At 42.5% G+C, this 279,105-nt stretch overlaps 16 protein-coding genes and 1 long non-coding RNA gene across 34 annotated transcripts; 5 read left to right on the forward strand and 12 right to left on the reverse strand.

Moving 5' to 3' along the window:
* Positions 1–260: 260 nt before the first annotated feature.
* Positions 261–13,521, reverse strand: LOC148332725 (ETS-related transcription factor Elf-2-like). Of its 4 annotated transcripts, none has more exons than XM_088303428.1 (11): positions 13,196–13,521; positions 10,512–10,658; positions 8,154–8,324; positions 7,809–8,049; positions 3,408–3,521; positions 2,769–2,960; positions 2,207–2,290; positions 1,939–2,131; positions 1,462–1,857; positions 999–1,173; positions 261–821 (listed from the first exon to the last, which is right to left on the reverse strand). In XM_088303428.1, exons 3-11 carry the CDS (start codon positions 8,226–8,228, stop codon positions 285–287), a joined length of 2,007 nt encoding a protein of 668 aa, XP_088159554.1. In that variant the 5' UTR covers positions 8,229–8,324; positions 10,512–10,658; positions 13,196–13,521; the 3' UTR covers positions 261–284. The 4 variants fall into 4 exon arrangements, with proteins under 4 accessions (XP_088159554.1, XP_088159552.1, XP_088159553.1 ...); XM_088303426.1 differs by having other exon boundaries at positions 1,939–2,134; XM_088303427.1 differs by lacking the exon at positions 10,512–10,658 and having other exon boundaries at positions 1,939–2,134.
* Positions 13,522–14,746: 1,225 nt separating this feature from the next.
* Positions 14,747–23,181, reverse strand: mgarpb (mitochondria localized glutamic acid rich protein b). Of its 2 annotated transcripts, XM_088302846.1 has the most exons (6): positions 22,994–23,179; positions 19,726–19,823; positions 19,205–19,277; positions 18,058–18,369; positions 15,531–16,325; positions 14,747–15,192 (listed from the first exon to the last, which is right to left on the reverse strand). In XM_088302846.1, exons 1-6 carry the CDS (start codon positions 23,064–23,066, stop codon positions 15,155–15,157), a joined length of 1,389 nt encoding a protein of 462 aa, XP_088158972.1. In that variant the 5' UTR covers positions 23,067–23,179; the 3' UTR covers positions 14,747–15,154. The 2 variants fall into 2 exon arrangements, with proteins under 2 accessions (XP_088158972.1, XP_088158973.1); XM_088302847.1 differs by lacking the exon at positions 18,058–18,369 and having other exon boundaries at positions 22,994–23,181.
* A 543-nt stretch (positions 23,182–23,724) lies between these two features.
* Positions 23,725–24,663, forward strand: anapc11 (APC11 anaphase promoting complex subunit 11 homolog (yeast)). Its single transcript, XM_088302849.1, has 3 exons — positions 23,725–23,891; positions 24,021–24,133; positions 24,411–24,663. The coding sequence occupies exons 2-3, from the start codon at positions 24,025–24,027 to the stop codon at positions 24,554–24,556; spliced, it is 255 nt and encodes an 84-aa protein (XP_088158975.1). The 5' UTR covers positions 23,725–23,891; positions 24,021–24,024; the 3' UTR covers positions 24,557–24,663.
* Positions 24,664–25,178: 515 nt separating this feature from the next.
* ppp1r27b (protein phosphatase 1, regulatory subunit 27b) lies at positions 25,179–26,810 on the reverse strand. Its single transcript, XM_088303352.1, has 3 exons — positions 26,387–26,810; positions 25,692–25,842; positions 25,179–25,493 (listed from the first exon to the last, which is right to left on the reverse strand). Exons 1-3 carry the CDS (start codon positions 26,598–26,600, stop codon positions 25,370–25,372), a joined length of 489 nt encoding a protein of 162 aa, XP_088159478.1. The 5' UTR covers positions 26,601–26,810; the 3' UTR covers positions 25,179–25,369.
* An 861-nt stretch (positions 26,811–27,671) lies between these two features.
* Positions 27,672–40,468, reverse strand: p4hb (prolyl 4-hydroxylase, beta polypeptide). The gene is made up of 11 exons (XM_088303507.1): positions 40,121–40,468; positions 37,927–38,133; positions 36,500–36,633; positions 35,537–35,674; positions 32,588–32,692; positions 32,362–32,487; positions 32,077–32,277; positions 31,691–31,811; positions 30,994–31,175; positions 30,443–30,577; positions 27,672–28,986 (listed from the first exon to the last, which is right to left on the reverse strand). Exons 1-11 carry the CDS (start codon positions 40,257–40,259, stop codon positions 28,918–28,920), a joined length of 1,557 nt encoding a protein of 518 aa, XP_088159633.1. The 5' UTR covers positions 40,260–40,468; the 3' UTR covers positions 27,672–28,917.
* Positions 40,469–44,194: 3,726 nt separating this feature from the next.
* On the reverse strand, positions 44,195–56,725 carry pecam1b (platelet and endothelial cell adhesion molecule 1b). 6 transcript variants are annotated; one of them, XM_088301987.1, is made up of 16 exons: positions 56,118–56,725; positions 56,004–56,039; positions 54,164–54,460; positions 53,513–53,794; positions 53,175–53,447; positions 52,472–52,744; positions 51,972–52,250; positions 51,489–51,767; positions 50,611–50,712; positions 50,465–50,495; positions 49,035–49,114; positions 47,323–47,376; positions 46,491–46,580; positions 46,044–46,100; positions 45,203–45,225; positions 44,195–44,451 (listed from the first exon to the last, which is right to left on the reverse strand). In XM_088301987.1, exons 1-16 carry the CDS (start codon positions 56,161–56,163, stop codon positions 44,350–44,352), a joined length of 2,304 nt encoding a protein of 767 aa, XP_088158113.1. In that variant the 5' UTR covers positions 56,164–56,725; the 3' UTR covers positions 44,195–44,349. The 6 variants fall into 6 exon arrangements, 5 of the variants coding, with proteins under 5 accessions (XP_088158113.1, XP_088158114.1, XP_088158115.1 ...); XM_088301988.1 differs by lacking the exons at positions 49,035–49,114; positions 50,465–50,495 and having other exon boundaries at positions 56,118–56,719; XR_015844599.1 differs by lacking the exons at positions 44,195–44,451; positions 45,203–45,225; positions 46,044–46,100 and having other exon boundaries at positions 46,492–46,580; positions 49,035–49,110; positions 56,118–56,718.
* A 1,308-nt stretch (positions 56,726–58,033) lies between these two features.
* On the reverse strand, positions 58,034–135,557 carry rptor (regulatory associated protein of MTOR, complex 1). 3 transcript variants are annotated; one of them, XM_088301995.1, is made up of 36 exons: positions 135,340–135,557; positions 131,831–132,002; positions 128,745–128,847; positions 127,088–127,170; positions 118,265–118,423; positions 117,037–117,183; positions 114,594–114,769; positions 111,097–111,156; positions 107,290–107,390; positions 106,810–106,954; positions 104,490–104,565; positions 103,075–103,176; positions 100,685–100,768; positions 99,536–99,646; positions 98,213–98,287; positions 97,726–97,791; positions 95,700–95,891; positions 94,423–94,563; positions 93,132–93,252; positions 91,617–91,757; positions 90,957–91,112; positions 87,424–87,542; positions 81,316–81,419; positions 81,029–81,206; positions 80,830–80,940; positions 78,283–78,388; positions 74,361–74,475; positions 74,147–74,271; positions 72,402–72,503; positions 68,535–68,582; positions 61,831–61,937; positions 61,345–61,472; positions 60,072–60,158; positions 59,857–59,973; positions 59,269–59,398; positions 58,034–58,616 (listed from the first exon to the last, which is right to left on the reverse strand). In XM_088301995.1, the coding sequence occupies exons 1-36, from the start codon at positions 135,348–135,350 to the stop codon at positions 58,548–58,550; spliced, it is 4,068 nt and encodes a 1,355-aa protein (XP_088158121.1). In that variant the 5' UTR covers positions 135,351–135,557; the 3' UTR covers positions 58,034–58,547. The 3 variants fall into 3 exon arrangements, with proteins under 3 accessions (XP_088158121.1, XP_088158119.1, XP_088158120.1); XM_088301993.1 differs by having other exon boundaries at positions 72,378–72,503; XM_088301994.1 differs by lacking the exon at positions 135,340–135,557 and adding an exon at positions 133,231–133,745 and having other exon boundaries at positions 72,378–72,503.
* A 4,824-nt stretch (positions 135,558–140,381) lies between these two features.
* LOC148332732 (uncharacterized) lies at positions 140,382–158,794 on the reverse strand. The gene is made up of 4 exons (XR_015844642.1): positions 158,553–158,794; positions 142,944–143,079; positions 142,498–142,616; positions 140,382–140,528 (listed from the first exon to the last, which is right to left on the reverse strand). It is a non-coding gene; the product is annotated as an uncharacterized LOC148332732 (long non-coding RNA).
* LOC148332733 (neuronal pentraxin-1-like) lies at positions 143,393–148,209 on the forward strand. The gene is made up of 5 exons (XM_088302589.1): positions 143,393–143,922; positions 144,648–144,855; positions 146,187–146,428; positions 146,615–146,794; positions 147,828–148,209. Exons 1-5 carry the CDS (start codon positions 143,503–143,505, stop codon positions 148,047–148,049), a joined length of 1,272 nt encoding a protein of 423 aa, XP_088158715.1. The 5' UTR covers positions 143,393–143,502; the 3' UTR covers positions 148,050–148,209.
* A 1,660-nt stretch (positions 158,795–160,454) lies between the features above and the next one.
* LOC148332734 (endonuclease V-like) lies at positions 160,455–182,635 on the reverse strand. 2 transcript variants are annotated; one of them, XM_088302895.1, is made up of 9 exons: positions 182,486–182,635; positions 181,447–181,618; positions 180,718–180,852; positions 180,228–180,267; positions 179,521–179,633; positions 177,490–177,558; positions 177,061–177,189; positions 171,798–171,867; positions 160,455–160,770 (listed from the first exon to the last, which is right to left on the reverse strand). In XM_088302895.1, the coding sequence occupies exons 1-8, from the start codon at positions 182,521–182,523 to the stop codon at positions 171,799–171,801; spliced, it is 765 nt and encodes a 254-aa protein (XP_088159021.1). In that variant the 5' UTR covers positions 182,524–182,635; the 3' UTR covers positions 160,455–160,770; position 171,798. The 2 variants fall into 2 exon arrangements, with proteins under 2 accessions (XP_088159021.1, XP_088159022.1); XM_088302896.1 differs by lacking the exons at positions 160,455–160,770; positions 171,798–171,867 and adding an exon at positions 173,848–174,666.
* A 2,399-nt stretch (positions 182,636–185,034) lies between these two features.
* On the reverse strand, positions 185,035–200,439 carry LOC148332735 (SEC14-like protein 1). The gene is made up of 17 exons (XM_088302386.1): positions 200,081–200,439; positions 199,619–199,644; positions 198,076–198,165; positions 192,466–192,615; positions 192,221–192,352; positions 191,268–191,396; positions 190,654–190,927; positions 190,395–190,504; positions 190,042–190,231; positions 189,473–189,561; positions 189,178–189,248; positions 188,593–188,764; positions 188,212–188,346; positions 187,940–188,074; positions 187,459–187,710; positions 187,201–187,379; positions 185,035–185,969 (listed from the first exon to the last, which is right to left on the reverse strand). Exons 2-17 carry the CDS (start codon positions 199,622–199,624, stop codon positions 185,864–185,866), a joined length of 2,220 nt encoding a protein of 739 aa, XP_088158512.1. The 5' UTR covers positions 199,625–199,644; positions 200,081–200,439; the 3' UTR covers positions 185,035–185,863.
* Positions 200,440–201,517: 1,078 nt separating this feature from the next.
* On the forward strand, positions 201,518–211,585 carry rasal3 (RAS protein activator like 3). 3 transcript variants are annotated; one of them, XM_088301822.1, is made up of 19 exons: positions 201,523–202,281; positions 203,642–203,775; positions 203,860–203,938; positions 205,380–205,435; positions 205,516–205,601; positions 205,710–205,839; positions 206,147–206,245; positions 206,357–207,022; positions 207,149–207,293; positions 207,369–207,513; positions 207,587–207,823; positions 207,941–208,142; positions 208,864–208,955; positions 209,024–209,137; positions 209,276–209,441; positions 209,574–209,681; positions 209,752–209,942; positions 210,065–210,149; positions 210,627–211,585. In XM_088301822.1, exons 1-19 carry the CDS (start codon positions 201,726–201,728, stop codon positions 210,705–210,707), a joined length of 3,372 nt encoding a protein of 1,123 aa, XP_088157948.1. In that variant the 5' UTR covers positions 201,523–201,725; the 3' UTR covers positions 210,708–211,585. The 3 variants fall into 3 exon arrangements, with proteins under 3 accessions (XP_088157947.1, XP_088157948.1, XP_088157949.1); XM_088301821.1 differs by having other exon boundaries at positions 201,518–202,281; positions 207,149–207,513; XM_088301823.1 differs by lacking the exons at positions 201,523–202,281; positions 203,642–203,775; positions 203,860–203,938 and adding an exon at positions 204,723–204,909.
* A 266-nt stretch (positions 211,586–211,851) lies between these two features.
* On the forward strand, positions 211,852–218,624 carry trim25 (tripartite motif containing 25). Its single transcript, XM_088301824.1, has 8 exons — positions 211,852–212,526; positions 212,793–212,888; positions 214,183–214,416; positions 215,480–215,648; positions 215,918–216,010; positions 216,096–216,248; positions 216,328–216,384; positions 216,865–218,624. The coding sequence occupies exons 1-8, from the start codon at positions 211,918–211,920 to the stop codon at positions 217,395–217,397; spliced, it is 1,944 nt and encodes a 647-aa protein (XP_088157950.1). The 5' UTR covers positions 211,852–211,917; the 3' UTR covers positions 217,398–218,624.
* Positions 218,625–220,137: 1,513 nt separating this feature from the next.
* Positions 220,138–226,188, reverse strand: dgke (diacylglycerol kinase, epsilon). 2 transcript variants are annotated; one of them, XM_088301825.1, is made up of 11 exons: positions 225,526–226,188; positions 225,196–225,388; positions 224,501–224,620; positions 223,839–223,982; positions 223,550–223,707; positions 223,113–223,161; positions 222,338–222,451; positions 222,160–222,231; positions 221,914–222,041; positions 221,710–221,821; positions 220,138–220,909 (listed from the first exon to the last, which is right to left on the reverse strand). In XM_088301825.1, the coding sequence occupies exons 1-11, from the start codon at positions 225,942–225,944 to the stop codon at positions 220,688–220,690; spliced, it is 1,731 nt and encodes a 576-aa protein (XP_088157951.1). In that variant the 5' UTR covers positions 225,945–226,188; the 3' UTR covers positions 220,138–220,687. The 2 variants fall into 2 exon arrangements, with proteins under 2 accessions (XP_088157951.1, XP_088157952.1); XM_088301826.1 differs by having other exon boundaries at positions 225,196–225,355; positions 225,526–226,185.
* Positions 226,189–226,984: 796 nt separating this feature from the next.
* c8h17orf67 (chromosome 8 C17orf67 homolog) lies at positions 226,985–229,745 on the forward strand. The gene is made up of 4 exons (XM_088303307.1): positions 226,985–227,279; positions 228,117–228,217; positions 228,823–228,953; positions 229,538–229,745. The coding sequence occupies exons 1-3, from the start codon at positions 227,225–227,227 to the stop codon at positions 228,937–228,939; spliced, it is 273 nt and encodes a 90-aa protein (XP_088159433.1). The 5' UTR covers positions 226,985–227,224; the 3' UTR covers positions 228,940–228,953; positions 229,538–229,745.
* A 617-nt stretch (positions 229,746–230,362) lies between these two features.
* On the reverse strand, positions 230,363–233,509 carry cbx8b (chromobox homolog 8b). 3 transcript variants are annotated; one of them, XM_088302675.1, is made up of 5 exons: positions 233,311–233,509; positions 233,152–233,195; positions 232,859–232,924; positions 232,687–232,780; positions 230,363–231,803 (listed from the first exon to the last, which is right to left on the reverse strand). In XM_088302675.1, exons 1-5 carry the CDS (start codon positions 233,377–233,379, stop codon positions 230,985–230,987), a joined length of 1,092 nt encoding a protein of 363 aa, XP_088158801.1. In that variant the 5' UTR covers positions 233,380–233,509; the 3' UTR covers positions 230,363–230,984. The 3 variants fall into 3 exon arrangements, with proteins under 3 accessions (XP_088158801.1, XP_088158799.1, XP_088158800.1); XM_088302673.1 differs by having other exon boundaries at positions 232,687–232,753; positions 233,311–233,477; XM_088302674.1 differs by having other exon boundaries at positions 232,687–232,924.
* Positions 233,510–236,692: 3,183 nt separating this feature from the next.
* LOC148332741 (E3 SUMO-protein ligase CBX4-like) lies at positions 236,693–242,427 on the reverse strand. The gene is made up of 5 exons (XM_088303757.1): positions 242,214–242,427; positions 242,041–242,084; positions 241,627–241,692; positions 240,102–240,168; positions 236,693–239,138 (listed from the first exon to the last, which is right to left on the reverse strand). Exons 1-5 carry the CDS (start codon positions 242,280–242,282, stop codon positions 237,717–237,719), a joined length of 1,668 nt encoding a protein of 555 aa, XP_088159883.1. The 5' UTR covers positions 242,283–242,427; the 3' UTR covers positions 236,693–237,716.
* Positions 242,428–279,105: the final 36,678 nt, after the last annotated feature.

The following is a 279,105-nucleotide window of genomic DNA, read 5'->3' on the forward strand; positions in this document are numbered from 1 at the left end:
CAAGTTTTTGAGTTCCTATTTGTCTGTAGGGTTCCCCGGGAGAGTTTCACTTTACAGGCTTGGCTGAAACGCTTCTTGCAGCAATATGGAAGAGGAAGGTTTCACCCACGGGGAAATAAAACTATAAACAAAAACGGCTTTCGGGAGCCATTAAAAGTCTGTCAAACTGCTGCTGGTTATCACAAGAGTAATAAAAACGGTTTCATGTACAAAGTGATTCACTCGAGTGGCAAAAAGGGGGCAAGGGGGAGCCAAAAAAAAAAAAAAAACTGAATCGGTGGATCTCAACACTCTGGCTCTTCCGTCTTGACCATCTCAGGGGGCTCAAGTTTGATGAGCGCGTCCGCCGCGACGCTTTTGACGTTCCCTTTATTCTGCGGCACGGCGACCGTGACGGGTAGCGGCAGCGCTCGCACTCGCACGCCGGCAGCGTTGAGCTCGTCCCCTCCCACCACCAGCTCGGAGCCGTTAAAAAGGCCGCCGATCACGCAAGGCGGCGTCGCGGTGGCCCCGCCGCTCGGCGCCACCGTGACCGCGCCCGCCACGCTCCCCGACTGCGCCGCCGTAGACTGTTGCTGCGCCGGCACGGACAGTCTCATCACCTGCGCTCCCGAGGCCACGCCGACCGGGGCCAAGGTCTGCACCGTTAGGGGGCTTCCGAGGAGGCTGATGCCGGACTTGCCGGCGGCCGTGGGGGTCTGCAGCTGACACTGAGCTAACTGGTGAGCCGGGATGGTGATGATCTTGGCCAGCTGGACGGTGATCTTCTCGCCATTCTCCGCTGTGGCAGGGACCATGGTGGGGATGGTCTGGATCACAACCTACAGTCAACAAATTAAACATTTAACCTCAGGGTCATTTTGTGGAAAATTGGCAGCTAATACTAAATTGCTTGTTTTGAAAGACATCCTGTTAATGCCAGGAAGAGTTACTTTGTGCATCTCACGTCACAAGCATTTATGAGGTAGAAGAAAATTCCCTTGTGGAGGTCAACACACCTTCTGTTGAGAGTTGGCAGCTCCAGCGGCAGTCCCGATAGCAGAAGCGGTGGACAGGAGGGTGGTGTGGCCAGCTGCCCCCGACCGGATTGCCGGCGGCTGCATGGCAACGGTTGAGATCTTCTGGCCCAAGGATGTCATAACGACCGGCACCTGCATGGCGACTCGCACCGTCCTGGGAAATATTAAGGAGGAGCGTAGGTTTGATGCTAGAACTGCAAACTTCTGGGAATTGTCAATGGTGGAGTCATTTCATGGGCATCTACACTATTCAAACAAACGGCAACTTTTTTAAGGGGGTACTTTGCTGGTTTTTTTTTTTGGGGGTGTGGCCCCAATTATTGTTTTGAAGAGGTTAGGAAAAGCAAATGAACACTGATGTTTTTCCTTCTTCAAAACAAAAATAAATTGTTCAATCAAATCTGTCAAACTTGCGGCGTCGTTCCTGCACTCAAGTTCTCACCTGGGCCCGGAAGGGCTCGAAAGGACAGCCGCTTGTGAAATCTGGCTCCCGTCTCCCGCGGCGGTCGCCGTCCTTGATGCACCGACGGTCTGGTTGCCCGTGGCGACAGGAGGTTGAGCCACGGTGGCTCTGTTGCCGCCACGCAGGATGTTGGGCTTTCGGTAGGACGCGTCGGAGGTCTTCCTGAAGGACAGCTGGGAACCCTTCAGCATGACGTCCGGTGGCTGCAGCATGCGCTGATAGGACGCCGTCGTCTCAGAGCGCATCGGCACTTCGGCGACAGACATTTCCGTCTTGTCGTCGTCAATTATCACCAGGTTTTTTGGCATCTCTTTAAACTGATAAACCAGACGCTGGCCCTCGACTTTGGCGAGGATGCCACGCTGGTAGTAATATCTAGAAAAGGAAACCATTTGTGTTGAAAAAAATGTAAGCACATTTGAGGTGCGGCTCGCATCAACTGGACAGCGTCCTCACCTTAGCGCCCGTCCCATGGTCTCATAGTTCATGTCTGGCTTGTTCTTGTGTTTTCCCCATAGCTTTGACACGGCTTTGGAGTCCACCAGCTTGAAGATGCCCTTCTCCCTCTGGGTCCACTTAATGTACCTCGGACACGTGTTCTTGTCCTGCAGGAGGTCCAACAGGAACTCCCATAAGTAGATGGTGCTTCCTGCTGGACATCAAGTCAGTCAAACGTTCATCTGGGCCTCGCTCGCACGTCACTTTGATCGACGCAATACATTACCTTTGCCTTCTCTCGATTTCTTCCTGAGACCGAGATCGACTGAGCCGTTAGAATAGGACTGATGCGTTTTTAGCTTCCGTCCAGCTAGAAAAAAAAAAATTGCCGTCATTTTCATTTTAAGAGTTTGATGGGTGACTTACACTAGAAATTCAAGTGCCCAATGCTGTGCACATCATTAATGACACCTATCCAATTTGGCTGCGTTAACGGTCACAAGACACATGGAACAACTCGCACGTGCAGCTGTTTTAGTTGCACGAAAATAATCAACCAGTAGTGACAACTTGAAGAGAGTAATGCGGAGGAGATTTGTGTGCATATCGGTTGCGAGGCTGTTTAAGGAGGAATCGAGTGCGAAAAGAATGATCTTGAGTTTAAATCCAGCCCATGCAAGACCACTAGATGGTGCTATTTGGGTACTTTTTGGTTACAGTGAACAAAATGATTGTGGTGCCCTTGGTGTTTTTTTTTAAAGGTAACATGACACACCTCTAAGAGTATGTTTGAGATTAATTGTTTCATTGCTTTGATTGGCAGTGTGAAAAGAATTGTTTTCATCTACCTCTCCTCTTCCTGACAGGCTCATGGTCCTGTTCCGCCTCTGGTGTCTCCATCAACGTGCCTATATCTTCGTCATCGTCTTCATCGTCATCGTCTTCGTCTTCATCATCATCGCAACAGTCTTCCGTCGATATCTCAACTTCGGTCCCTGCGATGTCCGGACGCATGGCGGCATGGAGGAACTCAGGGGTTGCTACACACGAAGGGATGAAAGCTTATAGACAGCGACGACGGGAAGGCGGAATGAATATATGAGATGCGAGAGTTGGCTGATGTTACAATTACTTAGGGGTCAAATTAAGTAAAAAGTATTTGTATGCAAAACAAACCCATCATATTGATAGGGGGAAAAACAGCTGGTACGGCAATAGTGTGTGTGTGCCTTCTTGTGCCGTGTGACGGCGTATTCTTACACCACTGCGCAAACTAGTTCCTTGCACATTGTTCTTGACCACGAAACTTGTCGGTACTGTTGCATACAAAGGACCCCGTGTTTACCGTAAACTGCTATGACTTCTCCAAAGGTGACACTGAAGAGCTTTGACATAATAGCTAAGAATATTGCTGAAAATTAAACTACTAACTTTGATGTATCTAGATGGCAAAAAAAAAAAAAGACCCCCAATATTTGTTAGCGTACCTGGACTGCAGTCTTCTCTGACACTGCATGGTGAGTCCATGTGAAGCAGAGCCTCTGCAGCCTCGATGGTCTTGTCAGAACAGTGCACATTTGTGCCGTGGACAGACGCCTCGACTGGAAAAACAAAAACAATTCCTCAACAAAATTAATGGGAAATATTCACATGCGTGAGCTTGCTGCTGAAAAGTAAGGCTGGACTAGAATACTTAAGACACCATCAATTATTAAATGGCGCCCCCTAGAGATAGATTTGTTGCTTTTGTAGGCAAATGCGGTGTGACTTGATGGCTTGCTATCCTTATTTTTTAGTTTTACCCCTCACAGGCTCTAAGAATGCATTTGCGGCGTCAGTGATGTTAAATTGCTTATGTTTTGGGATTAACTGTGAAATGAAAAAACTGCAAGTCTTTCTAAAATAAATGAATTGGTGACATGAGGGATAAAAAGAGCAAACACGCATGTTGTGTTCCAGCATTTCCTTTAAAAAACTGCCACGGAAAATACATATCAGTCATATTTTTTTTCTTGACAGTGACGACAGGCCATTAATAAACAATTGCCTAAAGAAATGACATCGGTTGTGAGCGTGTCTGCGCTCCTGAGAAGAAATCAAGAGAGAAATCAAGAGCACCTGCTGTTGTCAATCAATGGTGAGAAACACGAGACCTGTCACTATCCACGCTCCATGTTTGGCAATTGCACTGAAGCAATAGGGACTGCATCGGGGCTATCTTTAGATTGACGCACTCATTCGTCCTGCACAGGACATGATTGGAGGTGTCCACAGTATGCAAAGTAGACTACAAACATGCTGTAAATTCTTAAATTGAGAGTGCCCAAGAAGTTGCAGCACAATGTTGCTGACCTAATTCATTCAACAGCAAGCTTTAAACACCGGGGCTGTTTGTGTCATAAGATTAAAATCGTGCAAAGTTGTAAGCTATTACTAACTGAAACATTTCAAACAAATTATATAATTCGTATGGGCGCCAGTTTTTTTTTACATTTTGCCCAAGTTGAATAAAAAAGTAGAGCTACAAAGGACTTCCGTGTTTACACTCCGAAACCTTTCCCTCCACTTCTCTTCAAATAAGCGTACAAACCCTGCTGTCACTCAACAGGCACAGCTCCATCCATTGGATAACGCCTCAGCTCTAGACCCGCCCACAGTGACGTCAAAACTGCGTCGCCAATGACGTACCCAACAAAGGCGAACGCTATTTGGTCGGAGGCCTGTCGATCAAAATACGAACACCTCCTCCTTTCAAACAACGCTTCCGCCATCGAAATAGGACTAAAAACGAGGACAATATCGATTAACGAGACGGTTGTGACGTTGCGTTCTTACTAAACACTTAAAAAAAAAATTCCCACACTCGTGATAACACCAAAATATTTGATCGGTGACATCAAAGACTTGAAGCCGCGCTTCACACCGACTGAAGGGAGGAAAGCGAGAGGGAGGCCGCCCCACGCTGCGATCACAGGCTGCACAACACGATAACGGAAACAATAGAAACATTACATTCAACATTGAAAATTAAAAAACGCCGTTGCACGTCTCATGAAACATGCAATTGTGATCAAACGACCAAATTCCAATCAGTGTGGAACGTAATGGCGGGGGGGGGGACATTTACATTGCACTGCATTATCGCAACAAATGTACTCTTCAACAGTCATGAGCAATAAAAAAACAAAACATGACTGGTCATCGGAGTTGAAAAAGCAACATATGCGGTAATGTGGCGAATTTCAACTTGTAAAACTAAAGCCACATGTTCTTCTCCAGCCAGACAGCGTGGCAAAGACGTAGGAAAGACAACAGTTTTGCACTTCCTGGTTTTCCAGAGCCGTTCCGACACCCGTTAATCTACAACACTTTGTGTCTGAACGGGATGGTGCCCCATGCAAAATAGTCATAATGCAGACTCGTGGCTAAACATGCGGACCGGTGTTCTCTGTGTCCGTTTCCCCCTCTAAACAGGTTTAAACAACTCGCGGAACGTTAGCAGAGCAGCGCAGGTTGCTACCAAGGTGATCACTTCCTGATAGTCCTCCATTACTCCAGCAGCCTACTCTGCCGAGTGAGCGACCGCGGTCTAGGTTAACGCGGGGCGTGCATTACGGAAACTCTCCGACTAGGTTGACGGCCCGTAGCAATATATTACCGGCTCTAATGAGTAGATCAAGCTGGTTTGCGTGCCCGTCACGTTGCGAAGTCGCCATGTTTCCCCTTGCTGAAGATTCACATTGACTTCTCACTGAATTGTACGGGAAGCAACTATCTCAAATCACTCCGCCGCTTGGAGGAAATCGTCGAATTCAAACCACTGGTGTATTCTTCCGCGCCCGACACAGGAAATCCTTCCGTTGCCTTCGCTACTCGCGTGAAGACGTCAACTCGAGCTGCAGTGAGGACGCTTTTTAACCCCATCGTTTAAAAGATGCGCTTTCAAAATTATTATTTTTTTTTGCAAAACTAATGACACCGTTTCGTAAGTATTTTTCTTTTGTTTTACAATTTGGCTGTATTCTTACAAATGAATAAAATAATTTGTCCAAACACAAACCATTTATTATCATCCATATTATAGTATTATATTATTTATATTGTATCATTTATTTATTATATTACATTACATGCAACAAACGCTGCTGCATCTGTGGAACTAGTGGTGGGGGTGCTTTGCTCAACAGTCGTCAGAACGGAAACTAGCATCTCTCGTAAAGCAAGTAAATCTTTTTTACATCAGCAGCGGGATTCAACCCATGTCCCTCCTCAGTGCTAAAGCCCAAATATTTTTGCCCTTTAGTGTCATTATACTCAGTATGCGACAAATACCAATTCATGCTCACCTTCACCCCTACAAACAATTTAGAGTCTTGAAGGAACCTAAAATGCATGTTTTTGGAACGTGGGAGGGAGCCAAAGTAACAGAAGAAAACCGATGCACGCTCAGTGAGAGCATGCAAAGTTTACACAGGAAAGTTGCAGCAGACAACAAACACGAAACACAATTTCATGTTCTCTCCTGCATTTCTCATTTTACTTGGAATCTATATCCCAACTCCAAAATATAACTATTTGAAAATACTTCTGTAGAAATTAGAAAAAGAAACATTTAATAACATCAAGTGGTCACAAACAATAACATTAAAGTTGAGAAATAATTTGGAATGTAAGACTTGTATCCATTTTTTTACACTGCTTATCACATTCACAGTTACAGAGAGCTCGAGTCTATCCTCGCTGGCTTGGGATGAGAGGCAGATCTCTCATCAAAAGCAAAACTGAGTTTGTCACATTTCTACCCTGGACCTAACACGTTTGCAGACTTATGGAAAAGGCTCCGTATCAGGAGAGAACCCACGTAAATTCACACACAACATGCAGGCTGCACACAGAAAGGCCCAAACAGAGTGACTCTCCTGTGAGGAGCAGTAATTGAGACAACTTTTCAAAACTACGCTGCAACTACCATATATACTCGTGACAAGTGCACTGAATTAATGTGTAATAACTATGGTTTGAAAAAAAAAACAGAAGGGGTACCTTGTCCACAAGATGGCAGTACGTATCTGTGATGAATGGGAGTAAATAAATCAAATGCTTCAAATATGCACTTACTGTGTGTGTTCAAGTAACATTAGACGAACGGAAACTTGTAATTTAGTATCATTTTTTTTGTTTGTAATCTTTTCATCGGTCAACACTGACAAAATGTCACTTTGGTTCAGTAGTCGTTGTACAGCTTTGTGTAACACTGTACATTTGCTGCTGCCTCAGAAATAATTTAGGACACATTCATTGATGATCAGTTCATTGAGGGAATCATGATTGTTCCCTTTTCTTATTTTTTTTTTTTTTTTTTTTTTTTAAAGCTGGGCCACAGGCCATTATTTCAAAGTAACGACCTCAAACATACATCCAAGACAACCACTGCCTTGCTAAAGGAGCTACGGAGAAATGTGATGGATTGACCAAGAACGTCTCAGACCTAAAGTTAGAATCACATTGTTTTCATAGAAATCAATTTGAAGATTTCTTGAGTAGAAGTAAAATGACTGCTACATACAAATTGCAGCATGCATCACATTTGGCAAAAAATCCAACTGCAGCACATGACAGGATTGTGAGATTTGGGAGCAAATGTGACTTGTGCCACGTGGCCTTTGTAGTCTAAATCCAGATTTAGTAAGGCCTGAGACCAGTTGTAAGAAATTGAACTACGTTATAGTTATACCTTTCTCAGAGGATCTATCAAAACTGAGTCATATTATATTTTTTACATTCATATGTCACAATAATAGAGACATACGTTCAAATGGTATGGCAAGTACCATCAGTGGTGAATTTAAAGGCAAATTCTACCAAATAGAGACGAAGTGATGTCTCACCTGCCTCCCTTTCGGTCGCCACATCCTGCTCGTTGCTCACTTCCTGCATTATGTACGCTTCGCCGTCGTACACCACCACCTGGGCTGAGTAACCGGGCTCCTCAGATAAGTTGGCACCAGGAAGCTCCTCCACAATGACCGTTGAGTAGTTCTCAACTTCTCTTCCATCCTCAACGTCTTCGACTTCACACTCGCCCTCCACTTCACCCTCCATCTCAAGTTCCACGTCAAACTCACCATCCTGCCGGGATACGGAGCAAGCAAGATGGTCAAAAATATTGTGAGATCGTGAGCAAGTTGTTGTTTTGCGTATTTTTGTTTTTTGTGCGTTTTCCCTCAACCAACCTGCTGTGGGTCTTCCACAGCGGTGACGTACTCCACCACTGTCCCACTATTGTCAACCAGTACCACTGAGGTCATGACTCATGCTCCTCTGTGATTGGCAGTCACAGCCTGTGACTCCACCCCACAGCACCTGCGCTTGGTGGCTTCCACCGTGGCAGTGAAAGGTAAGCCCTGGAAAGAGACGACATCTCAAACAACACGCATGGAATGGAATTAAATCACTAAAATGAGCAAGTGTGCTTTGGCGAAACACAAGCGTTATCTAGAGTAGCCAAGATCATCAAACTGCAGCATGACACAATTCAAGGCATGCGGGAGTTTCCTTCCTTTTGGCTTTTTCCTGCAGTAAGTGCCTGTGTGCTGTTACAGTAAAACTGCGCTCGTTAGCCCCCAAAACAGACAGACAACGTTTACATGCAGTCAATAAACCTTTTAACTCATTCGCTGCCATTGACGGCTGTAGAAGCCAAAAGTACATTTTTTTTTCACCTGGACTGGCAGTGAATGAGTAACAAGCAGAATATTGTCAGGACTCGGGTTTTTAAAAGCCTTGTAAACGCGTGCAACAACCCGAATATGTGTTATTCCGAAAGACTCAGAAATCGGAATTTTGACCAGAACCCAAATATTGACTGCATGTAAACGTAATGACAGTGTCCAATTGTAGATCAATGCAGGGCGAACTGGAACCATGGCAACAGTGGAAAGACCCACAGGGCCCTAAATGCCTTTTACAGTACGCACCATCGTGTGGGCTTTAACAACAAATGGTACAAATGAACCAAATAAATATACAATGTTCATGTTATTTCAATTAGACATGGCACCAATTGTCCTTGTTTGTGCAGTAATGATCAACAAAAATATCATATCAAGTAGCGGTTTTGGGAAATATGGTTCTCTTTACCGTACAATCACTACACATATATGAGGGCAGCACGATATTGGAAAAACAGGCAATACAGGTGTGGAACTTTGCGATATCGATATTATTGGCGATATTTAACGAGGACCTAAGGAAAGGACATTTTTTATTCTCAAATATTTCATACGTCAAAATAAGTAGTCTCAATGTATTCTTAGCAAACTCATTGTAATAACTTGCTATTATAAATATATTTTTTAAAGTTTCGTGGTTGAGTTTTGTAGTTATGACCCGAGATACTATTGACCAATCAGATGGCAATGTCCGTTCAAGGTTGCGTCTTACTGGTCAAATCACATCAAAGCATACATTTCCAGATGAAACTTAACCCACGTGTTTGCGATACGCATATGACACGGGCCGTTATCGTGATAAGGACATTTTTTTAAGCTATTGCAGTGCAGCCCTAATTTCCACAAATATTTGGACATGGCCATCCAGCTGTCGACATCACCACAATGGATTGAAAATCAAAGAATTGAAATGAAAGGCTCAAGATGCACTTTCAGTGCAGACTCTTGGCTTTGATCGGAGAGCATTCACATCCAAAATCATGTTGATGGTGTCGGAATTAAAACTCATTACGTGTGCGCCTCCACCTATTTAAAAAAGGGAACAAAGCTGTCTTTGAGAGTAAAGCAAAGTATCAGGAAGGTGAGAGAAAGAGGCAAATCGATCAGACCTCCTGCACATACATTGAGCCTACTAACAAAAGCAACAACTTGGAATGTTGTGGAAAAGAACGAAAGCACTGCGGCACTGAGCAACAAACGTCAAACAGGTCGGCCAAAGGTCCCAACAGCAGTTGATGAGCGAAACATTGTAAGAGCGGTGACGAAACATCAAATACAACAGTCAGTGACATCACAGCCAACGGCCACGGGGCAGCGGTTACCTTTTCTAAATCCACCGTTCTGTTGAAAGTTTCAAGACCTAGTGGTAGATGCTAACATCCTTATTATATGGAATATTAAACTTTCAGAGCTCAGGTACACGCAAAACAAACACATGGCTAAGAGACCAGTAATTCAGGCTGGACTTGCAGGTTGCATTTATTCAGGAATCATAGAACCTGCTAGACAACTGCAAACACAATGCTCCATACCTCATTTCTCAGCTCAAACAGAGAGCTTCAAGTTTTTTTTAGTTCTTTAATTAGAAACTTGCCGGCAAACAAATAAATTCATTCCTACATTTTCTTCTTGCTCATTTTCACTTGAAAATATTATTAAACAAGTCCAGAGAGGCTCTCATCTCTACGTTACCTGTACATGTACCATTAAGGCAAATCTAGCTTTACGGCAATATACCAATTCTTTAAGATTAATTTGGTTCTCGTTCAAGAAGGCTACAGTCTAGGGGTGTCCTCGCTCGCAGGACGATATCATGTTTACAAGAAAAACTGAAAAGTCATCATATGTACTTGTACTTACAAAACAGACGAAGACATCCTCTGTATACTCTCCCTCCTTCGACTTTCCAAACCTTCCTGCGTCCACCACACATGCCTCCATCTCTTCACTTTGCCTATGCCGTGTTCATGTGGTTGTGGAAGGAGCAGCTCACAACTCCCTATGGCCCTGCCCTCATCACATGACAGGGGTGGAACCAACACACACACAGTAGTAACACAGTCACATGATTTTTCAACAACAGCCCTTTTGTTGCGAGTTACTCGGTCAGCTGGCAAAGACACAACGCCCTGCCCTGTCCCCTCGTCCAATGCTCACAGACATACAATGATGACACAGACAGCAAATACAAGTTTGACCTCAGCCACCTACCTGCTACTGTACATATTCGGAAATGGCCTAGCTAACGTCGCCATGCAGCAATTTTACAACATGGACATTTTCATGTCCCTTCATTCAGCACAAAAGATTATTTTTACGGACTAATCTAACATATGGCGTAAATATACTGCTCCCAGAAATTAGCGACACCCTTAAACTGCATTAAATCACCTTGTCAACACACCATTTATTGTCAATGGACTGTTTTCTGGATATACGATGAGGAAAATTAATATTTAATGTTACAATTAGTGTTTACAGAAGTGTATTGCTGCCACACCAGACAAAAAAAACTCTGAAATTTCACAGGTTACCTTATATGTTAAAACGGGAGAAGTCATCATATTAAAACCTGATTAAACTTGTCCTCCACAATCGGCAGAACAAAATGAAGTCATTTTTAATATTCACGCACTAAAACACGTTACAACTTGAGAAAGTTGTCGTGTTGAAATGTGAAACATCACACAATTTAACGCAGACGTGAACCCTTGTAAGTTTGTGATTTCCAGTCGAAAGTCAAAAGTCAAAGTGTTTAAAAAAATGACACGAATACCAACCTAGGGCTCCACCAGGAACCTGAACCGCAAAGAATTGTTTCATTTTGATCTGGAGAATGTGGACGACAAACTTATAAAATTTAAATGTATGCGTACGTAATAGTTGTCCTACAAATATGTATGTGAATATTACAAGGCAATGAATTTGAGATAGTTTTGAATTGTGTGTCATAGACTGTATTACCATATTCTATCCCTTGTCAGAGGGAGAGGGGATCTTATCCTAGCAAGCAGACAAGACTACATCCTGGACTAGTTGCCCGGCAATCACAAGAGGACATGAATACTGCATGTTTATCTCAAGAATTATATTTAAAGCAATTGTTCCTTTCTAACAAAAGGTGAAAAAGAAATTTTGGTTTTGATGATAGGCGGCTTGTTTAGAACATGTGTCGCATAGATCTGTAGTTGGGGGTTTGAATTTGGAGTCTGGCCTCCCCATGGGGAGTTTGCATGTCGTTTTTGGGCTTGTGTCGGTTTTGTCCAGCTACTTCCTCTCACATGCCAAAAACAAGCTTCGAAGTGGGGTTGGGTGAAAATATTGATTCATCAATGCATCGCAATACTTTCGCTCACGATTCAATAATTGAGTCAGCAAATCCTCTGAATCGCGAATTCAATAAAATGGTCGTGGCCATATCGTACCTCGTTAGCTAATAGCAACACGGAAACACGTTAGAAGTCACAGTCTCGAAGCTATACGGAGTTTAAAGACAGCGGTTTTGCAGTTGTTGAAGTCGGCAGAGAGAATGATGGTGCTTTATCATGTTTTTTTTTCATTTGCACTATATGCACAAATTAGTTATAGGCTAATTTTTTATTATAATTTTAAAAATGTTTTATTTTAATTTTATTGCTGAAAAACAAAAAAACACAGAATCAATCAACACATCCACATTCAGAAGAAGAAACAACAACTGAGCAGAAGCCTACAAGGCATAATCGAACAGTATAGCACAATATCCTGGTTGCGTGAAAGAGGAGTCGATCATTTACCACAAATCAGACATCACTTCACTCTTTTGACCCTCCACACCATGCAAACCCCAACTGAAACTCAACACTTCCATCCACTTCTTCCCTCTTATCATGGTGACGAGCGCAGTGACAAAGGAAGGCAGGATTCTATTAAATGTTACAAACCATCTTTAAAAAAAGAAAACACTGAATTTTACAGCAACCAAAATGGACAGTTGCAGCATAGAACAGTAACATAGCGACAATCACCACATGAAAGGCTCGAGATCATAACATTGATCAAGCATCAAAGACTGCTTGCATCTCATTTTAAAGGCACTGAAAGCGGCATTATTTCGGATCTTTGGGATATGACGTGTATGATTTGCTTGCTTTTGGTCTGCAGGTGACATCATCGCTCTGATTTCAACGAATAACAGCAACGACTTTAAAGTCGACTAAGCCTTTGACCTGCTTGTCATTTGTCACAAATAAAAGTGGAACATAGCATTTAAAGGGGTCGTGGTGGGCAGGATATCGTCATCAGTGTTGATAAAATACTGCTAACCAGTACTTCTACCATTTTTCTAAATTTATGTAAGCCAAGTTGCCGATTAAATTGACGCTTAATGGTAACTAGACATCAATTGAATGTGTCGTAAAAAAGAAAAACGAGAACATTTGATATAAACATGGCTGGCTAACGTTAGCTAGCAATGTTAGCCTCCTAATAACACCGAGCTGTCAAAAGAACGATCAAAGAAATCACGTGGTTAAAAGTGAGGAATGATAAGACAGCCCACTTACTGTTAATATCTCCCCTTTTTGCCACTCTTGTGTGGGAAGAGAACTTGAATTTCCACGCAGCGAAACACGTTCACCGATCAGCGTTTGGGATCGACGTTGCGCAGGTAGTGAGCTCGTGTGTCGAGTGGCTCGTTTGTTTGTGGACTCGTCCGAGTCCCGGTTAGCTTTGGCAGTCCCGAGCCAAGAAAACGAGGAAGGGAACAAGCTCCATTTAAAACGCGTCCAGTGTGGGAAGGCGCGACAAATAAACTCGCAATGAATCAGCTGCGTGGCTATTTGAGCCGATGCTGAACCTCTCAGACAGTTCATCGACTCGGTTTGTTCAGGCAAATATACAAGAGTGACGTCACACTGCAAGATCATCCCACCACGTTTGCTTGGCTGTTGACATTTTTTTCTAATTATAACGACCAGTTGTGGGAAGGAGTATTTGGACTTTACTTGATGTTTTTAATTCTACTTTATTTGAAAAAAATATATCTTTGTACTTTCTACATAAATAGACTACATGCACGTTGAAGTACGTTTGAGTTGAGCTTTTGATTAAAAGGCGGGAGCAAAATATTACCCTTAGTTGGGCTTTTAACTTCTCAGTAAGCACCAAGGCTAATAGAAGGAAACTCAAAGTGATTTGTTTTTCATTGTGCCACCTGATTAACCGCGTTAATATCATACTCATTAAAAATGAATGTGTCCATCCTGCTCGCCATTCTTTTATTTGCTTTCACTTTGATACTCAAACTGTCCATGCCCCAGCCACTTCATCCAGCTATTTCAGGGTAATGCCAAGAAGCACCTTGGCCAGCCGGCAGGCATAGTCTCTCCAGCATGTCCTGAGTCTTCCGGGGCTTCCTCCCAGGCAGGTGTGCCCAGAACGCCTCACGAGGAAGGTATCCAGGAGACGTTGCCCAACCAATGATCGCCACCTCCAAGCCCGGCTCCAGGCGGCAAAACGTCAGCTATCAGTCACTTTGGACCTGGTTACCATCTGTGGCCCTTTGTACTTTACAACTAGATCAAATTGTCCAACAAATTTTGTGTCTACCCAGTGTTTCTCTAAGAACAACTCATCTTTACATTGAGTGTCAAAAAGAAACTAAAGGATGAAATGATTTCCAATGGTTTATTTGTCCAATTTCTAGGTTAGCATACAATGACATCTTATTTACTCATCACAATGATTGAACTCGTTATTGTCGGTACTCAAAACAGTACAATTAACAACAATTCTTTTCATCTACACCTCAATTGGATTTATGGTTGACTCGACACAATATCATAATAGTTATTGAACTATGTCTAAATACAATAACAACAATTTGCATGTGAATACTGCATTAATGAGCAGATGACCTGTAACAGCTTTATAAATAATAGTATTCGTTTAGTTTGATGTATGTGTGTATCTTTTCTAATAAAAGTGAATTTCTTTTCTGTACAACACTCACATTAGCATCTTAATAACTAAAGGTCATTCAAAAATATATAATGCTGCCTGTAATTCAGTTTAATATATATATATATATATATATATATATATATATATATATATATATATATATATATATATATATATATATATATACATACATATATACATATATATAAAAGATCATTAATGTACTTGGTTAGAAACCAAAAACATTGTAAGGGTGTAGTCCTGATCGAAATCTAAAATATGATACAGATTTTGCGACATAAATGTTAATGACAACACGGCACTGCCAGTTTAAAGTTTTCAGCTGCAACAGTGACATCTAGTGGACACAAGATAGCACTAAAAATAAAATAATCAGGTCAAACATCAACTTACAGTATTGATTATAGACGTTGGGATCTTCGAACAACTCCAAAGGACACATTTGAAAAATAAAAATCGAAATTGCTTAGCTTGTGTTTCTGTGGTCGCAAAGATTTGACTGAAAGTTTGAAGAGCGATGTGAAAGGCACACTGTCAGTTCATGACTGGCTTTTCATCACCACTACTTCCTCTGGACCTGTAACGAAAAAAAAAAGAATAAATTTATTGCATACTCCACTGACAGGACTGTCAGGGAGGACAAGAGTGAAAAGGTCTAACAACGTATAATTTAGCAAGTTTAACTTGATTGTAAATCTATCTAAATGACAAATGGAGTACAACTGCAAAAAAAAAAAGTCAAGGGTGGATCAATTCTGGACATTGTAAAACATTCTAAGGGCTCCTAAATGTTGGCTTTTATTTAAATGTTATTTATCGTTTCCACTTAGGCCTATAAAGAAACCTATTTGGAAATTGAGCAACTTTAGCATCACACTAAAAAAACAAAATGGCCGCCCAAAAGCATTTGCTTACCTGGTGTTTCGACAGGTGAAGCTGCTTCGCTGATTTCATTCATCGTATTTCCAGTATCTTCGAGGACTTCAGATGGCTGATCAGCAAGAGGCATGGACACCTGCGCCAGGGAGTCATCGCGGCAGTCGGACTCTGGTTCCGCAGCTGAAAGCACCTCCGGTTCTGACTCAGTGTCAGCTTCTGGAGCCTGAGTGATACCTTCCTCTTCTAAGGCAGCGACTGTTTCCTCTTCTGGAGGATCAGCTTCAGCAGCATCCTCTACAATTGTCTCAGCTACCGGCAGCTCTTCATCCACTGGAGCTTCAGCAGTGTTGCTTGCCTCCGCTGATGGTGCAGCTTCTTCAGGTGTGATGTTCTCCACTGAATCTGGATTCTGATCTTCAGCATGCATCTCTCCCGCGTTCTCTTCTGTGGGGCCCGAATTTGCAACTTCCTCAGAAGGCACTTCATCTTCTTCTTCAGTAGATGGAGAGGAGGCGTCCGCTTTTATCTCTTCTGTCGACACTCTTTCTTCCGTAACAGCTTCCTCATCACAACTGACCACCTCAGCAGGGTCCGGCTCCTCTTCATTAGTGACAACAAGCGTTTCACGTGAAGATTCTTTCCCCGCAAGATCTTCGGTTCCCTCAAGAGCTTCAGCTTGTGTGACTTGCAACACAGAGTCCAAACCCTTTCCATCGTCTTCTATTTGACGGACAGCTCTCACCAAACTGGACTCCCCAACGGAAGCTGCTGCAATTTCAACGGTGGAGCCCGTCAGGATTTTTACAGCTGTAAGAAGAGCTGGCACGGCCTCTGAAGGATAGAAAATGAACCACTTCAAAGTTGAAGTTAAAAACTGGGTCACATGATACGTTTTTACATCCATACACTAACAGATCTTTTTAGACATTTGTTTTTACTGGTGCCTATTTTACTGTCACAGAGCAAAAATGGCATGATACTCATTTTCATGCAACAATTCATTTCATCAAGACAGCAGATGTTTTGCGACCTGCAATGTGAAATTTTCAGATCGAAGCCATTCATGCTGCGGAAATGTAATCGTGCATTTTTACTATATGGGACTAAATCTAAGATTTGCTTTCATGGGTAACGCTTGAATTTCTCCAGAAAATTAATTCACGTTAAAAAGTCATTGAAGAAGTGAACTCATGCAGGCATCTCTTGGAGATAAAAAAAAAAAAAAACTCAAGATTTAAATATTATGTAAGTTCATTGCATAGGAGCATGAACATGGGACAAAGTCCTTATAAAAGTGCGATTGTATTGTATTGTATAATTGTGGTTGCATTGCATTACAAATTTCCTGAATCTGGGAGATAGATTTTGAGTAAGAAAAAAAAAAAGTCAAATAAGAATGCACATTTCCGACTTTGTCTCACAAATAATGAATGCATTTGACGAAACAAAATAGAATGGGAAGGTCACTAAAAGGAGACGATTCATAAAGAAAGCACACAGACTACCACTTCGAGCATATTGACAAGATAGAACCTAAGCAGACACAGACTGGCGAGGGGGTAAAGGGACTAAATGGGAATTTATTGAGCAGAAACTGATCAAATTTGGTCGCTAAAAAATAAGACGGCTGACCAAATCTTACAGTCAAGCACCCGTTTAAGTAACAAGTTGGTGCGGGACTGACATATTTTTAAAGGGGAAGTCAACTCCCAAAAATTATTTGCAATAACATTTTCCATATTCCTTCACGAGTCGAAACACTTGTGTTTGTGGAATATGAGTTAAGAAGCAAATTCCGTCCATTTTTATCCATCTCAGAGGACGGCCATTTTGTCGCTGCTGTCAACTGAAACGGGCATCACCTTTGCTCAGGGCGCAGGTAACGACCAATCACAACTCACCTGTTTTCTGAAGCTGAGCCATGATTGGTCATTAGCTGGGCCCGGTGCAACCGTGATGTCATTATTAGTCGACAACAAGTGGCAAAATGGCCGCCCCCTGAGATGTTGAAAAACGGGTGGATTTTAGTGCTTAACTCATATTCCACAAACGCAATATCAATCAGAATGCCGTGTGGGCCGGCATTAACATTTTCTTGAAAAAATATTTTTCGAGTTGACATCCCCTTTAATGACACTTAATTAGAAGAAATCAGAAATACTCTACAGTTTGGGTCTCGCTCTAATCTCCCATGCTAAATTTCTGTACCGACCCAAAAAGACAAACAATCGTTTATAAACACTCCGAAGTTTAGAGCAATGTCTAAATCTCAACCAACATCTTAAGTCTCCAAAAAATGAGACCGTTGGACCCCAAAGTGGTTTTCATTAATAAATGGAAGTCATAGTTAGTGCTTCTGTTTTTTTTCCTTTAATCTATGTTGGGGTTCATGGGTTCTTTTTGTGGGAATCAAGAGGTGGAAGCGTGCACACTGAACTTGTAGCCGTCCACTCGAAGCAAACACTGAAGGCATCGTCGTTTTACGCTGACATATCCACACAAGGAACAGTCTCTGCCTCAACGGGGGGGTTAGGAAGGAGGGCCTCATGGACTACTGGTGTACCAGCACTCGCTGGCGCCTCTGCTGGGGTCTCCTCCGTGGCTTCCGCAGGGGCAGGAACAGCTTCGGCCACTAGGGGGGGAACTTCTTCCACAGCAATTGGCTTGGCTTCACCGTCGGTGGTAATGAGCTCCGAAACCACAGCGACATCTTCTTCAGGTGTTGCGCTCTCGACGACGGGCTCGCCTGTGCTCTTTGCTACGGGCTCCGCAGGTTCAGCGACAGATTCTGTGACCACTTCGGCAGGCACCTCCGGCTCCTCGACGGGGGCGGGTTCAGCTGCCACATTCACCGTCTCAGATGAGGACGTTTCGGCTTCAAAGATGAAGAATAGAATTATTTTGTTTCATCCAGTTGGAAATGTTGATGACACTCAGTTTGAGTGTGTATTTAAAACCGTCCCAAAAAGTTCTGCCCTGTGACACAATCATAACCCAAAAATCAAGGCTGACACCAATTAACCACAAACGGGATGGCCAACAATTTTGGTGAGTAGAATGTATAATAATTCACAATATTTCAACAAAGAAACCTTGAACACCCGTTAAGATCAACTTGAAGTGACAATTGAAGAATGTGGGTGTTAAAGCTCTTAAAAGATCCAACCGATGACGTCGCGCTCAACCTCCAGAACAGTATTACCCGTCAAACGGATCACTTTTAATCTCATCATGTCACCTTTAGAAACCTGTGGACCGCTTGGAATTCAAATCAAGCACCAGCTTCATGGCGAGATAATTACCACGCCAAACGAGCTTGACAGACAGACCGTTTACGTGCATTTTATATCCCGTAGGATTTTCTTGACGATATGCGGCTGTCTACATAAGTTCAATGATAAGCGCTATGAGCTGTATTTGTGATTTTAAAAAAATAAATAAATAAGTAAATGAAACACATCCTGGCTGCGCTTCTTATTAAACTTCTTATTTCCTATTACAGATTGTTCAGTTGCTCTGCGCCCGAAACAAGCGTAATTAATCTCAAGACACTAATTGGAACGGACACGCTATTGAGGGTGATTATTCCAGCATGTTTATTTAGGTGGAGCCGCCAAAAACAAAATCAACTCATCTAGTACGCTGTGTCCTCTCGTTGTGTATGGCAGAGGTTGGGCGGGAAGTGTGTGGTATTGGGAATGCTGGCTGACCCTTTGCCGCGGAGCCCATGTTGGCGAGTCTCTCCTCGTAGCGCTCGCTATCACCAAGGACCGTTTTGTAGGCCTGAGGAACAGAGAAAATGCCGTTCAAGTGTTGCAGACAACAAATGATCAAAAACACGTGTTGGGTTCACAGAAGCGTGAGGACAAGCGAGTGAATGCTTGTGTGTCTTAATTTAAGACACTGCCAACTACTGGAGTGGAGGTGCAATTACACTTTATTGGAGTACAGCGGAAAAAAAGCATGTTCCCCAGGGTCACATGCGCCCCCCCCCTCAGCATCCCCCCACCCCAGGAGGGCCCGCCCCACTATTTGAGAAGCACTGGATTAGGGTAATTGATAGCTTTTGTATCGAAATAAAATGTTTATTATAGCACAACTTGGAAATCACACACACAGACTTCATTTAGGTTCTTGTAGGTGAAAAAAAAAGTCCAATTGAACTAAATACAGTGCCTAACTCATATTCTTCCCATTGTCCTCTAAAGAGGCGAAAACCAGCAATACTTACGTAGACGACTGCAGCAGTGAGGCCTCCGCCACACAAAACAAAGTACGTCGTGTTTGTGGAACCACCCGGAACCCCGAAAGCCATGTGCCGCACCGGCGCTGCGGATCGGGAGCAAAGTACACACATGAATTCAATGCGCTAATAAGCTTTATTACAATGTTAATGAAATATTTGGGAGGGTGAAAAAAAAATCCAAAGTGACGAGCGTCGTGTCGCAAAGGTCAAAGGCACTACGATTGCATCAACGTGTCCCCATTCTTAAATCCTGTTACGCAATGTGGCCCTGCTCATTTGGAGCCAAGGAGATGGAAAGATCTTGCAACCGCCAAGGTAAACACCAAACAATCCCCTAAATTAAATATCCGGCAGACCACACACGCAATTCAAGCTCGTTTATCAAAAAACGGAGTCAAGGGATTTGACTTCAAGTTATCAAATTGTCTCCCAAGACAACGCCGAAGACGGAGCTGCGAAAAGCTTCTTAATGAGCTATTGTTGCAGCCGAGGACGGGTGAGAGTGGCCTTCGGTTGCTCGTGAAGATTTGTCGGTGTTTAGAGGATTGCCAGGGGTGCATGCAGAGGAGGCCAGAAATAAAACCACTTTAATCTCATCTACGGCTCACACACAAACATTCTTCGGCCAGCGCGGATACGTGCATTCAAACACATGCTGCACAACCGATGTATAAACACTACGTCAGCTCCGGGAGATTCTCCGACAACGGTATCGGACAGTAAAGTCAGTTTAAGTCTTGGAGGATTGGGATGGACGGATCAACATCTGGTGCAATTGCGTGTGACCAGGCGTTGGTTAGAAAATAAAAGTGGCGAGCCGCGCATTTCATACGGAGGCCTTCAGTGACGACTTGAATCAATCCCCCTCATACTGAGATCATTTATGACGCCTCAGCTGGAGAAATAATGAACAGAAAGACACGAACACTCAGTGAGTGTTGGACGAGCTAGCTTCTCTCGAAAGGTCCGTATTGAAAATGGCCTCGCAAGTGTATCTGCAATTAAATCCACACGTTTTCCTCCTTCGGCCATTGTGGTTTAAAAAAAATCAAGAATATAGTTCAGATTTTCAAACGGTCGCCAGTTAACACTTTCGGGTGTTGATTCCGCATAGCGCTGCCCCCTCACGAGTGAGTATCCAATCACAAGCTGCGTTCATCACCTTCAACGTAAGGCCAGCGAGAAGGCCTTGCTGTCATCAACTCGTGATCTGATTGGCTATCGCAACTGTCAATCACCTGTAAAAGCCCCCTTGAGACAGAACAGACACCCGCACGATTGTATCGGAAGGCCTCGGAAAATAGTGCGTGCTACTGGTATCATGAAATCTGCCTGGCAACACGAGCTAGCTAAATTCTGATTGGATAAAAACTCTCACCTAAAAATACAACACCAAGATAGAATCTTTCTGGGTTGACTTCCCTGTTCAAAAACCCTTTTGGAAAAGAAACCAGAATACAGAAGATTTACTCTGTGTGCATTTTTGACCTGCTTCTTGTGTAAGAAACGTGCTCACTTGGCTTCCTTAACAATTGGCTTCTGGATCGAAAGTTGGGACAACTGGTGTGATATGACGCTATCATTATTGCCTCAGTCAATTTAGCAGCGTCACCAGGCCTTAAATTCATTATCTCACATATTTGTTCAAGTCTTGCATGCCACAAAGTTCCACTTCTCTACTTGATAATGTACAATGTAAATAAAAAAAAATTGCTTAAAGTGCAGAGGAGTTAAAACTGCTGTGTAATTTGTGAAATAGGCTAGAACCTTTACCGCTCCTAAATAAAAAATGTGGTTATTTAGTTTAATATATAAAATAATGAAGCACAGTGATATGTATTCCATAGCATCTTGGCAAAAATAGATAAAAAAAAAGAAAAAAGGAAATTCTCCTGGCAAGGTTGCTCCCTGACAAAATATCAGCGTGGACATGTCTAAAACCAAAAAACCAAAACAAACCGTCTTGTTTTGAATGCTGAGCCACGGATGCAGTATCGTCCTCCCCCCTCCCCGCTCTAACACCATGACGCTGCAACACCTTGAAAGGCCAAGTACAAGTTATTTATAAAGGTAATCAGTTAAGCTCGCTTGCAAGGTCCAAGCCTGTTAAAATGAACATGCATGCCAGATGAAAGCAGACAAGATGGCACCTGAGGCAGGAGGGACATGTGCGGAGGAGAGTCACCATGTGCTCTCTTGACACGCGTGCCAGATGTCACCATGGAGAAGGTGCACAGCTGTATATGATAGTGTCAGCCCCCCCCACCCACGCTCCACTTTTCTGACTAATAATAATATTACTGCTTAATGATGAAAGTTTTACTGGTGCCAAAGTCAGAACTTTATTCCTCCCTCCACTTTCTAGTGCTTATCCCAGGACAGCCGGGGGCTAATCCCAGCTGACTGGAGGGGTGCGCCCTGGACTGGTCGCCATGCACCCACAGGAGGGCTTAATACAGGAAATTGCAAACTCGTAGCAGTCAAAGCAGTTTTCCCTTCGGCTGAATTCCACATGCTCAAACCCCAGAGTAAATGATGATCCAGGCAAGGACGCGTGAAAAGACAAAGCACTGTGAAAATAAAAGCCCTAAATCCTCGTCACGTCGCATGCACAGAGGCCGTTTGCATGCAATCATGCCAACATTCTTACGCGACAGTCTAATATCTGCATTTTATGTTGACGTTCATTGTTAATCGTATTATCTAACAAGAGCCAGTTAAAGACAATATTTACAACGACTGAGAACTGAAAAACTACATTAACAAAGAGTGAACATGAAAATACAGTAAAGATTTTTTTGACGGAGCTTTAGTGTTGGGACTCATTCCATGTGCAAGCAGGTGAACGTTGTTATAGCCAACTTGATGAAAGTTTAAATTCATCTTCTAATGTTGCCTCCAATGACAAGCCAAACCCAAATGCAACTTTTATTCTTTAAAAGGGTAAGTTAAAATGTGCATTCTATTTGCATTGAGATTTGAAATCCAGCGTACAGGACAGAGTGTTCTTTGCGCAGGACATTTTCAAAGCTACATACTGCATTTCTACTACGTCTATATTATCAAGTCGATAATTAAATTGAGGAATACATTTGCAACCAAAAAACCCAAATGGAAAAAGTTAATTAACTGCCGAAAAAAAACATCAACACAGTTCAAAGATTTCCCCACACGTTGAACACGCGAGAAAGCAACAAGTCTGACCTCACATTTGGATGACGTAAAAAGTCACTTAAACATGAATCTGACTCACCTTTTCGAAATGTCGGCGTGAAGACCCTTTGAGCCACCGGGCCGAGTCTCTGGCAAACCCGTCGACAGAACATTTTGTTCAATTAGCAGCGACTGACAGCCAAACGTTTGAGTCGGAGGCTTTTTAGACTTTCTTTTGAGCCTCTCTCTCTCACATACACACAGTCCGGGCTCTCTCACTGTTGATGGAGAAGACGTCACAACACGCTGAAAAAAAAAAAAAAAAAAAGGTCACTTGAATGCATCCTAGTGGCCAGTCGACGCAACCGAAAGATCAAAAAGTATTGCTGTACTGTAGGGTGATGTTAATATATACATTTCAAAAAACTAATATTTATATTTTTGTAATTTTTATTTCTCATCAGAGATGTAAGTCAAGTAAGTTTGTTGTGGGCCCTAATTTATTTCTCTAGTATATCAGTTTTTAATAATAATAATAATAATAATAATGTTAGTAATATTTATGAATTAAGTTCCAGGTCCAACAACGCATGGGAAAATCCGTATTTCGCAAGCTCTCGTTGTTCAAACATCAAAACCAGCAACAATTATGTGCCGAATAAAAAGAAGTGAACCGTGTTTTTTTTTCTTAAATCGGTGTCAAAAATACATTTAGGCACACAATGACACACATCAAGCCATCTCTGATTAAAATTTGCTGTTGAGCAGTGTAATACTTAATTTATCGCGCCGGTCCGTTAGATGGCGGTAATGAGTCATGACGTTGCTGAGCAACTGCTTTTTAAAGCACAAGAAGTAGAAGACAACTAAAGTGGAGGGATTGGTGAAAAAAAAGTCGAGGAAAATTGCCATATAGTACATCAACCTACCTGCAATGATCGAAACATCAACGTTAAACTGGCGTTAGAGGCTTTAAAGACGAAGTGAGTCGCTGACAGGTGAGTAAAATCGGTAGATGTTGCAGAATCTGAACAAGTTTAACTCCAGACGTAGCTATCTTGCTAAACGTCAGCTCGCAATGGCAGTGGAAGGTGCGATTGCTAATTCTCTGCTGCCTTCGTACACAGCAGGATGAAAGTCAAGATCAAGAAGTGGAACGGAGTGGCGTCGTGGTTGTGGATAGCCAATGATGAGAACTGTGGGATCTGCAGGTTGGCTTTCAATGGCTGCTGTCCGGACTGTAAGTAACAATTGAGATATTCTGGATGCATTTGTGTGAGTTGGGTCAGGACTAACCAATGAGGCGGTGCAGGAGAGATTTTCTTTCTTGGAAGTCTCAATGTAAATATTCATATTTTTACTTATGCCCCAAGTTAGGACGAGACATCTACTTACAGCATTGCTTCTTCTGAGAATGTTTTCTACATGAAATCATATCCTTAACTAAATCGAAAATCAAAGTGAGTCAAATCTGAAAACTATTTACAAGTGAGCAAATGTTCCAACCCGTTTCACAGGTAAAGTGCCTGGGGATGACTGCCCACTGGTCTGGGGTCAGTGCTCCCACTGTTTCCACATGCACTGCATCTTGAAGTGGCTCAACTCGCAGCAGGTCCAGCAGCAGTGCCCCATGTGTCGACAGGAGTGGAAGTTTAAAGAGTGAAACACGATGGGGAAACTGCTTGAAGATTTTTGGTCTTTCCTGTAAATATGTTTTTGTAATTGTATAGTGCGTCAAAACTATATAAAAAAAAATGCCTGGTTACAATTCATTTGCATTTTCTCTCCTTTTGTTTTCCCATGGAGCCGTCACTACAGATATTCGCCACTTGAGGGCGACAGAGCAAAATCCAAACACTAATACATCCTGGATTTTCACCTCCTTACCTTGACCTGGCTGGTGTTCTGGTCCGGAACTGAAAAGTTCTATGAAATAAATCCGTCAGAGTAATCTGATTAAAAACTTTATTTTAGAAGTACAAAATGTAACAAAAATAAGACTGTACAGTTATCAACATGTTACTAGAATGACCTATATCATGTATATAAAAAAGTTATTGGTAAGGCTTCTTCTATTGGTCATAATCCATTCATAGAAAATAATATCTAACTAATACGGTCTCTCTCAGCGAGCAGATCCTAGAATCCATTTTGTGTCAGCGAAGCAAACCATTTGTAACATTACAAATGTCCAGCAAACATTCATGTTCAAATCAATGCATTTGTCTTCCAGGATGAAACATAAATTACGTAATTTAAATCTTTCATTCAAACTCACAGCGGGATAAAAAGATGCAAATGGAGCTGGCTGCTGCAAGTCCATGTCAGTAAATCACGCTTCCTTCCACCACACCTCCACAGTTGAGGCAACTTTCTGGTTCAGAACACTGAACCCAAGAGGCCTTTTCTCTTCGCTTCATCAGAACATTTGGAGCAACCGTACCAGGCTGCCATCCCACATCTTGCTCAGAGGCTCTCAGTCATTGTCGACAAGACCGAACAGGTCCAGCAGTTCCTTGTTCTCCGGGTCGATCAGGTCACACGGCTTCTCGCCGCAGTCGTTTTCCAGATTTGGATCGGCGCCCAGTGAGAGAAGATAGCTGAAAGTAACGCAAACACATCAGCGTCATGCGTTACTGTCAAATTCAGGGAGGTGCAAGCATGCAGTGGACCCCCGGCTTCTCTTACAACGGCAATGTCGAGTACGTGCTCGTCGACATGGAATGTCGTGGCCTCCGCTGGCTATGAGTCAGTGTTTTGACTGCTATGGTGACCAGCTTTGTTGCATAAACACTCACCGTGCAATGTGAGGGAAGCCGTCGCTGCAGGCCATGTGAAGCGGGGTCCACCCTTCATCGTCCCTCTGGTGGATGTTTGCTCCGTGGTGGACTAACAGCTCCACGCACTCCAGGTTCCCAGACAGCACTGCCTCGTGGATGGCGGCCATGCCTTCACACACAAGAGAGCATCACAATGTCAAAGTCTGGTCACTGGCATGTGGCTCGCAACGACACTTGGAGCAGACACTTGATTCATTTGAAAAAATACATTTACAGTTTTATAAACCCAACAAATAAAAAGCTGAAAAAAGCGACTGTGGGAGTTGAAAAGCAAATACGCAGTGGTTGACGGTATTAAGCTGTAATATCACCGTTCACCACAAGATGGCAGATGGGCCTTAATTATCTTATTCTGATATCGTAAAATGAGTATTTTTTTGGGGTGCGGATTTGGAATAGCATGCAGGACTACCATAGCGCTAAAGAACATTACAATTTTGAGTTTTGTGGGAAAAGAATACATACATTGCACTTCAGTTAGTTTGCTCTTAAGCCTTTCTGTGCCATCCTCAAATGGTAATTTTTGCGCAAGAATGCCCTTTGTCTCATGAGCTTTGTTTTTAAAGTGGCATTTTTGTCATACACCTTGCTAAGTAGAGTATGGTCCCATCTCAAAGAAAAGCTCCAAAGATTTTCCAGATAACGAGACTCACCAGAGGGGTAAATGGCGTCCAGGGTGACTCTTCTGGCTCGGATGAAGAGTCCAATCCTCTCCAGCTCACCATGCCGCACAAAGTCCTGGAAAACGATGTCATTGGGGAAATGCACACTTCGGATGGGCTTTTGCGACGCGGAGGCCTTGTACTTGTTGTGGGCATAAGCTCGAAGTGATACGGGCTGAGATGTGGGGAACTGGTAGTACTTCATTCTTCTTTGCTTTTGGGGAAAAAATAAAATCAAAGATTCAAGCACAAAATTTGTGGTCCGTGATGTCTTTTCGCTCAAAAGGTCAGACTTCCTCTGTGTGATTGAAGTGTGGAGCTGCTGCTGCTGTGGAGGCCAGACCTCCCCTTTATATTCTCTGTCGGGTTATTTTAGGACACGCCACAGATCGCAGTGGTAAAACTTTCACCTCTGACAAACCGACATGTTGCCCACGAATGGTAGCGGTGACATCACATCAGTGGGGGGGGGCCCGTCTTCGTTAAGGAGGCAACTTAAGGAGGGCACCGTCAGGGGAGATGCAACATCACGGCTGTTTGTCATTCTTCTCATGTGGTTACGTACGACGACGGCACAGATGCCTTCTTCAGACCATTTTAAATTCAGACACAATTTCGCACTCACTTCAAGTGCGACTCATCAGTTTTTATATAATTTTATCCGAAGTTTTAATTTTTTTTTTTTTTTTAGCAAATTAGAGAAAGTCTTCATGCCTCAGCAGTTTATGTAAGAAGCTAAATTAAGGTATACATAACCATATGCTTCTACACACTGACATTGCCCCAAAATTAAGTCACCTCTGTAAAAAAAAAAAACTCCGTCAATTTCTTTTTTAGAGTGTGTCAACAGAACCAGTATCGGTTCATATCACTGTTTTAGAGCATTATTTCAACAATCTGACGGTTTTAAAATTTTCTTTAAAAAGGCTTCACGTAGCAACCCACAAGCTTTTCCTAGTAATCAATATTTTAAAATATTAGTCGCTACGCCACAGCAGGTTGAAAAGGCACAAAATTTGTAGACAAGTGGTGTGTTGATGAAATAATTACTTTTTGGGAATGATCATGCTAAAAAGGTGCATCATGTTATACCGCGATTTTTTAGTGTCCCACCGGAACAGTGGAACCGCCATAATCATATTTGCACCTTCCAAGATTTTCTTCTCCCCGAATCAACTACCTTTCAGACATGCACAATACCATTTTTTTGGGTCCATGAAGAGATCTTGTAAAAGTGCCACGTGACCGGTCAATCAACACCAACTCCAGGCAAAGGTGTTTTAGATCGTTTTGTTTATTGGCCACCATTTCACATTTTCCACATCGAACTGGATATGATGGAATGCTTTAAGTATCCCTCTCTGCTGTACAGATGTCAATCGTATCACCTCAGTCTACTCATGCCGCCACACACACACAAACATCATCTTCCTGAGCAGGAAAACTAGCCGTTCAAATCTCTCCAACACAAGTAGAGCCAAGAGTGATCCAGAGGGTACAGAATGGGCAAGGGGTGGTGCTGTGCAACTGCTTTCTCCCCATATCAGATTAACAAACGCTTGCCTCGGACCTACCTATTAAACGTAGCACATCTGTCGGCTTTAGTAACCACAAAGAATCTCGCAAGAGGCATGAACACAGTGCGACTTTTCAGAACTGGCTCCCAAAAGAAAAACATCCACGGCCTGAGTGCGTGTCCAAGTACTAACTCTGCCCCAAAAAGGCCAACTGGCTACAACTGGGCACAATGGTCAAACAAAAAAAAAAAAAAAAAAGTCCTAAACATAATAAAAAAAAAAAAAAAAACTCAGTTAAAGCAATTAAATAAAAAAAAAAATAAAAAAATATTCCGCCGCCTCCGAAAAAGTTAGCATTTGTTCCTTTTAGAAAATGGTTAGTAGTCCCCATGCAAAGTGAGGAGTTAATTTTTTTTGGGGGGGGGGGACAAAAGTAGACTCCGCCACCACTTACACACACGGCAGGTTGTTCAGACACAGTTTCGGGGGGGCTTTTTGCTACACCGTGAGGGATCATTTGAGTGAAAATATAACAACAGGTAGGCCATTTGTCCCCTGAGAGATCAATCCTTACAAAAGATAATCACACTAACTAGAAAGCCTTAGCCCAAACACCACAAGTGCACATGGACTCCTGATGGATGTTAAGGTGGGGTGTAAAAATAAAATTTTTGTCAAGAGGATCTCAATTCCAACCTTTTACATAAAATAGGCCAATATTTGGCATGACGGCGCTTTGAAGGGGCATCAGCACCTTCACGGAGGCGTAGCGTTGTTCCCTGCGCCCCCCCCCCTCCCAACAAATGGTACAAGACCTGTCCGTGAAAGAGAAAACGGGAAGCGATATACTGACTGGCCAACGAGTGTGCCGGCTGGTGGACTGACTGGCAGCGAGACAAGGGACGTAATGCTCTCAGTAGCGTGACGGGGGGTCTATATAAAGAGTAACGGTAGTGTAGGCGACTGGTCGGAGGGGGCGGAGCGGGACTCTCTTCTTGCAACTCTTTACAGCTCGATGTGCCTATTATCCTCGCCGTCGGAGTCCTCGTCTTGACCGTCCAAATCGTCCAAATCCTGGAAAGCAGTCGACACTCACGTTAAACGTTTCATCTCATTTAAAATTGATACTTTTAGGATGAACTGGGGGTGGAGGGCGTGCAGTATTGCAAAATTTAAGCCTGGTTCACACTGTTTGATAATTAGTCCGATTTTAGCCTTGATTCTCACCCTTGCAGTTGCAAGGACTGCTCAGATTACCGTAATGACTCCAAAATCTCAGATATTCCTGCCGTGAGAAAACATTTTGGCCGTTCCGATACTAAATCGGGGATATTCAACGTGTTTGAGTGTTTTGACCCGACTTGTCGCCATGTGCGGTGTGCCCAGTGGCCGAACGAGCACGTACACTACGATGGCTGCAGGCACTGCACGTGTGCCACTTCATGATTGGGTCGACACAGGCAAAGCCCAGTAAGTAGTTCTAACAGCTGTAGAAGATATTTGTGGCCATCGGTGTGCTGCACCGTAATTAGACTTCTGAGAAGGAGGCGAGCTTTAAAAAAAACAAAAAAACAAGTGCAAATAAACACTCACTGTTCATGAAGGACCTGTAATGATCGTTATCTCGACACATTAACACCTTTGGTCAGATCACTGAAATGCTTTAAATGCCAATATTTGAGTTTGACGCCGGCCTTTGCATGTTCTTCCCATGCCGGTGTGGGTTTTCTTCAGGTACTCAACTTTCCAAAGACCTGTCCAGTAGGTTAGTTGAAGAGTAAATTGTCCTTAAGCGTGACTGCGTATGTGAGCGGCCGCCTTTTGATCGGCTGGCGACTATTTCAAGTTGTACCACACCTCGCACCCAAAGTCAGCTCGGACAGGCACCGGCACATCCTCGAGACTAGTGAGGTTATTTGACTCAGTAAAGCGCAGCCGTTTGGAAGGCAACAAAGTGGGTCACTTCTAATGTTACAACCTAAAATCCTGACAAGCCCCCTTCAATCTTTTTGGGGACGGCACCTTGGACGCCTCCAAAAATCATAAAAGATGATCCCAATAGGACTTGCGCATCAAGACTAATTTTGCTCATGTTACAAGAAGCTCAGCTTAAAACCAGGATTTCAAGGCACACACTTTCAATTGGACATCGCAACATCTAATTGGATCGAAGAGAAGCTGTATAAAAAAATTCGGCCAAACTAAAAATAGTTCTAATTTCCTAATCAAATGCCGAGAGCGTGTAACAGTACAGCGCCTTGCAAACCTATTCACCCCGCTGCAGTTTTTTTTTTTTGTAAAAAAGAAAATTCTTGAAAATAAACTTGACATTGGCAAGTGCGCAATTCTTCAGTCCCCCAAAGTCAGTACTTTGTAGCAAGTTGTTTTTGTTACGTCTCAAATCTTGAGATTGCCGCTGGGACTTTGGCCCATTCCTCAATGAAAAACACTCCAAAATTCGACAACAAAAAAAAAAAAAAAAGGAGTTTTGTTAAAAGATTTATGGATGCTACCGAGCGGGGACACTCACCTCAGCATCAAAGTCATCATCGTCGTCGTCGTCATCCTCCTCCTCCTCTCCGGCGGGGGCCCCTCCCTCCTTGCCGCCGCTCTCCAGGAACTTTGTGAGGCCTTCCAGTGTTCTCTCCCCATTGTAGTCAATCACCTGTTCATAAAACAGCAATTCTCATAAATGTCAACGAATACTTTGCCCACAATCGGCTCAGATATGACGTCTTGAGAGCGGTGGCGAAGGACAAATGAGTTGCAAAATGGCGACCATTATCTGACTTCATATGGGATGCAATCCTTAGTGATAAACTGAGGGCAGAATTACAAACGCCAACCCCAGATGAAGGCCAGTTCAGGGCACCTCCCAAGCCGGAACGTCATGAACTAAACCAAGAAAAGGGCTCAACAGGCTCGCGTTGCTACACGATGAGTGATGCTAAATCAAAAAGCACCAATGACAGTTGGGAAGCAAGGAACGCTCGTACATGAACAGAGCCGCAGTGGGTGTTATAAAAGGTCACTAAATAGCGTTCGAAATGTCTAAGTTGTTCCAAGAATGAGTTTAAACACCTTGCGTTCGTCTCCTACAGGGAAGAATTTCAGAGTAGGGAAGCTGTGGACTTTGACGGCCTCGATCTCATTGGCTGTGGAATCCATCTTGGCGACAACGATGTCTGCGCTGTCCTTGTACTTCTCTCCCAGCTTTTCCCAGATGGGATTCAGCTGCTTGCAGTGGCCGCACCAAGGGGCATCTGAGACAACATATTTTGCAAATTATGGGCATGTCCAAGTGCCTCTGAACAACAAACGGAAACACAATACAGACAAAAGGCACATTGAAAAACAAATAGCCGGGAACCGACTACCGGAAATCAGTCACGTGCAGCCAGAGCTAAATAAATGCCTGTTGTGCGGCTGAGCATCATCTGTTGAGAGCTGCCCAGAAGCTAAACAACTGATTAAAAAGACGACACCTAAAATAGCGCACATTTGGGAATCACAGACTAATAATCCAGCAGCTATTTTTACGGGGATCTCTTTCGCATCAGTGTCTGATAACAATTCGGGGCGGCCACGAGACGCTGCGTGTGAAGCATGACCATCTACTCTTGGATATGAAAAAGGCTTAGCAGGGATACAGAGAACGGGTCAGAATTTACAACTGTGACAAAAATACCCTTCGGTCATGTTTGAGAATTTTCTTGTGATTGTGTGCCCTGCGATTGGCCGGCAGCCAATTTGTTAACGAGAAAAAAGAAAAACTTACAGAACTCCACAAAGACGTTCTTCTTGGGATCAAAGGCGACCTCCTCAAAGTTCTTGCCGACCAGAATCTTGACAGGATTTACGTTCCAGTCCTCGGGGATATCTTGGCTCATCAGGTGAGGCTGTGGCCAGGAGAAAGTACAACGGTCACTCTATGTACCACATCGTCTTTGTTAACTGATTTTTCTCCAAAAAAAGAGCTTGTTAAGAGATCAAGCTAGCCACTGTGATCCTTTACAGCAGGCGTAGCAAACTACGGCGCGGGGGCCACATGTGGCCCGCGAAACGTATTGATCCGGCCCGCCAAACTTGAAAAAAATTAAATGAATAAACCTCGTTTCAAAGGGATCTAAAAAGAAATTAAAGAGACGTTTTCAGTTGCGTCACCTTCAGTTTTCCTTCCGTAAATTGTGTGCAGAATGCAACGATGCCCTCTGCGGTGATGTCGCTGCTCTCTGGCTTGTACTTTGTCATCTCATCCTCCAGGGTGATGAGGCGGATGGCGGGGCACTCCTCCTTCTTCAGGCCAAAGAACTCCAGGATGCGCTGGTTGTCGTCCAGACTGCTGTCGATGAAAATGAACAAGATCTGGACAGGGGAGGGGGCGTTTTGGACATAGTAACTAAACTTGACTGGATGAGGGACATTGCGACCTTGCAAGAGTTGACCTACCTGCCCTTGAAATGACTCTGCAGCTTTCTTGAACTGGTCCATTTTGTCCTGGAAATCGGCGGCTGCTTTTGGCAGAAACATGAGAATGTGGGACTTGATCTCGCCACCAAAGATTTTAGGGGCAGTCTGTAGATGAGAAAATATATGAAATCAGATTGCTTGTCGCAATGTTACTTTGCACAGGAAGGATTCAAATTGATTGACGTCAGGGACCCCCACCAATTACCTGCTCTGTGAACTCAATGACAAGAGGCAGCTGGTTGGCTTTGACAAAAGACAGGATATTTTCTTTGGTGAATTCGCCGTCAAAGGTGTTACGTCCCTCATCAAACTGAAAAACAGACCAGATAGAATCGGTGCGTTACAAAGATCATCCAAAGGCCGAGCGGGTGTTCCCATCTCCTCTGCAGGTGCCCACCCCCCCAAGAACAGATTTACCAGACGCTCCTTCCAAATCCCCTGATCTTCCGGGTTATACGAGGGCCTCAAGGGTAAACAGAAATTTATTGAGTGTTAAGAATAGTTGCGGTCAAATTGTCCATCCAAGCAGCTCTTACGGGCACACGAGAGCAAAGTGGCGTTTGGCCGATGCCAACGCTGGCAGTGATTGGCTGTGAAATTTAAGACCCTGTTGTGCTAAGTCAACGTTGCCAGCTGCTTATTAAGAGAGAGCTTGCTTAACTGCAGCAAAGCGCCCACGTGACGGCAATGATTTTCGATTAAGCTCGGGACTTCACGCTGCCACACGGCCATCAACAGGAAGGGGTTGTTGACTCGCGATGACAGTTTTGAGCTAAGAACCTGGAGCGGCTGACACAGAGTTACTAATAATTAAACACCAAGTTATTTTATCTCAGCTCTGAGCGGTTGTCTGGCAGTAAAATTAATAGATTTGATAACTTTATAAAACCTTCACATCAGTTTGGTGACCTCAGGACTGAAAAGAAAAATTTTCAGGTTCCAAATTATTTTTCTTTTTTAAATTATACGCCATTCCATCACAAAAATTGAGACCTTTTGGAGAACAGCAGCCACATTATAGAGACAACTCAGTCATCACAATTTTGCTAATTGCTATTCGTAAAGAAGAGAGAACCTCTCATTTTAATCCAACACAATTCAGGTCACGTGTGTTGTCAAATACAAGGACGGCATTTCCTTTCACGAAAATGTACATCAAGAGAAGTTCTTGTACTCATGAGTTGTACCAGCCCAGCATGGGCGGCACAAGTGACATTTAAACTGAGCCAAACTACAAAGACCGTGCTGCCACTAATTCGTTTGGCTGGGGAGAAAAAAAACCCCAAAAAAAACGGCCTTCTAAAATAAAATGCTAACCTGTTCTGCCAGTTGGAAAATGCTCATTAGGTATAACCACAATTACAATACAAATGATTTTTTTAAGTAAATCAAAGGAAGGAATCACAAGGAATTGTGACTGTGAAATAATGTGTGAGCGAATGGCATTGGAAATCGATACAGAAATGTAGACTGTCCAGTCACGAAAAGCTAAGATTTCCCACTCTTAGTCATGCTTTGGACCTTGACCAAGTTCAAGACATCAACGGAGATGGGATTATTGTGTCTGATAACAGACCCGCTGGAGCTCTCAAACTTGCAGTTTAAGCATTTTTTTGTTTTCACATTTTTGCATGAAAGACGTCATTTTGGAGCATGAAAGGCGTTCGAGTGCATTCGTAACTGAACAGACCCTCAAATGTTTGTGGATCGCTGCTTTACTTAAAAAAATAAAAAATAAAAAATCCCTCAAATGTGACATCTTACACCAGAAATTTATACGGCTTCAGGGAGGGCCACCACCCAAAAAGCTTTCATGTCAGACCCTGTACAAATACAAATCTTTGAGGTTGCATATTCTCACGCCCCAACAAGATCACCACCCGCGTAATTCTAAAGTTCATCTGCTCATAGTCAAAGACTCATTCGGCTTCACATACTTATGTCATGCCAAGAGCAGATCTTGCAAGGCGGTGACGTGAAAAGCAATGTGGGAGAGCCCGTGATGGGCTGAAATTAGCAGCACGGCGTGGTCACCCACGCCGAGGTCAAGGGCGTCTGATTTCAAGCCGGTAAATCAAAGGGACTGCAACCGACTGACAAGCAAGGCGCGCGCGGGCGGCAACACATGACCCATTTAAGGTTCATTACTTTTAAACACACAAGCCGTTATTAAACTAATTAAATTCAATTTTGTCTCATTAATTTGAGCGTCAAAGGAAAAATAAATGTTGAAATTAGGGACACGTTAAGTATTGGGCCAACATTGGGAATGTCAATTCTGAGCAAATAAAAAGAAAAGTTCTGATCTAATTTTTTTTTTAAATAAATCCAACAGTCAGTGCACTCCTTTCTATTGAACAGCCTCGTCATAAATTCTCCTCCTCGGAGCTCGCTTGTGGCCATGAGCAGATGAATGCAAGAATAATTCCGTCCATGGGTAATGGTCTTTGTTGAAGCACGAAATGGCGACTTGCTTGACGACCACCCTTTCGCCCTCGTTGAGGATACTGCCGTTTGTCTGCTAATGAACCGCTTGACACTATGGTTACCGTTTTTTTTTTTTGGTGGATGTTATTCACGGCAACGTATTCGTGCCTACGCCGACAGATGGAAGTGATGACACAAGCCTCCCTACTGATTTATGTGCATGTGATGTTAGTTCATTTCAAACGAGTGCTTTGCTGTATGCAGTGCTCATTTGTGCAGTTACTGTACTTTTAGTTACATAATAGCCAATTTTCAGCTTGCAGTACTTTTGACTACAATTTATGACACCTTCCTCATCAAACGTTTGGGGACTCCTAAAAAGCCTCGTTTGTTTTATCGCTCATGAGTGACATGGAATAGTTCTTTCTGTGAAGTGAAAGAACATTTAGATGATCAACGCGGTTGGTTGATTTCATGCACCTGCATGATCAAAGGGCGATGTCCATCAGTAATCGTTTGTACGCACACGTCATTTGACATTCATTTACTTTCTCTTTTGATCATGCAATGAGCGGACCGATTTGATAACACCAAGTCGTTTCGTTTAAAAATAAAATGTATTCTAATTGAGTTTTTCCTTCTTTTTCCTCTCTTTACCTCTAACGCTCCCCAAAATACGTTCCAGCACTTATGCAGGATGCAGTGAGGAGAAACAAACGGCGCTCACCTTCTTGAAGAGAACAACACCATCTTGGGAGACCTCAAACTTGGTGAAAACGGCATCGTCAGAGGTCATGCCGAAGGGAATGTCTTCTACGGCTTCAGCGGCTTTTTCAAAGGCCTTGGCCTCAGCAGACTCCACGTTCTGTGAACAGAGATCGGTCAGAGTTGTATCGTGACAAAAAGAGGACAAAAAGATATTCAAATAACTTGTACTCAAGTTGAAATTCACAACTTCTATGCATGCTTTTTGCGAAACACGTCAGGTCTACTGGATGTGAACTTGGGCTGGACGATTACGGAGGAAAAAAAATATATTTTTGTTGAACTATTTAATTGCTTTGCATCTGTGCCTTCAATAAGTGTCCATCCTGCCTTCAAGTGTTGCGACTCACAGGTCTGACCCGGGACCTCGAGACTATACTTCACGTTATGTGGAAATGTGCGTTGGTATGACAAAACAAAATTCCTTGGATCCAGTATCCTTGAATTTTGTGGTGAGAAACATTCCAAGAATATTTCAAAATACAACTTCAAATAAAATCTAACTTGAAAGGATAAAATAAATTAATAGCAAGGTAAATAAGTGTACTACAATAACAGCAATGGACACACAATTTCCCGTTAGCATTTTTAACGTGATCCTCGATTGATTTAGCATGAGCGATGTTTTAAAAACGAAGCACGGTTTGTATTAAAATATTTCATGTGTAATTATTTCTATAAACTGTGAAAACTTGTTTCGGGGGGGCCAAACCACATACAATAGACGCCTGCGACGCTAGAATCCCGCTGCATTCCAGATACCTTCAAAACGTCGGGAACTTGTAAACATACCGTGGCGTTGAGCACATAAATCATTTTCCTTGATTATAAAATTAGATACGATCAAAAGAACCCAAACTCAACATTTTAATTTCAATCAATCGTCCATCCCCAAACGTCAACCATCTCCAAAATATTCTCTCACCTTAAAGAAACCAACGACCACCACTTCATGGTCAGCAATCAGGGCTTGTGCAGCAGTGACGTCAGCCAAGGTGGTGACTGCGGGGCCTGTGCGCTTCTTCAGCCAGTTGATAAAGTCGTCTGCTTGCCTTCCAGCTGAAAAGAGAGACCCGATTTGGTTACAATGACCATTTGCCAGCCAGTCTTGTAGAAAGTCACAGTAAATTCTGTCAACTGCATTCCGTTAAAAATGTTTAACAGCAATGCACATTGTTGAAAGGACACTGCTCAGAAAATAATTATGCGAGTAATTTATTATTTGAAGCATTATTGAAGAAGACTGTTATGTTCCTGACAGAATTTTCAAAAGAAAAATCAAGATTAAATGTTCAGGAATGAAGATGGCCTTTATTAAAATTGCAGTGTTGGGAAAGGAAGTAAATGTTTTACTCTGCCAACACATATTTTGTTTTTAATTTTGAAACCTTGAGAGAACGAATAATTGCACTTCTAAACATTGTACCTCATTTTGACTCGAACCATTAGTATAACAAAGCAATTATTAAAAAAAGAAGTGCGTTACGATGACACGGCGAGCCGTGATACTTTAGGAACATGTTGACAGAAGTTGATCTGAAGTAGCGGCAATTTTTTTTTTTTTTTTAAATAAAACTACCTCCGCAGGGTAGATGTGACTAACTGCACATAATCAAAGACAACAAAGGGGCTCAAACGTGTTCTACTGGCACTTCAGGCCAAGCAAACTCAAATGACTTATTGCCGCTGCCTCTGTTAGTTTAAGCAAAGCGAGCGCCGTAGAGCAACGCCTCGTCAGGTGCATCCTTATTCCTGCCCACATCGGCCAGACCAAGAATCCATGCATGCATGTGTGAAGGTGCTGAATGTTGTGCTACCATCGATGACTTGGAGCGGACATTTAGATCTACTTTGTGGGATTAGCAGGATAAAATAAATTCACCCGCAGATGAAAATGCTTCTCACCAGCAGTGGAGGCGGGCAGTTACCTCGCATAAATTTAAAAAAAAAAAGAAAAAAAAAACTTCTATTCGTCAGTCCACACATGGTTACTTTCACACCTTGACCAATCAAAAGTGGCTTGCTCTTTGATGATGCAATATTGATGGGCACACAAACGTAGCGCGTTTTTGGGGTCTCCTGAAAAGTGACTACCGTATTTTGGAGGTACAACGCCAGCATTATTTGTGTTTTTTTTTTTCTTTCTTTGTTTTGATCAGAGGATCTCAACTTGGGCCTTTTGTGAGAAAAATGCTCTAAAAAATGCAGTCCTCTGGCCTGTATCCTGTCCTGACACCACCGATCTTGTCACATGGAATTCATTGTGTCATGTCTACATATCAAGTTCAACGCATGTCTGGAAGGGTCTGAGCGGTCACGAGCACAGAGAAGAATAATTCAGGAGTAGTTTACCAGAGTACTCTTTGGGGGATTGCTTGTCTCCTCCCTTGAAGAACTTGATGGTGGGGTATCCACGAACGCCGAACTCTTGGGCCAGGTCAGTCTCTTCAGTTGCGTCAACCTTAGCCAGACGGATCGCTGAACCTTCCGCCTTCAGCATGCCAGCGGCCTTGGCATACTCGGGAGCCAGGGCCTTGCAGTGACCACACCACGGGGCGTCTGAAGGAAGCGACATAGAAAGACAAAAGAAAGTTGTTCACGCACACACAAAAGACTAGAGACAAGAAGATGAACATTTGATTGGCAAACCTGTATTGATAATTTGCATTTTGTCTCAAGAACAAATATTTTATCTTCATCGGATGACTGTAAAACATTGTATATTTGTGGCTGGGCACTTGCAAATTCACCCATTCTGTGAAATGTTAACATATCCTCTGTAATGTGTTGAAAAGAAAAAAAAAATACCCTCACATGTTAGCTGCTTTTGTGCTGAGGTTAAAGTAATACTTTAGCGCCATCTTGTGGCGTCTTAGTGGTTATAAACTATGTTGAAGTGAGTTGAACTATATTTAAACAAAGGTAGTGGTTTGACTCTGATGACAAAGGCATTCAAAGAAAAAAAATAACTTAACATATTTTTTTTTTTTTACAATTTGTGACAGGACCCACCCAGTCCTCGCCCACCACAAGTAGCATCATGTTGAAGAGAATGAGTACTTGGAATGGGCGTGGTGAAGTAGCATGGCGAGCGCTTAGAGAGATGAGTAGTCGTAGCAGCAACAATGGACAAAAATTTAACTATCATCCCTCAAGGATTGCGTTTTTAAAGCATCCAAATCCAGGCAAGATGTCTGCGATCGAGTTGTTGAGCGTCCGACGACGACGCTTTGTCGAGCGATGAAAACACAGACGATTATTACAATTTACTCAGTAAAATGGATGATGATAGGCAATGACCTTTGCCCTCCCACACTGGTGTCAATGTAAACGCGCACGCACACACACAGAGAGTGAGAGAGCGAGAGATGTCAATCTGTAGCATATTTTTTGGTGTTGTACGTTCTTTCGGAGAAGGAAAGCAAAAATAGTTTAACCAAAATTGAAATTACACTTGAAATGCATGCGTTCACCAAATAGTCATTATTTTCCGATACGTTCTGAGAAATGTTTGAAAGGAAAAATGCCTGTCAAGATGACTCAGTTTTGATAGTATTCAAGGATCAAAACACTACTCAGTCTGTGAAATAAAATGGACTTCATATTTGGTTATTTGACATTAATTCCAAGATATTACCTTTGTCAAATCTGTTACAAGCTTTACAAAAAAAATAGTTGTTGAAAGTTTTGCTTAATCGCAGTAAATTATGGAAAAGTTTTGCGATTACTTAGTTACGTTTTTTTTAATGCTTCACAGCACTAATAAATGTTTATAATCTTATGTTTTGCCATTCACGGTCTGTGTCGCCATGGTGGTCGCCATTTATGACACAACCAAGAAATTCCAACATCACATCACAAATCGTTATTTGCAGAGCAATCGGTGAAAACGTACTCATGCCCTTTTGTTAAGTACACGTCAACTTAGCTCCACTGAGATCCCGCCCATGTGAGCTGTACTTGAGCGACCTAAACTCCATCCTTCCAACCCTCAACCAATTGGCTTGTCGGACCCGCGTCCAGCCGTGTCTGGTTCACGGGTGGTCACGTCGTTTTGTAGCGGCTCGGGTCAACTACGCTACTTCAAATGCAAAGACGTGAGACTCAATCGCCAACCATGATCATTTTCGTTGCCATTTTACAAAATGAAACAAAAAAAATGGAAAACTTTCGAGGTTACAAAGCAGACAAATCAAAAAGCTATGCAATATTTTCTTCAAAGTGGGTCGACCATTCTAAGCACAACTGTAGCTTTGGTATCACGACACTAGACATCATTATCGACTTGGCGAGTCTGTTCGCAGTCGTGACACTTTCAAAAAGTTTACCAGCGCCGAGTTAACTTCACAAGCGAGGGCCCAACGGCAACACTTAATGAGCCAAACGCCGCCAATTAGCCACTTGCTGGACAGCCTGTCGAACGTGACAAAGTTTACCGCTAATTACGATTGGCTAGTTTGCTAACACGCTAGCTGACAAAACGACGAGTATGATGAAGCAAACGGACATTAGCCGGCGACATTTTGGTCGAGTTTGTCATACTTACAAAATTCTACCAGGATGTCAGGGTGCGCTTGGAGAGCCTCTTCGAAGTTACTCTTCTTCAGGACCAGAACGTCGTCTTCCTCGGCGAGCTCAGCCCGATAGGCTACAGCTAACGTGCAAAGGAGGAAAAACTTGAGCATTTTGCCTTCGAGCGTGTTCTCTTGCAGAAAACAAAAGAAGGCGTCAGAAGCGGAGTGAAAGGGGCAAATGTTGGACTGAGAAGTTGAGTCTTGCAATTTGTTGGTTATTTCCTTGCTTGGGTTGGGATTAGTAGCTTGGTATTTTGTGTCTACCGCTACTAACGTGGCAGTGCGAGCAGAAACCAAAGGGCTCAGCTGCTGTGCGCATGCGTATTTATCAGGCTCTAAGCAGTTCGTGTTGAATTGTGACTGGACCGCAGCTGTCGGCACCTGGAAGTGAAAGCCACGTTCAACAACGTTGTTGGGTACGTCTCAATTCATTTATTTACCGCATCGCTTTGATCCTACCCACGACGTCGGTTTTCATGTCACCCACCCTTGTGAGGATAAAACGGAATGCATGGACGGACATTCATTCCATCGAGTAATTAATTGAACTACCGGAGACATGAGATGTACCCACTATGGCCTGACGTATTAGGCACAATTGGCAACGTCAGGGTCATCAGAAAAATAGTGTTGCCTGATAAGCTAAATTCATAAAACACTGCAACACGGTACCATGAAATGAAAAAAAAAAAAAAAAAAAAAAATATATATATATATATATATATATATATATATATATAGATAGATAGATATTTATATATATATATATATATATATATATAGATAGATATTTATATATATATATAGATAGATAGATATTTTTGACAATCATTCAAGCAGTTATTGCAAGTAATGGTTGTGCAACAAAATATTAAATGTTATTCACTTGAAGTTAATTTAATCTAAACAAAATTACCGTGAAACAAAAGATGGAATTCTCAACTTTTGTCTCATGTTAATCTTTTGGTCTGAAACCCAATTGTCTTCAGTTTACAAAACAAACAAGTCTGTGTTTCTGTATTTCGTGCATGGATTATTTGAAGAGTCATAAAGGGACCAAAAATATACTTCAATTCAGGAATGACCCTTTTATAATGTTCCAAAGGCTTCAAACTCACATAAACCTGCAATCAGGTTAAACTGATCCTTTAAGTGTAGTTTTGTAAATAAAATCCAAGTTTAAGTAAATTTTAAAAATACATTTGCAAATGTATAAACTATAAATGTAATTTATCGAGTTTGTGTCTAATATTGTTAAATAATTGTTGTTTTTGTTGTCTGCTGCTTAAAAGTTGCTGAAAACTGAGCACAATTAACTTTTGAATAAATGCACGAGTAACCTGAGAAATGGCTCATCTGGTCCAGTCAGTGCCAACATCCTGGACAGTCGCGAGGTTGTTTAAACTGGCGTCAGGTTAGGAAACTGTCAGGGAAAACAGCATCTGTGCAGAGAATACTCAATAGTGGAATAATAATATCATGCTTATCATCTCTGCTATACAAACACCGAGCAGATGAAGAAGCTGAGTTGATTTTACAAGGTTTGGCTAAAATAAGCAGAAACCGGTCCAACTGGATTCCCTTCACATTAGAAATGTTCTTGCTAACTGCAAGATTTCTTCTTAATCATCTCTGAAATATGCAATATTCAATAATGACTGACAACCGTCACTGTAAAGAGAACTGTACAAAACTGAGTTGTGCGAATATATTTGTAGCTTAAAGAATATTTTTATTCGAAGCTCTCACCCAAACTGTTTTTCCTTTCCATCTCCATTTTGGAGGATATTTATTAAGGACTCCATAAAAAAATTGCCTGTGAATTAGCAGTACCCTGACTTTGCCCAGTAAGTAGAATTATTTGAGGGAGAATGACATGGCTGCATCTCAATTTCTTTTTAAATTTTTTTTTTTATGACCACCTCAGTGACGTCACATCATTAAAGCTTAATGGGATTTCAACAAGCATGTTGGCAGAGCTTGAGCGAGGCAGACCACGTTAAGTGCTCGCTGCAGTTGCCATGGCAGCCAACGTTAGCAGTACTGGCCCATGGTACCCTTGAAGTAATGGCACAAAGAGAATTCATTTGCATTAAATGCCGAATATGACGCACATTTATAATTTGAACACGGGTTCATTCCATTGCTGGTTGCATGATTTATTTATCATGTTCAACATGGAAAATGACTGCTTTTGACTTTGTCTTTACAAATCCGATTTATGCATCATATGTCTATCGTTAGTTTGCAAGTTATAGAAGAGGTGAAAGTGAAGTAAAATATTATTGTATTGATTGGTACGGAAAAGGGCGACATGTCGGTCGACTAGTTAGCACGTGCGCCTCACAGTCCAGAGGGTTCGAATCCAGGCTCCGGCCTTCCTGTGTGGGGTCTGCTTGTTTTCCCCGTGCCTGCATGGGTTTTCTCCAGGTCCTCCGGTTTCCTCCCACGTTACAAAAACATGCACGACAGGTTAATTGAATGCTCCAAATTGCTCCGAGGTGTGATTATGAGGACGAGTGTTTGTTTGTCTTTGTGTGCCCTGCGATTGGCTGGCAACCAGTTCAGAGTGAGCAAAAGACATCTGGGATAGGCTCAAGCACTTCGACAAACAACCGTTCCTACTCTCTTTCTCACCGAAGGAAAATTTCAGAATGTTCAATTTATCCAAGGAGCTTGTTTTTGAGATGTGGAGGAAGCATCTCGTGAAAAGATGTATGTATATGGTATTCTTCTGCCACAAGATGGCGCTGCAGGCTGCACACAGTGAGGAAGGAACCAGGCCTTTTTTTTGTCTGCGATATACTTTGGGTTTATACACGCTCATTACGCATACTATGGTTTTATATTTTAATATCATTAGTATTGAAAAGACATTTTTCGTTAATTTAGAGAAACATGTATTTGTTTAATCTGTTTTAAAATATTATGACGATTATGCTAGTGTGATCGAAAATCTTTATATTTACTCTATTTACGACAACATACAGTAGCCTACCTTTATTTTATTTTTTATTTGAAAACATTAATTTAATAAGAGGCTCTTAACGATTGTCACTAATAGCCGATTCTACAGATATCAACAATAACCCAATTGTGTCTTCTTCTTTGAATGAGACGTTTTCAATCAAGTAATACTTGGAATGGCAGTTTTGTGATGTACTCCACTTCTGTTTTCCACTAAATTGTGGAGTCCAGTAAAATGAAGCCAGAAAGACATTACGTTGTTTTCACTGGAGGTAGTTCATGAAATTGAGGCTGAAATCCACCAGGTGGCGCTGTTGGGAAACAGTTCATCCTACAACCACACTCGCCCACCTTTCCATTGGACATATCACATTTAATATAGTTCTAGCATAGGCGTATAAATGGAGAATAGGGTACACTTAGGACCTGTTGATAAATTGTTTATGAAGAGTTACGTGGATTGTGGTGCCATGTAACAGTCTGCGGGTGGTTCAAGTTAATATTTTTCAGTCCAATTTTTTTTAATGAACACTGATTTTTTTCGTGTTGTAGTCACATCTGACATTTTCAGCAAAACAAACTACATGAAAATGACTTGAAAATTCAGCGAGTTATGATTTTATTTTTAAAAGTGTGCTCATGCCCAAAGTCTCAATGGAAGTAAATAAAGTGGAGAGGCGGGACTATTGCACCGGTTCAAGATGGCGGCTTTTCCGCACGTCGCTCCAATTCACTCTCCAAGTCAGTCCAAGACTAATTTTATAGACATCTACGGCCGTCACCAAGTTGCCACAAGATGGCTTTAAAATAAAATAAAATATTAAACGGCCATGACTTCGATCCAAATCGAGCAAAAAAAAAAAAATAATAATAAAAAATCCCAGGTTAAAATTGTCTGAATGCTTCAACTAGGAAACAATCCAGCGAACTGGTGACCTAAAAGAACAGTATAGAAAATGCATGGAAGGATGAATAATTCATCTCTAATTTATGATTCAATTCAAATCGTGAGCGAGTGGCCCCCAAATATGCTCGCTATGACTGCTACATCTTGACCATGAAAAATGGCACAGCGCAGCAAAAATGACACATGCTTTTATTAAGGAGCAAATATTTACAGCAGTCATTTACGTTGCTGATGGGAACGTCAGAGGTGCTACAAGAGGGCACCCGGTGCGTTTATGACATATGAGTGCCGTGGAAACCGAACAGTGTGTGATGAATATTCGTCTGACTAATCCACAGGAACTGGCAGATCCTGGCAGTTGTTGTGCTCTACTGGATAGTGATTCATCTCATGTTGTTCACCGTTGAGATCCGCATACGCCACCGAACCCTGCACACACGGTGCATCATAAGGCATTCAAATTAGATTCAACGATCATCACTCGATCGTTTTACATCCCCGAAATACAGCAAAAACATTCTGCTGTTACAAATAAACCACAAAAATGCCGTCATGATGTTCGAGAACAGAAACGATTAAGTTGAAGTAATTTGACTGAGGCTCAGCGCTGATCTCGGGGGCCGATAAGGAAGGAAGCCCCAGCCCAAAACGCTTTGTTCTTGTCTGGAAAATTTGACGACGGTTTCCCTCTCGCTCTGCTGAGGGTCACAGAAACAGGGAGGGTCCGAAGCACGCCAGGCAGTGGTATGTAGGAAGAGCAGCGGTCGTAAGACAATACCACAAATGGAAAACGACACCTAAATTAATGAAGTGATATCAAGAGCAGGAATGCGGGGAAAAATGTCCTTATTGTTAAATGTTCTTATTTCAAACAAGGCATCAAATGATGCAATTGGGCGTCCAGCATGAGTCACTCCTCTCCTAGATTTTGAACCATGCGGCTCATACAATGGCGCAGCTTTTCGATGGATATTTCTTTCACCACTAGGGGCGCTCTATAGTTCAGAAAATATGCCAAATAAATCTCAATTGTTTTTGTTTTAATTAGTAGACTGCCCTAAAAATGATAACAGTGTGCCGTGTTTGCACTTCTGAGCTTTGGTGGTTAAAACATGCAATGTTCATAATTACAACAGAAGTAATAATCGTGGCTGAGTGGTTGTGTTTGCAATAAACTCACATAGCCGAGACGGTCATCAGCACCTACCGAGAAAAGGATCACAGGTTAAGTCTATTGGACGTGTCGCGTTTACTCATCGGCTGACATCAGAGGGATTCATCATGACTCATTTGACAGATGCGTGGCCGCGGCCGACCTTGCTGACACACTTTTTGTCCCACCACCGAAGGCAAACAAAAATGCCATTTGCATCTACCGCCGTCATTTCAATCCACGGTCTCACAAGAATGCAAAATTCTGGAGTCACGGTTGGCAAGGAAGTCTTAGCTCGCAGAGGGATGCTTGACAGCAAACTCCTGTCCAATAACAGGAAGTTCCCCCCAGCAGTAACAGGAAATGGTCCGAAATTGCTCACTTTGGTCAAACTAGCGCAAAATTCACAAATATAACTTCTCTTTTGTTTGAATGTCATTTTCAATAAATTGATTTTGCTGCGAGTCCATGAATTGAACGGCATCATTTCAGTCGATTTGGGGTGCCGATGTTTTCCACAGCTCTTGTCCACACGGAGGCGCAATGACTGGAAGTTAAGACGACGATTCCCAGAACAGGTGTGTGCTTTATACTCATGGCGAGACGAGATCAGGAGTCATCCTGATCGTGCGCCGCTCTGTGCCAAATGCCCACCAGCCAATTTGTTGAGCCAGAATTTTTACAGCAAATTTACCCAATAAACAGCATGACATTTTAACAACTTTTATATTGCATTTTCTTTTTAAGGAGACGTTTTATTGGCTGGTTTTGTGTCCGTTACCGTAAACAAATTCTTAAAATAAAAAAACGCATTATAAAACGGCGCATTTTATCCCCATCAGGGTCGCTTTAAAGATATTAAACTCACCATGCGAGGAGTTCTGGAGCTCGCTGTAAACAGTTTCTGTGCCTTTCTTCAGTGGTGCTGTGGATGCAAAAAATGAAAACATAAAGCCTGTTTTGTCTTCAAAAGGCAACACGTTCAAGATAAGCAGTGTCTGATGCAGAAGGAAGACGAAAGCAAAAAATCCACAGTGCTCACAGGATATTCCTAAAGAGCCGCCGCGTATCAGAGCCCAGCTCAGCAATTAGTTCAACCCTTCCTGTTTATAGATTCGAAAAGAGTCTTGGAAATACCAACAGTTATTCCAACAGTTCCAACTACCTGGAGATGTCTTGATTAGACCTCTAATTATTCTAATTAGGCCCCTCCTCGGAAGTGTTGCTCCCTTATCTACTAAGTTGATGGGTTTTTTTTAAAATAAGGAGATATGAAAGGGAGTCCGAGCCAAAGAAGAAGGGTGGACTCGATTTCCTCTGGCGGGATCTGCTGGTTGAGGATGCACCACCTCAGTGTACTCCACATCAGGCTCATTGGACACGATGCTGCTCTCTTCGTCATTGGCTGCAATTGGAACATGAATAAAAGTCATAAAAAAAACAAAAAAAAAACGACAAGAGGTCCAGCGGTCAGGGCTTTGCTGCAATTTACAGACTAGATTCTATTTGTTCTTTCAAATCGGATTCATTCGTTCCAAAAAGTCTACTCGCGTCGTGTTTACTTCCTTACACGTGTGCGATTGTTCCATTGGTTTTGTCGAGTTAAATTTCAGCATGCAAGACAATCTATTTTGCCCAAAGTATTCAGATTCAATATTGCTGGCTGATTTCACTTCAACAATGTTAGCAATGGGACTCTTTCTTTAAAGGGGAAGTCAACCCCAAAATTCTTTGCAAAGAAAATGTCATACGCGCCTCACCGCATTCCGTTTGTGTAATATGAGTAAAGCAGAAAAATCCACCCGGATTTAGCCATCTCAAAGGCGGCCATTTTGTCACTTTTTTTGTCAACTGAAAAAAACATGACACTTCAGTAAACAACCAATCACGGCTCACCTGTTTTCTGACGCTGAGCCGTGATTGGTCATTATTGAGGGCAACCGTGATGTCATTTTCAGTTGACAGAAAGTGACAAAATGGCCGCCCCCTTCAGATGGCTAAAAAAAAAAAAAAATGGTGGATTTTGCTGCATATTCCACAGGATTAAACAGAATGCTGTATTTTGACGGCAACATTTTTGGGTTGACTTCCCCTTTAACCAATCAGATCTCAAATTGCTGCTCAAGCCTCACAAACGACACGCTCACCTGTTCCAGGCGGCCGCTCGCTCCACACGCTGATGTCTACCCTCTCCACTTTCCCTGTGCAGAAGACAAAGACGCACAATGAAAACAAAAAGAGAACCCATGAGGACACGCTGCAACTGTTAAACACAAACACAAATTACAGAGCTTGAGGTTTGAATATCACGTCAATTTGTGAAGAAACTTTATCATCTTTTTTTTTTTTTCCTTTAATTCATTTTGCTGAGCACAAAATGTGGCGCTCGAATAATATTTTTTTGTCTTGAAAGCAGAAATACTTTTGTATGTTCCTAAAAGATGGATGATGTATGCTCACAATTTTTTTTTTAATATTAGCGAGTTTAGGAACATCTGAATGTGTTAACGTACTTCTCACTGTGTTTCATTGTGTAAACGCTCTTTCTTCATTGTGGGTCTAAAACGGCATCGCTTCTCTCCAGCTGTTAATGTTATCACATGCTGCTTAAATAAGGTTTAGGACAATAAATTTCCCCTTGCGTGCAACGCACGTTCAAACCAACAAAAGCTGTTTTGTGTCAACATAGGAAGTTTCCATTGTTTGACTTTGTAAAGGAAGTCATCGTAGTGCATTCCTTTTTGGGAAATAAATCAAGTTAGCCGGGGGGAGTTTGTTGAGAGTTACGCTGCGATCCTGTGCCGATGACCTTTTTTTTTTTTTTTAGGATAGAATGCATCATGATGAAAACAATCCTCCTTTTGAAGCATTTTTCTTAATCGATTGAGTGTCACGTGCAGCAAAATGAATGGGGATGACACGCATCTAAATAGAAACAATTTATTTATTCTAAAAAGATTTGAACAAAGTCAAAATATACACACACGTGGCGAGTGGGAGTGAGAAAAGGGATCGGAGGAAAAAAAAAAAAAAAAAAAAATCAACAATGATGCTCGCCACATTGCAAAAACATGCAAACGTGCGGACACATGGCGTACAACGAAGCACAGGACAAAGACAATGATGTTAAATAAAAAAAATATATAGGAAAAAAGAAAACAAAGGCCATGGAGACTGCAGGGGGAGGGGAGAGGGAGCAGCAGGAGGCGAGTCACTTGTAACACAAGTTAAATGTGTGTGTGTGTGGGGGGGGGGGGGGGGCAGGTGGGTGAGGTTCCTTTTCCTTTTTTTTTTTTCTGGTGAATCTTCCACATTGTTTTTGCATCTCTACACTGTGGCTGGAATACTGAAGCTGCTCCCGTTGCTGATGTCAGTGGGAAGCGACAGCGCGCTAGCTCGCGTCCCATTGGTCACCCTCCCCTCCACGCCATCATAGTGTGACGCTCCGTCTGGAACAAGATGATAATGGGCGCTCTAAACAATTTTTGCAACACTTTGGGGAAAATCTCATTCACTCGTAAGCAACGTCTTCCTGCTTGTCCAGACATCCCACGACAACAATTCCTGTTTTTTTGTTTTTTTTTTGCTTGCCTCGGGGACGACACAAAGAGCGACGGTGTACATGCAAAAAAACCCCCAAAAAACGTCATCTCTCGTGGAACAGCGACAAAACAGTTTATGTTAAAGGTTACAACAACATGACCCCGCCACGCATGCATATTAGAACATGGATGGATGGAGTGTGACGATGGAACGCAATGGCTCTCACACGTAACATGCTATGAAAGGACTCGTGGTTGAGGTCATGACTGATGAAGACAGTCAGTGGAACAAAAAACAAAAAACAAAATCAATCTACCTGGGGCTGCGTTATTAACCTCTGTGTCGTGGGTTAGACTCACTGTTAAAGAGTCATCTGATTTAGGGCTCGAAGGCTTTCTGAGAAATGGTGAGAATAAAGTCAACTGGACAAACTTGCAACACATCAAGTCGACTCGACAAGATTTGAGATGAAAAAAAAAAAAGTTGTCGGGGACCATATGCGGTCATAACGTCAGAATAGTAAAAGTCTCTCAAAGGACTCGACCAAGCAAGACTTCAAACGGGGTATTAGCCACGACTCGTTCTGATCTCGCGACGACATCTTGGGTGATCGAATCACACGTGGACAGCTCAGAGGAATTTTATTTAAATGTAGATCGAAACATTCACAGTCACCAATGATAGTTGATCTTTCAAACCGTTTTTTCGAGTGATGTTAATGCGCATTTCAGACTCTTGTTGGTTTTAATGTCTATTAAACCATTAGGGACCCCCCATACACGGTTCTCGTGCTCCTAAACACGTTACACTTTATACATTTAACCCGTAAAACGAAAAATCAAGAATAAATACCAAGCTGCACGTTACGTTCCTAAATGATTGTGAGCGGCGTATTCTCTTCAATTTCTGTTTACTGCCTCTATTGGGTTCCGTTTTTGGGGCGCCAAGAATAACCAAACGGCACTTTTTGAACAACGTTCTGAGTGACGCAGCGCGCTTGGAGCATTTTTCCAAACGCACCCATGAAGCGGTGGTCTTTTGAAAATATTCTCCGAGCACACGCTGGTGCACTCCAACCGTTTGCAAATGCTCTGTTGGGTTGTCGGTGCGCGCTGCAGGTGTTCCAACTGGGGACACGCTGCGCCAGACAGCACAGATGGAAGCACTTCAAGCACGAGCTGCTGATTGCTTTACAACGTAGGCGGAGTTGTGTTTAGAAATTAATGCGAGGGGAGGGGGGAGAGTGTCGGGGGGGGGGGTCTCTGCCTCTCCGAACACACGCACTCTCAGGGTAGTGAACAGGCGTCAGAGTGAATTTCAGAAAGCGACTGAATATTCATGGGCTTGATTTTAATACAAATTTAATTAAAAACAAATTCCCCTACAAAAAAAAAAGATTTCTTGACTCCTATATAAATAAATAGTCAGAAAACATGCAAAATAGCACGGTAAAACTACAATGGATGAAGTTATGGCAGTGCTTCTCAATTATTTTCTGCCCCCCCCCTCCTGTCAACTACTGGAGTGGAGGTGCAATTACACTTTATTGGAGTACGGCGGAAAAACTCACCCCTGTATTCAGAGCTGTCAACATTGTTTGGGTCACCCAAGATGGACGCTTTTGGCTAGCGACCCTACATCTCGCCTCATCTCAGCCAACCTAACACTAATGCGGATACGCTGTGACCAACGCGACTACACAACATCTGCTAATTTGAAAGGAAGCAAGTAGTGGAGCCAACTCACACTGACAATTCAGCAGCTGCTTCCCTTTTACCTATAATAAGAGAGGAGATGTGAGAGGAGCAGGAGGAGGTGGGCGCGGGAAGGTTGCTTCACACGTAGTCAAACTAAGGAGGTGTGAGTTGCGGTGGGATCGTAGGTGTGTCTACCTCGTTTGGACCTGAAGCACAGCACAAAAACCACCACCAGCACCGACACCACCAGCAGACAGAAGCCCACAATCACGGCTTTCTTCCACAGGGCCAGACGCACTGCGAGGAGAGACACGCGACACAGACCACAAAGTCGGACAAATGAAGTTTGCATTTATTTTTAGGAAATGCAGTAAATATTCAGAATGTGATTGAATTTGGGGTGTCAAAATTAAAGCCTTAATTCAAGATTAATAATTTTTTTAAATTAACGCCATTAAATATTTTAATTCAGTTTTATTTACTTAAAAAATTAATCTTTAGCACATGATCTCAGAACTAAACACACTTAAGTTATGCTAACCAACACTGCTGGAGTGTCGCGCTTGTGGGCAGAAATAAATGTAAAAAGGTTTTGAGAATTGTTTCAAAGAAAAATTCCTGTAAAAATGACTCCGTTGAGATCGTATTCAAGGATTCAAGAAAGCTATTAGAACAGTCTTTGATGGAAAATTAACTTCATATTCAGTTTGTATTTAATTGCGATTAATCGCAATTAATTCTGGAATTATTTGCGATTAATTACTTAAAAAAATGATTCCCAGACAGCAAAATTACAATATTATATTCAAATAAATACCCGTTTAAAGCTTAAAAAATGTGATTAATCGCAATTACGAAATTATTTGCGATTAATTATCTTAAAAATGTAATCGCTACACAGTTAATTTACATAATATTATTTAAGTAAATACCAGTTAAAAGCTTCACAAAAAACAGTGGTAGAAAAAAATGTGATTAATCGCAATTAATTATGAAAATCTTTGCGATTAATTAGTTAAAAAAAAAAATGGAATCGCTTGCCAGCACTAGATTAAACAAGTCATCATCCTCACCTTGTATGGTGACCGGTGCACTGCGGACCACATTGTTGGCGTGATTGATGGCCTCACAGTAGTATGTACTACTGTCATCTTTGGCCACAGCTTGAATCTGGAAGTCTGTGTTGTTCTTTTCTGAGGTGGCGGTGAAGACCGGGTTTTTGCGGTCATCTCGATACCACTTAAAGGTGATAGGCGGGGTGCCTTTTACGCCACAAATCAGGAACAAATGATCTCCCTCCGCAATTTCCGGCAAGACGGGGATGACGGTGAGCGTCGGGTGAGACAGAGGCACTGCGGAGAAAAAGGCAGAGGATGGACGTTTTGATCGGCTATCGTGTTCATTCAAGCATGTCTTTTAAAAACTGAGCTCGCAGTTGAAAAATGAGATTAATCGTAATTAATTCTGGATTTTTTGGTGATGAACGAGTTAACAAATTGAATCGCTTGACAGCGCTATCGTAAATATAAAACATAGTTGCGGCGTCCAACATTTACCCACAACAGTAGCCTCCAGTCTTTTGCTGAGCGGCGCTTCCCGCTGACTGTTTTTGGCCTCACACATGAACTTGTTTATTTCGCCGGGCTGCTGGATTGTGACGGTGAACAGAGCCTGCTCAAAAGGCATTTTGACGCTGGCCGTGCTCAGCTGGTCGTAATCCTTCAGCAAAGTGTAGTTGATGGGCAGGCTGCCTATGTCCGACTGACACAGGACCTTAAAGGGACGTCCCAGCACGGCTCTGCCAACCACTGAGATCCTTGGCGTTGACACCGTCACTAAAGTGGACAGCAAGAACAAACTTCAATTAAAAAAAATTAATTGAAACCGGAACATCTCTTAGTGTTGCACACCACTGCAAAATACAAGCACAATAACGAAAGTGAAAAGTCAAATGAACAGCTCTCACATCAATTCATATATTTGAAATTTGATGATCGTGCTTTGAACCCAAAACGTTGTGAATGCGATTTATGGAGACAGAAGCATGCGAGCCCACCTTTCGGCCGGACAGTCAAAGGTCTGCTGTGTTTCCTGATGCCCTTGGCTTGAGCGATGCAGGTGTAGTTGAAATCGTAGAGCAGAGCTTTGCCAAAAAACACGCCGGCGCTCTTTGGGATCAGGAGGCTCTCTGGCGGATCCAAACTATAAGTCAACTGGTCCCCGTGGAGCCTCGCGGAGGCCAAGCTGTCGCTTTTGCAGCTCAGAGTCATGTATTCCCTTTGAAAGACTTCGCTTGGAGACATCGTGAGAGTGGGCACTGAAAACAGCTCTGTCAAAAATACATACAGTCAAAAATATTCAACATTAAACAATGAGCCACACATACTTTTTCTATCCATCCATACCGTCGGAATACTTCCGAGTTGCAGGACACGTGCCGATTAAAAAAAAAAAAAACTTTTTAAGCAAGGGCTGAGCAATTAATTTTGAAAAGGTGCCACATGAAAAACGAGAACGCTTGCCAAGGGCCAAGCCAACATGTTCAACTCAACCTCATCGAAATGAGTTTAATTTTTTTTTTTTTTCAAAATGACGCATTTGCACTTAAAAAATAAAAATAAAAAATAATAATTTTAGGCACCAAACACCAAAAATAAAAGCTCAACCTTCAAAATAAAAGCATGACTTCATGCTCAGTCTATTCCGACCACCTCGGCGAATTCTAAAATGTGCACAACTGGACAGCACGGCGTACTCACCAGTCACCAAAATCTTTTTTGTGTCAACTTTCACAACGTTTCCCATCTCCAGTCTGCACTCAAACTCCTCAGAATCTTTGGCCAACGCGATCATGCTGTGGTTGACGTTGGCGTCGCCCCTGCTGAGAAGCTGAGTCCCCCGGCTCAGGTAGAGGTGAACGTTTCCGTGCATGTCGGGCACGAAGCCTCGGATGGTGCACATAATGTCAAGCGTGTCTCCTTCGTAGATGTTGCTGTAAGGGAAAATCTCCAAAACGGGGCTCATGGAAAGCTCTGCGGAAAGAAAACCAACGCGTAAGAAGAAAGACTTGAGAAAAGTGGATCAATTCCAATCTTACCTTTGACCGAAACGGTGACGCTGTTGCTTCTGTTTGACCTGAAGAAGAACGGTGTCACCAGGACGGTGTAGGAGCAGTTCATCTTGTGGATGCCAACGTTGTTGAAGCGAAGCTTGACTTCAGACTGGTTGGAGTTGACCCTGTCCTCGAGGATCTCCTTGGCGTCGTCGTAGAAGTAGAAAATGATGGAGCCCGTTTCTCCCGGCGCAGTGCACCTGGCGGTTAGCTCCTCCCCCTCACTGACCACGGCGTTGTTCAAATGAAGCAGCGGTGCAGATAAACCTGCAGTGTCAGCAAATATACACGGTAATCTAGAAAACTTGAATTCTCACTCGCACTCTCTCGCTCTCTCTCTGTCTCTCTCACTCACTCACTCTCTCTCTTGCTCTCACTCTCTCTTGCTCTCACTCTCTCTCTCACTCTCAGTCACTCACTCTCTGATAAGTCTCTTATTATATTCTAAATTATATTTATCTAATGTGATATTTTCTAGTGCTTGTCATCACAGGTAAATTGGATGAGCAAGGGGCAGAATGTGTTGAGCCCCCTTGCAGGAGCAAATGTCGGACACACAGGCAGTTTTTCTTTCTTTCCGATAAATGTGTATCACAATGAGATGGGTTAGGGCGGGTCGTGTCCGCACGCACTTACCCGTGACTGTGAGTTTCTTGGCCTCGCTGGTCACCATCCTGCCTTCGATATTGATCTTACACTTGTATTTGCCCGTGTTGGACACTCGGGCGTCAGGAAGGCGGTACAGGAGGTCGCCGGAGCTGCTGGTGGTTTTTGTGTACACAGTGACGCCGTCCTTGTAGATTGTGTACTCGCGACTCAGCGGAATTGTGCCTGAGCTGCTGACCAACGCCTGACAGCGCACAGTCACATTGGTGCCCCGCATCACATCGGACCCGGGCTCAAGAGATATGCTGATGTCTCTTATAGTGAACACTGGAGGTGAGGGGGGGGCGGGGTCAAAAACATGTTAGCGGTTATAATTTGCAAAGGGATCACATAAAAGACTCATTTCTAATGAATCTATTTAGGGCTAATACATTTGGATTTGTTTGCTTCAAGCCCAAATAAACATTTTTCTTGATCAGAATGAAAAGGATTTATTTGACAGCCCTCACTGGCTCGACTAAAATTCAGAACAATGGAAAAGTCCGAGGAACACAGGAAGAACAAAAATGGAGATTGGTAGATTTACACAAGTTGGGAAATTCTCTTGGAGTTATTTTGAAACAATGTGAAGGAAATTGGTTCGGGTGTCCAGAAACAAGCCGGGAGCAGACAATGAAAGCAAAGTTCTGGAACGCGATTGTCACTACGCTCAGTGAGTGGAGCTCGACATCAGCGAGGACGGAGAGCGAGCCGACCACAAAAGAAGCCAAGCTCAGAAAGCGACACCGCCAAGCTCCATTCATATTAGTTTTTGCAACAAAACATTGACCCAAAACTCAGGTGGGCTTCCCAAAACCCCGACCCCGACCCAATAGAACATTCACGGACTACGCTTAAAAGCCAAGTCCGTGTCGGGAACACAAGCAATTTCAATGAAGTCAATACGTCAAATTTGGGGCAACTCATGTGGTGCTTGGGGGCTACCTGAGGGTCCGCTTCCACCACGTTGGGGACCCTTGCTATAGAATCATTATTTCATTATTTATTTTATTTGAATAATAATAATTTACAGCAATTGAAAATTCAAAATTCGCCATCTCAAGAAATATAAATATTGTGAAAGAAACAATCTGAATTTTTTTTTTTTTTTTTTTAAATAATAGAAATTTGGTAGGAACTGGCCTTCTGCAAACTATTTGCCGATGTTTTGAAATCTGAACTATTGAAATATATTTTACAATTCTAATGCAGATGTAGCTGTAAATATTTGCACCAGTTTAACCCAAGCAGCAACAGCTCACCACCCCCCAAAAAAGTTTGAACAACAACAGCAGGAACAAAACACTTGACCCGGCAAAACAGGCCGCTGTGTAACCATCGCCGTCCGCGACCGAGCGCGGTCCTGATGAAAGCTGGCACGCAACGAGCGCGTCACCTGACGACGACAGAGTCAAACATTCCATCAGCGAGAGAGCAAAGCGTGTGTGACGATGCCGGCCAAGGCGTTCCCACAGTGTGTTCTGGTCAACTTTTCCACCAGGACACACACTAAAGCCAAACGCTGTGATAACAAACTTTTTTTTCCACTTTGTGGGTGACCACAAAACTCAATGACACCAGTCTGATGTTCTTTGTAACTGTCAACGCTAATTAAGATACAGAATTTAATAACATTTATTAACCTTGGGGTTATTCATACGGCAGAAATATAAAATCTCCAGAAAGTGTTTGATTCAACTGGTTGCCCAAGATCATGTCTCAAATATTGGAATTTTATATTCCACTAAACCGCAAATCGCCATATGATGATTGTCATAAAATTAGAAAGAAATCCATATTTGATGCTTCCAAAAAAGAAAAATGTACTCACTGGACTGTGCGTGGGCCCCTCTCCATGGATGGAGGTCTTGGAAGGAGAAGAAAAAGCATCTTATTAGAGATCAGTCAATGAAGTCGCTCGTGCAAGAAGAAAACACAAGCTTACAGTTGGACACGAGCGTGCAGGTCAACAGAAGCAGAAAGCGGCCCATGGCGTCTGAGGAGCTCAGCAATGATCCTGCTGCGACCGACGGTCCAGGACCCGAATGGCCCGGATGGCGCTTGGTGGGCGGGGCGGCACCAAGGTGGCGCTCTACCTCAGCCAAAAGGGGTTATCGTCGCCAGCAGCCAGCGGCTTGGCTTAATTTGACAGGAAGCCAGTGTTGTTTCCTCAGGATGTCCACGCGGGCTCACTTTGTGCTGCTGTGGAATGTTCGCTGGACTTGTTCATGGATGTGTGTGTGTGTGTGTGTGTGTGGAATGACAGTCACAATAATGTTTGAGCATTTTAAGAGCAGGAGTCAGAATTTTGACCTCCTTGATTGGCTGCGAGGGTTTGGAGCAGGTAAAAAAAGAACAACCGAAGGCAGACATTGTGCGCGCCGCTTCCTGAAGTCAACTTTATGAGCGACTCAACTTGGCATTGGCAAAAAATCCGAGCAAAGACAAGCGGTCAAGATCGCCGTCCGATCTTGGAATTTTTTTTTCTGGCCTATGGGGAGCAGATGAGGAGAAGAAAAAAAGATCCGACAGGCCTTCGGCCGTAACTTGAATTCATGCACATTTGAGAAATTAAGACTGATTTTTAAGTGGCTTTGAATTTGTTGTGTTTTGTCGTCCGGAAATCACGTTAAGTGGAAATTAGCCAGCGGATGTGAAAATTGATGAATTATGAATGCCTCTCGTCATACACTGATTTTTTTCATTTCATTTCATTTTTTTTTTTGAGGCGGGGGGGGGGGGGGTGAAAAGCAAGGACAGGAGTTCTTAAAAGGACAAAGACGGACGGACAGGGGCACAGAACAATTTTGATGAATAAGGACGGCGACGGAAAATGACGGAAGGTTGCAAATGAAGGACAGACTGGCAAAATAGAGGAAAGTCGTCATCGCGAAATATCATTTTGCTCAGTCAGGCAGCCATTGTTGTATTTGGTTTATTAAACCTCGTGTTTCCTAAACCAGACAACAGCACAGACAGAAGTCACAGAGACAAAGCCGATTCTTTTCTCTGTTCCGTTCACACGACTTTTAAGTCTCATGATTGGTGGACTAAAATCTTAAAACTTGATGCAAGGACATTGCGAGCAAAGGTCCCGTGCCAAAACAATCGTGGCTGAGTTTTTGTGTGTGTGTGCGCGCACCATGCAAAAGCGCAAAGAGAGAAGGCGCTCATTGGCCGGTAGCGTCTTCCAAGTTGACCAAAAGTGAACGTGTCCATTCCTTGTCAGGGAAAAGCAAAGATTGGTGTGTCTGGTGTGAAGAGTTGAAGATGGAATTGGGAGGAGGGATGATTGCGGTGGGGGAGGGGCAATGTGTGTGTGTGAGTCAGTGTATGAAACTAAGGCTTGAACCATCCATTTCCACCTACCGCAGCCAGACCAAGGCACACAAAACACAAGCGGAATTAAAACAGCATCGCAAAAAAAAAAATTATTAAAATAAACTAAAACCGAAAAAAAAAGCTGAAGACGCCCTGAAGAGGCACATGGTTGATCCTCTTTCGGTTACCAAACATGTGAGAGCTCTTTTGTCATCTGAGGCTGTCGAGGTACCTGAGTGAGGTTTGCAAATTAAACCTGAACGGGAGACTTAACTCAAGAAAACACAAAAAAGACAAAAGTGTCCAGGCGAGCACATGACAGGCGCGGGTCGAACTCCAAAGATTGGACCATGAGCTTAATGAGCACGTGACGGGCTTTTTGAACGGCTTTCCATTCATTTGTGGTGAAGCTTTGACTCATCCGTGATTATTTTCGGCAACATGTACAGAAAACAATGTCTTCAAAAACGGGAGGGAGACGCTTACCGTTATCACTTATGTGCAAAGCCGGTGGAAAACACGCACACACGCGCGCGCACCCCCCCCCCCACACACACACACACAGTTCATGTGCCTCGCTGGTGAGTGGGACAGAAATGAGTTCATCATCGCCATCCTTCCAAGTGTTGAGGAAAGGATTCAGGAGTCCGCGTAAATGTGCGACGTCGTCTGTGTGACCTCTCCATCGAGAGGTGGGGTTCAAAGGTCATTCAGGTCGTGACGCTTGCCGCCAAGCCGGGATTAGCGGGTGCCGCTTCTTTAAAATACAACCGCTCTTCATCTCTATTTAAATATACACACTCGTCGGCATTGCCAAGTCTACAATCATTAGCTTTATAACAAGAATAAACACGGGCCAGGGTCATTCTTATAATAATAATAATTATAATAATAATATATATTTGTCAGCAGCCAACATTCAGGGAGGGGGGGGGATTGCATATGTACAAAATGATGTACACCCTGGGTCAAAGTCTCTGCAGTCAAAGAGTGGGCGGGACTTTTTGGTAGTGAAAGTGGGTGTGGGAGGGGCTTAGAGATGAACGCTGGCGTGTTATCTGAGCCTCTTCTCAGCTGAGTAGATGGACATGTAGTAATCGTTGCTACCCACGGCCAGGTGGGGCTGAAGGGAGAAAAAAAGGAAAGCAGACAATCACTCGTCACTGTGCTGGCAAAAAAAAAATAAAAAATAACGGTCATACGCAGCACGCCAGACACGGAACAGTTACTAACTTCAAGCTTGGGCTGGCAAGCAAAAATAACATGAGAAATTCATTTGGGGTTAATCGGAGGCACTTTGACGTGAGCTGAATTCGGAGGTCAGCCACGTTTGAGGGTGTGCACAGTTGCGCAACCTCATTATTTCAGTTGTCTATTTTTGGCTTTCTTTAGTTGTACACATGATAGGCAACATTAATGGAGGGAAAAGATCGGTCTCTCTTTCATGTGCGAAATACAACCAGTTGGGGTTCGTGCGCACATTCTCGCTCGTGTCCGCTCCTGCCGGTGAAAGTGAAGAATCCATCGGCACAGTATTTCTGATTTTGTGGAGGTGATCACATGAGCTCACGTTTGATGTCAATAAATCCAAAATATACGCTTTTTATACTTTTGCAGGTTGAGTAGTCATGTGCGTTTGCATTTTGGCGGCGATCTGTCGCCGTTTTCGAGAGCAGAAGTGGCAAAAATGAGCAATATTAGCTTGCTTGGCTCCCGTTGTCGCTGAAAAAAATAATGATGTTGAAATGATGATGTTGAGCTGGAAGAAACGTTACCCAGTGGGGATGGAAGGCTAAACAGCTGATGGCTCCGATTCTTTGTCCCATGAAGCCGTCGTAGTATTTGATGTTGCTGATCACGTCGCCGTTGGCGTTATAAACGGCGATGAACTGGTTCATCGAGCCACTGCACGGCAAAAACACACACACACACAAAGTCACTTGTAGCAATGAGTCCAAAAAAAATATTTGCGCGGGAATCTATAATCTTGTACTGTCAACATTGCTTTTCGAAATGAAATTTGTTATCACGCTTTTGAAAAATACAAAAGCGGTTCGCAAATTTTAGACACAGATGGCCTTATGAGTCCCTAAATATAATTTTGACACGGATTTAAGAAAAATGGCTTTACTTTTTTTCTAGCATATCAGGTCTTTGCGATATTTTCATTTTTTAAAAATTTTTTGGGGAAAGATTTCAAATCAGTGTGTCAGATATGATCATATTTCAGTCAATTTAGAGTTTGGAGTGAACCGAACATGCATGCGCTTCGGGATGTAGGTGGAAACCATGTTAACTGGTACACCCTATATATAAAATAAAATAAATAAATAAACAAAGTATCCTGTGGCTGACAAACTCACCAGGCGAAGAGGTTCGCCTGCGGGTGGATGTCGAGCGCCGTTAACCCCTTCACTGTCTGCAGCACGTTAAAGGAGTCTGGAGCGCGGGGTTCGAAGAATCGAACGTCTCCGTTGACACTGGCGGACAGAGGACAGAAAAGTTCAGCATGGGACAGAAATCGGACGCGTTCCGTCTTCTCGAAGCTGCAAAGAAGGAAGGAAGGAAGGAAGTGTACCTCACGCTGATTATATGTCCATCTGTCTCCTTCTGCAGGTGAGCTTTGACCACCCAGGCGCCGTGCTCTCTGTAGGTCATGATGCGACTGTGGACACACGCAAATAAGTCTCGTCACCTCTGACTGCCGCACCAGTCAAGACATAGCAGGTTAGTGCTTTGGCGCCACCTTGTTGACAAATAGCTACTTTAAAGTGAGAGAAAGGGCTTCATTTAGACAAAATCAGTGGTTTGCTGCTTTCTTGTGGGATCTATAGGGACTTAAAAACCTTTATAGAGGGGCGCATGAGTTACTTGGGGATTTTTGTTCTTCAGAGCAGTGCATGTAAATTAAAAGGAAAATCTGTACTTTATAATAACACCTTCAATTGACATAAATACATCTATGTGATAAAGAATAAGTCACTTAATTGTTATTGTGAGCAAATTTCTGTGTGAGGATGGAAGGCTTTACTGATCAGGGATGCGCAGGTCGCATGCAGGGTATAAAGTGTCATGACGGTGTACAAACACAAGGTGGCACTGTGGCATCACGTGAAAACCAAATCTCAGAAAGCGCTCGTCCCCCCTTCCCATTAATAAGCAGAAAAGGCAAATAAACATTTGACTTAAGAAACAAAGAAATAGTGTCAAAATGTCCGCAAAATGACTTCAGACATGACTTGCGTGTGCCCGCTTGTCTGTCGAGATGTGGGGAAGCGTCCTTGCTTGAGGGGATCTATTAAATGACTGTATCTTGACTAAAATATTTATGAAGCACTTCATGTTTGAATTGCTTTCTTCCTTCCCTCTGGGAGCAAAGTGAAAATGATATTTAACCAACTTGGGCGGGGTGGGGGGGGTAGGGGGGGGGGCTTATTGGCGCTCAGTGTCACCAGGGTCCATTAAAAGAGGTAGCGATCCTGAGGGGAGATCTACAGCACTCGATATATAATAAATATAGATAAGAAGAGTGAATAATGTAGCGCTCTGTAGGAGTAAATGAACAATTAAACTTGCTGTGAGTGCTCCTAAATGTATTTAAATAATGACACGACAATAAAAAAAAATACAAAATAAAAAAAAGCGAAAGGAAATGAAAACCATAAATGAACAGGAAGAACGCAAGAGTGAAGCCAAGGCTAAGGAAATGCGTTTCCCTTGAAAGTGGGACCAAAAGTGGATTCTAAAAGCCGAGTCATATAAGCGGAGATAATCATCTCTTTGACCTCTACTTCCTCGATAAGGTGAGAAGTCGGATGCCGAGAGAAAAGAAATGACTGAAGGCACTTCACCATTCATTTGGGCCCATTCTCCGATCGAAGACTCGAACAGATCCGTCCCCCAGGCCGGCGACGATGAGCGAACGCTGGGAATCGCAAGACAGGCTGGTCACGCAGCTATCCGCTCCCGTCGGGATGTCCTGCCACACAAACGCAAAAAAAATTGACAAAGTGAGAACAAAATCTGTCATCTCGACAGAAACGTCACCATTGGCAAGAGAACTTTTTTTTTGTTGGAAATTCAAAACAAAAACTTTGATTAATGACTTTTTAAATGGTGACCCCCTTCTTGGGCACCGTATTTATATTTTCATTCTCTTTAATGGGCCATGCTTTAACTGCTGTTAAAATTTTCAGTGGATATTCTTTCATTTGTTTAAGCCGCACTGGAGAAAACGTCCGATTTCTATCGACAGGATTCTCCCAAAAGTAGAACAGAGGCAGTCATGCAGTGCAAATCCTTTCCAGGCGAACATAAAAAGACAGAGTGCTGCACACCTGGACTTTCATCTCTCTGTCCGTGTCCCAGATTCGAATAACTCGAACATCTCCGGACGTCATAAGGAGACCCGTTTCTTGCTCCCAGTCTACGACCATGCCGGCGCCTGGAGAGAGAATCGCACAGTCACTCATGGAGCACAAAAAAAAATAAAAAATGTTGGAACTGTTAAGACTGCTAAAGACAAATTGACAAAAAAAAAAAAAGGCATCTTTCAATTTGTGACGACACGTGGCCGGCGGGACCAAGGGCGCCCTCAACAGTCCTGCAGAGCTACAACAAGCGTTTTGGCGCGCTCGGAAGCACTTCCTCCAATAAAAGTTGACTAACAGTTTAATCTTTGCCATTTAGTGTGACGGCTGCGCGTTCGCAAAGCATCTGCTGAACAAATCAAAAGGCACGCTCCCCGGTGGCCCGGCCAGCTGTTCGAGCAGGTTTGAGGCCTGATGGCGGCCCGTTCTCACTTGCTTTGTGGCGGGCCCATTAGCAACGGATGCTAAACACCGACCTTATGACACGTTGCAGTAAGTTTGTCGGAAATCATCATCATCATCAGACATCTTCTTTTTTTTTGATAGAGATGGACACTTTACCCGATTTTCACGGTCCGTCCTCCGACGGCGACTCTTATCGTCGCATGAGGCAAATTCACAGATGAGCTCGGAGCGTAGAGATGGTTGTATTCATTGCACTTCATCCCCTTGCTCAAATTTATTTTGGCTCTCAATTGCTTCTTCACACAGCCGCATTATCGCTTTTGAGATTTTGCCCATGTCGAGTCACTCTCGCACTCTCAGTTAAGTGGCCGGAATATGGAACAGCATTGCAAGCTTTAATTCTGCTCCACTTCCATCCTTGCTTGGTCCGTCCTCTAAAAGAATTTTTTTTTTTTTAAAAACGCCTTTGTCCCCAAAATGGGCGTTCGTCCGTCCATTTGTGTTAACAGCAATGGCGAAGAACAGGCCATATAGAGAGCAAAAAGTTTTTTGGGGTGAGCACAAATCTTGGAGCAGTAACGTTTCAAGTACTTTCAGCTCGTGTTTTCCTCACGCTTGTCTCTGCCTTCACACGGATGCTATGGCAACCACGCTCTTCCATCTCCTCTGGAAACTGAAGCCTGCTTCATTTCTTTTCCTGCGCTGAATTATTTCCTCTCGCTTTCTTCTGCAATCAAAAACAACGTCCAGCCCTCACGCCCGTGTCGGCATTTTGTAATTATGAGCACACGACACGACGGAATCAGGCCTCCGTCCGTCCCGTAAAAGCTTCCGCCTCCTTTTTGAGTCGTGACTCAACTCAACTGAAGCGTCTGCAAAGCGGGCCCGGCCCGTCTTTCTACTGCTCTACTTTTGCCTTTGTTGTCAGGAAATCCCAGGTCCCATGCGGGAGATTCAATTCCTCCACTGTGACATCATCCGGCCCGCCGAGGCATCACATCGTCGGTAATCAGGGCATGGGCGGGGACGGGAGGGGGGCTTGCACGTTGGGTGGAAACCCCCCCCCCAAAAAAAACAACCCCCCCCCCCCCAGAAGCGTGCGGTGTCTGTGACACTTTTTGATGCTGGTTCAACTTCGAGGCAACGGGAAGAGAGAAGAGAGCGGGCGTCGGTTCCCTTTGAAGCTGGCAGCTCTGTGATGATGAGGGAATGCGGGTTCTAGCGAGACGGATGGAGAGCAGGAGATTCCTTTACACAAAAGCATGCAATTTCTCTGCAGCGAGGGGGAAAAAATAAATAAATAAAAAAAAACTTGACTGGAAGCGCTATTCCTCCTCATTTTACAAATTGCGTATCTATCCCGGTGTTCTCGTCTTCCTGCGTCTTGACGTGCGCAACGAGATTGGAGAGCTCCCCTCTCCAGTGCAAATTTAATAAATCATTTTATTAAAGGTCCAAATCTGAGACCGTGGTTCTCAGTCGGAAAAGGGTGGAGTGCAAGCTGCCTCCGCGACCCGTGTCAGAAAATGGACGGATGGATGGATTTCATTAAATATACTCATTCACTGCCAGCATAGGTAAAATGAATGGACGTTTTTGACATCTATACTCGTCAATGGCAGTGAATGAGTTAAATTAATTAAAGATTAAATAATTTTCGCGGCACAGTGGCCGACTGGTCTGCACGATGGATTCACAATGCGGAGGTCGTGGGTTCGATTCCGGCTCCGGCCTTCCTGTGTGGAGTTTGCGTGTTCTGCCCCGTGTGGCTCCTCCCACATTCCAAAAACTTGCATGGCAGGTCGATTGGACACTCTAAATTGTTCTTAGGTATGAGTGTGAGCGCGGATGGTTGTTCGTCTTTGTGTGCCGTGCGATTGGCTGGCGACCAGTTCAGAGTGTCCCCCCGCCCCGAGAAGCGGTACGGATTTAAAAAAAAATAAATAAAAATTCCATCGAGATGTGGAAACTGTAGCTGTGAAGAAACAGCTGGAAACAAAGAACGTGGGCAATGTTTCCTCCCAAACGCCGATGAGATTTCGAGCCACCGCTCGCTTTAATATGCGCTCTTGGGGACTTTTCAGTATTAGCGCTGATCAAACATTTTGCCCCCAATAATGCTCACACAAACAGGAACGCTAACACACGCAGAGTGTTTTTAGTCTCGTTGAATCTCGGCGACTCGGGTGAGACGCGATAACAGCAGTTGTGGTCGAAGATGAAGCCGTTCCTGTGCCAGGGTGCTGAGATGATGCCTAATTTAAGATCTATTTATCTATTCCTTTTGCATGAATATCTTTGTTCTACCCCCCCCCCCCCCCCTCCCTCCCTCCGCGGACTCGGCGGCGGTATATGCTCTATTCTTATTCTGCACCATTATCTCTAGTGATGGACTTGCTCTTCCAAACAGCGGAGCTCATTAAACCATCCCGAGCTTCTTGGCTCCCTCTCTCTCCGTTTCATCCCGTTTGCTTTGAAAACGTCCTCCAGGGCTCCTGCAGGAAGCCTTCTCCAGGATTTACCCGGGACTTTCCCAGCATGCGTGTGCGCCTCTAATACGAGATGACGTTATTTATGAGCGTGCGCTGACACTTTGCTGCCATGGCATTTATCTCAACTTTATATGACTGGCTTGGCATTCCGAGGGGCAGCGAGGTGTAGGTGACGTGCGCAGTTGACGCCCCCCCGCGAAATGAAGAAAAACCCGCATTAAGACTCCATGACTTGATGAAGTCGGACAAAGGGCGAACCATTTGGAGAATTCCCAACAAGGAACACTTTAAAATTCAGCAGCACTTCCAAGAGCCGACCTTTGGAAACAAATTGACGCCGAATGTTATCTTGGGCGATTTGCTTATCTATTTCCTTCAGTACAATTGCCAGACTATATTAAAAAAAAAAAGATCAAAATTAAGACGGCAATTTCAACTCCAGTCAATATCAGAATACTTCTGGAAGGTACTGGTAAGGAAATCATCACAGAAGTTTTAATGTTTCCATTGTGGTCTTCAGTTGAGTAATACTAGTGCATGGGTGTCAAACTCTGGCCCGCGGGCCAAATTTGGCCCGCAGTGCAATTATAATTGGCCGGCGAGGCTACACCAAATGACAACTAAACATTTTACATTCTATATGATAATAGTAAGTTTAAAAACGAAACATTTTATGGCATTAATAAAAGCAATTGTAATACAAAATTTCAATAAAAAAAAAAAATCAGCATTAATATTGTTTTTAAAAACGTAAATGCTGGCCCGCGGCTTTGTTCAAGTTTGACTTTTCACCCCACGGTGTATTTGAGTTTGACACCCCTGCTTCTAGGTTTTGCAAGGTACGATTGCTATCTTTTATAGGTAAGTTATTTCTAAAAATACAGGTAGTGAAAAATGATTGAAAAACCTCCTGATTGTGGTGATATTTCTCTCTTACTCAAATAAACACTGGAAAAGGAACGAGAATGAAGAGAGACCCCCCCAGAGCAAATGAATGCGATAGGCCAACCTCCTAAAACGGCAGCTGCAACATTTATGAAAAAAAAAAAACGCGAGGCGCTTTGTGGTCAAAACAAACATTTTTCTGCGTCATGTGCGCAGCATACACGACATCACATCGACAAGTATCGCGCCACGTGACAACCGCGACCTGCAAATATAATTGCTCACGTCTCCACATCTACAAGAGCTTCCACTCCCTATCGAGGTCACCAAAAGTTCGTCCACGCCACGCATGCCTCGATGGGCCTGGATTTGCGCACAGAAAATGGCCTCCGGCAAGCCGTTCACGCACAAGTTGGACGCGTGACCAAAAGGGAGCTGGACGATATTAAGAATTAAAAGTCAGGGGAAAAACAAAAGAGTCAAGTCCAATTCCTGATTTATTCATGAATGGACGGAGAAATGTGTCTGGATACTTTTATCTGGAGACGCTACACACTTGTCAAATTTTATTATTAGTGTGCCATCGCCGACTCCTCAAACTTTGAACCTTCTGACACTTGCCACCGCACTTCAACTGATCACTCGGCGATTCAATAAACAACTTGATAAGTTTGAATAAAAAAAGAATAATGTCGGTAGGAAGTGTTCAATTTTCCTGCCCTATTTGAGCCAAGCGACTCCGTCCTGCAACTCCTCGATCGGTCCTAAAAGTTGGATTTAGCAAATTCCCAGAGTTCAGATGCAAACACGTTATCGGGAAGTGCAAACAAACGAAAAGCGGGTCACCGCGTGCAACTCGGAAAGCTCAAAAGCTCAAGAGGTGTCCTACTTTTACTGATGCAGTCAAAAAAAAAAAAAAAAGTGTGGGAGGAAAAGAGGCAGACAGGTGAATTGATTCTTTTTGTTGAACGCACTCCTAAATCAGGATTTGTAAAGACACTGTTAAGTGAACTCAGAGATTTGCTTGGAAATTCATTATGCATGGCTGAAGATGAGAAATGAAAACGGGGACCGGTGACGCACCTCGACCCAGGAATGAGTCACCGCTCGCTCCACCGTTATAAGAACGTGAGCGGCATCAAGCGCAAATTGCGATGACCAGTTAGATTGCGTGAACACGACGATTCCGAGTCACACGATGCTCTGGCATATCAATATACGCAAAAAGATTCATTCAACTAAAATCCTTTTGGAAGCATTTTGAACGCCGTGTAAAACTTCTGAGAAAAACTTTTCAAACCAACTGGTCTCCCGAAACAGTTTCATCCTGAAACGTAATAGCGCTGTATATTGTTGTGATTCTAATTGGGGTCTCGTTCCAATATACGTTATAAAAATGCTTTGCAAACGACGGTGACAAATGACTGTCTGCCGTGTTTTTCACCATTCCTTTGTTTCGGTTTAATTTCCCTTATGATGCACAAATTCTCTTTGCAATAAATCTGTGCCCATGAAACTGCTTAACTAACTCTTAACTCCGTGCGATGTACTTTTAAGAGAACGACCATCTTTAACATAAACAAGTATTTGCATCTGTTTTTGCCCAACACTCTCGTCTCCCGTTGCATATTAATGCAGCAGCGGCACGGCCTTTAGTTTGCACCAACCGAGCGCATTCCTTTCATTTCATTGCTTCCTTGTGAGTTGAACAGCCTGATCCCCGGAGCTTTACACACCGGGTGGCTCTGCTCCAATAAAACCACAGTGAGGCGGCACGTTTCCAATTAAACGTCGACAACTAGCGAAGAAAGCGCACACTGGTGGGATGCAATTTGAGGCAAAGAGGCTGGTTGCTAAACCAGGTTTTATGGCTCTCATTAGTCATATCTAAATCTTCTTTCTTGGTCGATATTAGTATTCAGAGAGTGGAGTTCGGCCAGATAGTCAAATGTAAATTCTTCTTTAACCTTCAGATGACCTTTTGCTCAACATCACACTATAGCAGTAGTCGCCCGGTCATAGTTTATCTAGACAGTGATACCAAGCACTGCCTCCCCCCCAAAAAAAATTTAAAACTAAAATAAAATGGCTGGGATTAAACTGCACCTAATCAAGGAATTGCACAAATACTTCAAAGACTAAATCAATCACACATTTTTAAAATACTTACTTTATGGACTTTTTTTTTAATTATATATTTTTTTTAATAAAAATAAATGATTTAAAATATCACTCACCATTATTGACGCTTCAATAAAGTGGCGTATTGCGACATGACCGTACAAACACCCAGAAAGTGTCACGGCGACGGTTATTCTTTAAAGTTTTCGATCGCACAGAGTTGCTGTCTGAGCATTATTGGCCATAATAATCTGGCGACGAAGCTTCAATTTGTGTCGCTGCCCTTATTCCTCACCGCTGATGTGAATCTAGTTGGTGGCGATCGGGGTTATTCCCAAATGGTTAGCTTGTGGCTAACGTCGGACTTGTCTGCTAGCATCCAAACAATTGCAAAACCTACATCGCGAGTATATACAAACTCTTTTGGGGCTCGTTTTCAACCCGTTTGAGAACTTACGTGACCAATGATTTTTGAAAATATACACAATGCGTTGTGTAGTTTTGCGACAAATACTTTGAACAAACAGAAGCGATCAAAGGAGTATCTGCTGTGCTTCGTTTGCATGTATTTGAAAAGAATACAATCTGATTGATGTTCTCTTTTACATGACTCGTCTCATCCAAGGTGAGAGTGACTGAGCAACACCTGACACATGACGGATAAAGTGGCGTTCGAGAGCAAAAATCAAGCTCGGGATTGTTTATTTCAACACGTTTTAACTTGGAAATGGCGGGAGGTGGGGGAAAGAAAAGAATGATTACACTCACCGCCTTGTTTACTCCTGTCGAGATAGATGGAGACCCTTCGGGCTAGACCTGTGAGCGGGAGGGGGGGGGGGGGGGGGGGGGGGGGGGAAGGGAGGGGGGGGGGCAGGTAGGCAACAAAGCAAGCAACAAATTAGCAGGGACCCTTCGCATGTGCACACTGATATAAACGCGCACACACAGTGTTCAGTATTTGCATTCAAATAGCAGAGGAATGAACAAGGCTCCTGTGTCCCAACAGAGAGACCCCCAAATGACCAAAAGTAAGTCAGAAAGAGAATGAACTAAGCTGCTACCTCTTTGTTGAAATGGTGACATGTGGGTCTTTAGCCTCAAAACCTGTCAGACACATAATTGAAAGCTTTTTACCACAGGGCTAACGGCTGGCGAGGTGGAAAGCTGCTGCCGCTTGTGTCTGAGTCAGACTGGTAGTAAGAAAAAAAAAAAACTGAGGCCATATCATATAAAAAAAAATAATAATAAATAATAATAAAAAAAAAATAACCAGAATATTGCCAACAGAAGAAAACAATTATGTAACTCTTCCAAGATTGTGGAGGTGTTTGAATTCAGGGAACATGCAGCCTTATTCAAACTCGCTAAAAGATGTGAAACGATATGACGGATGGGGGGGGGCTGCCACCACAACAACAAGCCGATAAACCACACAGCAACAGTTATGTTTGAATAAATAAAGAGAGGACATGAAAATGTTACGACAAGGCAGGGGTGAGATCAAAGTGGACAGACGAGTGAGGGCGCTTGTGTGTTTGACTTGGTTATTGGCAGCGCATGGACAGACTTGAGTAATATTTAATCACGATTGCATCATTAAATTCACTGAAGCGGTGCGAGAAAAAACAAAACAAAAACCAATCGCATGGAATTAATTGTTACAACGTTACCAAGAAAAGCGAACAACCTGAAAACTGATGACCGGCGCTTCACTCTTGAGCTTAACGCGAGCGACTTTGAATGCCCAAAACGGATTCAACTGACCACCAACGAGGACTTTGCCTCTAATTGCACGTGCAGAAGGATAACAAGCACTGCGGGACTCTTGGAGAAAACAAGGCATGCTGGGGGGAAAGGATGAGTCTCGCGGGGCAATTTGTGTCACGAGAATCACACACACACACAGCGATGCGAGTTGTTAGTGTGTCGCCTTGCAGCGGCTCCCCTGCGGGCGCTGGCGACCAAGTCATGGCGCCGACACATATGCGGCACGCAGTAAGTGGCCTCACACCTCTGCACAGAAAAGCAGCCAGTCACTTGCTTGTCACGACCAATTAGCCAAATGGGCCCCTGATGGAAAACAAGTTCTTTTGGACACTCGCTGCAAATGGCGCAGAGCTGGCTGCCATGGCACGCTCATCTTCATGTGAACATTTACAGAATGGATAGAGTGCAAGTTTCATCCGGTTGCTGGAGAAAACTCACATCCAGAAGGTTATGCTGATGAAAAGTTAAATGTTGGTGTGCAGTAGTGATAGACCGCTCTGCCTTTCTCAGGGCCGATACTGATACCGATTATTAGTTGTCATGGAGGCGGAAAATCGATATTGATAGCCGATATTCATTTGTTGAAAAAAGGGTTGAAATGGTGTCAAAATGAAGAAAAATAAAAACTCCAAAACTTCCTTTCCTACCCATGCTTGCGGGACCTCTCCCATAGTGCGGCAGGCAGCTTACTGCTGATTGGCTGCCACAAGGAGCCAATCAGATGGTACTGTGGGCGGGACAATGTGCTTCTGCAGGCAGGGCCACGAGCACAGCAGAGAGAGAGAGAGAGAGAGAAGTGTGCTGCAGCGAGCCAAAATAAACCAGCGGTTAATTTGTCTGCCTTGAAAGTAAAAAAAAAAAAAAAAAAAAAAAAAGGCAGATGCCGTTAATCGGCAAAAGGCCAAATATCGGCCCCGATAATTGGCGCGGCCGATAATCGGTCTATCACTAGTGTGGAGAGAACAAAGCAAGGCAGAGAGGAACCCAAAAGTTGGCTTCTCGCCTCTGCAGTTTGAACTGTGAGGGTCAAGCCTGTCGCACATTTTTGCAAATGCCTCAACTTTCAAATTCCGGAGGCGTGTCCAGATAAAAGTTAAACATGACGACTAAGCCCCCAAAAGATGCAAATACTGTAAACCACCAAAGAAGAACGAGGAAGGGTTACAGTCATTTTTTTTTAAAGAGAAAGAAAAAGAAAAAAAAAACCAGACAGTTCAACAAGCGTGTCGACTTGTCAGTTACGCCCGCTGAATTATTCATTGACGTGTGTCACAAGCTATGACAGCTGCCACCGAGAGAGAAACTCAACAGTTATATTACCGAAGCAACTGACGATTGATCAGTCCTCCATCCCAAAACCTTCCACTTTATGCGGAAATGGAAAAGAAACTCAGGATAGTTTAAAACTATTTAAAAAAAAAAAAAAAAAAGAAATCTGAAATGTCTTTATTTGAGGTTAAACAGTCACTTTAAATAGGTGATGAAAATTTGACAAGAATTTGAAATTTCCATTCTGTCAACAACTACACCTCAATTTTTGCTAGGCAGTTCAGGATTAATTTGAAATTTTGTGTGGGTGGGATTCGGCTGCGTGTATAATTGAAGAGAGCAGAATTTATTTATTTTTTTGCTTTTACCAACCGCTCGGACACCATGACCCAAAAACAATGCGCTGGTTGTTTTAGCGGCCGCTGTGACTGAACGGCGTTCGGTTCCTCTCGCAGTGCCACTTCTGTTTACAACTCTATGAAATGAAATCCTTGCTGTGCGAATGGTTAACAAAATGTCGCAATTACATGATCCCGACAGCTTCACGACAGGAGTTTGCTTGAGTGGATCTTATTATTGCTGCACTCGGACGGAATGTATCGGGAAATATTTTTATTTTGGTTGTATATATATATATATATATATATAAATGATACTTTTACAGCAGGTTTTCCCCCACGGAACTTGCTAAATAAGGTGCTAGAGAAGCCGGCTGGCTTCATAAAAGATACTTCATTTTAATCCATGTTCTATATTTACTAGTACATTATTCATTGGTAGGCCTGTCACGATAACCAATTTTTCCAGACGATATATTTTCATAATAAACGATAGTATCGTTTTTTTCTTTTTTTTTTTAAATGCCACTGATCTATTGAGGTTGTTGGAGACATCCATTTTGCACTTCCAGAAGCACAAACACGGTATTCTGCTTAATAATGCGTTTGCGGAATATGAATTAGGCAACAAAATCCACCCGTGTTTTTTACCATTTTCTGTCAACTGAAAATGACATCATAGTCGTTCCGGACTCGGTTCACAACCAATCACGGCTCACCACTTTTCAGAAGCTGCGCCGTTATTGGTCATTATCTAATCCCTGAGCAACTGCGATGTTGACAGCAAGTGGCAAAATGGCTGCCCCCCCCCCGACATGGGGAAAAACGAGTGGATTTTACGACTTAATTCATATTCCCCAAACGCAATATTGACATGTTTGGAATCGTGGAGGTGCAAAGAACAAAATATCGTAAAAAAAACATTTTTGGGTCGACTTCCCCTTTAAGTGAAATTATTTTTCAATTCTCAAGTATAAGGAACATTTTCATTGAAATGAAAACAATCAAAATATGTTGGAAAAATACATTTAAAAAAATCAATTAACAAGACTATTTATAAAATCTACTTTGGAAAAATTCATTTCAAAGATTTCAAATGAATCTTTTTCCGCGGGAACCCTGTAAGAGTGAAACATTTTTCCGAGCGAGCGACGGAGGACAAGAGGACAAGACAAAGTGACAACCCAAACGACGATGGGAGGGGTCGGTGGGAAAATAGTAAGATCAAAGTTTTTACTGTGAGCGCTGGTGGAGGGCTGACCTCGGGTGGTAGGCAGCATATCAGAGAGGCCCTGCCACGCAGTCACCATCTCCGGATTCTTCTGGTCAGCAAAGTTTTTCCAAACACGCAAGGCGCCGTCATCTAGAAAAAGAGAAAAACGGAGAAGCGCAAGGTGTTCACAGGGAGGAAGGAAAGCGCTGAGGTCAAACGCAAGCACAGCAGTCCATTTGGAAGTGTTATTTCTGATCCGCGCTCGAATAATTGGATGGAAATCTTGAATTGATTCTTTCAAAACAAGCACAACCTGTCCAGGACCACACATCAAAAGGCATTGCGCAACCATCCTATAGAGCTTAAAAAAAAAAAGTCAGCGAAAAGCTTGTTGCTGCAGAGCAGTCTCAACACTCAGCGAAGACACAGAGGATGACATAAAACATGTCCACACACTCTTCCAACAAAGTTATTACCGCCCATAAAAGTCTCCACTTGATTTACATTTACGTTTCCCCTTTAAACTACAGATACTTTTTATATTTTATAACAAATCTACTCATCGATGTCCTTCAGTGAATGCTTGATGGAGTGCATGATACATTTTGACAACATGGAATTGACGTCATTTGGCTATTCCAATTGAGCATACTTTTCAAAAAGGAACGCGGGATTTAAGAAATTTTGAATGAACCAAGCGTTCTGTTTGTTGTGCAAAGCGCGGAACTGAATTCTTCTGATGATGACGGATGAAGAAAACACACAAGCGGCGCGTGTAGCGTGTTTCGAGAGATGAGTGTCGCGAGTCGTCGCGAGTCTCGCTGAGGTTCCGAATGAGCACCGAGGTTTTGTCAAAGGGGAAGTCAACCCCCTAAAAAAAATTCTTTGCAATAATGTGCCCTCAAACGTTTGTGGAATATCAGATAAGTCAATCATCTCAGGGGCGGCCATTTTGTAAAAACGACGTGACAGTTGCGCAGGACTCACATAACGACCAGTCATCTGTTTTCTGAGCCACGATTGGTTATTAGCGGAGGCCTGAGCAACTGTGATGTCATTTTCAGTCGATAGGAAGGGACGAAATCCTGGTGAAAGGATTCATTCATTTGGTAGTTTGATGTCCATATAATTGCCAACAACAAAATCCTGTGGGTCTTGAAAATGCCAAAACGGTTGGAAATTAAAGAGTTGAAGGTATGTGCAAACTAAAAAAAAAAAAAGGCAATTAAGATAATTGAACTTTTACTAAAATTTGCAACTTAATTCCAAAATTCTTCAAATATGAAGGCAATACTGTGGCCATTAAAATTTGTTGCTGTAAATATGAAGTGCTCATTAAAATGAATCTACAAACTGAGTTGAACCTCCTGCAATCACAACAAAGAAACTGGGAATAACCTTTCACAAGTAAGGATATTTTTGGGCTCTCTGTTCAAATATTCTATAGTCGCACATGCTTTGACATTCACATAAAAGTAAACGTCATGAAAATGGTTGAGATGTCATTCAAGTTATGACTTATTTCAAGTTGACTTGCAAAGGCAATGCGGAGCATTGGAAAAATAAGACATAACTTGCCAACTTGCCCAAGGCATGTCGCTAACTAGCCAAACGGCTGACTGAGATCAATGAATTGAATCAGCAACAACGAGCTCGCTGCCATCAAAGGCAAAGCTTTCTCGCGCTGCTTTTGTTTCATATTCCTCTTTAGTATTCTCTCTCTCTCTCTCTCTCTACACCTCTCTCTCTATATATATATATATATATTTTTTTTTCTTCTTCTTGCCCCCAACCTGTTGCAGTGAGCAGCAACGAGCAGTCGTGGCCGTTCAGATACTCCATGGCTGTGATGCGGGTGTAGCGAGGGTTGCCATTGTAGAAGTAGTCCAACCTCTCGCCTTTCTCCCAGTCCCAAAAACTATAAAAAGACAGAAAAGAACGTCATCAGTCAAAAGGCGTGACTATTTGCATTGGCGTTGTGCACGTTTAGTGCTTTATTTCTCAGACCAGATGCTGTCTTTGTCCGCCACAGCGATGCAGGTGTTGAAAGGATGGAACTTGACAACAGACGGAACGCCGGGATTGCGATTGATGAATATTTGATCGTCCAGTCGAGAAACACCTGCGAGGAGGATATGAGAAAGGATGACAGACAATAGATTATGCAAATCCCATTTTTTCCCCCCGTTTAAAATGTGTTCGTAGGATGATGCTGCGTTTTTTTTTTTTTTGTTTGTTTTGTGGAGGATGTACTGGATGATTCAGCACCTCTGCGACAGCAAAAGATTGGGAACAAAAATTTAGAACAAAGTCAACAGATCAGCATTGCAAAACTTTGTTGATTCAGCATTTTCAAGGTTACTTGCATATCCTTGAGAAAAAAAAAATCATAAATCACAAACTGGGTGATTTATGAGCTTCCATGGTTTTGTGAATCTAAAAAGATCTACGACAATAAATCGCCTGAAACCATCGGAATAGATGACACAGGATGGATGGCAGAGAAATTTTAAATATAATTTTGATGGCGAACTTAATAGCTCTTAAGGGGATGTATATATGTGATAGGCCGATTATCTGTGCTGATATTTGGCATTTTTCCGATTATCGCCATCTGCCTTTTTTTTTTTTTTTTTTTTAACTTTCAAGGCCGATAAATTAAAAACTGGTTATTTTGGTTCGATGCTGCACACTTCTCTCTCTCGCTCTCTCTGCTGTGCTGGTGGCCCTGCCTGCAGAAGCTGATTGGCCCGCCCACAGTACCATCTGATTGGTTCCTTGTGCAGTGGGCAGCAGCCAATCAGCAGTAAGCTGCCTGTTTGCTTTTTCACCTCGAGTCACATGAAAGCTTGTGCCACAAAATTTAAAGAAAGTGTTATGAAGGTGAAGAGCTGCTTAGGAGATAACATTTTTTCCTGGGGCGCTTGTGTCACGTGCTCAAAACAAAGATGCTGATTGGACAAATAGGAGATCTAAGTTCTGCAATCATAACTAAATATGACATTTTCAGAGAGGAATTCAAACGGTACAATTCATTTCAGTTTTTCAATGCTCTTATTGAAGTTTTAATTGCACTCCTTTGCTAGTAATTGAGGAGAGGAAATAAAAAAAAAAAAGTTGCGCATGCCAAATCGAATGGGACACCTGCAGGCTGAACCGAAGCATTTCGCAAGCGAACGCGCCACGAGAAGTACAACTGACCTCGCTTGACGTTCATGGTCTCACGTTGTCATAGCAACAAGAAATTTTGCCCGCCAGTTCTGCACAAACCCAAGTATACTCTCGAGGGCTTCCAGAACAAGATGAAGAAGAATAACGAAAAATCTATGACAAATTCATTCTAGACGCATCTGTGGTTGAATCGTGCGGCCTGAGGTAAAAGCAGACGCATGAGTTGGAAAAATCATCTCCACTGACTGTTTTTGGGGTTGTGGAGCTTGACGATCATGAGCAACGACTAGATACGAAAACACGGCAGGACTTTTATCCGCTATGATGAAGTCGGCAATTTTTTTTTTTCAGAAAGAAAGAAAAAAAATTAAGGGTCATATGATTTTTTTTTTTTTAGTTTATTGTGTTCTTTCTCTCAGCTTTACGCTTCCAATCTTGCTTCCTCACATTGCCTCTTCTCCCATCTGAAGCATTCTCCTCCTACTCCTCTCATCTTATTTCTCTCTGAGGGGGGCATAGACGGAATGAGGGCAACCCTACAAACAGCGAGGATGGGGGGAGGTGGAGGGGCAGGAATTTTTTATTTTATTTCATTTTTTTAAGGATTTACAAAGAGAAGCGTGAACGAGCCTCGGCAGTGACGTCAATCGAAGGGTAACTGCGTGAGATCGGGGCTTTCACGGTGACGAAGGTGGTGTTCGTCATTTTTTTCCGGGAGGAGGGGTGAGGAGACAAAAAAAAAAAACCCTCTCCCATCACTTGCGGGGATACTCACACCTCAGACACATTTCCGTGTGAAGGGGGAGCATATGACTCATGGCGATTGTGCTTGTGAGAGGATTGAAATCATTTTATACATCTTGGTCTCTATCAAGGGGTGGTTATGACTCGGATCATCTTAAGGGACTCAAGTACTTGTGAAGATAACCTGAAAGTTATGCATCAATGAAAATGGAATAAGTGAGACTCCGGAAATCATTTTCTTATGCATAGCGGCTTTGCGCAGGATTTTCCCGATGAGAGATGATAAATACACACGGGGATGCTTTGCATTAGTCAGAGTCAAGTTTTTCAGTCATTTCAATACAACGAATTATTCTAAGGTTTCAAATGTGCGAGTGGGTGAGACATGAAAATCTCATTCAAGGAAAATAAGACTTTTCTTCATTATTTTAACATTTGTCCCCCGCACGCCACAACTTGACTAATTTTTATTCTTTGGCTTTTGACTCAGGATGAGACTTGTTTTTTTGTTTTTACAGAGGTTTTTTTTTGTGCTTTTTCCCCGTCTTTATTGTGAATTTGTTTTATTCTTGTTCTATGACTTAATTTTGCTCCATGTACAGCACTTTGCATGCAAGCGGCGGTTGTTTTCAGGTGTTTTATAAAAACGGTTGAGTCGGGTTGATTCACAACATTAGATCGGTGCGTGACCACGCGTGTAGATCTTCCCCTCGGAAATTAATTTAAATGCCATTATTGCATTCCAACACCCCTCCTCCCAAAAACACCCCAAAATTTTATGTTTCTCAAATAAGGATCAAAAGCACTCGATAATATTGTACGTTATAAAAACAGAATAGAATGTGAAGAATTGACATGATTTATTGCTGCAATCCAATTCTTTGTGCTGCTCCCTCTGCTGTGCCTTCCTTGGCCACCAGGAGGCAATATAATCTGCTTCTCTCACTCCTGAAAGTGGCTCAGTAACTGACATGCTGTTATTTTAGACATTTTTTATAGAGGATAAAGAATATATACTGCGAGTAGGACGAGATTAACAGTCTACATGTGTTGCGCCAACGTTTGTATTCAAAAATAAGTTTCTTCTAAAACCACAATCATGAGTGCTAACGGATGTGTTAGCATGTCAATGGTGTTTTACATTATTTGTTAGCATTAAGCTAAGCAGATTTTTCCCAAAATAATAATGTAAAAAAGATTTGTTGATTTCAAGACATGGTATTTATTAAATTGCCAAAACTCAAATATGATACATACATATAATAGGGAATATTTATACGTGGTTTGTTTTTTTGAAGAATTAAAAAAAAAAAAAAGGGTTTATCCCAATGAATTTCCCGCTGCGTTAATTCTAAGCGGATTTCCCCTAATCGTGTGCTGGCTCTCCGTCCCCCGCAAACAGCATGCAAGTTCACTGTATAATGTCGTCTTTCAGATGTTTTCTTTCATCGCAATACCGTAGAGTCTCAAGTGGACTCTTGAAGGTGAGTGATTAAAATGAACAAGCAGTCGGCGCGGACCCTGAAATATTCTGATCAGTCTGGACTCTTGACGATACACGAAATATCAGCTTTATTTTTCTCCCATACGGTTGTTTATCCTCAAAGCTTGCGAAGCTCGTTTGTCATCAACTCGTCCATTTCTCATTTCTCGCCAAGATCCTTCACTGGGAATACTTTTTTAAAATTCACAAACGTGAATGTTCTTCCGAACAGAGACAAAAATAAATCTCGTGTCTTTCAAGACCTTATTATATTTTCTGATATCGAAGGATATTTCATGGCCTAATAACATTTTAATTGAGATTTCGCATCTAACGCGATGCTTTATTCGCACATTAATGCCGTTGAATTACCTCGTCAATCAGATAAGCATTTTATTATGAGTTTTTTTTTTTTAATGACGATGCGGAACAACATTTCCTTCATCAGAACAGTGGATTAGCAAAATTGGCGCATAAAGAAAGCAACATGCAGTCGACAGTAATTTGTGCGCGCTTCAGAGAGCGACTCACCTTTTTGCGTGATGCTTCTGCTTTGCCTTTTGACGCGAGCATTTCTTAGAAATCTCCACTGACGCTCCATCCTCACCTGACTCTGCAAGTCGTGCTCCTCTGGGATCTGCGACACAAAGACAAGCGGCAAGTGAGACGTAGCACCAACACAAGCTCTCGCACATTCAAATGCAAGCAACTCTTCAGAGTGACAGCTTTAAGTTGTTTTGTGGAATGAAACTCCTTTAGTAAAAATCAGTTTCTATCATAAAGTCTGGAACCGTAATTACGTAACTGTCGTTTGTGTCCATACACGTAAAAAAAAGGCAACGGACTGAATGAAGAAGACAACGAGATGTTCTTGCATCCCGCACTCGCCTAAAGCAAACATAGATATGCTTCAGATTGCGATATAAAGATAAAAGATAAAGATGTATGATAAAGTGTGCTCCGACTTTGAGGTGTACTCATGCACACATTCGCGATTTCGTAACCGAGAGACGTTTTACGACGGCACTCAAAATTTTGCAGAGGCAGCGTAATCTCCTGCGCGAGTGGTTTTACCAAGCCTTCACGCAACATCTTTCCTGTCCAATCATCTGTCAGCTTTCCTCATCTGCTGCAGCCACTTCAGACGTGTGACTTCCTCCACTGCAGTGCGCATTAGATTGAGTTGACTTCCTCCACCTGCACCGTCAACATTCATCAATATCTCGAGGTTACGACTTTTATTTTAAAAGGCCAAAGTGGCCGGCCGGGTCCCAATTTTGTGGCCTAATTTGGCAAGCGCCAGCCGATCAATAAAACCCAAAAAGTTGCTGCTGGTGGGCGGTCAAGGCCTCCAAGGACCTCTCTGCTGGCCTAACATAATCGAGAAATTGTGATTATACATTGATGTCATATTATATCCTAGTGTTTAATTTTTAGGTTGGAGTTTTTATCCAATCAGAATTCAGCAAGCTCGTGTTGCCAGGCAGATTTCATAATAGCAGTAGCATGCGCTATTTGTCCGAGGCCTTCAGATACAATCGTGCGGGCGTCTCTTCTGTTTGTGTCAATGCTTAAAATATTGCAGCAATAAAAAAAAAAAAATCTTGGCCACATTGGAACTTTGTTTTGCTCTTTCCACGATGAGTTATGCGCGAAGCGGAGCGTCGAGACGAGCGAGCGAGCACAGCCATTGGCTGAAGTGAGACGTGATGATGATCAAAGATGAACGAATACGCAAATGATATTTTAGATAACAATTTGTATCGGTTAACGTGATATTGTTTGACAGCCATTGTGGCCGGCGGCGAAAATTATGGTCAGACATTTGCGGAATTGACGGCCAACTTAACCTTTGATGCTCACTTGCCAACTTTTTTTTTTTTTTGATTAGACTGCATTTCTTTTCTCCTTTCATTGAATGACACTTTTCAAGGCCGTATGAGCTTCATGAACACGACCTTTCACATGTACACGACTACTCTCTCTCTGTCTTCCTTTTATCGCTATTGATCAACTCCAATCATTCCTTCCACGCGGACGTTTATTTTGCCAAGAGTGAACGGTGTATTGAGGACATTACAACCGACAGAAGCTCAATATTATATGACAAACGTCACAGCTGCTGTGCATGGTAAAGCATTCCTTTAATCTTTAATTTCTCTCGGGAGGATATTAAGTTCTGGAAGTGGAGGAGTTCAATTATTCAGCAAAGCCATCGTGTACAACCAACGGGCACTTTCTCACACTGCGACTGCTCCCTACGCTCTTGTCTTCGGGAGAACTTACCAGAATTATCTTTTAAAGGAATTTAATAAGAGAGCTCATGTCAATAGGTGGCTCGGTCTCCTCTGATACAATGGCTAAATACATGACGAATGCACGTTAATAATTGAATACTGATCATCTGTCATGCTTGGACTTTGGTGGCAAACAAGTGGAATATTTATAAAAAGAAAACCATTTGCTACAACCTGGAGTTTGTACAGACTAGTGATAGACCGGGCCGATATCGGGGCCGGCCGATATTTGGCATTTTGCCGATGATTTTTTTTTTTTTTTTAACTTTCAAGGCTGATAATTTAAAAGCTGGTTTATTTCGGCTCACTGCAGCACTCTCTCGCTGCTGTGCTGGTGACCCTGCCGGCAGAAGCAGATTGGCCCGCCCACTGCGCAATCTGATTGGTTCCTTGTGCAGTGGGTTGCAGCCAATCTTAAGCTGCCTGTTTGCTTTTTCCACCTCGAGTCACAGGCTGATCCTGGGAGATTTTAAAACTAAGTTGTCTATTTTTTAAGGTCTAAAACAAAAGCTTTAACATGTTGTGAATCACTAAAGTTGTTTAAAAAAACGTGCTTAAAGGCATTTAAACGAAGACAAGTTTTGGAGTTTTTAGTTTTCCAAATTTTGACATCATTTTACTGCCTTTTCTCAACAAATGAATATCGGCTTCAAATATCGTTTATCGGCCTCCATGACAACTAATAATCGGTTTATCACTAATACAGACATAAAAGGATTCGAATTTGTTCAGGCAAAAATGCAACAAAAAGATATGAGCAAGGAGAAAGTGTTGGCAATACCTTTGTGACTGGCTGAGCAAAGTATTTGGCACTCCAATCACACAGACCCGTTTGCAGGGCGCCGCTGATGTAGTTTCTGTGACCACACGGCTCGTCTCCATCCTCAGCGGCCTGAACAAACAAACAAAGTGAAAACCGTATTAGCATGTCATGCAAAGTCTCAAACACACACACAAAAAAAAAAAGAGGACTCGCCGACCTGCTCAGGTCCCTTGTCAAACATTTTACGAGTGCGGGGGAACTGGTGGGAATGGGGCGCCTGTCCTCCGAGTGTGGGCGTGTAAGGGGGGCGTGCGGCAGGTTGATCTCTAGTGGGGGGTTTGGGCACCTCGTTGGTCAAACTTGAGCTGCTGGTGCTGGGCATGGGTGGGGAGCCACTAGGGGGAGACGGAGAGTAAAGTCAAGATGACGATAGAGGTTTCCGTTTTGGCCGTCATCGGATTGTCGTTCATGCGTTTGTGTTTGCGTTCACGCAGTGTTCCTCACCCCGCCTGATGAATATGCGTGCCTTTGCTGGTGGGGCTGGCGGGAGCTGATTGGGTGAGAGACCCGGAGTCCAGAATCCTCTGAGGGCGAGCGTTCATCATTGCCTGTGGAGAAAAAAGGCAAGTACACTTGGAGAGAGAAATAGAAGAATGGAGGAGAAAATTATCGCTGATGTCAGTGGACATCCAGAGCTTTACAGCTAGCTATACCACTACAAGGACAAAAATAAATAAATAAATAAAACGTGACCAGATGATTTTGGCCAAAATTTCCAGAGCAAAAGAACCGCTTTACCGATACATCCAAAGCACTAACATGACAAATCCAAAAGCTAAGCAGAGCTGCAACGTTTACCAGCATTAGCTCCTGATGATAATGTGATAATAATTATCGGTTAAGTTGACTACGTGACGAAGGGGGGTTATCCGCGTTTGGCAATGTTATGCGCCACATCACAACATTAACTGTAATCCCGTGGTTTGATTTTTATTTTTCTGCATCTGTCAGCACCTCATCCGCACGTTTTGGGCTGAAATGTGAGATGACATCACAGTTCCCGCTCTCAATCGGTTCCAAGCGACTGGGACGCCATCTGGCAACCTGGAGATGTGTTATACGGAAGGTATATTCAATAACACTGCGCTGTGCCGCGACGCTCACGGGCGACTCGGTTTGAACTGGTTTAATCAATGTAGGAATGCATTGCATCAAACTGAAAGCCGTGTGAAATATTTAGAGTCTTTCATTGAACTGAATGTGGTAACCAACAAAGTAGAAGGAACGATGCGGTGCAATGACTCACCACGACAAATAATCATTGTTCAGAGAACACCGCTCTGATGTTATCACTCAAATTTGAGCACGTCATCGATGCAAAGGCGGAAATTCCGATACAGGCTCTCATTAGACGGCAAGTAGTTGGAATGCTGTGGCTGGTGGAGGCTAAAACATTTCGTGTCCCAAAAGCAGCCGGAGGTTCGGTATCGTGATGAAGGTTACCTCAGCATGGTCATGGGGAAATGACGGATGAATATGCAACCTTCGGGAGATGGCCAATCTGCCACCGGGGACGAGTGCGCTTGGAAATAATTTAATGAGTTTGTTGGTGTTAGTAACAGGGTTATTAGTTAGAGTTTGGGAATTCTAATTCTAGTTTTTGATTCGTTTTGAGTTTTTTTTTTTTTTCTAAATTAGTTTTAATTAGTTATCAGGTCGTGTTTGTTTGTTTTTATTAGTTTTGTTTTTTTTAATAATTTGTTTTAGTTTTTTGAATAATTTGTTTTAGTTTAAAAAAAAGTGTTTTATATGTGTTCAGATTTAAAAAAAAAAAGATTATGGTCAGAAAAGTGAAGTGAAAATTCAACAAAAATATTTTTTCAATTATAGATTTTGCTTTTTTTGTTCATTTTTGTTTACTCAAAAACCTTGTTAGGATTCAATTATCTGTTCACCACATCAGCTTTAATGATAAAATTGTGTTTTAATTGAATTCAAATTGTATTGGTGGGGCATCACAAGAAAAACATGGCCAAAAGAGGATAAGGTGTTTCAAAGGCACAACTGTATTTGTGATCAGCCTGGACGGCTCAAAATGACAGATTCAGTATGGATAAAGTGCATCCCACTTGTCAATATAATCAGCGGATGAAAGGGCAACATCAAAGTTTGTCCAACTTTCAAGAACTGTATCTCATTAAAAGGAGCAGGTAATATAAGCTCATCCTTATGGCGGTACACGAGGGAGGCGGAAACCTAATAAAGATGTTGGAAGCAAAGCGTTCCTGATGAACGGCAGAGATGGAAAGAAAACGGTGCTGGGTGAGTTTATTCAACTCCAGCAAACACATTAGACGAGCAGGCATGGCCGTTAATTTGATTTCTATGTTAATTGGAAAATTGCCGCAGCCTTATTTTGTTTGTCTAAAGGGAGAAAGAGGTACATACTGCTTTTCTCAGCCAGAAAAACATGTCAATTGCCAAGGTTAGCGTTCCATTATGGAGTAATTGTAAATGGGAGCAAACAGCAGTAGGGCCAGTCAACAGTCTCATTATGGAAACTGCTTCTGACACTGATGTAAAACATCTCTCTGACTCGACATAGAGAGGGACATACAAATACAGATTAATGGGACCAGGTGTGCTGAAGGCAAGTTGAGATGGAAACTATGCACGGCACAAAAGCGTCCTAAGAAAGTTTTCGAAACCCCACTGAGAGATGCTTTTGGGCCCATTTGATGACTAAACAAAATAAACACAGACGCAGCCATCAATATTATATATATATATATATATATATATATGTATATATATGTATAATTTTATCCAATGACAATTCAGCTAGCTTGTGTTGCCAGGCAGATTTCATCATACCAGTGGCATGTCATATTCGTCCAAGGTCTTCAGAATAAACCGTGCGGGCGTGTGTGTGCTGTGTGAGTGAACGGCCTCTTAGAGTTGATAGGCAGTTGCGATAGCCAATCAGATCACAAGTTAGTGACAGTAAACCTTCACGCAGGCCTCACGTCAAAGGTGCGAACGTTTGAACACACAAATGGCCGAAGGAGGGAATTTAATTGCAGGCCATTTTCAAGAGAAGTTAGGTCGTCCAACACTCGCTCAGTCGTGCTTAAGTGTCTTTCTGTTCATTATTTCTCCAGCCGTGGTGTCATAAATGATGGCGCTATGAGGGGTACTTATTCATGTCGGACAAAGTCGGACTTCACCGAAGGCCTACGGGTGAAATACACGCCACTGAAATTACATGACATTTTCTTTCTTTTTTTTTTTTGTTAAGTCAAGAGAACTTACTCATGTTGGTATAAATGTTACCGTCTCATCACTTTATGAAGCATGTTCATGAATTATCAATAGCTGTTGATCGGCCAAACGTGGTAATGCGAAGGCTGTAAGCTTTGTTGGCGAACGGGTGGATGGGAAAGGGGATGTGAAGGAATTACCTCATTAGCAGGAAATGGGAGGGGGGCATTGGAGGGGGGAATCATTTTGAACAGATGCTCATTGTGATGGCTTCGCTTCGCCCTTTCAACCTGCGTCTTCGCACTTCCTCTCTCATTAGTTGGAGAGAATGTGATTAAACTGAGCAAACACATTTGTGCGCACATTTCAGATTATTATAACAAAAGCGCCAATACAAAAGCTAATGATACATCAAAAAGTATGGCAAGATTCTGAGTCGGTTATTGAAGGTGCTTTTAACGAAGCAGGTCTAGACAGGACCAGACATATTGGTGAGGAAAAGTGACATGAACTGAATAAGATGATTTCTGCTGCATTCAGAAAGAACTCAAGGCCCAAAAGTCATTATCTCCTCCTCTCACGACTATGATCATTCATTCCCTTGCCATGTACAAAGTAAACAAAGTGTGTGTGTGTGTGTGTGTGAGTGCGTGTGTGCGCGCAGCTATTTCTATGAAAGAGAGAAAATCTCAGACATCTTTTCAACTTGGGATTCTTTCATGTGAAATGTATCAAAAATGGAATATATTCTTCTACGAAACAACACAGGTTAAACTCGACAAAGAATAATAAAAAATACCAATCAGATCTGAAAAGACCAGGATTTAAAAAAAAAAAGAAGAAAAAAACGAAAAAAAAAAGCCAAAGCTTTTACCCAAATGCAATAGCGCCGAACAACTAAGCTATTAAAAAAGGATTTAAAGCTTTCATCATTTGGAAGCAAGTAAATTCTAATTGACTGCTGACCTTGTTCTCTTCGCCAGAAATCAATAAAGTTCAAGCCCACCTAAAAGGCTATGCTAACTCTTGTGAACTTGGATGAATGTCGTAATGACGTAATCTTTGGCGAGGTCACTGCTGCAATAATAATGAGGAACTTGAGCGGCAAGCAGCGAGACGGCAAGACATGTCAAGTAACGCATGGCTCCTTCGGTTTCGACAAACTCTTTCAGCTGCTCTGTTATGCCAAGCCGGGGGGACTCATTGGCTCGTAACTGCATTTTCACAAAAGGAATGGTCTTTTTGCAGACACAAAATGCCAGTGGGGAGGGGGGGGGGGGGCACATGTGTGCCACAAGTTTTTTTTTCTGAAAAACCATGTTGGGAAAAAAAGGAGGTAAAAGATGCTGATACACTTAACATTTGTGGAAAATGCTATTTTAAATATGTTTGTGAGTCAAGCAGTGGATTATAAAAGAGGAAAGAAACAAGAAACAAAAAAAAAATGTTTTTATCAGTGAGACAGTATTTCAATTCGTATGACTTTGCGTGACACCCGACAGCCTCTGATGAACGATTCATGAAAAGAAACAATTTCCACACCAGCAAAAAATCATTTGTAATAAATTTTTGGGGGGTGTAAAAAAAACTAAACAAAATATAAATGGTAACAATATTAAGACAATTGAAATTTATTTCATATTGAAATAAAAAAAAAGGTTTCCTAGTACAAAGAAAAAGTGCATTGGTGTTTACTTACTATGCACGTATAAATTGCCATAGAACTGTTGAAACATCTAAATAAATTCCAATTCAACGCCCAAATTAGGAAGTCCACTCACCTCATTTTTTAACAATTATGCCAATTTTGTAATCGTTCAGTTAGGGCTGGGCGATATGACCTAAAATCAATATTGCGATAAATTAGGCAGTTTTACCTCGATAACGATAAATGCGCGATAAATTCCCCCTGAGGACCAAAATCAAAATAAATGCAGGAAATGCATATTAACTGCTTTTTTTATTGACCAACTGGTACGCATTACTTTCAATGAAAAATAGAAGTACAAAAATCATTTGAATAAACATTCAAACTAGCTTGCTTTGCGTGACTTGAACAATGTCACAAAGAACAGGAGAAAAAGGCTACCTCTCACAAAATCTAAATAATGCCATGTGCAAAGGCGCTAGTCGCCTGTAAACAAAATGCTAAATAGAATGGGGAAAAAAATGTCAATGGAATGCCAATGCCAAATAAACGCATGTGCTTCATCAGGAAAATGTGCAGTCTCGATTACCCTGGTGCGCAATCGCCACTTGCCGTCTATGTAATGCACATTCAGGCGCAAACAGGGATCCATATTGCAACAAGACCACAAGTCGGATGTGGATGCAAAATGCTTGACATGTCTCCGCTCCCGTCCCGATGTTGTCCATATCGGAAGTGCTGTTTGCGGCAAATATTTTCGTACCTCTTGTCGGCTACTTTCATGAGGCGTTTAAATCCTGTCCGCTCCATTGTAACAAGAGGAGCTCTATCTTTAGCTATGTGCTCGGCTATCGCATCCACCTCTGAGACGTTCTCTCGTATGGTGTCGCCTCCGTTATGGGCTGTTGTCACTTGTCCAAACTTGCTCCTCACTTTGAACTTTTAGCACAAGCTCCAAGTCAACAGCATGGTTGTGTTGTGGGTGGTGAAAAAGAAAAGGTTGGACGCGCTGTTTCCGGTGCTTACGATGCACTTTGTAGTTCATGTTCTTTTGCTCAAACATCGTCTTTATGGAACCCAAAACATTTCCAAACGACAGATGTCCACTTTATTTTCGGGACAAGCGCGACAGGAACAATTTCAACTAACGTTACTTCGTCCGCAGCCGTGTCAGCCGCTTCAGGATTTGAATCGCCAGCTAGGAACGCGTCTTGTTTACATTCTTGTTCAGAAGGGAGGAGTCACGTGACTACACGCGCTGGAGCCGTCTTAAAGGGGCATGAGCATCGCCGCAGACAGAAAAGACTTCTTTTTCTTTTTTTTTTTTAGACACCGAATTTACCGACATGGGCAAAATGATGTCGGTCATTCTAATAAATTTCGGTAACGGTAAATTTTCGGTTTATCGCCCAGCCCTACGTTCAGTGTAAAAATCTGAATCGTATTTGAATTTTGATTAATTGCACAGCCCCAATATAACCTTTAATATACTGGGGGCTCCGACCAAAATATTCAACCCCCCGACCCCCCCCCAGAAAAAACACACAAACAACCCCACTTCCTTTACTGAACAAGGAGTGTGCATTGCAGAAAGTAAAGTTTAACAATGTTCCCGGGCGCCGTACACTGGTACATAACAGGACTTGAATGACTTTCTGTGTGTACACTGGGCACCAATAAAAACTCCCATAAACACAACACACCTTGTATGCGATGCAGTTGAGGACCTTCATTGCCAAGTCAGACACTTCAGGAAAAGGGTCTGCAGCCAAGTGAAGAAGCACTCTCCAGATTTGAGTGTAAACACTGTTAAAGGACACGCCTAGAAATGAAAAAGAGCAAACGGAAGGATGACTGAGTCCGACACATGGAAATATTTCACAAACTCATGTGGCGCTTTTAAAATACACAACAATAGATCACGCACACGGATTCACTTGAGTGTGACCTCACATGACTTGTGTTCAAGTTCATTAGCGCCGCAGCTAACAGTCACGTCATTACCAATCATGCTGCACGCCGCACTCATTTTCTCGTGATGGAGTTATTGAATGTGTTGAGGTGGCAGAGGCAAAAATGACCTCCGGTGTTCGCTAATGTACACGATTAATCAAAACACGAATACACGCGCGCTCACACAACAAGGCAGCACCCTTCTCATCCCACTGAGGATTCATTGCCGTGACAACATTTGTAATTGGGAATACAAATGTTGAACTCGGCCCCCTGGCATCTCATCTAAAGTCAACAGGCTCAAACTTGGATTTGAAATTGGATCGGCAAATCAGGGTGAAGCGCTTTTTCTTTCTCAGCAGCATTTAGAAACAGTCATCCATGCCTCCGTGGCTGTCACGCATTTCATTTTGGAGTTAGAAAATCCTCCATCAAGTGCCTCCAGTTGGTCCAAAATACTGCTGCTCGTCTTCGAACTGGAGCTCGGAAGAAGGAGCACATCGTGATTCTTTGGCTTTTCGACTCAACATGAGACCGTCGCTATTCTGCTGTTCTTTTAATTTGTGTTCTAATTTACGGCGAATTTATATGACACCATATGGAACGTGCTTTTGTTACAGCTCCAGCTGTTGTGAAATGCGCTAGAAATATTAAGTTGTATAGTATCGTATTGTTTTTCTTTTCTTTCTCAACCAGTCCCGATCGCCTGTCGTCTTTCGTTTTAACATTTCCCTGAAAGTTCTTGACAGCTCATGTTTCCGTTTCTACTGTTACTTTCACTTGAGGAAGTTTACCAGTGTCTGTTGATTTCTTTCTCCCCGTGTCAGCAACAATCTCATCGGACTTTTTCCTACTCTAGCAAGTCGCGCCAACTGCAGACGCACTTTGCAAACCATTTTATCCACCGCTAAATCTCTTTCTGTCAGCGTAACGCGGTTTCCTCGCGGAGGCGCTGCGATCAAACCGAATCAAATCCTAATTTGTTGCCAGGTTTTTCTTCTCAATTTGTGTTTTCCTTTCATCCACCCAACAAAGCGGGCAAAGATCTCGGAAGTAGCTCCCTTTCTAAAACCTACGTCCCTTTCACCTTGTAAACAAAACTGCAACGAGGCCCTCATATTCCGCAACTCCCGAGTGAATTTTTGGACTTGAATCTCACTTATTTTCGTGAGACAGTTCGGGGAGAAGATGGCAACAAAGGAGATGGTGATGAAGTGCCACAGTACAGTTTTGGGATTCGATATGGAAGAGGGAAGCAGTTGCAAAAAAAAAAAAAAAAAAAGCCAAAGACGAAAAATTAAAGTGATAATTTGAAGAGGAAATTGCTCAGGAAAAAAAAAAAAAAAATGGGACTCAAATTGCAGAGGGCGCTTGTCACCGCCAAAACATGCCACTTGATTAATATTAAGTACAATATTTAAAAGCCATGTCATGTTCCAGGTGCTCACAAATTTCAAGTACGGTGGGCATCTCAAGTCCACACGAGGGTGAATATTATTCATCGTCTCAGCCTGAAGTGTTCTGTTGTAAAGATATTAACTTTTGGCTCAATCAACCACAGCGTGGCTTTTTTTTTTTTAATAGCCTCGCCATGTCTGACATATGGGACATAAAATACTTGCAAAGCAATTTTGGGTGCTTGCTTGGCGCATAAAAAAAAAAAAAAAAAAAGATCAGAACATCTGAAAGCAGAAATCAATTCATCTGTGAGACATGGCGGACTTGACAGCGGCTCGAAATCACATCTATGTTGCGCTTTCGATGGAGGAGCATCTTCAACACAACGAGGCGAGTCGCAGGTGAAGTGTCAACGGAAATGCCGTCACCTCAGAAAATGTCCGACATAGGCGGGGTGGCTGTTTTCTCCGAGATATTGATTGATTGATTGATTTTTTTTCTCAAGGAGAAACATAATGACCTAAGCCTCCACAACTGACTTGACATTTTTTGGCGTTCGCTGTCGCAGTGCTCAGCATGCTCGCCTGATGTTAGACTTTAGCGACTGACATTTATGGCTGCCAGATGAAAAATCTTTCTTGATTTTATGGGATTATGGAATATAGTGTATGCGTTTATGATTTCTCGGCAACCTTTGAATTTGCTACTTGTGGCTACTTGGCAAAGGTTGCAAGATTAACATGAAGTTCAACAATAGCACCGCTATGAATACATTTATAGGCCCGCAATATTTTGTCGAGGCAAATGATAGCAAGCAGGCAAAGGAGAAAAAAAAACAAAAAAAACAAAAACAGCCAACGCTGGAAAACGAAATCAATAAATCACGACTGAAACTTTGCTCCGACTCCTACAGACTTTTGTTATCCGGCTTGTTTTCTTGCAGCTCCAGCATTTATGGGTTCAATTTGTTTTAAACGGCCACAGTATAATACACAGGGCTCTTTCGGTGGCTCTATATATTTAAAGCTTGCTTTGCAATGTTCAACAATGACAATATATGTCGCTGAATAAAAAAAAAAAATTCAACGTATTTTCTGCTGTGATGAAAATCTTAAGTGCTCATCGTTATCGTTTATTTGAATTTGATCACTTTTCTTTACAAGTGTCGGGACTAAGTGAGATGTTATTTGTACAACTCTGGCCTGTGATCCTGAATTTCTTTCTTTTTTATTTTTTTGGGGGGAGGGGCCAGGCATCCCGCCTCCTCCGTGGCACGTACCTCATAAGACCGGGAAAGTGATCGATTTCCTTCAAGTTTAGCATATCGGCAACAAAAGGAGGCTGAGCCGAATCCGGAAGAGTAACAGTCTTTCGCGTGAGGAAGAGTGTTGCTTTGACTTCCCGCGCTACCTGGAAAAGCACTTTAAAAGCCTCAGGTGGCTCACAGGGTCGATCCCGTTTTGTCCTCTGCTTCCGTGTCCTTTTCACAGCAGCAAACCGTTTCAACGCTCATTCTTTTCTCGGAAGGGGAGATCCTCCCTCGGTGTGTGAAGTGTTGCAGCGATTTCACGAGCGACCCGGTGCGTCGGCCCAGTAACCCAAGGGCTTCTTAATAAAATATGTGTAGAATCCATAGCAAAAGATTGACGACGTTAATTCCATTTCTCTCATTACCCAACAGTGCTTGAGGCATTTAAACACATTTTGTGTTCACCAAGAATAAAGCGGTGAGCATTTCTAAATTTCTTTCGTGCGCTTCTATGCAAATAATCAACATTAATTCTCCTGCATTCGAAGAGGGGGGGATGGTCATTAAGAAAGCGTTTCAGCACAATAAGTTGCAAACTTGTCATGTTCCGTGACTGGCGAGGGGCAAAGTTGTTACCTATGAGGGAATTGAGCGAAGAATAAGACGACACCCGTCGCATCTTGTCAATGGTCTCGAAGGAGAGAATGTACTCGTCGTTGTCGGGGCTTCCCAGGGTGCTGCTGGCGCTGCTACTGGTGCTCAGGTTTCCCGGGGAAAAAGCGGCCGGGCCACCTGGAAGAAGTGGAGACATTATTCACAATTGTTCACAGATGGACATTTTGGGATTTAGAGATGAGATTGTTTTTCAAGCTACACTCATGGCCCACCTTTTTAATCTCGCTTTTAAATAATATTAATCGATGAACTTTTTTTCCCTTTTTTTTAAAGATTTTAAATATGTATTTACTTGCTTTTACTCATTTTAATACTATTTATTTTTATGCAACTCTGATTTATTTTCTCAGCTTCAGAAAACAGGTGAGCCGTGATTGGCCGTTACCTGAGCAACTGTGATGTCATTTTCAGTTCACAGAAGTTACAAAATGGCCGCCACGGAGATGGCTAAAAATAAATTAATCTCTGGATTCATTTGTTTTAGTGACTTGACTACGTAATCTTGTTAATCTTTCTTTTGCTAATAAAATGAATTTAAAAGCCTCCATCAACGGCCGTCGCTCTTTCAATCTCTGAAGTTTTATTTTTTTTCTTCTTCTGTGAGCAATCTGTCACTCCTACCTTCTTCATTGAGGTTGAGGTTCTGCAGGCTTTTGTTCAGGTTACGGGCAGTGGTGACTGCACGAATGTTGGTGTAGGAGTTGACAGATCGGAGACGTGGGATGGCTGGACTGTCCCTCACTGGAGTCAAGTTACCAGGCTCTAGAAGGAAATACACGGCAATAAATAAATGCATTTCCTCATAGTGTGAATATAAGCTAGGGACAATTCTGCAGTTACTATTATCATACAGAATGAAAAATGCTTTAGTCGTCTTTTGGTATAGCCGAGCGGGCCAAATATAATGACACTGCGGGCCAAGTTTGGCCCGCGGGCCAGAATTTGACACCTATGCTCTAACCCAAACGTTAAAGGTGAAGATAAACGACATGAGAAAACATCTTCTTTCGCCAAGGTCAGTCAAGTTGCCGGACGTTGTGAAGAATTAAAGATGCATTGAAATGTTATGTCACGGTAAATGCCTTTCGTTCCCTAAAAAACAAGTATAACGTTCAAAAGATATTCCTCCTCCACAGCTGCCTCGTAGAAGACGACTATTAACGTGAGTGATGACGGTCATCGCAGGTCATCTGCTTTCAGGTTGGCTATTTTGCGCACTCGTCTTCAACTCCACTGGCCGATACAGAAAATGTAAAGAATGCCACGGAAACAAGAGCACCGGCACATCTCCGCTGCCTGTAAATCGATGTTAACCAGACATGAGATGAAAAATTCTGCCTTTATGAAGATAATGCTCCGTATCGATTGGGACTTTTAGAGGGGTGTTCATTTAACACAATGTTCATTATTGTGCTATTTTGTTTCCAATATTTTCATTTTCCAACGTGGCTAAATGAGGGGAAAAAAATAGCAGAAATAATGTTCGCAAAGACAATTTTTGCTCCTGTGGAAGCAGGTCGATGTAAAATATACTGAATACTATCATGATTGTCAGGAAGTATTCATTTAACACAACCAACTTAGTAAATTCTTGAGTAGGTTCATAAACCGCCGCAATTCAACGTCGCATCAATCAACAATTACAAGCATATAAAGTTATCATGCCTATGACAGTACAAATCCAAACATTCCAAACAATATTTTGATGACACAACAACTGCTCTTGAATTGGATCTCACTCATTTACACTTAATGTTATACAAAAAAAACATGAAGAACTAAATACACCCAGAATTGCAAAAAAAAAAAAAAAGTCTTTCTCACTGTCTGCTCCAATGAGAATGGTTCTTAAGTGGAATACGGCGGGCTCCTGATATTTGCGGAGCATAGAGACCGGGTCGGCCCGTGAATAGCGGAAATTAGCGTCTGATTATAAATGTACTGAAATAAGGAAATAAATAAAAAAGCATAAGCTTTCCATGAAAAACGGGGGTTGTCTACCAAAATGCAAACATGGAAAAAAAAGCAAAAATATTTATATTAAAACAAAAAAAAATGAGGAAAAAAAACCCCATCTGCGAGTATACCGGGGGTCCATTATGTAGCCAGTCTCTGTTGTGAACTTGAAGGGTGTACCTGAAGTGTTGGCCGGTGACGGCACCGTATAATTTTTCTCCTCCTCAATGAACTGAAGCGCAACGGTACAGAAGTTGCTTTCATATTGGACCACCAGGTGACTCAATGCCACCACCAACTCCTGCAAAAACAAACACAAAAATACAATCTTAAAAACGTGCAGAGACTTGAAAGTGATGTTTATCGTCTGGCACAAACATTTTCAAGCCAAGATGCAATCAAAGAACAACGTAATGCGCCGAGAGCCTGATTTTCTAAGACGCAATGAAGAAAGAGAGTAAATAGTCGCTGTAAAAATGGTGGCCATGCTATTTTAAAGTAGCGCTGATAGTTTTCACCGTGGAATATTTGGGCGATAAATGCAAATGAACTCAATTCACGAAGCACTTTCCAAACTAACTTCATCGGACACAAAGTGCAGAGCTTCACCCTACGTCAATAACAACAGCGCAATTTAGATGTTCCCAATCCGACCGAAGCCTCTTCAAACGGATTCTGTATGTTTTCAACCCCAAATATTTCTCAACAACAACAACATGTTCTGGCTACACTTGCGGAAACACGCCATTGCTTTTGTGGAATATGAATAAAGCAGCAACATTTTTGTACATCTCTGAACAAAATGACATCACAGTGACTCAGGTCTCAGATGACGACCAATCATGGCTCAGTTTTACGATTGGTCGTGACCTGAGCAACTGCGATGTCATCTTCAGTCGACGAAATTGATAAAATGGCCGCTCCCTGAGATGGGCCGCTGAACTCATATTCCATCAAGGCAATATTAATCAAAATACCATGCTTGGACAAGTGAAGGCACATCGAACATGGAATTGCAAATATTTTGGGGGGTTGACTTCCCCTTTAATGCGACTTAAGTCTGGATGCTCAGGTTAGGTTGCACTCATGCGACCAACACGTCACCGAAGCTGACAAAACGTCACAATAGCGGTAAAAGCAACGGCAGACGCAGGAGCAGAGAACTTTCAAATGTCGCGTTTGTCTCTGTGCGGCCCGGTACCAAGTGACCGTCGGACCAGTGGTTGGGGAACACGGCACACTCTTTGATTAATTTAGAGAATCTTTCAAGCTATAACACATTTCCAAACCCCCGGAGTTCTCTATTATGTTTCTTAAATAAATAGAAAATTGAAGTATAAGTCATCATCTCGCCGGATTTCAATATACGGTACTATAACATTTCAAGGTTAAATAAATCCATTTGAAATCTATTTCAATATAAATATGAAGTCAGACGCAATGAGGATTGTGTGTGCGTGTGTCGAGCGACCTTGCGGACGACCGGGCTGCCGTCGTTGATGAGCTGAGCCAGCATCATGACCACGTTGTGGTCGATGGTGGTGGAGTGGTCCGTCCTCTCGGCAGAGTTTCCCACAAACGTACCGAGAGCAAAGACGGCCGCGCATCTCACCTACAGCGACACAATTGATTCGCAGCCGTCAACTTCCACTCTCTGTTAGCTTGGCGTCGGCGCTTCGGTAATCTGTTGCGTTAACGTTTGAAACACCGAGAAGCTTTGGAGGCAATGCTTCAGCCCGCTGCACTCAAAAGTAAAATACTCACCAAGCCCGGAATGAAGTTTCATAGCCAATTATGCAAAATAGCAGGTTGGACTTTATTTGTATCATCTGGCTAAAAATTCATATTTATGGGTGCCACTGTTAATGAATGACCCAATTACGTTCTCTCTGTCTTTATTAATTGGCTGCTCTATCCACATTTACTGTTCTGTGGCTGGCATTTGCTGGGAATGAGGCGGCAGACAAAAAAGTTATTTATTCAGCTAAATAGCTTGTTACGCTGACAAAAAAAAGTGATACATTATTACATTGTAATAGAGGAGTTTTAAGCGATGATGCAGCCCAGAGATGTTTGGCTTGTAAAAGAGACATTCTACACGTCTGTTTAAAAAAAAAAACAAAACACAGGACCACAAGACAGAATTGCATTCTGTTCTGATTCGTTGAAGAAATACTTGGAAGTCGACAACTTCCTTTTGCTCTTTATGCATTTGTTTGTCTTTTCGTTTAATCATCATAAAACTTTGCATGTGTTTGTTTTTTTTTTTTTTTCAAACAAAGGCAAAAAGTGTCTCAGTGAATTTCAGGGCCGCACTTTCTCACTCTGCTCTTACCCAAAGCAACGACTTTCACAAGTGTCGAAAACTTGCTTGTCATCACAACCGCTATTTTTTTTTTCTTCTTCACTCGTCTTACATCTTAATTATAAGAAAAGGATTGGATGAGTAAATCACGCGTGGGGCCGGTGGAAGACGATTGCGAGTGTGGTCTTCTATCTGCACGGTGAAGACGACTGGTCGAGACATGGGATGCTTTCTTTGACATCATTCACTGTTCATTTATTACAATAAATCAATTCATTTATTTAAGCTTTGTCATGAAGAAGTGAAGTCGACTCGTCAACTAATCGTACACATTATCGTGATGTGCCTCAAAAAAACGATCATCAACCAAACGGATTTTGTACTTTGCCAAATTTCTCTTTTCCCAATTCTGAAACAGTTTCAAACGTGCGAGTGCCTCTCACCTCAGGGATTGGATCAGACAACAAGATGTAGAGCTTTTCGTGTGCACTATCACGAACTCCGCACCAGCGGGCCGGGTCAAAGTTCTGCCAGATGCGACCCAGGCATATGGCCACCCACTGGCGAAGCAGCGGGTGGGGGTCCGAAAGCTGCTCCAGGCAGTTTGCTATGAGGTTACCCTGCAGACAGGCCTCCTAATGAGAGGAGACAAGCGCATGATAGAGTCAGAAATTCACTGGCTGGGTGAATTCCAAACGGCACACAGAATACCAAGTTCGGACTCCTTCACCTCACTCGTGAGTGAGTTACTACTAACCTACAACTTCGCACTGCCTTGCACGCACCAACAGCACTTATTCACTTGAACCATCAGAACATGTTTTGTCTGTGAAGAAAAAGTGCTTGGAAGCATGTATGGCCATCTAAAAGCATGCGCAACTAATTCATCACCACACTTTAAAAAAAAAAATGAACGGCGTGTCTTTGTTTTTTTCTTTCAGAAACAACTAGTTTGGCATACATCTTTGACGTCTTTAGCCGTCAATGGCAGTAAATGAACGAATATTATTAACTATTAACGTTTAATGCACCGAGGAACTGTTTTTTTTCTCGAAGCGAGTATGAAATGTCCGACTGTATTTGAATGCAACTCAATGTTTCGTATGTTACCACCCGATGGGTTTGAACAACAAAAAAATGAGCGTATACCTAATTCAACATGGAACACCGGATGACAAGGGCGCAGTCTCGGATGCCAAAATATGAAGTGGGTCGCGAGCGAGCTGAACGCGTTGCCGTCATTTATAAAGCAAACGGCGCTAATGAAGTGAGGTGAGCGTGAACGTGGCACAGTGCACATCCAGACTTGGATTCAACGTGACGTGCGTCATACAGACGAGCTTCCGTCTCGTGCAGTCTGACAGAACGACAGAGTTGCAGCGCCTAAACTCGGACACCCCACACCACCGCCACGCAAAATATTTTGCGCGTTGCTCTATCATGGTGCATCCCATCTGAAACTTGGGAATTACCAGTGGCGTGTCGGCAACGGCGACTTTGCCGTTCTGAGCCAAGTTGTTGAATATAAGAAAGATGAATAGTGGAGCTATGAAGCAGGCAGAGAGTCTCGCTGTTATGCTGGAGATAATCTATTATTTACGGGCCCGGGAGAGAGGTAAGGGCATTGAGTACACAGGAATATGGTGACAAATTGGTGTTTCGAAGCAAGCGCTCACATTCTTTGATTTGTCACATTTAGACGAGAAGTTCTCAAAGACACGTTTCGCAAGTTGATGAAAGAAAGAGTCATTAGGGAGACGAATGAGTGACATCACATTCCCAACTCGACTGAAAAACAACGGCAGAAAGGAGGAGACAGACGACAAAGGAGTTTAATGGGGGGATATTTGTAACCTGGCATGCGGGTCTTTGAGTGCTTTGTGGGAAGGAAGAACGACATTGGCCGCTTTGTGGGTTCATCTCGGCTAAATGGCTAATAACTTTGCTGCTGTCAATGAGTTTGAAGATGATGAGGACAAGTTATGGAATACATTGCATTCATTATGGGATATTCATGCAGCAACATGAGTTTGAAGGGCATTCCCGCAAGAAATAAACAATGGCTCATGAGGTACTTGCTCTGATGCTGGTTTCAACACATTAGTTAAAAGAATCATCCGGCGAGGATGGCTCTTTTTTCACTCCAAAATTCTTTTTTTTTTTTAATCAGGAAAATTATATTAGCTGGTATTCTCAATGTTATCGATTTGTTTTGGAGAAAAACGTAAATAATGAACTATGCTCAAAACACCACCTTGCTCGTCAGCAATATAGCCACGCCCCCTTCCCTGACACAATTTGTCCATTGAAAATCCATTGCACATTGAGCGCTAATAATTTCCCAAAATGGCGATCAATCTGCACCAATATTGATGTGGACATCTACACTTGAGCCCAATTCAACGACCAGCCGTTGATTATGTCACCCGATGAAAAATGTGCATCGTCTGACGTGTTATGCAGTCATACCTGTCCTGTGCTGTAGCTGTTTACAATAACAGCCAATATGAAGACCGCCATGGTCCGATGCTCAGCCTAGAAAGTAAAAACAAAATACATATTGATGACATTTAAAATAGGGATAGACCGATTATCGGCCAATATTTGGCATTTTGCCGATTATCAGCATCGGCCTTTTTAATTTTTTTATACATTTAAAGGCCGATAAAGTAAAAGCTGGTTTATTCTGGCTCGCTGCAACGCACTTGTCTCACTTAGCCGTGCTCGTGGCCTCGCCTGCAGAGGCAGATTGAGCCACCCACAGATCGGTTACCTGTGCTAGAAAATGAATATCAGCTTTAAATATCGGTTATCGGCCTCCATGACTACAAGTAATCGGTATCGGCCCTGAAAAAAAGCAAGTCGGCCTATCACTAATTTACATTTGTGAGGTGAGTCAGGAATTTAAAATCCACCTCTACAGTTCACGTTGATTGCGCTTGACAGAAATACTCACTGGCATGTAGCTGTCAGCCAGCACGGAGAGGAAGTACTTGTGACCGTTGTCTTTGACCAGGTCAGCTTGACACGACTGCAAACAGTTGGAGAAGGAAGAGCAAGATGGAGGGGGTGAAACTTTTTTTTCACACACTCACTCCACATAGAAGCACGCTTGAGTTCACCCAGTGTGGCGGACCATTTAAATGAGTGCAAATGTGCAATTATTAAAATGGAAGAAAAAAAAAAATTATCGGACAAATTGCAAAGACCGGACAAAAATGATGCTACGGCTTACTTGAAAACAACCGACCGACTATTAAGGGTGTCAGCAACTCATTTAGTATTTACAAGAGCTGCTGACGGTAAATATGTCACGCACATGTCTAACAAGTTAATAATATTGGTCCTCAAAATTCATTTTGGAAAAAAAAAGATGGATAAAACAAGCACGGTCATCTCAGTTTTAAGTGTTGCCCGCGTCCCCGCTCTCGGTCATCGCTCAGTCACGTCAGTTTTTCATTCTTCAACTTTTACAAGGCAGACAATAAACATGATTGAATGATTGCCTCTCAGTCACACGCACTATTCAAGATCATAATACGACAACCTCTGTGATTATTTTCACTTTTCGATAAAAATTCATGTTCTTAAACTTTTGCTTTGTGAACTATCTGAACATTTATACAACAGACACTAAAAATTTGGAATCCTTTTGCTTCATTTAAAGAGCCGGACAAAAATGATTCAGTCGAATCATTTTTCAGTATCAAGTCCAAGGCTCCAGACGGAGGCAATAGAATGAATAAAAAGTGAATATTTTCTTTGCTAGACGTTTGGGCTGACACCTTTAAAATGTAAAGTTAGAGCCAACTGAGTGAAAAAAAGCTGATTTGTTTACTGAACATATAATAAGACCATAAACCTCATCAGAAATGAGGAAGCAGTGATACTGGTCTGTAAAAATGAATTAGACGTCTCTCTGCATTTTTTTTATTAATGAGAATGTCAAACTTTTGCGGTTTTCATTCTTGATGGAAAAATATGAGCTTTATACGACAAGTTATGTATAAATGTCAGAAAGGCAAGAGCTCACCGACAGCTGGACTGAGCGTACTTATTACGAGGCACTTTATGCAGGTCTCGTATCAAAGTCAAAATGTTGCAACCCTAACACTAGATATCAGGCAGTATTTTGAAAAAAAGAAAAAAAAGAAAAAAAGACTCCACGTGTAGGTTCACAAGATGAGAACAAAGAGACAAGAAGGGCAGAACCCAATTTCCTGACAGGGATCAGTGAAGACGTCAATTCCATCACAGGCTCACGCGGAGGAGAACTTACACTGTCCACGGCCAGGATTTTAGCCCAGATGAAAACCAGCAGCGGCCGCAGCTCTCTGGCTGAGCTCTGGAGCAGCTTCAACACGTACGGGAAGATTCCGACGGAGAGGGCCTGGAAACACATAAACACTCATTCATTCTGCAGGCACCACCACGCAGGAGTTTTGTTGGAATACTCATGCTCACGTGAGATGTGCCTTCTTCTAAGCCAGACACGGGCAAACTACGGCCTGGGGGCCACATGTGGCCCGTTAAATGTTTCAATCAGGCCCGCCAAACTTGAAAAAAATTAAATAAACCTTAATGTTTTATTTCCCTGTAATTCCGATGTGTCCCCACTAGGAGGCGCACTCTAAGACATATTTTGTTGGAACGCGTTTGTTCATTTTCAATTTAAAATTAAAGCATATATTTTCTCTATACACTATATGTATTTTATTTCTCCGATGAAGTGAGGTGACCAAAACACTCCATCCATGTGCTGCTAGTCGGGCCCCGCCGTCAAATTTTAGAACTCATTATGGCCCACCACTCAAAAAGCTGTATCCGAGAATCAAAGCTGCGAGGCTGAACCTGTCTGATAAATATTGACTGAAAATATTTACTGAGAATTAACCCATGAAAACCCGAAAGACTATTTTATTTTCGAAATTAAAATGGCCTGGAGAAAATGATGGTAGTGTGGAGATGTGGTGAATAACGAGACGAGATGAAAGCAAGTCTCGTCTCTCCTCTCCCCACAACCAAGCCAGCCACTCCTTTTGAACCTGGAAACATGCATAACTTCCTGTGTTATGTCTTTGTTCCTTTGCCCCCCCCCCCCCCCCCGAGTCGGGTCTGTTGCAGCAGTGCGAGCTGCAGCAGCACATCAATATCCATATGAGCAGGCTTGAGACCGTTTTCTGCTGTTTTACGTCCCATGCTAAAGTTTAGAAATGATTTATCTTGGTCCCATTTCTAGAATTCTCAAAAACTTTTGAAAAGGGGTGTTTAATTTTTTTTTTTTTTTTTTTTAAATCTATTGTGCCTACTTTCACTTAGAGTAATTTTGATCCGTATAAGCATGGCCCAAAATTTTTCAATTTCTTCTTCTGGCTATTTCTTACGTTTCGTTCAAGGAACAGACACAGATAATATATGACGAACCCACCAGACTGACAGCCCAGGGTCCGAGGTCCAGAAAGCGTCCGAGAAGGTCTAGGGCCCGAAGTCGATGCACTTGGCTCAGCAGGACCTGGTAGAAAAAACAGAGGTCGGTGGTAATGCTGGCAACAGAGCAATAGGCACAGGACAAGACAAAAACGGAAAACAGAGAGTTCCAAGTAATGGCGCGAAACGGATGACCACAAAGTACAAAGCTGGCCACAAGCCACACTTGCATACCCTGGGGGGGCCCTCTTTAAAAAAAAACAAAAACAAAAAAAACTTACTGGACTACAAAAATTTTTACGGAGGATGTACAACACTCTCGCCAATTGGAGAATAAACAATTGTATTCGAGAAAAGTATTTCTTCTGAAATATACAGTAGGTGTTGTTTCTGTAGCGCGTAGCATGGAGCATTATGTTGTACACAAATTGGAGTGACTGTCCCACAGCGTGCGTGGGAACGAGCATATGGAGGAACATAGGCGCAAACGCCCTTGCGCGCACGCACACACATAGCCCACCGACACAAGATGTATTATTAGCATACTCCGTGACATGAACCGAGTGAGCGTGACCAGCACACGTACAGAAGGTGGCGGGGGAAGACCTCTTCCAGGTTACCGACAGCGCCAAGCACTCAGCATGGGTACGTGCGTGCTTCGTAAAGAGTGGACCGAGCACAAAACCACGTTGGGTTGCTTTTAGACGGAATTCTATACCAAGGATTAGTGATAGACCGATGTGCTTTTTTCAGGGCCGATACCAAAACCGATTATTAATAGTCACGGAGGCCGGTAACCAATATTTGAAGCCGATATTCATTTGTTGTCAACTTGATTTATTTGAAATGCCTTTAAGAACATATTTATCAAACAACTTTAGTGTTTTACAACATATTAAAGCTTTTCTAGATTTTAGACAACTTAGTTTTAAAAGACTAACAAAAAGTCCATGGAGCTCATTATAGTTGACTACAAATATTATTTGTGAGTTGTAGCAGACTGACATTCATAAAAATTTTGTCAAAGTCTACAGTAGCGTGTGTGACTCGAGGCGAAAAAGCAAACAGGCAGCTTACTGCTGATTGGCTGCTACAAGGAACCAATCAGATAGTGCTGTGGGCGGGGCAATCTGCTTCTGCAGGCAGGGCCACCAGCACAACAGAGAGAGAGAGAGAGAGAGAGAGAGCTGTGTGCTGCAGCGAGCCAAAATAAAGCAGTGTTTAATTTATCGGCCTTGAAAGTTATCAAAAAAGGCCGATGCTGATAATCGGCAAAATGCCAAATATCGGCGATAATTGGCTTGCCCGATAATCGGTCTATTACTACCAAGGATGATTTAGTTTCAATGATTTTTTCTTTAGCGAGTTTGTTTAGTAGTTCTTCCTTGTAATTATGTACATTATTAATGTTCAAAGCGTGCATAATATTGCAGCGGTGTACAATCAGATATTATCACATTACACGGCCCTTCAATCCTGTCTCTCGAAGTCCGCTGTCCTGCCTGTTTTCCATTTCTCCCCGCTGCAACACACCTGAGTCTAAAGATCAGGATGGTTATTCATCTTCTGCAGACCTCGCTGATGATCTGATCCTTTGAATCAGGTGCGTTGCAGCAGGGAGGGACAGAAAAGAGGCAGGAGAGCGGCCCTCAAGGGACAGGATTGAGGATATTACATGACATTAAATTGCATCTCCACATCATTCAGGTGTGACGAAAAGGAGAAAAAAAAATGCATTCATCAAATAAAAAGCTTGAACACGAATCTGAAAGCAGCGGCGTGATGCATCATCTGGCATAATCTTACAGGCTTGTTCCTGCCGTTTCTTCTCCTCGCTCCCCTCTCTATTGGCTTTCACACTCCACATTACTGTAGTTCTACCCAATCAGTGTGGCTTTTCCCACCGCTTTTAACAAGTCTTGGCAGAACTGCTAACAGAGGGCTTAGTCAGCAGGAAATTACCATTCAACACGGACAGCAACACACCGCCACGGCGCTGTGATATAATACAACACAACAGCTGTAGGAGAGAGGACGCCAACACTTGATGGACACTTTAAAGGTCCGGCACCCTAATTGGGGATTCACGATATGTCACAACTATAGGGAACAACATAGACACTCGGGTTTTGTCATCGTTTTTGTAGCTGGGCTCTAATGAAGACAAATTGCCTGCGCTTGTTGCTGCTCAGGAGGAAGATTTAAAGGGGAAGTCAAGCGCGACATTTTCGGAACAAGAATATGTTCCATGCAGGCCCATGAGTCAAAACATGGCATTCTGATTAATATTGCGTCTATCAATCCACCTACTTTTATATCGAGATGGTTAGATTGGATGGGGTTAGGTATATGAATATTTTCTTAAAAGTCTGACCATTTGCGAGCGCATACCTGCAGTACAATGGGAAGTTGCTCAGGCGGATTGCGGTTCTCCACGCCCATCGTCAACCACACCTGAAATGCTGTCAGCTGTTCTGCGAAGAAAGGACTGTGCTGTGGAGACAACCACACACACACAAAGACAGCCATGCATCATCATCATTTCATAACAATCCTGACATACGAGCCAGCGAGTGACAACGCACTGCGGTAACGACAGAAATCCTGATCTATCACGATCACCTTCTCCGTATCTCGCTCGCTGCTGCCATGGTAGCATGTCCGACTGATTGCTTGCCGGAGGGCTTTTGATCGCGCCGAGTGTTAATACTGCAGCGCGAATTAGGACAGTTAACAACTGCTGATGGATGTGAAAGGAACGTATCAATGCCTCTTGGCAGGGAGGCCAAATTGATCTGTGCCTAATCAAAGGTTAATAAGTCCTTACACAGGAAAGCCGTGCGCTATATTAGTGTAATGATTGAGTTTCTGTTGTTTCAACTTTTGGCTCGTCATAGTGACTCATAGATTACTATAATTAGTTGCAGCGGTGGCAGTCAAGGCCTTCACTGCTGGCCTAACAATCAAGAAATCATGATCATATTCTTCACATATTATATCCTAGAGTTGAATTTGTAGGTTAGAGTTTTTATCCAATCAGAAATCAGCGAGCTCGTGTTGCCGGGCAGATTTCATCATACCAGAAGCACGCTCCATTCGTCCGAGGCCTTCGGATGCAATCGTGAGGGCGTCTGTTCTGTGTCTCAAGGGAGCTTTGAAAGTTGCGATAGCCAATCAGATCACGAGTTGGTGACAGGAAGGCCTTCTCGCCGGCCTTACGTTGAAGGTGATGAACGTGTCTTGTGATTGGATACTCTCTCGTGAGAGGGCAGCGCTACGCGGAATCAACACACCTGAAAGTCGTAACTGCCGACCATTCGAAAATCTAAAATATATTCTTGCTTTTTTAAACCACATTTGTCATGCTGTCAAATTTCTAACCACATTGGGTAGCTGGCTAATAAACATCAGAGGCAAAAACCAAATCTCTTGAAGGGATGAGAAAGACAGCGTAAAGGAACAAGCTTTTCATAGTCGTCAGAGGCGCAATTAGAGTGCTGGAAAAGTGATTTCCGCCAAAGCGGGAGGAACAAAAGGAACGAGGATAGAAAGCTGTTCCCACGGGAGCGATGAATACGATGTCCTCTTACAGGTGGCGGACAGGAAAGGCCCAGATCAAAGTGAGAAAAAGCCGCACGGCTCTAAACGGCTTTCGTTTTCGGGGTGGCCTCGTTGGTGTCGGGGGCAAAGCGGCTGGAAGGCGTCGCAAAAACAATTCGGAGGATGTCTCAATTTGTCTTTTCGATTATTTCGTCAAAACATTCACATCTACTTTCCAAATATTAAAACCCACCACACACACTCACCCTGAATGCAGTGCCCTCCTCGATGATGGTTGGCAGCTGAGACAAGCAGATATCCACAGCCAGGTCCCACGCTTGCCTGGAGAGGAGACACACTCCTATTTAACATTTGCACACATCACATGCCTATATATTGTAAACTTGATATTTTCACCACGGGGTCCGAGAGAGGGCAGAAGGAGCCTTTCATCCCCCCTTCGAAAAGCCCCAGCGCTCACTTCGTGGTCACCATAACTAATTCATACGCTTATGCAACACAACTTGGATCCCGATCGCAGCTTCTCCATTTGGTCTTTGTCGCGCTTGCCTTTTGACTTTCCTGTTTCAGTGCTGGACCCCAAAGGATTTTTTCCCTCACAATGAGTCAACGTTAGGATCAATTTATTGACGCTGACCAACGAGAGATCTTTGCCGGCTTTCCCAATTTCAAATTATCACTTGGACAACTTCCCTTGAAAATTATAATATCCCACCAGTGGGGCGCAATTTTTATTAGAACAGGTCATGCCAGGTGTGGGCAAACTACAGCCCGGGGGCCACATGCGGCCCGTTAAACGTTTGAATCCGGCCCGCCAAACTTGAAAAAAAATTCAATGAATACATTTTCTAGATATTCTGTTGTACTGCTTTTGTTCATTTTCATTTAAAATGATTTTTTTTTTCTCTCCGATGAGGTGAGGCAACCAAAACACTCCATCCATCTGCTCCTGGTCCGGCCCCTCTGTCAAATTTTAGAACCCATTATGGCCCACCAATCAAAACGTTTGCCCACCCCTGTGTCATGTGGTCCCGGGGAGCCCTGCTGCATACATTATTTGGGAGTAAGTACCACCGCCCCAAAAAATATGTGGCAAAATCATGACAAAAAAGGAAAAAAAAATAAATAAAAAAAATCATAATCGAGACCCCAGCAGAAATGCAGACGAGCCCAATGAGCAAAGACGCGCTCACGAGGAGGAAGATGCAGCAGCAGCAGCAGCGTTTGGGATGACGGCATTAACTCAGGTGAAGGCTGCCAATATCAATGAGCAACTCATCACCAAAAGCTGTCGGCGTGTGCGGCGCATGTGAAACGGGGACGGCAGTCAACAGAAGAGTGCAAGCGAGCAGTTGGTGGCTGACTCAGCACTTGTCGCTGTTGCCTGCAGTAACACACACGCCCACATTTGTACACACTCCCACACTGAAACTGTCCACAGGGGAGTAATCAGCCTGGCAGTTTTGCGTTTCTATCCACTTCAACGCCATTTGAATAACAATTGCTGCATGCGTGAAGGCCACAGCAAAACCCCGCCCCAATTTTTTTCATTGTTTCATTTTATTGTCCTTACACTCTAAAAATCCCGTTCTCACTTTTATTATTGGAGTGGCCTTTTATCTGTGGCACTTTCCTATTTATCGTTCTATCCGTCTTGTCATTATTCTGCGCACTTAAATGTTGCATGTGGTGCAGTGCAGTGGAGCGCTCAATCACGGTTCTCATAAAGGCGATAATATCCACACACGGCTCATATAGACACTTGGAAGCCAGGCAGGAGAAAAACGATTCACTCCTGCAGGAGAAAGATTCTTGACCCAAAGAGATGCCAGCTTGTTTTGTTACGCAACAAGGCAGAATCGCTGAGAAGGTTTTTCTTTGCTTCACAACGCAAGACGGATAACAAGTGGGAGGTTGGAGGAACGCATTTATAGAAGATAATAAAAAAAAAACAATAGTGGGAGAACTGTTTGTGAAAAGGCCGAAAGTTAATGGGAGAGTGTTTCTTACAGCGTGTGGAAAGACATTGACGTGGATGTATAAGACGACAGATGAGCAACTCTGAGGTGAAATGCAAATTTTTTTTTAAAACTATTAATGTTGTCTTATTTGTGTGGGGGACGCAGTGACTACAGAAGATGCAACAAAGTGACGTCTCTGTTGAGGTTGACAGCAAGTAACCTTCGTATCGAGGCGATGCGGTCAACGTCTTTTGGTTTTTCTTCTCTGGCTTTTTTTTTTTAAATTCACAACGAAGGACAATCATCACCGAGGGGACTTGAATAGGAACAAAAAGCTCAAAATGAATGTGCAAAAATTCTCATTTTAAAAATGAGCTTCATTCACTTATGGCTGCTGGCATTTATTATCACTGCTTGGCCTTTATAAAAAAAAAAAAGGTTACTTTGCAGTATCATAAAATGTAGTCACTCCGTACCTCGTCTAATCAAAAATGAATTGTGTCATTTGCTGCAGTGCGTACAAAAAAGAAAAAACAAAACTTTCTTCACACCTTCGGGGCTACTTGAACATGCAAACGCAAAATTGTGTTAATGAGTGTCTTACCACATGGCATGCATGTACGTTGGCGGCAAGCGAGGGCTGCTGACCGGCGTACAGTTGTACGACCTCATTATCCTCTCGGCTAATAGAAAATTGCGGAACAAGCTGGCCACCAGAAGGTCCTGACGGAACAGCTTCTGGAACAAATCTACAAGCAAAAAAAAGTGTTACAAAACACAACGAGTGGAAATATAGCACTTGTATGTCAAGAAAAAAAATGGCAGAGCTATTTCATACAATACAATTTACATTTGATCCGATTAATCGACTAACCGAGACTACTGTGGGTGATTCGTCGACTCGCAAAATAATCGTTTGTGGCAGCCCGACTCTCCGTTCAAGAAGCACCCTCGGACTTGTTTTTTTCAGCAAAGGCGGGAATTGTCTGACACTTTTACTGTTATGCTTCATTATTACAGCGTTTCATGAAAAAGCCTTCATTTGAAATTCTGGGGAAGTTTGCCGAAGCGTTCAGAGCCACACCTCTGGGCAACACGTTCCAGGCAATGGTATCGGTGATGGCTGTGAAGATCCAGTTGAGTTCTCCGAGGGGAGTGCGCCTGTCGTTGAGCCTGCCGGGGATCCTGCACGCAACATAACAACACAGATGGCTCGGTGTCAGCAACTGTCTGCATGGCACAAAGATGACTCAGAACACAAAGTGGCAATCACCTCACACATTTGAGAGGAATTTACATTTGCAGGCACTGCGGCTTTAACTGAGTGAGACGGACAGACGAACATATGCTGAATATTCACGTGTGAGTATACAAGTGTTGATAGAAGCTGCTAGTCCATGATTGAATGCACGAAAAGCACAATGAGGGAAAACGGTCGCAATTTGCAAGCTGTTATGTAAGATGCACAATTATTTGATTCGGTTTAAAGTTTACTTGAACATTAGCGGCACTGTACTTGTGCGGCATATCGTTGCTGTCCAATGAACGCATGCATTGCACGTTTTGATAAAAAGAGAAAGTCGGCATATTAATGTTTCATTGAATAGAGACATTATTAGATGTGCAAATATTGATTATCAAACGATAATTATCGCAATGACCAATCAAAAATTTTCAGGCGTTTAATATAAAACTGTCAAATCCTCAGAATTTTAGGCTCTCAGTAGTAAATAGTCTCAGATTTCTGAAGTCCTCCATGAAAGCTGACTTATGAGCGGGAGTGCTCATAAGTGGTGCGCTGGTGCGCATGAGCACTGCAAATAGTCGCTAACGACATTGGCCGTGAGATGGTTTCCAAACAGATCGTGTCATCTGCAAAATGGTCATCTCCGTGTCGCTGTGCCACGGCTCCAACAGTTCGTCAAAATTTGTCCTTGCGGTGCGGGGTGCAAAAAACACAAAGACAAACCAAAAAAAAAGAAACATTACCTGATCACACATCTGACACAGCAAGTCGGAGGTGACCAATTCTTTTTTCAAACAATCGGGTTAAATATCAACTTAACATTTTTATGACAGTAAATTGTTTTGTTTTAATAAGCTGACATTGCGTGATTCATTAAAACAGAAACAAAAACGGAAAATATCGATATATTTTTTTTTATTTTACAATTTTCCACACTCATACAGCTATAGATACAATACATCTTTGAATTTATGCTGGATAATGCGATGTTTGTTTGTTTTTTTGTTTAAAAACCATAATGGTAAAACATAATTGAATTTATACTATGCAAAGGTCTGGATGACTTGTTTTTCCATGTGTGAACTTCTCTTCATGATAAGGAAATGTTTGTTAATGTGCTACACTAACCTCCACTGGTAATAACATGTCCACGTTGTCAACAAAAATGATGCGAGCATCTAAGTAAGACCGTGTGGGTGACTGTGAACACAAAAAAAAAAGGGAGAGCGAGAGAAAACTTCGGCAAGACGGCACGTGAGGGAATCGTGACCACACGCGCTCAGTGTCGTGACGATCTAATCTAAATGAATATTGCGATAAAATACTGCCAGGATGTGTTGGATGTGGACGGCATGCTGGCATTCGGCCATCGTTGGCATCCAGTCAGTCCAGCTTGGATTGCCTTTTTTAATGTATTAAAATAAAAACAAGACTGGAGTCCAGAATGTGCAAACATAATCTGCTATAGGAACCAGAGCTGTTTTGTTGTTTTTTTTTGGTGAGGAAATGACATGTTTTAACTAACCGATGCCATTTTTTATTAATTTTTTAGTCATCTGCACATATTTCAAAAGGCGAGCAGGGTGCTTTGGCGTTTCAGGTTCGCTGTAGCTGTAATTGAAGTCCGTATGCATTTGCTTTTTGAAACTGGGCAGGCAAAGCTTCCACAAAAATGTACGTTTTCTTTTAAACATTTTTTAATGATTGAAATCCATAGCAGGTATTGAAAATTAATTAACTTTGAAAAATAAAACCATTTGGGACACTTTCCCTTTAAGAGTAGAAAATGGATGTACAGCGGCCCAAAGGAATGAAATAAATCAACTAAATGTCTTCAAGATAAGAAAATGATGCCTTGTGAAGAGGCACAGTCAGAGCCCAGACCTCAACTCAATTGAGCTGCTGTGCAATGACTTCAAAAGAATGATTCACAATCGACACGTCAAATTTATTGCGGAGCTGAAATGGCTTTGTAAAATGGAGCGGTCCAAAGTGCTTCCCGACGGTTGCGCACGTCGGATCTGCAACAACAGGAAACATTTGCATGAGGTCATTGCTGCCAAAGGAGGCGCAAAACTTTTTTCCTCCTTGCACTGTGATATGCGCGATGTTGATGCGCAGTTTAAAATATGGAAAATATGTTTTTGGTGTACTATGGGTGGAAGAACGCTGTTTTTCCATTGTTGTGATTTAGAGGACATTTTATGAGCAATTTATGTGGAAATCCAGGAAACTCCAAAGGATTTGCACACCTTTTCTTGCAACTGTATTTATGGTTTCCTGAGCCAATCGCGTCTCTCTGCTGCACAGACACACTCGGGTCTGTAGCTCCTACTCCAATTCTGGATATGACAACCATATTAAGAACCGATATAAATCTGGGAAAGTGTGCCTAAGAGCAAAACATGTTCTCGACTGAGCCAGCTGGCAGCAGCCCTTTCCGGAAGAAATATGCAACTTTAATTCTGCCAAACTATTCCTGCTTTGGCTGGAAGGCAGAAAACAAAGGGAGAGAATTATACTTGTATGATGACAATCAGCAACATGACGGCTGACAACCGGGAGTGGAGCCTAATTAATTCATTTAATTCCATCCACATTCACGAGAGGAAACACCACCTTCACAGCATTGCTTTTCTGGATTTTGACTGTTTTTGCAAGGCTGACAGAATATTGTGTTCTAAAGATATAAAAACATGGAGCAATGCCGCAAAAAGAAAAAAAAGGGCAGACGTATAAATACGTCTTTGGGAGGCGGGGACTACAATTTTGAAAACGTATATATACGTCTTATAGATTGAATGAGTTAAGACTGAGAAACTAGAAAATAGATCATAAAATCAGACATACTTTGTGATATAATTCTGAGCAGCCCCGACCCCTCCCTCTTCCACGTGGCCATCGCAACTTCTACTTTTAAGACCCTTTACAGATGAATGCCAATTAACAATACTTAATTGAATGTATTCTGAGGCGTGGTTCACATCGGGCGACACTTCTTGAGAATAGAAAACACAAAATTGGTGTGAGATTTTTTTTTTCTCCCCCAATCTTGTCACATTGATTGGTCTCTAGGTGGACTCAATCGTGACTCCAATTACAGCCCTTGCGGAAGTCATTAGCCTAAGCCAGGGGGTCACATACATCCTTCCACCCGAAACTGCGAATGCTGACAAATTGCATTGCAAATGTTGTGCGGCAAGATCACATGGCATTTAAAAAAAAAAAAAAATGATGTCAGCCGATCACCCATCCGCTCTGTAACATTTGTCAATTGATTGACATACAGGACAAGCGATGTGATCATGTGATCTTTTCAGACACGGGTGAGCAACTATGCACATTCAACAACACCAGCAAGAACACTCAACAGTTTTAGACATATGGTTTCTTTATAGTCGGTCGATGATTTGGACTTGGATTTTATACATAGCGAGAAAGTTGAAAACGGGTGGCCACCCCTCGTTTAAAAGTTGTCTCCAGTAAAAGCAAAGAAGCAACTGTTTGTGCGGTTTTTGCAAAAGTAGACTGCGTCCGTTTAGCTGAACATGACATGACAATTTTTGTATTCCAATGAGCTCACACACAGCTGCAATTGTGGATATTTCAAGAAGCTGCAGTAGCATAAAAAAAAATGTCACTTACTTCTCGATAAGGTCTAACGTCACCCCGGGCACCAACTTAGCACTCTTCTGCATACAAAACCTAAAAAACGACAGGAAATTAGTGGTGGTGAACTGCAAAGAAAAACAAGTACTGAAGAGAGAGAGAGAGAGAGAGAGAGAGAGAGAGGCAACAGCAGAATATTTCCCACAAAAGATGCCCGTTTTTTTTTCTTTTTTCTTTTTACTCCTGACCATAAAAAAAGGCTTAAGTTAAAACGTGCAATTTACCACACGATGATTCGGACAAATATTAGTTGTTTTTCCTCTGAGGTGCCAGAAGGCCTCATTAAGAACTCCTTAAAAAGCACATGATGAGGATCTTTGCTCCAGTTCTTGACCTTTTTAATGACCAGAGTCTCCCAAAATGAACGAAAGTCTCTTTGTTTGCCTTTTAAAATTTGGAGCGACTGTTAACAATATATATCGTACAGGCTTTTTTATGTCCTCAATCGCTTGTCAAATGATACCAACAAATAAAAGAAACATTCTAAGAGGTTCTGAGTGTACGAACAAGAGCTGCTCAAGGTTACGTGATTGAATGGACAAAAATAAAACCAACCCATTCACGCGCATTATTGAGAGCAGCTGTGAGTACGATATGTAACCGAAAGCGTCTCCAGAAAACGGCCGTCGGCCGGATTGAACCAGTTTCCGGACCTGATCTGGCCCGCGGGCCGTATGTTTGACACCCCTAGGCTACACTATCGTATTTTAACTGTGACATTGAAAGGCATCAACAGAAAGTATACAGTACCCTTGCAGTCAAATATTTAAAACATGAGGTGAGAGGAAAAAAAAAAATCTCATCAATAATATATCGCTCTTTCTCTCATTTGAAATCAGACGTGAAAGACGTTTCATTTACATGCGACATTTATTAAGATGGCATTGACCAAAGCGTAGCGATATTTGCCCGACATTTTTGGTCGTCTGGCGTGCTTTTCCACATCCTGGATCAAATTCGGTCAATCGAAGCGGCGGGGAAATGATTGACGATGGATATCTATCGGTGATGCTTTTCTGCTCACCTGAGCAACGAAATGGAAGCACGCACACATTGCACCGTGCGCACGGCCTGCCTCTTTCTCGTCTCGCTCCATGTGTGCGCCACCCTCATCCATCCCTTGCTGCCTCTCATTAAAAATTGAAAACGCAGGTATGCAAACACATCAGTGGCTCCCTTCATAATGTATAGATATATATCGAACACTTATTTCCTCAGGCTATGTAAATTTAAGTCGAAGAAAACTCCATACGAGGAGCAGAAAAAAGCACATGGAAGGCTGAATGTAAAACGAGGAGCTTCAGCTCAACAATCACAAATTTTGGACAGAATTTAAACTGATTCCGATTAGTTTTTTCCTGACACAGAGTTGATGCATTACATCAGTAATTATACACGACCAGGGCTGTCACAATTGAATATTTTTAGAATCAATTATTCCTTTTGATGACTCAAATAATGGGAAACAATTTTATTTTGCATTAAAATGTATGACAAAACCTTTTTTCCTTGATTACTGTTTATTACCCAATTATTTGAGTTAATTTAGTATTGTTTAATGATAAAAAAAAAATTACACAACAATTAAGCAATATCATGTGACATCGATCCCCAATAAACATTTTTGAATTTAATTGAGTTAATGGTTCAGACATTGTTTTCCAAAGAAGATATTTGCAAATGTCTTATTTTGATTAAACACAAAATTTCATCCATCTTCTTTTATGACGCGCGACACAAATCAATGAGTAATTATTGTTGAGAGGCCGAAACAAGATTTGGACAACTTTAAGTCAAGACCGATTACTCGACTATTAAAATAGTTGTTGACTAATTTGACGATTAATTTTGACACCTAAAGATAAGATATTAGATGACTATTCACCATCAAGGCCTACGTTGCTATATTTAAATGGATGTCGTTTTTAACGTGTAATACTAAATACAGTGCTCATTATAAGTAAATTAAATCATTATTTTCCGAAACAGACACAGCCCCTTGAAAGGCAAAACATCCGTTTATAGAGCTAGAAAGCTTCGAGGAACAGTTGAGTCAATCTAATTTGGAAGCTTGATATCAATATTAATGACATAACATTGAGGCTTCGTTATGCTGAAGGTCAAAACTAAATGTGGATTGAGAGCAGTGGAAGACTGACTAAACTCTTCAACGTTTATGGCAGGAAAGAAAACGTTATGGCAGCTTCTCTCTGGAAACTTTAAGCCGGGGTTGAATTTGGAATGGAAAAACGTGTCAAATGTAATTAAAATGTACACAGGCGGGGGTGTGTGTGTGTGTGTGTGTGTGTGAAAATGACTGATTTATGGCATCAGCAAGACTCCCTAACAGCATTGATATAAATGAGAGCATTTGAAGTGCAGCATTGAAAACACGGCACTCGGTTGACCTTTGGAAATGGAGTTTCGTTTAAACTGATCGTATGCGGCATGACGAAAATGTACAGTTAATATTTGTCAGATTTATACCTGTCCATCAACAGCTAAGGAAAGCATTGCTTCCTCAGTGGAGGCACTGAGTGCTGCAGCACAGCCAAGTTGCATAAATGATGCATGATGGTACGATGAAATGATTGTGCAACGCAGACTTATACATATATATGGATTTTCCCTAATTTATTGGACCATGATGCGTGTTATTTTTTTCGCGGGGAGTATACAAGTCAATACTATTCTACTTCCTCCCTATTGATATATTTGGGAGTCCTGACGATTGGTGCACAAAAGGAATGTTATATTTTTTTTCACCCTTTCCCTTCTGTGCATTCTCCGCCAATGGAGAATAATGGCAACAACAGCCGGGCCAGCCGATTCTTCCTGGACAACCACGTCATGTTTTTTTGTGTGTGTTGTTCAATGAAATAACTTGAATTCAAAGCATCGTTTGACATTCAATTCTTTGCCATTGGCCGGTTCCGTCTAGTTTCGCAGTCACTCAGTGCGCGGCTGGATTGAAACTTCTCTGCTCGTACTATATTTTTCAAGTGATTGCTGAGGTGCTGCAATCACCAGGGCTGAATGTACAAGCCCCTCAGACTGATGCGCACACAAACATGCTGCTTGGCTGACGCAACCGAAAGTTGAATATTTCAATTTGGCATTGTTATGCATTCACATCACGTGACTTTATCAGACAAGCCTCCCAAATAAACGCATTTCATTTTTTTTTTTTTTTTTAAACACACCCACGCAAGTGCAGCACTATAGTCGAGCTTGGTTTATGTCAATCTATTTCTGTGCAAATATTCAGCAGATGGATTGAGGCTTCTGCACAAGACAGACACTCATACGCTTCTGCATGATAATCCATGACAAAACATTTCAATCATCGCCAATCTGGGTCTGTCGTTAAATCTTGACAATTCTCAATGGAAAAAAAAAAAAAAAAAACACCCCATGCAGCCCCATGTCACACCTTTCCTGATTTCATGGCTTCATCCAAAAACAAGACTTACCAGCGGAGGGCAATCTTTATGGGCGTGGTCAGGCAGGAAGTGAAAAGGTCAGCGGGGAGGTCGGGGTTCATCGGCAGCAACTCGCTGGCCTCGCAGGCAGCCAGTTGGATACAGTTCTTCATGGAAGGTGGCAGCGGCATCTGGGCGAGAGGATGGCTGGGATTGATGGCAGCCACCTGCAAGGACGCACCCAGACTGCGTTTCTGTCGTTGCAAATGATTTGAACACGTCAAATCGAACTGCGTGAATTAAACCGGAGCTTTATGCTCCCTATTCGCCGGTGAAGAATTTCAGCCGTTCATGATCAGAGTGTCGAAGTAAGGAAATCAATTAGAGAGAGATTCGTTGAGGAAGTGTGAGTGTGACGTCGGTCTCAAACTGTGGACAGGTCTCAGGAGAGTTAGAAGGAATATGTTGGTCGTCCTCCATTCTGGCCTCTCAGCCTCTCGCTTAACTGCAGCCGGGATAGGCTCAGCAAGCCTGCGACGCTTTACAGAATTCATGGAAAGATTACGCTTGTAATTTCGATTTCGGGCATGAGTGGGGAGCAGTTTCATGACATAGCATGACTCTTTTTTTTTTTTCTCTCCTCTCTCGCTCTTTAATGAGGAAACTGTTGACTTGGCTTCTCCCAAAGACATCACAAACAAAGCTGCGCGCGGGTCCCAGTTGTGTCAACCTCAGAATTGTATCGCCGGCGAATGCGTGTGCCACACTAATCCGCAAGGTAAAGATGACAGCATTGGCAGCAGAAGCTGATTAATGCAGAGCATCCAGCGTAATTATCACATTAGCATATTGTAATCTCACAAATTACCATGAAAATCACCATGGCAACTTTCTTTTCTCTCTCCTCTACTGTGAATATCCGAGAACGGCACAATCGCTTGGAATACTGTTCATTTAATTGACAGAAATTAATGAGGCCAAGTCGACAGGCAAGGAGTGGATGGAGACGCGTAACGCCACACATGATCACAATAGGTCAACTCATAAATCCAGTCCAAATGTCTTCAATAGGGTTGCAATTTCATTTGACAATACAACATTTACCCTCAGATTATTGTTAACGTTTTGTGGCAATTATGAAAACCAAAACAGCCAACTCACTGTTAACAAGATATACAAATTTTATTTGATTTTATTCCAATTTAAATTTTATTTTATTTATTTTAATTTAATTTAAATTTCATTTTTATTTTTCTCACTTTGAACAGTTTGCTTTTAACTCATTCAATACCATTGACGGATAAATACGTCAAAATCCTTTTTTTTTTTTACTGGGCTGGTCGTGAATGAGTTAATTGCTTTTATTAACGTACAGTGTCCTTGAGGGTCTTGCAAATGGAATGTATTATCATTTTTACAAAAGGAGAAGCGACTGCAGTCAGTTTAGTTTCCATCTGAGAAACGGCCCACCGCCAATGCAGCGAGCATGGAGGCAAAGTGCACACAGCAAGTGATGAGATATTTAAACCAAAGCAGGTGGCCTTACAATAGAGCACTCCGGGGTGGCATGCAAACGTGGACATGAGCGGGCTGTTGCTGTGCAGGAAGTCCTTCACAGCAACTTGGGCTTCACAGTTTTCCCGCATCAGTTACAGTCTGGCTACAAATAGTATCCTTACGGAGTATCCGAAACGTAAATGCCGCATTTTCCACTTAAGGCTGAAAAATGGCCGCATGCGCTTCTTGCACGATTATCGGCAGCACCAATGCGCTGGCACACACACACTGCTATGAAAGGGATGCCTATCCAGCGAGGGGGCGAGGTGAGGGTCCCCCCGCTTGGATCATCTCTTGAATTATTAAAAAGTCTCTTCATCTTCCATGACCCCGGCACATTATACACTTCCTGCATGAGAGGGCGTGAAGAGCAATCACTCAAGTAAAAAGTGAAAATGCTCTATAAATGTTTTGTGACTTGGACTGCGTTTAAGGAAGACAGCTGTCATTTATTTCACCAGCAGAGGAAATAAATAAAACATTTATATTCATATTAACACCGACTAGTAATGCGACTGCTACGAATGCTTTCAGTGCACGAGTGTCAGTGGGTGAAACCGCTAAAGCGGATTTGCTGAAAGGAGCGTCAGTTGTTTTGGGGTGAATGTTACAAAAGTTAAGATTAAAAAAAAGGCAAGTTTATTCTTTCAAATCTGGAAAGACTGTCACACCATGTGACACTTGTGGATCGCGGCGCAGCTTCAAACGTCAAAGAGGACGGCACAGGCCCACCGATCCCGTAAAAAAAAAAATGGGGCGTGAAAAAAAAAGGGATCGTGACTATTGTGTTTGACGAATATGTTCGTCATTGGCAATGAATGAGTTCATTTTATCGTGACTAACTGACATGAATGTGTGTGTGTGTGTGAGTGGGGAGAGGGAAGCTTGAGTGTGGACGAGCGTGCAGGCGAGCGTGTGTCAACGTGTGCATGCCCACCTCCAGCTCCTGTTCTCGCTGCAGGGCGAACTGCTTGAAGGACTTGACAATGATTCCAGCATTGGAGCAGTCATAGACAAAAATGGAAGGGCTCCCCATCCAGGTCTGAAGGTCATAGATGGACAGCGGGATGTACTGAGTGTAGTTCTTGAAGAGGAAAGGCATATGAGAGCGGTGAAAGGATCAGAGTGGCGCAGCGTCATAAAATTGCTTCGCTAGAATTATTAACGATCGATGACATCGAGTGAGGAGAAATTAGCGCGATCAAACAGGAAGAGGAAGGGGCTTAATGATCATACATCCAGCCAGAGAGCTACAAAAGGTGTTAGACCATTACCATCGACAGTATGAATACATTTTCTCGTGAATTAATTATGCATGAAGAACATCTTTTGGAAACGAAAGAAGAATAAGAAGAAGAAGCGAAAAGGACACACGCCCGTGGGTGTGCTGGGAATCGAGTGGCAACAGCTAAGTTTGGACAACAGCCGTGCATCACTGTGAGTGGGTGCGCGCTTATTGAATAGGGGCGATGGACAACTCAAAACAATATTTCAAATCTTCGCTGAAGATTAGCCCTGGGATAACAGCGAGCGCAGTGCAAATTATTTGGTTCTTGCAACACACAAAAAAAAAAAAAAACTGAAACTGACTGTTTTAGAGTAATCAATTAAGCTTTTATTTTTATTATATATATATATATATTTATATTATATTATATATTATATATACAATATAATATATATATATATATATATAAAATATAGATATATATATAAATATTTTTTTATATATATTATATTGTATTTTATTATATTTTAAATCAAGCACAAACCTTAATCTTTTCATCTAAAATATTTTTCATTATTTTTTGCAAGGAGGAATGCTTTCATGTTAATTTTTTTAGCCCCTGTAACTTTATGGCGAGTGACTACAAAAGTCTTTTGGTTGTCATGCATAAAATAATGCGACTGTTTAAAAGGAAACGTCACACTGGCAACAGAAACTGCGGCGTAAAATCAAACGTCAAATAGTGTGGCAATTAATGAGCGATCCCCAAGCAAACGTTTTCTCTCTGTAGTAAAAGCCTCAGGTAAATTGTCACACCAATCTGGCTCATGACATTTTTAGGCCACAAGTAGAACGAGATAAGCGATTTAAATGTTGAAGCGCATATTTTGCAAGCTAAGCGGGCGATGTGCATATGTTGTCTTGAGTTGAGTGTTACCTTATTAAAAACCCAAATTTCTCCATTGACGGTCGGCCGTGGAACGCCATGGCCGTTGTAGTGAAAGAGGACCCGCTCCTCTTTGGCATTTCGTCGGAGTGACGTGCATAGCTTTTTCACCTCGTCCACCGTGGGGTCCAGGCTTTGTTTGTAACGTGCCTGAAAGACACAAAAGAAGATAATCATCAGAATTATTATTATTATTTTTTTTTTTTTTGCTGCATGACACTTTGCTAACTCAGCCTGATTTATTCAGTGCTTGCGTCGCGTGATGCAGAGAATCGGTTCTTGTGCACAGGGATGCTTTGTGCACTTTCACCCTTTTGGAGAAAATCTCTACATTCGTTTAAAATAAAATCATACATCACGCATACATTTGAACGGCTTCTCATGTCTGCAGAAGTGCAAGAGACAGTTTTATAAAAAGAAAGACGAAGCGTTGCATTTCTATTGATCCCGCACACCTACAGGGATCAATGGGACTGCATGGGGGTAGAAAAGAATGAAAGACATGGCAAGGAAGCTCAGAGGGGACGCACACACGCACGCACGCGCACGCACACGCACGTTGAGCAATGAGAAATCAGACCTATACATTTGGGAGGCGTACAAACCCTCGTGAATGTTTCCTTCATTGTTTTTCATGGTTTGTGCCTCACCTGAGTCTTTGCATGAGAGAAAGTCATGGCACTGAGTAAGGATGACAAAACAAAAAAAAAAGACGGATTTCTTATCAATTCTACAACTTTACTTTGTGAAGTCAAACTTGACTGAAAGGGAAAAGCTTGAAATTGAAATAACAGCCACCCATCTTTGATTTGTTTGCCATTCCATTCAGCAGGAGGAAGCTCGAGTGTGCGTGTGTGTGTTGCAACAAATGCACACAGAGGACAAGAAGTGGCCAAACCACTCGCATCGAAGGAACAAGTGGCATCCGTGCTCGCTCCAGTGATGTCGATACGTCTGAAGGTAAGGAACTACGGGGCCTATTTCTTTTCAAATTAGAGCGTAATAAAACTTAATAAAAAATTCAAACAGCAAACTTTTTTTTTTTTTTTTTTTTCATGATTGTTCTCCATTTCGAAGCTGCATCCAAAGTAAAAAAGCAATTTGGTGTTTCACCTGACTTGCTCCAGCCTCAGAAGCGCACAAGAACCAAAAGTGCTCAAGCCAAAGTGAGAATAAACACAAAAGTCCGATTTGACGTTCATGCAAGAATGTGACAAAACAAACGAGAAGAGATGCCGATTGGTTTTGAGTAATTCACTTCCCACCAATTGTTTGCTTGCTTTTTTTTTGACAATGTCTCTGCCACTACTTGGCAAATGAGTGACGATGTCACACACACAAAAGGTGTTTTTTTTTTTTCCCTGAACGTCTCCAATATGGCAGAAGCAATCGACAGCGTGACTTTGTTTCTTGCAAAAAAAGATGATACCACGGCTACGATACTGGCCAAGCTTTCATTTCATCAATGGAGGAAAACGCCGCCAGGATGCAGAAATAGAGCCGCGCCGTGATGTAAAAAAGAAACCCAGCGCACACGAGGCGCCGTCGGCTTTGGGTGAGGATGGCTCACACAATTGGTGAGCCTCAAAAACGGAATGTTCAAATTAGAACCAAAAGGAGATTCATGAAATTGATCTTTTTTGCACGACTTTCATTATTTTTGGGATGTTTGGAGTGTGTTACGGGCATAAAATTGAAAATAGGTGAATACTTGCAATTTTTAGTGTCTCAAATATTCGCTGCAAATAATTTGAATATTATTACTGCTTTGGTTAACATTTCACACCGTGTTAAAAAGTCCCGAGAATTCTGCTTTTGTACATTCCGGGCCGCGTGTCATTTCAACCCAAGACAATATTCCTGCTGGGGCCCGGATGACTCAGTTCGTAGCACGTCGGATGAGCAGCGTGAGCGAGGACACGTCAGCAATCCATCCATCCCGGTGAGCCACCTGTTGAGACGAGGCAGCCATTTCCGTTCAGTGTCAGAAGGTGTAAACTCGAACGCTGGCGGTTAGAGAGACTCGATAAAAAAAATACAAAATAAAAAAAAATACAAATCGACGGGCTGAAATCAAAGGAATAACACCACGTGCTTGAACAGTACGGCTGGATAATAAAAAGCACGCCAATCGAACAAAAATAAAGAAGCACACGAGTTGCAATGTTAATGTTAATTAAGGCTGTTAATGTCACCGGAAATATATTAAAATAAATAAATAAATAAACGAGTAATGAATCCACGATGACATTTGATTCAGTTTAATTTGGAGTCAGCCGGTCCACCCTCAGGCGGCTCCAGTTGCACCAAAATGCCGCTGCTCGTCTTCTAACTGGAGCTCGGGAGACGGATCACATGACCCCAATCTTGGCCCCCGGTGCACTTTAAGATACTTCTGGTCGTCTTCAAATCTTTCAATGGCGTCGCCCCAGCGTACCTCTCCGAGCTCCTCCGCCCCGACGCGCCTGCCCGCTGCCTCGGGGGGATCGTGGCTTTTCTGTTGCCGGTCCTTCCCTACGGAATGACCTTTGACCCATTGAATGTGAGGCAAGCCCCGCCCCCTCTCTGTCCACTTTTAAAACTCATTTTTATTCTTTGGCTTTCGACTTAATGTGAGACTGTCGTCGTTCTGCTGTTCTTCTGGTATCGACTGTAAATGTCTTTTCATTTGTGTTCTCATTTCCCGCCAATTTATATCACACCATATGGAAAGCGCTTTGTTACAGCTCCGGCCGGCTGTTGAGAAATGCGCTATATCAATAAAGTTGTATTATAAAACAACCAATCACATTTCCAACATGATGAACATCATTTCTTTTCTATTGAACTATAAAAGTACAGAAGTCGCACGCCGTGGCTGCCTGCAGCTGTTTTTACGCCAACAAGTGTTCATTTAAAGTTTCAAATGAACCAGAATCCCGTTCCACATTGCGGCCAAGGCTTCAAATTAATTGGCCCGCGCTCCTACTTCGCTCTGTAAATGCTCGTCATCGTCTTCCCAAATCTGATGCTGCCTGTGCATTTATCACAACTCATCAATTGCAAATATCCAATTGTCCTTATTCACCTTCGAAGGTGGACACATTTATTTTGGAGTCAAACGTCCAACAGTTTTCACAAACACACGTTCTGAGCAAACGCGCGTGGAAACGCCCGTCATTCCTCCAGCCGATAAGAGGCAGTCTTGCCAGCTACGTTGAGCGGGGGGGGGGGTTTAAAAATTGGAACTTGAAAAACGGAAAACACGGCCTTAATCTGCAAAATACGTTGCTTGTTAACCTCAAGCTTGCTTTGCCTCGAGGCTGGCTCACCTCTTCTACTTCTTTTGGCGGACAACGAGGCAGCAGCAGAAGGTCTTCAGCGTCAAGGCAAAGCAAGCTCCCAACTCATCGGTCGCATTGAGAAATATGCGCCGAGCGCGCAACTGTTCTGCATTCTGAAGAAATAAATTAGCACTTTTGAAAAATGCCGAGAGTCCGAACGGTCGAAGCGTGCTCGCCATTTTCATAGAGACGGCGCTCTTGCGATGCAACAGGAGACTGACTAAAGTAGGGAAATAATTGACGACTTTCAACCACGTTTTAAACAATGACACTGCAGAGGGAGCTTTAAAAAAAAAAAAATGGACGACGTTTTTTTTACCAGCACACGCTGATCAAAGAGCTGCATTTGCGAGCATATTAGTCGCAGTGTCAATCCCTGTTGATGCAAATGAGCAGTACGCATCCGTTTTCGCTGGTGGAAAATGTCACAAGCTTGTCCTCCCAAGCACATAAACACAGATTAGTGATAGACCGATATGCTTTTTACGGGGCCGATACCGATACCGAATATTAGCAGTCAAGGAGGCCGATAAACGATTTTTGGAGCCGATATTCATTTATTGGAAAAAAAAAAAAAAAAAAGGGTTAAAATGGTGTCAAACTTTTGAAAGATAAAAACAACCAAACTTGACTTGAGAACCAATCAGATAGTGCTGTGGGCGGGCCAATCTGCTTCTGCAGGCAGGGCCACCAGCACAGCAGAGAGAGAAAAAAGTGCGCTGCAGCAAGCCAAAATAACCCAGATTGTAATTTATCAGCCTTGAAAGTTTAAAAAAATAATAATCGGCCAAAGGCCAAATATCGTCCGATAATCGGTCCATCACAAACACAAATAGGAAAAAAAAATATATCGTTCATTTCCATACATGAGATCAGCATTTTAATGAAAACTGCAATGTCATTCCTCCAATGTCCTGAACATAAATTACCGTGCTGAGCAAATGTCTTACTTCCCATGTCAGGGTTAAGTGTGATTGCTTTTAAAGACGGACAGCCAGGCAGACATCAAATTACAAAATGAGCCGATGATAAGGCCACTATTAGTCAGGTCACTGATACAGATATCCTTTCCTGCCTTGAGACGCAGAGCGAGACACAGGAGCGCAGGCCATTAGGAGAGCAAGAGGGGAGCCATTAGTTGAAAAGTGAAGGTTCATAGAGGAACACTTACAATCGAGACAGAAGGCCGGCCGACTAATTAGTCCGCAGTGAGATATAGAAGTCGTAGCATCCTCCAACAATCAGGGGGAAAATTAAGAGCAGTGTGGCCGACATGGGACGAGAATTTGGATTGAAAGATGCTGTGCAGCTGTTAACAAAGCGGAGCGTCTTGTGACATATTGACTTTTTTTTTTTTTTTTAACTAATGAGGCCAGGGACGTGAGGACCAATCGCTCCATCTGCGGAGTGAATAATTGGAAGACGCTCCTCATCATAGAAATCAATTTAGAAAATAAAAGGACGACTTGGCGGTTGTTATCTAATCATCTGAACGGCTGTTGAACGACCAAACGAGATTTCGCGTTGCATCAAATCGAGTTTTGGTAAACTTAAAAATGACCTGTAAGCTTTCAGTCTTTCAAAGTCAAAACTGCATTCTGGTATCTTAAAAGCGAAATGTGCGGCATATTCTGCAATGTTCATGCTCATTTCACTTTGTTTTAAATATGCAAATTAGGGGCAGGAAAGATTGAGTGGGCGGGGTCAACCCGTTCGTACTCATGAAGCAAATGCGACAATTTAAAGATTTTATATTTTGCACCCCCCCCAATGCAGAAAAGTGAAGCCCCAAAGCTTAAAAGTCAGGTCTGAGCTCGTGCCACCTCTCCCACGTTAAAGATCTTAAAAAAATGTTGCTGACATATTGAACCAAACCTTTCGCAACACCCTTGAAGGCAAAAGCGCTGATGAGACCTAAAATTCAAGGCGCCTCATTCATCGAGAACTTCTTATGCGTTGCATGGGTGGAGATCCACGCAGGAATTGTGCCAAAAAAAAACGATGGCCAGCCAAGCATAGGCGATATTTGGACGAGTCAGCGATTCCACAAGATACTTGACTTGCTAAAAAGGGAACTTGGACAGGACGGAGAGAAAAAAAAAAAAACCGAGACCAGCAATCTTGTGGTCAACAAAAATAAAACTTACACCATTAAACTTAGCAGAAAGATTTTTTTTTGATTTAAGAGTCAGCATCAACATTTGAGAACGGCTCAGAAAAATTTGAAAAAAATTAAATATATGAATTAAATATTTTCAATTAACTTAATGAACAGAATAAAATAATGACACCGAAAGATCCTTTTTCTTGAAAAGGCCAAAAAATTCAAGATGGTTCAAGGCAAAATGTGTATTAAGTCTCTCTGCAGTCTTTCACAAATGTGAACACAACATTAATAAACACAATATTATTTGCGACTTCTTTTAAAAAAATTGAAGTCAAACAAATTGCAGTTCAGCGAGAGATACCACGTTCCAAAAACAAAGTGCACAAATATAAACACCAGAAGATTATTTTTGAAAGCCGGGAAGAGGGATGGCAAGCTGGAAGGAAGACTTTGACTCCGAGGACTGCGATGGTGCTGTTGCAGAGCACAAGCGAAACACAAGACGATAAAAAGCTCATTTCCCAAAAGAATTCCAGCATACGCAGTCACAAGACGAAATGTGGTGGTTGTGGTACCACGATTGAACCCGACCGAGTCGATGAATTCAAAACGAAAAGCCCAAGTGGTCACTGATTAATCGTCAGGAAAATATTAAGAACTGGTAGAATGCTGAAAATGCACTCTTGATTTTCACCCTTTTTTCTCACCCAAAAATAATCTACATAATACCGAGTCCAATAGAATCAAACGAGTTTGAACATTTCGGTATGAGGAACAGTGAAAATGAAAACGGATCCACGTGCTCAGTCCATTGTGATTTCCCAGAAGAATATGAAAGCCTAATATTAGTTTAGAGGTGTATTGTCCGTAAGTCCTAATGGTTTTCTCTGTGGCTCCGACTGGACTAAGTGCACAGGTTGAGGCGATGGAAGATCATTAAGCCGGTTTCCGCAATACGTTATTCACTCTCCAGCTTCCTGCCAACTAACCCTCAATCGAGCTCAAATGGGATTTACAAAACATAACTACAGAGAGGCCAACCTCGGTCGGAATTTTTCCTCAGTTGAACGTAAAAAGTTTCAGGTTTACGTTACGAACGACATTTTTTAACAAGTAACTGTAACGATCAAATGTGAGCATCGTCAGTACGGCGAGTGCGCCGAGTCGTCTGCAAAATTTGAAGGAAATTTCAAAGCAGAGAGCAAAACGATAGGAAAGTAATGGCATTGTAAGGACTTGTGTAATAAATGTGTAATAAACCAAAGCTGTTCCAAGAGGAATGCACTGGTGGCCATGTGCTGTTAGAATTTTTGTGTGGTTTGTCCAAAACAGTCGCCTGCCTGGGTGGATTAAAAAAAAAAATCATTTTCAAAAAAGCATTTTGCCAGTCGCATTTCCTATCAAAACCAGTACAGATGCAACAAAACATATTGCGGTTCCTTAAAGAAAATACAGACCTCCTCTGTCTAAATAATTCCAACAAACATCATCTATGTGTATTGGGAACATGGAAATGGCAAAAGGAGAGCGAGTGGGAGGAAGTGTAGGTAAGGAAAGCGAGTGGGCAGCAGCCAAGTCGGGTTGCCGCATTCTCCCAGGCTGGAAGGGTAAACGCAAAACCACAAAAGGCAAACAGAAACAAATTTGCAATGACGAGCTGGCGGTAGCTGCCAAATAACGTGATTTCCGAACACAGCCTTGATCGATTTTCAAATTCCTTTGTGTTTATGTACTCATGTCAACCATTGATGGACGGAGAAGTAATTTACGACTAGAATTGAGTTGATGGAATAAATGCGGCTGTTGATATGTGCCCAGTGGTGCTGCAATGCTGTCGATCCTGCGGCTGAGACAGAAAACAGCGAGCAGACTCCCACTCCTCCTCCTTTGCCACACAACCAACACTTGCTGCTGACCTCCTGGGTGGGAAAGAGAAAAAAAAAAAAAAAAAAAAAAAAAAACAAAGCCAAGATTTCTTTAGCTTCTCTCCGGTGGCTTTTACTACTCTTACTAAGTTACATCACCATAGTCACCATCTTTGCTTCTACCTTTAAGTGCCAAAGACATATTTTCACAATATATAAATATAAATATGAAGTCCATTTTAACGATTTGCAGCAAGAGTGGCCCAGTAACAATGGAAATTATTGCGCTCAAGTTAGTGTGTTTCTGTCTACGGGGTCACCAGCCTCTCTGAAAATGAAACTGCTCCTTGGATCTTTGAAATAACTTTTGCCGTCAAAGTTAAAGAATTCACAATGGAGATTAATTATAATTTTATAACACACTAAAAATAATTAACTCAGTTGTATCAACTTCCTGTAGCAGCTGACCTCTGCTCACCGTGCAGTAAAAATTAGAGGAGAGTTACTGTCGCAAAGACGGACTTTCAGATAGTTTTACTTTAAAATTTTGCTCGACGGCTCATTGGAGAAATCCAAAATAATTTTCACACTTTGTGAAGCCAAATTCAAATACCTTATTTGTTGCACGTGTTTGGTGTATCGTCCAATTGTTTTTCCTGTATTTTACAGGAAAAGAATCAGATTCAAAGATCAAAGAAAGCTATTAGGACGGTCTGAGTAGAAATATACTTTTTCCACATTCATTCCCAGATTTTACTCAAGTAAATATCGATTCCAAGATCCAGAAAAAAAATTGTAATTGAAAAACGCGATTAATCACGATTAATTATGCACATTTTTGCGATTAATGAGTTAAAAAATTGTAATCGCTTGAAAGCACTAGAAATAACACATTTGCCCAAATTACCTTTAATTACAATATAAGTGATTAAGAATTGATAATCAATTAAACGTTCATCGATGTGAAGACACTGATCACGGAAATGGTTTCTCACAATAATAATCAAAAAAAAAATATACGAAGGAAGAAACCTCAAAATGCAACATATTTTCAACATTTGCCCTTAGCTTGGACTGTCAGCATCTTCCCACGTGATCTCGATAAAACACCAAACACCAACCTGAAGCTACAAGACGCACGGAATGTTACAACAAGGTTGCATCTATTAATGTGACAAAATCCAAACAAACAAACTGATGTGACACCGTTGCCAGGGCGCTCTACTCGTTTAAGCGGATTTAAAGACGTTCAAGTGTGGCTTCAAATTCAATTCAAATGTAATAACAGCAAAGACATCCCAGCTCAGCAGGTTGGGTTTGCGCCACCCTCAGGGTACATTTTCAAATATCACAAAAGAGTGTGTGCTTGTAAAAATGTGCCTGAGCGTGGAGGGTCTCGTATACGCGGAACACATTTTTGCAGGCACAAAACGTGTTCTCGTACACGGTATTTGACATTACGCTTACGGGATTGTGGCATAAATCTAACGCGGCTGTTTAAGATTTTCGACTCACTCACCCTTGGCTGCCAGTTTTCATATTGCTTCTGCAGGTTTGCTCCGATGGTCTCCAGGGCTTTCTGCGGACTCATCGACAGAGGATCTGACAAACACAAATCAGAACACCGTTAGCTGACACAATTGGTCCAAAATAAATTGTATTTATTTTATTTTATTTTTTTAAATCATTTGTGAGCGGTTCAGATCATGGATGGATGGGTAGATGGCAAAGCACTACAACTTGGTTTACTGTTTTCCTTTAACAATTTGACCCTTCAGTATTGTCATAGTTTGCATTTTCCAATGACCAAAATAAGCAATGATAAACTTTCTACCCCAAATTGCATAGCAAAAAATCTTGTGTCGTGGCAGCAAACTTGGCTGTTTCATAACTGATTTTGTGCCCAAGACAACACATACAGTTCTAGTGATAGACCGATTATTGGCCAGGCCAAATATCGGGGGCGATATTTGGCCTTTTGCCGATTATCGGCATCTGCTTTTTGTTGTTTGTTTTTTTTAACTTTCAAGGCCAATAAATTAAAAGCTGGTTTATTTTGGCCCACTGCAGCACAATTCTCTCTCTCTCTCTCAGCTGTGCTGGTGGCCCCGCCTGCAGAAGCAGTTTGGCGCACCCACAGCACCATATGATTGGTTCCTTGTGTAGTGGGTAGCAGCCAGGCAGCAGTAAGCTGCATGTTTGCTTTTTAAAGTCACACACACAACCAAAATTGTAATAATGTCATCTACTACAACTCACAACTAAAAGAAAACTATTTGCTGGAGTAAACTTTAAAGATATATTTGCTTTCATTGCACTATAAGACAAAATAATGAAGGAAAAGTGTTACACGTGTATAGAACTGTAAGTATTGAAGAAAGTAAATCAATAAGGAATTTCCAAAAATACAATAAAGATTGAGAGGGATCAAATCACACTCATTAGCCAAAGAGAAATGCACTGTCAATTTTGCAGAGGATTTAGTTGCGCTTTACGCAACAACAACAATAAATCCTGTACAATTATGATGAATGAAGGCAGCTGGAGTGAAAAGAGAAAGAGAAAAGAGATATGCATCTTAGTGGGCAGCCTCTTCCAACAGCTCTTCGAATTTTCTCCTTAATTTGTACTTTTCCACCAGTTTTGTCATTTCAGGTTTGTTGCGCAGTTGCAGCCTCAATCGATTTGCTTCGTCCGACCTGAACAGATCCGGGAGTCCATCGTGGACGTTTCCGAAAACAGACGTGAATTGAACGATCGTTTCATGCGCTTTCTGAGTTTCCTCGAGGAGACTGAAAACCAGGACGAAAATAAACTCTCTGACCCATATCGAAAGCTACGCTCCGGAACAGACGTGGGTCAGGTCAAAAGCCTGGCGCCGTGGTCCGTGTGTGCTGTGGTGTCAAGTGCAGTTGACTCGCTGGAGAACTTCCCCTGAGTTTGTAAATACGCGTCCGTTTCGATGTACTAATTAATATAGAGAGAGTGGAAGTAACTCATAGGCCACAAGCATACATTATCATGAGCCATTTGGTTTTGTCTTCATCTTCATTTCACACAAATAATATTTCCATAACTCATTCACGACCAGCCAAGAAAAAAGAAAAGAAAAAAGGATCTTTGACACCTTTAGCCGTCAATGGCAGTAAATGAGTTAATTTCAAATGAAACCTCACCTATCCAGCACTCCAATCTGGCGCAGGGGGATGTCTTGACCACATCTGGGGGGTCCACTCCAACATTGAGACACAACACCAGCGCTACACTCACAGTCTTCATCTGTGGAAGAATAATTTTAAATTAACATGATACGTACAGACCATCAATTGCAAATATTAAAATGGACAGGACACAGATTCTTTCAATTCGAAAAGAACAATTTAAGTCCACTAAGACGCAAAATAATGTCCAAAACTGATAGTGAACAAATTGTACAAAATTAAAGACCTAGTGTGAATTAAGTTCAGAAAATGCCAAATTAAATCGTTTTGTGCAAAAAAAAAAAAATTGCATCTTAATGTGCATTTGAGAGAGTTGGCATGGGTTCAGTTCACTTGAAAAGATGGCAGGGATGTACTTCCTGATAGTAGAACATCCAAGAGGGCGACAGTTATTGATATCGGAGACTTGAGTACTCGATACCTTTAAATAAAGCCGATATTGGCCCGATACTATACTCGCCCGTCCCCAACTTAAACGATTAATCGATTATCAAACAATTAATTTGTAATTAATTGTCGATTCAACGATAATCAAACAATTAATTTGATAATTGGTTGTTTGGTAATCGATTATCAAACAACTAATTTGTAATTAGTTGTCGATTAATCGTTTCACCAAAAATTATACCGTCAACGTAGTCATTTGAGATACCTGGCATGAACATCGAAATATCACTAAGCCCTAATTTATTCAACACACAATGCCAAGGGACTTCTTGCAAAGAGTGACGCAGACGCCGTAGGATAGAAGGCCCAAAGGAGCCCGTGTTTCTACGCACGCTGTGTGTTTGTGTGCTATCAGGAAGGTTACGACCGCTGGTGTTGTTAAGGTAATTAAGGAGCGCTCGACTTTCTCACTGACTGAGTAAAAGGTCAGTGTGCAAGTGGGACACAGCAGGACCCGAAACACGCACATAAAAAAACAGCCTCAAAGCACGACAACAAATCAAGCATCCCTGACCTGCTGCCTTGCCCTTTTGCCTACCTGCATGCTGTACTGTACTGCAGGTCGAAAGTTATCGTGCATCAAAGGAAATGACGTGCTCGTATTCCACACTTGCATTCATCTGCAATCGTACAACCCATTTTGATCAGATCAGCCTGCAAAAAGCGTCGTATTAAATCCGATGTCATCCAACACTCCGTCATTTTTACTCCCTACGATTGTAATCGATACTCTCCGATCAATTGGCCAAAATGACTTCATTCTTACAAACAGGCAGAGGCAGGCCCGTCAGTAAATTTTGCCAGTCTGTCATTTGTCACTTCCACAAAATTAAATACCTTAAAAACCCTCCAAGACAGATGATTCCATAATATTTGCCAGCGGTTGTGAAATTGTCAGCATCCAAGTAAGCAAAGATGACTTCACTCCACACTATAAGGGAAGCTAAACATCTACTTTAATATATTGTAGCAATCTTGTTTCTAAGATATATGACACAAAGAGCCGCAGAAGCCGTGGCAGTTTTGCCCTTTAAAACGTAAGAGCTGAAATGACAGCAGCCTTTAGAGACATATTAATGTCAAATCCAGTGAGAGAAAAAAAATGTTCCTGACATTGGAGGTAAAATGTCAAGCAACGGACTTGGTTTTCATAACGGTAACCGGCGTGGTTCTCGAAAAACTCCTCAGAAATTATACACAACTAGTAGCCGCGCAGTCTATTTTGGGTGATTCGTATTAATCAGAATTAGAATACAGTCAGCCCGATTCATGAATAAATGCTTCCCTTGAATCATTTTAAGATTCTGTGAATGTGATTTCTATTCCTGCAATAGAAGATGATCATTTGCATTGAATTAATGCACATGAATCATGCATGAGTTTGTTTTGTTTTGATCTTTCACATTTGGAGAGAAAAAAAAACAAAAAAAAAAACGTTCATTTAGGAAGAAAGTTCCAACAGAGGGGTGCTTGAAATCAAAACGTATTGTAGTCAACTTATTGGATCGGAACTCGTAGCATGGCTTGTCGAAACCGCTTCAAACTGCGCGATGGGACAGCCTTTAGCGGTTTGATATGGTTAAACTAACGGAGGAATAAATAAATATGATTATACATGAGGAAGAAAAAGGCTCGACAGGCTTGATCAACGTGCATCACAATAATCTGTAAACAAAATGAATATAATGTCGTCGAGCTACCTGATAAATTCATACTTAAGTACTGTATTAATCAATCGGAAAATAATCAGCGTTCACATCGGAGTATTTTATGCAAATCATTTTTTTCCCAATCATAAAAAGGCATACAGTACAAGCGGAAAACATCAATCTCCCTCCCGACGTCTGGAAAAACAAAATATAATCTGGACATTAACAATTCATTAAGAATCAATTTAAGCAATCTTTAAATGTAGCCAGAGTGCATTTCAATGGCCGTCAATTCTAAGCATATTTTTCACCCCATTGCGGGCCAGCTCGGTCCCTATCGCCCAATGAATAGCAGTGCGGGACTTTAATTACATTTCCATTTTAAGGGCTGATCGTACTTAAATATTGGAGACTTTGGTTCTTTACGAACAGATGCTCATCAGAAACAGGAAATTAAATCAGCCAAGACCGAGGATATCGCCATGAATAACAATGACAGCGTTTCTCCCTCAGAGCTATGGGCTGCAGGAAAGGCCACGGCGAGATCTCTGGGATCGCAACGGAAGAAACGGAGGCTCGTTGAACAACTTGAATTGGAGAATGAAAATGAACAATTGGAGAAGCAAGGAACATCGCAGAAATAAAGAGGAGACGCTCAAAAAGTTGAACGAGGTCAGGTTGTCAAGATGTTGACATTTCAAGCCGAGGGGGCCGCCATCTTTTTAAGTCCAAAATCTTACGAAATTATCAGAGCCGCTTCTCCTCACAAGGGTCATGCTGGAGCCTATCCCAGCTAACTTTGGGCAGTAGGCGGGGTCCATCCTGAACCGGTCGCCAGCCAATCACAGGGCACACAAAGGCAAACAACACTCATACCTCGGGCAAGTTAGAGCGTCCGATTAACCTGCCGTGCGCGTTCCCGCACATGGGAAAGTAGACATTTACCCTGTCCTTCATCCTCCAGCTCTGCGCGAGGGCCTTCGACCCCTCGATCTTCTCCGAGTGGCGTTTCTTCATGAAGGCCAAGGACAGCTCCCAGTCATTCATGTCGGCCTCCTCCTCAGCAAAGCCCACAGCTGGAGAGTGGAGCAAGTCTGCGTCCATTTTCATCGGGACCCTACGAGTGACAAAATATTTATCAGTGGCGGGCGGGCAAGGCCTTCTCTGCCGGTCTAACATAATCAAGAAATTGTGATCATATTCTTCACATTGATGTCATATTATATCCTAGAGTTGAAATTTTAGGTTAGAGTTTTTATCCAATCAGAATTCAGCTAGCTCGTGTTGCCAGGCAGATTTCACAATACCAGTTGCACGCACTATTTGTCCGAGGCCTTCAGATACAATCGTGCGGGCATCTCTTCTGTCATCGTCAATGAGATTTCAGATTTGATTGACAGTTGCGATAGCCAATCACATCACGAGTTGATGACAGCAAGGCCTTCTCGCTGGCCTTACGTTGAAGGTGATGAACGCGTCTTGTGATTGGATACTCACTCGTGAGGGGGCAGCGTTATGCGGAATCAACACACCCAAAAGTTGTAACTGGCGACCGTTCAAAAATCTGAAATATATTCTTGCTTTTTTAAAACCACAATGGCCGAAGGAGGGAAATGTGTGGATTTAATTGCAGATACACTTGCACGTTTTTTTTTCAAGACGGACCTTTCGAGAGAAGTTAGGTCGTCCAACGGCCACTCTACCTCTGTACAATTTAGTGTCCAATCAAGCTGCCATGCATGTTTTTGGAATGTGGGTGGAAACCGGAGCACCCGGAGGAAACCCACGCAGGCACAGGGAGAACATGCAAACTCCACAGAGGAAGGCCGGAGCCGGAATCGAAGCCATGACCTCTGCACTGTGAGGCCAAGAATTGAAACCGAAAGTATCCAAATTCAAACGATGCCAACCCTTGCAACGTATAACTAAATTGTAATTCAGACCCAAAAGCACACATTTTTGTTTCATTGTGAGCGGATTGCACGAGCGAAGCAGCCAATAACTGGTCCAAAGTTTAATTGACCAAAGTTATCAATATATTTGTCAGGATGCTGACTATGTTCATTGCAGCAGCACCTTTGACACAACACGCAGATTTGTTTTCAACTTCGCTTTGGTCAACAGGAATAACAAAATACTTTAGGTTTACTTTGGCGAAGCGACATCATTTCTAAACGTCAAGTCAACGTTGACACGAGTTTCACAGGTGGTGCTCAGCAGGCTAGGCAAATGTTAGCAACGTTAGCAAGCTTCATTTGACAGCTCGTCCTGCCACTGAACAGGCGAGGTTAGCCGTGCAACAAAAAGACAGAGAAGTGCAGAATTTGATGTGTGCAGATGCAGACCTCGGTGTGGAAGAATGATCGAGCCGGGCTGGGGAAGCTCTTCGTCTTCGGACGATGACGGACACCGTCGCGCAAACAATTCCGGTGAGAAAATTGTAAGACAGCGTCCACAATCTGTACAGTATGTCGGAGCCGTCAAATCCAAGCTGGACGGGTGCGTGTTTGCAGGGGAATCTGTGGCTCCTCTCCCCACGGCTCTTCGCTATGGGAAGGGGCTGGAGACGAGGCCCATCTTCGCACGGACAGTCAGCCTCAGCCACAGCCACGCGAGCCACGCGTGCCACCGCAAACACTTTGACGACGACTCGGCTCGTGAGGTCTTCTGCCACGAGCCGGGTAGCTATCGGGTAGTTTGGGGGCACCGAATTTCACGAAAATCACACGCAAGCCCGAGAACTTCGCCGCGGAATCACTTCATCAGCACTCCTGCAAGGGCGCAGCCATCTTGGGTTCGACCCACAATGCACCGTTGGCGAGAGTATGTCATGACGTCACCACGGTCGCTGCTGCGCCACACGCGTCGTGTGCTGGATGCCGAATTCTTTACATTTTATTCTGTAAAAGACAACGCTGAAAGAAGTGTACCGCAGCTGTCATTGCTTCAACGTTTTTTTTATTCCAATTGTTTAAAAGTATTAACTTGTCTGTTTCAAAATGAAGTCAATTGTGTTGTTTTAAGAAAGTAGAGATACTTTCATTTTTTTCCCCAAAGGTGCATTGACTTTTAAACCCATGTTAAAGAAGCACTGTTGCCGGAAGTAATTACGCTTAACATAACATCAACAAGGACCTTTGGATCAAATAAAATATGATATTCTAGTTAAACAAACTTAAACAAACACCAACATTTCATTTGCTGATGTTTCTGTCGTGTTACACGCGTCCCGCTTCTGAACATAGCTGTTTACTATCCGCTTCTGCGGCTTTACTCAAACTAATTAAACGGCGCGTTTGAATAACATTATGAGTTTGCAAACAGAACGTTGTTGAGAAGTTCCGTTCGTTTATTAACATGGACGAGACTGGCGAGATACAAGAAGGGAATATGCTGAGTCATCGCAGCCAATCAGCGCACTGGATAATTCCACTCGTACTCTCATTGGTCGATCTCACGCTAGGACCCAATCACGTGCCTTGTATGAGTGCCCTTAGATTCGAAAAAGCCTCCGAGTCAATCATCTCCTTGAAACAATGTGTATTTGCGCAATATGGCTGCTGATATGGCTTTATTGATTGATTGATTTATTTATTTTTAATGAATATTTTTGGAAAAACCTGGGAAGCACAGAATCTGAAAAAGACGAAGCGCAAAGTGGCAAGGGAACATCCGTAGATGTAAATACAGAAGTAACATTGTGAAAGTATCAGAATTATTGCATTGCGGTATCATTCATTAAAACAGGTATTATACAGAATGTTCTAGTTTGAATACAACTTTCAATGAGACGAACGAATCTCATACTCAATATTTTAAATCGCGGAAAATGTGGATGTGGCTCACGTTTCCAAAGACAACTCGTGTGGTTGGATCAACACCTTTGCACTTCATTTTTGCCTGAGTTGCTTTGAGACGCAATTAAGCTGCTGCGTCAATGGATAATTTGATTTTGCATGTTTCCCTTCAACAAAATCCTGATTGCTGTGCGCAGATTGCCTGCACCTGAGTCAAGTGAACAAAGCCAGTTTCCACATGAGATGTCTCATCACCCTTTGCTGTCAAGCTTCACCCTCATCTCTCAAACAGCGATCGCTCATGTTTTTTTTTTTTTTTTGGTTTCTTTTTGTTTTTTTTTTATTTGAGTGAATACGCCGCCCCACCTGTCCCAAATGACCCGTTTTGTAGAACTCACTCGGGCAGTTCCTTGTGATATTTCCCAGAGCCGTCGCACTGGAATGTGCAATCAACGTGTTTACCAGTTTGTTCCTGGTCAACAAAGATCTTTGCTTGCGGGTCTTAATCCCGTTAATCAGACCCAAGACGGCCTCCCTTGAATGCAAAACAATACGATCACGACAAGCTTCTTCGAGCTGTCAGCTCATCAGAAAACAGGAGATTGTTTCGTCCGATGGCTGGAGAGCGAGAACATCCCGCCCAATGCCTCCACCAACCTGGTAATCATCACGACGACCCCTCGACCCGCCTTCGCTTCCGTCAGTGCTGCAATCCGATCTGGAAGAAACTCATTGGTCTATCCGGGTGAGTTGGAGCCTCTTGCGTCACATCGCGAGTGTCCGTCCGTCCGTGGCTGGGTGGAAGCAATCCAATCTGAGGCGTGAAGGAGGCTGAAACCCCGGCTTGGCTCATCTGCAACAAAGGCAGGACAAGAAAGAGAAGATTAGTCTTCTTTTTCTTCAGATCTACGACTCCCGAGGAATCGGGGGGACATGAATAACGAGGAACAGGAGTGAGACAGAAGGAGGAATTTTTTTTTTTTTCCAAGGGTTGAAAAAAAAAAGAGGACATGCCATCATGCTTACTTCATGTGTGATTCCGCACACACGCTCGGCACTGTTGAATCTTCGCTGTGATCATATTATTCTTTTAGTTGTCCAAAAAAAACAAAAAAAAAAACCCAAAGAGATCATCCCAAGTATTGCAACTTTTGAGTTTGGAGATGTTGAAAGCAAAAATGAGCCTGGAATCTGAGGAGGTTTATTTATTTATTTTTTTCATCCTCCAACCGAAGTATTTATTTATTATTTATCTTTCAAGAAATTCTGCAAACTCAAACACTTTCACCTTTATGACCTTGGGTGAATAATTTATTTGAGCGGTTCGACTGATCATGTTCTCTGCGCAATACAAAAAATATGATTTTCAAACGCTTTCTTTTTATCAAGAACGTTCCAAATAAAAAGTCTGCAAGCTTACTTTTATCGAAAGGAAACCTCAGATAATTATTACGAATCTCGACAACCTAGAAGCTTTATACAATTACGTTCAGAGTATTTGAATATATTTTGGGGTGTTTTTGCTTCCATATTACACCAAAATTGTCTTGAAAGAAGACAACAACAAAGTTTAGACTTTCAGCTTTTGTTCAAATGCTCCGTTCACGCCAAACGATTGCCGTACCTGGTATGTTTTTTTTTTTTACGTACAACATAATTAGAACGCTATAACAACTTGAAAAATTGCATTTGCCATCATTTTCAATGTGCCTGCTAAACGTTGATGTCCGAAGCCTGCGTTGTTCTGACTTGGTGTCCAGTGACAAATAATAAAAAGTCAGAATGCACTTTTGCCGGGAGGTTTCCGGTCCTGACTAACCCACAAAAAATGAGAGACTACAGCACTTGACATGTCGAGAGGAAGCGAGGTTTATTAGAACATCAGACTGTCCTTGTCACACCAAGTGGATCAGTGGGGCGCTCTGACCCAAAGAATATAAGCTCACACACACGCACACTTGTTCTGATTTGCAAAAGGAATCCGAATAAAATTCGATTCAGATGAGATGTATTTTCAATTGGGATCCTTTCTAATTGGAAGACATGACCCCATGTCAACCCGGCTATTGAGCGAACGTGCCATCTGCTCATCAAAAAGAGAAATGTTGGCGGTTTCAAGTACACGTCTCCAAGGGCCGACCTTTTTAGACCACTCGTACTGGCAATGCTTATTTTGTGAGTGTGCTTCAGTCGCCCTTTGTGTTAATTAAAGGTCGATAACGGACACAATGACTCACGCTGATTTAAGAGGTGCTTCTGAAAATGACAACAGCTCACTTCGCTTTGCTCAAGGTCGGGAATGAGTACGCCTCACCCAAAATGCCGTCTCAATAAAACAAAAAGGGTTAAAAATAAATAAACAAATAAATAAACAAACAAACAAACAAACAAATAAATAAATATTTTCTGCATTAATCCATCCAAGCGAGAAAATAAGAATTCAGTTTATGTCCACATGTGACGGGTGATCTCCGTACTGAGAGTAGGGGTCAAAAGGTCGCTAATAAATGGTGATTAATAATGCGTGATGCGTTTTTAATGACTTGCTCCTGTTGTTTACATCTTCATTAATAGAAGGTCAAAAGGTCACAATTAATAATGAGTAATAACATTTCAATAACATGCCGCTGTTGTTTCCATCCTTATTAATACAAAGTCTAAGTGTCAAGTGTCCCAAATTAATGATGATTATTGATGTGTAGTAACATTGTAACGACTCGCAGCAGTTGTTTGCACCCTGATTAAGATCAAAAGTCTGTCACGCGACGGCGACAGCCAATCGGCGCCGAGAACATCATTTCCACGAGACAGGCTTGCACCGCACAAACACACATGCAAAAAAAAAAAATTGAAGAAAAAATAAAAACAAAGACACAATGTGGTGATCACCAAATAAAAACAATATGGGATACATGTCACTGAGGTCTGCGCGACTGAAAACGTTATTTGTTATTTTTCTGGCAAGTGTAATTTATCCCAAAATGTACTCGAGTAACCGTAGATTTAGCGCGTGTTATTCGCCTCTGGCTGTAATCAATTCAAAACACACACTTGTACATCTCCTCGCATCTCTGTGGCGTATGTTCCAAGTAACATTATGTGCAGAATAACCCAGCACCTCCGAGGGCCACGGAAAGCGTCTGATTTGACTAAAAGAAGCTCACATTTGATGCAATTCCGAGCGGATGTGCAGAGAGCTCATTGAGTCCCTCCAGGAGCCCTTCTGGTTTACGGGGGCTTTCTTTTTGTCTTATTGAATCCGAAAACACAGCTGCTCTCCCAGGGTACATGGCCACTAACCGCAAATTGTTTCAGCTTGTCGAAGCTTTGTGGGCTCACCGACAACAAAATTGGGCTTTATAACGTTGCATATTTATAAAAAGAAATGCATTGCACTGAAAAAAATGGACTGCGGCTTCCGACCATATTTAAAAAAAAAAAAAAAAAGAAATGCATGTTAGGTTCATTGAAGACTAAAATGTTTGGTTGTTTGTGAATGCTATGTGCCCTGTGATTGGTTGGTAACAACTAGATGATATACCCCGCCTCTCAACTGGGCTCGGCTCCGGTACCGTTGCGGGATCCCCGTGATGGATACAAGTAAATATTTCCTCCAAATTGCGATGTATAATATCATGATTTCAGGGCACTTCACAAAATCGTGTAACACTATAAATGGAAGATTTGTGAGCAGGGCACAAATTTAGACGACATTTGTAATTCAGTGTGCGGCAAGGAATATGAGTGGCAATAAAAAAACGAATGAAAAGTTACTTTTTATGACTTTTATAAAAAAATAAAATTAAAAAAACTCACTTTTTTTGCACTACAATAAAATATTAAGAAGGCTAGTGTCAATGTGCAGATAAAAAGCCATCTTGGCCTTTACAGTGTACAAATATGACACTCCTGTTGACATCTTTTGCTTACCGGCTTGATTTAGAGTAATTAATTTGTGCTCATGCTCTTCTGCTTTGATGGATCGAAATGTCACTGCCTTGTACTATATTTGCCTGATAACAGTATTTTATAGTGTCATGTAAATTGAACACTGCGATTGGCTGGCGAACAGTACGCCAAAAGTCAGCTGGTATACATTCCAGCTCACTCTAGTGCGGATAAGTGATATAGAAAAAAAAAAAAAAGGATGGTTGGAATATTATAAATGATATCTCCAGGCAGTAGTCAGGGTACACCCTGAACTGGTTGCCAGCCAATCGCAGGGCACACTCACACCTAGGGCCAATTTAAAGTGCCCCATTAACTGACCATGCATGACTTTGGAATGTGGGAGGAAACCGGAATACCCGAAGAAAAGCCACACAGGCACAGGGGATAACATGCAAACTCCACACGGGAGGGTCGGAGCCGGAATCGAACCCTGCCGACCCAAACTGTGAGGCGGATGTGCAAACCGCCCCAATGAAATATAATCGTAAAAATAAATAAATAAATACAATTAGCCTTTAGAATTGAGGTATGCCCCCCCACCCCCCAAAAAATCCAAAAATTTGTTGGATTGTCGCGTGTTTGAAATGCTATTTCACGTTTGAAAAAAAAAAAAAAATCAAGATTGAGATGGAAAAGTTCGCACCATTAAAAATGACATCATACTTTGAAAACGTTACTTGCATGGCATGTGTTGCCCCCATTTTTTTTTCTCTTTTACTTTTCGCACTTAATACGATTAAAAAAAAAAAAAATCCCTTGGAACTGAAATAAAGATAATTATTCTTTCATCTGTAGTGCAATTTTGTAGTCTGCAACAAAAATCTTTTGAGCATGACATCAACAACGACTTTAACCTCCCCCAAAATGCAACTCAGAGCAAAATAAAATGAAATGCATTCCTTTCTTCGACAAATTTCAAAAAACTTGAAATGGAAACAGTCCCGAGCACAATCTCGCATCCTCCTTGCAAACGTTTTGGCGACCGTGTGGTGAAACTCGGATGAAGAAAATGTTGCTTTTGGACGGAGTCCAACGCGAGTGGCTTGATGAAGCGCGCTGTCGTGGAGAAATGTTCATTATGATGAAGTTCGACCAGCGCCGAGCGGAAGAGCCTTGTTTATGTCGCTTTGCGTTTTAATTAGGAGGAAACATTCTGTGGCTGCAGCGTGGAAAAACATTATTACGCGTCCAAATAATTCACGACGTGAGCTGATAAAACAAGTCCACACATTTTTTGAATCAGAGATGCAAGTCAACTTTTTTTTTAGATTTTTTTGGAACTTCCGGTTTTAATAATTAAATAATAATAGTATGTAATTTGGCGGCACGGTGGACGACTGGTTAGCACGACGGCCTCGCAGTTAAGAGATGCAGGATTCCATTCCGACTCCGACTTCCCGTGTGGAGTTTGCAAGTTCTCCCCGTGCCTGCGTGGGTTTTATCCGGGTATTCCGGATTCCTCCCACATTCCAAAAACATGCACGTTAAATGAATGCTCTAAATTTGCCCTAGGTGTGAGTTTGATCGCCGATGGTCGTTCGTCTACGTTTGTCGTTGGAGTATCCATCAAACACACACACCCACACAACACAACACAAAGGAATCACAAAAAATACATAAAAAAATCAACTCATTGATTTGAGTAATTGGACAGATGCAAATACTGCAAACATTTTAGTTTGCTGGTTGAAGCGCCTCCTTTTTGAGAGGCTGTCCAAGTGCAGCAGTTCCAGAAGGTTTACCTCATCGTCACTCGAGTTCGCAGTGATGAGCAAGCTCTCTGCAGGGCACGTGCCTCTCCATTTCCTCTTCAACTCTTTGTTTCGCTCTTGGTTGGCCGGCTGACGTCAGTGCAGGTCCCCCGCTTCAGTTGCGCGCGTGACGTCTGTACAGAGCTTAACACAAAACGTTTTCTTTTTTTTTTTTGAACATTATGATAGGAAAGACTTTGAGGCTTCCTCAGCCAGTATATTTATAGATGACGACATTATATTTAAAAGTCCCATATGGAAGTATTCCTGATTAATAATGTTTTTTTGTACAAAGGGATGTCTGGAGTGTCGTGCCACGCATTTGAAATGAAACAACCAATGCTTATTTCTGAAGCAAAAGCAATTATCATGTGGAAACCAAATAGCAGTTCTAAGATTAGCAGAAGCAATGTAATCAATGTTTGCTTCTGATGTCCGTCTGTCTAAAATCAGGGATCAGCAACATTTTGAAAATGAAAGTTACGTCTCGGGCGCGGATTAATTAGAAGCACTACCGGTTTGATACAAACTTCTTAAAAAAAATCGCCTTGCATTGCACAGTATACGTCACTAATAATTTAACGATATTCATTTATGCAAAGATTAGAGATTTGACACTTAAATGAGCCACTTTTCATGATGGCAAGAACTTTTCTGTAGAAATATATCTTGTGTATTTTAACAAAAAGCATGGCTAACCGTGTCATTGAAGACACCTCGCAACTCTTTTAAATTGTGAGCTAAAGATCTGGCCTTCTACAAAATAATTGGCGTCTCTATTTTAGTGCAAATATAATATATATATAAAAACGGTTCAAGGATTTTGGTTTTCAGTCCTGCCCTCGAATAATCCAAACGTGTTATCCCATTATCCCAAACAAATAGAAAGTGGCTACTAACTCCAAATACTGCTCACTAATGCTTCCCCCACGCTTTCTTAATTTTTAAAAATGTTTTTTTTTTTTTTTTTTTTTTCAGATCAACCTTGCTCGAGGCCTGCACTCCGCTGAATAACATCCGAGTTTAAACATTTCAAAAATTAATTATTGGTTGCCGCCGTGTTCATCAACATTTTAGTCACATTATTCAGCGACATGAAAGCCAACTTATGACACAAACTTTTTACCAGTGAGTGCGTTCCAAAGTGCACCAGCATACAGTCTCTGCACTCCCAATAACCTTTCTCCCTTTCCTTGATTTTGTAGCCGCACCCGTTTTTTTTTCTTTTCCCAGTCAATCCTTCTGCATTATATTCTCCACTACTGGAGCAAATGCCAGCAAAATAAGCAAGCCGCCTTCTGCCAGCGTGTGAAATGGCTCATATCTGTCTTTGCCATTAGACAGTAAGTTCTATTATAAAGCTTTGCATTATTCAGCAGGCCTGAGAGACTGATCGTTACGGATTTGAGTCCTTTTCCATCCTGCCTCCGGTGTCCAACTCGGTCTGCTCGATACGAAGCCGACCATGCATGTGGAGGAACATATCAATAACTGCAGTCCGAGCACCGTTATGAGCGCTCTACGATCACGTCAACAGGGCAGCGCCCTCATTCGGCATATGTCGCTCTCTTGAAAAGACCCAATCAGGTTTTTTTGCAGCGTTCCAGCTGACACATGCAAGGAAGGAAGCGAGGAAAATGTGACAGAGCGTATGGCGCGGTGACACATTCTAAGGTGTGACATATTGTGGATCGCATGGCAAACGACACATGCCGGATGACATTGTGATGAAAAAAAACGGCAAACTTTGCTCTTTGTTGGCAAATAAGCAGACATTGAGGCAGCTAAACGCAACAAAGTGGACCCTTTGTAGATCCGCAGCGAGGTTCCCAGATCTAATGCCGTGCATTCTGCTGAGATAAGGAGCATGTCGGACATGTTTGTCCTGGAGCAATTAAGCGCCCGTCCGCCGTTTGTTTCATATGCCGCTGCTTGCCTCCAGCTCGGCATCTTGCTGATTAAAACACGCAGGATCAATAATTGAACAAATTAAAGCGGACTTATGGGTCAATTTTCCTCCCGCCTTTAGTCGATGGCCACGGGGGTCATCATGCCTAAGTCTAAAAAAAAAACTTGTATTGTAATAAATGTAACGGAATCACAAATGTTTCACCTGAACATTTGTCTGCACAATTCCGTTTGCGGCCGCAGTTTACCTCAGCGCGGTGATGCAAGTGGGACAGAAAATCGATGAGACTCTGAGTAGTTGTGCTCATTTGGCAGGAGAATGCACTGGAACACAAAGAGCACATTTCAAATTTATTTCTTGTCTTTTGACTTTTGGTGGAAAACTTGCTCCTTTTATGCTGGCGGAAACCAAACACTATGTCACGATAAATTTTTAATTGATTTTATTAGAAGTATTTTGCTGATAACTTAAACAAGCCAATTCACGTCCAACTGATTTCTTTTTAGAGCCTTCCTCAATCACATCAGATGATTTGTTACCGCAACGAGATCTCGAGCAGAGTGTGACATCTTCTTCTTGGGTGGCGTGAATATTAATGTGGAGGTTTACATAATGGACTGTTCATGAACTGAATATGAAAGAAAACACACCGCTTGGTTATCAGCCCTCATTATGATATAGACGCTCATTGAATGGAAAAATCCAAGGAAAGCGCATCCATCCGCTGCTTTCAATCCATTACCAAGCAAATTTCCTCCTGGGAGATCATGCAGATTGCTGGTTTTACTGTAACAAGAGAAGTCGATCAGGATTAAAATACTGAACAGCTATTTGTACAGTGTGCGTTTTCAGGGGGGGTGGAGTGCTCCCTCAGGCTAATTTAAGGCAGACTTATTCCTATTTTAGAATTCTATAATGTGTGTCTACAATATGGAATGGTTGATTATTTGGATGGGGATTTTTGCTCATTCATTTCTGTCCAAAAAGACGAGGCAGAAGGCTTCTGCTCGGCATGGCTCAAGCGCGCGTGGGCGACTGTTGCACGCATCGTGCACGACCTTAAAGAATGGGCCGGACTCCTCTCACAGCTGCGATGAATGGGGGGCTGCGTCGCGCACGCTATAAAAAGCGCGCGCGGCTCGCTGCGGCTCCAAGCTTCAGTGAACAGCTCCGTGGTGCTGAAACTGCGACGGCAACACGAGTGCAAGCATGGAGCGACTCCCGTGGAAAGTTTTGCTCCTTTGTTGCTTGGCCACCGCGGAGAGCTCCGCGCAAGACTTGGGACAGACGCAGTTTATTTGCACGTCGGTGCCCAAGGATATGGACTTGTGTGCGGCCACCATGCAGAACAGTGGGCCGGCGGAGGACCTCAAGACGACCGTCATGCAGCTGCGAGAGACCGTGCTGCAGCAGAAAGAAACCATTATGAACCAGAGGGAGACAATCAGGGAACTAACGTCCAAGTTGAGTCGCTGCGAGAGTCAGAGCTTCCCGGCCGCGGCGGGACCGGGCGGGAGGCGGCCGGGCGCCAAGAACACGATGGGGGATATTTCACGGGGCACCGCAGAGACCCTGGCCCAGCTCGGACACACTTTACAGAGTCTCAAACAGAGACTGGAGAACCTTGAGGTATGCCAGTTCCAGCGCGGCCAAATTCTCTTAATTTGTGCTCTTTAAGAAGCCAAAGCACACATCATGAAGGTGCTTTTTATTTATTTTATTTTTTTGAGCATGCACAGAATACTCGCGTGCCAATTCATTAAGTACATTCGCACAATACAGAATGATGCAATGCACGCAAGATCAGGTGATAGATTAGATAATTAATTGCCATAACAGCATTATTCACGTCGCCATATAAATCCCAGTGAAATGGAGTAAAAACAAATTATACAAAAATGAGCATTGAGGAGGAAATATAACCCAAGCAATTACAAAACCGTGTAGCAATTTACGACACGGTAGGAATTTATTTGACGGGGTGTTTATTACTCTGATGTGCACGTGCAATGAATCCTAACTATCTGTAATCATTTACTTTCAGTGTAGTTCGATGCCTCTCGATGCTTTTGCAAATTACAACTAACTTGTTGAAATAACACCCCCCGCCCCCATGACACAGTTATCTTAAAGGCGGATACCGCTTGCACGGGTTATTATTGCGCAAGTGTACATTATAAAGTCGTTTACTCGGCGAGTGCAAATACGGGAAACCGTGATGAGTTCATTTCGGTCATTTGACGTCAAGTTAAACATCCGCAGATCAAGTAACGCCGAAGCACCTAATTAAAAAAATAAATAAATAAACATCTCGGTCCTTGCTCATCATCCTTTTCTCCTTTCGCACGATACAGCAATACAGTCGAGGGAATAACACCGTGCAGGCGAACAGTCTGAAGGATCTGCTTCAAAACAAGATCGATGACATGGAGAAGCAGGTTCTGTCGCGGGTCAACACGTTAGAAGAAGTCAAAACGGGTTCCAGGAATGACAGCGAGCAAAGAAACCGAGTGGAGTCCACGCTCACTTCTCTGCACCATCGCATCACAGATCTGGAGAAAGGTGCGTAAATTGGAGCTATCACGTAGCGGGAAGTGGAATTAAAGTCGACTTATTGTCCGAGAGTACGTCATCCCCTCGAAGCCCGATATGATGAGTTCATGAACTCTTTTTTTTTTTTCTCCCTCGCTTGCTGCTGCTGCGGCATTCGTCGTCTTGTACGCTCACTGAGAAGAAACACAACTGCATTGCTTTGCATATCTTAAGACTTGTTTGCCCTTTCGCCTTTTTCTGTTTTTGCAGCAGAGCGCTTTTTGACGTTTTCGCAGCCAAGCGCTGACAGTGTGACTTGCAAAAAAAAAAGGGGTGGGGGGGGGAGTGGGCTGAAGTGATCACAAGTGCATTTTTTTTTTTTTTGCGAGTTGCAACATTAATGAGGCTTTTGCAGCTCTCCAAATTGTGAGTTTGCATCCGTGTGTGTGCTCGAGGACGTGTGAGCTTTCGTATTTACACTCTACGACCAAATCAGCCTTCCTGTGTGAAGTTTTTGTGTACTCCGACTTCCTCTCACATTCCAAAAAGACACTTATAAAACTAAACTATAAGACCAGACATTGCAATCGATGTGAATGTGACTGCAAATCGGGGGTGTCAAACATATGGCCCGTGGGCCGCATCAGGCCCGCAAACGGGATTAATCTGGCCTGTGAGAAAACTTGAAAATGCGAGAAAATGAATGGATTCAACCACATATTTGGATTTTCCTGCCACTGGATAGTTGAGCTTCGTTGTATTTATTCATTCGTTGATTGTTAGTTCATATTATTCTGTGTTCTATACTATATATATATATATATATATATATATATATATATATATTTATTAGAGATTTTTTTTTATTTCTGCTTTTCGTTAAAGATCATAATTTAACTGGTGCCCCCCACTTAGCAATCAATTTTCCTGCATTAAAATGAGTTAGACACCCTGGCTTTAAATGTCTCTAACTCTGGCACTGGCTGGTTGCCCCAAATCAGCTGGGGAAAGCTCCAGAACATCCGTGATCCGTAACAGTACAAGTTGTATAGAAAACGAATGGTTGCCTGAATATGTCACGCGCATTTCAGGCCCTCACGGGAAAGCGAAAGTCGGCCTTAACAAGAAGTCGGTTGATTTGGTACGACAAACAGTAGGACAGAAAATACCGTCATATCTTCCATTTTTGTCCTCATGAATTGCATTCACATCTAATTTGTTGGCTCATGCGCATAAAAATGAATGTCGATGAATGTTGCTTTGTCTTCTTCCTAATCCCGAAATACACCCACTAAAAGCAAAACAATTCCCAAAGTGAGCAGAAACCTTTACAGACGGATTTACGCTCATCTCATGCGCAGGCAAAGAAAACAGACCCACGGACAAGTTCCAGCTGACGTTCCCCCTGAGAACCAACTACATGTACGCCAAAGCCAAGAGGAGTCTGCCCGAGATGTACTCCTTCACCGTGTGTCTGTGGATCAAGTCCAATGCCTCACCGGGGGTGGGGACACCCTTTTCGTACGCCGTCCCGGGTCAGGCCAACGAGCTGGTTCTCATTGAATGGGGGAACAATCCGATGGAGATTCTCATTAATGACAAGGTACGTGTGACACGACAGGCACAAAGTTAAAACTTTCGGGAGTCAAACCGGGAAGTGAAGAAAAAAAAACGGTACCAAGGAGAGCAAATAAAAGTGACAGTGGCGGATTGCAAGGAAGGCTGCCGGAATGTTTTCAAGCCGCCAGCGCTCGGATTCAAGATTTAAAGTGAGGCGTGTCTTCTGCAGGTTGCAAAGCTGCCGTTCCTCATCAATGACGGCAAATGGCATCACCTGTGCGTCACGTGGACCACCCGAGACGGGATGTGGGAGGCCTTCCAGGATGGTGTGATGAGGGGCAGCGGTGAAAATCTGGCGCCGTATCACCCCATTAAACCAGAAGGAGTGCTCGTCTTGGGACAGGAGCAGGTAGCGCCAAACACTTTTTGGGCTGTGGAAAAATATCTCTTTTTCAGTTTGAAGCAAGCTAAGGGCTGAAAAGTGGAGCACAACTTTTTGCTGTCATTTCAGCGACTGGTTTACTTCTTTTACGATAAAAAAAAAAAAAAATTTATACAAGCTGGCAAACAAGTACAACCGCTGAAAATGAGACGCATGAAACGAACGCTTCGAGGGGGAAGAAGAAAATGTCATCAAACACAAAACGACGATCTCACTCTGAACTTTGACGACGCGAGGCGGATGCAGTGGCAAAAGTTTAGCGGGAGGATTATTGCTTGTGCCTGGGAGGCACGTGTCGACATTGACACGTTACTTTACCCTCTTTTACCGGTCCCACCTCTGTCCGCGGCCTCTGTCTTGATTCATTAAATAATTGCCTGGCATCGTTTTAAAGCGCTTCCATCTTTGGATTTCATTTCCTGCTCCCCCCACCCTCAAATACAAAAAAAAATGTTAATGAAAGCATCAAGTGGCTAATTTCCTTTTTGTATGCACTTACCGTCATTTCTGGACTACAAAACACACCCGAATAAAAGCCACAATAGCTAAATTGAGCTGTAAAAAACGTACATTTGCCACTTCGGACGAATAATCTCCACATTATTAAATGGGGTTTTATCTATATTATAAACATCAGGAGACTCTTTTTACCCCCGAAAAAAACCCAGAACGCAGCTTACATTATAGAGTGTACGGGTGGCAAATTCACAGATGAGCTCGAACCGGGGCCTCGTTTCACTTCATCCCATTTCTTAAGATGACTATTTTGGCTCTCAATTGCTTCTTCACACAGTTGTGCATATCGCTTCAGAGTTTTTGCCCACTCGCTCGCCAGGACACACCAGATTTTATTTAGCTCCGAGTGCAAATATTTGAATTCTATACACGATGTACTTGACCCAAAGAAGGAGAAGCCGCGTAGAAAATGAACGACAGTACAATATATTTCCAAATTTGTCTACTCACTACAATTTTTTTTTGCTGTTGTCTCAATTTGCAGGATACACTTGGAGGCGGCTTTGATGCGACACAAGCGTTCGTGGGTGAGTTAGCAAACCTAAACATCTGGAATCGGAAACTTTCCATCACCGAAATCTACAACTTGGCAACCTGCAACAATAAAGCAGCGGCCGGCAATGTCTTTTCTTGGATGGAGAGCAACATTGAAATATTCGGAGGCGCGACCAAATGGTCCTTCGAGCCTTGTCGTTCGGCCAACTGAACTGAATCGAAGCCATGGAGAAAAAAGGCCTCCGAGTTTATGTTGTTCTCGTCTTCATTTGATGTTTGTTAGAGGCCATTTGATCTGGACTTTAGTTGTAAGCTTCAATCTGGGATTTCTGCCATTCCCAAGTATTTATGTGCTTTTTTTTTATCCTCGAGGGGGGGGGGGCTCATTCTGGGAAAATCTCAGTTTGCTGTTTTCTGAGGTGTTCAGTTGAAAGCACAACTTTTTTTTTTTTTTTTTGTGGCTTTTTTCATCTGGCAACGTCCGCCCCGTGTCTGGACAAGTCCCCATCCACGCAAGGACTTATATAACGGTTCCCACCTGTTTCTCAGAGGAACCTTCGTCAATTCTCGTCAGTCGTTGACGCCGCGTAGAGATGTCGAGCGTGAGGCTTTTTTTTTTTTTTTTTTCGCCCTCTCTTCCTCCCTGGCAACACCGCTTGGCCCCTTCCGAAACTTGCACTGTGACTGACAAAGAGAACGGAAGGAGAGGAGGGCGTGAATGAACAATGCAAAGTCAGACCGTGGCACAAGTCAGTTTGTATATGTCGTTCGCTTCAAGTGTTTCTGTAAGAATGTCGCCGACTTGCCAACATTGTTACAAAGCCTGGGTGCCTTGGGCTGGGACAAATATTCAGCACATACACACAAATGTTTTCAGTTGCAAAATTCCTCGTTTTTTTTGGTTTTCACTTTGTTGAGCTGGGTTCAATTTGTTGTTTTGGCAGGTGTTTGTACTGCTCGGTATTAGGAATGTTACAGTATCTGTATAGTAACAGCATGAATGACAGAGTGCTGTGAAAGCATTGTTGGAATCTGCTTTATTATCTTTGGGTGTGGGTTTTTTACTGCATTGTTATATGCTCCAAGCATGGCAAACCTGACAGATGAATAATTTAATTTTTGTAATAAAATTGTGATACTTGATGTCACAGTGCAATTCTGGTGATTTTTTTTTTTTTTTTGCGTGTCGTAAAACAAATCTGGAATGGAACGGTCACAGCGCCACTTTGACAACTTTAAGACAGACAAAATGAAATGTTTTAATGCCACAAGTGACCCTGGGGAACGTACTTCATTCAAGTGTAATTGCACCTCCACTCCAGTAGGTGGCAGTGGCGCTCTCGTTGCTCATTGTGCACAGCGAATATTTACTCTACGGTGTCGGTTTCTTTTGCAACAAAAATGCTATTATTTATAGTTGCCGCAGAGAGTGAGTGGTGTTGGGGGGGCGCAAATTGTTTTCTTCTCGCTGGGGGGGGCGTAACAGAAAATAATTGAGAAGCACTGGCCTAGCGTGAGCAATCAATCTCCACAAAGGTATACATTCGTCGAGAATATACACAAAGCTTTTCGTAAAGACTGCAGGCTGATTTTTGGTCTTAATCCTGTCCTTGAAGTGGATTTTCATTAGCTGAGCGAGAGAGAAAGCGAGAGAGAGAGGGACGCATCACTTTGCAGTAATCCCCCATGGTGCACTGCAGAAAAGAGCCCGGGTCGAGTAGCAGTGAATAGAATGACAAGGCATTTGTACAAAGTGCTCCTGAGTCCCGCTGTAGCTCGGTTTTATTCCGGGAAGGGAAACAACTTTGAGGTTGGAAAACACTGCGTTGGTTTGTTTGGTGAGAAACAGTCAGGTTCGAAGGAAAATGGAAAACATTAACCGCATATTAATTGCAAAAATAAATGACTGAGCCGTGAATCCATTTTCTTGGAGATTCCCTTTTGCGCTCATGAGCCGATCCAAGCTGAAAAGTCGAACAAACCACTTGGTCACAGGACCGATATGGACGAGGCAAAGGAGGGGAATTAAGCGCACGCCAGCATGTCAACTTGCACACGACAAAGACCCACAGCATCACCGTGTTCATATTTGCATTCACTCCCAAACATTTCAAAAGAAGACGGAACAGTTGTAAACTCTTCAACGATGAGCTCTTTTTCGAGTCAGACCCTCGGCAAAGATTGTTCTTTGCAAGAATATTGTAATCATTAACACAAATGAAACCTCAAAGCAGGAGTCTTCAATCCTGTTCCTCGAGGGCCGGTGTCCTGCCCGTTTTCTATCTCTCCCCGGTGCGACACCTGAACGATCGTTAACTAGCTTTTGCAGACCTCGCTGATTATCTGATCAGTTCAGAGTGAATCCCGCCTATTTCCCAAAGACATCTGGGAGAGGCTCCAGCACCCCCCCCACGACCCACCTCGTGAGGGGAAGCGGCTCAGATAATGGATGGATGACTATATATAGTTTTTCTGACCGAGCGCACACAAGGTAGCCAAATCTGAATCAGTCACTAATTAGAAAGATGCAAATATCAGAATGAAAGTGATTCATTAACTCATTTAATCCCAGAAATTTTCACTAGAGGAACCCCTCAATTCCAGCGGTTTTCTGGATTTTGACTGATTTGACGAGGCCAACAGAATATTGTGTTCTAATGCTATAAAAAAATAAGAGCTATGACGAAAAAAACTAAAAAAAAAGGCTAAGACGTATAAATACGTCTTGGGGAGGCAAGGACTATGTTTTTGAAATCTATTTAATTGCCCACATATTTTCTCAAAGATCCCACATGAGACAAAGCAGAAGTTGTTTGTCTTTGGAGGTGATTGAGTGGACCAGGACGTGACATATGAGCTGACATCTCATTCATTCATCAGCTGTCCAGGACAGAAACGCGACTTCGGTCCACAAGCGCAGCAATTCCTCATGTTTGCGTTGCGATGGCAAAATGAGGCGATGTAACGAGGGATTAGCGATCGGGTGAGCTAAAAAATCTCTCCAATTCTACGCAGATGCTTGAACGTTGAGAACACTGAAGAGAAACGAGTGAGGTCTTCATCTTGTGGCCTTTACTGATCAGCAAAGTCCTCCAGGAAGTATTCACGGAGGATAATGAGGTTTCCAATCGGCAGGCTGGGATCAAAGTGGATGTCGGCCGCGGCAGGAGGTGACTTCAAGCCAGCCTATGAAAAGATTATTTGGACATTCCTCGCTTGTCTTTGAGGACTTCAACTGCAGAGCTTATACGGGATTGGATTTCTGCAGCGTTAGTGGGACAAACCTGAGAAGAGATTTCTTCATGGCAGGAGAAGTTGAAGGTGGAAAAAAATGAAAGCAATAAAAATGTTTAATTTAAAAAAAAAAAAAAAAAAAAAAGCTTTCATATTTTTTAAAAAAAATTAAATTTTACTTTTGTATTTGAGTTTGAGGGGTTCATGTTTTTGGAATGTGGGAGGTAACCAGAGTACCCAGAGAAAACCCACACAGGCATGGGGAGAACATGCAAACTTCACACAGGAAGGCCGGAGCCGGAATCGAACCCACGACCTCTGCACTGTGAGGCCATCGTGACAACCAGTCATCAACTGTGTTGCCCGGGAATTCATCATTAAAAAAAAACAAAAAAAAAAACGAGAAAAATCTCAATATGTATAAAATTTGAATTTTCCAAGAATTCCCTTCCAAGACAGAAATAATGCAGACGGATGTGCACACGGACCAAAACCCGGAATGGTTGCGTCAGAGCTCAGAGAAACAAAAACAACACACGTACATATGGGATCCCCTTGGATCCATCTCTAAATATGACGAGCATACACGGGGTTTGTTTCCGAAACCAAAATGTTAGGTGCATTGTGGAAATATTAACATCAACATCCAATTGTGGCGCTAATTGTTGAATTTGCAAATTGATGTTGGAAACGAAGCTGAATGAGCCTTCAACGGCACAACCACGCACGGCAAGTTGCGCCAAAAAAAAAAAAAAAAGGAAGCACGAATGACAGATGCTCTTTATATATCCGCGGGGAGCGCCGTAATGATGCGGTTTATCTGTTTTGCGGCACAAATGAGTACGGATTTGTGGTCACGCTGCTGATAGAGCGGCGCCGCTGCCATCTCGGCTTGCTTGGTACCAAATGTCAATTAGACCGAGGGAGAGATATCGAGAGCCTACTTTTATTGGCACAAACTCCAACACAAATTCAAACTCTGCAGCAAAAGTGAGCCGATAGAGACACCCAGGCAGAGTTACTTCATTTTTTTAGGGGGTGTGGTCAAAATGAAACAGGTGGCGGGCCGTGCATTTGACACGAAGGCTGTCAGTGAAGTCCTACTTGAATAAATCCAACTCATAATGTGATCATTTATGGCGCCACGGCTGGAGAAATAATACACAGAAACACACTTGGACGACCTCGCTTCTATTTAAAGGCGAGTCTTGAAAATGGCTGCGCAAGTGCATCTCCAATTAAATCCACACTTTTCCCTCCGTCGGCCAAAAGCAAGAACATATTTTAGATTTTCGAATGCTCGCCAGTTACGACTTTCGGGTGTGTTGATTCCACAAAGCCCTGCCCCCTCACGAGTGAGTATCCAATCACAAGACCTTCAACGTTAGGCCCGGGAGAAGGCTCACTGTCATCAACTCGTGATCTGATTGGCGATCGCAACTGCCTATCAACGGTAAAAGCCCCCTTGACACACAGAAGAGACGCCCTCACGATTGTATCTGAACGCCTCGGACGAATATTTCCTGCAACCGGTATTGTGAAATCTGCCTGGCAACACGAGCTATCTGAAATCTAATTGGATAAAAACTAAGGTTAAAAATTGAACACTAAATTATAATATGACATCAATGTGAAGAATATGAACATGATTTCTTGATTCTATTCTTGATTTAAGTGAACGTGAAGCTTTGAAAAAAATGTTTTGGTCACTCGTTAGAAGGATGTTGATCAACTGATATGCAAGTGTACGCCATTTACGATTTTAATCTAATTGGATTTTGCACCTGTTGAACTGTGAAGTGTTTTTTTTTCTGTGCTTTCACATTTGATACAATTGTCTCATCTTTTGCAGCCACTCTCATAACATTCATCCAGGGAGGATTATTCCACTTGCTTGATACCCCCCCGACCTGTTTGAATCTCTCTCACACTCTCTCTCTCTCACAATCACTCACTCACTCACAGACTCAGTGAGCCTCTCTCCTCAGGGAACACGTTCCAGCCCATATCTCACAGATGTGGACCATTCACCAGAGAAGGGCAGTGATTTCCATAATGGGGAGGGAGGGCATAAGCCTCATGGTGGTCTCTGTGAGAGCCCGCAAGAGGAAGAAAAAAAAACGGATGTGGACAAGAGAAGATCGTGGAGGGCATCAAAAAAAAAAAAAAAAAAAAAAAAAAGCATCAGAGACATGGCCAAGAGGTTTGCGATTGGCTGAATCGTAAGAAAACGGGTTCATCTTTTTGCATGCACACCCCTCACTTCAAAGTCGAGAGGAGGGGGTGTAAATGAGATGATGTAACCTCCAAGTGGAGAAGGGGGGGGTGAGCACATATTCAAGGTCAGCGGTCATTTGGTTGAGAAAGCCCCCCCCCCAACACACCCTTCCCCCCTGATCCCTCTCATGTCTCGTGCGTGCGTTCCGACTCGTGGGGTCATTTATACAAACACACAAAGAGAATCAGAGAGTACGCTAACCTCGGAATTACTCAAATGAGGAGACAAGGACAAAAGGAAAAGTCGATCTCATGAGGCAAACTAGAAGTTTGTGCAAGATTTGGAAACAAGACGCGGGCACATTTTTGAGAGGTTGTTTGCAGTCAAGACACCGTCCACCATCACAAATTCACGTTTTTTAAGCTCCCTTTCTTAGGATATCCCCACTCTTGCTCTCCCCATCACAGTCTCTCTCTCTCTCTCTCTCTCTTCCCCTCTCCCTCTCCCTCTCTCCCTCCCTCCCTCCCTCCCAGTGCCAAGCACCGCAATGGCATTATGAATAATTGAGCAAGCCTGAAACGGGTTTGAACATTTGTGTTGCGGTTGTGTCTTTTGTGTTTGCGACGACTGGCAAGCGTTCACAACAAAAAGCCCGATCCAAATAACCCCCCCCCCCTCAAGTTTCTCATGTCCTATTCTGCATGCATGAGTGTGAGAATATCCTTGAAGAAGCACACCATCCCATGCAGTGAAAGCCGCCGAGCCGTTCCCCTGCTGGGATTGGACTCGGTGTGCTGCGCTGAGAATGTAATGCGACCGAGAAAATTAAAAAAATAAAAATCTCCACTATGAATATTCCTGAATGATTCCATACGCTGGAGGGGGAATCTCTTCGAACGAGGAGCTCTCCGGCAGGGGAATAAGAAGCGCTCATTTGAGGGCTAAAAGTTGGAGATGTGTGCAAATGTTCTACGAGCGGAAGCAAAAAGACAAGAGTGGTGCAGTGGATGTGGGTTTGAGAGCGCGAGGGAGGGCGAGACTGCGGTGAATGCGCGTGCAGAAAAAGTCCGCGCATGTGTGCTTGCGTGCGTGCGTGCATACAAAACAAGACGAGTACCTGCCTGAGTGGCTCAGAGATGTGGAACAAAAAAGCAAGCGTGTTTTGTGTGCACGTATGAAGGAATGTGAAGGTGTTGCCACGAGAGTGTGCACGTGGGAACGCGTTTGCATCAAGTTCGTGTTTCAGTTCGGGTTTAATTGGCCCAAATCTGCCATTCAGGGAGGCGGGCTCTTTGCCCCCCCCCCTTCCATATGGCCTCCTGGGAAAGAAGGTACATAAGTGTCACATTAAACTAGCAGCCTCCTCCTTCTCCTTTATATTCGGATGATCTCTCTCTTTCACACACACACACACACACACACCTGCCTTGCTTCGAGCTAAAAAATTTATAATTAGGTCAAGTTCATCAGGGTATATTTATAGTTATACAAAAAGACACACACTCACGTGCGCACAGACATTTAACACAACAAATAGGCACCAACTTTTTGTCAACATTTTTGTTTAAAGCGAAAATCAGAACTCAAATGTCATTTCGATTTGGTCAAATGGAATTCAATTGAATCAAATTGAAAAAGAATTAGATTTTAAATCTAAACGTTTGTATTTCTGTGGCAATGAATTAAGCATGTCAGGAATTCCAAAAGTATGTTGAAATAAAAACAAACCTTTTTTATTTTCATTAGTTTTTTCATTTGAGAACAATTTCTTGCGCTTACCCCAAATCTATGCCACTCTTTATGTTGTTGGGTCATACATCGCGAGAGTGATGCGAATCATTTATTGAGATTTTTTAGGAAGTGTCGTCTAAATTTGAATGCTTGGTCTTGTTGCGAACGTCGTAGCTCATCTGTTTTCTGGGTTTTGTCAGGTGATATATATTCAAGCCAGGTGGCACGTTAAATTAAGTCAACAGAAATGTCAGCCTCCTCGAATGCAAGCTGAAAACGGGAGATTATTCCGTTTAATTTACATTCCAGCGATGCAATATTAATCGGAATACGGACTGGGCATCTCCACATTTTGTTTCTTTTTTTTGTTCGCCTTGCGGGCCGTGTCAAAAGACATTTTAAGTAAATGCCGCAGGCTGCTGAAAACTGGATGACGGCCCACAAATGCCCCCCGAGCCATAGGTTGGACATCCAGTAAAAACCAACAACGCACCCACCATGGAGCCTCAAAATGAATGGCTCACTTGTACCCATTTTTAATGGCTCAACGTGATCGTTTCGGCCAATCAAATTGGCCGAGAAATTGTTTGGATGAATACTGTAAGAGGAATTTTGCATAATATAAAAATAAGTGGACATTACATAAGCCAGATAAACTTCAGTGGCGCACAGCGGGGATACGCGGAAATGATGGCTACCGGGGAGGAAGAAGACAGGCAGAGAATCAAAGTGATGATTCAGCAACTGAACGAAAGCCAAGAAGAAGTCATGCAAGATAAATAAGACAGACAGGAGACGCAAACGGGAAGAAGACACACACACAGCCCCGCCTGCAGATGTGTCGAGTGAGCTTCACGCCGGAAAAAGGAGCCTCCATAAAGAGATATGGACGCTCAAGCAGGAAGTTGAAGCACATCCACGCGCCGTCGTTTGCATATTTTTGCATATAAAAATCGAGATTCATTTAGCGTATTTTCTGAACTATAGAGCACCCCTAGTGGTGAAGGGAAAATCCACAGAAAAGTTGTATTAGCCGCATGGTTCAAAATCGAGGAAAAAAGTAGCGACTTATCGTCTGGAAAATACAGTTTTTTTCTTCCAAATCCTGCAGCCCTATTGCAGTACCATGGGGAGACCGGAGGGGGGCGCTATATTCCTCATTAAAAGTACTCGGTTTTTTTTCAGTTTCTCTCACCAATTACTGCACTCATGTCTCACAGGGAGAGGATTTGAACCCGGTGCACACTGGAAAAAATAAAAAAAAATCCCCCACTTCACTCTAAGTACATATACAGCATGTAGCTCAATGACTCATTAAAGTTGCCTTCTTATCTCCGGGGTACACCGCCCGCAAGGCGCTGCTGGCATCTCCTTTCCATTTAACTGCGCAAATGACAGCCACCATCGAAGTACGGGTAGCCAGCGAGTCAAAATCACCCTCAAATGCCTTTGGTGTCTTCATCAGAATAACTCGGTCATCACCAAAATGGAACACAATCATCAAAGTTGGAGGTCTGCGCCGTGGCCGCGCAATGCAATACACCGGAACGTCTAACGAGGCGTAACAGAGTTTGTTTTGGTCCAACATTGTGCCAGTTAACGAGTAAATACTCGTGAAAATGAAACTCATCGTGCATTTAAAATGCGCGGCGGCGATTTGCTTTCGAGCATTCCAGGGTGCACTTCCCCTCTCGGCCAAAGTCAGCCGCGTGAGGCTACTTTCATGACACTTTGGATGCTCATGATTTAGAAAACGGAACGATAGATTAATTAAAAAAAAAAAGGCATGTGTATCAGTGAACTTGTTCAACGCCTAAACGTGGAACCCAAATTGACTTTAATTGTGTTGTAGCTTCTCACATTTCCATGTAGCATTTTGTCCTTTTTGTGCCGTAGCGCTCGGCTTTTTATTGTATTTACAGAAGCTGACGCAATTAGTTGACGCTAATCGGACAAAACAACAAAATGCAATGTAGGTCTTTTTACATTTTGGCTTTGTAAAGTATCTGAGTTTTTTTTTTAGTCTGGCTGTCGCTTGAAAGTGGCTCCGGATTTTAAGCTTTACTCGTCATGGGCAGAGAAACAAAATATAAATACTTTTGTTTTTAAATCGTGTATATCCGGAACCGTCCATTTGTCATCTTAATTATGAATGGATATAAACAAGAAGAAGTAAAATTGCACTCAGTGAGTTTAAAAACGGAAGGGCTGTCATAGGAAAAGAGAAGGATTGCGATCCTGTCTCCGAATTTTCATCTCACGATAATGCAAAAGGAAAGAAAGTCACGTTTGAACAGCTCGGGGCCTCTGAGAGTGAGCTGAGGAAAATCAAGCAAGTTTAGTTGTCAGGAGGCACAAAACTGCAGGAAGAAACTGTCAGATCATGTGATCAACAATTCGCCTTCGACTATTTTCTTGAAACGAGACAAAATGCTTTTCCGAAATCCACGAACGAACAAAAGTGAGGTTAGCCTGTTGGCTTGGCCCTCGGCAAGCGTAACGGTTTCTCATGTGGCCACCTTGCAAAGTTAATTGCCCACTTGTGATCCAGAGGAACGACGACGGGCATTTCAAGTAACGGTGGCTCAACGCACTTTTTTCATCTTTATTACGAAAGATCCATTAAGTTGAACATAAAATGTCACAGAAGCAGACTCCAGGTTTAAAAAACATATTAATAAAAAAAACGTGTATACATACAGTATATATTAATAATACATGAGCATATAAGAAATAATAAAACCGTATCACTGTTGCTGGAGTAAAAAATATTTACAGCAATAATACCTTGGGAAAAACGCCTTGTAATAAGAAGTGTTTATTTTATTACCATAGTAAATGCAGATAAATGACTTTAGCTGCCAACGTACTAGTCAGCAGTTTCCCAACCTTTATTAAGCCAAGGCACATCTTTTACATTGGAAAAAAAAAATCTGACAGCGCATCAAGAAATGAAAAATGTCACAAAAAGTGGATACAGAGCTGCCAGTCTGTCGAAATTCACCTTCAGAGCAATTTGTCTGAATTTGCATATTTTTAACCTTTTATCAAGAACATTACCGTGAGACTCCCTTACCGCAGTATAGTTTGAGATTTTAAAAAATCATTACTTTATAAGCATAATTGCTTATCGGCGTTGTTATCATTTTAATGTAATTATTGCATCAAATATGTAAATGAGAATGTAGTCATATAAAATTAAATATAAAATTATTTTTCTTCCACTTTCTTGCACTCCAACAGCATTACAGCCATTCATCCATTTTTGGAACCACTCTCCATCACTTATACAGAAAATAACTTTCTTTAATTTTAATTTCTATTCTTAACCAGGGAATGTACAACATACATGATGCAAAATTACGATACAAATAAAATTATATTATTTTTACAATCACATCAATGATTTCAGTAACATTCCGACAATGCACATTGCACCCACATTCTTTTTTTCTAAATAAAAGCATTTTCCCGTGAAGACCGACAAGAGTCAAAATCAAAGCAAAATAATAAAAAAAAAATGTTACTCACCATTAGCAAAGCTTCAGCGAGCTGAGGTTGTTTGGAGTTTTCGTTTTCGTGTTTGTTCAATTAAGACACTGACAGAATTACAACACACGGCAGTGTGATGGCGTTAGTAATTCTAAAACGGATCAATTGTCGTTAGCACAAGATTATTATTTTGCTCATAAATGGACAGAATAATCTGTAAGTGAAGTTTCACTTAATTGGTGCGACAGTCTTTATTTTTCTCGCCGCTAATGTCAATCGGGTAAAAGTAGCAGCGAGTTAAGACGTTAGCTTTCGGCAAACTTTGGACTCGTCTTTTTCTTTATTATTTTTTTTTTTAAACCTCTCTTTATTAACATTTGCACAACCTACAAAAATCTTACAGCCGGTTGTAACAGTGCAATGAATGAACAAAACACCTTTTTCAAATATCAACCAAATAGAAAAACAAAACAAAACAAAAAAACCTCTAAAATGCCAGGGGGAATAAAAGTTTCCAAAAAATATCAAAATGTTTACAGATATTTAAGGTTTTAATAGCCTTTGGTAAAGAGAAAACTCTTGACTTCACAGTGGAAAGCAATGAAATTAATTTCTTTATTCGTGAATTTACATTTGTGGATATATATAAAAAAAATAAGATTGATAAAAGTTTCATTGGACTTTTCTTTATTTTTTTCAAGTCATAGACACCAAGCAGAACTTCCTTCCAAAACAGCAGAACATCCCTATCTATATTGTCAGCAATACAATTGCATCTATCAGACCAAAATCTTTGACCAATAATAAAAAAAAAAAAATAAATGACACACTCTTTGGCCCCTGAAGAACTTCTGCGTCCTCCCGAGCCAACTGCAGAAACTGGCACCTCCATCCAGGACAATGAAAAGCAACCGTCAACCAACTCCCATGCTGCAAAGTCTGGCATTTCCGACGTGGGCAAGCTGCCCAAGTGGCTCAAGATTCCAGGTATGAAATAAGATTGAGTGTGTCGTTGCCTTGGGCAGCCAATTTTTAATTATTTTTTTTTACACTTGGACCTCAGCTTTGTGACTGGTGCACAGTGAACATTTAAATTCAACTTGGAAGACACTTAAAATGTTGGAGTGAAGAATTCATTTTTGATGAAAAGACTGATTGTGATGTGTGTGAAGAAAGACTGCTGGATTATTCAACACCGGTTATGAATTGTTCAGCAATAAAACAAGCTGTTTGAAAAAAATAAAAATAAAAAATGAGTGTTGTCAATGTGACAGTGATTTTTTTTTTCCAACCACGTTCTGTCCATAACGAGGTTGCGTTCAGAGATTTCCGTAACAAAATAGTTGACAGCTCAGTTAAAAAAAAAAGTTACAAATCTACTCTTGTGTCAGTGTGTTTCTGCAATTCACTCACAACAAATATTAAAAAAATATTTGTTATCAAGGAATATTTTTCATAATTTTCAAAAATTTGCGAGTGTTTGCGCGCGGCCCAAATGTTAGTTTTTCGTCAGGGTTCGTTCAAGATCGCAAAGATGTTCGCCAGACATTCTCAAACAGTTGAAACGGTCGCAAGACATTTTGAACATCTTTTTGATATTTATACTAACTCAAAGTGAGCATACAGTATTTTGCCTCTCTGATGCGAGAACAGCGTGTTGATCCCCGACCCCTCCTCCTGATCAATACTGCCCATCTGACCATTTCTATTTTTGGGTCTCATCCCTGCGGAGTCAGCTCACTCAACCACCTTGTCCTTGGTTTCCGCTCACCTCGACAGGCCCATGAGGCAGAGCGCCGCCGGCTGCCAAGCCTGACTCATTTTAAAAGAGACACTCGGTGATGACACATTAACGCACAATATGCTCGCTTACTATATTTATGTTAGTCAGCACTTGCAGTCATTAAAAAAAAATAAATAAATAAAAAAATAATTCCATGCAATTGTCCCACCATGCGTATTTATAGATGACCAGAATATCGGGGGCATTTATTATTCATTGGAAAGGCATCCAGTGTAAAAATCAGACTGACCCAAAAATGTAATGAGAACAGTATATAAAAAGAGTCAACCTGACCCATATCCACTTTAAATGTAGGGCGAGTGCTTAAAAACTCCACAATCTGAACATGTCTTCGCAGATCACCTGCGCTTCTAAAAGCTCAAACACACACACACACACATACACACACATTGCATTTTGCGGTACAACAAAGTTGCTGATCTTCAAAGTTCCTTCTGCCGCATCACCCACTTTCTGAAAAGACACACAGAGAAAGAGACAGGAATTAGTCACAAAAAACAAACAAACAAACATCTGTAGTCACACACGATCGCAATCAAACTTAAATGAAGCAAAATACAAAACGAAATGACAGCAAAAACATGAAAATTGTTCATGATCATCCTCTCGCATTCATCTGCTCATCTCCATAGTGGCCCAAAAAAAAAAGGAACTAATCAGACTGTTCAACATTGCTTAAGGTAAAACAAACATCCCAGTGAAGTAGCCGGAGAGTAAGAAGGAATATTTTTCAGAGTGCATAAGTCAGAAAAGGCGCCGCGCCGTGCCCTTTTTTGCCTGCTCCAAAACGTCCGTCGACATTATCGCATTCGCTGCCATTGACGGATATAGACGCCAAAAAATGGTCGCGGATGAGTTAAGCGTGTCTCCTCCAGTGGGTGGAGTTTTTGTGAAATGAGGGCGTCCCCCTGACAAATGTGGACGCGCCCATATTCTCCCGGAGACTTGAAGCATCTTTTCTCGTCTGGGCTCAGAGTGCCTCTCGACGATGAAACATCACATCGCATGTTTTGACTCAATTAACTGCTTCCGTGCTCTGCTGGTGACAGAGCGGCAGCTGACTCGTGCTGACGGCTTGGAATTTTTTTCACAACGGCAGTCAGGAATGACGGCGATGGCGAGTTTGATTTTGAATCATTTGATTTGATTTTATCGTGAAATCGATGAAGGAATATGCGTTGCTAGGCAACGCTTGAACAGTGGTTGTTTTTGTTTTTTTCCTCCGATGGATGCAAACGTACACATTCAGTCATGATCAGAGGGTTAAATTACTTTTATTTTATTTCTTAAATACCGAATCCAAACCCAAATGCGCCTTCAAGGTAGCCTGTTCCGTTCTAACTTCCTGATCTACTGCTCAAGCTCATTTTACATTTAAAGTCTGACATATTTGACTAATGGATCTCTCTCTGGAATTCACCCCTCAGGAAAATTTCGCAATCTGGGAATCGTCAGAATTCAATAGCTCACACTTCTTTTAAGGCTGTGCACGGATGCACGGACGCTCCTCATGCAACCTGAATGAGTTTAAGAGGCGCTACAAAAAGGAAAAGGCAAAAGTGCTATAATTCCTGCCGAAAGGTGATTTTTATTTGTATTTTTTGGGGGGACTCAGCAGCCCAGCATTACTCAGAAATCATTAGAATATCTTTGGCGCTCAAAAAGGGGGGGAAAAAATGTTGGTCAGTGTAATAAAGGATGCCAGCAACTCGGGGGACTACATTAGACAAGTAAAAATGGAAAAAAAAAATTGTTTTTTAAGGGTGATTTATTTTTTTTTTTTTTATAAACCGGATTTTTGAGTATATCCATTTATCATCCATTCTCTGTACCGCTTATCCGCGTCAGGGTTGCCGGGTGTGCTGAAGACGATCAAAATCAGTTTCTTGAATGTGTTTTTTTTTTCTGATTTAAAAAAAAAAAAGGAAAATGCACAGAAGAGCCTCCCAAAATTCACTCCGAGCACAGAACTCACCCCAAAGATTTGACGTCCCGCCCATTGAACAGGTTGCGTTTGTGCCATTCTGTACAGCACAGCACAGCCTGAATCCGATTTATCGGCGAAAATAAACCTGTTTTCATTTCATTCCCGCGCCCATCTTAAAAATACACGCTACTTAAGCGAGAGAACATTCTGATTATTCAATGTGGCCTTGTTCCATTGCACACGTGCCAACCTTGGACATATTTGGACCATTTGCGATTTTCTATTTTCCTTTCAAAGTGCTCTTCGAGAAAAGATCCAAGATGAGTGCTATTTTATGAAATGAGTTCATTTAAACGGAAGCGAAGGGGATTTGGATGGCCCAGGATTTAACAAATGAGATTCCGGGAGTGTTGGTCTAATGGGCAATTATGAATAGTTTTGAATTCAATAAAGGGCAAGATGATACATGGGCGATACGGTAACGGAGATGCAGCAGTAATTACGAAAACGGGATGTTTACAAACACACAATCATTAACGGTGGCTGGAAAAATAAATGTAAGCTAGATGTAGAGTTGATTTTTGCTTGAGTCCACTTAATTCATTTGTCAGGCACAGGAGCTGCAGTGTAACGACAAAAAAAAATAAAAATAAAAAAAAGAAAAGACTTTGGCCCTTCCCTTCTTTGAGGAATGAAGTAAAAGTGAGTTTACTTGGTCACAAATTATTAACGGCGACGTGCAAGTGAGAACAAAATCCGAGAGTAAACAAGACACTTTGACTTGATTGCAAAAATCGATCAAGTTGCTCGTGTAATACGCGGCGCGTTATCATGATTTATTCATTCGCCCGTCAAAGGAAGAGAAACTAAATGAAATTAAACAATCTGTTTATTTGGCGTGATTCACACTTTATCACACCGCACATATCATTTGTAAGCACAACTCTCTTCGGCGGAAAATTAACTTAAATTTAGTCAAACAACTTTTTCTTTCTGGACAATTTTCTATATGGATGAGGATATTCATTTATGGGTCAACATCATGCTTCTGAAATGCTTTGATGATGAAGATTTGTTTTATTGAAAATATAAGCAGAACACAAATGAATATAGGCACACGTGGAAGATTTTAAAAAAATAAATAAAAAAATAAGAGAGAAAATTAAAAATTGGTGGATTTTTTCACATTTTTCTCAACCTTGACGCGTGAATATTTTTGATTGGGCTATAATAACATTTTCGTCGCAAAACAAACCGACACCGTCGAGTTCATACTCGCTGCACACGATGGGCAAAGAGAACGCCACTGCCACCTACTGGAGTGGAGGTGCAATTACACTTTATTGTAATATGATGAAAAAAACACGCATGTTGCCCAGGGTCACACGCGCCCCCCTCAGCATCGCACTTTAAAAAGATGACATTGGTCACAATAGTCGCTCGGATTCACGTTTGTACACAAACTGTATGCGTGAAAGAAATCGCCACAATGTACATATTTGATAACACGGCAACGATAAACACACTGCCACCTGCGTAAGAAATGGTTCATAGAGAGAAAAGAAAAAAGTCAGCACATTTCCAAACAGTAAACAAGATGCCGGAAAGGCTTCAGGCATTACGAGCGCACGTCACACATGCCTCCACACGCTAACGGAGCCATAAACATGAGCAATATTTTCCCATTTCCTCAACAGGCGAGAGAGCCGTAGCTGTTTGGACGAGCCGAGTCCATCGCTGCTCATAATTTGCCTTACGCGTCACACTGCCAGGAAAATGAATCACGGCAGATGGGGTCACTATGGCGAGTGTGCGGCGAAGAAGAGGGCCCGAGCGAGCCATCGTGGCGGCAAAGGCTGGCCGTCAAAGTCTTCGATTGTGTGCACGCGCGTCGCTTTCTGCATGCGTGATCACAAATTTTAGGGCCGAAAGCACCGGCAAGAAAATACTGTACGGCAGATGGGTGGGATCAAATCCACGGTCATCATTGACCAGCAGTGGGCAGGAATTATGATGAGTTGTTAAATTTGCAAATCTTGATGTAATGCAAAGCTAAAAATAAGAATTGATTGAATTTTGGAGCGTGGGAACCGATTAAACTCCTTTACATGATTTTCTATGGAAAAACATGTTTTGGAAGTCGAACAAATCGGATGTTGAACACTTCACAAGAACAAATGATGAGGTTCCACTGTATTCGTGTTAACCCGCACAAAATTTGGGTCTCCAACGCAACTGTGTTGCAAATAGGACGATAAATCCTGGCAAAGCTTTCCTGGACAGAGTGAAAACATATTTATGCATCATTAAGAGTTTGAAGTCTCACATCAGCGTCATGGATTGCCAGCTCATCTCCTCAACAAATCACATACTTTTCTTGCCGCCGGTGAAACACGGCAAAGTCCTCGGATGCAAATGAGTCGGAGTGGGTGTGATGCATCGCGTCTGATGTAGTATCTCTGGGAAAATCACAAGCAATATAAGCCGCCACCACTCATGTTGATCTACTCCACAGCAACACGCCCATTACGGATCATGAATGGCGCAGCAGCCGAGGCATTATCGCCGGCTGCAGTGAACAGCCCGGAGGCTGCGGCTTCTTTATAAGATGTGTGGATACTGTACGTTGGTGCGTGAGCGGAGGAAAGTCAGTTGGCGGGTCGTGCATTTCACTCCTACTTAGTCCGACTTGAATCAAATGACTTGAAAATGGCCTCGCGAGGGTATCTGCAATTAAATACGCACTTTTCACTCCTTGGTTTAAAAAAGCAAGAATATATTGGTGGCGCCAGTCAAAGTAGGAATAACCTCGTCCAATATCGATTGATCTCATGATACGTCTGTCTGAAATAACGCTGTCGGAATACCTCAAGTTGCCAAAATGCGAAAAGTGAGTTTTTTTGTTTTTTTTTCTCCCACCAGCCATTTCGTGGCCGGCCCAAACTGTGGTGCTTGATCCATACGGATGGCAGGTAAAAAATGTTCCGTTGCACCGCTAGCCGTCATAAATGGATGTCACGGAAAGAAGCCTGTCACTTTTCAAAATCAAATCTATTTTTAGCTTCAAATAATAAATAAACTAGAAGTAATGCAAGTTTTTTTTTTCCTTACATCTTTAGCGGGCCGCACCCCGGTGGTTGGAGACCTTTGCTTTAGGCCACATGGATGACCACAATTTCTCGTCTTGGCGGAGCTCCAAGTCGAAAAGTGCGAGCTCCTTTTCCTCTGCACGGCGAGCAAATGGCCCTGAAGTTTGATCCGAATGCCATCGCCACGACGCACGCGGCCACAGAATAGTCAAGTTGATGTCGTTTTGAAAAATCAGATGTGGGAAAGCTCCCACTTATCTGTTGGATTAGGACTCTAATTTGATAGGCGACTCGATCTCGGCCGTTGGGTCGCGGTGACCTTTCCTCCTGGCTTGACATTTTCCGATCCATCTGCATTCTACACGCAGGTTTCGTCGGGACCCGTTACGACCCGTTTGTTGTCGTTCGGCTTGTGGGCGGGCAAGCGAGTCGAAAGAATCGGGGATGTTGTTAATATTTGTCAACGGCGGGCATGTGAAGGCCTTTGAGACTTGCTTGTGATTAAAAAAACTCGACGTGACTTGATCCAAATTTGACCTTCCACATCTCCACGGCCGTGTCTCACTGTTAATATAAATGTAAAAAAAACGAGAACTTTGATGCCCCATCGAGAGAACCGGCAGTGGGTCAAACTTGACAAGTTGGACCATCAGATTAAGATTTTTCTACGGAGGCAAGAGTGCTTTCCACAGTCCTCAAGAGGAGCTTTCGCTCATGTACCTGGAGTGCCACTCACATGCATCAGCAAGAGTCGTTTCGGACACAAATCCTCCCAAATGGAACGTGAGCAAACAAAAATCATCTCACTTAAGATTATTCTCAGACATGTTGGCGAATAAGCCTTCACTTTGCTCCATTTTTTTGGATCACTCGTCTGTGAGTAATCTCTTTATACTCAGATATGATGTGCGTTCTTGAACGAGCCACCAAAAGCAGCCAACTGCTCCGACGCGTCACCGAAAGTGCTCTTGCGCTCGCTCATTAAAATGGGTTCGATGGAAAGGTTACGTGTGTGGTGTATCACGCATGACCTCGTTGCGGTAAAAAAAAGAAATTACTGAAGGATTCTATTACGATTACTGGCATTATTTTACTAATCCGGTAGAACGGGCACACTTGACATGTTGCTGGACTCTTATAAATGAGCAGTTTCCATTTTGTTCTGTCTACTCTAAACCTAATAACAACGTCTTAAAACGATGTGGGAACATGGAAGCTAAGTATTTCCGCACAGAGTGAGAGGAGGATTTTCTGTCGAAAGTGTGCGTCAAGCAATGAAGACTTCACAAAACAGCCAATCAGTGGAAGCGAAACGCAATGTCTCATTTGCATAGTTCAAGGCTGACAGGCGCTGATTACGAGAGATTTGTTTCAATTGGTTTGTCTTTAGCGGCCTCGGGGGAACAGAAGGACCGTCGATTTTCGAGTTGACGGCAAACATGCGAAAGGTCTCAGCACATGCTTGCATAAAAAGCTCGAGCTTGTCGCTTGAGCAAATATTTGCCTGTCACTTTCCCTTTGAGAAGCAGCTCATGCGCGCTCAAGTAAATAGGATGAGCTTCACTTCACATCTTCATGACTGACAGGCCGGGTTTGTCCAAAATGCTACAGAAAACGCAAAAATAATTCATAATAAAAAGGAACAAGTCCAATGTGCCAATACACGGAAGAAAAACTTAAAAAAAATAGTCTTCATTCTTTTCATGAATTAAAATGCACAATTGGACAAATGCAATAGCGCCACCTGGTGGGAAGGCTGCTCAATTTTATTTCAGAAATCTGAAGCGAGCGCTCACTGATCACTTTTGTATAAATAAAATTGGCTTTCGTCTGCCAGTAGTGGGTTTAGGAACTGCACGGTGTCGGGATTGGGATGGCCCGCAAATAGTGAACATCTGCTTTAACTGACGCAAATTAAAAAAAAAATAAAAAAAACGGTTTCTTTAACTGTGACAGTGAGAGGGCGACGCAAAATGCGACAAATCTACAAAATATTTGACCCTGCTTGTATCCGTTACATTTTTCTTTCTTCGCCCCTGGCTCTAGGCGAGACGACCGACCGCCATTTTCCAACCACGGAGGCCAATTATCGGCATGATTAGAAATGTTTTAAGACAGGCAAAATCGGAGGACAGCTTGGTGTATTCAAACGAAGCATTCTGCAAATCTGCCGTCATAATATTTGAAAATCTCTATTTTTCATGCAGCTCTTCCACCGGGTCGCATTTTAACGTGCAGATGAGAATTTGATAGATTAGATAATGAAGTGATGAGCGAGTGCATTCTAGCCGCAGTTCGACATAATCCACCAAGAGAGGGTCAGGTCACAAGAGAGGCTCACCGCACGACGAGAACCAGAAAAAAAAAAAAAGGTGACGATTCAATTGATTTACTGGTCTCTGTGTCATTCGATTGCTTTGAGTCACCGATTTCCTGCCGGAGGATCCTGCGAACGCAGCGGTATGCTTCCGAGATCTATGAGGTGACTCAACCTTCCCAACACCGGGCCGCCTGCAGATGTTATTTACAGTTTTAAAGCCGTAAACGTGACAGCACTGTTACCACGTAATGTCGGAGTGGAAATCACCATGACGGCTATTTGACATTAAAGATTATGATTTCTATTGTTTTTCTCAATAGCTCATTATCAACTCTCCGTCGATCCATTCTCTGTATCGTTTCTCATCACTCGCGTCGCGTCGGGCTGAAGACTGATCGAGCTGATTTTGAGGCGAGAGGCCGGGTGTACTCGGATCTGGTGGACAGCCAATCGCAGGGAACTAAACAACCATTCACATTCACGGGCAATTTAGAGCACGGGTGTCAAATTTGAGGCCCGGGGGCCAGATCTGGCCCGCGACCTCATTTTATGTGGCCCGAGAAAGGCAATTCATGTGCGGTAACTTTCTGTTCCCAGCACATTTTCTTCACTTTCAACAACATTGAGATATGAGATATTTTCATTTATTTGTTACCAATTGTCCCCTTTTAAAATAAATGGAAAATTTGTTGGACGATTACTGACTGGCTTCTGATTTCAAAACTGGCTTTCCATCAATTTGTGTCATCATGACCCTCAGAGGGAAACCTTAACTACGATGTGGCCCGTCCACAAAAATGAGTTTGACACGGCCCGAAAAAGAGTTCACGTGGCTGTAGTGAATATTTGTTTGATAACAATGCAGCCTTGATGAAAAATGAGGCAGGCGGTGGCAATTCATCAACCCTTGAGTGGCGCATGGCGGCGCTCTGGCAGAGGGAGGTGAAGCGAAACGCAAAATCCTGCCTTTTTATGTATGATGAAAACGGATGCCATTTCTCCTCCGCTGCATCAGAACAACAAAAGCGTAGCGGGAGTTGGGGCGCAAAAGGCCGCATGGAAAAAAGGACTTCAATGGAGAGCATCACGACCGGTACACTTTTTTTCCTATAATCTCAGAGAAATTGTCGCGCGTCAGGTGCCTTTGCAATTTATATTTCCATTATCGTGGAATAGTTTGACAGAATAGAATTAATTAAAAAAAAAAAAATTCCAATAAAGTACTCTTACTTGACTACTCTGACTCAAATGGAGGCCTTCAGCGACGTCTGACTTTGCAATACAATTGAGGATCAAGTCATCAAAAAGCACTTTAAAATAAATGACATCAAAATGTCTATTAGCGATTCATTAATTAAGAAAAGATCATCCGCGGCTTAACATTATCCTTCGCTAATTCAACACGACTCCATCTGCTCGACAAAGAGCACAACGTGCCAGTCAACATTTCACGGCCAGATAAGCGAAGAGTCGCACAAAACAAGAAGCAGGCTCATTTGCATAAAGCACCCAAATATGATGATAAGGGTGGCGACCGCAAACCAGGAAAATATGAGCGAACACATGGTGAACCAATTAAAATTAACTGAAGTTAAAAAAAAAAAAATATATACTTTATTTGGCTACAAAAAGCCAATTTGTCCATGGTGAGAAATTTATTCTATGAATCAAACTCAACAAAATGCTGTTGCTAAAAAAAAAAAAAAAAGTCAGCAAGCAGCATTATGGATTACTGACACCAAACAGCACCTCTGGCGTGTGCCCTTGTACCACTCGAACTTTTTAATGAAAGCAGCGACTCCCAACAGAGCGGATCGGTCCAACCTTGAGCTGATTGTCTTTACAACATCTTCCATGACATTTTGGAAATGCTTTCGCAAAGGGCACCGAAATTTGTGTAACAGCATGGAGTTGATTGGAACAATTTCCACATTTAGAGACGCGCACACACACACACTTGAGTTGTTTAAAAAAAAAAAACTCACTCAACTTAACTCTTATTTGCAGTTAACTCTTTGCAAGTGAAATGTACGCTTCATAGGGTTTAAGTCAGGAGATTGACTTGTAAAATCCCCCAAAAATTATTTTTATTTATATTTTATTATTGTTATAATAATAATGATATTATTATTATTATTATTATTATTATTATGATTATTATTATTATTATTACACTGCACTATTATATTTTGAAAATGTATGGGGTTATAAGGAAGGGGTAGGAATGAGTCAATATCCCAGCATTATTGGGGCGGTCGGTCGGGTACACCCTGGACGGGTCACGAGCTAATTGCACGACACACAAAGACAAACAACCATCCGCGTGCACAAACACACACCTTGCGGCAATTTAGAGAGTCCAATCAATCTGCTATTCATGTTTTTTTTTTTTGGAACGTGGGAGAAAACCGGAGTACCCGAAGAAAAGCCACAAAGGCACGAGGAGAACATGCAAACCCTACACAGGAAGGCCGCAGTCGGAATCGAACCCATAACCTCTGAACTGTGAGGCCATCGTGCTCACCAGTCGTCCGCCGTGCCGCCTCTTCTTCCGAATACGTACAATTTAATTACATTTTTGATTCTATTTTCACACATTTGAAATAAATCCTTCATTCATTCGTTCAGAGCGCAAAGCTGGGCTAAGGCCAAGCGGAAGCGGCTATATTCCTGCCGACTCAGCACAAAGCCTCGCTCTCTGTCTCGGCCTCTTTGTAGTGAGTGATCAAAGAGAAGAGCGCACTCCGAGGATTCACCACGTCAGGGCGCTTCTGAGTGGATGAGCGCGGCTATCCCATTACCTTTGCCAGTGGGGTGCACCGAGGTACCCCGGCCGGCACGTTTGATATTTTAAAAGCAGTAACACAGTACAGCACTTGGAAATCTGAAATCAGTTCTTTCAACATTTCAAATTCTGCGACGGTGTCAGTTGAAGGTCGAGTCGTTTGAATTTGTTTTTCGATATTTCTATGTTCTCTTTCTTCTTATTATTCCATCTCAAATTCCGGAAGTGATGATTCAATCTCCCATCGGCCTGGCCTCAACCCAGCCGTAAGGTAGAGAACCGATCACATGAATTATTACTGTACCGCTCTGTGATTAGTAGTGATAGACGAGCTGCTTTTCCCAGGGCCGATGCCGATTATGATTAGTCATGGGGGGTGATAACCGATATTTGAAGTCGATATTCATTTGTTGAAAAAAAAAAAGGGATTAAACGATGTCAAACTTTTTTTAAATTAAAAAGTTTAAATGTCTTTAAGCACATATTTAATAAACATTTTCAGTGCAACATGCAAAGCTTTTTTTTTTCTTCGTTTTTTTTAGATCTTAGAAAATAGACGTTAGTTTTAAAAGTCTGGCAAAAAGTGCACGGAGCTGCCAGGCTCAGCGGCATGTCTTATAGTTCAATGACAACAAACCTCTCTTTAAAGTTGACTTCGGCAAATCGTTTTCTATTTGTTGTGAGTTGTAGTAGACTGACTCGAGAGGAAAAAGCAAACAGGCAGCTTAGTGCTGATTGGCTGCTACCCACTGCACAAGGAACCAATCAGATGGTGCAGTGGGCGGGCCAATCTGCTTCTGTAGGCGGGGCCACCAGCACAGCAAAGAGAGAGAGAGATGTGTGCTGCGCTGAGCCAAAATAAACCAGTTTTTAATTTATTGGCCTTGAAAGTTAAAAAAAAAAGAGGCATATGCCGATAATCGGCAACATGCCAAATATAAAAAAAAAAGAGGCATATGCCGATAATCGGCAACATGCCAAATATCGGCCCGATTATTGGTCTATCATTAATCATGTCCTTGACAATGTCAGCAAGTGTCAGTGTTCGTGATATGTGACTTTAACTTCAGAAACGTTCACCCACCGCACTCCGATAAGAAATACAAACTTCTGGAAAATGTCTCACCAAAAGCTGAATTCGTCCGAGTGTTTATTTTCCTCCCAATTACGTGGGTTAAAATAAAATGACGAGACTGATTAGGAGTGCCAACAAAGATGACAGGATCCATTTATTTTCAGACTTTCCTCAATGAGTCATATGCTGACACTTTCAAGTTATTTGGAGACAAATTAGCTCCGCTTAATTGAATGGCAAAAAAATGTGAGAGTAAAATATGTGGTGTACATTCAGTCACCCACCTCATTGCGCGCTTTGTGTGTCTGCAGCAGGGAAGCGAGCACGCAGGTACTCTCTTGAGCGGTAGTCAGCCTGAGAAACAAAAAGAAAGATGGGGGGAGTGAGAAAAGAACGAGGGAAAGACATGGAAAGGAAGACATCACTCACACAATCGGCGGTGTGCAAGAAGGCCCTGACACGGTGAACACACACACACACACACACTCTGCATGTTTGAAATGGAAATGAGGTGACCTTGATGCTGACATTACACAGAACCCAAACAAAAGTCTGGCAAAATTGACAAAGATAAATGATTATGTGCAGGTGAGGTCTTCTCAACGAAACACGGTTCGGTTCTACTTGAGGACCAAACAGAAATTGGCAAAATGATAAAACTGCATTGCATTCAAGTTCTCTCATCCAAACGGGCCTTCATGGACGTTGCTTTATGCACTGCGGCAAAGTTATGCAGGAATTGAAAATTTGCCAAAATCTTTTTGCGGCTAATACAACGCTGCGACTTTTCTGTGCATTTTTCTTTCACCACTAGGGGCGCTCTATAGTTCAGAAAATACACTAAATAAATCTAGATTTTTTTTTGTTGGCGTATTAAAAGGCACTGTTTAAGCACATTTATGTGCATTCACAGTCCAAAATCGTTCTGGACATGCACTAAAATATTTTTTTTTCAACATTGAAAACTGCGGCTTACAGCCTTTTTTTTTTGTTACTTTCCCAAAGAGTTGCTGCGGCTTATATAGACGTGCGCCACCGGAAAATACGGTAAATAAATGTCTATTGCATAGTATTGTATAAAAAGAGCACAGTCATTGTGCTTGGGAAAAAAAGTGTTTATGTGGAGTGAAGGAAAGGCCACAAGCAAACAGATGTGCACTGCTGGCTCTTTTTCAGTAGCTTTGAGCGCTGTCAGGCAACACACACACACACACGCACACACACACACACACAGAGATGTGCAGAGGTGTCTGGACCAATAGCCCCAGGCAAGTATTTATCATTTAGCCTGACAAAAGCCCTTAAACCAGGCCGCTCGGCTTGCCTGCCCCTTCGCTTGTCCTCTCCATCCTGCCTCTCCCCTTTTCCCAGATTATTCTCTCTCGCGGGACGCCGCCTTCCCAAATGTTGGCTCCAGCCAAAGCATTTTAATAACTGAAATCATTAGGTTTCCCTTCAGGTATAATTCAAATTGCGCTCAACGCCACCCACCACTCTTCATCCACAGAAGGCCTCGAGTCCAGTTTGCCGCAGCACCAGAATGTCAGACAGCCATATATTAACATTTAGACAGCCTCCGGGCCCGAAGGGGGATGTCCGGTTCAAATCAATCTCACCCGTTTGGCACAGTCAGAAAAGTTCTACAAGTCAACTGGTGCAGCTGGCAGCAACGGAGCAAAGATGTCAATCTCATATGAGATTTTAATCTCTCTGCCGGGACTCGGCGGAGATCTATTAGTCTTTATTTCACATGTGCGCTAAACGGATCAATCATCCAATAAGCCGGAAATTGAAGCAAAAATGTAGTCGAGTGTGTCAGAAATGACAATTTATTGTGGTTCGACAAATACTCGGGTAATAAACACAAAGCCAAATTTAGTGCAGGCACCCAAAGGAGGCCACGTTAATTATAAATTAATTAATAATTATATTTGGCCCGCCAGGCTATACCAAATGACTACTATAACATTATTCATTCAAAATGATAACAGTCATTTTAAAAACTAAACATTGTATTGCATGAATAAAAACAATTATTATAAAAATGTTTAATAAAAAAAAAAAATCAATATTTATATTGTAAAAAATTAAATGCTGGCCCACAGCTTTGTTCAAGTTGTACTTTTGGGCCCGTTGTGTATTTGAGTTTGACAGCCCTGCTGCAAACTGAAACATAATCTTAATGAGTTTACATATTTTGTACGTGTGTGGGACGGGAAAAACGATGCCTCTAAATGCATAATATGTGCATATGGTCTCTCTAGTTTGCACAATTTCAACTGTTGCAGGTGAGTCTGGAACAAAGTCGATCATTATTTCGAACTATAGTTTCGACATTCGTTGAAAAATGTTCAAGATGATAAGAAATGAGAAAAGACGGCCCGTGAGATCACAAACAGGCAATTTGTTGGATTTTTTTTGCTGTTAATCTTCCAGTAAGGCAAATCTTTCTCCTTGATAGCCTCTAGAGTTTTTGCAGTCCCATTTGCGCACACGAAGGACCGTGCGCACGTCTCGCCTCACCGACTGCTTCGAAAACGGCAGAGGTGAGAGCACGGCCCAAAATATGCAAGCGATGCTGCTTTGAATTATTCAAAAAGTATCCGAGAGGGAAGGAGCCGGATGGATGGAGGCGGCTCGATGGATGAACAAGACGGCCATGTGAATAGAGGACGAATGAAGCCGAGCACAAAAAAAAGACGACGACTCCTCCAAGTTATCACGCACACACATCCCGTTCCCAACAAACATTCTGCAAGGTGCGGAGTCAATTTTTGAATCTACCGGTCCACGTGGTGACTCATCAAGTCTTTTTAGACGTATCGTCAATGTCTTCACAAGAAACGCACGCAGGAAACGTTTGTCACCATTTCTCCTCCTCCTCCTCCTCGCAGCGCATGCGTAGCCGCCCAAAATAAATTCCACAATCACTTTCACTGCGTTGATGCGGGCTTCCCGTTGCCCATCACTCACATTAAAATTCCATCTGTTTTTGCAATCTGGCACTGCAGCTGTTTTTACATTTCCTGTCACTACCCGACACCACCGAGATGGAGGCACACTAATTGCTTCTTAGCTGGGATGTTGGACGCGTCCAATATCCAAAGAGCTTCCCGTGTTGCAAAGAAGCTTTTCTTCTCAGTGTGAGCGGATCTGCAGAAAGATCGCGAGCAGCAGCAGGACAAGAAGTCAAGTCAAACACAAGGACAACCAGTATCGCGCTTTGACGACTTTCATATTTAAGTAAGATCCAAGTCAACATAAAATGCCGTTTTTAAATGATGGGTTTTGAAAAAAATACTTGCCCGGTTGAAAAAGCACTGACATACCGTGACAACTTTGTACGGCATCAAATTGTTTGACCGGAACTTGGATTTCGTCTTTTCGGAGGCGTGACTGACCGCTGATGGTGGATGATCGCCGTTATCGACGGGGTAAAAATTTCAGTTGCAGGCACTTCCCCATCGAAACAACACAAAATGGACTAAAATAAATAATTACAAATAAATCAATAAAAATCGAACCATAAATCGATACATTTAATTTTTCCCCATAAATTTACATGACTAAGCGCGAGAATCATGTCACGACGCGAAAGTAGCGTCTCAAAACAAAATGGCGGAAGCAGTGAAGTCAGCGCCAACGAGCATGACGGCAGATGTATTTATTGTTTTGATAATGTCATGTTAAATAAAATGAAAAAAATAAAACGATGAATTTAACTGCATCAAATTAATTTGTTAATGTAAATATTCATATTTTTACAGATGCACCGAGTTACGGAAAGCAGCATTGGTTCTTCTGAGAATGCTTTCCATACCAAAGTCAAATTGGTACCGCGTGAAATTCTGGATTGGAAACAAAAATCGAATGGATTTTGGAAATTGGAATCGATACTCGGCCCAACTAAAAACCCTTTTGAGTTTGACCTCTGTTTTTTTTTTTTTTTTAAACCTTAAGCGGCTCTTTGTTTGCCACACTCCAGAAAAGCGACTTGAGATTATTGCGCGACCTTCCTCCACTTCCAGTCCTTTCTCGTGTGCTTCATTGTGAGAAACACAAGTCGTTGCCTCGAAAGGTGTGCGAGCGATTCTGCTGCAGTGTGCTTTCACCCGTCGACCTTCACTGCAGGATTTCACCATGATGTCATTTTTTTTTTTCCCTTTCATCTTTTCTTTCCTCCAATCCCTCAACGGAGCTGAATGTACTGTAGAAGAAGTTTTTTTTTTCAATCAGGCAAATTGATTGCACTTTCACGAGAATAGACCGCAAATACACACTCAACAAATTTTGTTATCTGTACTGTCGCCTAATGTAGAGTGCGTTGTAACTCATTCACTACCATTGACGGCTAAAGACGTCAAAGATCCATTTGGTTTTTTTTTTTTACTCGGCTGGTAGTGACTGAATTTGAATAAAATCCATTTTTATGATGACTAAACATAAAATGGGCACATTTGAACCCAAAATATTTACAACGTTGTTTTGAAAATTTTGGATAATTAAATAAAATATCATTTATTAATTAAATTAATTAAATAAAGGGGGGCGTCAGTCGAGTGGACAGAAGGAGGTTAGTGTCCTATTTTTTTTTTTCTCTGCTGTCCACGTTCAACCCGACTGTTGCTGCCGCTACCAGCGCTAAAGACGCCTCCACTCCCCTCCCACCGCCTTAAAACAAATCACCAATAAACACAAATACAGGCAGGGGTGAGGTGAGCTACTGCTGCTGATTTTAAAACGTGTGCGCGTGCGAAATGTCCTTGCAGATGCAAGTCCAAAGGATACCAAAGTGTGGCAACACAGCACAGCCTAGTGGAAGCAAACGGCGGGGAAAAGATAGGACGGACGGATCAGTTCAGGTCAACCAAAAGATGTTGTTTTTTTTTTTTGTTTTTTTGCCTCCTACCAAGAGAGGAAAAAAAAAGAAAAAAAAAAAACGTGGGCGTTTTAATAAGACCAGATGCTGTCAATGCAATATCTTACTTGACTGTTCACACGAGGGCTGTAAACCTAACAGCAGTTCTCAATACACACGGACCTTGTTAAGAGTTATCAGCTGCTGGAATTATTTCCCTTAGTACACAGAGGAGATGAGTAATAGATGAGGTGGCGAGCATTCACAATGAAGCGCAATCATCTCACTCACCATCACGAGGCAACCATTCATTTCCCTCAACTGGATCTCGTGTTGGGATGAAAATGTTCTCCGTTTCCCATCGGCGAGCCGAGCATTTCACATCTGGGCCGTCTTGAAAAAGGCCGTGCAAGTGCATCTGCAATTAAATTCACACTTTTCCCTCCTTCGGCCAATTTGGTTTAAAAAATGAAGAATATATTTTAGCTTTTCGAACGGTCGCCAGTTCTGAGTCTCGGGTGTGTTGATTCAGCATCGCGCTGCCCCCTCACGAGTGAGTATCCGATCACAAAACGCGTTCATCACCTTGAGCGTAAGGCCAACTGGTGATCTGATTGGCTATCGCAACGGTCTATCGACTCCGAAGGAACACAAGTTGTGTGTGCGTGCACGTGCATGTTCTTTGGTACCTGTCTGATTGGCTCCGGAACTCTGAACCGGCAGCAGGAGTGTGTGAGCTGAACAGCTGTATCCAGACTGATCTTGTGGCCAACGGACACGTAGACCGGCTTGGTGCTCTTGTCCGAGCTACGCAGTGCCTGCATGAAGAGTTGAGTGGTTGCGAATGAGAAAACTTTTCAGATCGCACGATATTTTGCATTTGAAGCAAAATTTTGCGATGGGCTGTAACGTCTTCATACGCCGATACGATCAATGACATTGATATGATCTGCAAATGAAGACATTTCAGAAGCAGGATCGCTGATCGTGGAAAGAATAATTGTGACAGCCAGGTTCATTTTGTCGCACGTGACCTTTTACACTTATGTTCGTCTAGAGAGGGAATAATTAATTAAAAAAAAAAAGTTTTTATTTATTTGCACATCTTTCCTTCGCACCTTTCCAAGCACTTTGCCAGAGGATCCTCTGAGAGGAAAGCTGTCTCCTCCTTTGTGCAGTGCTGATATCTATGAAAGCAAAGAAAATATACAGGAGGTCACAAAAAAAGGAAAAGCATCCACTGTGTTTGTTGTTTCTATTCTCCGGTTCTTTTTGATGTATGGACTTTTTAAAAGCAACATTCTTTGCCCGTAAAAAGAAAAAAAATTGTGGTTGAATGGCCGTGGGGTAGGTTTTGATGTCGGGGGATATTTTCATTCATATTTCAGTCTGCTTTAAGTAAAACGCGCTCATTGAACGGTACGAAGACGCGATACAAACCAAGAGAAAACTTTAAATCAAGTGAAGATGGTCAAGTAAGAATTATCCATTGAAAAATGTCAAAAATGTTATCGGTACTATCGCTTTCAAATCTTTGCTTGATATTCGAGTCAGAAACTCTTGATTGTCCCTTCAAGGGAAAATTATTGTTGAAGCGGGAGCACAGAGAGGACACACAAGGCACACAATGAGAAAATTACAAGACAATATTTCGGAAACTAAAACGCATACTCAAAACACCCCAAAAAAATCTAAACTGAATAAACAAGAGGAGGATCACACTTTTTGTCCAGCGTGAGGGAAACGAGAGCATTTTGAATTCTTCGAAAGGGTTCCGCGAAAGAATTCAAGGACCCATCTGGAGTCGTTGTCACGGTTACATAACCGCGGCGACCAGTGCGCCATTGCATAAAACATGACTTGAACTTTTCAGTCATTCTGGCGGAATCAACGACAACTCGGATTGTAGAAACAAAACTTTTTTTTTTGGAGTATGTTCATGCTGTTCCTGTCTTGATGCGTTTCCTCTGATCAAGAGTTGCGGAGTTATTAAATCTAATGCTTTGTTTTAGCCTCCATCAGATTTTTTTTGGGTATTCCTCTTGATTCTTGCCGCCTTTCCATGTGCGTCTACCATCACTTACAATTCGAAGAAACTCAACTGATCACACTTTGTTTTCCAATGAAAATCTGCACTTTCTATGCTGCACATAACAACACTTAGTCCGATTTTGCAGTCCGGATCTCATAAAAAAAAAAAAAATACAGAATGTGAATTATGGTGAACATTTTGAATGAAGCGCTCTTTGTGAAAGCAACTCTGGTCAGATGAAGACGCTCCATTATTAGCAGTCAACCAAAACAAAGCACCCACAGTCCGAACCCATTTCCAGAGTGGCCTTTCGTTACCTCCAATTGTAGCTCAATAAGCTTGTTTCGTCGATAGGTTGGAAAAGACAAGATCGGCCGTAAACACAAGCACCCCAAAACCTCCGACATTTACGACCCGGGGCGTTTGCTGTCGGCTGCAACTCTAATCGTGGCCAAAGCAAAGGCGGGAGTTTTGTCTTTGGGAAGATGGATAGATCAATAAAAAACCACTTGGCTGCCAATAGGTTGTGATCACCACCATCACTCCAAAAAGCAAGTTAAGCATCAGGGAGTCATATCTTTAACCTCCGACACAACGTTAGCCGAGAGTTTGCTAAGTCTTAAGGTCCGTCTCGAGTAATACAAGCGGACTCAAACGATTCAATCTGCCAAAAATTGACGCCCGCGTTATTTTTTTAACTCCAAATTTCTCGAATTAGCAGAGCTATACGAACGAGTGTTTTCCCCCACAAAACGGAATATATATGCACACGAAATAATATATGGACTTTGTACAAGTACTGAAAAATAAATAAATAAATAGATAATCAGACAAATAAATAAATAAATAGATAGATAGATAGATAGTGTGTCTTGCATAGGAATGTTGCTATTACTGAGGCCGGACCTCATCCTCCACCTTCCACTCGCTACCAGTTTTCCAACAGAGTTCGCCTTCCTCTCCATCACTCACGAGTAAAATAAATTTGAAAAAAAATTAGTCAGAAGAGAATAACTGTCCTAAAGTGTCCCACGCACACAATTACAAATTTCGGCATCAGGGCATGGAAGGCAACCAGTCTCAATGAAAAGAGAAAAAAAAAAAAAAAAAAGTTTACCTGAGACTGGTGTTCCTCATTTTTGAACACTCCCTGAACCTGGAGCAGGTTCTTGGCAACGCCCACACACGGCAGTCCGGACAGCACTCCAACGTGACATGCCAGGCCAAATTCTGCATTGACAGCAAAACAAAGATTTCAAATATCTCATTTCATTTCTCATCCAAATTTTGTTTTGGAAACACAATCAACCAAATGCAGTCCTTGCCCTCGTTCGTCCGTGCGCACTTCAAACAATCATGTCGTGATCTTGAGCTCAAATGGCGCGCGACGAAACTCGAGGTCTTCCATCCGGCATCGTGCGATACCTCATCAATAATATTACTCGAGCTTAATGGTTGCCGTTGACACCGTCAATTAGAACATATGATTGGCCTCGAAATATGGATTGATATTTCATGCTCAGCACTTTCTTGGTTTAGAAAAAAAAACAAAAAAACTGCAAGATCCCCCGTTGCGGATGATGTACACGGTCATGCATGGGGCGTGGGAAATTGAAGACCGCTTTGCACCAACGATCATAACGATAGAGAGAGACAGACAGATTTTATTTGCACGTCTCATTTCATTTGAAACAAGAAGCCCAAGTGAAAATAGCGCACAGTCTGCATGGACACAATAAAAGAGTAAAGAATTTCACAAAATGTTGATCATGTTTGGAGAGGTGGGCAAACTGGGCAAGAAATGTGGTTTTTCGGTTTCCTTACCTCTGTAGTGAAAGAGACCATTGCCATCCACAAACACCACCTGTTGGGACACACGTTGCAACTGAAACATGAATTGGTCTCACCTGCGGCCGATTTGCAGTATCGAGTCGAGTAACATTTTCGTATCAGCAAGCCCAATTTCATCTTGGGGGGGGTCAATCAATGACCATCACGATTATCAAGTTAAACATCTTCATAAAAGGAGTTTTTGCCTGACATTTTATTGCTTTTGCTAATTTATTGGTGACAGCTAATTGGACATTAAACGATTGGATTTTTACCTTGACCGGCCTTCTCTGCTAGCCTAACATAATTAAGAAATCATGATCATATTCTTCATATTATATATGTCATATTATATCCTAGTGACAAATTTTTAGGGAAGAGTTTTTATCCAATCAGAATTCGGCTCGCTCGTGTTGCCAGGCAGATTTCATCATACCAGTAGCATGCACTACAGACGTCTGTTCTACATATCATGTAAGATGACCTGAGGCAGAAGAGTGGGCTTGTCCTTTTTAAGCCGCTGCAGAGCCTCCAAGAGGAAAGGCGTTTCTCTGAAGGCGAGAAAGCCTGCCATGTAACGTGCTGTCAGCGTCACCATTTGACTGTCCTCATAGAGCACCTGGACGGAAGCAAGCAATCAGAAAGATGTCGAAATACACACGCAACTCCTGATGAAAACTATTAACAACTTGGCGCATGCACAAAAGGTTGCTAAATATGGAAATATACTCGGACAAACGTCGGTGACTTTAACATATCGATTGAAATGACAACAAACAAATCATTAAATATGAAATCATTCGATACTAACACTTGAGAATATGTTTTTTTCAGCACAGGCACGGACGGGAATTGCAATGAACAAACGGGGATGTGGCTGATGTCATATTCAAACTCATGATGGAGTCAGCAAACACTTGTGCGCTTTATTAATCCCAAATAAAGATGTTCTAATATGCTTTTGCCAACATTTTTGGGCCGGACGCATCCCACAGTACGAATAATATTAGATGAAAGTCTTGTTATAGAGCTTCGCTGATTAACCCCTAATAAAGTTCAGCTGTTCATTTGTAAGTGACGGAACGGAAGGAATGCAATATTTCTCCAAAAGTTAGAACAAAAACAATAAATGAAAAAATTGTTTCAAAGGTTGCATGTACGTGTTCGTCATTGGTGGTTTAAAAAGTCTGGTAATGGGGGAAAGACAACTCACCTCAAGATGAGGGTAGCTGAGCACCACCAGCTGGGCACAGGCATTGACGTCATCACCTTTGATGAAGGAGAGGTCCAGTCCAGCGACCCGTTCCAGCCCCGGGAAGTCCGGGTTCTTCTGCCAGTCTTCCGTGTCTTCCTCCACCACCTGCGCTCTCAGACAGTCCTGCTCGCTGCACACGTGGGTAACAAAAGTAAATGTTGAGCTTTGTGTTAGATCACCGTTCGTCGTTGGCACACCTACGCTTTCTTTATAGTTTATTACAGTGTAAAAGCGAGTCAGAATTGAGAGTTGCGGGCCGTCAGTTATCACCATTACGGAATCCTATCAGCAAGTGGCAATGTTGATTACATTTTGGCACATGACAGCCCATCAAGAACAACTTTTCAGAACCGGGCCCTAACCATTTCTCAGTTTCTCCCTTTTTGATTGACACAAAGCAAGGTTGTCATTTCCCAATATTGAATATATTGTAACGTTGCTGGGAGGCTGAGACACTCCCAGCATGCTTTGCGGCACTGGGGATGGGAATGATGTGAGAATAATTTGTTTTGTGTTGTTTGTATTCTTTGATCCTTGTTTTGTTGTTTGTCAGTATGCTTTTCAGTTGATGTGTTATAGTTTAGAATTTTGATGTGGCACCCTGACCAGTCGTGGTGTGGAGACAGGTGAGTAGCCAGCATGGTCTTGTGCAAGACAAGGGTTGGGAGCCATTTCATTTCCTTACATTAAATAAAGTTGCCAGGATCTCGTATGCGCCATATTATTTTATAATTGTGCATCCACTGGTATGAATTGTGCTGCAAAATTTTGACGGCCATTTCTAATAATTTAGTTCTAACATATGACTGTTGAGCCAAAATACTGGATATTTTAGATGACAATGTCACTCAAAACTGAGCCTTGTTACCTTTTAACAGAAAGAATTGCGTAGACAGTTCGTGGATTGTGACAAGTGCTTCTATCGACTGCTCGTTCAGAAGAGCACGGATCCCGAAAAAAAACAAATATAAGTGTACATATATGCAAACACACTGACCTTTCCCACTGCTTGACCAACTCTTCTGTTGGAGACATTTATTCTAATAGGACGGGTTCGTCAAGTGTCATTTTGTTTGCAGCCACGCACGGTACACAAGTACTTCCGTGTGTGACGTCATCACGAGCCTGCACCGAAACCATCGAGAGCATTGTCTACGAAAAGACTGCCATCTAGTGGCACAAAGGCAAATCACAGAGAATTAAAAACGCGAACAGACCAAAAGTGACCAAATTAAATCATAAATACACTTAAATAATGACTTGGGAATTGGATTTAAATGCATACATGTGATATAGCCAATTGCATTTGATTAATGATGCATTTAAAGCCCCTTCAAAGTTAAATTAATTATGCCTTCTAAATGTGACACAGAGAAAGAAGTGTTGTTAAATTTAATGACAAATTTGTCATCTCTGGTAGAGAGAAAAGCAAAGGCAGTAACCAAGTAATCCTAACACGCTGCCTAATTGATAAGAGGGTGGGTTCAGTTACTGTCAGGGATTTCAGCTTCCATGAAGTTTTGTGGATGCCTTCTCAACCTTGGGATCAAATGAAGATAAAATTGGATCCAGGAAATTCAGCGAGGCAAATGTGTGACAAGTAGCTTTTCCTTTGGCTAAAACTTAGCTTTTTTTAAACCATGACAATAAATAAAAAGAAAGCACCAAGTTGATGATGCATTCCTTGCTTTAACAAGTGGTTTTGCAATGTGAGAATTTTCTATTGTGCGCAAGATGTATTTTAGCAAGGATGCAGGGAAGGTACTCTTCAAAAACAAGGAAAAAGTATTGAAAGAGAAATACAAATGAATAGGACACAAATGTACATAATTCAAGTTTAATGTCCCCCCCCCCAAAAAAAAGTGAAGGCGCAATATTCTCATGAATTCAAACTACTGTAGTACTTTTTACAAAATGTCGCACATGAAGATAAGAGATATGCAACTTCACCAGATAGGAAGCGGACAAACAAACACATGGAAAAGTAATGACAAACATTTCATAGCCCTCAAGAGATTTTTAAAAAATATACACGTGATGCGAATCAGAGAAGAACGACACGGAAAACGGGAAAGGTCTCCGGTATCTCCAACGCTTGGATTCACATGGTCATGAAATACAGGATCCAATAACACTTAAAGCCCATGGCTTCAATTCTTAATTTCAGCCAGGCAGTTGTACAAATCCAAGGTCCACTCCGTTATATATGCACATCGTGAAATAAACACACAAAAAAATAACAAGTACTTAGGTCTGCTTCTAATTCTGCATATTTAATCATACCATCGATTAAAGAAACAGGATTAATCTCTATAAAGCGTTAGCAGGTGATGGGTAGCTGACCGCGTGGGTCCAGACATGCTTCAGAGTGGGAGCGGGGGAAAGTAGAAGGAGTGCGTACAGTACATACGTTTTACAGGCATGACTTCTTTTCATTTTTTTTCCATTCTTGTACATCCACACATGATAGCCCTCATTCCGACGAGGTAAAACATTTCACATTATTGCAAATACTCCACACAAGAAACCTTGACCTTTCATTTGGAGTTGAAAACCGTTTCATGTATCGGAAACATGCACCGTCAGTCTCTGGTATTAAGTGTCCACGGAAACAGCATTTGATGACGCTTGGCAATTTACAGTCGAGTCATCGTTGCTTCCAACTGGTAAAACTGTTGCATGGTAATGATGTTTTCGGACAATAATGATTTCTTAATTGACCTTGAATGGAGCAGCTGTTTCTAAGCGAGTCTTACAAAGGCTAAAATGGTGTTCTTTGAAAAAAAAAAAAAAATGGCTCTTAATTTACAAATAACAAACTGGTAAACCCAGTTACCATGTGTAACTTGTGCATGCAGTAACACACTACTCGGTTTCAACCCCATCAAGTATGTCAAAACCAGCAGCACTCCTCAAACACAACCAGTACATGTACAGTAGCGATATCTTTTTTTTTTTCAATTTTTTTAAAACTAAAACAAATGATAAGCATCACCATAAAGATATTCATCCGAGTGCTCACACACACTACTTATCTCACCCCTCCAAGAAAAAAAAAAAAAACAATTCCAATGATGGCATCTCTGCCAGATAACATGACCTCGTACAAAGGAGGCAATTTGCCATTTAATTTGTTGATCGCGAGCACAATCACAAACAAGAATGGAAAGCCAACTTGCTGTGCCCAGAGTGGGGAAAAAAAGAAGGGTGTTACCTGTTTATTTCATGAAAAAACACGCACGCACGCAGACACGCAGACACACACACACACACACACACACCCCCACACACACACACACGCACACGCAGCCCGTGGCTCAGTTTGCCTTTGTGCCTGCCTGTACATTACATAAAGGTCACCTGCATTCAACCCCCCCCCTCCCCCATCTACAACGGACATCTCAATGATAAATAGAAATATTTCACACACTAGAAACTCATGTTATTGCTTCAAGCACTGCAGAGCGAGATGCTGGTCAAGTATGCTGTTCATGAGGTGATAGAGCACTCAAGAGATGGCGAGGCTCGCCACAAGAGGCGATCACATGAATGTCAGGATGCTCAGAGAACATCCGGACACCAATAGAAAGCAATTAGCATCTATTGACTCAATTTGTATTGCCATGATTTAATAAGCCCCACCCACTCAGGAGCTTTGTGTTGTTTTTTTTGTTTTTTTTAAACAGGCGTGATATCTGAATCAGGGCTGAGTAAAATGTGCAATGAGCCCAGTTGTTCACATTAGAAGTGTGGGCTTCAATCTGTTTTTGAAAAAAATGTCAATGTAAATGTCGGATTTTTCGCATGCTCTCCACATTGGAAACATATTTGTGTTATGAGAACAAGGGCGAGTTTTTTTTTTTTTTTTGTGCGTTGTTGTGCATGTTTCTTGTGTAACAGAACTTCCCATCTGCTCCAGCGGCGCACATGAGCGAGAGGTACGTCATCTGATTATTGCCTACAGAATTTTTGGAGTGTAAAAGTAAATGCATATACAGAATATAACAGCGCCTCCAGTGTCTATCAAGTATCTATTCAAACCTGCCACGCCTGGGATGAAAATATTGCTTCTTTAAACCTCCCAAAAATGCAACACTTTAGCGTGTCGCCTTTAACATTTCCACTCCAAATCAGAAACAATCCAAATGCAATTCCATTTGTTGCCTGACAGATATGACCTTGGTGCAAAAAAAAAAAAAAAAAAAAAAAAAAGCCCTTTGAAAGGAGGTCACACAGTCTTTTTTTTTGTTTGTTTTCGACCCACAATTTGTTGTCTGCTGGTCAGCATCCAAAGTTCAAAAAGGATGTACAAGTCTTGAGTAAAGGGGTTCTTGGGCTTAGGACTACGTAGGAGAGCGCGCTCTCCGACGGCGGTCTACCTGGAGATCATCGAGCTGGACTGGGATTGGTTGGACGAAGTGGTGGCAGCGCTGAGCTGAGAGAAGCCACTGTGGCTCGACTCCAAGCTGGTCATCGAACCTCTGCAAAAGGAGACACAGTCCGGTAAGCGGAAAAAAAACATTTGAATCCATCCATAAACCCCAATCGCTTTGACCAACTGAATGTTCGTCATGTGACCATGACGCACATTCACTACCATGCAGCCAGAACTTTCAGTTAATGGTACTTAATGCCTAAGGCGCTAACAGAGGACACAAGAACCTACAGTGTATCATCCTCGATAAGGAATTTGTTTCACTCCATGTGACACAGAATAAGAAGGGGGCATTTCTTGTTCTGGTTTGAAAAATCAGGGCAGGTTTTATTTGATACAAGGCTGAGTCTTTCTCAACCCTTTGCATGTTTTAAGGTTCTGTCCAGAAACGCACAGTTAAACCCTTTGCATGTATTAAAAAGATCATTATGAACTGCATGTCACTCCAATTAGAATGGAATTGGATTGCACACACACCCCAAAAAAAAAAATCACAGTTGAGATGGTTTGCCTGCTTTAAAATAGCCACAAATTAGGAACTCCATTTGGCCTTAGAATTAAGGATGATTGAAAATATGTAAGCCCTGAATCACTCCACTCCCAAAAGTAGACAAAAAAAGAGCACAACCCATTTATATACTCAAAATAAGCTTAGCTGAGTTGGCGACACATAAAAAATAAATGACTTTGTCCGTAAAATGTTTAAGACGGCGCAGTCAAATCTGTCGTAAAAGACTACAGCAAAACAGCAAGTGCAGTTTGAGCAAGTTGAGAGTTTAAATTGACAGCATTAGGAAAAGAATTGTAAGTAGCAATTTCAAGACTTCAATAAGGCCAGTGATTGCTAGTATTGTTAGTAATGCAAGCAGGGCGATTGTCAAAGTCAGACTGTGCTCAGGACGCCAGCTGCCATGGACGTTCGCAGCCAAAAAGCAGGCATGACGACGGGGTAATGCTCAAAGAAAAGGGGCAACCACTGCGCCACTTACAAACTCTGCACGTCACAGCAAGCCGTTCTTCACAGGAAGAAGACAGAGCGGCAGGAGGAGGAGCAGGAGGACAAGAAAGAACGAGAATGCGGTGGACAGGAAAAAAATGAATTAAAAAAAAAAGGCTGGGAAACGAAGCATCCTGATATGTTTCTCTATTTCATTTGTCTTGCGGGGTGTGGGGTGTAAAGGGGGCGGGGCTGACAGAACACAGGAAGGAACAGTTGAAGGTTCAAACATTTCAATTAAAAAAAAAAAAAAAAATCTTTCAGTGGATGGGTTACCAACCTGAAGTCCTCAGAGCCCAACACCTCGGTGTAGTACATGACTTTACACTTGTGCGAGGAGACTTGCAGTGTGGCCAGCACGTCATCGACCCGAGGCAGGTTAGTGGCCGAGCAGGCCGGCATGTTGTGGAACTTCCATTGGAGGATGTAAAAGCCTGGCCAGCGTGTAATATGGGAGCCCTGAACAAAGCAAAGGTGTGTTTCAAACACAAATAGAAAAGGAAATAAAATGATTTCTTCTACATTCCCAAAACCTTGCCTGCACACTTTCTCCCTCCTTGCAGGTGAGCGGGGACTCGACCATGCTGTAATCTTGCCCCAGCGTCCATGACTTGTCTATGAGCTGCACGTTGTTGCCACCCGGGGAGGTGATGCCATGAGCTCCGAGGGGGTCTTTACGCGGTGGCTGCGGGGCACGCTTGGAGTGGTAGATGTTGAAAACCACATCGCCTTTGCACACATCAAAGTCCCAAGTGATGACTGAGGAGGCGTCAATGATCTCAATCAGAAGCTGTTTAAATGAAAGACAACAAATAATTGTCATATTGTGTTGGAGAGATGAATAGCATATAAGAACGTTCCATGTCGAAAAAAATAAAGTGCAGTATACCGGTTTCGACCTCTAGATGGCAGACCTTTCAACAAAACAAACATCTTGGCGGCCTGGTTGATGGCCTACACGCCAACTGACAGTGTCACAGCTTTCATCCTCTCGCTCTGCACGTGTTAATCAGTCTCACCTCGTGCGGAGCGCCTTTAAAGATGCTGGCGCTTTGGTAGATTGTCTCGGTCCACAGACGAACATCCTCATTCTCAAGCTCCTCTGCAGTGCGGTACATCGACTTTGGTACCAGGCCTCCCTCGGGTACCTCACACTAGAGAAGGTAAAGAAAGAGAGAGAGAGAGAGAGAGAGAGAAAGTACATGTGCAACGACACATAAAAGTAGGTCAGTACAGGTGCTCTTCAAATCTAATCATGTTCTCCAACATACATGCTTAATTCTCCACTCACCATGCACTCGCCGCCCAGGAAGTCGGGGATAATCTCCTTGTCTATGTAGTCCAGCAGCCCGCCGGGGCCCTGGTAATCGTTTCCTGCATAGATTAGGAACTTCTTGCGGGTGTTTTCGTCAATGAACGGACTCACCTAAAGTCAGGAAACATGAAAGCGTTTATCAGGTTATATGTTGTCTAAACTGTTCGCTTATAGAGAAAAACTGAATTTGCACAGAATGTCCTCGCTAACAGTTTTTGGTGTGTCTGTTTTGGCAACAATAATGCTTATTTTACTTTTAGCTACTCGCAAACATATTAGCGACATAAGAGTGTGTCTTTTTTTATGGACTCCTCCTGAGATAAAACGCTCGCTATCACTCTGGTCCCCAGTGCTCACCAGAGTCCAAAGGACCGGGAAGACTCTGGGAGCTCTCAGGATGAGCAGCCGTCCAAGCGTCTCCGGGTAGTTGGCCTCCACAACCTCGATAATTCTCAACAGAGCCTTGACTCCGGGTCGCCACAGGTGACGCATATTGAGACCCTCCAGATCCACGAGACATGTCCAGCAACTGAGCAAAAGAGGAGACCGCAATCACACAGACGCACACCATTTCGAAAGTGTTCTTGCGGCGGTGACAGCGATGCATGCTAATTCTAGACTCCCTTTCTGGCTGGTGGCCAGCGTAGCTCAACAGCTATTCATAGTTACGAAGCCATTCTGTGTGGCTCACATCCCTGCCCCCACCTCCTGCTGAGATGCCTGAAAGATACCATCTCCATTCCTTCCCCTCACTCTTCCCACCGTCAGCCACAACAGTACACTTGTAAATCAACAGTTTATCGTCTTGATTCAGCTCCTGATATATGACGGACTGCTCTGGATTCCCTCGTCGTGTGCATGCCAACTTTGGCACCACCACATTCTACAAAGCAAATCTGAATTCTTGTTACAAGTGAAATTTTTATTTATTTTTTTTTCTACCTGATGGGACGACCAAACACCTTTGTGTTCTCTTCACAGCGTCTCAGCCCCTCCTCGTTGATGGACAGCACCTAAAAACGAGCGTCAATAATTTAGCAACTCCGTAAGCGCGGTGATTTACGAGCATTTTAAGCGCATTATTTATATGGCAACTGTGCGCATGCCTTGCTTTTAAAGCACTTGTCTCCTTCAAAACCCTGGACAGTAATTACTTAGCCTGTAGTCTGAATAATTTACATCGAGACTTAACATGAACTTCAGCGAACTGTAAACGTGACAAAGCTGCTGCGCTTACATGTCGAAGCAGCGATTCTTCCCCGAGAGCTCGGACCAGTCCTTTGGTGTCCATCTGGCCAAGTCTCAGGACATACAAAGGTCGACCATCTAGGAGACAGAATAAAGAATAATAAACATTTAAATGACTTGCAGCAATATTTCAGTCTCCGAAGTTGTATATTAAACAACTGAGGATCATTATAGTCGTCTGCTCGTCTGTTATGTAAACAAGGAAAATACTTTAGTCCCATTTGTCCTTCACAACTATGGAAGCATAAATATTTGCACACTCCTTCGAGAACAGGAGTACGACGACAAAAATAAACATTCCACAGGATGTGAAAGCATGTACCAAAGCGAAGAACAGCTTCGCTTAAGTGAAACCAAGTAGTGCTGAAAAATGTATTTGCGTTGCAGTCACTTGTGTTCTGAAAGGCTGTGATGCGTGGGGGGGGGCTTTGAGTTGATTATCATGTAACTTGAGAGTGAAGGAAACCCGAGAGCAAAGATCACCATCTTGGCTAGCTTTGCAAGAAGACATAAATCATGTATGCGTAAACCCATCCGCAAAGCGATGTTGACGCGTACCTCGATCATGGTGGTGCCAGCCCCCGGTGTAATAGTCCTGAAGGACTTGAGGCGAACTCCACGTCTCAAGAAGATAATCTACTTGGTGCTGCTTCCTCCAGGTCAGCGACTGGCACAAAATTTCACGAGCCTTGTCCATGTTGAAGTCTCGGGCCCGCAAAAATCGCAGGATGTGTTCATCCTTGGGAATCTGGAATGGAAATAGGAAGAAGTAAACATTTAGAAAATAATGGATTGGGGAATGACACAGATCAACTTGTGTTTGTCACCATATATGAATCTGAGCTTCGCAGCAAATATTTCAAAATGTTTGATCCCGCCACTACAAAAATCTGAGCAGGGCGGCAAGTTACCTTGCCCTTGTGGGTCTCCTGCAGCCATTTCCGAAGTCTGATGAGACAGCTCTCCTGCAGGGGTGTAAGATCGCCAAGGTAGCGTTTGATGTAATCAGCATCCAGTTTATCTGCAAACGCAAAACAAAACTAACTAACAAATCACGCCTCAAATTCACATCATTGACAGGCCAAGTCTAATTCTAGCTCACAGAAGGACACCAATTAAATTATTTGGGAAAGGGCAGCAACTCATTTTCCAATTATCATCCAAACAGACCTTCCGGTGTGCCAGTCAGAATCTCGGTTAAACTATCTGCCTGAAGGCCGGCGTTGTCCTGCTTAGCATCCTGAGAGCTGCTTTCCGTGGCATCAACTGTCAGCGGGATGGGAACAGCGGGTGTGACAGGGATCTTGAGGTCTGGGGGTGGGCTGCTAAAGAGACTGGTCGGTCTGGTGGGAGGCAGCGGAAGAGAGGTTGGACTCCATCGTGGCACATGAGTGATCCCCTCATCTTCGAGTTCCTTTAGGTAGTATTCTATTATTTCTTTCCCCTGTGAGGAGAAGAATGGAAGTTAGAATTAGGATGGTGCAAAAAGCTGAGCTAAAAAAAAAAATGAAATAATCAGTCAATTGACTTTTCCGGCTCTGGCAGAGGATTAATATGACGTCTTATGTACTGCACATTCATCAAATGAGGAAAAGCGGGCTAATGAAGCCAATTCAAGTTTAAGATCAGCTAAGGAAAGTCACGTCAACACTGTTCACATTGTCTAAATGCACAAACTGGGACCCTGGACCAATCGCACATAGAGATAACCCAAGAATATTTCATATTTAAGTCCTGCATGGATGCAAAAATCTGGTTTTTGGATGCAAAAATGAAACAAACACCTTTTTGATGCTGCTGGCATATTGCTTCATTGCAATCTTTTCCACGGTGCTCTCAAAGCCAAAGAAAGACTTGATGTCCAGACTGGCTGACTGCTCAAAACATGTCCAGCCTTCATTCTCAGGGTGCACCTGGAAAGTGTGAGAACAGACTGTATCATACTGTACACATGAGCCAAAAAATAAATAAAAATGGGGGGGGGGAGCTTTGCCGCTATTGTAAAAATGGATCACTTGACTTCACTAGAACATGATGCACAAAGAGAAATATGTGCACAGCACTGAGCTGAAGGTTGCTTGTGTCAGCCTATCCATATAAAATTCACCGGCCCTTTACAAATGAAGAGTTTGGAGGTCAAAATAAAGGTCAAACAAATGTGAATGTGCAAACATTCACCAACATTGGAAATAGATGGCACTGAAGTCTAATATTACTTCAATTTTTACTTGAATATATATACATGTTTTTTTATTTATTTATTTATTTATTTTTAAGTCTATAGTGTTTAATATAATTCTGAAATGTTTCTGCCATTGAATCCAGGATAACATTTGTAAAACTGTGCTGATGGCCCTTTGGCAACAAAAACATTTCCGCCTTAGCCAGATCCATTAGCGTTGTCTAATTAGGCTGTCTCGCTGAGTTACTGTTAATACTGCGTGTTAACGTGGACGATAAGAGGCACTGCGGAGCTAAAATTAGAGACCTGAATAACTGGGTGCTTGATCTCGTCAACCCTGTTCACTTGCGTATTCTCTTTCATTGATGAGTGGATTTGAAGCCATCGACGAGCAAACAGTGGATAACGACAAGTATACTGGGTCCATATCACGATTACGGAGCTTTCAGCCAGGCTCAAGAGGAAATGACGCCTCTCCAAAAGGCATGAATGTGTAAAGCGGCAGGTTACGAAGGTAGGATGCACACTAATATGTAAAGGGGCACGAGTATTTACCGAATAGCAGCAGATCTCATGGATGATGACCCTGTTGGAGAAGGTCTCATTATGTGATTCGATGTGAAGCGTCCGCTCCTTTCGGTTTAGTGTGTTTTTCTGGATGAAGTAGACATAATCCACACCAGCAATCTGCAAACCGGAAAGACGATCAGTAAAGAGTCGTAGCCTCACAAATATTGCCGACACATAGAGTGACAAACTCAAAAGCATGATTCTCGAATTAGCGGTGATGAGTAGATTACCCGTTTGAGAAGGCGTGGAGCGTCCACATCCAGGGCGCAGCGCCGCTCAACCCGATGAGTGGATCTATCCTCACTTGTCTCTTCATCGACCACATCACTTGCCACAAACATGGGGATAAGGTGACAAGTGGGGAACCGGCGCTCGTAGGCCTGGAAGAGGAAACATCCTCAAATGGTTTCCAAATCCTACAAAACTTTTCAGGAGACCCCAAAAATGACGTTTGTTCAACCAGTAGAATGCTGGAGGAAATTTGAAGATCATTCTATTAATGTCCTCAACATAAACAAGTACACCGCATCAGACTTGTAAAAAGATGATGAGGCCCTTTTCAATGTATTTATTATTTTTTTTAAATGGCACGCAAGCGCACATATGTATACAAACACGTACGCAAAAAGGGTTGAGCAACTTCAGATTTTTTTGTATTTAACGCTTCGGTGATGAGAGTCAAGTTATATTTTTTTCTCAGTTGTCATTGTGCCCGTGCGTCCAAGGATGACGGGCGGGCAACACCCCCCCACTCTTTCGTTCAATCACATTCAGCTGTTTGCAATCAAATTTTTAAAATTCATATTAATATGTGTCCATAAAGTCTGGACACGTCAAACAACAGCTTCAATATGAATACATCTTTTTATTATACCTAATGAAATAAAAAAAAATATGATTGAATGTTATTCCACGCATTATATATTATTTAAATTAATTTGATTAATCGCTAATCAGCATTTACTTTTTTCTTCAGCCAAAAATCGGCAAAAGGCCTCAAAAGAAATCCATAACTGTTTTGAAGTCACACAAAGTTGGAGCTCGAATGTTGGGTGGGAAGGACAACAGGCTTTTGTCTGAACAAAAACAACAAAAGAGTCTTTAGCCTCTGCATGCCATGCCACCCACTTCTCTTGTTCCAGAGATTTCAGTGCTGCAGTCCGCATTAAAAAAGTCAGCCAGCTTGGACGAAATAACCTTAAAACCCTGCCGCATACAACTATTAATTAAATACCTGGTAAGCCTTTTACACTGACCTGCCATGACATCAGTCTGTATTATGCGGCGTAGTTTGACTTCACTAATACAACAACTACAATAACAAATATATCAAAATTATAAATACATATAACCAAACAGTAGAAACAGAAAGAAAGACGATATATTTACGCATATGAACACTGCATGTAGAATAACAATTCTTTCAACACTGGAAACAAACTAAACCATACTTCAGCTTATGCCGGAAATAATGTGTAAAGATCTTCAATTTCTCTGGCAAAATTCAGACTAACTATTTAAAAGGATAGAAAAAAAAACAATTAATGGTCCGCTCCATGAATCTGAAGTGGCACACGATGACGCACGACTGCGGTGCAAAGGGAAATTGTGACTTTAGTGAGAAGTGTCATCTGCTTTCAGCAGGGTGAAAGCGGAAGGGGGAAGGGAGCTGCATGGGCACTATCTCAACCTTGCAGAAGGAAAGAAAAAAGAGTGAATGAGTGTCCTGTGATCAGTGAATGAAATCAGCTGCAGAACGGCTATTGGCTCCAACGAGTCACATGACTTGCCGCATTCAGTGACAAGCAGCAGGCGGCATGATGATAAGCGCCGCCGTCTCACTGAGGCAAAGGAAACGTAACACTGGGCAAGTATAGCGGTCAAATAATCAATACAACACCCGTCCTTTTAAAAGAAAAAGTGTTACGCGGGAAAATGGTCAGCACACATGTAAATCCCCTCAAACAGCACAAGCAGAAAGAAAAAATAGTTTACAGTAGCTTTGATTTTTCGCCTTAAATGTACATCGCAATGTGGTGTGGATGATTATGACGGCATTCAAAAAATAAAATTCTGTTTGCGTTGGATGAAGAAAAGAAGGCATTAAATAAATAAATCAATAAATAAAAATCTCAGGACTCTTTCACTAAAATGTGTATTCCACTCAACTTTGGACTGTCGAGTGACTACCAAGCCATCAGGTCACATGACACTGCATTAAAATAGAGTCAAGCACCGGATAATTCAGCAGCAGAAAACTAGGCTGCAGAAGTCTTAACCAGACATGGACCTAAGTGGGTCAGGAAAAGGGGGACAGCAGAACCAGCTAGGTTAAGCAACAAGACAATTTGTTGGCGGCCCAATAGTTACCACCGCGTGCTATGGATGACCTATATACACACACACACACACACACACCCCCACACACACACACACACACAGGCATACAGTTTAGAGGAAAAATGTGCTAAACATAGAAGAGTGCAATGACATTTAAACAGAGTTTACCGGGTATGCATTCCAAAGTGCAGACATAAACTGCAATAGGACTTTCCATAAAACTCTACCAGGCATATGAATCCCATTAAAGTTCAGGGATAACGTTGGTTGACAGCTATTAAAGGCTTCTATTTGAAAGGAGTCCTTTTTTTTTTTAAGATGGGTCTATTGAATGGGCGAGGATCAAACGCGTACGATATGTCACACGTACTTTCCGTGAAACTGCTCTACGACATAAAGAGGCATTGCATTGTATCGTGTAATCATTTCATTCATTTTCGGGACAACCACACGCTTCCGAAACACACACTGACCCGTTCCGCATGGTGAAGTGAAAACTATTTTACCAAGTTGCCACTGCAATACCAGGCACAAAAACGTCAAATTGCGTCCAACTGATCAAAATCCATGACCCGACTGATGGAAGGCGAGCGTCTTCATCCAGCTTTGGTTGACAATAAACGGAAAAGAAGCAAAACACACCAACAGTGAGCGGCCCATCACTTTTGGGATTTCCCCATTTGGCCTCGCTGTCCTCAGCGAACTCGCAGAGGGGGCTCGCACCGCGCATTCAATGTGAACTTCCTGTTTGTCCAAGAATAAAATAACCAAGAGAATCCTCGATGTTTTTAACATTAATTGTTCCGTTGACCAACCAATGACAGAGAAGATTCTGTAAACAATACACACTGGAGTATAAATTGCAGCACTTCCTGTTCCTAGTCCTGTGCAAACTCTTTAGCGGATGTAGAGCGCACCAACTTGGACTAAAAAGAGTCCAACCCAACGACACAAGACAAGACCAAATCTAGATCAATATGGATTCTTATTTTGTCTATGCATACCAAAAAGACAAAAAGTGGACTATGTTTACTGCCGTAATAATGTTTTTGTTTTTTTTAAAGGCCCGTTTTATGCATCAATATGTAGAGAGTAAACAAAGCTTATGTAAAATAATGACGTAAGCGACACAGACAAGGTCAACGGGTTACATGTTTCGGTGTGGAAGCTCTTCTAAATCCATCATGTGGATGCTTGTTGAGGCAGCCTTAACTACGATTTTGATATGAAGAGCAAAAAAAAAAAAAAATTGCAATCTGGGGTGAGTTTTTGTGTTTCAATTTAATATTTCCTGTTCTTTTTTGTGCCAATTGAATTAATTGCTATTCATGCACATGTTCCGACAGCAACCGGCCCCGCAGGCCTGAAACAACAGCGCAAAGGGTATTGTGTGCAGCTTTTTGACATTCCTATGGAACCCCCCAGAGAAAAGCTTCGAGCACCGACCAGATGATAATAGCAGCGGCAGTGACAATATTTCCTGTTATTGAAACAAGGAAGTAGACTTCAGGGACTGTCGCAGCTCAATTTGAGGCAGTGAAAACAAATGTTGTACTTTTAAAATGTCACTGCTAAAATAAACAAGGACAATATTAATCGTGTTACATCGTGAGTGCGTTATGCAACGCCGGACACTTGCGTTGAAGGCGCACTGTGACACAAATTCAACAACGCCTTCAACTAATCTCCTTCACCATTCTTAAATCCACAAACGAGTTGTTTCTATTGAAAGGCGAGTCTTTGGGATGAAAATGTGTCGTTACGGTTTAGCTAGCAGGGTCACTTCATTGATCACGGGTAACAAATTTGCTTTGACAGGTCGGCAATGTCGTTCCTTTCGTTCCATCGACAGCAAAAATGATTCAAAGAACTGTTAAGGTTGAGAGTGCAACTAAAACAGCTGCCATACTTTACATAAATGAAATCATTTCTGAAGCGATAAGTAGCCCCTGTGGGACAGTTTACGGGCTGCAATCCAAGCAGACTTATGTAACAGCACTTAAAGCCACACTTCTGTTTGCCAGAGGTTGACCAGCTTCAATAACACCTGTCAGTGTACAAGGTGGCCCCTCAAGGTCTGGAGAGAAAACGCAATTGTGCAAACTGTAAACGGTAAAGAACACAGTAGAAGAATCGAGGGCACTGGTAACGTGTCTGTGGATGTGAAAGGAGTCACATTTTGCGAACGATAAATGGAGAGAGAACATACTGAATTTATCAACGCAATATGTCAAATATCATTCCTGAGCAAACCAAAGAACAAAGACAATATCTGAGTTTCGGGAAGTCTGTCACGCCAACCACATGGTTAACTATGACTCCATATTGTACTTATTTGGAGCTAAGCAACTGAAATTAAAGTGTTAGTCCAGTAGCTTTTCAATAACTACTAGCCTCCTTCAGCCGCATGTGTAAATCCAGGTGCGTGCGTGTGTGTGTGTGTGTGTGTGTTAGCCCTCTATTAATAGCTACTTGTTTGCCCCTGTGCTAAGGAGATTTAGTATTCCTGCATCCTCCCGCTTGCTGGCGGAGAACGCTTATTTTTATCTCAATAAACAAGCACCTGTCCAGCTTTTGTAAAACAACGTTGACGACGCCATGCTCAACCCACGTGTGATAATTGCATTTTACAAAGCATGATAACGAGTTCAACAAGAGTCTCTCTCTACTGACGAAAAAAAAAAAAAAGCAGCTAATAATAAAGCACGAGAGAAAAATGCACATGTTGATAATGGCCATGCGCTGATACTATTCATCCATCTTCTGGACTGATTATCCTCACCAGCGTCTCATGTGAACGGGAGTCGATCCCAGCGGATTTTGTGTATCGTAATTTGTCGTTTAGAGCACGCAGTAAACAATAAGAACGGCAGAAAAAGCGTGAGGGATGGTCAAAAGCTTTCACCTTCACTTCACACACCGAGCAATGTAACTCATTAAACATCATACATCACATGCATACAGTCCAAAACTAAATCTAAAACTAAATCTAACAGTCCAATGAAAATTAATCAATAACAGGCTGGATGAATGCAAATAATTAATACTACTGCATTAAGTGATAATTAACAGACAACAACCACCCCGTAATAATTGTATAATCATTAACAAAAAAAGAAGGGACACCTCAAAGTGTTTTGGCATGTCCCAACGGCAGGAGGCCCTGTGGTCAACCCATGACACGCTGGCGAGTCTATGTCAAACCAGCTGGCCTGGAAACACCTTGAGATCTCACTTAAATTGTTGGAAGAAGTGGCTGGGGAGAGGCAAGTCTGGGTTTCCAGGTAAAAAAAAAAATGTTCCTCCCGTGACAAGTGGTAAAAAATAAAATGGATGGGATTTGTAATGGGACAAGTTAATGCTGGTGTAGCTTGTCATGGAAGGTGTTATTCAACGGCTTTCGTACGTGCAGAACGAGCGCAGGCTTGCCAGTATTACATAACACGGGATCAATAACATGCATTATTAATGTAGACAGGTGCAAAATAAAAGACACTTACTGCCATCACCAGCTCAAAGGGGTACTTGTACACCCTCACGGGTGACTGGTACTTCTGCACCATGTTTGGAACTGCCGAAACACCAACAACCTGAAAAATAAATAAGTGGATTTGAGGAACAGAAAGAAATGATGATGTGACCTTTTTTTCTCTTTGTTTTTTTTTTTTTTTTACCACAGAAGACCCAGTGTATAATTTAGGTGTCTTTTCGACGACTATTTGAATCGTCCGTGTGTGCGCGTACTGTGCAGCCTAACAATTTACGACATGAATCAGAAGGGATGATCAGAGATGGGACCAGGGATGTTTCTGATCAATGATTGCTGCATTGGCTACACAACAAACAGCATCACTGCAAACGAGAGAGCGCACAAGCTAAACGATGTACAGTGGAACCTCAAATGCCCCACAGGTCGGACATTTTAGATTGTGCCAACACTCGACGGTGGAATTTCTATATGAACTCCCAGCTCTAATATTTGTCGTTGTCATTACCGATTCAGCATTCTGTTCCGTTTTTCCAAAATGCCATCAATTAATCAACACTAAACTTCCAAAGGAAAATGAAAAATTTCAAGTTTCAGTGAACTCAAGGCAGTATTGCGGAGTATTGCAGTGTGCTTTCCTCATTCGTCGATTTGCGTCCTCCCGTAAAGACAAGACATATAGTTCTTCACCAGAAAGTTCAATTGAAAGGAATAACATGCATCCAAATAATTATTTTTAAGTTGTTTAATATTGAAAAGCGTCGAGTTGAGTTCTTGTGCTTCTCAGAGTTACCATCTGCAGCTGCCAGCAACTAACGTCCAACGCAACCTTTCTAGGTCTTATCTGAATTTGAAAAACCACAGCAACGGAGGTCTAACTCTTATACAGCACACAATTTATAGATATTGGTCAAATCGCAATGAACATCAAGTCTTGCAGTTTTGACCAAAGCATGATTGAGATCTAATGAACTCAAGCTAACAGCCAAGCATTAAACGATCAGTCCGTATTGAACTCTGCGTAAATTCGCTTCAGCGTTTTGACTCAAATCCGTCAGCTTGGAGCTTGACAGGGGTTGCATTTTTCTACACATAAGTATTCTTTGCAATGGGAAAACATTGTTGAAAATACTCTCAGAGGTTCCACTGTATGTCCAACTACAGCTACTGCACAGGTCACATAGACAGCACGCCATTTAATACAAAAAAAGTCAAATTTATGCAAGAGAGACTTGATAGCGGAAAGAAGGGAAGCTACAATAGCAATGACGGTGGATACAGTTCGTGGAAATAAACAAATGAGGACTAGAAGCAAAAATTCCACATGCATCCTTGACGTCATTTCAGGGAAGTGAAAAGAGTAATTATGATATTCGTGTTCTGCTTGTTCAGCAAGCTGATACATGTTTGCGGGCAAATGCTGCAAGGGAGGCTGGGAGCCAAAGTCCCAGTCCTACTTAAGGAGGGATCAGTGTAGGTAGGAAGATTACTAATAACCAGGCTAGGACACACAAAATCATAACACACTACAGTTCTGCTCACACATCAATAATTACCGTCATGGTTCAGCAGCTGTCAGAAACTTTGGAGACATGTCAAAAACAGGCGTAAGGCGAACACATTTGCACGGAAATTGCTGTCAAGTGACCCATTTGCAGTTCTAGACACCTTTTATTTACATTTTTTTTTGTTCAGCCAGAACAGTAAGCAATTAATGATTATACAATTACCACTTATGTCACTTCATCTTGTGACCTGATGACCAGCACCGAGACCTCTCTAAAAAAGCGGTTTGAATACAAGGTCGTTTGAAATATAAGTGGGCGAATCACGCGACTGCTGAAGTTTTAAAATCAAGCCACGGACGCTGAATTTTTATTTGATTTTTAATTTTTTTTGGGGGGGGGGGGCAGTTTAGGTTCACCATTACGCAACGGTGCTGTTGGCTGCTCCACTGCAAGACAACAACTTTTCAAATTGCTGTTAAGTTGTCAACATATGACTGAATACACACTTACCCGTTATTTAGTAGGTGTTTGTCCGGGAAGGCGTTGGGCCGGATATTGGTCGTTTTTCGGCTATCGGAGCGAAGTAGCCATTCTTGTCATCGATTCTCCACTTCGCCGGGCTCCGGGAGATGAGCTGGCGCACAAGCTAACGCTCGTTAGCCTCGCTGTGCTAGCTAGCCATGTAGCCGCCGAATCAAGCCACCGGTTCAATTTTCTTCGAGGTCCGACGGCAGGGGACGCGGTGTGGATTTAAGACCAAGCAGGCACTCGGCAAGTTCAGATCAATCCTGCTGTGGTGGATGAAAGATGAGCCGGGGAGGACCATATCGGTCTTCCAGTTTCAGTCTCCTCCTCCTGTCTCAGACCAAGCCGTGACGTCATCGATCCGCCCACTGACGTCGGCAGGTTGAGCTGCTCTGCCGCAATATTGACCCCCTCCCGCCTCCGAAATAAATACAAATTGAATTTAAATTAAAAAATAAATATCCATCTCCAGAAGCCGGTACTTAAACGATTACAAAGAATTGGTGAAAACATCACTAAGTTGGCAAAACTGCAGACACAAGTAGTACCACTTGCCCACTACTTTGCATGTAATAACGTCCACACGTGTGCACATATAATAACTTTCTTTCGTCACATGTCAGTAACATACAAGTAAGTATGGCGTAATTTCAGTAATCAATTAGTACAATACCGCTATAACGCTATAACGCTATTACGCAATGTCTCCTGGTTGTGCCTTTTTAAAATCTTGCTCCGCAAGATTTGCTGCCCTCTGGTGGCTGATTAAAGTAGCTCGTCGACCCTGCTCCCTTCATGTCGAGCATGGAATGGTGGAAAAAAGACCAATTTTCACAAAAGTTGATCAAATTGAATTTTTGTTCCTGTCACAAATTTTTATGTTTCTTTTACATAATGAGAATATCTTGCTACCCTTAAGCGGCCAAACAATATAGAAAATGGACACAATGTTTTTACATCAGGTAATCATAACAAATGAATAAATCGTGTTCTAAAAATAATGAAGACATTTTGATAGTACGACATTATAAAACAAATTGATATTCACATGAAATGTGGCAGTGGATGGAGCAGGGTGAACACAGGAAGTGGTTTTTAGAGTTAGTCAAACACAAAGTGCAGGAAGTGCAGCCTCCTCGCTTGACAGGAAACTGATCTCAACAGTCAATAGTCACTCCAAGCAGATCAGTTGCTACCGTCAACCTTGTGCATTACCATAATGCTCATATTATCGTTAAGTATTAATCAAAACATAATCAGTAGCCAACTACTGTACGTGGAATAGGGGAAACAAAACAAAAAAACTGTATTAGAAAAGAATGACTTTTATCAAGTTTGGATATTTGTCAAAAAGAGTAGGGAAGTAAATAGTTGATTACAGCACCAAAGCGACCACAGACAGACCTTCGGAGGTTTTCATTTTGTGTCAACTGGAAACAGGAAATGATGAAATGATGCAGAGCGAATGAGTGGGTCTTCATCTCACTCGTTGTACAAAAGAACATCCAAGTCAGATGGGAAAATAGGTTGACGTCCAATTAACTACGGACATTCCACAATTTTTCAATATTTATTTAGCTTCACACCCTGGAAAAGAGTTACAAATGCGAATAATTGCCTGATAATTAAAATGGGCACGGAGCAAAAAGAAGTGGAGCCTGCAGCTCATCCACATCCAACAGAACAAGGATCACCAGAGAAGAAGAGAAATCCTCCTGCAGATCATCTCCAGGGACGAGCATCTGAGCCCACCGACCCGCTCAACACTTACAAATGGCAAACTGCCTCGAAGGAATCACTTTACGAGGTGACTGAAGACGCAACTGCCTCTGCGGCTTCTACAACGGAGAGGATGCCAAAGAGCAACAAATGGAACAAAATGCAATTGTGGCGAAAGACCCTGAGCGAGGAAGACAAAGCAGCCAAGACCAACTCAACGGGAACGAATCCCTTCCGAAGGGCCCTTTCTTTGCCTCCCGTGTCGTTTTTTGCCACCCTGACTCACTCGTCCAGCTCCGATAGTGCGCCACACGGAGAACCGTCATCATCCTCGGCTGCCGAAGCCACTTTGGACCCCGAGCAAGCAGGAGGAGGGGCCCGCTTCAAAAAGTACTGGAGGTCCGTGTCTCAGAAGCTCAAAAGGCCCAGACTGCACAGTCGCAATAGCACTCCGACGTTGTTCCCAGGTGAGGTGTGACGTGGTGCCTCCACTTGAATTGCTCGCAGGGCCTGTTCACTCCTCAGTGATGGAGCATTGTGATTTTCTAGGAATGCTGTAGAAGGGATCGTAAAAAACGTAATCACTTTCATGGATTTTTGGAAAGGGTTGATGATGATGACATCAATATTATCAGTGTCTTCACATAAATTACTCTCAATGAATGTAATTTGAGAACATTTATTATTTCGGAAGCCCTTTGCATTAATCCGTAGGCAAGTATCTCTTACTGTCAAAAAGTTTGGTCACTCCTTTTCTCAACAATGATAAAAGTGATGTTTGATCCCAGCGTGTCACATGTAAATTAGATAAATACTGAGACGGTTACTGTAAGCTTTGTGCTAGGGTTGTCCGATTCAGAAAAAAAAAATAATCACGATTATTTTAGTAATAATTGAAATCATGATTATTCAAACGATTATTTTTGGGTTGGAGAGACAATTAAACAATTATTTAGTTTTTTTAAATGTAAATTATATTAAGACAAATCAAATGATTGTAACCACTATAATTATGTCAAATGGATTGTTTATAAATCGAGTTATTTCCAAATAAAAAAAAAGATGCAAATGTATAAGTTCGAAGTATGTAACAGTGCAGTGGAGTTGACTTCTACACATTTATAAATTGCCATAGAACTGTCGTAACATTTAAACTATCGCGTTAGACCTTGTAAAATGAGAACTGTTTTAACAATCTTATATACATATAATAATATTGCACATCATCATCGTTTGTTACGATTATGCCAATTTTGTTCTCGCTGAGTGTAATAATCGCAATTGAATTTCAATTAATTGCACAGCCCTACATTGTGCTTTCATCTTCTTTCCAAAAATGATTCATGTCCAAAATAGAATTTTGGGCTTTGGTCAATAAATGTTACAAGAAGGTAGCAAAAATAAATAAATAAAAAATTGTAAGGTGTGTCCTGAATGAAAAGAAAAGAATGAAGCGAAACATCTGCCCCAAATAATTTATTTGGAGTCGGCTTTTTCGGTCAAACCAAATAAACAAACCGAGACCAATTCCTATAGATTGTCGACGGATTTACGTTTAAACCGCTAAAAGCAGTTTTAGTGGAAATGGACACTGAGGAAAACCCACAGGAAGTGTGCAGCTCGTTGTGTCTCGCACGGCGAGATAGCATCACGTTCCACTTTTCAAATGGGAGTGGCCAAGTGCGATGGGGAGATGCAAAAACACAGCAAAACAAACAGAGGCCGGCATATGCACGTAATTCCGCTCCACTTCTTGCTTTGGAGTTGCATCAACGCATTTTTGCTGAACTCTTTGCTTGCTTGTCTGCCGACTGTGTTTGGGTAAAGGTGAGCAGGAAGTTGTGTCCTCACAAGTCCAGAACCAGAACCTCCAGTGGGCGCAATCCCAAGAGGTCACCTTATGGAACATTAGCAACTGCGTTCTTCAAGATGGACAGATTCTCATCTGCACCGAGGAAGAAGTAACATCCTCACTATCTTGTGTTCAGTCGCAAAAACAATCTCTCATGTTTTTTTGTTTTTTTTGTTCGCCTCTGTCCCCACAGCCAACAATGTGGACCCGAAACCGAGTTAACAGCTGCCTGTCCAACCTCAGCATGCAGAATCTGGTGGACATCGACGCAGGTTAATAAGCAAATTATTCTATTAGAAGACGACAGAGACCATTTTGTACTCACTTAGCTCCAAAACAGAAGCGCGACCGTACGGACGCCAGCTTAAGGCAGTGATTCTCGATTATTTTCTGTTACGCATCACCCCCACCCCTAGCAAGAAGAAAACAATTCGCCGCCCCAGGCACCCCATGTATCAATTTGCCCGAAATAAAAAAATAATAATGATATCCTCGTAAATATTTTTTGACAGCCATTGCACCATTTAAAGCTGAAAATAAAATTGAACAAAAATCAATAAATCAAATCAATAAATAATAACAAATTCAAATTGACTTTAGCAACATTAACTCAAGAGCACTGCATATAAAAACACTTTAACCTACAAAACAAAAATAAATCAAACAATTTGTGCAGATTTTTTTTTTTTAATCCAATGGGCAATGAGAGCGCCACTGCCAACTACTGGAGTGGATGTGCAATTACACGTCATTGTAATATGGTGGAAAAAACGCATGTTCCCCAGGGTCACACGCGCCCCCCTCAGCATCGCCCCCCCACCCCCTGGAGGGGGGGGGCCGCCCCACTATTTGAGAAGCACTGGCTTAGGAGAGGTTTGATTCCCGCAGAGAGTCACGGAGGAAATAGCGGAATGTTTATACGAGCATGGCTGTCAAATTGCTTCCTCTCGTTCTTGTGTGCGCGTGTACGTGTGTGTGTGTGTGTGTGTGTGCGTATAAGATAGCATCACCATTTATTCCTGTGGCCCAGTAAAAGCAGAAAAGTATAGTCCACTTTTCATTCCAGATCAGAGGTTGCCCAGCGTTAGCTTTGCTTTTTGCTCGTTGGTGCGCTGGTGCGTTATATCAAGATTGATCTCCCAAAAAGAGGTGAACTTCTTACATGGGGACATTTTGATGAAACGAGAACATTCGTGCTAAATGATGGGATTCAGACGATGGATTGTCTGTGGAGGGGCGCTGGGTAAGTAGCAAGGCTGAGGGTGTAGTTGGCGCAAAGTTTGGAAGTGTGTTACTTGACTTTTTACTTTTAGGGCCTTCGTTTCAAAACTGATAAGAGTATCTGTACTGTGGCTTATTTGGGACTTTTGGATGGATGAAAAAACGTTGATGTGACATATACTGAAAAGCACGTCCATTTCAGGGGACGTTTTTATTTTATTTTTCCTGAAGTAAATGAATTTGAATTGAATTTTTTTTTTTTTTAAACAAGTCTCTGTACTTCTTAAATACAGTACGTGAATACTTTTGCCACCTCTGCTTAAAACCACATCCTGTACTATCGAACGTTTGAAATGCCAACCATACGCGGTGATAATTCACAGTTGGAGTGACCATGAGAAACAACCGCTTACTTAAAAAAAAATAAATGCATTAAAAAATATATATATATTTCCTGATATGTATTTTTTTTCTTGCATTTTTTCCTTTTAGAATGTAGCCCCGACCACGTGGTCCCTCGCCCGAAGAAAGAAGATGGCGGCGTGCGGGTGAGTGTGGCACACGTCAAACATAATGAGCAATTTTTTTTTTCAAATGCATTTTAAACGTGATATTTCGCTGTAATCAGGGACTGATTAAGCGACGCCTTGAGAACAAGGCCAAGAGAAATAGCAACACTCAATTGAACCACGTGGGGCTAAACAAAGGAAGCAGGTAAATCAAATGCTCATTTTTTTTTTATCACATCCTGGCTCGCTGTTAATGTTCGAGTCACGCTCTATGAAAACCTTATTTAACTTTCATTCAATTTTTTTTTTTTAGGCACTATGGATCGAAGGATTCTGTATCAATTCCAGTGAGCCCTGTTGGAAGTCTGGACCTAAGTGCGGATGCCAGTACTGTGGTCAGGCCAGTCCACAGTTCCATTTTAGGGGAGAAGTATTGTTTTGAGGTACAGCCCACTTCAACTCGCTTTCATTTCATTTAATTGTTTAAAATTAACATTTTCATGGTTATTTTTTTATTATCAAAGAAATGTGGAACATAGACTTTTAAACAGAGCTGGGCACTTGACCCTTTTTTGCCGGTCAGTCCCTTGTCCCCTCCTGCTGCAACCTGGGTACCCTTCCGGCCTCGACCCTCCGGCCTTCTTCATAAAAATCGACGGAGCTTTCCGACTCCGGGACGGGCTGGCCGGCTCTGTGCAATAAACTGTCACGTTCTAATGTATCTACGTTATGTGTTCATTGCACTTATAGGTCATCAACTCGGAGAACACGCACTGCTTTGGCTGCTCCTCAGCGGCAGAGCGTGATCGTTGGATTGAAGACCTGAGAAGGGCCGCCCAGCCCAATAAGGTAAACTCTTTTGGTCCGAAAGAATCCGCCTGATCATCAAAGGAAATTCACCTTGTCCATATCATTTTTATATATGTAGATGTTATCTACCGATTGTGAAACTCTTTACAGGATAACATCGAGCGCACAGAGAATTCCCTCAATCTCTGGGTGAAGGAAGCGAAGGATCTGCCTCCCAAACGCCGTTATTACTGCGAGGTACACTTGGATGGGATTCTGTTTGCCCGCACGACCACGCGCCCCGTCGGAAAGGCGTCCGGTCGTTCCAATCTGGCTGGCGAAAGCTCTCCTGGCTCTTCGGGAAGCCCGGGCGGCAGCGCAGGTGTTCCAGGGGGATGTCACCTATTCTGGGGAGAGTTCTTTGAGCTTGACAATCTTCCCTGCGTCTCCCAAATCACTTTGCACCTCTTCCGCGAAGAAGATCCCAAGAAAAAGCGTCATTCCCGAGATGAGTTTGCTCTGCATCCACTGGGTAGCGTCAATATACATTTAGCGGACATCCGAGGGAGGAGCTACCAGGAAAAGTGGTTTCCCATCATTCCTTGCAAGCTCTCGGGCACCAAAGAGCTTCTGGGGTCACAGGCTTCTCTCCGTATCAAGGCTCGTTTCCAGAATCTACACGTTCTCCCCATGGAGAAATACAAGCTGTTTGCCGAGTATGTGACTGTGCATTACGTAGAAATGTGCAAAAGTTTGGAGCCGCTTCTCAATGTGAAAGAAAAGGAGGAGCTGGCCGGGGCGCTTGTGCATGTGCTGCAGAGTATTGGCAAAGCAAAGGTAAAAAAAAAGACGTAGAAAGTGCAATCTGGTTCGTTCGTTCGCTCTCTCTCTCTCTCTCTCACTCACTCACTCCAAACAAGCTAATTTAATTCCCATCACATATGAATATATTGAATGTTTCAGGAGTTTCTTGTTGATTTGGGAACCGCTGAGATTGAACGTCTTGGAGAGAAGGAGGCGCTTATCTTCAGAGAGAACACAATCGCCACTAAAGCCATAGATGAATATATGAAGCTGGTCGGACAAAAATACCTCATCGACACACTGGGTAAATATTTTCGATTCAACTGTTTTCTCTTAATTGGGAATACTTTCAACGAGCGCTTTTTCTCGTGGATTTTAGGGGACCTCATCATACGTGTCTATGTAACGGGGTACAAATGTGAAGTTGATCCCCGCAAATGTCACGTCTCAGAACTTTCAAACAACCAGAGGAACTTGAGGGAAGTGTGTGACGAAGTGGTGCGGAAAATTTTCGAGCTCCAAGGGTAAGATAATGACGCTCCCAAGCGACTCGCGATCAAAGTTTTCAACATTTCCAAACATTTCGACGTCTTTTAGACACTTTCCTGAAGAGCTGAACAAGATTTTCTCAAGTTGGGCGTTGCTGTGTGAAGACCAAGGAAAACCCGAGATCGGTCAACGTCTCATCTCGGCTTCCCTCTTCCTTCGTTTCTTGTGTCCGGCTATCCTCAGTCCGTCTCTTTTTGGTTTGACGCAACCGTACCCAGAGCCAAACACCCTGCGCACGCTCACCCTAACTGCTAAAGTCATCCAGAACTTGGCAAACTTCACGCTGTGAGCACGTTCATTGGAATTGCCGGTCGAATTATGCAGAACTTACATTATTTTATAATAATTTAAAAAAATAAATAAATAGAGATTTTAGTTTCCGCCTCTTTTGTTCTCCTGCAGGTTTGGAGAGAAGGAGGAGTACATGCTGTTTATGAATGAATTCTTACAGCAGCATTGGGACAGAATGAGGGGCTTTCTCCAAACGGTATCCACTCCATATGCGGACGTCCCGATGAGCTCTTTCGATGGCTACGTGGATCTCCCGCTGCGACTGGCCGTGCTTCACGGCCTGCTGGTCGACATCATCTGTCTGAGGGATCAGGTGCGGAGGATATATGTATATATATAGGTATATGACGTTTCTAAATAATGACTAACAGGAGCCATTAGAAAGAGTATTTTTTTTGCAGCAATGATGTGGGCCTTAAAGTGAGATTTTTTTTTTTAAATTGCTTGTGAAGGCCTTATTTCCCAGATAAAACATTTTCTCTGAAGCCAACAGACTCAAGCTGGCTAAGGTTGAAGCTGTCATTCATGCGTCTTGGCACCATTACTGCAATGCACTTTATCATGGAGTCAGCCAATCCTCCATCAAGCGTCTCCAGTTGGTCCAAAATGCTGCCGCTCGCCTCTAGACTGATACTCGTAAGAAGGGGGCATAAATCCGACCCTTCCCGGGCTCTTTTTTTTTTAAATTTAATTACGCTCTTCGATGTACCAAGGACGAAGCAAAGGCACAGAGGGGATCAAGCCTTTTCTGATGCCCCTCCCTCTCTTTGGAATGACCTTCCGCTAAATGTTAGGCTCATTTTATTTATTGGCTTTTGACTCAGCACGACACTTGGTTAGACTCTTTTTGTGCTTTTTATTGTCTTCATTATTAATTTCTTTTATTGTGTTATTATACAACTTACTTTTGCTCCACGTACAGCACTTTGTATAGAGCGGTTGAATTGTCGACATACGAAGAAGAATTGAATATATTTATTGTATATTCGTTGCTTGTCGGTCTCCACACACGCCATTTTTTTTATATTCTTTAGGAAACAATTGAAAATTTGGAGCCCTTGCCTTTGATTCTGAACCAGATCACAGAGTCACTGGGCCCGGAGATGCATCTGATCACAATTAACAGGTACGCAGACTCGAAGGTCTATCGTTAGTCGTCGTCGTACTTTCGTAAAAGTTCCTTCTTTCTCACAGCCCAAGGAAACAAGCCAAGCCAATGTACGTCCCTCCAAAAGACTTGAGCAAATTTAGCCCTCATCAATCATCCCTCCAGCAGCTTGCTCAAGACGGCAAGAGCCCAAGAGATGGGTATGTGGTCTACGGTCCAACTTGAGAGCTTTTTATACTGCTGGATCTCTTCGTGAAACTTTCTGCAGAACAAGCATGGCCACCAAAATCCAAGAAGTACCCAGATTGCTCAAAAAGAGAGTCTTCTTTATTTCGCAGAGAGGTCAAAGCTTCAAGGAGGAAGCCAGTCACCAGAACTCAAAGTGCTCCCCATAGACGTCCTGAAAAAAAATTGAAGAGGCAGACGAGTTCTGAAGCTCTGCCCATCGCTAACCATGAACGAGATTTGGAGACAAACCAGCCCCTCATTTCATCGCCAAAAACTGTGAGTGTCCCCAAAAAAAATAAATAAATAAATGTTATATATATAGATATAAAAAATATATTTTCTTTGTGCTCTGGAGTCCGAAAATGAGACTTCACGTTATACTAGAATTCATTCTTTTCTCTTTATCAGAAAGAAGCCATCAAACCATGTGCACCAGTTCCGTGGATTAAAGACATACAAAACAGGGAACTCAGAGAGATGCAATCTGAGCAGGAGGATCTCAGTTTGCTGGCTAGGGTATGTCAGACCGCCCTCTCTAAAGAAGGCACGCATTTAACTGGGATTGTTTTTGCATCCCACGACCCAGCATGGCCAAGAACTGTCGGAACTTCGCCTGGGAATCGAGCAGGTGACCGAGCGTGAGCTCGAAATGGCGAAGCGACTGGAGGACTTCATTAACCAAAGTCAAGACCAGAATGCAATCCTGCAGGCTGAAATGACGGCGCTACGGAATCTGTTGGTTGAGCGAGAGGAGCAGCTCGCTAGCGCCGCCTTCAGGTAGAAAACACAAAACTGGATATGTGGAATTGCATTTACGCGATAGAGTTGACAAAAATGTCTTTAATATCACGTCGTAAGTAACCAATCCGTACGCGTTGGCGGTTTGTGCCTTTGACAAGGTTGGGTGTGATCGAGGAGGAGAGGGAGCATGACGAGCGCAAACTGAATGTCGCGATTGCGGCAGCTGAGCGGATGAACGTACTGGTAAGACGCCAGGAAATCGACTTTGGTAGAGGTGCAACAAAAAACGAATGAGAAACGCCATCTATCGAGATGCATATCGAATCGGTTTTCATGAGAGATTTACACCAGATATAAATTGGAAGATAGTTTGGGCTTCTCTTCCCTTCGCCTAAATATCATTCGCCGACACATAAACGGCCATTGACGGTTATAGAAGCCAAAAAGTGCATTTTACCGAACCTGGCCGTGATTGAGTTAGTTACAAGTCCGAATGACATTCCGATGTCATTGCTGTAACGTGTAGAAGATCTTCAAATTCATTTTTTTTTACATTTCGAATACACACAAAATGTACGTTTCCGTTGGAACCAAAAATTATATATTTTTTTGCATGCTATAAAAAAAATGATCGCTTCAGTGGGATTTGCATCATTCTTGCGACAGAAATTCAAGTGAGATAATGTTTTGTTTTTAAGATAATTTATCGTTATCTTACAGGAGGAGCAGTTTGTCGGCTTGATGAAGAACATTGATCAGCTCGACAAGTCACGCAAGAACGAGCAAGCTGATGAACAGTAACAAATCGTCAGTAAAAGGATCATTTAGTTCTGACGACTCGCCACGTGGTTCTGCATAATTAAGTACTTTTCAGCCATTTCTCAGCGCACACAATTAAGCTTATCTTCTCACTGGTATTGTAGGCAATCGGGAACGAGGGTCAGGCATTGTCAGTTGTGAGCATGATGTTTGTCAAGGAGGAATGTTTAGAATTATAATTCTGTTTTCTATTGATCACGCAGTCAGAATGTTGTGTCTCGTCATTTACCATCTATAAAAAAAAAAAAGAAAAAAGTTCTACAAAGCCATTCAAAGCTCGAGTCATTAATGCCATTCTACACAGTAATGTCCTTAAAGTCCATCAATTTCACGTACGGTAGTTTTAACAATAAATATCAATAAATACATTTCTCTCAGTCTCTTTATTGAATCAAATTAAAAACGCGAAAGAGAAAATTCGAAAAGCCCCAAAATATTTTGTGTGCTCTCTTACACTTTTAGTGTATTTGTCGCAAGCATGTTGCAACATTTGTCATATTACCACAACCTCAATTAATTCTGAGAAAATTGTCATCAAATTATTTTTAGTTGATTTTTTGATCGTTTTTGCAATTTCTTAATACGCATGTTGTTTCTCTCTCTATAATGCATTTAATGTTTCACGTAAAGCACTTTGAATTGTCCTGCAAATGAAACGTGCCTCGCCTCACCTTAAGAGCATTTTTGGGGGGGCTTAAAATGTGCCCCTAAAATGTGCTGAACAGCGCCACTGCCACGAACATCTGCAATTTGTGTCCGAATTTCCCGCTCATTTAAATTTGACCATATGGAAAGCGGTTTGTTTCAGTTGCAGTTGTGAAATGCGCTAAACAAATAAAGTTGTGCTCAATTGTGTTGTATGGCTACGTCATTATACGTCACTGTCAATAATATTATATTTTTCACTAACTATAAAGTGAGCATATTATGTTTTCCCAAAAAGACGACACTCGGCGCGGAGGCAAATGAGACAAAAAAATAAATAAATAAATAAATAAATAAAGACTTTTAATGAATCTCTTATGCAAAATAGCGGCTCATCTGAACAATTTCTTAATCCACGCCCGAACACCCTTTTGGCGGAGTCTCACTGGCCGCGCAGTCACGTGACAAAAGATTAAATTCTACTTTCGTTTCCTGAAAAGCGGAGTTAAGTTTCGCTTGTCTCTCCAGCTCACATAGAAGCGTCACCATGTCGGACATGGGCGATTGCGAGTTGTCGCTCCTCAGCCTTGGTGACGAGCTGACTTGCAGTATCTGCCTTAGCACTTTTGACTGTCCGGTGACCATCCCGTGCGGCCACAACTTCTGCCAAGAGTGCCTCCTTGCCACCTGGGAGGAAACCTACAACTGCCCACAATGTCGGACCCACTACCACATTAAACCGGAACTGAAGAAAAACACGGTCCTCGACGCCGTGGTCGAGACTTTTAAATTGCGCTCGGCTGAGAACGACGCGGACGTGTCCGTGACGGAGAAGGAGACGAGCGAAGAGGCCAAGGGTGTCGCCGCCATATGTTGTGATACGTGCATGAAGGCGGAGGCGGTCAAGACGTGCCTCACCTGCGTGGCCTCCTACTGCGCCGAGCATTTGCGACCGCACCGCGACAGTCCGGTGTTCCGCGTCCACCAGCTGACCGAGCCCGTCGAAGACCTGCTGGAGCGCATCTGCCCGGACCATCACAAGCTCATGGAGCTCTTCTGCAACCAGCACAACTGCCCCATATGCACCCTCTGCCTCCAGCAAGTCCACAAATCCTGCGACTTCATCCCATCCGAGCAGCAGAGGGCCGCGCAGCAGGTCTGGATGAAAAAGGCAGCAAGTGGCATCGTTTGTGAAAAGTCATATTATATTAGTGACATTTTGTTCAGCATTTACGTGGCGGGATCGTTAAAAAGGGACACTTAGATGAGTTTAACTTACTTAACGCTTATGTAATAAAAATAAAACGGTTGGCATGGTCAAGACACACCTGAATAGTCAGAAGTCAAATGAAATCTAATTATTGTCGGTGCAACCTACCAAACAGGAATATTAAATTGCTTTGGTTTTTAATGTCTTTGCAGTGCAACGTGAGACAGAAATTGGATTTGGTGGACAAGAAGATTAAACAGAACGAGACCGTCATATCTCAAATGAGAGACATGCAGCTTACCCTGAAGGTAACCGTCCCCGGCAGTTTGCTTCATTGTAGCGAGAGACCGAGATGCTTTTTTTAAGAGCCGATAAAATGCCGATTATTAGTAGTCATGCAGGCCGATAACCGATATTTCAAGCCAATATTCATTAGTTGAAAAAAAAAAAGGGGGAAATGGTGTCAAAATTTTGAAAGATAAAAACAACAAAATGTGACTTATTTAAATGCCTTTAAGCACGTTTATTAAACAACTTTAGTGATTTACAACATGGTAAAGCTTTTTTTAGGTGTTAGAAAATTAGACAATTTAATTTTAAAAGTCTCACAAAAAGTGCACCGAGCTCCCAGGCTCGGCTACATGTCTTATAGTTCTATGAAAACAAACGACTTTTTAAAGTTCACTACGGCAAATTGTTTTTTATGAGTTGTGAGTTGTAATCGATTAACATTATTAAAATTCCGGCAAAGTCTGTTGCATTATTTTTCACTGCTCGCGTGACCTCTCCCGTAGTACGTGTGACTCGACGTGAAAAAGCAAACAGGCGGCTTGCTGCTGATTGCCTGCTACAAGGAACCAATCAGATGGTACTGTGGGCGGGACAATCTGCTTCTGCAGGCGGGGCCACCAGCACAACAAAGAGATAGAGAGATGTGTGCTGCAGCGAGCCAAAATAAACCAGCGTTTAATTTATTGGCCTTAAAAGTTAAATGCCGATAATCGGAAAAATGCCAAATATGGGCTCCGATAATTGGCCCAATTTTCCAAAATGTGTAAAGTCACCCCCCCTCCCAAAAAAAATAAAATAAAATATCGACTTTGATGTGATAATGTATTATTTCCACAAGTGTCACATGACAGGCCAAACAAACAATCATATGATCTGTCAGGTTTGCAGGTCATCTCAGTTCCAAGGTTCATTTCTCTGACTTGACAATAAAAGCATGGGCTCAACATTTGTAGATGTTGCAAAATTGCCGCATTTTGATTTGCATGTTGGTGCTTGCAGGTCCTTATGGACGTACTTTTCTGCCTTTTGACCTCCCGCGTGGACTTCAGAAAATCATCGTTCATTACATCAAAAATATTCACAATTCACTGCAGTAAAGTAAAAAAAAATAATGAAAAAAGTATAGTATCCCTTTAATAATTGACCAAAATATTACCAGCGTACTTGTATTCCTGTTTTTCATCGCATTGTGGTTTTCACTACAGCCCGGTAGTACGTCTTTATCTTAAATCAGATTTTTTTATTTATTTTTTATACATGAACACAATTCAACGAGGAAAAGACATCATTCCTTTTGTGCTCATATTTTAGGGCAGCGCCGCCAACAAGAAGTTGGCAATGGCTCACGTGTATGAACAGATCCGAGACATGCTGGCCATTGAGGAACGCGCCGCGATGAGCGTGGTGGACCAAGACTTGGAATCTTCTCGGACCAAACTCAGGGTTCTCGGGATAATGTTTTCCGAAAACATTATTCGCTTGAACAAGGCCAAAGCGGACCTCCAGCGTCAACTTTGTCAGTCACAAACAATAAGTTTTCTTCAGGTGAGAGAGCAATGATGTTTTTTCTCACATTCAGAGCACAGGTGATCCTCAGCATCTTGTTTCATGTTTGGAACTGAAAGTCATGCAATCGCAAATAAGTCGTAATTAAGTTGGACTTGGGAAAATAGGCCCAAATTCTCCATTTGATGAGGCTAAACGCCAGCTTTGTTGAATTCGGCAGGTAATAATTCGGCCAATCGAGAGGTCCGGTGTTTACGGATCGCACACTTACAAATTCATGTACGCATTTAAACGTGTTTACGCATTAAAAAAAGAAAGAAAAAAAAATCAACATACGCATTTGCAGATATATGTTACACATATGTGACTCTAGTTACGAATTTTTAGATTAATTAATAGTACAAGAACAGAAACTAACCTACGCAAGGTTAGAAAATTAAAGCGAATGACTTACGAGTAAAGATTGCCAAGATACTGGACAAACACGAGAACAAGAAACATTATTCCGGCGCCTAGCTCCTCTGTCTCCAGCGCTTAAGAAGCCAACTAACCATGATGGACATCAGGTGTGCAGCGCTGGAGACTCCACCCACTCCAAAGACTGAAAGAAAAAACTAATAGATCTTCAAACAAGCTGGATCACAACAGAACATGTCATTTCATTTTAAGAAGAAGAGAACCGAAAGCCGTCAGCACAAAACTGAGATACGAATCAAAATCGTGGCTTTTGTCAACCGTTCCACTCCGTCATCCCATCGGAGAAATTTCATTATCTAGTATTCTAGAGTTTTTCAACCTCTTCCACATGACCGGTATTTAATACAACGTGGCTACGAGGAAGAACTTTATCAGCTTCCTTTTCGAACAAGCACAGCTAGTTGGAGTTCATTAAAAGACAGCATTTTCATGCCGAAAGTCGTGCTGAGGAATCTCGGCCCGGGATTGTATTGCATCGACCACAAGTCAACTTCATGGAGATTTTTTATTATTATTTATTATATTTTATTTTAATTTATTTATTTATTTAATCCATTATCTCAGTCAACAATTTTGTATTCAATTGAATTTCCATCATTGGCCAATTGTGCTTCCCTCCTCACAGGCTTCAATTAACCTGCCCAAAGCTGCGACGTTTGAGCCTTACGCCCCTCGAATGAACTTGAACTCCAAAAAGTTGACGGCAACCGAGGAGTTTGCTGTTAATCTGAGGAAACAGATGTCTGACATCCTGAATCAACCGGTTGGTGCCAGACCGCCATTAATCGTAAAAGGTAAGATTTTCGGTGGGAGCAGTGTACTCTGACATTTGTACAGTGGACAAAAAAACACGTTCACGTTTTCCTCCATTGATGTAACCTTAAAACTGTAAATATTTTTGAGGAAAAAAAAAATGCGCCAATTATTTAATTTTTTTTTTTTTCGAAGCGTAGTGCGCGTCCTCTCAGGTCCCAAAATTGCAAATGGGTGGAAAATTACTTTTCTGTCCTTTACAATAAATGGCGGCATACATTGAAAGGATCACCTATCACAATTTTTTTAGAGAAGAAAATGCAGACACGACGTCCCATCAACCCCGGCCCTCCACCAGCAGCCAAGGCAGCCAACGCGAAATCCGACAAGATGACATCACAGAGTGAGAAAATATTCCAACACCACATTTACTTTTATGAACCCAAAAGTCAAATGATGTAATTGTGTCCAAATATTTTTTTGTTCAGAAAAACACTATAAGCCCGCTCCACTGCAGGAAGACAGTAAGGAGACAATAAAAAAAATGTCTCGTTCTATGGAAAACCTTCTGGGGTCTGGTGGGAAACCAAGACTCAGATCCCAACTGACTCCGATGCCTTCTGAACCGAAAGCAAAAATCGGTAAAGCTTGCCCGCATGAGTACATACGGCGAAAGCAGACAAATGGAACATCTCAATATTTGTCTTATTTTTGCTTTAGAAACGATGGACCGTCCTGCCAACCTCGCTGCTGAAAATCGACACAATCTTCTGTCGTGTACGTCCTTCAGAGTTCATTTCTTCATTTCCCTGTTAATCTTACTACTATTATGGTATTTGCTAAAATAGTGGCGCTAACGCTAACAGAGAACATTTGCAAATTGGCTCCTGGGCACGTCATTTTCTGTCGTCTACTTGAATGATCCGCGAAAAGACACAACCGTTTTCTTTTCCACCTAAAAATTCAATTCAAATCCCGATTTCTTGATTTTGTTAGGCCAGCAGAGAAGGCCTCGAGCACCCACCACTGATATTTCTACAAAACAAAGTGATGAGTGGATGACTGAATACGTTTTTAAATCGAAGGCTAGTAAAAAATAATTCTAATATTTAAAAAAAAAAAAAAAAATAGTCATAATAAGCTGGGGGCGATTGGTAACAAACAATGGGCCAGATCTGGCCCCCGGGCCTTGAGTTTGACACCTGTGGCGTACATGATTCTACTAACCTTATCTTTCTTTATTTTCTGTGCTAACAGATGGCACCGCGCTCAGTTTTGATCCAAAGACAGCGCACAAACGCATCGTGCTAAGCGAGGGCCTCACAAGGGCATCTGTGTCAGACCAACTTAATCCGCTCATCGACTGGCCCGAACGCTTCTCCGTCTTCACTCAGGTGCTCACCTCTCAGGGTTTCACACGCGGCCGCCACTACTGGGAAGTTCGGCTCGATAACAACAACTTCATCGGCATCGGGCTGGCTTACGCCAGCATCGAGCGCAAAGGTCAGACCGGTCGACTCGGGCGCAACGCGCAATCTTGGTGCGTGGAGACGTTTGACGACAAGTTGTCGGCTTGGCACGACAGCGGCGAGATTGCGATCGTGAATCCCCGTCCGACGCGCGTTGGTGTGTTTTTGGATTGCGATTCAGGCTCGGCTACGTTCTACAATGTGTCCGATAGAGCTTATCCCTTCTACTCTTTCGTGTTTCCGTTCACCGAGGCGGTGTACCCGGCTTTCTGGATTTTCTCCACCGCGTCATCGATCTCGCTGTGCAAACTGAAGGCCTGAGGAAGGCGTTGACTTGATGCTGCAGTCAAATATGCGGAATGGTCTCGCACGCCATTTTGTTGCGGTGCAAAATCTCAATCGCGTCATTGGAATTTTTTTTTTTTTTTGTAACTTGCTCATTATAGCTGCTGCATTTGTGGTTAAACGGCCAAAGAAAAAAAAAAAAAAGATGTTTCTATATAGGTGCCTGTATTTGACACCTGACCTGGACACACAACAACGCCCAATATAGCGTTGATCCTGAAAAAAAGAAGGCAAGGCAAGGCAGTTTTATTGATGTAGCACATTTCATACTCAATGTGCTTCACACTAGAAGAGACCAACAAGCATTTATAAAGAGTAAAACATTCAACTGGGCGAGAGGCAGGGATCACCCTGGACTGGTTTCCAGTCAATTGCGGGATACAAATGAAATCCGTGGCGGTGAATAAAATACACTTCTGACAAGTAGCGTCGACATGAACGGGTCACGAGGAAAGTCGGAGAAAAAATGCTAAGTGCTAAAAAAAAAACAAGATTGACATGAAATAGTTTAATACTAGAATTTGGTGTTTGAGTGCTGAAGGAAACTTTTCACGTTAGTCTGGCAGACAGCATACAACTTTGACAGGAACAATAGCAGAAAAAAATTTTAAAAAAAAAAAGAGAAAATCATAATCACTATTAAGGAATTAAAAAATAATCAAATAAATTTAGCTTTGTCAAAACACCCCACAACCCATTCAGAAATACGCGCAAGTATAGAAATTAGAACCAAACATAATGTGAATTTCCATCCGCTCATCCTAAAAAATAAAAACATCAAATAAATTGTTGTGAAATATTGTGATTGTTTAATCAAACCATCGCTTTAGAACCTGCAAAGCAAATGCCCCTCAAAATGAAAATGTCGCTCCTCTAATGAAGTCATTGATTCGTATTTTCAAGCTTAGGTAATGGTCATTTTATGAGAGATTTCGATGTTTATTGACTCAATGTTGTTCGCTATCCCGTTGGGCGTGTTTAGACTTTGCATTTAAATGTAACACACCCTTCAGTGCTGGAAATGTTATCAAGAAGAATCACTCTCTTGCGTTGTATTTTTGTCATTTTCTTTTTCAGCAATTGTCAACTGAATGGAAATTTGTGCTTGCCATAATTTGTGCCTGTAACGTTTGAATTTTGATGATCCGTTGTGGGCTATGTGTATTGATTCTGATTTGTTAAAAATAAACATTTTCATGGTGACTTTTTTTCTTGTGTTTTCTGATAAAAGAAACAGACTTTTAAACAGATGATTTCGGTAGGTGGGATCTTAATCTTGCTGATCATCACTTCACATCACACAGCAAGCGAGAACAATCAGACTTTAATATGAAAATAATCAAATCCACAAACATCGCCTCGTTACATTCAACTCAGTCGAATGTGAACATCCACAGCAACAAATTGGCGGCGCCTTCCTAACGTTCCAATTAAACGCGGCCATTCGCAACCGACGCCATCCCTGCACTTCCATTCTCATTTCGGTTTCGCTCGCAGAGGCAAAAATGGCTTTTCCTCCCCCCCATCAGCAGGACAGTCAGACTAAAACAATCATATACGATGTGATCAGTCTTTAAGTTCAGATGTTCGACAAACACCTGCAAATACTGTAGGATCGATATCAAGCATCACAGTGAAAATGCGACGATACATTTTTGGAATGCAAAAATCCAGTGTTTATGTGGTAAGCTACAAGTATGAAAATTGACAGAGTATCGCTCATTACATCTAAAATGCTATACAAATGATTCAAAATTGGAGCGCACACAAAGTAAAGATGGAGTTTCTGAAAAACCAGTACGATCACATTCCGACATCTCGGGACACTTCACAACAAAGTCTTTTAGCCATGTGAGTCAATGTTACGTGTGTTTTATTATCTCAGTTGAATCACTCAAAGTGGAATTTTGGACACCCTAAGACAGTACTTCTCTATTTTCTGTTACGCCGCCCCCTCGCACGAAGAAAACAATGAGCAATGAGAGCGCCACTGCCAACTAGTGGAGAGGACGTGCAATTACACTTTCTTGTCGTACGGCGGGAAAAAAATGCATGTTCCCCAGGGTCACACGCACCCCCCTTAGCCCCACGTGGCCCCGCCCCATGGTTTTTAGGGAAGCACTACCATAAGACTGAACTGCACTCAATGGGCATTGTTGTCGATTCATTTTGTCAATGTGTCCTTCCAACCTTCCATTGGCTTCAAACATGGCTAAAAAAAAAAAGGCAAAAAAAAAAATAAAAAATCGCAAACGCTAAACAAGTAAAAAAAAAAAAAAATAGTGCTACAAAACACACACAAAGAACACTGGTAAACACGGATGGCGTCATCAAACTAGGTAGTTTTACTCAAATTCGCATTTAGCGACACAATAAATGTGAAATTATTAAGAGCAAACCATGTGCACATTCCAGAAACAGGCATCGATGGACTATTAGTGGAGCCGACATGAATTATAAAATATAGCAACAGGAAAATGAACATCTCAATGAAAAATGTCCCGAATAGAAATCTGTTTGCTTGAATAAAATAAACTTGACCATAAAACTTAAACAAGAGTTCTTGGTAAAGGCGTGATATAAATTTGTTTTTTTTACCTGTTAGTTTTATGGCAATTTTACCACAAAAGCAATATTAATAATCCGAGTAACTTTTTGAAACCTCTGCAAATTAGGCGTTTCCTGTAAAGCTCGTGGCAGAGTTTGGGATGTTTGATACAACATCCAATAATGGTTGTCCTGCCTTACAAAATAATTAGAGTAATAACCCTTTCTATAAATAGTTGAGGATATTTTTAATGCAGAAGAAATACTGACAAGGATTTAAAGAGATTCTCTGCATCCAATTTGTCTCGTTTGGTTGATTTGTGATCTCAGGACTGTAACAGAAATTCTCTTTTTTTTGTAAATTAATACTGCCTGTAGCCTAGCGGGGTTAAGTCCCAACACTTAAGCGCTCTTCAATATGCGCAAATGTAACATGGCAACGTGTCTGTAATAAAAGAACATAAATCGCAATAAATATGCCACAGAGGAAAGTGCAAGTATTACAGCAATTTCTTTTACATTCTCCCTCACCTGAACTGGCTGTCGGAAGGGGATGAAAGAAACAAAACAGAAAAATTTGAGCTGTTTGAAGTTTAGTTTTTTTTTCTTCCAATGAGCAAATGAAAATGGAAAGAACCAATGAAACACAGATTCGAAACAATTAAAAAGTGTTTTAAAAAGCTGCTAAAGAAAATTACCATCAGGGATGAAAATCAAGCTCAAGCGGACGCTGCCCCGGGGGGGCGGGGTGAGTCCTGAGCGGTGGGGCTCTCGGTCTCGGAGGCGCTGGATTCGCCGTCATCATCATCGTCGTCCGTCTGCTCTGAGCTGTGGTACAGCATGAGCGCTTGTGTCTTATGAGTGATGGTGATGGTGCACGGGCCCTGCGCCCACGGCTCGCCATCCACTTGCATCGGCATCGTGGAGCTCTTCAGGACAAGCTGGAGAGGAAAAAAAAAGAGAAATCCCAGTTTAGTCATTATTTCCCAAGAACGACTGAAGTTGTTTATTAGAAGCAAAACGTTTAGTGCCAAGGTCGAGTTAGGTCGTTTGTTACACTTTTTTCATTGTGAGGGCTTGATTGAGGTCCGATACGCTTGCCCTTTAAATTGCAAGCATTTGAAGTGTGGCAATGACCCAAAACGCCAGCAGAGGGCGCTGTATCGTTTTAGACTGAAAATCACCCATTCGCCAACTGTTTACATCGTCATGGCAGTCAAGGCGACAGTTAACAGACTTTTAGTCGGACATTCTGACCCATAAATTGAAACCGAACGGAATATGTATCTGGATGAGAAAACATCCTTTTGTCATCAATGAAAAAAATGTGACGTCGCGTAAACAGCCACTGACGGCTGACGAGACGTCCTGGTGAGTTGACTTCACTCCAGTATTTCACTAAATTTTGCAATCAAATGCCATTTCCAAATGTTAAATTCGCTCTATCTAGATGTCACAGAAGCAAAAATATTTAGAAATGTTTTTTTTAAATGCTGTTTTTGGGCAAAACGGGTATTTTCTTTTTTTAATTTAGCTATTTTCTACTGTTTACTACACCACAAATAAGAAGGTAGAATCAAAATGTGTGGGTGAAAGAAAAGAGTCTATTCTGATCTTTGGTTGTGATATAATAATTATAGATGACAATCTTGAATAATTTGATTGAGGGAATTCGGCTTTCCACGTCTTCCTCGAGGAATACAATAGCAGAATGGCGCTCGCGTGCGCAATGTGGCCTCACCCTAACAGTGTGGGCCTGTCCCAGTCTTACTGGGTTGGCCAGCTTGACCTGGATCTGGGCACAGTGGAAAGAGCCAAACACGCCCATCACCTCCAGCAGACCGTCATCCAACCTGCCGCACAGACAGCAAACATCGCTTGTTGCCATGGGAACTGAAGAGGAAGTTGAGAGGTTCGCTGCGTCATTCGCTGACGCTTGACTTACCGTGTGGGGGGGCAGGGTTCGTCACCCATTCCCTCCCAGAGTCGGCAGCCACCCCCCCAGTAGCCGATGTTACAAACGATGATGCCCTCCAGGCTGGGCAAGGCAACTCGCTCGCCGTCGAGCTCTAGCTGCGGTGGACACGATGAACGTGTGCAAACACAAGGATTGTTATTGTTATAGTAAAATATTAGCAACTTAAATTGAGAAACGGCATGACCTTTGCTAGCGAAAGCAAAGCCACTGTACCTCAATCCTCTTATCCAGATCCTTACATTCTTGCACTAAACAATCCTTTGTGCCGTATAAGAAATACACAGCCTGGTGAGAGACAGACAAAACGACACGATGGCACAGTGGCGACGATTCAAATAGAAAACCAAGTTTTGCTTATGACCCGCCGAATGCAAACGAGAGCCGCTCTGACCTTGTTGATGATACGACTGGAGAAGAAAGAGGGCGTTTTCTCGCGATGGGTGTGAAAGTTGAGCGCCATCAGAGCGTCGGGACCCACAGAGAAATAGTTGTTCATGGACAGAACCTGGAGGAGGTAGAATGTCGGTGAAATGGACACTTCACAATTTGTTGTGACAAGGTCACTGTTTATTGATGAAACAGCGATGACATCACATCAGGAGGGAAGGAAGTCTTGCTAAATGATGCACTTCAACCGCAACAATCTTCAGAATGCTCAACAGCTCATCTGAAACGCTGATAGTCAATACCGCGAGAGAAACATGTCAATTGTTAATCCCAGATGAGGGAATAAATTATATTGGATTCTTTCTTTTTGACTTTACAAAAGCCACAAGATTTCTGAGAAATCATCTTCTAGCCCAAAGGCGGTTTTGCAAAGCGTGACGTCACCTTCTTCTACGCCAGTGCTTCTCAATTCTTTTCTGTTACGCAGCAAGAAGAAAAAAGTTTGCCCCCCCCCACACCCACACACACACACACACACTCCCCACCGCAACTATAAATAATCGCATTGTCATTGCAAAACAAACCTATACCGTAGAGTTAATACTCGCGGCACACATGGGCAAGGATAGCGCCACTGCCACCTACTGGAGTGGATGTGCAATTACACTTTAATACAGCAGGAAAAAAAGCATGTTCCCCAGGTGCACACGCCCCTCTCAGCATCACACCGAACTAACTTTGGGGAGAGCCGACTTGCCGTGCATCGAATTCACACTTACCTTTGGTTTTCGAATAGAGAGGCCTTTCGAAGACACCTGCACTTTCCATCTGAAAATGATGACGTAGTCAGAAAACACAAAAATGGAGAAAATTTCAAACTGTAGTCATGGCAGATTTATGGTTTAAGTTGTAGGATAATTATCAAAGCTGCAGTATATTCAATGATGAGCATTAGTATTAATGTATATATCATGGATACATGCTAATGCTATCGTGTCAAAATTTTTCCTCACGATCCAGCTTGTTTTGACTGCTTTTTAGGTCAGCCCGATCACGCAACAGATGCCAGACCAGAAGGCAAAACACACTTTTATGAAAGGAGACGTTATGCATACATTTCTGAAATACAGTAAGCATCCGTTTATCACAAGTTCCGAAGCTAACAATAGCAAGACTCCACATGGTATCTTCTGGTGATGTGATCGAAAGACCTCACCGGTCCATTTTGACCATCCCGGCATCCAGAATGTTGCGCAGAACCTGTTCCACCGGGATCTCCCCAGCATAGCCCGCACCCCAGCCCAAAGTGTTGGAAAGGTCATTTCCTGTCCCGAGAGGAAGGATGGTCACCCTCGGAATGAATTGGTCTTGACCCTGACCAAGAAATGTGCACAAATTCAGCCAAAGATTACCAAACCACAACAAATGGAACTAAGTATTTAAGTAATGACGCATTTCATTTTGGGATTAGCAACTTGCTAAAAATGGGCATTGCGCTCTCTCACCTTGAGCTTCATACTGTCGATGGCATCTAACACCCATCCCACTGTGCCATCACCTCCGCACACCAGCACCCTGACACAACCAGGAGGCAGCAGGGTGCACAGTTGAAGCGCCTTGGAAGGTGCAAGCTGTGACAGGTCAAAAACCTGGCAAGGAGAAGAGATTACTTTAACAGGCGCAAGCTGCACGTTCCCCCTTTTTTGTAATTAAGCAGTCGATCTATTCCGTATACATTTGAAAATTAATATAGAAGATATTTTTCTGCACATTGGGATTTTCTGTCACTTTGGGGAGAGATTTAAGGCGTATTAAAGCGTTTATTCCAATTCACGCGGAAATTCAGGTGACGTCGCCAGCGTGGGAACGGAACTCGTTCGTAAACCGAGGACCGACTGTACATGTTGGTCCAAAATCAAATTCAGACAAGTACAAAAGATAAACCACTCTATCTGTTCATACGCTTTTCCAAGATATTGAAGCGATGCGCGAAAAAGTCTTTGCATGGTACGAGCAAATTGACATCCTGCGAAAAATTCTACTTGGTCTAAATGAATTGATGATGAGATGACTTTCTCATGATGTACAATAATTATGGTTACAAAATTAATCAAAAATAATCATGATTTTGATTTCAGGAGAGTGTAGTTAATATCTGCTGACTGACCTGCACGGGGTTGAGGAGGCTGCGAAACTCTCCCAGCAAAGCCTCCCCCATGTTGTTTCCACTCCGCGTGTTGGCCAAGACCAACACAGGAGTCCAGCCATCCCCGCAGTCCGTCGCCAGCTACAAACACAAGAAGATCGTGACATCAGCATACCTGAATTTATTCATCCCAGCCATTTTCACAAGAGCAACCTCGTCCCATACCTGACAAAAAAAACATCTTTCGTAAAAACAAACAAGCACAACCTTGACTTATTAGCAAATGTTAATTTGCGCATAAAAAATGATTGAACTGCTGAAAAGAAATATATACAAAAGTGCTTTTTAGAGCCTTTGTTATGCTTATTGGATGCTAGTCTCCAGTTTGCACACTCTTCTGCAAATTTCCTCCCCCACTACAATCTTCTTCTGCAGTGTGCTGATCCAGGTGGATCTCTTACACCACTGCCACGTCCTGGATGATTTTTTTTACATGATTTACAAAGGAGACAATGCTGATTTGAAGTCACAGGCTGTGTCAGAGCCTACTGCACACTATGACGCAAAAAAAAGGGCGAAGACGTATAAATACGTCTTTGGGAGGCGGCACTTAGTATTTGAAAACATATAAATACACATCTTATGGAGCATTGAATGGGTTAAAAAAAACTTCTGAGAGAAGCTGCTGCTGCTGCGTGCGCTCACAACACACCCACCTTTTTGTACTCTTCGGGGTGTCTACGGCGGAGCTTGTTGACTTGGTAGAGATAGTGAGGAGGAATGATGAGGTTGTGGAACTCGCCCAGGTCACACTGGGTTGCATCCACCAGACTGTCCATGCACTCATCATGCACCGTGGTCTGACACCACACGCATCTAGAAACGACCAAAAGAACACTCAGCCTCCACCTGTCATGATAATCAAATTTTTCAGGCAATATATTTATCCAGAAATTCTCATGATAAACTATAGTATTGTTTATTTCTTATTTTTTTTATGCAAATGATCATATTATATGTGTATACCGGACTGGAGCCTGCAGTACCTGAGATCACACAACTTCGGCTGCGTTCCACACTGCTGCTTGCACACTAGACAGTAGCTGGCCAGCGGCACATTGCCCCTGACCCACTGGTGGGCCACTACCCCGTCCGCCCGGGAACGGCCCATAATCTCCTTGCACGACAGCTCCCGGTCCGCCCGGCGCAGGCACTGCTCGTCAGCGCACACGCCGCAGCCATCACAGAAGGTCCCGTGCATGATGTGCTGGGAACACACGCAGCAGTAGGTGGGCTTACTAAACAGGTCCGTGTAGTGCCAGCCATGTCTGCTCTGGCGGAAGAACTGTTTCATGTGCGTTTTCCGCTTGGAGCGTTGGACGCTGCACCACAGCGTGATGACGACCGGGACGATCACGGCCGCGAAGGTCCAGAAGAGAAGCGACCACTCCTCCTCCGTGGACATGGCGGCGGGACGAGAAGTCAGTGGCACCAAGAGGCGGGCAAAGGCCAAATTGGAGCAAGTCGGGTGTTCGGGAAAAAACGGCCGAGCCGAGTCAAAGTGAAGACGACGCGCGTCTTCCCGGTGACGTTCATGTTGATGCGAAGCGGCGTGAGGTTGGAACAGGGGAGCGCTTCGGCGCAAACATTTTCACTGTCACAATTCGCGGAAGTATACGTGACGTGGGTCCCACGCGCGCTGTCGTCACATGAACAAAGAGTATATAGGAAGCAAGATGGTTACCCTTCGCAATGCCCGTGGAACCCCGTTGTGCCTCTGTAACATTGCAACACAATACAATACAACTTTATTTATATAGCGCATTCCGCAACAACTGGAGCTGTAACAAAGCACTTTACATATGGTGTAATATAAATTACCAGTAAATTAGTCCACAACTTGAAAGACAAACAGTACACGGAGAAACATGAGCCAAAGAGTATTCACGTCGACGGTGACAGATGCGACAAAGCATGATTTAGAATTTGACGTTTTTGTCAACACGAATAATTTTTGGGCACATGCTTTGTATTGTGATAGTGAGTTTTTAAGGGAACTAACTTGTGCACTCAGTAGATAGTCCCTTTATGACGTCCACAACATTCACATGTATGTGCAGATTTGTCACATCCGATATGGCGGTCACATTGACGTATTGTAGCAAACTGACAACTCGCTCAATAGGCCAGTTGTACATAGTAGGCTGTATGTCTATGGTGTTAACCACGAAGGGCGAAAATAGCAGTCAGGGTCTCAGAAACCCATTTAAGACACGCGATGTCCACAGATACAATGTAGTAAATAGATAATGAACGTCGGAAAGCAACAGAATCCATTGTAATCAAATCGGTTCAAACGAACTGAGAGAAATAGAATTTCGATGTTTTCGAGATAAACACAACAGTTTTGAGCTAACGTTTTACCAAACGTAAATCAATGTCTACACTGCCATCTAGTGGATAAAGAGCCACATTCAACAAACACCACACATTCCATCTGTTGTTTACGACTCATCCATCCACTGTCACTTTATTTGCAATGCAGAATTTTAATCTTCTAGATTCATATTGACATTTTAAATGTTTCGTTAACAACGTTACTGGATTATTTTGTATGTCAGTAACTTGATCTTTTGTGGGTGGCACAGCGGAGGAGGAGGAGATTTTCCCCCTGCACTCCTTTTGGACTTCAAGTCCAGACCCCTTAAGCAGAAAAGGTTTGAGCTGGAAAAAAAGGCATTGAAGATGAAGAAACTGCTGGTGTTTCTACTTTGCCTGGTCATTTTGACCACCCACACAGGTAGGAACCGCCAGAAAATGATACCCGAAAACTGAAATGACATCATGTTGTCTGTGCAATTACGTGAGTGAAACGTTTTTGATTAACATACATATATTCTCTTTACGGTCCATCCAGACCACGTGATTTACAGAACACATTCCTTACGACAGTATTAATTGTTTTGCAGCCACTTTATTTACATACCGTTAATGTCTTTATAACTCCGCCTTGTCGTAATTTGCACCGCAATACATGTCTAAATTTATTTATATTTGTAGCAAGCTCGGGTTTGTGTTTCTCATTTTCTCGAAAAGTGCACATATCTGTCTTCGCAACGTGTTAGCGTTTTGCCACGTTGCTGCGAGCGCAGCAGCACAGATCTGACAGTGTGTTGACACGCACAGAGAGCTGCCTTCATTTTCACAGCAACTGAGAGCAAACGAGTCCTCCCAGCCGGATGGTTCTGCACGGGTCTGACTCCCTGGGGAGTGAAGAGAATGAATGGGCACTTTGTTACCTTTCAGCAAATAGCCGCTTCCCAAAAGAAGCCTGGTTAGAGAGAGCGATTGTTGGGAAGGGGGGGGGGTGGTCGGGGGTTCGGAGTGTTGTAGGGGAAAGTGTCAGTGATGTGTTATGCAGAGCGACTCCCTTGGGGCTGATGCTGAGGAGACTTGCAAAACAACCTTAAAATTACCAATGGTAGTGCAATTTTTCACCATGGCCTTGGAAAATAAAACGTTACAGCACTGAGCACACACCCCATGCGTTTGCAATAAGAATTGTCTGCGTGTGTTTTATCTTCAACACAGTGTGTAAATCATTTTTTCTTTTTATTTTACTGCGCTTCTTCTCCAGATGCCAACCCCATCATCAAGGAGAGCTTTGCCAAGCAGCTCCTGCGGAGCAAGAGACAGGAGAGGCTAAGGAAAGCAGGCCACCCCGATGAGCCCATGAGGGTGAGCGTCATTTAGAGGACGTCAACAAGCTCATATTATTGACCTGAGGGACTCTCGCTTCCAGTATGCTCTGCAAAAAAAAAACTTTAGAAATTATCCGGAAGATCCCCGTCTCCCAAACTGTGTGGCTGAGACATTTTTTATGCAAATTTGTGCGTTTTGGGAAAGTCCATGTATAGAATAACAAACATACGCCTTTATCAATTCAATAAGATCCAGAAGTACATTTGGGTGGTGACGTAATCATGATGTTTCCCTTACAGGTCGGCACAATTCAATTCATCATCATGAAGCCATTTATCACGTGATTCAAATGCATACTTTCGGCTTTAATTTGAAAACTATTAACAACATTCAAAAGCAAATAAAAGAAAACAAAAAGTTGCTTACAAAAAATAAAATAAAAAATATCTTGACAAGTTGACAACATTTAAACAGATTAAAAGGAAACTTAAAAAAATACAAGTTAATAAATCAAAATAGGTCACAAAAATATATCTAAAAAAATAATAATAATGTCATCCCCACCAAATGAAAGGAGACATTTTCCCAGGTTTTTATTTCACTCTGACGTCATCTTTTTTTCCCCCATCTGTCCACATCAGGAGCACATGCTTCACATGCAGGCTCTGGACCAGAGAGCACAGGAGACCAACATGGAGCACTGGCTCAACCCTCACTGCTACCCACGCTGTGACAGGAACTATGGATACCCTGTTTGATGATGAGCACAAAGGTCGCCAAGAGTCTGCACCCCCCCCCGTGTCATATAACGCAAATACACAAAAAAGGAAAAAAAACGTGCCATAAAGGAGTATATACATTAACTAAGGTGTGACAAAGTCACAAGAAGACAAAAATGTTAAAGGCGGCTCCCTCTACGGTATTTCCAACATGAACAGTTTCCCTAATGGTGGTTTATAGAAATATGAAATGGTAATTTTCTTCTTTCTTTGTGAGTCACCGCCGCTCAAAATATTTGCGATAGGAAGCAAAACATGAAAATCTTTGAGATGTGTTTTTGAGTCAGCTGAAATGCTCATCACTCAAATTAAAAGTAACCCACATAAATAAACATGACAGCCACAAGGCCGTGAATTCACAGAGGAATGAGGAGCTACTATAAAAATATTTTTTTCCACATTCTGGACATTCCCTGAAAAGTCCTTACATTTCGGACTAAAGCAAAATTAATTAGACCGTGTGAGACCAAAATTAAATTATAAATAATTAGGGAATGCCCCACTACTAAAAAAACATACATTGAATTTTGACTAAGCAGGATGATTTGCTGATATTTGAATTGACATTTATCCGCAGAAAAAGGCAACGTCATCACGATCAAACGGATGGGAAAATGGAAAGACCTCCTCAAACGGATCCGTCAATGCAAGCGAATGGAGAGTGAATTTGTATAATCATGCATGCTCGTTTGTTAGAATATATGTATTTCCAGTTAGTATCGTATCTGGTAACACGGTCAAATAATTGTTTTTTGTGGAATGAGTGAATAAAAACATATAACAATCACGAGTGGATAATTGGTTCGACCATGAATTTTAAAAACGTTGCGCTTTCGAAACGTTTTGTTTTCTATTTTTCGTATGGAATATCTTCATGAACACTAAAAAATATATATATTTACCGTGTGTCGATCATTTTCTAAGCGTAACGCACAACCAGTGAGGGGTGAAATTGGCCTCAAAGGCCGCAGTAAAGGTGCGCGAAAATGCGGTCGCGTCACGTGCACGTGCTAAAATCCACTCTTCAAAGAGCGGCCCGTGCTCCGCGAATATGAATTTGTGTCCGCTCAATTCTTAAGTATGCTTATTTATTCACTCTAACGTGTCGCGGATTTTGCCGGAAAAGAAAATCATCAACAGTTTTACGAGTTTAACTTGTACAGATGCTTTTAGACTAAAAACAAAACCTGCAGTGAAAGAAAAAAAGGCCCGATTGGAATTGATTTTCTAGTATGTGGCCTTCTGCTATAGTGGCTCGTATATTGCTTATTCACATTCACAGGATTTCTTATATTTTCTAATTGTTTTCTCACAAATACGAGAGCGGCCTCGAGGCTTTCACATCAGGCGATGACGTCATAGACGATCGCGCTCCTCCGTTTTGCAATTTAGGACACACGGGAAGGTTCAAAAGGTTTATTAAACAAAAGCTTGACACCAAATATTATCTTACCACTTCAAAGCTCGCTGATCTTCATTACTAGAATAAAATATGCTGTTAATGTATTTTTTTTTTTTTAGAATAGCAGTGATGCCTGTTCACAACCCGAGGATGAGCTTACATTTCGAAATGAAGAACAATTGAAACAAAGTTGGACTTTGGACAGAAACAAACAGATTAATACTTTTCAACACAAAGTGCTTAAGAACAGTTTCACAACAACTCCAATAAATGGAGACCTTTGTCAAATCATTTTAAATTACAGCGAAATATTTCAACCCAAAGAGTACATTTATTAATAACAACAACAACAAAAAAAAAACAATTCGGACTATCTCCCAGCATAAAATATGTGTGGAGGGCAAAACAATACATTCTATCTTGTTATATTTTGTTATTAGCCAAATGTACATTTTTTTTACAAAAGAAACATGCATGTAACCAGTGCATAATGGAAAGAAGACTTCATTTCATTTTGGTCAGTGTGGCCAACAGTTTGCTCGACTTTGTGCGCACGTGATCACACAACTTTCTCTTCCACGGCCTTTTGTTCTGCACGACCCGGGGTTGTGTTGTGCCCACATCATCTCTTGTCTTTAAAAAAGCCTTTTGACGTGCTGCTCTCCTTGATGGTGACGGTCAGGAAGTTGGCTGTCACATCCGTCACCAGGACCTTTTCCACGCTGCACAGAGACGGCCGCCACGTCACCTCGTCCAAGTCGACGTCGAGTCGGGTCGGGGACGGCTTGTCCAAAAAGTAAGGCTTTTCCGTGGGCAGGAGCTGGCTCGGGCGACTCTGGTGCTTGGTGTGGTCTGAGTTGTTCTTAGTCCTGTGTGTGTCCCTGTGTGAGTGCAGGTCGCTGCGTGCGTAAAGCTGCCGGTAAGATCCCCCAGCTGTCGTTGAGCGGTTTTGTGAGTGATGATGATGATGACGATGATGATGATGATGGCGATGACGGTGGGGGTGCCGATGATGTTTATGGCCGTGACCGTGGTTCTCGGGGTGCCGGTGATGGGAAACTTTGAGCAGTCTCATGTCTTCGCCACTCTGCAGCTTCAGCAGTTTTTGAGGGCTGTGGCTCGCCAGTTCATCTGCTCCTCTCTGGTCAGGCTCGGAGGCTGCAGAGATGCTGTCCTGGAAACGGAGCTTCGGCTTCGGCCCTCTCTTTTTGGGGATATGCCCCAGCGCTTCGGGGTTGGCTTGTTGCTCGTGTGCCAAATCTGGTGGTCTGACAAATACGCTTTCTCCTCGGTTAACAGTGCTGGGTGGGAAAATTGTGGGAACGACAGCTCTCAGGCCTTCTCTGGCCCTCTGGGTGGCAACAGGCTCTGGTGCAGGGTAGCTCAAGCGCATCCCTCGCATTGCCTCGTTGCGAAACTCATATGATTTGGTGGCTTGGGCCTATTGGAAAATTAGACGAATTAGAGGGAATTCACACAATAATACACACATTACTAGATTTTTATGGCTCAACTTTAGTCACTGTTTCCAACATTTGGTCACAATTTCAAGACTTTCCATTTCGTGATACTCTAAATGTATCTTTTTCAGAGTTTTATTAATGTGGAGGAACTCATTTTAAAAGACTTCATTTGCTGCACAGGGAACCACGGTTCAAGAGTGTAATAAACGTGTGACACTGCTATAAAATGGACAATTACAGGACCAAGTTCCTTCCTGGACCTTGTATTCACCTCTGAACTTCCGCTGACCCTGTTTAACAACACTCTTGTCATGACACATTCTGCCATTTAGATCGAGATAAACTTGAGGCTGGTTAGCTATTTTTAAGGTTAAAAAATACTTATGATTGTGAAAAGTAGTTTATGACACTGAAGCATTTGATTGTGGGGCCTTTTAAAAATGTTGTTGTTATTACCAGGTTCTAACAATTTATTAGTTGGTGGGCCAATGAACAATAAATGTGAGCTATCAGGTATGCAGGAAATAATCCAATTTCACCTGATGGGTCTCCAAATTATTATTTAGTACAAATGACAAATAATACAACTTTGCACTTTTATCCATGGCAGCGTCACAGAGTGAACAATGAATTACTTTTCCAATTTCCCACGTGATCAGCATAGCCAACGTTATTTAAGACACACTTTTGTGACATTTTTGTTTGGTGACGTGTAAAATGGTTCGACTGGCTCAAGAAAGGTTGAAAAAACAACGCGTTCCAAGAGAACACGCTCATTTGAATACACAAATACGATGCTGACAATTCCGATGCGCATGCGGCTAACGTGAAACGAAAAACAAAAACGTTGCCTATTCTTACCTTGAGAAGAAATTTCTTGGGTTTCGGTCCTCTCTTTTTGGGCCCGAAGAGTTCCCTTTCGCGCTCCCTGTTCGGAACACAGCAAAGCGAGACGCTTCTTTCAAGTGTCAGCCGATCAAAGTGCACATGACGACATGCTCGGTTCGGCTTGCCCACGTAACGTCGAACGTACCTCTGCTCGAAAGCCGCAAACAGACGAGAGTCCAGAATATTTTCCTCCGGTTCCCATGTGCTGTATCTGTAAGAGAAGGTGGAGTGGGTTATTTAACGACATCAAAATGACGATTCGTTTGGATTGAGGAAGCGAGTGTTCGGGCAGGACACGGCGTGGCGGGTTTGGTTGTCGCGTTAGCCCGGCGAGCTCCGTTCCCAACGTCGAGCTTTAATCATGCTAGCCGCCGACAGCTAATGACAGCTACTCGGGCATTGTCACAAACAGAACACATAGCAGCGAGGGAGACTTACTTAGGAGACCAGCCCTTCCATTTCACAAGGTACTCGAGCCGACCCTGCATGCCGTCAGAAACACAACAGGCGTGACTTAGCTTGCAGGGCAACACTCGTACTACAAAAGCAGCATTTTTTTTCTTGCTGCCCAATTGTCGAGGTGAAGCTGCTACGTACCTTCCTTATCCTGCGTTTGATGATCGACTCGGCGGCGAACACCCTCTCCCCGACGGCAGACAGCTCCATGTTGACTCCAGTGCGACCTACCGTTAGCTTGCTAGCGTTAGCGAGGCAGACGTTTTTTTTTCTCTCTCCAGTCCCCCTCTGCCACTCTGAATTCCCGACAGACCATAATACTATCGAGCAGAGAAAGGACGTCACCGCATTTTTTATGCCGTTGCTAAGGAACCGCAGTCGGTGGACCCGCTACGACGACGCCCATTGGCCCAGCCGTTGCTAAGTGATCGGGTTGCTAAGTGAAGGGAGGAGCTTAGTATGTCGGGGGGAGCGCTACTTGCCACTACTTCACCTTATTACTTCAAATACAATTGCAAAATGTGATTTATATTAATTATTATTCAGTTAAAATTCTTTCACGTTTTCCACCAGGTCGCCAATATGAAGTTATTAGCCCCAAGCGCATAAAAATATATTTTAGGCACAAAGCATCGAGAGAACGCGTACATATGCACCGTACAATGACCTGCACCGAAGGCGTTCTATTCTATTCTATTCTGTATGAAACGTATATATTCGTTCATCCCGTCCTATGTAAAATATCGTTTGTTTTTGGGAGACAACAGGAATTCCGTTTTCCTTTCAAATATTTGACTTAATTGTCCGGATTTTATATATATATATATATATATATATATATATATATATATATATATATATATCTCAAGTTGATTAAATTAAAATGTGTCCTCAAAGTGTGGGTTGTTTGAATGGTAAATTTAAAAAACGGTGTTAATAGACGGCCATATGTTTCTTCTGTACAATGATGACGCGAATGTCACATCGGTAATTTTAAACCATGCTCACAAATGTCAAGTCGGTTTTTATTTGTTGGTATACTGAGATTACCTAATAACCGAAAAAGCAAATGAATAGCGACTTTATTCATCGTTGCTCCTTGTTTGTTGTGGCAAATCATTACCGGAACTGAGTGCAACATATAAAACATTACTGGATATTAATACGGCAAAAAAAAACAGTCGTTTTATTCAAGCCTTATTAAAGCAACGCCTCCATTGAAGCCGCTCTCAATTGGCTCAAAGAAAATTATTGACAAACAAACGGTGGTAATAACAGTAACAACGGCATATAATAATAATAATAATAATAATGAATTATATATGATAATAAAATATTATCATTATGCTTATTGATTTGTAAAAGAAACAAATAATCATAGGCTTACGAATAATTTGATTAACCGCGCGACCTTAATACAGAAAAAATGGAATCGATTGGATGGGTCGGTAGATGGATGCCAATACTTGATTTATTTTGGAGTTGTCGTTGTCGTTATCGTTTATAAGGGATAAATTATGTAGATTGTTTATGAGAAGGGGGCACACATGAGATATATAGGACAACATTCTTCAACATGTTTCCAAAGATTAGATGACTCTCTTTGAACTATAAATAGCCAATGTAAAAATGACTTCATATCCGAATTTTTTACATGAAAATTGCGTTAGTGTTTTTTTAAAATACAAGTTTTCATATTTTGTCGTTTTGGGCTCATATTTATAAACAAATATTTGAAACTGTGCTGGTTTAAAATACGTTATTCATTTATTCATCAAATTATCCGACAACTTTAGGTAAACCCTGTTCACGATGAAAACATTCTGCAAACCATGTTTACCGGGGCGCTTTTTTTATTGTTTGATATCATTAGATACAGGATAAGACATCTTAGTCAGAAAGTACCACGGCAAAATTTCCGCGTAATTATTTCTAGTTGTGCATTGCTGGTATATTTTTTCAAGCTCCTTGAGCAAGGATAAGAAAGTCTGACGCAGCTCGGGTTGGACACGATTGGTCAATAAAAAAAAAAGAAGGATTTCTGCAGTTTGAACATAATTTCAGAGATCACTTCTATGCAAGATGTGGAATTATATCACACATGTATATTCATTTTCTGCGCTTTATCCAGACAGGTAATGCGATATATCTGGATTTAATTTTCTTTAACGCAATGGACACAAATTAGGCGCATAAAATTGATTCCATGTTTGCAAATCATTAAGTGCAATTGAAAGATAAAAGCAACATGCATATGAACAACCGCACTAATTTCACAACACCGTAACGGCGCCAAATATATCACAGGCCGTTAGCTCGACGCACATCGCCCTGTGAGCAGGCTGCTGCAGGCCACTAGGCCGAAATTTACACACAGCACTCCCTCAAGTCACTTGAGTCCCATTTGCCAGCGCACAAGGCCCGGAAGGAATAATAAACAGTGGCGTGAAAGGTGCCCCTTTTCTCTGTTCACCTGCGTTCTAAAAGGGACTTTAAAGCTCATTGTAAATATCTATTGCAGACATCGAAATAATCTCTTAATTTTCCCATGACCAGATTGTCACATGCATATATTGTAGCAATCGCAGTGAATTTGTGAGGATATCTCACAAAGACATGGAACCATACGGGAGCAATTATTTACCTGCAGGATTCTTATATTATGCATCGGTATTCTGAAAGAACATTTTTATATTCATCGAATTTTGCGTTAAAGCGGTGATCGTTTAAAGGGTGCAGCAGAGCATTTGCGCTGTGCTCCATGTGCATGATTTGCATTCCGCACACACGACGTGACACATAAACACACACCCCCAAAAAACCGCGTCGTATTTCCGCGCCACGCTTGCAAAAGAGCAGCTTGGACTGCACTCCCAGTGAGGTGTGGACTTCTCATCTGTTGCGCTCCAAAAACCTGACATTCTGATACTGCGCAGTTGCCGCAGCCATTTTCTCCTGTTGTGTAGCTGCGCACATCCGCGCGCGCGAAGAACACACTCGGTTCGAGTGACGTACGTGCTCAGGTTCCGGAAACGGTCCGTTATACACACGGCGTTTTGGCAGACAGATCACGCCAGTTGCATGCACCGAAATCCAACAATGGTGGGCAGTACCCGATGTTTTATTTATTTTTTTCTGTCTTCACGCAAAAAGAGGACGTTGCTTTGCTCAGTACTGCTCCGCTTGAAAGCGCCCTTCAGTTTTAGGGCGGAATAGCAACGAGGTAAAATGAAGGCAATAGAAAACTGATGCCGCCACCTTCCTGGAAAATACACCATGGCATTCTCCACATGGCAGCAGTTTGATCCGATACCTGCCTTGGTCTTTGATGCTAAGCACTAGACAATGATGCGATCGTTTTCACAAAATAAATTAACACAATAACCCCGCCCCCCCCCAACACCACCAGTGTGTGCATATTTTTTAAGCAAAATACACACAAAAAAACATGAAAAATAAATAATAAACGAGTGCTCATCATTAGTGGGGGGGGCGGTCAATATACAAAGCAATGAAAACCAACTTTAATTGCAAATAATTTTATTATTGCAAAACTATTTCGGAAGCATTCACTTAGTCTGGACACACACACATACAAAAAAAACATGAAAGTGCATCACTGCACCCTCTGGATACAAATCACGTGTTGGAATAGTTATTCTTGTTAAAACAATTGAGAGGCATACATCATCGGACGACAGACACGAGAGGACCTCTCTGTAGATGCTCGTACAATCATTTGAGATGACCACAGTGTTCCCAAAGTTATTCGATAAGGGTTTGAGATGTGCTTCGGAAACACATGCGAAAGCAGCTGCGCAGATGTGTGGCCCACACAGGGTCCAATGATCGACGTCCCAGCTGGTGGTACGAATCGGATGGACTACGCAGCTCAACTAAGCACATACCATTTGTGATTGTGATATCATTCCCACGGCGGTGCTGCAAATCAGACATTAAATAAATGCTTGCACTGACTAAACCAGTGTCCGAGGCACAGGATCCAACAACACAAGCCGGGACAAATGAACACGAAAGCAACATTGATAAAACTTTCATTTGACGCTCTCGCCGCCTGAAAAAAAACCCAAATGACGCTAATTGACAAAGGTGCTTTCCTTATTAGTTTTAAACAAGTATCTGTTCACACTTTTTTTTTTGCTAACACACACACACACACACACATACATACAGTGTATTTTACCTTGTTTCAATATAAATTTCTTTCGTACAAACATTTCTATAAAGCCTATATTCTGAACAGGAGTTTGAATGGAGCGAGCGAAAACTATTAAAAAAAAACATTAACAAGAATGTAAGTGCATTTTCAGTTAGTTCTAACATTCTTTTATTTGCTCTCTCAACTAAGTTGGAAATGACAAAGTCACAACGAATGACATGTCATGCAGGAAATAAGCAAACAACGCAAAGAATCCAAATGCTTTTTCCTTTCTGAGCTATACAAAATGATATAAAAAAAAAAAAGATTTGTTTGCACAAATCCTCTGAAAATACAAATATATCTTCTGCACATTTTTTTTTTACAGTTACACTGTAACGTATTCCTTGAAGGTGACCGTGAGGCAGTTTGTCGTAATGTCTGTGATGACGATATTCCCAAGGAATGGCTGGAAAGAAGGAAACGATGTCTCCACTTTAGCCTTTTCCCGCTCACCAACTGTCGACGGATCAACCGCGTCCGCACGCTCAATGTTTTGCGTTTCAGCCCGGGGCTGACTTTCAGTTTGCTCGTTCACTGACGAGTGTGTCTGCGTTCCATCCCGTGTGCGCAGTTCCGGCCGGCTCACAGCGGAAGCAGCGACTCGAGGCCTGGACTTTACAATGCTCAAGTCAATCGGCTCGTCTTGATCATGCTCAGCGAAGTCACAGTTGTGCAATGAAAAGGGAACCCGGAGGCCATTTTGGTCAGTGCTGATGCTTTGGGTGGGTGAGGCGACCGCGTGGTGGGAGGTGAAAAACTTCTTGTGACTCCCGTGCTCCTCACGGTCGACGTCAGAAAGGCGTCGCTTGAATCCTCGAAATTCGTCTCGGGTTGTTTTTTTGTCCGCCAAGGCGGGAACTCGAGTGTCCGGGTTAGGCTTGGTTGTCAATTGTAAAGGCTGATCGGCGGGAAGCAGACGCTGACCTTTGACCTCAACATGGTTCTCGTGTTCCGTCACAGTCAGTTCCGTTTGGGCGGACTGTTGGTTTTCTTTGGCGCAATCTCCCGTCAATCCCGAGACGGCTTTGGGTCTCTTTGCAAATCCGTTCACGAGGCCGAGATGTTGGACCAGCTTCATTTTCTCCAGGTGGCTTCCTGGATTGTCCGCTCCGGGCGAAAACATCTCTGCCGCCGGGGATTCCCCATTTGTAACGTTTGCCTCCTCCATTCCATTTTCCATGTATTTGCTCATGACAATAACAATCCGTCCGTTCTTATTTTTGTTTTTCACAATTTTCAGTTTACCGCCACTGACGCCATTATGCTGCGCTGAGGCCCGGTCTTTCGGCTTTTCCTTCTCGACTTCTTTGTGGCCGTTGAGGTCCGCCGGGAGTTTTTTCAACTCCATGGTGATGTCTTTCACTTTGGTGAGGACGCCTGAAGTCTTGTCCCGGAACCATTTTTGCTGCAGCACAGGGGGGAGATTGTAGCCCTTGATGGGCAGCTCCGGCGCGTCGACCTCTCTGGGCTTGGCAAAAACCGACTCATGCACCTGCAGGCCCGGCTGGTAGTGGTGGTGCTTCTTGCCGTTGAGCTGATAGTAGAACTTGGCGCCGCTGGCATGCTGCTCAGTCTCACGATCTCGGCCCGTGGGCTGGAACGGATGATGCTTCTTGCTGTTCAGCTGGTACTGCGGGCTCTGGGGACGCAGCATTGGAACGGAAGCGGTGTTGTGACAGCTGTCTTCTTGCAGGGACGACTCATGAAGGCCGGCAAGTATACTGGATCTCCGGGCGAAAGAAGGCACCTGTACAAGTACGAGCGCATTAAAGAAAAGCATTTGTGTTGACGTAGCACATCACTCACAACATCGATGAGAACATACTTGGGGAAAATCGAAATGTACTTTTTGACGTTTATATCCGTCAATGGTAGCGAATGAATTAATTTTGAAAAAATGCCCTGTCGGCGAATTTGCCTCACGAGTCGTGCTGAGAGCCTGCACTTAACCGATACCGTCGGGGAATTCTTTCCTTTCATAGGCAGCGTCTGCGTTCACTCGGCCCTCCCGGCCATTCACGAGCACCTCGAGTGACATTTGTTTCAAGTGTTTCCTGTGGCAGTGACCCCAGCTCCGAGGAATGCCACCGGCATGCTTTGTGACCTGTCATTGACTTTCGCACGTGTTGCCGCTGACACCTTCCTGAGAGGGATAGAAGCAGTCCTGAGTGGGGCCCCTGACCTTTGGGGCGAGTCAAGGATGCCAAAAATGTGCCAGTCACATTCTCGGCGCTACAGCTACTGTAGTTAGGTCATTTTGTTCTTAGCACAGTGAGGTGACTGGGGAGAGTTCCATTGCCAAATTGACACAGCGAGACAAAAAAATATTGATATAATTGACAAGGAAGAAGGCATTATTATTTTTGAGGTATGTTCCAAATTAATTTGCCGAGTCAATAAATTGAACTTTTGGCGGTTACAGTCTGCTTGCATTAAGGCCAACGGTGTCAGCTGAGGCGGTAATTAGTACCTACTTTGCAAGGATTTTCTTTTTTCCAAGTTGAAATTTTTAGGAATTATTTAACCTTAGTGGAGCTCTGCACTGTGAGTGACATTTTAGTTGATTTTGGAAATCATAAGGAAGAGTTCCGTAACGTGAATGAAAGTTTCTCTTCATCCCCGAAGAAGCAAAGTAAATTCAAACAAGGTGGGCATCCCCATGTCACAAATTCAACAAGATCAAATTCTAGTGTGTGTCGTCATTCCTTACCTGAACCAGAAGGTGCTTGGCCTTCGGTCCTCTCTTGCGATAGCCCATCAGCTGCTCTTGACGTTCCCTGCGAGACAAACAGCAGGTTGTGATGGAAGCTAAATGGCACGGAGCAAAGTTGCTGTCACATGGCAACGCAATGTACAATAAATTCACCAGACGTGAGCCCAACCGGAGCTCCTCGTCTGCCAACCCGGCAGTCGAACGAGCCTCGTCCTCCCAAAAGAACGCGCCGCTGGTTTTGTGCACGTCTCCAAGCACGAAAGCGTACAGGCCCTTGTTGACCCCCCCACCCCTCACTCGCCGTACGCTTCTCTCCACAGCAGTAACTCAATACTGCAGACAGAAGTGATGTCAGTCCCCTCCCCCATCCTCCTCCCTCACATCTAATTACAGTGACGACTCAGTGTATTTTCATAGCCTAGCATTCGGACAATTTGGCTCCCCGGAGAGACATGCAATTAGTTTCAATAAAATCTCTCCTTTAGCGAGAGAGTGAGAGAGAGAGAGAAAGAGGGCGGTAATTGCTAAAACAGACGGGAGAGTGATGTCCATGTTAACGTGTGACCTGCGCCTGAAAGGTTGCAGTGTGCGAAAGAACACACAAGCTTTGAGAAAGGCCAGTGACAGGTTAACACAATACGCGTCTCAAATATTCAGTTCCACGTTTAGGAGGTGCCTCCGTCACTTAACGGACTTTTTAGCAGAACCACAGAAGACCCTCTGCTCATTTAGAGCACAGGATCATGTGATTTATGCCTCCGCTTGAGTTCAGTGGGAAACAAAAAGGTCATTCCGATGTGCACTTACAACAAGTTGGGAACAGACGAAGACGAAGGCGCGTAGACTAAAGTCTCCTTCGTCCTCCCAAATTGGTGTTTTTAATCACGACATACGAAAGCATAGCATGATTTGTTCAGCGCTAACTAACTCTGGTGGAACAAAAACCAAGTGCGATACCACAATCTTGTGACATTACTTTGAAAATGTGCTAGGAATAAAACACCGTAATGGTACAAAATAAATGTGATGGTAAATGTCGTCATCCGGGTTCTGTGGATGTTGTCACAGGTGAACGTGATGACTGGAGGTCGGGACACAAGCGGCGCTCAAGCATGATAACCTGATGCTGACATGCAAAGGAAGATCATGTGACAAAAGGTCGCTTGATTCTCCACTTTGCTCTGAACCCTAACCCCGATTTGACACTCCAATGACGCCATTTTTAATCCTAATCCAGTTTTTACGATGGTGTTGAAAAGTTGACACATGAGGCGAACAGTTCATCGTCAACGTTGGATTTTCTCGGATGTTTGTCGAGGCCACAAAGTTTATGCTAAAAACACAAAACATGTCGACGATTGAAAGATGTGAAGTATTGTGTTGACAACAGGAAAAGTAGGGACACATGAGTCTAAAACGTGTTTCGTCTTGCTAATGCGTGCTGAATAAGGGTTTTGACACCAGTAAGGCTGGTTTGGCCAACTCTTAAAAAAAACAAACAAAAAAAACCCAAAAAACTTACCTGTCTTCAAAAGCATCAAGTAGCCTTGGGTCTAGAATGTTCTCTTCCGGTTCCCATGTATTGTACCTGTTTGGAGAGGAGATCATTAGTGGACAGACACAACACACCTTATAACTCGCAGAAAAAAAAGAAAAATGTATTTTAAAAAAATGGAAAGGCTCGTGGATGCATCTATAATTAACCACCACGAACTTTGAAGGGCCTACAACGAAAGTTCAAAACGGAGCAGTTTTAAAGTCTTTCATTGGGGCATTGTGGATTGCACGCATTGTAAACTCGCACCCATCCTTTGAGGCCATCGTGCAAAGTTCCCAAAGTGACTCCAAGCAACCACCCGTGATGCCACCGCAATCGTTTGTGTTCCAATTGTGATCGTTGCAGTAATCATTGCTGACGTTTTTGGGGGTCACTTACTTTGGGGACCATCCACGCCACTTGACCAGATACTCAAACCTTCCCTGCGAATGGACAGAAATGCATCATAAAGCAGCGACAGAAACACGCTCATCGTAAAAACATCACGTGTTGTCGGAACATTGAAACGAGTCGGAGTGAAGAGGGGAAAGCTTCATTTCCATGTGACTAACCTTCCGGCTGCGCTTCTTCTCGATGCTCTCCACCGCAAAGACGTGCTCCCCCGCGGCGGGAAGCTCCATTTTCACATTCAAGTGCAGCCTTTCGTGTTGTTGTTGTTTTTCTCCCCCGCTTTGTCTTCTTTCGGCTTCCGGCACCAAATTAAAAAAAAAGAGCACAAAAACAATCTTTCGCTCCCCTCGCTTTCCTATCGGACAGTCACTCGCTGCAGCAGCGGAAGGCTGGAAGCTGCTGCCAGAAAACACGACAGTATGCAAATAGCCCATTCGGTGACGTCAGAAGAAAGGGGGCGGGCTAACTTGGATGCTGATTTCACGGACGGTTGGACTATTTGAACTCTTGAGGGAGGAACATTCGGAAGACTAAGAATTGAAAAAAAAAAAGACATTTACACAAATTGTGCACTTGCTGTTTGCAGATATCCTATCATTGTTTCATTTCAAAATACATTTTTCTAAATTTGCCACACTACAGTGAGTATTGTGAACAGCCCTGAAAAGTTAGAATTGAAAACAAAATAAATTGCTTTATTCTGACGTCACGCGACAGTGGCGACTCCCATTGAGACACAGACTGTCAATATCAAACAAAATAAATATTCATGTATTTTGTAATAATTCTTCTAATAGATTTATTGAACAACTTCACGGAACACAACATGATTTGGACTGACTACGTGAAGATATGCCACTATCTGGCTGCATGAAGATATTTGGTGAGATGTATGAAATGCTTATAAATTTGTTTTCTGATCCATCTATTATCCGAGCCACTTATCCTCATTCCAAAAATTATTTCTTGCAGCTTTGCAATGTCATTGATGTATATTGTGTCTTTTCTATTTATATAAAAGGTTCAAAGTTGAATTTTTATTTGATTTAAAACTTTTGAAGGGTGTGGCAGCATCTTCTGTCTTTACAAAAAAACACTAATGCAAACAAAGGTGTTGGAATTCTTATACAAAGGGGAGGCGACTCATGACGTGGAACACTTGCAAAACTTAGCCCCGTATAAACTACTATATATATATATATATATATGTCAGAATTTGTCATGGACGAAGCCCAAACACATAAAAGCAGGAGTGCAGGTTGGACTGAACAAAATAATTTATTAACAAAAACACTAGCAGACATTCTGCGAAAAACTCAAACTCAAAACTCAAGGCAACAAAGAAACACAGCAAAACAAAACCACAGCCCAGAATAACTGGCAAATACAACATTGACAATGACCCAACCGAGGCTGGACAAAGTCAAGGCCCTAAATACAAATGAACTGACGAGACAATGACGAACACCTGGACAAGACTGAAGTGGCTGAGGGAGCTGATTGGAAGACACAAAGGACCTGGAAGATAAGCACAGGCGGACACTTTGAACTAACGAGACACACACAGAAACCCAAACTGAAAAGAGGCGGGGTTTTATTATTTTGCTTCCGGGTTTGGAAAAAAATCCACCAAAATAATACACACATATTTCATTAGAAATTAGATCACTTTTCTAATCATATATATGCCAATCGTTAACAGTGGAAAACTTAAAATAGCATGACACTGACCCTTTAATTAAAAACATTAAACAAAAAGTGGTTGTGTTTTTCTGAAACGAGAGAATGACATTTCAATTCTTTTCACCTGGAAAATTGGTGTCGCATATGAGTAAATTGAGTTAGCAGCTGAGACAAAAACAATTCTGTTTTTCTGGAAATGAAGCCATAGCTACGGTCAAACTGTCCATTTATCGCAGAGCAGCAGTCGCAAGGTTTTGAAAAATACGAGCTGTGGTGAGACATTGAACGCATCAAGACATTTCCCCGGGTCTCTAAGTGTGGAGATGCAGCGGAAGGGTGCCATGAATAGATGAAGTTGCATATATGCAGCATTTTTGTTTTCCTCTCCATCTCTATGCTTGAGTCCGATCATGCAAAACAAATGTGGACGACGAGCACGCATTTAAATTAGATTTAAATGTACAACACTGGTAGCCATGGCTCATATAATGCTTTACCTGCGATAAAAGAATCGCGATGATTAACTTTAACTGCGAGGAATATAAAACAGCTTCGGGGATGATTATAGTTTGCCTTGAATCGTTTAAGATCATTGTGGGGGCGGGTCGTTGTTGTGTGCCCATGACAATGAAGAGTCAAGGTCACACGCGGGGATGACATTTCTCTTGGCACCGTGTCGCGCCAATTTTCTGGTGGATTTTCCTCGTGTTGCGTGAAATGTAGGTCAGGATCCAGCAGGTTATTTCCGACCGAGGCGGAGTGACACGCGTGCACCATCGGGGATGTTTACTGAAATTCACAAATGCTCTTTAAAGTAATTATTTCCATCACGGTGGGACAATAAACAACAAGATCCCCAAAGGCCCGAATATGAATTGCTTCATGCAGAGGCACTCAATAAAATTCAGCAGCCGAGGGGTTAAAGTGGAAGCTATGCCCGCAGGGTGCCATGCTCGGCCTATTGCAGCGAGGCACGTCCGACTCGCTACTGTCTTTCCTTATACGGGAAAGGGCGAAGCTTAACGTTCGATGTCGTGATGGCCGACCTTTGCACTTGAACCATCGAAACATGACTCAGTGGATGTCTTGCCTCCAACATCCACCGACTGTCCGGCGCGCGCGCGCCCGAGAATCCGCGCGCACTACACGTACACACTCCGTTTCCTTTGCATTAACGGCAGGTTTTCATTTACTGAACTTTTATCTAAGGATGAGGATGTGTTTGTGCGCGTGCGTGTGCGCGCACGCGTGTGTGGTGCTGCGCTTTTATCGGTCGAGCATTTGCAGTCACCTCTACTATATCACGTCATGCGTCACCGTGGGAGGCCGCGTCGTTTTTGGGAGTAATTCATGTTGAGAATGGATCGTTGAAGTTTTCATGATGAGCAAAACACGCCCAGACCCCCACCCCCCTCAAAACAAAAGTTAACATCAATTCAATGTAAAGGGAATTTATGGAATTTTACTTACCATAAAATGAAATTCTTCCTTGTCTGATCCGATCAGGTGGTGAGAATGTGCCCGTACCGGTGATGTTGGCGCTCTTGATGAAGAGATTGCACAGTCACCAAAACTTGAACCCAAAGTTTTTTGAGTGCACGTTTGCTTCTGATATCACGCATGAAGACATTCTTTCACACTCCAACCATAAGCAAATAAGCTCAATCTCCAACACTTTGCTGTGAACAGATCTCTTATATGCTAAAAATTGTTGCGATACAGTGTTAAGTCATCATTAACGATGAATGAAATGTCAGAAGGTGTTTAATTCAACCCACTATCCTTTCTGTTGATTTGCACAAAGTCGTAAAAGATTGCTCGGAAATTAATTCATCATCTATGCAAGACTATGCTGCTGATGGGAACTACTGCCAATTAAATTATTATTTGTCTACGTGAACAGGAAAAAAAATAAATGTGTTTATGTGATTAATAAACAATTTTACCATTGCAAACCTTCACCAATATATTAAAGAATGTTAAATGAATCCCTCCTAACATTGTGTAATATGTGTCGTTAGTGACTACATTTTGATCACTGCAGCTCCATCTCTAATAAAAGAATGTTTTGTTTACGGCTTTACTCTTTATAAAGCAATAAAGCATGTAATTGCTTTGCAATCCCCCCCCCCCCCATATTTCATCATCATTCAAGGAGGAAATGAAGGCAAAACGTGATGCTTATCAGTAGGAGCAGTGATGAGGAGAGCATCTGCCGAATAATGGGTGAAACTTCAAACAAGCCGCAGGTTGTAAATCAGATTTTTTTTTGTGGCACATCAATATTGACAGGGCAGAGAGGACGAGGAGCAGGTGCAGGGAACTATTTCAGATGACATTTCCAGCAAGAAAGAAATCGGTCCACAGCGAAGTTGATCAATAGACAGCAGTCGAAAAAAACAGGAAGGGGAACGACGAGGTCATGAGGAACAGTTTGCATGTTTATATATATATATATATATTAGGGCAGTCAAAATTAAAGCGTAAACTCAAGATTTCTTTTTTTATTTCACGCGATTAGACATTTTAACCCAATTAATTACGGAATTTTTTTAGATTAATTAGTTAAAAAAAATTGCTTGACAGCACTAATATATATACATATATATATATATATATATAATTTTTTTTTTCATGCATTCAACAGATGCAGCTGATTTTTACTCATTATTGGTACAAATTGTGGAAAACCTGATCCAGCCTCTTATCAATCCACGTCAGCGGTTGGGATGAGTGTTTTTTGTTCGTGCGTCAGAGGCAGGTAGCCGTGTTGACGATGCGAGCTGTGACCTCAACACTTGGCTGACTCACATGCAGAGACCGGCACTTAATGGAGTCTCGCGCTCGCTGACGTGATTGAGGTACGCACGCACACGCACACGCACGTTTCACATGACGTGTTCCATTGGGTGACTCACTGACAATCAGCTGTGCCATATGTGTACACACACTTTGATTTGAGATTTTATGCTTGTCATTTACCAACCCCCCCATCACATTTGAACTCATTTACTGCCATTGAAGGCTAAAGACGTCAAAGGTCCATTTTTTTGAATGAGTTAAGATGAAGCCGACCACACCAAAACTGTTTTTTTTTTGTTTTTTTTTAACAATTTGAATGCAGTGCAATTATTTGGCAGCCACATAAAACAAATTCTGTATCGACGATGTGAGAATGTGCTTGGCGTACAGTATAAGAGATTGTCTTGTTGGCTTTAAAGTAGACAAACATCAGCTTTGAGGTCATCCAACAATATAAATATTTGCCAGCACTTACTAAAATAGAATCAGATCATTTGCACAAATACAAACATGGGTGAGAAACGGTGAGGGCAAGGTCTTACATCCTTTTTGTTTGTTTTTTTTGTTTAATACACGACAACAGACAGAGAAAATCAAGGCGTGTGAGATGCACGAGCAAGAATGAAGGACTTGAGAGCAACAAGAATGAGAGATAAAATGATGAATGCGTTTAAAATATTTTTAAAACTATTTTCTCCCGGGCTATTTGGACCAAATATACATACTTAGACTGAAAAGTTTGAGTATTTGTGCCAGAAAAAATGATAATAATAAGAACAAAAAAAGCCAAAAGCCAAAGTGTGGTGGAAGACTCAGGAAAAACTAAACTAAAAAAAAAAAAAACTCCAGCAAGTAATTTCTGGGAAATTAGACTGCAGTATCCAAAAGTGCGACTTTACCCGGCCTCATTGAACAAAAGAGTTTTGCTTTTGGTAAAACGAAACAAAAACTTAACCCATTCCTGCCATTGTTGTAAAACTGAAGTTGACCCGGTAATAAACGGCATTTTATCATCCGCTTTATGACTGTGAGACGCAATTCCACATGGAAGCAAGAAAACAATTTACTACACTTTCACACCGAACTGTCAAAGAATGGAAGAAGGATTAAAAAAAAAAAAAAACAGAAACAGCACGTGGAAATTAATTCCCGTGCCTTCTGTGGTGATTGAGTGCAAACTAAGTGGAATATAAGTTCGCAAGATATTCGTTCTTTTTATTAACTGCCCTCGTCATGAATTTTTATCCGATTTTCGAATGTCGGCCCAATGTTTAATTTGGTGAAAGCCAATCTCGTCGATTAATTCAGCTATCGGTGAATTGGCTGATTTCAAAGCGCAGCAGGCGTACTGTATATATAACCACAGTGTGTGTACGAAGCCCAACGGCACACACACACACAAAAAAAAAGCGTTCGTGTATGACGCCGCCACGGGAGCGGCTGAGGTTTATTTAAACATCATCAGCTGGCAAATTTACCTTATTACGGTCTTATTAGTCTCCTTCTTACTAATCGTCTCTTTCTTCTTCTTTCTTTTTCTCCACGAACGTGCTCAACGCAAGTAAGTACACATAGTTGGTCTTATAGGGATGGTGGTATTGCCCCTCCCCAGCCCCCCCTCACCCCCCCACTCCAGTATTCCTCACATGCTCGTAGATTTCTCAAAGCTTTACTCGAATGAAGACCACTGATGATCATTGTGGTGTTGAATCAAGACAACTTAGCTATGCACATCTGCATGCATGCTTGGGGATAAAAGGGCGACGTCTCGAGCGGGGGCGGAGCGCATCTTCCATCCCGCAAGGAACAGAACAGGTGCATCCGATTGAATCTTTTAGAAAGCGAAAAGGGCAAAGGTGTCAAGTAAGGCGTGCATTTCACTAAATGCAAGGACTGTGTGTAATCATGAGGCGTAAATGTGAAGATAGCCCCACAGCCTCACGGCCGCGGCCGAGCAGGACTTGCGGCATCCATTTCACATGCGGACGACAGCGGTAGAAGGAAGCAGGGAGACACGGTGTGGGTGGATTTTGGTTGACGGAGAAAGGGAGGAGGATTAGCAGTAAATGCTGATTAGCTGACAGCTTAACGACACGCTGTGTTTTCCTTCACGTCATGAGCACATGACCCGGGGGCTGATTGGGAGGAAATGGAATGATAGTTTCATGTTGGAGAGGGGGAGAGCAGGACGGCGCGAGATGAGGATTAATATTCACTTCACATCAAATCCAACATGTCGCCCAGAATAATTAGTGGGTGTTGTCAGTTTTTTTTTTTTTTTGGGGGGGGGGGGTTACAAATAATGCACTTTATATTTAGTTTGGTATTTTCATTGTACAGTCCACTAAATGGTCTAAGACTCACACGTGTTTAATTTATTCCATCATAGAGAAAAGATTACCGTATTTTCCGGACTATAAGCCGTTACTTTTTTCCTAGATTTTGACGCATGCGGCTAACACAACGGTGCGGCTTTTATGTGGATTTTTTTTTCACCACTAGGGGCGCTCTACAGTTCAGAAAATACGATAAATAAATCCCAAAATTTTTTTCTGTTTTAATTAGCAAAGTTGTTGCTGTGTTAAAAGGCACTCTTTTAACGATCTCTTTCTGTACATTTATGTGCATTCACAGTACAAAATTGTTCTGGACATGCAGTAAATAATTTTTTTTCAACATTGAAAACTGCGGCTTTTGTTCTGGTGAAATATATATATATATATATATATATAATTTTTTCCCCAAAAGGAGTTGCTGCGGCTTATATGCTAGTGCGCCTTATAGTCCGATATATTATTCTGATTATTTTGGCTCGAACACTCAGCGGTGAGTACGATTCAGTGCATCCAAAAGGGTCTGTTTCGATAAGGTTGCTTTTCGCCCCAAGACGAATGTGATTGTGGGATGGCGCTGAATGTCGTGCTTGCGGATGAATGGCAGTGGCCGCTCCGCGTTTTCTGGCTCATTGCCTCGAAACGACTCCGCCAGTGTCACTGTCAACAAGGAGACGGAGCATTTTCATCTTCTTCCTTCCTGTTCCTTCGCTTTGCTCCTGTGTGCTGCAGCTCCGTCTTTCCCCCTCTCCTCAGCCTCCGTAAGCCTGCCAGGCCTTCTTTTCCATGTGTCTCACTCTCCTTTCTCAGAGCAGTGGAGCCCCACCCCAACCCCCCCCATGCCATTGCTTCCCCGGAGCTTCTGGAGTGGGGGATGGGAGAGACGGGCGATGGTGGTGAAGGGGAGGGAGGGGGGGGGGTGGAGGAGTAGGCAGGAATGGAGAGATAGTCTGCCAGGCTTGCTGGGAGGCGGCGGCGGAATTCTGCAGGTTGCCACGGTGAGCGCGTCGATATCACATCGAGTCACTTAGCTGGCAAAATGAACAACCCTTTTCTCTGCCCTTCGTCTGCTGCTCGGTGGAGATGGATTGGGAGTGTTTGTGTGCACCCCCACGCACGCCCAGGCTACTGTTTCCGTGCTTCTTTTAGCATCACACAATCCTGCTTAGAATAGAATAAGGTTGGGCAGCAATTGAAGTCGGAGGTGACAACCTTTGCAGCCCGCTTGAGAGAATTTTTCCAAATCATGATTTCTGATTAATGAACGGAATGCATTTGAAGGATTTAGGCTGTCATTTTCTATTTGTTTATTTGCATGCTGGGTGTTTGACTTTTTTAAATGACTAATGACGCCCCTGGGTCAGGTATTGAAATGATTCTTGCACAGGACTGGACGTGAAGATGCAACAACGTGCCAAATGTGGAGGAATTTGATTGGTGTTGGGCAACTCCGTCACGCCAACAATCTACTTAGGTCTTATGTCTGTACTGAATGCTTTTTTTTTTAATCTTCCCGTTATTTGTGGAAAACACATCCTGTATTTTTATCAGCATTTTTTTTTCCACGCAAATGTTTTTCCATGGCCATCAATTATCTGCATGTTTTTGCGATCGGCGGTTCGTCCACCACAAATGGTGGGGATCCACGGTACATTTAATTGCCGGTTTCTCAAACGGGCATCTGTGATCAACCGATCGGGACGTGACAATTCAACTGCCTGAACTCCGCGTTTGCTCATCGGTCCAACAGTCCTGCCCAAGTCAAAGGGACGAAGTGGGCGTCTTTTGTGGTCACGGCCGGCAACCTTTTAAAACATTTGGCTTCCCGTGGCGAATAGGCGAACGTCTTTTTTGGAGATTGCACAACCTTTGAAATCGTGTCCCTTAACCTTCGATTTTCACTCCGAGACAAAATGCCTTTTTGCTTCTTCGTCATTTGCATCATCATCATATTTTATTAATACGCGATTTTTAAGCCCTTTGTCTGTCACGGGGAGCGTCTATGCTAAATATGCAAGCGGTACCGCATGCGTGACAGCGAGAGGGAGCCTATCTGCTAATGTCATGCAAATTACAAGCTGCAGGAAGAAGGCCATTGATTGGCGCACCTTGCACTGTTGCTGAGCTCCCCTCAACAGTGTCCTGTGGGGGAGCAAATATGCTTATTGGGAGTTCATTTTCATTTTTCAAGAGGTTGTTATATGCTGTGAGGAAGCAAGCCTTTGGGGGGGGGGCGAGGCAGAGAAGTGACTCTGTCAACTGAGGTCAGTATCGTTAATTCGTTTCGAGACGTCTTAAATGGATAAAAAAAAAATAATAAAGAAAAATGAAAGCAAAAGTGGATAATGTGAATATGAAACATATGGACAATCCACATCTGTCCAAAAACAGAGTCAGCTTTATTCCTCGGTGCAACTGGAGTCACATGTTCACTCACTTTGAATGACCGTGATAACACAAACGGACTCATACACAAAGTAAACGGCGGCGGAAGGAAGAAGTCTCTTGAGTCACGTTGATCACAAAACAGTAAATTTCATAGAGTACATTTTGCTTTCAAAAATATATATATATTATGTCATGGTAACCAGAGCACAATTTCAGAGTAAAATATTTTGCGTACAATTTGCTCTGAGAATTTAGGCTGCATATTTTACTCTGTTGGTTTACTGGGAACAAATGTTTTTTTTTTACAGTGAAGTAATGTACAATGTCTTTGTCATGAAAATAAAAAAATGATAATTTTATGGCCCCCTTCTGCAATATGGCCCAAAAAAAATATTGATAAATCGCTAAAATAGTTTTATTGTAACCACTATTTTTTTTTTGTTAAGCTCAAAAAAGGCGAAAAAACATGAACAAAAGTAGGACACTACTCTCAATAAGTACATCAACTACACAGTAAATTTTGTAGAGTACATTTTATAATTAAAAAAATAAATAAATAAAAAAAGGGTTGGGATAGCCTCCCTCGTTACGACTGAAACCTTCCGGTCAATTCTGGCACTAGCTTGGGGTCCGATTCTTCTCTTTTTAGGATTCCAAATGACATTTTTAACCCCAAAATAACCACTCCAGACAACAGATACGACTGTCTTGCAGCAAATCTAAAGATGCTACAAGGAGCACATTTTAAAATAGCGCCTCATTTACGTTATTTTCGGAACCACTATTGACAAAAAAAAAATCCTGACGCGTCGGGTCCATTCTTCAGAAGTCAATATTTAAGCTTCTCAACACGATTTTGGCTTTTCTTCTCCAGCATGGCTGCCCGATGCACAAAGAAAATGTTTGGATGGGCCCACTGCGCTCGGACCGTAAAACTCAATCTTATTGACCAACTGCAAAGTGGAGCAAGCGGCAAGATGCTGTCCTCTTGTAAACGTCACAATCAGCGCAGGAACGACGCCTCAGCTCTGCCGCTATGAATCACCTTCCCTCATCGCTCTCTGGATTCAACTTGACCTTTTCCTCCTCTTGGAAACGTCCACTCACAACCCGGAGCCTTTTTGATACGTGGGAACATTTTCTCGGACCAGACACCTCGCGCCCTTGGTAACACCTCCGACAAGACGACAGGCTCGAGAGGAGAGGGGGGGTCCGAGAGAGTGAGAGGACGGGAAAAAAAAAAGCAGATTGCGGAAAAGGAAAGATACGCGGAACGTGAAGGAATTGTTGCGCAATATCATATGAGATGATGTTACGGAAAAGGTGTTTTTCGATTCCAAAACGTACATATTTCCCCTCCACACACATTTTTTGGGCCTTTTTACCCTGTTCATGTGCTTAAACATTCCTTTTTTTTCATTCTTGGTCCGACTCCCTCCCATTTGCTCACAATTGGCCATGAGGAAGCGGAAAGGGCTTGAGCGACGGAGGGAGAAAGTACCGTCTAGCATTAGATCTTTTTAAACACACATTAGAGTGAGAGACGGTGAGAAGAATTTGATTAGATTCAGAGGGAGCTTTTCAAATTACACTTGAATTTCATTGTGAGTGAAAGAGCTGCAGACAGATAAGAGCGCTGGGGGTGAAGGAGGGAGATTTGGAGCATTAAGACGAAATTAGCAGGAGTGGGCCTGAGAGAAATTAGATTTCATTCAGAGGCTGAGCAGGGGGGGAGGCATTATCCTTTAGATCCACGGGAAGTCGGATGAGGGAAAAAGTCAATGTGGGTGAGAGGAGAAATGGGATGGAATTTTGTGAAGAAGAACAAAGGTGTACAGTTGTCAACTTGACTCAGGAGTGACCCAAATTAGCCTTTTTTTTTTTTTTCGAGCTACGAGCCGTCACCTTTGGATTTGTTTGCTTTGTAGTAGTGTGAGACAAAATTTGACTTTTTAGTGTTCTTCAGATATGTGAAAGTGGAAAAACAAGGAAAGCCGACATTGCGTTGATTTTTATTTCAATGGGCCAGTCAAACACACAAATGCAAAATGAAAGCACTCGTAAGGAGCATGCTAAAGATGCTTTTTAAAAAGGCAACAATTTGCTAATTAAAACAGAACAGAACCAAGAGAAAAAAAATTCAAAATTTATTTAACATAATTTCTGAACTATAGAGCGCCCCTAGTGGTGAAATAAAAATCCACAGAAAAGCCGCACCGTTGTATAAGCGGCATGGTTCAAAATCGAGGAAAAAAGTAGCAGCTTATCGTCCGGAAAATTCGGTAAATGAAAATCAAGGAAAGCCACAAGGCACGATTTAATTTTTATTCAATGAAAGAGTCATACACAAAAATGCAAAATGAAACCACTCGCAAGGAGAAGAGCACCTTTTTAGCGTGAACCTTCAACGTTTTTGATCCACGGCAGCACTTGCGTCCTCCTTTTGTGTCCTCATTTCTCTTTATTTAAAAACATGCAAACAAAAACAACTCGTGTTTATTTTTATTTATTTATTTTGGGGGCGTGTGCTGAAAAGGATGAACGCCACTTTCACTAAATTAGCGGTCAAATTGATTTGATGCCCGAGTTAAGTTACAAGCCTGATAAGAGAACAAATGAAACTGCCAAACGAGGCCTCGACCGTGTCCCGCCATCTATTCCTGTTCTCTCAGTCGATTTTATGGAGCTCATAAACCCCCCCCCAGTGGCATCATCTCCACACAGAAGACAACAGGAGCCACGCTGCCTCGGTCTCACTTGAAAAGTCTCAACTCTCAAGTCTGTTTGAACCTTCAAAACATTATTAAAACCCAATGGCTCGCTTTTGACGCACGTGCCCGAACGCACGTGCCCCCCCCCCCCCCCATCGCCCCCCATCGCCCCCCGGCCGACAATGTAGTGTGCTAATCATGTTTAAACAACACGCCGTTTGTCGACGGCACGCTCCCCACAGGCCGCGAACAGGTGGTCATTAACGGCTCATTACCTCCGCCAAGGCGGTTATGTTTTCATCACCTTACTTTTCGCTCAATTAGCAAAAAGGAAGTAGTCGTAAAACAAACAATAACAACAGCAACGAGAAACAAGTTAAAAGAAAAAGCTTTTTTTTTTTGTCAGGAAGAAGCCATAAAATTGAGGTCTGAGCAAAGATTTTGATGTTTACATTTCAAGGGTGTTTTTCAACATCGTCCTCATTTTTTTTCCCGCCAGTGCTTCTCCGATGTTTGTTCTGCAAGTCATTATTTGGTTGCTCAAGCACCTGCTCGTCATGGACTTCAAACGAACTGTCAACGGATCTTGTGGGAAAATAAATTTCTGTTGTGTACTTTGGAGATTGGTGTTGAAGTGGTGACTTTGATTTTTTTTTCATGGCTACTAGTGTCTTGAAGCAAATGTTGGAGATCGGTTTGGATTGAAATCTGCTTCCTATTTAACCAGAAAGACGCCATTGAGTTGATCGAATGCGGTCCTGGCAAGAAGCCAAGACACGCTTTCTCTTCTCTGGCGCACAACCACAGTCTCGTTTTTGGAAGCGCTGTTCATCCGAATGCGAAGTTAGGAGTCTTTTTTATTTGTTTTGTGTTGGTTGTGGGTTTTTTTTTTTTTTTTTTAAAGAATGAATAAATATCAAACACAGTTTTTTTTTCATTTTTGTTCTGGAATGTAAAATGGACAAAGAAAAGAAATGTTAGAAATATTAATAAAAAAAAAAAAAACAATGCCAATGTGAGAACAGATTCAAATCTCTGATGCATTGTGGATGAAGTCTCCATGGTTCAGAGTCCAATTTGGGAACACACACACACACACACACACACACACACACACACTGGACAGTGGACACAAACCGGAACACGCTCAACGGCCAGCTCAACGTGCTCACGCGCAGGCAGAGGACAGAAGGGAATGTGAGCTTTTAGAGCCAGCCATAAACCCGCGCACACACACACTCACACGCACACACGCACACACACACACACACACACACAGACACCCACACGCACGCATGCCGAGAGACGGTGGCGTGGGACCAGAAGGTCTTGGCCATGTCAGCTCCACGTGTCGGGCTGTCCTTGGGTTGTAGCAGTCTCTAGAGTTCCTGCTGATTTATGAGGCCAGTCATTGTGTGTGTGTGTGCGTGTTCTCGAGGCTATAAGAGAGACACTCATACCATAATGCAAAAGGAATGAATCCACTTTATGTTGAAAGTAAAACCAAAATAATTGTTTGGCATCCAGTCTAACAAGTCTGGCCAGATGATCGTTTCATTCAAACAAAACTTGGCCTTCGATAACGACTGCAAGCTGTGTCTTGTGTTTTGGATGCCACCAAACCTCTTGGCTTGGGAGAGGGTGTGGGAGGGGGGGGGGGGGACGAGGGGGTTGCTCATTGAATTCATCCATGATACAGGAAGAGAATCAAAACTTTGTTTTCAGAGAGATAATGTTGGTCAGATTTGACATCACCTCTTTTTATTTAATCATATTTCAAGGTATGACAACACATAAGCCCGAGAAAAGTTGCTTCATATTTTTAAAAAAATGAAAAGAATACGATGCATAATGGAATTTGAAATAGATGGAACAATATCACTCTGGTTTTCATCAACCTGTCAAAACAGGAAACGGAATTAATGGAGTTATAATATTTGAATATAAGTTGGAAGCAGAGTATCCAAGAATTGTACTCGAGTAAAAGTTACTTTAATAATTGTACTCGAGTAAAAGTGAAAAGTAGTCCTCCAAATAATGACGCAAGTAAAACGTAAATCCATACAATGCTCGACAACTTTCAGGACGAAAGACATATTCAGAGAATATCGACTCAAGTAACCGAGTAACTGTTGCGCCATCACGGAAATGAATCGCTTTGACGAGGCCACAAAGACTTTGTGCAGTCATGTGTCTGCCTGGCTCTGCTTGATTGGTCAACTGGAGTTGAACGTCTCCAATGATTACGTTTGATTGGATGAACAGATATGCACCCCACCACCCCTCTGGGAAAAAAAATCACGAGATAAATATGAATGCAGAATACGGTGTAATGGAGTTAAAGGTCGGACACTCCCGAAGATATTTCTCAATAAAAGTAAAAATGATTCATTTTGTCCGAAAACGGAGGACAATTTGGGCAGAAACACTGACAGCATCTGATCTCATCCGACTTGGAAAAAAGAAATAAAAAAATCCATGCAAGGAATTTAAATCTGAATTTAAAAATGTTTCTTGAATTTTAGCCCGCAAGACTTTGTTGCGTTGGCATGCCATTTGAGTTGTGTGCCGCACGCAACTCTCTTTGATATACCGCTGGTGCTCATGCTCATTTTGAAATGTTGCTCTGCTTTGCATTCGGAATGAGTCCAATTGCAAAGTGTTTGCTCAAGGGAGCGCAAGATTGTGTTTTACGTGCGAAGGTGCACGTGCACGTGTTTGTTTGGACTCCCGACAAGGAAACGGCATCGGTATTCCGGCCCTCCACTCTTCTGGTTTCCTTCTTGCACGTGCACGTGCATGTGCACGTGCACAGACACAGAACGAGGCCTACAGAGGGAGAAATAGCGGGAGACGAGGGCGGTGGAGAAGCCGTGAAGCGTGAATTATGGATTGGGAAGGATTCCCCCTTGCTCGGCGAGAGGCGAAGACAGAGAATTAGAGTGAAAAAAATGTTTTTTATATGATATCCAACTAAAAAGAGGACAGGATGATCGAAAAGGCCTGCCAGACCAACGCTATTGGAACAACTTGAACTCGCTGTTACACTCGCTGCTGTCTGTTTTTTTTTTTTGTCCTTGGATTGCAGTCAAAAAGGAGCACAGTGTGAACTGATGAATGCTAAACCATGTGATCAAAACATTTTTTTTGCGCTTTAACACAAGCAGTAAAATTCTCCAGTGCTGATAAGGCAAACACACACACACGCACTCACGTACACGTGGTTTTTTTTTCTTCTTTTTCGCGGGACCTGATCGATAAGTTTGCTTCATTTTGACGTGCTAGCGTACTTTCAACGAATTGTAATTCATTTTTTTTAGACCAATTTCTGCCGTCTGTCGGCGTTGAGGCCCAAAGGGGTCTTCTATAGGATGACGGACGGCGAACACAGCTTTACCAAGACCGGGTCACTTACGCCACAATTTGTGAACGGATTGTGGATGCTAACGGGTCTGCTAGCACGGTTGTTCGAGCATCGATGGTGACGGGCCGTACGATAACGAGACAGACTCAGACAATGACAAGAGGGAACTTGGCATGTTACATTTTTCGATAAAGCGCAACCAAACTCAGTTTTGCTCCTGCTGTCTTTTTAAAAAACATGTTAGCGTGCACGCATGCTAATGTAAGTTTATGTAAAATATACGTTTTCTGATAACGTATATTTGACCATGTCTGAGCCCAATCATACGGTATGGCTTAAATGTAGAAATAACCGCCGTAACTGAGAATGTGCCTTTTAATGCGGTGGGGCTTGTGGTCATGAAAATACACTCTTCATCTTTGATGAAGAGTGACACCGCAGCTTACAAGATGAGAATGTCAAAAAGTGTGATTATTCTTGAGTCACGAAATTTTTCTTGCCTTCTTTCTGATAAATAGTTTTTTCATTTCTTCAGACAAACAGAGGTTCTTTTCTACCTCTCAAATACCACATCGTCACTCTAAGGCACTTGAATATAAGCCGCAGCAACTTAAAAAAAACAAACAAACACCGATATACAAGCCGCACCAGACTATAAGTTGCAGTTCTCTATGTTGAAAAAAAATAAGTTGTTGACTGCATGTACTGAACAATTTTGTACTGTGAATGCACATAAAGGTAAATAAACAGATTGTTAAAACAGTGCCTTTTAAAACAGAACAGACCAAAGAGAGAAAAAGACGAGAAGACGAGAGTAATTACAACCCCTTCGATACAGCATCGGAAACGCCACAAGTGGACATTTGTGGCGGCGACGGCGTATGAATGGTTTTCAATGTTGTCTGTGGGAGGAACACATTGCAATCCCAGCTGGAGAAAACATCCTGCAAATATGTGCGTGTTGTGTGTTTGGGAGCGTCACCTCCCCCCCACCTCTCTTTGGACCAACACATCATTCCCAGAGCGGCAGCCGACTCAGCTGTTCTTCGTCCAGAGTGACAAAGCTTTGCGTTAAAGCTCACATTCTTGTCGTAATCACTCGGCTAGCTCTCAACGGTGGCGCCGTTCATCTTGCCATCACTTCAACCAGAGTCTGCCAGGTTCTAACAGAACTTGGAAACCGTAATCCTTGCCTTCGTTACTGTAATGCACTTTTTACTTTGGAGTCAGCCAGCCCTCGCTCAAGCGCCTCCTACTTTAACTCTCTCTCTCTCTCTCTCTCTCTCTCTTTTCTGTGTGCCTATCTGTCTAACTTTCGTTCTGAAAATGCATAAGAATACATTTTTAAGCGCATATCAGCAGCTGGCTAAATTGGAAGGTCCAAACACTTTATGTGAGTGCGAGGTGAGAGTTCATTTTATGGCCGAGATTACACGAACACCTGTGCAACAGCTGTTTCCCCCTCTCATTCCTCATTATGGACTTTTTAAAAAATTTTTTACAGTGAAAATCTCACTCTGAACATAAATGACATGCTCACCGCAATTTATTCTTATTCTAAAGAGAAGCAATTATAAGCGTTCTATTCATTCAAAACAGAAGAACGCCATAAAGATTCTGCTAAAGCGCACATCAAGCCCCGACGTAAGAGAAAATCCACCACCAGTGCACTTTGTGAAGTGGTTGGCGCCGCCACAAAAACCTCAAACATCTTGAGCTCGTTCCAAAATGTAAAGCATCTTAACGATAAACTCAAAGAAAGCGTTTGCAAATCTTCCAGTTGCTTGAGCGCAACAAATGCAAAGCAAGGGAGAGGTGAAATACACAAAATGGAAAACAAATCAGTCCTGAAATACTTTTCGTCTTCGAAATCCCCCCTTCTCAAGTGTCTCTCTTCTTTCAACTTGCCCCGCAGGCCCTCAGATGCTCGTTTTCCAAAGCGGTGCTTCGTGCATCCCCGGCTCTTCTGGAAAAGAGCAAGATTATACGTGTGCAATCTTTGCACAACTGGACGCGGACGCGAGCAGAGCGAGACGCTCGCCATGAAACGAGAACGCGGAGCGAGAATGGGCCTTTAACATGTAAATTCCTCCAGCTGCTTTATCTCCCTACTCTCACGGAAACACGAAGAGGGATATGGGCTGATGAGGAGGACACACACAGGTTAACGGCAGACACACACACACGCCCGCGCGCTGTATTGATTACTGCCATTACGTGAAGAAGTGTCAAGGTACTGTTTACCAAGAAGGTGGAGGTTCATGTTTAACTACACTTGCATATGACACACAGAACAACACCAAACATTATGCAGTCAACATCCATCCATCCATTAGCTCTTCCGCTTTTTTTTTTTCAGATGGAATGGAGTGTTTTGGTAACCTCACCTCATAGGAGAAAACAAAATATTTCATTTTAAATGAAACAAAAGCTTGACAAGAAAATATCTGTCTTTGAAAAAGCACAGTATTTAGAAAATAAAACATTTGTTTTAGTTCGGCGGGCCGGATTAAATCGTCTAGCGGGCCGCAAGTGGCCCTCGGGCCGTAGTTTGCCCACTTTTGCGTCTTTATTTTGCTCGACTGGAGCACTTGCGCTCGGCATAAAAAACGGGCATACTTTATTTTCAAGGCAGTGTAAGTTTAGTCGACCGTGTTTGGCGCCATTTTGCACCTGTCCGGGTGTTCTGGCGCAATAAGTTGCGAGGCGAGGACCTCCCCCGACTCATCCGACAGGTGAAGAGTAAGGACGGAAGCGTTTTAAAAGATTCTATATGAGACGATTATTTTTATAAGGTCGCAGTGATGACGACGCACCCGCAAAATGGGGACGAATGCTCATCTCTGCGACTCATTATGAAACATTTTGACACCTTTTGTTTCTGATGTCAATGGGTGCGATCTTTTCACGTCTTTTGTCCCTCAACAAATCCAAAACGTGCGACTCACTTGTAATTTTTGGGGGTGGAAGAGCGTTGAAGTGACACTGATACACTCGAACGGGAGTGTCGCGGAAAGCGACCACCGGGCTTGTAACAATGAGGGTGCATGGTGGCACCTGGGGCAGTCCCTGCAGCCACTGGGGGGGTGGGGGGGGGGGGTCGTGGCGGTGGTGGCGGTGGTGTGTGTGTTTGGTGGTGGTGGGCTCTTCCTTCGATTGTGCGTGGGGATGCATCGCTGGTATCATTTAATTCCCAGCATAAACGTGACAAGGTTAATGAGAGGCAAAGAGAGCCGAGGGACCGCGTGCGGGTGCGGGGCGGGGTGAGGGTCTGCGCCGCTGCGCCGTGGGTAAGATGTGTGTATGGATTGTTGCTTTTAAGGCTTTGTAAGATGACAGGTTGAGGCCAAAGTTCTGTTCTCTCTCTTATATTGCGATTTTTCTCTCGCTTGCACGCGACCTCCTGGAAACGAGGCGTAAAGGGAGATGTGTTGGCGTGCGTGGACTGAGGTCGGCCTGCCTGCGAAACAAGACAGTCAGTTGAGGAGGATCAGGTTTAGGGTGAGACAGATGGCAAAGCCTGCATGCAGGTTGTGGTTTTTTTTTTATCCCCACGTCATTAGTTTTAATCACTAACAAAGACTCAGAATACTCACACACACACACACACGCACGCACACACACATGAATACATGCATACTCACCTTTATGCATTAAAAACACCTTGGAAAGACCAAATGCACACACACACACACATGTGCACAAAGACCAAAATGCAGCTGTCATTCAACACTGGCGGGAGGGGGGGAGAGGAGGGGTGGGGAGGGGGGGGGGTGAGGTACAGGTTAGCATGGAGGACAAAAGCCCGCTCCGCGGCGGAGGAGAGAACGATGGTTGAGGACTAAATTGGCTGGGTGGAGTGATGGAAGAAGCAGACGAGAGGCGATGGTGATGGATGAGCAAATGGTGGATGTGAGATGGGGGAGGGGGGCGGGGTGGGAGGTGGGCGAAGGCTACGCGAGGCTTCTCCATTAACACGTGGCGCATCCTGCTGGTAACACTCGCACTTATTGTCTGCGAGGCGTGCGGTTTACGCTCGCCTTTGCCCCAGACAATTGAATTTGCCGTCGACTCGGAAAGAAACACGTCTCACGTGCTTGTGTTAACACACGGCGGAACGAGCACAGGAACAAAAGAGGAGATTCATTTACAAATTGCGAAATTGAATTCATATGAAGAGAGAACAGAAAGAAAATTTTTAGATTTGGACAAAAAAAAATTCTGTGATGACTGCCTTCGTTGCAGGTGGGACAAAAAAAGCTGCTTTGCTTCTCCGTGGACATGCAGGCTGCCGTCCTATTAAGGCCTTCAGCACAAAGACAAAGGCCTCCCGCTCCTCTACCCGACCCCCCACCCCCCCGTTTGCATCCCTCCCTCCTTCTCTCCCTGGAGACGCTATCAGGACATGGAAAGGTCAGGGGTCTGGTGGCACCGCCGTAACCACAGATGCGCACACACACCAAATACACACAATAAGACGCACGTCAACCTGCTGACAAATCATTTCTGCCGTTGTAAAACTGTTTCAAACTCAGAATTTGGGAGAAGTTAATTATATGTTCAGCATCACGTGTGATTTTTTTTCCCCTTTGGTCCTCGTTTTGGCCTTTAATCTTTTACGTCGCTACGGTAGAATCTTTTCGATTTTCTTCACTGAGAAAATAGACGAAAAAGGAAAGAAAAAAAATTCACCAATTAAGACACAAATGAAATCAAGAAATGACTCAACCATTTTTTTATATACAGGCAACAAAGTAAAACATACAAACATATAGTTTATATAATCACGAAACGCAACGTGTGTTTCAAAAGTTTTAATATTTCTTCATTTCCTTTTTGATTCGGAAAAATGACTTTTTTTTTTTTTTTTTACCAGAAGCAATACTTGAAAATATGTGTGCTTTTTACGTCATGAATGACGTCACACTGAGAGTGTTTTTTTTTTTTTTTAACATTTTAAGTATGTTATCACCATAGGAGAAAAAATATAAAAAATAAAATATGATTGTTTTAGTTCACACGTTTTTTATGTATCTCTTCTTTTACCGTTAATTTTCTCAAAATTCAACGGAGCGCCTTATAATCAGGTGCACCTTGTGTGTGGATGTCAAATTGCAGTTGAATAAAATGGTACTCATTTGCTGTGTGGTTTTGTTTCCTTTAATGTGCCGTAATGCGCCTTATAACCCGGTGCGCCTTATAAATCGGTCGTCCTGCATATGGAATATTCCAAAATGAACCCGCTCATTGGCATTGCGTCTTATAGTTCGGAAAATACGGTCAATATTTTTAAATTGAGGCTGTACCTACAGAGTAATATTGTGGGCAGTTTTTGAAGGTTCCTACATTTTCACTCTGAGGCATTTTATTATTTTTACATCTAAATTGCCGTCAGGTAAAAAAAAAAAATTACAATCACACTTTTTATAATTAACATTATTATTATTGAATTTGATTTTTGACATGATTGCGCAAGTGTGCACTGCATTTGTTCCAAAATACGATCTGCTCTTACTACCCCAATCCGGTAACACCTTAAATAACATATCTCATTAATCCTAGCAACTAATGAGGTAATTAGCCCAGGCTGCCAGTAACTAGCAAGCGTTTGCTGAGGGGTTGGCGGCCCTCTCTGAGGCTCTGAGCACAGTGAGTCAGAATTAAGGAATGGCTAATCTGGCTGCTGCTCCACAAGCCTAATTGCCCGCAAGCTATTAGGACTACGTGAAGGACAAATGACTTTAATTAAAGCAAGTTAATGTGTTTTGACGGAAATGGTAGAGTGTCAGCAGGAGAAATCGGTAGCATCGAGGAAAGGTATGGGAGACTTTGTTGATTGGGATGCGTATCATCGTCGTCTTTTTGGGAAGAGCAAGGGTGGGTGGGGGTGGGGGGGGGGTCTCAGCAGCAGTGAAGTGTGCCATGGCTATTTATAAGCCCAGTTGATTGCAGATTTATTCTCTGGGGAGGGAGTAGTCTGTGCGTGTGTGTCAGTGAGAAGCAGGTTATGAAAAAAAAATCCCACTGCGGGAGGAACAGCTGTCTGTCAGGAGGAATCCGCCAGTTAATTTCCTTTGGGGAACATGCAGAATTGAAGCCTCGGATGAACCCACTTTTATGCGTTTGTCTTGTTTTGGTCGCGCAGCTGCTGAGTTGGTGTGTTTGTGTATTTTGATGCGCACAAAAAGTTCAAGTCATAGGTTAGCATTTTTTAAATCTTTTTAAAATGTGAAATTTGTCGTGTAAAGAGAGGACACTTAAAACTTTACTTGGTGTTTGATTGCATTCATCATCCATATTACAATAAAGTGTAATTGCACCTCCACTCCAGTAGTTGGCAGTGGCGCTCTCCTTGCCCATTGTGCGCAGCGAGTATTAACTCTAGCATAGGTTTGTTTTGCAACGAAAATTTTATTATTTATAGTTTTGGCGGAGAGGGGGAGGTGGGGGGGGGGTTGCACTTTTTTTTTCTTGCGAGGGGGGCATAACAGAAAAGAAAAATAGTTCCCCGTCAACTGCTTAGAGAAAGCTGGGATAGGCTCCAGCACCCCCTCGATCAGCGGCTCAGATGATGGATGGATGGCAGCTCAGAGTAGTCAAGCAACAAGTAGTGGAAAAATGACTTCTATGACTGTGACGTACCGGGGTTGTGGTTGGGATTGAGGAGGACCCAAATGTAGGGAAGCCAGGCAGGAGTAACTTAAAAGGTATTTAATAAACAAAAAACAAAAGGCAAACGAGGAACATGACTGACAAAACTAAAGTTGAAGAAACAGGCAGGAAGGATGCGGACCTGGAACAGGGAACAAGAACAAGAACAAGGACAAGCGACAATGGACCAACAAGAAGCGAAAGCAACCAAGGAACTAAATACAAACAAATTGACGAGACAACGAGGAGCACCTGGACAAGACACGGAGGGTTGGAAGGACCGGATTGGTTAACACAAGGGCTTGGGTAAACAAACACGGGTGGACACAATAGACTTGACGAGACAAGGCCAAAACATGAAACTGAATACGAAAGCAAAAATAACAAATACAAATCATGACAATGACCATCACGCCTACAAAAGAAACATACCATTTCCATTCAGTTTTGCATTCATAACCAAACGGCGACACATTTAAGTGTACCTTTTGGTGAATTCCTTTTTAAAACACAATTGTAATTTTCAAAGGGAGGAAAAAAAAAAACTGCATTCTTCACACGATCCCGGTCGAGCAGTCCTGTGCCAAGGTGCGGGATCGTCTGTGCTTCCCGGCACGCGTGCCAATGATGGATCGTGTGACGATGGCGAGGCTGGCAACCTTCCCGAAAACATCCCATTCATTGGCAGCAAAGCCAGCGTTACAAATGACTGACATTAGGCAAATTATGTCTTTATTCGACATCCATACAAGCAAAACAATAACGCCAGTGAAAAAGGGTTTCCCGAGCAAATAGCTTGCATGCTGATTTGTTTTTTCTTTTTTTTCTTTTGTCTTTGCCTTGCAGGCCTCGAGTCACAAATACCGGAGCAGTAACTGCACTGAGAAAAAAACAACAACAACAAAAAACCAAGACAATTATCACAAGAATAAATAGTCACTCCGACATTGAAATTCATTTGTGTTGCTGCATGACTTTGGGCCTTAAGATGAATAGATATTCAATAATGCGTTTGTGCCATGTGGGGAATGTCTGGAGATTTTATCTCTTCAGATGTCTAACGATGAGTCTTTAACAGCTTGAAAAAAGAAAAAAAAAAGAACCAATAACACACATGCACACACCAGTCGAATATTTCCATAACCAAGTGTCGAGGTGAAGGTTTCTCACCCTTTCGCCTGGTTGAGAAAAAAAAAAAAAAAAAGACCTGCTGCCCTTTAAAAAGCAATTTCCTGAAACAAGACACACGGAGCAAATTGGACAGTATTTCCCCCTCCTCAGTCTGTCTATTACTGTGCAGTGAGCTTAGTGAAAGCCCGGTCCAGGCTTTCCGCAGGCACTTTGGCAAGCGTGAGCATCTATTTTCTCAGATAAAGTGGAGGGAGGAGGGGGTATTTTTGTCTGCACATGTGAGAGGCTTGGAGGAGGGGAGCCAGAGGAGGCGTGGATAAAAAGGAATTGATGCCATGAAGCATGAGGAGGTGATTGGCAGAGAATATTTGAACAGGTAATCAATCCGTAGACTGGGTGGGGGGGGCGAGACATAGATGAAGACAAGCAAGACGCGACACATCTGCTGGAGGCTGGCAAAATGACAGCGCAGCCCGCTTTTTATATTCCGCCATCCCCCCCAACCCAAAAAAAAACCCCCACCTCGCAACTCACCTTGGTTGGCCAATCTATCTGCCTGTCGGCCTTGGCGGGGGAATCTAGGTGGTGTCTTACGGGACATGAGCGGCAACCGGCGTCCGCTGTGTGGTCCGTCATTGGCACCGATCCCGGAATGGGTTGCGTTCTGGGTACTCGTACCGAGAATTGGGACACACTTGAACATTACGCCAATGCTTCCGATCAAAATCAGCAAAGGCCCAATAAGCCTGCTTTGGAATTTTTCCGATGAAGGTGCAACTGCGAGTGGCTTCACCGGGTGAGACGGTAGCTCCTTGTGACGCCAGGCGCAGCACCCGACTTTAGGACGATGTTATGAAAGGGGCGTGGCAGTCACGTGGGGAGAGGTCGGGTTTTAGACAGTCCTAAAATAATTATTACCGTATTTACCGGACTATAAGCCGATTTTTAACCACGCGCCTAATACAACAGTGCATTTTTTCTGCTGATTTTTCTTTCACCACTAGGGGCGCTCTATAGTTCAGAGAATACGCAAAATAAATCTCGATTTTTTTTCTTTCTCTTGGGTCTGTTCTGTTTTGATTAGCAAAGTTGTTGCCGTGAATCTGTTTGTGTAGCTTTATGTGCATTCACAGTACAAAATCGTTCTGTACATGCAGTCAACAACTCATTTTTGAAAACAGAAAACTGGTGCAGCTTGTAAATCTTTTTTTTTTTTGTTTTTGTTTTTTTTTTCAAAAAAGTGCTGCTGCGACTTATATACGGAAATGATTGTTTATATTATCAATACAATACAATTATATATATATATATAACTGTGGAAAGATTCAAATAACGGGACACAGGCCCTAAATAAAGTCTATTTGTTTAATTTATCTATATAAAACCTGATATTCTTGTTTTGAATTTTAATGATACACCGTTTCATGAAATTCTAATTTGTTGAGAAGCATCATTTTATTCACTGTGAAAAACAATAATTTAATAATATCCAGTTTTTTGTCCAAATAAAAGCCTTTTGATAGACACCCAGGCAGAACAAGCGTGACAGAAAAACTAATGCTATAGAGATATACTTTCAAACGGAGGCGCTTCAAAGATAAAAACGCTGAGGATCCGCTGCCCGTTGCGGGTGGTTTTGAAAATGCTTGTGACCGTTATATCTATAGAAGTTGCCGTCGCTGGGTTTGTGTCAGGCGTAGGATGCAAAATGAGCAAGAAAAATACATGACATGAAATGAAAGATGATCAAAATGGGATTGAGACATAAAAAAAAAAAAAAAAGGGCGGGGGCTTTTCTTTTGTCTGAGCTGCAGCCTGTTTCATTAATGCACCATCCAGCTTTCCTCCTCCTCCTCACTGAATCCCCGGCTCCAGACGGTGAGCCCGGTTACCATCCTAATGGCAGCTCTGTATTCATTATCACCTCCGCATACGCCTCCACACCCCCACTCCGCTCTGGATGATGGGGGGGCTGCCGTAATTGATAATTAAAGAGCAATAACACAGCGGTCACTGCAATCGCACCGCAGGAGCACATCCCCACCACACCGAAACGTACGCACGCACACACGCACGCACACACACACACACACATACTTGTTTATCGCTGTAGTTAACCCATAGGTGCCCTGAAGACACACCAATATACACTTTACATAAGTACAATTACATCTCGTAAAAAATAAGAGACAAATGAAATCGGTGACGGTGCGGAGAATGGGGATGGAGACAAACAGGTGGAACGAGAGCCATTCTGGGAGGTGGATGATCTCCGATTCTTCACATAGGTGGGCACTTGACCCAATTTTGCCTGCCCGTTCACCGTTCTTCGTTGGCGACCTCGGCACCCTTCCGTCATGACCCCTAGGTTCTTATTCATAGAAATTATCGGCCGCCATCCACGTCAGTCTTCGTCCTATTTAAGTGCTTCCGTCCGCCCCAGGTAAAAAAATCAATAAATAAAAGCGTACCTGCATGTCGCTCGAGAAGCTAACGGCAGAGGTTTCATAATTCATACAGAAAAATGATATAAAGCTAATTTGTGAGGAGAAGCGATTCAAATTATGAATGGATTGCATGGCTAATTTTGTATTCACAATCACTTAGCGTGATTTCACACCTGATTAAAAGCCACAATAGCGAAATTTTGCCTTAGAAACAGATTTGTACATACATTCCCTGCTTCAGATGAATAGCCACGGGTCTGCACGTTATCTAAATTATTAAAACAACAGGAAATATTTTTTACCTCCCCAAACAAAGCCGAACGCAGCTATAGATGCAGAGCGTAACCGAACTTTTTGACACGCGAGGGAAATTCACAGATGAACTTGGATCGGGTTTGCCCTGCAGAGATGACTTTATTTCTTGCACTTCATCCATTTGCTCAACTTGAACGCAATTTCAAAAAATAATTTGGGCTCTCAATTGCTTCTTCACACAGCCAAGAGTATGGCTTTCATTTTCCCCACTTCAAGTCTCTCTCCCTTACAAGATTTCATCCTGCTCTGTCTGCAAATATTTGAATTGTAATTGTCAAAAACTCACTTGGTCCGCCCCTTTTTAAAAAAACATCTCGTCCTCCGTCCCAAAAATGGCACTGGTGGGATAATATGTATATAACCTTGCCAGTTATTGGTCAGAACCATCTTGCATAAAAGACTATACGGTAAATAAACAAAGACTAGAAATTGATGCGTGGCTTTTCCTTTATTTAAGGTGGTGAAACTTCTGTTATTTATTCATCATCACTAAAAGCACATGATCAAAATGCAGTGCATTGCAGATATACCGTGAAAAATTTTGATTTTGCATACTACTGCTCATCAACAGATTGTTTGCTTTGTTGTTGAACGGCAGGCACAAGACTTGTAAACATTAAACAATGACATGATGGATCTGAGGCGTCTGTACGCTCATATTTGAAAAGATACAATGGAAGGATCAAACCATAAAAGAAAAAAAAAAAAAAAGAAGAACACACGCCGTAATGAAGAAGAAGCACGGGTTGCATTGAAGAGCTGAGCCGAGGGTTGAAACAAAGACACAAAATGTTAATTCAGGCAAATCAATACAGAGACATCGTAGCGAGGCCAACGCCAGCGAGGCTTTATTGATTCCGAATGAGGGAAATTCTTTTCAACTGGCGGCACCGTTGTCTGTGCAGATCTGATTAACATTTCACTAGATGGCATATTTAATTCACCTCAAATAAAGTGTCAAAAAAAACATCCAATAAAATTAAAGCAAATACGTCATGTTGCCCCTGAATTCCTCGCGTTTTGCACAGAGCTCGATCGCGTGTGGACGTGCGTGCATGTTTAATCAAGTTGTCGTAGCAGAACGCCATCCGCGTCATAGACTGTGACGCCGAGACGACAGCGATGAGAAAAAGGCAGCAATGAAAGCTGAGGCTCGCCTCTCGTTCCGTCTGCTCTTCAAACTCGTTTAGCTAGGCATGGAGGTTTCAATCTGCCGTCTGCTGTTCTACGTGGGATGTAATTACAGAAAGAAACAGGGAGGTGCCGCCTCCACCGATTAGCCAGAGAGAACTCATGACTGCATACATGGTGTGGTATGTATCAGTGTGGAAAACTCAGAAAAAAATATATTCAATTTGTGAAATGTTCACATTAAATTAATTACTTGATTGTCTATAAGTTGGTCTATATTAAAACAAAGAACAGCGACGCAACTCAAAAATAAATTGAATCTGAGCAGACATTTCAGGGGAAGTCAACCGGAAGTCAAACGGACTATAAGGCGCACCAGCATATAAACCGCAGCAACCCCTCAGCAAAAAAACAAACAAACAAACAAACTAACAAAAAACATGTACAAGGCGCACGAGGCTATAGGCCGCAATTTTCTATGTTGAAAAAAACGTTTTGTTTTCTGCACGTACAGAACGATTTTGTACATCAACAGATTGTTAAAACATGGCAAGAACTTTGCTCACTAAAACAGAACAGACCCAAGAGAATTTTTTTTTTAGATTTATTTAGTCTATTTTCTGAACGATAGAGTGCCCCTAGTGGTGAAAGAAAAATCCACAGAAAAGCTGCACCGCTGTATAAACCGCATGGTTTGAAATTGCGGAAAAAAAGGAGCAAAATGCACCTTTTCTTTTTTAGCCATCTCCATTTTGTCACTTATGTTTGCTGTAAATGACATCACAGTTGCTCAGGCCTCAGGTAAGCACCAATCATGGCTCAGCTTCAAAAGACAGGAGGGCTGTGCCGGGACGGTTGAAAAAAAAATTGGGGGGGACCAATACATCACAATAATTAAACACAAAATTTGATTCCCTTTGCCATGTCAGAATGACCCTCAGAAATGTAATCGCGACTTTTGAATACATTCAAAGACGATACAGCGGGAGATGAAAAGTGCATATGAGCAAGTGTCAGCAAACGCAACACTTGCGTGGGAGCGCCATATGCCGAAAAATGGCAGCCCAGAGGGGGTGAGACTGAGAAACCACCGAAGAGACGAAGCGCGTATGCGTGAGCAAAAGACAAGAGGCAGTTTGGAGACGAAATTGTCGCAGAGCTGTCAGAGCGGGCAGGGTGTGTCACAAAGCACGGAGCAGATGAAACTTGACATACTCCAGATCTCAGCCACTCCTTCCTTTATCCGTCTCACTTGTTGGCAGACTGCACCCATCTCTGCACTTTTACATCGACAAGTCTTTGTTGGACACTGGCATTTTCCTCTTGCATGAAACTAGACAAGAGTGCAGCTTGTTTTCGCTCTGACGAAGGCTGAACGGGAATCAAATCAAATACTCTGACACCCTCCTCTGTTTTCTTTCTTCCTTCCAATCTGAATGAGACGTAGTATTTTGCACACAGAGAAACCCAAAACACAAAGCAATACAGCTGCGTTGCCCAGGAGAAGCCAACATAAAAATAGGATGAAAACAAACTGACACACGCGCACACATCAAATGTACACAAATGTGTGCACGCACACACACACGCACACACACACACACAGAGCAGATGATGCACCGCTGAGCTTGTGTGGAATGAGGCCACTTTGAAGTGTTTTAAAACATCCTCCCACCATCCTTTCGCAGTGGGAAGGCCACAGACAATTTGTGTTTGGTGATATACAAAGTACGTGCTGCATGCGCCACATGCACTGATCCACAAACTAATTGAGAGATGTAAAATGATGACAGAACGAAATGATGGTGTAAAGAGCCGTGAGCCCGTTTGCCTCACAGTCGAGAGGTTGCGGGTTTGAAAAAAAAAAAAAGAGAGAAAAAAAACGATCTTTGACGTCTTCAGCCGTCAATGGCAGTAAATGAGTTAATCAATTACACAGTATTTTATTGTTTTTAAATGTTTACATCCATGCATTTTTTGGGGACTAAGCACCTCCCCCCCCCCCCCCCCCCCCGTCCATGAAACCTAGTGACCTTGTTGACCAACCAGGCTTTCGTTGTACACATTTATTTCTCAAACGAGCCAATGGAGGTCAATATACACTGATGCAAGCCCACAGGCGTACTCGGGGCTTCAAGTCTAATTTTGACGTGGGCTTTCAGCGAGGTTTGAGTCTGTCAGAGCAGACAGCGAGCCTCTATTTTTCAGGTAATCTCTTCTGTATTGACTTAATGGCTCGTCCCAATTTAGAGCTGCGGTTTAGTGCGGCGGAACACTACACCTCAGATCGCCGCACGCGAGTCCTAATGTAACATTTTAGCTGCAATTGGGGGCATTAACGCCTTTCCTTCAATCCCTGAACCCCGATGTCACGTCCACCCCCCCCCACTCCGCCTCTGGAGAAGCACTCAAAAAGCCCCTTGAGACCACAGATTTACAGGATCATCTTCCAGTGGGTGTGTACGTGTGAACAGAGAGTGGTTTGTAGATTGCTGTAGGCGCTAGACTGATTTGGTTTTGTTAGCTTGAGAGGATTTGTGCGTCAGGAAAGCTTTAGCTGTTTTAAAAGTCTCTTCCTCCCTCCCTTGATTTCCCTCTCACTCACTTCCTGCCCTCAATGGGGATAGGGAAGTAATTATCACGACTTAAATAAAAACCTTGATGTGTTTCTTGGAGAGTGGGGAACAGTAGTGATGGGCACTCTGAAACCGAAGCTCTGGCGCACGTTTTCTAACCCGGAAATAAAATTGCCGCGGAACATAGTTCAGACGCTCGGTTCCGTCTGGAGAACAACACGTGACCTGTGACGTCCAAAGCATTAACTGTTTCATTATCGAAATGGACTCGAGTAAACCCTAAAAAGAAACAGTCTAAATCCAAATATTGTGGGAAAAGTAATGAAATGACATTCCCGACATTTCTTAGCTCGACATTAAACAAGGTATGCTTGATTTTTTGTATTTACTCAAAAACTGCCATAAGACACAAAAACATCTTTTTTAGTATAATAAACTAGTTATCCAATCCTTGTTTCGTGTGTTTTACTAATGTTTTTCTGTCTAAAAGCCTCTACAATATTTGACTGCAGTTCTAGTTTTTCGCCAGCAGATGTCGTTATCACGGAAGCGTTGAAGCTTCAAACCATTTTGAACCGATTGCTTCAAATGGTTCAGTGGTAAAGAAAAGCTCCATTTGCCCATCTCTTGGGAAAGCTACGCCAAACTGAATGCTAATGCTGGAAGAAAAAGAAAAAGTGGTTTGGTGATGATGAAAAATAATGTGAGAAGCTGCTTGTGCGTTTTATGGGAAACTGTCTTCATTTATGTTTGATGTCATTGATTGCATGGACATTTTAACCAACTCTGCACCCCTCAATGGATCGGAACAGAGCGGCCCTGTCTCCCAGATTGTAAAATCTCACAAACACTCTCCTTCACACTGTAGCCCTCATATGGAAACATCAGTACTTCCTGCCAACAAGATTGTGGTTCTCCTCCAACCCTGTGCTAACTAACTGTTTCATGTGCGTCAGTTCTGCTAGATCAAATGTCCCGTGTCCTGCGCGCTTATCAAACCAGACAATGGACCTCCCGCTGTCAGCTCAGAGAAGGCCGACTACCCAGAAAGCATTCATTTCCCCTCTCGGCCTAATCCTTCATCCCAGGAGAGATGAGCAGCAGGCTAATGAATACAGAGGAAGAAATGCAAGTTTGCAAAATGCTGCATTTTCCAGGGAATCGAGTGTACATGGGCTTACGAAAACAAAACATTCATCAGTGACTCAACACATATGCAGTTTGTTTTGTAAAAATAGCAGACATGTTGAAAATATGGACTGCGGTTAGATAAGACTCATTATGTGCGTGATTATGCAACTAACCTATTTTCCACTCGCACCGCGTGGTGGTTGCATAAGTGCATTGGGGAAATAGTCACATAGTCACTGTCCACCAACCTGAGCAAAAACCTCATCAGGTTGTTTATGATGGAACATATTTGTCTGTTTAGTTAGTTTTGGGGATTTTTTTTGGGCTGTTTTAAAAAAAAAAAAGAAAAAAAAAAGAAAATAAATTATAAACCCTTTGGCTATAAAACAAAAACAAAAAAATAGGTCACTATAAATCATAATTGTATGATTATTATTGCTTGCACAATTTATTTTAGTAATATAAGTAACAGCTAACAAAAAAAACAACTCAACGAAACAAATCAGAATATTTGACATTACTGCTGGTACTTTCTTTTCTCCGCATTTTTGACAATAGTCCTTTCAACTTGATTGTGGTTTCAACAATCTCATACATAAAAAACATATTTGGACTCTTGGCCCCTTTCAGAAACCTTCCACTCTTCTTTTGGGATGACTCTCAACAATATGTTGGAGTGCATCTGCAGCAACTTTTGTCCAGCCTGCTGCCTCACAATCTCCATTGCAGTTTGATGGGCTTGACGTCAGGATCTCATCATCCTGGAACTACAAATCCCATCAAGTTGGAGTAATACAATCGGATACAAATGTTCATTAGATTCAAGGGATTCCAAGTTAAATTCTAATCTGATGCTCCAAAATGTTGGATGATATTATATTTGGATTAAAGTAGCATGGCAAAGTGAGAGCAGACATCTCCTTTTGCTCCATCAGGTGTGTGTTAGTTCAGGACATAAATATCCACTTTTACGGAGAGCCTGACAGAAGACAGAGTCGACGGCTTTGACCCGAGTGAGCATTATCAAGGCCTTTTGCATGTCAATATATTGGCATGAGGGAGAGTTATTGCCTCTATTTTGAGAACGTTTGTGTTGGTTTACAAATGGAACAGGTGATTTGTGCGTGTGTGTGCATGTGCGGGTGTGCACACGCGAGATAGAGAGCGAGAAAAGACAGAAAGTGCCCTCCGTGTCGGTCGATGGCTTTAGCTGGAGGTTTTAATTAGCTAATCAGTTGAACATGGGCTTTTAAGGGTGCTGGCGAAAACCGATTGTCAATACCCATTAAAATGGCGGCCTCAGCTGCGCCGGCTCAGGCAAGGCCATATTTAAATACAACTGAAGAAGGAAAATAAAAGCATCAATCCTATGTTCGACAAGTTTTTTTGGGGGCAATACTAATAGAAAAAATCTTCTCAGGTGACAAACAGGTTTGATTAATAATTTGCAGTGACACTTCACAGAAACCAACATTTACAAGCTTGTTTATTATGAGTGTAGTAAGAAGTCAAATTAAATATATATATATATATATATATATATATATATATATATATATATATATATATATATATATATATATATATATATATTTTTTTTTTTTTTTTTTTTTTAATTATCGACAATCCCTAGGCAAACTTAGCTTGTGGTTTCATCAATGTCACAATTTAGCCTTAGAACTGTCCTTGAGTGCATTAGCAAGGCGCTACCTTGGCTTTGTGCTAACACAGTGCTTCTCAAATAGTGGGCACGGTACGATGCTGATTGGGGCGCGTGGCGGAACATGCTTTTTTTCCGCCGCACTACAATAAAATGTAATTGCACATCCACTCCAGGAGGTGGCAGTGGCGCGCTCATTGCCTATTGTGCGCAGTGAGTATTAATGTACGGTGTACGTTTGTTTTGCAGGGGGGCGTGAATTGTTTTCTTCTTGCTAGGTGGTGCGAGGGTAACAGAAAATAATCAAGAAGAACTGTACCAACAGTTAAAACAAACAATCTCAATGAAAAATATGGTAAACAGACACAAAAATCAAAATGCTAAACATTGAATGCGTTCAACTACAAAGCAGGCGACATAAACACGATGCAAGGATATCCTATTCCTTCGGTGTAGTTGATGTTTCTGTGGGAAAGCATGCTGTACTTTAAAAAAAAGAAGACGAAGGGAGGAAAGCAAGACAAAAGAAATTTGTATTCAAATTGTGTTCTGCTCGGCCACATCTTCTCTCTGCCTTGGCGAAAAATACCATGAAACATTTCGGCTCTAATGAGACAGGGCGGCTTGGTCCTGAGAATTTTATGGAAAATGTGATGTTTTTCTTTTTTCAAAGGCGTAATACACACCTGCGTGTGGCAAAATAAAAAAAAAAAGAACAAAATTGACAATTTTCACTGGAAACGACACAGACAGCACAGACACACACACCCCCACACCCCCACACACACACACACACGAACGGTCAGAAAAAGAGCCTCCCCTCTTTCATAAAGCGAGATAGGAGATCTAAAATAATATTTCCTGAGCGCGCCTCTTTTCTTTTGGATCTGTGGCGAGATAGGTGGTATCAGTGACGGGAACTATTCCATTAGTTGCAGGCTTGTCCGTGTTCATTCACACCCACGCATACATCCGTACATGCACATGCAGAAACAGCGTGCAACGGTGGCTCCGTACGGGAAGATGCAAGGTTTCATCAAATCTGCCTCGGCTTTGATTCGCTTCTGCAAGTTGCATCTCCTGCCGTTGTCCATCTGGCCATTATTTAGCATTCTACTTCATCGGTGGATGGCTCGTTCCCATTCCCCAAGCCTTCTCCTATTTTATCGTCCATGTTTTATAAAAAGAACAGTGTAGACTCCTGGAAAACTGATTTAATATCAGATATTTTTCCACTGGGTATGTGTGTTTTGTTAATTTTTTTTACATTTAATACTTTGTCTACTTCACAGACTCAAAAGTCAAAGCTGGAAAATAATGAGTGTTGTTTAAAAAAAAAAAAAAAAAATTCCGTCTGTTGCTTCATACAAATTTTTTATTTATTTATTTATTTTTTTTATCAAATCAGTTGAGTTGCGCTAACAAACCAACACTGAGCTCATGGGGATGTTCTTAACACATTTTTCCACAAAAAAAACCCCCAAACAAACAAACAAACAAAAAAGCAACATGGAAAACAAATCTCCAGGTTTCGCAAAACAACGTTTTGATTTATGTGTAAACACTAAAATTTGTCATCTTTGAAAGCGGAATGTGCTTCATACAGTGTTGGCATGCACTCATAAATTAGTTGTCGTGGTTGTGCCGCTCAAGATGTGGAGACAATGGTGCTGTAACTGCATTGCATACACTGAATTGTAAGCACACACAAAACAAAGGAACACAAAGGAAACAAACTGATAGTTTTTTTTTGTTTTTTTTTTAAATTATAGCACCCACATTACAGCCGCCACTGGTCATTACTGCGTGAAAACTGGAACTGCAACTTTCAGTTTATGCCATTATTCATTAGTACACACCACGCTTGTTTCGAATAAATCATGCTGCAAATAGATATTGATTAGAATTAATAAAAGGCTGACATCTTTTTGGGACAATATCAGACCAAGTTGAAAGAGCCTTTTTTTTTTTTTTGGTCTCTTTGAGTCGTATGCAGGTCAGTGCATGGGGAGCTTTACAAGTGAAGAGGTAATAAATAGTCTAATCTTGTTATGAACAGCATGTAGACACACACACGCACGCAGGCATGTCTCGCTCTCTTTCCCGCTGTCCCTGTGGCCAAAACGGCATCTGCTGCTCAGGCTGATGTCATCTGGAGATAATAAGTAGGCCCAGCATGGCGGCGGTTCACAGCCTCAGACCTCCTTGAGGCTGCATGTGCTTTCGGCTTCTCCATCCGGCAAGCCGGCATCTGGGAAAGCAGGTAAACAAGATAGAGTTTTGCAATGTAAAGCCTCTGGGCTTGGGCCACACGAACAGTGAACAACAAGTTGACTCATTTTTCTGTGGGTGTTTGCAGTTTTTCCTCAAGCTTCGTCCCCACCTCCCCACCCTCTGTCCCCGAAAGCTCTGGCAGGCAACAGAGAGCAGGGAGACGGAAACCTCACCAGCAGCTGTAAATGTAAATTGCTGCTCAAGCCAAAATGTAACCACTGCATTGTTGCCTTTGGGTGCAGGTTGTGCGCCCGAGCATGTCAAGTCGACTTCTTGTGCACAGCTCAGGTTGACTATAGATGATTGATTATACTGCATATAATAATCACTAATATATGAATTGCTCTATTGTATTTGAATGCAAGAAAAAAAAAAGAAAAATATGACGCCAAATATTTTTTTGGGGTGTCAGTTTTCTGCAGATATTTTACTCAAGTATTCTCAAAAGGAAGAGAAGAAGAATCTTGCACCTGGACGGCATATTGGCCATATTCAGGCCACAGCTTACATTCTTCTCCATAATATGTCATAATAACTACCATAATAATAATAAAAAAGAAAAGAAAGTCAACCTTTTATCTCTGCGCATATCATGAGGAGTGTAATTTTTCTCAGCATGTTTCAGCTCTTTATCAAAGCCAGATGGCACTCACTGTAGTACACGGTAGACTGTAGAAACACCCCACTCCTCATGCAGCTCCAGGAAAGATACCTGCTGATGGAATTCATGTAGGACAATCAGCATATATTGTTTTTCATATTAACTAAAAAAATGACTTCTGATCCGGATAACTCCAAATGAGCATTAAGTTAATATATGTCGACGGCCAAGCAGTCAAAAAACGGAAACGAATTTCAATATGTGAATATATGAAACTGGAGAATGTGCAGGTGTTATATTTTGCCAAAATGGCTCCATGTTAGGTTATAAATGTGGCACAAATTCATTCTAATCGCTCAACACGCCACTGGCATGCACGAGGAAGAGCAGAAAATCTGCTGGAAAAAGAGATCACCGAGTTACTTTGGACAATCTGCGTCCCACTCATGCCGCCCACTTTGACGGCGGTCCATTATAAGAGCTATTAAAGGAGCGAACAGCCATCAATCTGCCCATTCGGACAGCAGCGAGCGGGTGGATTAAGTGGATGGACTCTCCTTTTGTCTTGCTCGATTTCTTGCTTACTGAACGTTCTTTGGCAGAGTCCATTTTAACTGGCTGATTTCTTTCTACAATTGTACTACGTAGAGTACCTACATTGCTATGAAAAACAGAAAAAATGTGTTTGCCCTCCTTGGTGCTTTTTTTTTTTTTTTTTTTTTTTTAAACACTTGAATGCATACAAAATGCAGATTATGAGTCAACCCTGGTTTTCGGAAATCTGAGTTCACACCCAGACCTGATTATGCTCAGATTTGTTCAATCAAGAAATCACTCAATACTACCTTCCAGATCAAGTGCCTGCGTGGCTTTTCTCTGGGTGTTCAGTTTCCTCCCACATTCCAAAAACATACATGGTAGGTTGCTTGAACACTCTAAATCGGCCCGAGGTGTCATTGTGAGCGCGAGTGGTTGTTCGTCTTTGTATGCCCTGTGATTGGCTGGCAACCGGCTCGTGTGTGTGTGTGGGGCCGAAGGAGCTCTCGAAGACAAAGAAATCAAATTCCCTGCTAGTACCTAATTCCCACTGACATCCACTTCAGGCGGCTTGTCTTTCTTTACCTGCATGCTGGAGAGGAAAGGGAAAGAGGAGGAGGAGGAGGAGGCCATGGGGGTGGGGGGGGGCAGACTCTAGAGATGTGTTTGCCTGTGATAGTGGGGGTGTGTGTGCGTGTGTGTGCAAGAGAAAGGAGAAGGGCCAGTTGGATTTAGGCAGATACTGACACCCTGTGCTTCTCGCCAGAGATCATCCTGCGGCAAAGACTTCACCTCATCATGATTTTCCAACACACACACACACATATACACTAATCCACCCACCTACGTGCGCACACACACGTACATAAAGTTACACGGCTACAATAACGTAAAGGTATGGGAACAGGAAAAAAGTTGTTTTCTGCAAGTAGACTTACTTTGTTAGTTCCTGGGAAAATCCACACAAGCACAACGAGAACACGCAAAACTCCACTCAAGAACCTACACGAAGACTGAATCATTTTATTTAACTTGTTTCATGACAGTTCTTTTTTTATTCTGCATGTTTCCATGAAGACGACGAAGTGAATATACTAGAATAGGGCTGCTCTACAATCACTATTCCTTTTAGTTTCCAGTCCTGGTAATTAAATACCACATATCACAATGATTGGCCCCCAAGAGTTTTCAGTATATATAAATATATCAATTTATGTTCACACCTGCAATGAGGCAAAACCCATTAAATGTGGTCCTAACAGGAGAACTCCACTTTTGTCAGTTCCACTGCGATGACATCATTACCAGAGGGTATTGA

This window comes from Idiotropiscis lumnitzeri, chromosome 8 (genome assembly GCF_059441095.1).
Source record: "Idiotropiscis lumnitzeri isolate Australia: NSW breed Sydney's pygmy pipehorse chromosome 8, RoL_Ilum_1.0, whole genome shotgun sequence".
In the NCBI taxonomy this organism is placed as follows: Eukaryota; Metazoa; Chordata; class Actinopteri; order Syngnathiformes; family Syngnathidae; genus Idiotropiscis; species Idiotropiscis lumnitzeri.

Excerpts from the sequence above, each read along its gene's own strand:
- trim25 (XM_088301824.1), top strand. The coding sequence starts at position 211,918 with ATGTCGGACATGGGCGATTGCGAGTTGTCGCTCCTCAGCCTTGGTGAC. Across the intron at positions 215,649-215,917 it reads ACCGCCATTAATCGTAAAAG|AGAAGAAAATGCAGACACGA; the intron begins GTAAGATTTTCG and ends CAATTTTTTTAG. Across the intron at positions 216,249-216,327 it reads TGAACCGAAAGCAAAAATCG|AAACGATGGACCGTCCTGCC; the intron begins GTAAAGCTTGCC and ends TTTTTGCTTTAG.
- rasal3 (XM_088301821.1), top strand. The coding sequence starts at position 201,726 with ATGGGCACGGAGCAAAAAGAAGTGGAGCCTGCAGCTCATCCACATCCA. Across the intron at positions 202,282-203,641 it reads CACTCCGACGTTGTTCCCAG|GTGAGCAGGAAGTTGTGTCC; the intron begins GTGAGGTGTGAC and ends GTTTGGGTAAAG. Across the intron at positions 210,150-210,626 it reads CTGAGCGGATGAACGTACTG|GAGGAGCAGTTTGTCGGCTT; the intron begins GTAAGACGCCAG and ends GTTATCTTACAG.
- anapc11 (XM_088302849.1), top strand. The coding sequence starts at position 24,025 with ATGAAAGTCAAGATCAAGAAGTGGAACGGAGTGGCGTCGTGGTTGTGG. Across the intron at positions 24,134-24,410 it reads CAATGGCTGCTGTCCGGACT|GTAAAGTGCCTGGGGATGAC; the intron begins GTAAGTAACAAT and ends CCCGTTTCACAG.
- LOC148332725 (XM_088303427.1), bottom strand. The coding sequence starts at position 8,228 with ATGACCTCAGTGGTACTGGTTGACAATAGTGGGACAGTGGTGGAGTAC. Across the intron at positions 2,135-2,206 it reads GAAATCGAGAGAAGGCAAAG|CAGGAAGCACCATCTACTTA; the intron begins GTAATGTATTGC and ends CTTGATGTCCAG. Across the intron at positions 822-998 it reads CTGCCAACTCTCAACAGAAG|GTTGTGATCCAGACCATCCC; the intron begins GTGTGTTGACCT and ends TGTTGACTGTAG.
- LOC148332735 (XM_088302386.1), bottom strand. Across the intron at positions 192,616-198,075 it reads CCTTTGAGCTGGTGATGGCA|GCCTACGAGCGCCGGTTCCC; the intron begins GTAAGTGTCTTT and ends TTCCTCTTCCAG. Across the intron at positions 188,765-189,177 it reads GTGTTTGGTCGTCCCATCAG|TTGCTGGACATGTCTCGTGG; the intron begins GTAGAAAAAAAA and ends TCTTTTGCTCAG.
- rptor (XM_088301993.1), bottom strand. Across the intron at positions 114,770-117,036 it reads AGCGAGAACAGGAGCTGGAG|GTGGCTGCCATCAATCCCAG; the intron begins GTGGGCATGCAC and ends GCGTCCTTGCAG. Across the intron at positions 59,974-60,071 it reads GGACATATAATCAGCGTGAG|TGTCAACGGAGACGTTCGAT; the intron begins GTACACTTCCTT and ends TCTGTCCGCCAG.
- p4hb (XM_088303507.1), bottom strand. The coding sequence starts at position 40,259 with ATGCTCAAGTTTTTCCTCCTTTGCACGTTAGCTGTAGCCTATCGGGCT. Across the intron at positions 35,675-36,499 it reads TGGTCGTTGGTTTCTTTAAG|AACGTGGAGTCTGCTGAGGC; the intron begins GTGAGAGAATAT and ends CTCTGTTCACAG. Across the intron at positions 32,278-32,361 it reads CAGAGTCATTTCAAGGGCAG|ATCTTGTTCATTTTCATCGA; the intron begins GTAGGTCAACTC and ends TCCCCTGTCCAG.
- ppp1r27b (XM_088303352.1), bottom strand. The coding sequence starts at position 26,600 with ATGAAGTACTACCAGTTCCCCACATCTCAGCCCGTATCACTTCGAGCT. Across the intron at positions 25,843-26,386 it reads GGACGCCATTTACCCCTCTG|GCATGGCCGCCATCCACGAG; the intron begins GTGAGTCTCGTT and ends TTGTGTGTGAAG. Across the intron at positions 25,494-25,691 it reads GGCTTCCCTCACATTGCACG|CTATCTTCTCTCACTGGGCG; the intron begins GTGAGTGTTTAT and ends CGTTACTTTCAG.
- pecam1b (XM_088301987.1), bottom strand. The coding sequence starts at position 56,163 with ATGGGCCGCTTTCTGCTTCTGTTGACCTGCACGCTCGTGTCCAACT. Across the intron at positions 51,768-51,971 it reads ACTGGAGGCTACTGTTGTGG|TGCCTCTGTCTCACCCGACG; the intron begins GTAAATGTTGGA and ends TTTTCTCCGCAG. Across the intron at positions 46,101-46,490 it reads ACCAGCAGATCCCGCCAGAG|CACCACTGAAGAAAGGCACA; the intron begins GAAATCGAGTCC and ends TTGCATCCACAG.
- dgke (XM_088301825.1), bottom strand. The coding sequence starts at position 225,944 with ATGTCCACGGAGGAGGAGTGGTCGCTTCTCTTCTGGACCTTCGCGGCC. Across the intron at positions 223,983-224,500 it reads GCCTCCTCAACCCCGTGCAG|GTTTTTGACCTGTCACAGCT; the intron begins GTCAGTCAGCAG and ends TCTCCTTGCCAG. Across the intron at positions 223,162-223,549 it reads GGGATGGTCAAAATGGACCG|ATGGAAAGTGCAGGTGTCTT; the intron begins GTGAGGTCTTTC and ends CATCATTTTCAG.
- c8h17orf67 (XM_088303307.1), top strand. The coding sequence starts at position 227,225 with ATGAAGAAACTGCTGGTGTTTCTACTTTGCCTGGTCATTTTGACCACC. Across the intron at positions 227,280-228,116 it reads CATTTTGACCACCCACACAG|ATGCCAACCCCATCATCAAG; the intron begins GTAGGAACCGCC and ends CTTCTTCTCCAG. Across the intron at positions 228,218-228,822 it reads ACCCCGATGAGCCCATGAGG|GAGCACATGCTTCACATGCA; the intron begins GTGAGCGTCATT and ends TGTCCACATCAG.
- LOC148332733 (XM_088302589.1), top strand. The coding sequence starts at position 143,503 with ATGGAGCGACTCCCGTGGAAAGTTTTGCTCCTTTGTTGCTTGGCCACC. Across the intron at positions 144,856-146,186 it reads CATCACAGATCTGGAGAAAG|GCAAAGAAAACAGACCCACG; the intron begins GTGCGTAAATTG and ends TCTCATGCGCAG. Across the intron at positions 146,795-147,827 it reads TCGTCTTGGGACAGGAGCAG|GATACACTTGGAGGCGGCTT; the intron begins GTAGCGCCAAAC and ends CTCAATTTGCAG.
- LOC148332741 (XM_088303757.1), bottom strand. The coding sequence starts at position 242,282 with ATGGAGCTTCCCGCCGCGGGGGAGCACGTCTTTGCGGTGGAGAGCATC. Across the intron at positions 242,085-242,213 it reads AGAAGAAGCGCAGCCGGAAG|GGAAGGTTTGAGTATCTGGT; the intron begins GTTAGTCACATG and ends GTCCATTCGCAG. Across the intron at positions 240,169-241,626 it reads CTTGATGCTTTTGAAGACAG|GGAACGTCAAGAGCAGCTGA; the intron begins GTAAGTTTTTTG and ends TTTGTCTCGCAG.
- mgarpb (XM_088302846.1), bottom strand. The coding sequence starts at position 23,066 with ATGTTCTGTCGACGGGTTTGCCAGAGACTCGGCCCGGTGGCTCAAAGG. Across the intron at positions 19,824-22,993 it reads CACGCCGACATTTCGAAAAG|CGCCGGTGCGGCACATGGCT; the intron begins GTGAGTCAGATT and ends CCCGATCCGCAG. Across the intron at positions 15,193-15,530 it reads TTCACCTGTCGAAACACCAG|GTCCAGAGGAAGTAGTGGTG; the intron begins GTAAGCAAATGC and ends TTTTCGTTACAG.
- LOC148332734 (XM_088302895.1), bottom strand. The coding sequence starts at position 182,523 with ATGTCTCCAACAGAAGAGTTGGTCAAGCAGTGGGAAAG. Across the intron at positions 177,559-179,520 it reads ATGAGGAACACCAGTCTCAG|ATATCAGCACTGCACAAAGG; the intron begins GTAAACTTTTTT and ends TTGCTTTCATAG. Across the intron at positions 177,190-177,489 it reads CTGGCAAAGTGCTTGGAAAG|GCACTGCGTAGCTCGGACAA; the intron begins GTGCGAAGGAAA and ends CTCTTCATGCAG.
- cbx8b (XM_088302674.1), bottom strand. The coding sequence starts at position 233,379 with ATGGAGCTGTCTGCCGTCGGGGAGAGGGTGTTCGCCGCCGAGTCGATC. Across the intron at positions 233,196-233,310 it reads TCAAACGCAGGATAAGGAAG|GGTCGGCTCGAGTACCTTGT; the intron begins GTACGTAGCAGC and ends GACGGCATGCAG. Across the intron at positions 232,925-233,151 it reads TGGAAGGGCTGGTCTCCTAA|ATACAGCACATGGGAACCGG; the intron begins GTAAGTCTCCCT and ends CTTCTCTTACAG.